The sequence below is a fragment of the Phalacrocorax carbo genome, chromosome 6 (genome assembly GCF_963921805.1).
Source record: "Phalacrocorax carbo chromosome 6, bPhaCar2.1, whole genome shotgun sequence".
Taxonomy (NCBI): Eukaryota; Metazoa; Chordata; class Aves; order Suliformes; family Phalacrocoracidae; genus Phalacrocorax; species Phalacrocorax carbo.
Genome location: NC_087518.1, coordinates 36,842,706 through 37,131,063, shown reverse-complemented (window position 1 = coordinate 37,131,063; position 288,358 = coordinate 36,842,706). Strand labels below are relative to the sequence as shown.

Sequence of the window (288,358 nt, the reverse complement as noted above, 5' to 3'; positions counted from 1 at the left end):
TACAATGTGATATGGACACGAGTCTACAAAAGACAGTTACAGGTTTAAAAAAAGGAAAATAAAGAAGAAAAAAAAAATATTTCAAGGTGAATTGCAAAACCAGAAACTATATTATAGATCGAGGTGAGGGGAAGGTTCTCTTTTCAATCTATTACTTTCTGTGGTGTTTGAAAGAAGCCTGTAGGTATTTGACACTGTAAAAGTTTTCAGATATCTTGGTTAGGAGAAGAGAGGAAGGTTAAGCGGAGGGCAGTTTAGACCTCATTTTTCACTTCAGAAGTATTTAGACTTCAAAGACTTGTTTTAACAGTGCCTGTTTATTTTGGGGGTTTTGGTTCCTTAATTGAAATTATGTAAGCACCAAATACTCAAGAGTGGTGTCCAAAAACATTAATCAGCCAAGTCCAATTATTATTAATAAAACACAAAGAAAAAAAGGTAAAGATTCCAATTACAAAAAAAAGACAAAAACTGGGAAAACAATCTTTACTTTCATTGCTCAAAATTCAGTATTTTTACTCATGTTTTATGTGGACCTATCTCAACATCTGTATGTATCTATCTTAGAACCACTAAGATAGTGGTTCTCTCTAATAGACCACTCCCTTACTGGTATCAATTAAAATTGCTTTAGTGTAGTGGGGGAGCAACTTATGGAGAGTTCTATAATTTTTAGACTACCCAAAAGTCTCACTTGTCCAATTAGCCCCACACTCATAGCTCAAGGGTGTGTAAAGCTTTTACTTACATTATTTTAACTGTTGTTTTACAAAGAACTTGCCTTGAGAAACATATCTCTTCTTTTTCTTAGTCTATAGCACAATGTTAAGAGCACATTCATCTGGCCATGCAAAACTTTTTACCCTTCTTTTTCCTGAGAATGGATGGAATCTTCAGGCCCTAAGCATACAGAGATTTAACATGGAGTGTCTTCCTTTGCCTTGGACATATCACAAATTTAGCTTCTCATGAGTAATTCTATAGCCTACAAAATTTTTTACTATGCTTGAGAATTAATCACTTTCCTTCAGATAATATTTTGTTTAAAAAAATCATATTTTATCAAAAACACAACAAATGTTTGGGTTTTGCCAGTAGGAAACATATTTGTATTACAAGTTGCCTGCCTGAAGCTTTCCTGACTTAGTACCTATCTGTTCCTTTTCCACTGTTCACATTAAGAAAATTAGTGTTTATCAGCAAGGACATGGGAAATAATGATTTGGTGAGGTAAACTTGAAATGTTATGTTTTATACTCAGAAATATAGAATATATATATTCTTTCAAAAGATTAAAATCTGCAGCTATTTAGTAAGCAAGCTGTACAAACTGGACAAAGTACTTGTTCAGCTGAGGATTTAGTCTGTCATCTCCAAAATTCAAATAGCCTGTCAAATCAGGTATTCCACTTTAGAGATGGTAAAGTAACATTTTTATTTTTTCTGTAAAGAAAATATTTCACAGTCCCTTGGAAGTCAAAAAATGTAAATGAAAAAGGAGTAATTCTCAGCATTTTCTTTTGTATTGACTTCATGAGCTTACTTCATTCTTAACCAGCTCAGCTGTTTGTAGACACTCATTTGTATTTTGTACTCCAGCTGTAAAAAGCTAAGAACATGTAAAAACTATTTAATTTACATTCTTCTAAGTATCAAAGATACAAAGAAATATAACAACACATGCATTTTAACTGTTCCAGACTTGAGGCTGTAAGTAAAAAAAAAAAAAAGAAAAGGCACAAAATTATTATCCCAACTTATACCATAGTCAGGAAGAGCAAGTCCTCTTGTAAATATGCAACACTTCTCAACAAAACAAGAACAAGCTTCTACAGGACTGATCATGCATTCAGGTTATTTAAAAAATAAAATTTAATTACTTTGATTTATCAGATCTTCAAGTAAAAAATTCACTAATAATTGGAGATGGAATTTTTAAAATATTCAAATTGCATTTTCTTCTTCAATTCAAACGGCTGTTTCTCTGCCTCACAGCGTAAGTCAGGAAAAAAGAGTCTAACTTTTGTGATGTGAATAAGATCTGATCATACCTAATGAATGAGATACTCTGTTATTCCAGTGTCTATAAGGAAGAAAAGTAGCTCATTTGGTTGAACCTCCTTGCAAAGGTGTAAACAAGGGAGAGTTAATACGGTGGGAACAGTCTGAATAGACAAATGGAAAAGAAAAGAAAGCGTTTAAGGAGAGTGTTCAACCAAGTAAATTGCGGAAAAGAGAAAGCTAAACATAAACATAAAACTCTGACTGTTTAACCTCGGTGTGCTACAAGACACAATACAAAAGCAAATATCAAAGAACAGGTCTGGTGATGGCGTTATATGTTTGACAGCAGTGAAAGAACACCTCTCTACCCCATGGCATTCTGAAAAAAAGTCATGGTGATTGTGGCTCTGAAAAGCCCCATTATTGCAATAAACAAGACTCTCATGAATTCATGCATTAGATAAGCCTTACCTACACTCTTGGTCTTTTTTGTCATTTTAAATCTGTTCTTTGATACTTGATAATATGCTTCCTGACTTCATCAATGAAAGTCATCTTTTATAAGTGGTATAAAAAGAAAAATGTTTTTACTGGGACACAGCTAAGCTTTTGTTTTCTGAAGACAAATTGACCATAGAAAAGTGAAGAACATTCAGCTGAAAATGCTGTAGAAACTATAGGAAACACACTAGCAAAGAGGTATTTAACTGCCTTTGTCTTCAGTCATCAAGGGCTTTTCATTATTGAGAAAGATAGTAAAACATTACTAAGGAGGTATCTGCTATAAACCATTACAACTTATTCTATGATTTACAGAAGGAGATGTAAGGAAAGGAAAGTCAACAGTCTGTCTCAAATGGCTTGGAAGGAACTGGTTATCATTTAGATAGGGATAATTATCTCTGGCTATATCCATACTGTCTTCTGCAGGCATACCAACTTGTTCTATAGCGTGAAACTGACGGCCCATACTCTCAAAGCTTCAGTCTTATTGGGATAACCAAGTTGCTAAAGCAGAGGAATATATTGTGGGGACAGATATGTCTTCTTACTAAAAAGGACATAGCCTTTTTGTTCACATATGCATTGGACTAGTTATTTTAGCTCTAACTGAAACTATTTGCTACAGCAGAATATATCATGTGGCCAAACACAGCAGTGAGTCATTCTCACATGGCACCTGTTGCTTTTTCCAGTGTGGGTTCCTACCTGACAGAGGCACAACCCCCGAAATAATCTTAAAGCCTCTTTGCCTACTCCCTCTACTCCGCTCTGGTGAGACCCCACCTAGTGTATCGCATCCAGCTCTGGAACCCTCAGCACAGGAAAGACAGGGATCAGCCGCAGGGGGGCCACAAAAATGATCAGAGGGATACAGCACCTCTCCTATGAGGACAGGCTGAGGGCGTTGGGGTTTTTCGGCTTGGAGAAGAGAAGGCTTTAGGGAGATCTTATTGAAGCCTTTCAATACTTAAAGGGAACTTTAAAGAAAGATGGGGACAGGCATTTTGTAGGGCCTGTAGTGATAGGACAAGGTGTAATGGTTTTAAACTAAAGGAGAGCAGATTTAGACTAGATAAGGAGGAAATCTATGATGAGGTTGGTGAAACACTGACACAGGTTGCCTGGAGAGGTGGTAGATGCTCCATGCCTGGAAACATTCAAGGTCAGGTTGGATGGGGCTCTGAGCAACCTGATCTAGTTGAAGATGTCCCCACTTGTTGCAGGGTGTTGGACTAGATGATCTTTAAGGTCCCTTCCAACCCAAACCATTCTACGATTCTAAATAGAATCATAGAATCCAAGAATACAAGAGGTTGGAACGCACCTCTGAAGATATCCTGTCCAACCCTCCTGCTCTAGCAAAGTAACCTTTGCTGTACAGTACTAAATATTACCTCCTTGTGTAAGCATGAGCTTCTAGGAGGTATACTCCGTGCAACTTATAAAATTTTTAACTTGATTGAATATTCATAGGAGGCACAAAAAGATTGAACCTAGACAAAACTAACACTCACTGCCTTAGTTATGGAAGAGCTAGGAATGACTACAGAAACCATGGAATGCAAAGAAGCTGATTCTTGAATTTAGCTTGCCCTTGAGAAATTGTGTAGACACATGCTACTTATGAACACTCTATACTGCTCAATCAAAAATACTTCTAAAACTGGAACAGAAGAGAAATGAGATAGTACTTTCTTATAAGTGTTTGAGGACATGTCAGAAACTGGGCTGATGGTATAATAAAAGTTTTAAAAGACACTGTTTTATTCAAGACCATACTCCTGGTCTTTAACAGAGAGTTTGTAAAAAATAAGATAGTTTGCTTTCTAAAATAAACATATTCTGGAAGAGATCGTTCAGCTTTCTAAACAAACAATGTTACAAAATCTTATTGTAAGTGATGATACACTTCTATAATGTATTGCTTAAATAACCAAAATATTTCTCTGAAACTTTGAGTTGCGACAAACATTTTGATGAATGCATTACTCAAAAATTTTCATGCTTCTTAATTTGAATGCTACATGAGTGTTTGTGTAAAATTTTAGGATACCATGTTGATTACAGAATTATTTTATATATTGAAAATCTATTTAATTTCCTTAAGAGAATAGACTTTCATTACAAAAATATGAAAAAATATTTTTGGTAAATCTAGTCTTGATGAGTAGCACAGAAGCCAGCAATCTATAGCGGGATTCTGAGGATGATACAGAGAGCAGATTTTGAATGATACCAAGAAGGATGTTGCAAGGTTATCAGCTGGAAACAGTACAGCCTTGAGATTATTTTTTACAATCACTTTTATTCTCTAATTTTGGAAAGAAAAGTGGCTGCTGACCTGTGCAGTTGCACAATATTTAATAATAGTGCATAGTAGCTTATGTAAGTATGCAGCTTTTATAAAGTATGTTTAGTTTTCAAATTTTTACCTTGTAACCACAAAGCTATTTTTATCTGTTCCTTCAGTCTCAATATTCCAAATTTCCCTTACTAACTCCTACTTTAATGGCATTTTAACTTGCTGTTATTTCATTAAGAAAACACACATAGACAGCCAGACTAGAATTCTATAACTAGAAGTGTTACTAAAGATAATATGTACTGGTGGTTATAACAACAATACGCTGGCATTCCACAGAGCTAAAAGAGCACATTAAAGGAGAGCAGTTAATACTCTAGTTAAAAAAGGAAACTGTTCTATATCCCAGAGAGGTGATCATTCTTGTTCCAAATAACAGCCTCCAAATTTTATTTTAGGGTGGTTTGTATTAACATTAATCTAAGAATGAAGTGTTCTCTTGGAGATTAAGCTTCATCAACCTAGCTACATTCTGTTGGGTTTCCATCATTATCTTGCTATCAAAATATGGTCACTTTGATAATACTGAGAGAATAAAGAATAAGAGAAAAACTCCATGCCCTACTGCCTTTAAGTAGTGAAAGTTAACTGCTGAGCACAGCAGTGAGTGCAGGACTCATGCAGGGAGCAGCTGTCTGCCTTGGAATAACATGTGTTTAAAAATACTTTGTTACAGGTAATTTTGTCTTTATAGTCCAAAAAGCCTTGGCTGCTCTCAAGGACAAAGCTCATGGTACCAAGCTGCCTAAAAAGTGATTTTTCTGATTTCCTTTAGATAGGGGCTTTTTTTTTTTTTTCTTTCTCTAATTTAAAATCTTAGATAATAAAAATACGTATGTGGATTAGAGAATAGAAAACAAGAATGCAGTCCTGTACAAAGCTGAGCTACACTCAATCCTTTCTCAAGTCACTCAAATCTAGGGTGCCTCACAGTGCAAGGAGGTGCTTAAGAACTCACGTACACCTAAAGTTCACATAGTGAAACAACTTTTATCACTATAAAAGGTCAGACCAGCTGACACATTCAGCCTTCTCTGCACAGTTCCTACAACACAAGCTGCATGTCAAGCCATTGCAGACTGCTTGTTATGATACTACTGGCACAAAGAAACGCCCAGTTTGCATAGAAACAGCATATGGTTCCCAACCCTGACTTCAGGTCAGAGACGTAACAGAGCCTAAGAGCACTGCTTTTCCATAAGCATCTCCAGCTGTTTGTTGGGGGCTGTCACAGACAGGTACAGCTTAGAGTAACTGCAAACATTTTCTAATCTGCAGGGCATCTTATTTGTCAGGAACCAGGACTGTGGACATGAAGGGAGATGATATAATATAAGCTGCTTTTTCCCTACTCAAAATTCCTGATATCGAAATTGGGCTGTACTCATTTAAGTGATATCTTGACCTTTAATACAGAACTGAGTATTAAAAGGTATTGCTCATTTTGCCAGACCAAAAAGCTCACCTTGTATAGTTAGAACAAAACAAGATGTTTTCAGCTCAGAACTTTTTAAATTATCTTACATCTTGGCAGCATAAACATGTCATCTCTCCCCACCATGTAAAACGATTCCAGTCTTTCCTTAGTCTTCAGTTTAATTATTGGAGTAATTAACATCTTAATTGTATTAACAGAAATAAGCAGATTTACACTGGATTATCCACCTACAAAATTAAGGATAAAATTATGTATTCAATGAGTTATAAAAATAGATGGGTTTTTTTGCTCCAGTTTCTCTATGTATGAATACAGATAAATGATGTTTTGTACATTTTTCCCCCTTTAAAAATTGAAGGGCTCTATGCAGAGAAGCCTTCTTATATTACCCACTTGTAATTTTGCTAAACGTATTTATTACAAAGAATATCCCTATTCACACTTTTTGTTCAGACCTCCTGTTTCCTTAGTCAGCCAAGTCATTCTGGGGAACTCATTCTTCTAGGCCTAGTTAGCCAAATTTCCATTGATTCTGGTGAATTTTCATCATGCTGATGTGATACTCAGCTGGACCCAATAGGTATGTTCATTCAAGTACTGATTTGAAAGCCAAGTCATCAACAGAAGAACTGATTAACAATGGTTTTTGGGAGGCTGAATCACGTTGAACTATAACAAAAGTATAACTCAGGTAATAATTTAAAAAAGTAGAAAATAGTTCATGGTTTTATTTTAATAGAATAAGATTAAGATTCTTTTTCTTTTTTTCATATAGATAATATTAATGCAGTCACCTGAACAAGTCAAATGGAAAAAAACCACTCATGCATCTAAAATTTTGTGGGAAAGCTGCATTGTTTACATTACTTCTATGTTCTCAGATGCTTTTAAAGTTGTTTCACAGTAGGACAACCAATAGATTTTACACCTCATTCTCAAAAGACAGTATCACCAGTTGACCGAAGGATAGGCTTCTGGCTCTGCAGCAGATCATGTGATAAACTTATTCTTGAGGTTGATGAAATACTAAACAAACATAAAACCAGGACTTTTTAATGATGAATTTGTGTTGGATCTAATCAGGAAAAAAAAATTTTAAATCATGGTTTTCTATTTATTTCTGTTCACAGAAACTAGAAGCCTTTGGACATTTTCGCCTAGGAATTAAGAATATTGTTTTACTGTTACTGAAAAATTCATAGTGCTACCTTTTAAAATAGTATTTCAAGACTGAATGATGTTTTCAGTTGTCAAAATCATGTCAAAGCACAGTATCTTTTCTTCTTTTTTTTAGGATGAAAGCAATTCATGCTTAAGTTACAAATGAAACCAGACACTAATATTTTGATATACTGGCACAAAATGCAAGTCAGATGTAACTGCTATAGATTTTCTCAGTAACTTTCACAGTTTAGTCACCCACTTTTCCCAAATGTTATTTCATGTGCATTTATACACTGTACGACCACATGCTCAGCCATGCAAAACGCAACGTGCATTTTTTAAAAACACCTCAGGATCTTCTTGTTATTTTGAAGACAACATGCAAATACTAATGTGGTATATCCCAGCATTTTTTTTCCAGAAACAAACACACTATAATAAATTATGATGCTCTTCGTGTTAGTGTCATGGATATAAATCTTTTATGGTACAGCACGACTGAAAAATCCCCAAAACAGTGGCATGACACTGACAGAGTTTCAACTCAGGAACTGTTTAAATGATGGGAGTACCTCTTGCTGAAAGTCAAACCTCTATTGGCACTGTATCAGCACACAAGTATGTACATTTCATTTATGGAGGTAGGGTTGCTGATTTTGGGAGTCACATCTATCATTACCTTATTACAAGTGAAAAAAAAAAAGAAAAAAATTCACTTTCTTATTTTGAAGTGCAAGAAAAGCATTAAAGATTCTATCTCTGGCGACCCAACATTTAGTAAGGTTTATGAAGCTCTCAGAGAAAATCAGAATGGAATAATCTCTTTGAGTCATATTAAAAAAAGGGACCATTAAAGGCTTGACAATAGATGGTAAAATGGTTTACCTAAATCTTTTTTTTATTCAAAGATCTCTTTTAAATGATATTCTTTTATAAAGTTTGTAATAAAAGTGCATTTCATCAGATTTTAGTAATTAAATCTTTCCCATTGTAAGGCACAAAATCATAGATTAGAAGCTGTTTCTATAGTGTGAAGAAAATTATCATGCAAGCTCTTTATGAGTGGAAGTTTTTTCAGTCACAGAGAATGCAAATTATATGCCTTATTTGACAATTTAAAAAAACTACACTCAGATTTCTAATATCATGATTACGATGCAAGTTCTGAAAAGGGTATTCAGTGTGCCATATGTCTATGACGAATTTCAGATCAGACATTAAACATGCACTCATGAATGCTTTGAAATCTAGGCTCCATTAAAAATAATATCCTACAAATCAATATTAAGAAAGCTAAAGATAATATTTTTAAAGGCAAAAAAGTAAACAACAGTTAGAAAATAGCTTAGGATAAGAAGTAAACAACTCTAGCGTATGGGCTACTTTGTGTTCCAAACTGAAAAATTACAAACTATAAACAATTATATCCAAGTCACTACACTGAGCAGCAATCACTTCATGGTTAAAAATAAAATTCAGCAGAACTACTCAGATACTTAAAACTTTTGCTGAACAGGAATCTATGCATAAATGAATGTCTAGACTGGTGCCTCAGCTGCCTGGACACAAGTCTGTGTACGCATATGAAGAGAACAAGCAGCTCTGATTCACCAGTACATTGTTCCTGTTTTTCTAATATGGCCTAAAACAATGTAATTCCTGTAATATGTATATGTCGAACACATACATTCTTTGGTGCCTCTATTGTATGCAGGATTTAAAACCATTCAGCTACTTAAATAAATCCTTCTGCTAATGCTGATGATGCTTATTTAAAGTATAGAAATATCTATTGTCTTAGAATCTCCAACATTTAAACCTTTTCTATTCACTTGTATTCAAAATTTCCATAGGGGGCAAACTTGATGCATACTAAGGCATATCTGGCCACAAATTTCTTGTTTGCTCTCTCTGCCTCGTTTTCTCTTTCTTTTCTTTCCCCTCTTTTTTTTTTTTTTAATATCACACAGTATGCTCATACAGATAGCAGCCATACTCATACAATCAAATTATCTGCAGACTTTTTAGCAACTGCCATTTCGAGCATTAACTAACAGACGTTTTATTATGGAGGCTTAGTCCTTCTTGTGGCTGTAAAATGGTACTGATAAGACAAGCGTGAATTTTCAGTCTTTTTTTTTTTTTATCATTCTAAGAGAATTAGATTAAGCCCTGAACAGATAATGGCTCACGCAGAAAGCACAGAACCACTGAAAAAAGTATTTTACCAAAAATACTATATATAATATTGACCTACAAAAAGGAGTGCCAACAAAAAGTAATATCCAGGATTATGTAAAAAAAGCTTTGAGACTGTTGCTGAAATTAGGACCTATTACATATGAAGCCATATTATTATTATGAAACCAACAAGATCCCTTTGCTCCCAAATTGGAGGTTCAGTGTGAAGTACTGCATAGAGATTTTTTTTCTACAGAAACCTGTTTTTGACATTGTTGCTTAATACATTTGAATAAACTTTTTTTTTCCTGTTCACATTAACTAAGTAGGCTTTTGGCAAGGGTACTCCTCCTCTCAGGTCAAAATAGAAAACCCGTCTTTTAATGAAATATCCAGCAAGTCCCTATACTTAAGCAATGCTATCACAATTCTAGTATGGATTGTGCTCTAAGGGTACCCTCTATCTTCTCACAGGAAGGAGTTTAGCTGACTACCTTGGACTGAACTCCAGCTACTCTGAATGCAAATTACTTCATTTATTTATGTTTAGTGGTGTTGCACCCAGGAATAGAAGTGGCAATATATTATTTATTCTCTCAGGCTGGCAGATCATTCAAGATCTTCCCACCTACATGCTCCTCTTCACCTTCTTCTATGGAGAATGCCAACTGTGACAAAGTATGCAAGTTTAATTTAACGCTTTAATGGTTTGTGTCTTATTAGGGAGCAGGTTTTGTTGTTATGTTTTTTTTTTTTTTATAATTAACTTTGCAAAAGATGACTTCTAACCACTTTGAAGTCAAACACATGTTTGTAGTTCATAAAAATGCCAAAACCAACACCCTGCTCTTTTCTGCTTATATTTTCATATATTGTTGTACTACAGCAGATACCTGAAGAACCTAATCAAAAGCTTTTGTACAAAGCAACGACAATTCTAAGATCTGTAGTTATCACAAAAAAAAAAATGTTACAGAACTCTGTGTTTTATGTATTGATGTGTGTAATTCTTGCATAGCATTTAATGAGCTTGTATCATACTATCAAAAAAATCCTTCACTGTGTCAACATCAAGACAAGTCACAACAAAATAAAGATCAGATAGTTTTTACTGAGCCCTGTCCCCTACTGAACCAGGCAGGGATAGAAAATGACATCTTTTCTTTCCCAAGTATTTTCTATTAGGCACTTCCTATTGAATACTTTCTCCACACCCTTAAGTCAGACTGCAGGCCCTCATTCTGACTGCTTTTTCTACACTTCTATACACTTTGGGCATAGACATGACACAAGCGTGAGAAGAGAGATTGCATGAGAACATTGGTAGAGCCCCTCTTAAAAAAAAGACTGAAGATGAACTCATGGCTTCATAGAAGTAAAAAAAAACCTCCACTTGAGTTGAGTCACAATTCCCTCAAGTTTTGCTTTACTGAAAATTTTTTAAAAAACAAACAAAACAGTTTATCAGCTTTCAATTAACTCAAAGAACAGAATCATAACTCTAACTTAAAAGACCACCAGGGATGTAATTAAGCAGGCACTATGGTAGATATACCCCTCTACACTGAAGAAATTCAACTGCATTTGCCTGTCTTGGCAATCTGATTTTTAGACATGATGTTTTCTAATGTTTTACTTAATTTCACAGTGCAATCCTTGTAGCAAAATGCTGCCTTCCTTTGTTGAGTCAGTTAAAATGGTTGTCCTCTTTCCTGGAATTCTTGCTGTTTACAAAATTCACAGTAATTTTAAATTTGGTCTAGAGTTTAATGTTTTTTCATTTTTAACTTCAAATGTGAGTAAATACATCAGTAGTATATGTTAGTTCAACTTGGAATGGGACTAGATTCTAAAATGCACCACTAAGGAGCAAAGACCAGAAGTTTGCAAACACAGAAAAGGACAGAACGCCATGGTGGCACCATTACACATTTAGTTTAGAACTCAGAGGACAATATTTACTGCTCAACAAGCTACACTTGGCCCAGAGAATAACATTAGGCTTTACAGTAACTACTCACAGATTAACAGATTATTTCTTGGTTTTTGGGGTGGCGGGGGGGGGGGAGTGGTTTTTTTGGGTTTTTTTGGTTGTTTGGTTTTGGTGTTTTTTTTGTTGTTTGGTTGTTTTTTTTTTGGGGGGGGGAATATTTTTTCTTTGTTTTGTTTTGTTTGTCATGAAAGCTCTTTTAACCTCTGAAAAGGAGGATTATTTAAATCACTTTTGCATGAACAACACTCATTTAAAAAAATCTGGTCTAATCCTTACATTTTCCTTGCGTGCTGTGATTGTTCAAGTTAGTCCTGCTGTGACTAAATCAAATTTCAGCTTTTAGCTTAAAACAAAATCTAATCAAGTCATAGCTGATTTTTCTCTTCTTGCTTCAGTTTACCTGAAGTATACATGTTTGTTTATTGAAGGTGATACTGCTTAATTCACATATCAAATAGAGAAATCTGCAGAAATACACCAGGAAAACTCACAATCTGCTTTGGAACAATAAGTGAATATTAACTAAGGAAATGTGGGAATAGGCAACATAAAGCAAATAGGCAGTGACTTTTCATCTTCATTTATGTTCTAGCTGATATCTCTGGTCCCAGAGAAGCCTAAAGGAATACCCGTTTACCCTAACAGTACGAAAGTAAAAGTAACATATATATACAGTGAAGCAAGACAGCATCTAAACAGTTAAGATTAGGTAAAAAAATGTTTCATAGCACTTGTCCTCACAAAATAACCAGTTCTTTTTAGTCACGGTTTTGTCTCCTGCTTCTAAATCAGTGCACTTAGCTATAAGAAATAAACACAGGCTTATTTCATTGTCCCTTTCAAACAGCACTTTTTCCTGGGGAAACACACTGTACCCCTATGTGCAAGTATAACTTTGCACTAAGGCTGATTTTTTAGAAATATCAACTGAAAACCAAAAATAACAGGGAAAAAACCCAGAAATTCCTACTTCCTTTTTATTTTATATGGGAGACCAGTATCTCATGAATTTTCAGTTTCAGAAGGTGCAAGCAACAGCTCAGTGTTTCATGTTCTTCTCTACTGTAATCCTTTGTGTTTACAAGAGACTTGTGTCAAAGACAATAGATATAAATGGATCCTAGATTTAGTCTTAAATATCTCCACAGAGACCTTACAGAGGTAAAAGCATTGAATTCAGGATGCCAGAAAGAAGAGATGGCTAGGGGTTAGGCTTAAACGAGTGACATATGGACACTAGATGATCTCCGGAGGTCCTCCCTATCCTCAGCAATTTTATGAAAAGAAAATAAGATAGTAAGATTTCTTCTAATGTTGCAGATACCTCTAACAGTGATAAATGAAAACAGCAGTAGTCTTGTGCATTCATTGATTAGATTGAGCCTTGAATTTGACTGTACAAAACTGGGATTTCTTCAATCTTAATGAGTAACTAACATGAAGTCAAACCTTATCATAAATTACAGTGGGCTTTGTAGCAGTTAAACAGATGAGGCTTAACGGTCTTATTTCTGATGTTGGACATTTAACACCTTTGAGAGACAAGAATATTGTTAGATATGGAGGAGAACCGAGAAAAAAAAATTTAGCAGAGAAACCAGTTGGTTGCTATTTCTAAAAGTTTAAGGTGTTTCAAAAAGGCAATACAAATATAATGTAAAACAAGAGTTGCTACACGTGAAACTAATAATGCTAAAGAAGCCTGAAAGGGTCTGAAATAAAAGTAATAATGAAATAAAACACAGTAATATGATTAATAAAAAGGCCTAAAAGGACCAAAAATAAAATTATGTTAATGTTCTCCTATATTTGTTTAAGTGTTGTGTTCAGGGCAAATGAAAAACTTGCACAATATTCTTCACATAAATAGACTAAGAAGAGTTAACACTCTTTAGTGCTTTACAGAAATGAGTGGAATTATCTCTATGAAAGAGTAAATGTTGTTTTTTTAAATTCTATTTAAATTCTCAAAACCCTTAATGCATATGGGCATCAAAATATTTTGCTTTTTCCTTCATTTTTTAAAGCAGTCTTTACTATTTAAGTCTTCAGATTATAGCAGTAAAATGAACAAACATTTTAATTACTTATAAAGCTGAAAAAAGGCAAAACACAGTTCTACTTTAGTGATACGACTTTTAAGACATACCAGCCATATTCCATTTTTACCTCTTTCAGAAGAAACAGGTAACCATCTCCTTGTTTTCTTATTTCTCATTCCCATGACATCTCATCAGCAGAACAAGTTTGCCAGGAACAAGCTTATTCCTAACCAGGAACAATCATAACCAACTTTTTCACATGTCAGACAAAACATTTTTTCTGTATCTGCAATACTCCTACTGATCACTCTGAATGAGCACAGTAATAAACAGTTAGACATTGTCAGAATAGGTGCTCTTTCAGGGTAGTTTGTACTATATCTATTTCAGAAATAAAATCTAAAATTATGTATCAATTATAGTAAAAAAAAAAAAAAAAAAAAAAAAAAAAAAAGCTTTGTCCAGAACTCAGCCTGGCCACTCCCTCCTGTTTTTAGAGCTCCATGCAGAAGAGTAAATCAGGATGCTACATAATGTACCTCCTCCCTCTGTTTTGATCATGCATGTAAGTTAATATCAAAGAAGTGTACAGGACAGTTTAGTACTGCAAATTCTGATACAAAGAAAACATTTTGTATGATCTGTGCCAACTTCTCAATATAAAACAACCAGCGTGGGTTTTGCTTCTTTCTTACAAGGCTGTTAGGCACAGGTCAAAGGCATGCAGTCTCAGTTATTAGAATACCTACCTCAGTTTTCCCAGAAACCAGTAATTTATAAGTTCTTTGGACTAACAGACCACCATCAGCTCTGAAAATCCACTTTCCTTAATGCAGCTCATGCCTGAGCAGCACAAAGAACTTGCACATTTGACACACATACAAACAGCTATGTCAGTTCAGTCTCTTTTTAGAAAATATTTTATGGCTGCAAGCATGTAGCAAAATATCATTAAAATTCAGTGGAAGTTAGATGACTAATTCCTATCAGAACTTTGGAAAATTCCAATTAATGAGCTTGGGAACTTTGAGGCTAATAAGTGAAAATGTAGTTATTTTTTAATTAAAAGGCACAGTGCTAATAAGGACTGTGAGCATCAGAAAGTGCATACAAAGCAGACATCATCTAAGCAGAACCAGCCTACGTAACTCATTTGAAGACAGAGTGCCCATTTCCTAGAATTCTTTTCATCAGCACTTGACTGCTTGTTTGTTCCAGCAAATCAAATTTTGTTAGAAAATATCAGTTTCACTCTGCAGGAATGACAAAAGATCAATAAAGTCACAAATATGGGCAATGTATAATATGTTCCTTCAGAGCTAGGAATATTGACAGTCTGTATGACAGATTGTTTCTGTACTGTTGGAGAATACTGTGACATGCTAAACAGCATAGCCTTTGCACTTCTCGGCTTTCTTTAAAAGGACAAAAATTAGATCACTTCAGAAAAAACTTTCGTGTTGAGAACATTGAGACATCTAAGTGATTAAGTAAACAGGGAATGTTCAGAAAATTCTCTACCGAACATTGCAAATGTGTCAATCATACTTTTAATTATATTTTAACATAATGTAACACACACATCAAACTTCATTGCTTTTCCTTTTTTGCTATGCCCAACATGAAACTTTACCTGTATACTGCAGTAGAAAGTAATAGTTGAAATTTGTCAGATGAATTGAAAGTAAAGTCAGATTGAGGGGAGCAAATGGAAATACCCTATATAAACTGCTGGGAATGTATTTTTGAAGATATTTAAAGTCATGCCTGAATATTTTGAAGTGAAATGCTATGATGATCACCTGCAATGAATTTGGCAAGTAAACCAGAAGGCTAGCTGTAAAAGATAGGCTAAACGCACAATACACAAGACATAAAATGTAGAATTCTGTCCAGAAACAGTAAAACATACCCACAGAAAACTTTGATGAGACTGTGACCAGCAATGTAACAAGTCAGCCAGTTATTCTTCTTTCCCTTATTAATATCAGAAACATATACTGGGGACTTGATAATTTTAATAAATAGTAGCAAATTACCGTTGTCATCGCCGTATAGATGTGTTACTATTTTCAGTTACTCAAACAATGAAACAGCATCTCCTATTCATCAACATACAGGAAACAGTTTGCTGGATGTATTACAGGCTTTTTATACTACTTTTGAAATATATAGCATGCATAGGCACCAGCAAAGAGGGCACACAGAAAAATGAGGGAGCTCTGAGTAAAGGAAAAAGCAGAGTAATTTAGTACGAGTACGTTAAATAAGCCATCTAAACAGAGCCAGATCTCAAAATCTGTCATTTCTCTCACTAGTCTCTTCAGTCCCACAGACAAACCACAAAATAAAACTGGCAGAGAAATTAAGTGGTACCTTTTGGCCTTTTGTTTGGTTATGTTTGTTTGTAGGTTTTTTTGCTGGCTTTTTGTTTTGGGTTTTTTGTTGTCTTTTTTTTTTAAGACCGACCTGAGATAAAGAGCAGAAAATGCTGTGTGACTAAATGGTGTTGCATGACTCGAATATGGATATCTACGTGATACATGATCTACATGCCTCTGACTTGGTTTAGCCATATCTGCACATTTCCCAGTAGTCCAGCATTTCCCAGAATCATTTATCCAAATTAGAGCTTGCATTGTATTTATCTTTGAACATACCTGCAGTTCCAGCCATCTTCTGTATGCATATATTCCATACATGATGATCAATTCTCAGGTGCTTTTGAGCATGTCAAGTACTGAACCCCTCTTACATTTAGATTCATAAACAGAACAAAGACGACAGAGCTTTACTTCTCTAGCCCATAGAAGATTTACTTAAGGAATATATTCAATGGCTCTGCCTGTAGTTTGAAGAAAAACATTTGTGAAACTGTAAATTAACTTTAATTTTATAAAAATGATATATTTTGGAGTTCATATAAATATAGTTGTAATCCATGAAAATACAACATTTTGGATGTGTCAGGCAAAAAGCTGTGCATTTATTGACATTTATTCTACAAATTTGATAAGGGATCTATTGGAAGTATTCAAGTCTTCCGCAGAGAATACAATGTAAATAGCTATAAAATTATATTTCATAGTAGGAAAAAATATTAGAAGCTATGAGAAAGGCTTGAACAGGTTGGTTGCCTGGGAAACCATAATTTGATAAACAATTGCACATGTATTTTTAAAACAGCCAAGTCAAATTTGAGTTGACTGAACCTCTTCAACATTTCACTTTCCTGACAAGGCTTTCCTGGTCATAAACTAAAAGTAATATTAGTTAAATTTTCTGAAACTGAAGTAGTGTTGTTTAGCAGTTTTTGGTTCAGAGAGTCTAAGGAGGATAAAATTTGCTATCAAAAGTAAACGGAAAAATATAGGAAATGCTTACAGTGAAGTTTGAATAAATGTGTATTTCATTACCACCAGCTCTATTAGTCAGTTTATTGTAAAATTGTGTTTTATCAAAAGATTCTCCATGTCTAACAACCTTTGTATTTAATACTATATTCAGTGAGGTCACTAGCAAAGAAGGTTTTCTGGTGGGGGTGGTGGGTTTTGGTTTTTTTGTTTGTTTTACATCCATTACAATACAATATTACTGTGTGTCACATTCGCTGTCATGAGCATAATATTATTGTCTATAAACTTTCTAATGTTTCATGTCGTTTCATGTGATGCTGGAATGCAATTTTCTTTGTATGCACATAATGATCAAAAGAGATAAAAAGGAGAGCATTACAAAGAACAAAGTAGGGAGCAAATGAAGATTAGAAGAGACACTAAGTCTCCTTCCTTGTTTCCTTATCAACTTCTAAGCCATTAACATAAGAGCTCAGCAAATATAAACACTGCCAAATCACACTGCTACTTTTCTGTACCACTTAGTAGAAGCAAACTTGATCATACAAGACAAAATAATAGACGATCAGACGCAAGGCTGACCAAGTCACCTACAACAACAGCATACCTGTGTCTGTTAATAAGACTATTTAATCCATTGGTAGTCTGCAGATCAGACTCAGGAATGTAGTGAAGCATTAATTGAGGAATGCCCAGGCATGCTACCCTAGATTAAGATTTCCAAGAGTTATAAATTAGGTCTTAGTTTGGTTTTTGATTGATTGTTTTTGCTTTAAAACAAAATTTCTAAACCATCTTAAAACACAAAGGTTTTCAAAGAGTTCACATGATTACAAACTCAAAGTATCAGACTGTCATTGGTTACAGTGGCTTTATATTGACCCAAGCACAAAGCTACCATGAGACAGTGGATATTTGTGTGTATGGATTGATGTCGAGCATAAAAGACCTCAATTATGCACATGTTCGTTGTCAGTGCACAGCTCACACTCCTTCAGACATCACTCAGTTTCAACGGTAGATATTATTGTTCATGTATCATTGTGCTGGAACAGCCTCAGGACACCCCATCTGGCATGCCTAATGGCCTGGGAGAGGCTGAGCACAGAAGTAGCTTAATGCCATCTTTGCTTCTCTACTATTTACAGAAAGCAAGAGCTGAAGACCCAGCATACCACTTCCTATGAGTAATTGCATATGTTAAAGCATCTGGTAATAGTCAAGCCTCAACTCTGTACTCAAAAATGTATCTACCCAATTTACTGAATACAAACACTAGTTATCCTAACTTAATACAAATCAAAACTAATTTCTACCAATAATACATTGACTGTTATAAAAATAAAAACTGCAAAAAACAGAGATAGTGTGTATACAATGAAGCTATACAGGTAATGCAAGACAGAACTTGACCTTAGTTGTTATTAGTAACTTATGCTTTTAGCATCTCAGTTAAAATTTATTACCAATACTTTAACCCAGATCCATTTAAATATTACAATATTTATTGAAGGACTAGTTGCTTTAAAATATTTTGTGTGACACTTGCTGCAATATAGTCTTTATTTTCAATGCTCTAGTGACAGATATGCAATTAACACTAAAGAAGTCATGAAGCATCTAGGGAAATGTGTTTTTCAATGGATTAAAAGTGACATAATTAGCACTATTTAAACTAAAGTATTAGCATGACTCCTAAGATGAAGTCTAAACAGTGAGCATCTTTAAGGGCTATGTATACAGCCCTTTTCCTCTAAGGAAAGTTATAAATCCAGTTTATTCACAAATGATGGGTTCAGGAGGAGTCAGGTTATTTATAATACATACTACAATTATCTGAACAAATAGACATTTTCTTTTACTGGTAACTTCAAACAATTTATTTTCAAATTCTAATGTAATAGAATAACTTGGTATCATTAAATCAATTACTGCACAGAGGCAGAAGACTGCAATCCTATTTTAAAGTAAAAATACCTTTCATGCTATATTCCTAAAATCAGTAGCCTTACTTTCTGAGCTTCCTCTTTTTAAAAATCAGTATCTTCCTTCCAGAAATGTCTTACCCAACAAAAGGCTGTACACCACAAATAACTTATGTGAACAAATCTGTATAGATTACCTATAGGTGATTAAGTAATTGCAATAACAACACAGAATATATTTTGAAACAGGGCACTGGACTGATTATTGAAAAATACTTCAATATTAAGAACAAAAGGGATAATTTGGTTTTGGCCTTTTTTAAAAAGTGTGTAATACACAATAGAGAGTGGTAGCTAATAATAGCAGAGACAACTGTATGTTGCAGTTATGTGTCTTTCATCTATAAACCACTTAAACATTAAATACCACAATAAGTGTTAAATATACCTCAGCAAGCACTGTGGGTAAGGATCATACTGACTGCATAAGAGTTTATGGGGGGAAATCTATTTAATATGGTTGGTAGCAAAACTGTTGAATTCTCTTTGGCAATCATTTCTCAGCAGACTGAATCACTGTGGATGAAGACTTCATGTGACATAAGTTAAAGGGAGAGAGAAGTTAATATTTTTTTCACTAATGCGTACAAGTTTAAATAATCTTCAGCAGTTAAAGTTGATGCTAAAGTTGCTCAGGGTATAACAGCTGAGCTTCTGGTCTTTGTTTCATTTTTGTCTCTAACAGTGATCCAAGAAAATAATTTTGTAATAGACTACGTAGTTATGCAAAGATAATCAGACAACAGTAAAGGGAATATCACCACTTTCCCATGCTATATGTTTATCACTATATTTTACACTCCCATAATTTATATATGTCAAATAACTTTGTTCCTTTTTTAGTTCTTCGGACAAAATTGGTAAAAATACATTAAAATCCTGGGGCTTACACCAGAGGAAAATTTACATAAACTAGAGGAAAACCACAAGTATTATTAATGTGTTTTCTGGGTCTTCTATGATCTTTCGGTATACACAGAAGTTAAGCATTTGCCTAGTCTTCTCTAAAGGACAGTCCCTTCCGTACAAAATTCCTAATGTCTGACAGAACACTATAATCAAAGAGATAATAATTATTAGTCACCTTTCCATCATTTTGATACACTCTGGTATTCTTAGATTAGTACGTTAACAAATAATATTGAGCCATTTTGTAGGGATAAACACATGTATGTAATAATGAGGTGTATTACACAGCATGACTTCACTACTATTACATTGCAAATCGTGAGACTCTAATGACAACGTATGTACACTCTGGAGGTAGGTGGCTCTATCAGTCACAGATGTCTCCTTGAAAGTAAACGCAGTAAGTGGCAATTGCATGCTCCATAGAGAGAGATAAGCACAATAATCTTGCAGCTATATGTACAGTGCAACTATAACAACTGTAGAAAAGGCAATTTCAATGAAAATATAGGAATAATAGATGGCAATAATTAGAGCTTATGATAGTCTTGGGAGACTTGCATGTCCAGGAAGAATGATTTACTAAATTAAGTTCAGAGCACCTAGTAAAAGAGGAGGAAAATTATATTTTTTGTACTGTCTTTTTTTTTCTTTAATCTACAGGAAGTCATATGCTGGTGATTACTCCTAAAGGGAACAGAACATGCTATAGAATGGAAATTATCAGGTGATAGATTTCAACCTTCCAGAGGTAGAGGCAATCTGTAGGTTAGATGTCTACACGCTTTCAAATCTACTGGGGTCTCTAGATGGCACTATAGCATATTAACTATTTGCTTTCTGTAAGAAAAACAAGATAAGAAGCAGAAAGAAGTATTTTCACTTTCCTGGAGCAGGGGCAAGACTAAAGGAATTACATGTGTTACATCACTGTCAACTCTGATGTTCTCTTCCATCAGGCTGCATAAGATTTTATGTGATTGGGAAATGTTATTCCCGAAGGTTCAGGACCATGGGTTTACTAACAAAACAGCTGCATAAAACATCTCGCTTTTTAGGTTAAAAACCTGAGCATCCCAGATGGAAAAGAAGATTTCAGGCAAACCAGTGTTTGTGGAGACTCTGTAGGACTGTGCCGAAACAAATCTACTGACGAAGGGGAGTTCACTGTCACTATCCTGGATAATTCTGAAATTCCTCACACAAAGTTCTGAATGGGAAAAAAGTTTTAGTATTTTAAACCCAAATGCTTATACTCAATCTAAAAAACCAGCAACTGCACTTTGAAACAGCATTTGAGACAACTTGTAATTATGAATGGAAAAGTGCTGATAAAACATGGTGAAAAACACACCACAGACCACAAATACCCTCCCAGCTGGAGGCTTTCACAAACGGTACTTGGTAAGTACAACTCATACATGCTCTCACACTGCTGCCTTTCTTCCCTTTTTGTCTTTTTTCTGCATAGGAGGATGCAGATGGTAGGGAGGAAGGGCTGGCTGTTGTTGCTACAGTTAGCTGCAGTGAAATTGAGGCAGTAATATTATACACTGGAAACAGAATGGATAGAAATCCAGCTGCCACCTTCCCAAAGAACCCAACAATTTCTGAGCACAGAAGGTGTGGCAGGGAAGACTAGGCAAAGTGTGTGCAAGCTCAGTTCTTGTTTGGGACCCAAAACAGACAAGTTGCTCCAAACATAGCTCTTGGAAACTAGCTTAGAGGAATTTTTCTGCAGTAGTGACCCATGTTTTTATAAGGCACAGTTTTAATTACTTAGATGGTCTTAACAGTAACCATAGTCTTGATGTTATTTGAGCAAGCGGTGCTACAGCTGCTACCAGTAAAAGCTACCATAGAAAAGTTAAATGGAAGATGGTATAAGTAACATTCAAGATGCACTGATGAAACTACCCTATCTCCTCCCACTAGCACTGCTTTAGAGACTCTGGGCATAAGTAGATGAACATATTTTTTATGCTGAAACTCTGAAGAGTAAAAGTATTAACCCTGCACTGTTGTACTGTCCTAAATGAAATACATTGTTCCCAAAATTTAGGCAGGCTTTTTTATCACCTTCGTTTCAAAAGGCAGACTCATGTATGTTATTTCTGATAGCTATTCAGTACATAAACTAGAAAATGCATCAGTCCTATTTGAGTCTCACCTGTGTCACTGCTTATGCAATTTATATACTGAATACTCAATATCTTTCCTCAATGTCATATTCCTGAGGTACTTCACTTGCATGGGTATAAAAAGTACACCTATTAGTAAGATATCTCACAAGCTTAATATATAGTTCTGTTCTTGCTGTTATTTTTACACCAGAACTGGACTTGTTCCACTGCATTTCAGCTGCTGTGTGGAATTTTACAGCTCAGTGAACAGCATTTAGTTAAGAAAAAAGGATTAAGGAAAACACTCACTTTTTCCCTCATCTTGCAGAATATACATACATACACACAGAGTTTTAGGTGTGTAAGGTGGGTAGAAGAAAGTATTACTGCTATGTCACCGAGCAAGGAAGAAAATCAGCCAAAATAATTAAACACCTCTTCCAGGCAACCATGGATATCTTCTCCCATATGACAGTTGTTTTCCTACGAAAACCAAAGATATTATTCGTTCCTCACCCAGGATTCCCAAAGATGTTCCACAAAAAAAGAAAAAAACCACAAAAACCCCACACACCCAAAACAAAAACAAGCAAAAAAAAAACCACCAAAAAACCCACACAAAAACAACCCCCCACTCTTTTTACACCTTATTTCTTTTTCATTGCCTATAAACAAGTCTCTCTCTCTCATACAGGAGGCAACCAGCTACTGCTCTATCCCCACAGCAGATCAAAGCACAGTCTGCTCTGATTTCCTTAATCCAGCTATCAAAATAGACACACAGTCTAAGCTCTATTCCTTCTGAATCACTGTGCATACTAAGTCTGGGGAGGAAAAAGATGCATGAGCAGCACTGCACACAACTATAATCCTCAGCCAACATCTAGATAATTTTTAGCATAGCAAGGAGAGGAATGTATATGGGAATGTTTGATAAACAGTAAGTTCAAACCTATAAAAATCAAGCAAAGCAAGCAATTAATGAATAAATGTGCCATAGATTTAAACTCTGCTATCTATTATTTTTCTGTATTACTTTTTACATCATTTGATCCTTAAGACCAGTTTTATTTTCAAACAGTAAGACTGGAATTTTTTGGTACCAAAGTATGACATAATAAGAGTTCTTTACTGCTGATATTCACACCCGTGTTCATGTCTCCATTACAAACTGTCTTACAATGCTCCTGGTCTTGCCTACATGCTGATCTCCTTTGACCTAATGGCACCACTCCCAGCACACATCCGGCGTTAGCATGAGCTGGGTCAGCCAGAATCTGAGCAGGCATTGAGTGAACAGCTAAGAAAGCTCAACATTTCATATGACTGCAAACATAAGAATGATAATATTTACCAGAGTAATAAAATAATGATAAACACAACTAAAGTAAGCAACAATTACCTTCTGGTATTTAAATCCTACTATTTGGATATTTAGTAATTTACATTTTTAAAGTTACAATTTTCTGATTTAAATTTGTTTCATAGCACTATAATAAAATTATCCTATTTGTAAGCATAATTAAATGTCATAGATGTAGCCAATTTAAGAAGTACTGTGAGTGCAAAAGCTTTTCTAATATTTGATATTATATCCTTATTGAAATTTCATGATTCATAGCAGTGATATTTTGTTTATTTAACTGCCTTTTTTAAAAAAATATGTTGATTAATGAAGAGGTAAATTTGGAGCTTCATAAAAAAACAGTGCAGTAACATCAAAAGTAATTGTTAAATTAATCTTTTCACCTTACAAATATGGCAAAATGATGTTCTATTTATGCTTTTCCCCATCCAACCTAGAGTTAACTAAGAAAATAGTTTTAATTTCAACAACAAATTTGAAAAAAAAAAAAAAAACAACCACGGCCATTCCTCCTGCACACCAATCAGTACATTCACTGATGGATTTAGCAGCACCTTAAATGTAATGAAATGGGGTGGTGGTGGTGGTGGTGGGGTGGGTGTTTAAAGTGTTACAGAGCCATTAACTGCCAACTGTTTTCATTTGAAAGCCAATATAATAGATCTGCAATTTTTCTGTAAATAATATTTAGCAAAAGAATACTCTTAAGTATAATGAAACCTGAATAAGAATAACACTAACCATATTGCCATCCCAAATACAAAGAAATATTGTTAAATAATAACATATATATGTTATATATGGGATATATGGGATTACATGACACTGTAATCCCAGAGGTAGTGGCCTGTCTTTAAAGGTGACCCAACAGCAACCCAAGTACAAAAATGCACTTCTGACTGTATCCTTCTGAATAGAAATCTCAAAGCAAAAGAAGTTGTTTCCATATATGTTTTAAACAGAGCATACTGAAAAACAGCATTATAGCATGTAACGCAATGCTGTAGGGTTTTTTCCCTAGACAGACAAAACCTCCCATTGATTTGGGGTGTTAACAGGACAGAGAATGACTAAATACTACAGATTAGTCTAGTAAAAATTCTGATACTGTGGGTGCTGCTCCAGTTATAAGCAAGATAACACAAACATTGCACATATCATACGCAAACTATTTTTCTTGTTATCAGCCAGATATTTTTATAACCTCATGTCTTCATGCATCCAAGTAATCAAACCATCCTGATTTCTTTCAGTGTTAGAGGAATAGTTTTCTTCTCACATGCTGTGGTGCAGTAATAAAGCTATTGGCAACTACCACTGCAGGAACACATTTCCAAACCAAGCAATGATTAGATCTCCCCAACTAAGTTACTGTAGAATTGATCCTGCCTTTCTATATTTTCTATGCAATGACTCATACTTATTGCATCCCTGAAGAAATGGCTGTATCCACTGCTACTTGCTCCTTATTCTCCTACATGCCAGCCTAAAACAAAGACATTGTGGAAGGCCTACTAAGCTGCTCCATACACATGACTTATTAGTATAGGGAATTTTCAGACCAGATCACGTCTTCCACCTTCAGGTAAAACTGCATACTCTTGAGTGAATTGTGCTGCCAAACTACAGGACATTTTATATTTTGTTGTGCAGTTACATCGACTTTACATATACTACATATGTTTAATAAACAACGCAAAGTATCATAACTACCAGAATTAAGGCAACAGATATTCCAGATAATTCTGATCTTAAAATAAAAAAGAAAATTATGAGTATGCCTTAGGAAATTGTGTGCTGCATCTCAAAAATAATAGATGGACTTGATGTTGAAATCCCCTAAGGAACTTCTAACAGTATTCAGACTAAAATGACCATGCAAATCCTGTCTTTTGGCTTTGAGAACTATACATCTATGTATCAGTGAAGACATCAAGGCCACTTGGAATTAGAATACTCTTCCTCAAGAGAAAGTTTTCCATGACCCATAATAGTATATTTCTACTTTTTATTAGAATAAAAATCCCTTTTACAAACATATTACTTCCTAAATTAAAAAAAAATAAATTTCAGGGTATTTAAAAGTATTTCAGCAACATGACCTATGAATGCATCTCCAAAATGTAATAAAGACAAATGAGCTGCAGACCACAATGTAACCAGAGCGATAGAATTAACCAACCATGGATGTTGCTATACTCCTTGTACAGCCCTATCCAACTGGACATTAAGTCTGGGGACATGGAGTATACCAATCAGTGTATTCTTTGATCTGCATTTTAGTCCCTAGGTAATCATTAATGTGAACGAAACAATAGACAACGTGCTTCTGTCAGAAAAGGATGACAAAATGTAGTTTTGTGTAGTGGACTGAGAAAACTGGCCAGGATTGCCAAGACTGAGAGCCAAAAGGGTAAAAGGTAATTCCGGCAGGGAGAGATCGCGACCACCAACTCATGGACCACCGACCCAAGTAATACCACCTACTCAAAAGAGAACAATAGAAGAAGACAACTGAGTTTGCGCAGTAATCTACATGTGGAACGAGCAGGTTTGTACCAATCAGTAGAAAGGACAATAATGAATATGTATGAATAGGTAAATTTTTGATCTATAAATTGTATGAGAAAGGTGTGTAAGGTATGCACGTTAGGAGGAACAATCCCCCGTGCATCCGGCACCGTGAATAAAGAATGCCTGCTCTTTAATACTAAATTGGTGTTAAAGAGTTGTTTCTGATTTTACCGCATTTTTTGGTAACAACAACAAGGGTAATCAGAAAATAAATTATCTTAAGTAAAAAAGCAAGAAGATTATACTTGGTCTAGGGAAGCAAATTGGCACTATAAAAATACATGGAAGAAAATCTGTGGAGCAGAGAGGGAACCATGTAAGATAAAGTACATCAAATCAAGACCAGACTGTGTAAATCAGGAGTAAGTTAAAGCTGAAATGAGCAAAAAGATTCTAATAATAATAATGACAACAACAATAATAAAAAAAGTCTTGAAACATGACAGATGGTGGGGGAAAAAAAAGCCCCAACCATTAGCTATTTTACAGTTTATGAAAAGGACTGTATGACATGAAATAACAGAGCATTCCTCTTGCTGAGGGAGCAGACAGAACCTACAACAGAACTATGCCAGCTTTTACTCCCTGCACTTTGGTCAGATATACTTTCAAACAGGGCAGAGCATTATCCTCTGTATATTTACACAAATATTAATTTGTGATAGAAATAAAAGGCATTTTCTCAGGCAGACACCTCAAAATTCAGCATAAAACAGAAGACTGCATTCTGAAAATAGCTCCGCTGTTTATTCAGAAATATGAATTTTGTGCCATTTTAACTCTTTTGGATTTAGCCATGTGTAGAACAATGTAGGAAATAAGGAAGCATTAGCTAGATATAGGAATCTATTTATGCTGCCTCAGTTTGGGGTTTTCTTGGTTGGTTGGGGTTTTTTTGGTACAGAAGTGTTACTTAACCAATCAATGTTAGAACCATCTCCATCAGTTAGGCCTCAGGTCTCCAGTCCAAAGGTGTAATTAGGAGTAACAGAATGAACAAGTCAGGATTAGGTAACAGAAAAATAGTAAATTGTATAACTGATGTGGTCAGGAGTAACTCTGGGAGAGACCTGGGAGAGACCCTAAGAAAGGTCTTGAGTACTTGAGTAGAAAGAGAGGGGAGCACCACAGACCTGCAGCACCCCATCTCTGTGCAGCATAGCTGGAACCACTGCGCTGACCCACTTGACCTTCCTTCCAAACCACACTATATCTCCCTTGAAGAACAGGGAATTTATTTATCATACTGTGTACAGACCTGGGATTAAAATGTTCTGACATCAACTTCATTTAGTTTCCACACTGTCAGTTTGGTCTTAAGACAAATACAGCTTAGAAGTACCTGTTGATTGGAAAGCACCTAGTTTTTATGGATACTAAACAGTGCTTGCTATGATTTATGTATGGTACATGGAACCCTCCTTCCTATGTTAATTTTCACTTTTACAGCTAGTCTCCTGGGTAACTCAAAGGAGGCGACTGGACAGTTTCCACAAGTTACTTTTCAACTCTAGGGTTTTGAACAGATATAGCATACTGTGTTGTCTAAATAGGTTACAGAGATATCTAAGTACTGTAAGAACAGATATAAATTACTTCATTAATCCTTTGGAAAAAAACCTAAATTCTCTTGGTGCTAGTTATCCTATCATTCACATATGTAAAGCTCTTCAACAAACAAAACCGAGCTGACTGAGGTTCTGGCCTGAGGTGCAACATCGCTCTTATTTAACAAATCATAACTCTTAACTTGAAGAGCCTAAAAATGATAAAGAAACCTCACTGCATATGATTTGAGATAGAACTACAACAACATATGTTTCTGTGATATAAGCATGCTATAATATATAATACATTCTGTCAATTTTCAAAACAGCTATTTATACAATATATGGTACTTACTCATCATTCTTATTCAAGTTCTGTGCTAGCATATTTTAGAGTTCAGGTGATTAACAAAATAAACCTGGAGAAATATAACAACGATGCAGATTATATCTGGCAAATATCATCTGCATTCAAACTAAAAATGTATTCATGCTTGACACAGCAAATTCAAATTTAGGAAGCTAGCAACATAAGTACAGTAACATTTGCAGTACTGTCATTTTTAAAAGACTTTCTGACTGCATTTATTAGCCACATAATAATACAAGATCTTATTTTGCTTACTAATTATGAACTAAATTACATTGTTTGTTTGTTGGTATGTTGATTGGGTTCACCTTCACCTCTAGGGGTTCCAGAAATATTTTCTGTGTATAAACTAAGAACTGCTTATTCAAATGTAATTATAAAAAAAAATTAGACATTGAGTAAGGTATTTTCATGTGTATAAAATCCAGCTGATAAATATTTTTTCCCCCAGAAGTTTTCAAAATAACATTTACCTTTAAAAAGCATACCCCACAAATACAGAGCAGGCCAGATCACGGTTTTCACATTCAGTTTTTAATTCAGACCAATTCTAACACACTTAGTGCAACTTCTTTGAGTTTACATCACAGTAACTGAAATCAGAATCTGGATAATTTTTTTTCAGATGCATTAGTTGTTTGTTCAGCTGGTCACACATTTGGAAGTAATTTTTAGTGCTTTAAAATAATGTCAGGCCTATCCATCTTTCTTTCCTGCCTCTCACAAAGTGAAATGAAAGTCTCTGTAGCACAGAAAATGTCCAATCCTGAACATTTTTCCAACACTCACCCTTAACTGAGACACTTCTAACAGCTATCCTGGTTTGAAGTTAGAAGAGGACAATAGCCATAATCATATTTAGCTTGCTCATTTTTTGCAACAACAAGATTAGTTTCTGGTATTACACCCCAGAGTAAAACATAGCTGAAGAAAGCAGTCAAGGAATTATCATGCATCTATTTAACCTATCTGTAAAAATAATTCAATAAAGATTTTACAGCTACACTGAAGATGTGTTGAAGAAGCACCATATGCAACTTATGGGTGGTTAAAGTGCACAAGGAAGACATCAGCAGAAACCAAGGCTTTCTTAAAAGAAAAAGCTGTTAAGGAGGAAGTTAACTAGAATGTGTGGCATGCATTCAACACTAAAGGCTCACATCTACCCGTTTACCATTGCCCTTGCACTCCTTATGTGAGGGATGTTCTTACATAAGGGATATTAACATCTCATTTGTACAATTCTGCTTTTAAGGTAGCCTCTGAAGTTGGGTTTGGTCTCAACTTCAACGAGGGCCTTATGATTAATTTTTCTGAAAGATGTTTGGCAGTGTTTTCATAATTACCTATGCTACAATGCGCCAAGATAAACGCCTGTATACAACTGTGGGCCCAGCATGCTGCAGTTAAGACTTCTTATGACTTCACTGGAAGCCTTTATGGAAACAGCAGGAGATTCTGCAACTGCTTCAAAAGTTTACATTAATGATTAAAAACAATTAACTGAAACACCATCTAATAGCCAAAAGTCAGAATCTGTGAAAAATTGCAAAGGTAAACTGAGGAACTATGAAACTAACATGTTAAGTTAGTTTAACATAACTAGCACCTTGAAAGTCCCAGTTCAGATAGGAATCTGTAGTTGCCATCATACCACTAAGCTGTTGGCATTCATCACCTCTCAGACCTTCCTCTTTGGATTGAGTGATAATTGTTTTCATGTCCACCAGAGGCCCATGAAGCCTGACCTCCCTTCCTAAATACCAAGTCAGTATTTTATAGCTTGTTTTTATGGTCCTTCAGGACTATTTGAACCACTGTTCATTAACAAGTCTTTCTTGCAAGCTTCCTCAGTTCACATAGTTGATTAAATCTCTTCATCCTAGCATCTTGAATCACAGGGCAGTATCCAGTAACGTGCAAGCAGGTCTCACTCTCTGACAATGCCAGCAGTTATTCATTTGAGCATCCTGCCTACCCTTAACTAGAAATTCTCCCATGGGGTAGATGTTAGCTCTCAGTTGCAAAGGTTTCTATGATGAATGCTCCTCTAACACTGAATGCAGTTGTTATTCATTTTAACCTTTTTGAATGTGATAATTCAATAGCCCTGGCAGAGCAGCCTGGTCCACTTCAAAAATTCTTACTTTCACCAGTCACAAGGCCCTGGAAAGATGACCTTCAGAGCAGAAATCTCCTATTCAGAGACTGGCATCTCACAGTACACGACTGCTCTTGGGTCCCAGATCAACGGGGTTTTCTCTTCACCACCTCCCACTGCAATCTGTAACTTTCTAAACTCATTTTTCAAGACCTTAAAGACAAATAACAGATTTTATATTACTGCCCAAGGAGTGAGAAATTTCATGCAGCCGACAGGCCTGCACACTTAGGATCAGTCTTGACAGTCTGCAATAAAGGACAACATCACAGGTACAGGCAGAGAGATGTAACTGTACCTTGACAGCAGAATGAATAATTAGATCCATGGGCTGTAGTCACATGTGGTCAAGGGTCACATTGTCATGGGTACCTACAACCCCCACACACCTAGAACTAAAACATATGGTGTTTTTGTCTTTTTCTATCTGTGCATATAAGTAGGTAAAATGGAGAAGGAAGGAATTAATATTCATTGCCCTGTTTTTCAATAAGGGCTTTGAATGGCCATTCTAATATGCTACTCAGCAATACTTGCTGCTCGTGCAATGGCTAAATTTGTGAAGTGACAGTTTAAATGAAAAAGGGTTAGACTTTTCATTAAGTCTTATAAGGTATAATAAGTTATTTTACAGAACAATGCAGTAAGAAGGGGTAATTTACGAAGTGTGCCTGACTACCACAGCTTTTTCATCTTTTTGTTTGTTTTCCATTTTGTGTGAAGATAGACACGTGAACTACATACAAATTTCCTTATTTTGTTTCACATGGAAAACTAGACTGGAATTAAAGAGCTTGCTTCCAGGTAACATTCCAGTAAGATACATCATGATACAGAATAGTTCTGTTGCACAATAGTTTACGCGCTGATCTCTTCTCTCTGGTGACCAATGACAGGACCCGAGGGAACGGCAGGAAGATGTGCAGGGGGAGGTTTAGGTTGGCTATTAGGAAAAGTTTCTTCACCCAGAGGGTGGTGGAGCACTGGAACAGGCTCCCCAGGGAGGTAATCACAGCGCCAAAGCTGACTATATTCAAGAAGCGCTTGGACAATGCCCTCAGAGACATGGTGTGTATTTTGTGGTTGTCCTGTGCAGGGACAGGAGTTTGACTTGATGATCCTTGTGGTTCCCTTCCAACTCAGGACATTCTATGATTCTAGTTTGATAACTCAAGGTAAACAAAGCTTAACATGTTCAATATTATTTGTTCAACACTACCATATTACCAACAACATACTTAGAGAGTCTATGTCCTCTCACAGCTGCTTTTTTCCAAAATGAGTATTTCTTGAATATTTCTCCTCTTGCCTATTTCAGCAACTTGTACAGCATAATCCAATAAAGCATCTTACACCTGAGGAAACAACCTTATATTACTTTTTTCATTTCAGACTGTTTTCAACCATCCTTTTCAGTGTTTTCAAGGGATCACTGTAACAGTGAAATAGCAAAAAAAAAGGTCTAACTTTCTACAAAGTCCACCCTTTTTAAGAGGGTTGAAAAATTACACACAAAACTCTTAAGTTTGGCATGAACTGGGACTTTACTACTTTATCCACAGAAGAATTAAAAACTAAACAAACAACTGAAAGATACCTTTCTGCAGAAATCTTTCACATAGTATCTTTGAAACACCCCAAAAGAATTCCAGAAAAAGCAGTGTGTATTGCACACACAAAGATAGAAGTACTGCAGATAATGCATTGGAGGTGGCACTACGTCTCTTCACATACATACCAGGAAGAAAACTACAATTTCTGACCCCTTCAGAAGGTACTGAGCCTTCTCTAACATTTGGATGTTCTCCATGGAAGAACATACCTCCAAGTGTGTTAAAATGAAATGGAGGCAAAATGTCAACTCCAGGCCTGCTTTGTGCATCTGGTATAACAGACATAAATAACATTCTCAAATGGTATCATTTTAATGGTATAAACCAGGTATAAAACCTAACCAATAGGGACAGATAAACTAGAGGAGCACTTCAGAAATGGAACTGAATATTTTACAGCAAGGTTGATTGATTGCTTAAACAATGGTATTCTAGCTTAAATAATATTATAAAATTGAAATTTTATTTTTCATTGTACAATATATCACCTAGAAGAGCTTATGTTGGGTTTTTTTATAATTATGTACAATCAGCATTTACAATTAGTGTTTTCTTTAATACCAAGAAAAGTGTTTTCTGTGTGCGAGGACTTCATTAACAGCCCTAAAATCCATTTTGACAGCCACAATCATCACATCATGTAGAAGCCCCCAGAACATCCTACAGTCTGTGTCTGCCTATACTGTCTCAATACTAGAGACACCAGAGAGATTATATTCTCATCCCACTGCACTAATGACTTTTTTTTTTGTGGAAGAATTTTTATTACTATATTATTCACTTGAGGGTACCACCTGTGATTTGATTTTGTTCTCATTATAGTCAAGGCACAAAGCCATTACACAACTGATAGATAAATTTTACCACAGGTAATTTTTTTTTTCCATGTTTCAGGATCCATTTATAGTCCCCTATGGAAAAAGTCTTGTGGAAGCAATGAGTCATACTAATCTGGGTTTTGCTACTCCTTTTCTGAAAGATACCTTTTGCAATTAACTCTGCCAATTAACTTGGCATAAAATAATGAAGTAACATCACAGACAATCACTCCAACACACACAAGCCAAAAAAAAGCCCTATTGCTATTCACAATTTGTGGTCAGCCAAAAGAACATCTGACAGCTCAAGTTGAAAACAGTATAGAAGCTGAAAAACTCAGAGTGATTCATAAGAAGGGCTTTGAAGTCAATGAACTGCCAAGTCAGGATCTTATTCAGCAAAATACAGGAATACATGCTAAACTTCAAACTTATAAGTAGGCCAGGTCGACTTATTAGCATTATGGCACCTTTATATAAAAATGCAAATGATAGTCAGACACATCTACTTCAAAGAGCCTGCTCCTGAAATTGTAATCTGAAACATAGTTAAGTACATAACTGAATTCCACACTTTTACTGTCCACATGAAACACTAGATAGGTATTGCCTTATTGCCTCAAGTTCCAGGCATGGCTATTTTGCATTCTTATAACAACTGCATTCGCATGTTTCTGGACCTCTCAGAACATCATAGATTTCCATATCACTGATGAATATGCCCAAGTTATAGATTAAATAATATGACATTACATTTCCACAAAGCTCTTATAACATAAAAAAATTAGTTAAGAAAGAGAAAGCACAGAAAATATAGATGAATATACATAATCACATGCTGCAGTTTGGGAAGATGCTTATTTTTATAAAGCAGAATCTTAGCATCGGTCAACAGTTTAGAAAACAATAGCAATACCTAAAATATTATGAAGCAGAGCTCCAACTGGTAAAAAATGAATTTGTGTACCTGTGCAAGTAATGTCAGCTGTGAACACGTCTGCATTAAACTGCAATGAATATGGGATATTACTTCAGTTTACTACAGGTTATGAATACTTGATAGAGACTGCTCTACTATGTCAATGAGATCCTTAAGGGACACAAAAATATGTAGGAAGTTATCTCAGGGTGGTATTTCAGCAATGCAGTCAACTTAAATGTAAGGTAGAATTTGTTTCTCAGTGCATAACACAAAATGAATTGCTTAGTACAAATAGTTCTATAATTCCATGAAATTAGCTTGTAGACTGTTTTAAAAGGTTTTGGTAGTATGATGAGTTTACTAATGCTAGTAACTTTTGGAGAGTATAGCATTATAAGGGTGCTGGTGGCATTACATTTCCCTCCTTTGACACTGGCGAGGTGGCAATGGGATTGTATAATACAATTGACATCAAATTACCTGATCTGGGAGTCCAGTCGGTGCTTCACAGGGTTTAGTAGTTTCTCAGAAGTGTTGCAAGGACAGACTAGATAAAGGGAAGGGTAGAGTAAATTAAGAGTCAAAAATACAAATTCCTGCATTATGTAGACTATACATAAAAAGCAGATAAGTTTGTGGGGGAGGAGCCTGTAAACTGGAAAAGACACAACCGCCTGCATAGATCACCTTACTTACTCTGCATCCTGTTCAGCTATTTTTATAGTATTCTTACAAGTTTTACCATTCCAAAAAACAATTGAAATAGGTCAGGTTATAGAGTTTTATACCTGAGTTTGAAAGAAAATGCAAAATTACAACTGCCTTTCTCTTTCTTTCTGTACATTTTCAGTATACAAGTGAACAGATGCCTTAATTTTTGTCCTGCATCAGTGTAACATTCCCTACATTATGTATTTGTAAAAGACATACTAAACAGTACAGACTTTTTTAACCATCTTATTTGACTGATCATTTCTCATACTGCATACCAGGTTTTCCTCTTAGTCCTCTGTTTATCTATCATCTTATTCATCACAATTTTTGTTTATGCGCTTTGTTGCTGCAACATAAGGGCAATTCTGTCAGTCCTACAGATGTTGAAATTATAGCTTTCAAAAGGCAAGGGCTATTATTTATATTTATATTACCTTTTTGTTTAAAACATAATTCAAATTAAAATATATTTTCACTGAATGAAAATTTTAATGAGGTAAAAAGACAATAATGTATAGAGTACCCTCTCCACTCTGAGTGGGGGGGGGGGGGGGAAAAAGCCCACAACAAAAAACCCAACAACAAAAAAAAAGCCCTGCAAGCGCAAAGAAATATCATTCCTAGAAGCCTTTGGGGAGGTTGGTATTTCAAATGAAGTGACTGCGACTGCCAAAGATGTAATTAAATTCTGTATTTAGCACACTGCTGGCTGAAAAAATACTGCAGGGCATTTGCTATTCCATCAGGGGTTCACAACTGATGTGTTTTCATTTCCTTAGAAGCCCTCCTGAAAATGGTATTGCCTCCCAACCTTCAGACTTTTTTTGGGTTGCATTCTGGAGCAGATACTAACAGGAGTTTTGAGGTCAGGTCTGGAAGAAAAAGGGCAAGTAATCACTGATTTGATAATTAAGATGCTGGTTTTCTACTGTGTCTTTATAAAATATTATGAAATTTTTAGGAATTCATTTGGATGATTAACATAAAATGTTAAAGATGTTGAATTTGCTTCCCTGAAATGTTTATTTCCTCTTTGAACTTTAAAAGCTTGCATTTGTCATTTAATACAAACTATATTTATGAAGAACGAGTTTTGCATTGCTCCTTTTAAAAAAGCTCGCATGGAATATTCTGACTGGGTTCTGCATCTGAACACAAGATAGAGGAAACAATAATGATGTTATATTAATTGAATGATAATGTCCAGCAGGTGTTTTTTTGTAAGCAGTTATAACATTTCAAGGAATGAGGCCTTCAATAGCCAAAGGAGCTATAGATAAAGCCTGATATACAACAGATGTAGTCTCATCATAAAGGAGCCACATGATCTTAGGGCTTCCACGTATCTAATTTCATAACTATAGATGATTGAAAATACCAATTTCTATGTCATGAAACTACATTAGCCCAGATTAATCACTATATAAATTGCAAGGCATGTTCAGGGAGCCCAGATTTCTGGACGTAGAAACAAAAAAATGCCACAGAACAATTTATCTTGATTGCATCAAGCCACTATAAAAATCTGAACACTGCTATTAGTCCTAGATTTCAGGACACTGAGCAGCCCAAGTGGAGCAGAGTCCATCAGAGTACATTCTCTCCTCCCCAACTTTAAGTATTTTTTTTATTTACTAGTATGATATTTATCTTTTAAATCTGTATTATATTGAAACTAACTAAACTTAAAGTGGAAATTAACAAAAAAGAATCGAAACCTATTAGACAGCTTTAATAACATCTACTCCATTTTGACCTAAGGCAGATTCCAATCCCCACTCAAAGTTTTTCAAACTTCGCACAGTTCAAACAAATATATAAAGAGTAACTTGCCCACTACATAGGTACTCTGAAATTCACCGTCTTAAACCCAATTAATAATATAATATTTTTATAGTAAGGCTTTTATAGGGAATTGATCTGCTGCTTTCAAAGTTTGCAAAATAACATTAAAACTGCAAACTCCACCAAGTACACAGAAACACACTGTGCATGACAATCTGTATATTCTTTCTGGAACATAGTTTGGACTGTACAATGGAAGTTCCATTTCAACACATAAACCTTTATGCGACTACTGGAAACAGAAGCAAGCCTCAGGACAGCACAGCTCACAGGCTGGTGCAGAAAGTCTGGTGTTGCTGCAGCCTTGCAAGGCAACCAACACAGGCAGTGCTAAAGAAAGGAGATTTGAAATACCAGTCTTATTCTTTAAGACTCCGGGGGACAGGGGGGAGAAATCAAGTCAAAGCCTGCTTTTTGATTGGCAAAACTAAAAGAAAAAAACTCCCTAAGTCAGAAATAGGAGACACAAAATAGTATAAATTCACTATACAAAATGTTAGGTAAGCTGAAGACATGAAATGTAATTAAACTCTTGCAAAATAAGCCCACAACTAAATCATATTAAAACTAACGGAAAAAAAAAATAGGGTGCAAGGTTGCTTTGTGGGAAAGATTCAAGTCAAACGAAGACTATACAAGCAAGAAAAACACTATTTGTGTGCATAAACGATTCAAGATTCTATCCAGGGTAGAGGGATTCTAAGAAGTCCCTCACCAGTCACTAGCCTGAATTGCACAACAATATTCACCAACATGTGAAAGCTAAACGCAGCAGGATCTAGAAAGAAGTAAAACAGCAGCAGCAACCAGTATTTGCATCCATTTCACAAACCATAGATTTCAGAAAGAAAAGGATCAGAAAGAAATCCTTAATGTTTATAATGTTGAAATTCTTATAACTGAAACTGTTACAAAGTTGGAATATTTTTTCCCCTATTCTGTTATGTATAAGAAAACTAGGTGTTATTTGGCAGGGTGTAGGAGTTTGCTTCTTTTAACTGGAAACCCAGAACAATTTATAAAAACCTTGAAGTTCTATAACAATTTGTTTTTCTTTTAATTGACTATCTCTAGTTCAGACAAATTATTTTTATCACAATTCAAGCATGGGATTAATATCTCAATGGTCCATCTTAGAGCACATCATGATGCTATTTGATTGTACTGCTACCATGTTGGAACATTTGGTTAGAAAATATGCATATCATTTCAATGTTTAGTGCTTTGTAAATAGATTATACTAAAGCAGTACGCCTATATCATTCTACATCTGTGTGCTAAGAAAGTATAACTGCCCAGCCCAACAGTAATCACGTAATTGCTTACCAGTCCCTCTTCCTTCATTTGCACCATTATTCTAAGTGTTATTTTCTTCAGTCATCTAATATACCCTTTTTTGTTCCCAATCTTAAATATTTTTTACCTGTTTTTAGTGTTCACCAGTATTCATCTTTTCTTCTTTCTTTTTTGCAATGATGTTTAGACCCCTATCAAATCCCATTCTTCTGTAACATTGCTTTGTATAGCAACAAAATTTGTGCAGCTTGTGGAACAGAGGACAGGTTCTGGTCTGAAGGCTGACTCACATTCAGAGAGTTAATATCTAATCATATAAGGTATTACTTATCTTAGCTCTTTATTGTTGCTTTAACCCAAGTCTGCAAATTAGAACGTGTTTCTTCATATTCTACAGAGGTATGTGCTTTCAGTGACAGCATGAGTTAGTATGCTAAATGAAATCTGAGAAGCACATACAGACATCATGCTTTCAGCCTGCTCTGTTATCACAGCAGTAATCCTAATGAAGGGGCAGACTAGGCACCTGGATATCGCAACCTCTTAGAATTCAGACTTGGCCATAGTAACAAGTACTCTGGTTTAAGGCACATTTAAGACAAAGTTAGTCCAGAAACACTGGTGTAATTAACAGGAAAAACTGGCCAAAATTCTATTTCCTACTGTCTCGTCTAACTGTAGAGAACATAGACATTTAATGTTCACTGCAACTCATGACCTTAGCATATAAGTGTCATATTCTCCAGTAATATAAACGCTACAGTTCTGGGTTGACATTCATCAATAGAACTATACCAGCTATATACCCATCATTTTATATCACCTCATTATGGTTAAGTTTGTTTTTAAATACCTCATGAATTGTACAAAACATGTCCACAGAGCATGTTTGGATATAGTGAATTTCCTCTGCTGCCAGCAAGAAGGCCCGACTGCAATGCAGTCCGCCTACAACAAAAGAATTGTCAATGAACCAAAGCAAAATCTTCTTAAACAATTTGTACTGCATAAGTACTGTAAACGCAGTCTTGGGACTTCAGCTGGACTGTTGTGAACACACCTGAACTTCATTAAGGCTTGCAAAGAGCTGCTGCAGCGTTGTCTTACTAGTTCAGGGCTGGCAGTAGTACTTCTGTCACTTATTTAATGTAAAGTTGCAGAGAAAAGGGACCATTCAGACTTATGGTGAAATGAAACAGCACCATGCAAACTTATTTCAATTGCCATTAACTGAGAAGGTATTCTCAAATGAGACATTAGTTAACAGAGTGTTCTGCAGACTTATGACCTCAGCTCCTGCTGCATACTTAAATGTTCAACTGGAACTTTGAGCACTGCTAAAATACAAACCCAAAGACTATAACAATCAAAACTAAACAGAAACTAACAATCAAAACTAAACAGAAACTAGAGAGACAGAGAACACAGGATAATGCATAAGATTATCCTGGGAGGATAGTACTACAGTAGCATAAAATCAAATTCTGTCATCCAAGCCTAAAGAGAATTCTCAGGATCATTTTATGAGTGTTTGTCAAAACCTTTGAAGATTCACAATGAAAATATTTATAAAATCTTGATAACTGTCAATATCATATACTTAACCTATATTCAAAACAGAACTATGTTGGGGATGACAGATCTAACTCAGATATCAGATTTGTGCTTCAAAAATCTGGTACTTGATGAAGATGCAAAGGCTACCTGGATACTCAAGCACGGAGAGCAACAGAGTAAAGAAGGTCTTAGAAAAATAGAAGTGAAACACGAATGTCATAGGCTATAGTTAAAATTTTCTTTCTGGAATGAACTAATCATAAATAGATTATTAGTGGCTCTACTGTAGAATGTAGATGTTGAGTGTACAACTGGTAAGTCAAGTCTTTCTCTGCAGGTTTGATTTCAAGAAGTAAGCTAAAGGTAGATCTTGCAAGGTTAACTGTGGAAATTGACACCTCACAAACTTTCCCCCCCAAAGCATAAACTAGAGCTTTAGCTACCTGCGCTACAAAGAAATGTTACAGTTATCACATGTGATTTATTGCTGATTCTTTCTAACTATATTTCAGAACAAAAGAATTTAGTTCAGCAATGTTATGAGGGCTGTTTATGAAATAAGCAGCTTGAAAGCTGTAGTTGTGCTCTGAACTGAGGTCTATGTCCACCCAAATCATTTGACAAGAACATCACAGAAGCAACATGACAGACAAAACACACAAAAAATGTCAAGAGCTGGCTGAGGCCTACTACTTTGATCCCTTCAGTCCCATCAGAGACACCACAGTAAAAAGCACTTTGATTTCCCCTCTCACCTTCTCTTTTTCTCCCCCTACAACATATTAACAATCTCTGGCTTAGCAGTTAGCTCACCTGGGTTAGTTTATTCTGTCCAAAACAGATATTCTTTCAAAAACAGAGCTCTTGTACCTGGCAGGACTAGTCAAGGCATGGAAACAAAACACATTACTGTAAGGCATAATGGCCTATTTCACACACAGCTCTCACACAAACTCCATCGCAGCTGGGCTAAATTACTGCTTCAAAAGTTGCAATTGCTAAAAGATCAAGTGGTTGGACATGTCGGTCCTTCATAAACAACAAAAATAGCAATCCCACCAAAGCTTTTATTGAGCTCAGAAGCTTACCTAAGTTTGCCTCCTAAAACTTACTTAACAGCCTCTGAATACTGTTAATTAATCCCATTCTTTGCCCCAGTCATTGCCAGTGACATTTTGTCCCGCAAACAAGATCACTTATCGTTGTTATAAGTCTACAAAACTGTTTTGGTGAATAAAATACCCACAATGGTAAATAGATTTGCCCTGTTTAAAGACATCTGCCTTCTGTATGCTATAAACATATACACATTAGCTTCTAATTTTCATGGCATTTTCCTTGTTTCGATTTCAAACTAATTATTTTTAGAAAAATGCATCACAAATACAAGAAAAAAAAAATGCAGCCTGCATCTACTTCTGGAATTCTACATCTAATGTATAATGCAGATGGGAACAGGCAAGATGTTTAAAAAGAGATTCTCTTATATGATGATGAAACACCTTTGCTTATCCTGTGTTAAAATCTTTCAGTGTAATTTATTCTGTACAATAACAGCATGCACCAGTAGATAATACATTCTTTTTCTCTCTCCCCATTGTGTCAGTGTGCAAGGCAAGCACCCACAAATACAGATCATCTGTTTTAATTTAATGTTTTCCTCCCTTTAAGCATTCAGGCTACTCATAAGTATCAGGAAAGCAAGATGTAGACAAAACAAGGATTTAAAGTACCGTCATGGGGCCCTGTGCAAATTGCAAAGATGACTTCTGGAATAGTATTCCATAAACTCTCCTGCGCCATTACCCTTCCCAGAGCATTTTGAATATTTTTGTGGAGAGTCAGTGACACAAGTAGATGATTTCAAGCTGACTGTTCTCACAAATTCTAATGAATAATAGCAAGCTTTTAGGAAGAGAGCCTTTGGGATGAATGACAACACAGAGGGTTCTGGGGTCAGTCAACAGAGTTTGCAGTCTTGTCACATACAGCATGTTGTTTTAACTGTATCCAAAATGCAGTTCCTGAATATGCCACGTCTAGGGAGTAAGAGTAAAACACTAATGAGGGGCAGAGCTTCTTTCATGACACAATGGGTGAAAGGACACTTGGTATCACATATCTTGCAGGAAATGTATGCACATCCATGCAATACAGTTTCAACATCTTAAAAAGAGCTGAGCAAGAGCATTGTCAGAATACAGCAGCTATTAGACTGGAGAAGATAAAGTGAACAGTGTTACACTTGTTTCCTGCATCTTCCTGTACACGTAGTTATCTTCTGCATCATCTTTCTTCTGCTTGAACCACCATGTTCCACTATGTTTTGACACTATCACCATGACCAATATCTATTACAGACAGCGATTTCTGCCTCCCTTTTTTGAAGGGAAAAAGGAAGAAAATAAGAGAACACTCAGATTTGAGTCCCATTTCACACTACAAGTAAGTTAAAAGCAACTACTGATGAACTAACAAATAACGATATGGGAGCTGAAGTGGGACAATAACGAGTGGGACTGCCATCAGTATTTTACAATCTATACCTCTACACACAATTCCTGTGTCCAGCTAACATGTACTGTGCATGACGCTGGAAAACGGGAAGCCTGCCTCTTAAATGTTTGGTTTGAACTGTGTGATGGAGGAGAAGCCCTCATCCACAGAAGGCAGAGTTTTGTTCTCCTTATCCCAGAGCAAATCATGCACGATTAGACTGCTCTATTAAGGATATTCATCCTCATTGATCTGTGGCTTTGGTATGACTGCAGCTGCTTAGGCATATGCATCATGTTTCACCTGCCTGCTTTGAATCCAGTCCTTTAATCCTTTGGGGCACAGCAAATACAATACTCCACAAAATTGTGCCATCTACCATGCTCTGCAAACTATCATCTTCTATATTACTGTATGTGCCACCCCGTCACGTCTTCATCAAGTCCTTTTAAGATGTTAACATCTAAAATAGAAACAGACTAGATAGACCCTTCCTGCAAACTCTGAGACAAAGCAGGTATTTTGTGAAAACTAACACCAAACCCCAAGATGACTCAAATATCACCCAAAAAAAAGAGAGAGAGAGAGATAGAGAAGTTAAGCTCCATCTCCTCAATGCCCCAGTTGAGTGACCTCCCAGTGCCCAGCTCTCCCCTGCCCCCCATTCATGCTCCTTATAAACTCTAGGGAAACAGGATAGCAGCATTTCCAATCAATTGCGTGAACCAGCTAAACCAGAATCCTTCTCTCTTACACTCTTTAACCTAGCACTATCTAAATACTACTAAAATTTTTATAGTAAATATATAAGATGAAGCAGAGATTCAGGATACCACGTTTTAAAATTTTGCATATTTTGCTGACTTCAAAAGAAACATAGAACAAAGATATTAAACTTGTTTCGACACTCTATACTTCAACTAGAGCTGAACAAATACAGGATGGAAGATACACTAAATATACAATTTTGAAGGGCTTTTATAAAGGAAGACAGATGAAAACTATCGTGATTCTTCCTGTTGGGCACTGATTTTCATATTTAAATTCAGTCCCTTGAAAGTAAAATGGGCAAAAAGAAGTAATGTAAATACACATGAAAAGGATGAAACTGATAAATTTTATGTCAACCTATTTGCATATATGACATATGGTATGCCAGAAAAATCCTGTTCAACATAGTGACTATGAAACAATAGAGTATTCAGTTCTTGGCAAAGTAAGGAGAGGGGTCAGCAGAGATGCTACCTTGGATTTCTGGAGGGCAGACCTTTCCTGTTCAGGACACTGGTTGAGACAGTCCTTCAGGAGACAGTCCTGAAGGGCAAAAGGGGTCCAGGAAGGCTGAACATTCTTCAAGAAGGAAATTTTAAAGGTGCAGGAGCAGGCCATCCCCATGTGCAGAAAGATGAGCCAGTAGGAAAGATTAGCCTTGCTGAACAGAGCACTTTGGAAGTCAGGAAAAAAGGAGAGGTTGTGACCTTTGGAAGGAGGTGCAGGCAAGTCAAGAGGACTACAAGGATGTCATGAGGTTATGCAGGGGGAAAATTAGAAGGGCCAAAGCCCAACTAGAACTTAATCTGGCTATTGCCATAAAGACAATAAGAAATACTTCTATAAATACATTAGCATCAAAAAGACTGCTAAGGAGAATCTCCAGCCTTTATTAGATGCAGGGGGAAACATAGCTTTTTTCTCATCCTTTGTCACTAAGTTATTTAATGCCTTCTTTGCTTCAGTCTTTAATAGATTTTTCCAGGTACCCAGCCCTCTAAGCTGGAAGACAGGGACGGGGAGCAGAATGGAGTCCCCATAACCCAAGGGGGAATAGTTAGCAATCTGCTACTCCACCTAGACACACACAAGTCTATGGGGCTGGATGAGATCCACTCAAGAGTACTGAAGGAACTGGCAGAAGTGCTCACCAAGCTATTTTCCATTATTTATCAGCAATCCTAGTAACTTGGGAAGTCCCAGTTGACTGGAGGTTAGCAGCTGTGACTCCCACCTACAAGAAGGGCCAGAAGTAGCATCCAGCAAACTACAGGTCTTTCAGCCTGACATCGGTGCTGGGGTAAGTTATAGAGAAGACCATCCTGAGTGCCATTACAAAGCACATATAGGACAACCAGGTGATCAGGCCCAGTCAGCAGAGATTTATGAAAGTTAAGTCCTGCTTGATTGACTTGATCTTCTTCTCTGACAAGGTAACCCACTTAGTAGATATCAGAAAGCCTGTGGGTTTTATCTACCTAGACTTTAGTAAAGCCTTTGACACCATTTCTTATAGCATTCTCCTGGAAAAACTGGGTACTCATGGCTTGGATAGGCATATTCTTTCCTAAGTGAAAAAATAGGCTGGATGGCCAGGACTAAGTGGTTGTGGTGAATGGAGCTAAATTCAGTTGGCAGCCGGTCACAAGTGGTGTTCTCCAGGGCTCAGTACTGGGGCCAGTCTTGTTTAATATCTTTATCAACAATCTAGATGATGGGATCAAGTGCACCTTCAGAAAGTTTGCATACAACAGCAAGTTGGGTGGGAGTGTTGATCTGCTTGAGGGTAAGAAGGCTCTACAAAGGGATCTGGACAGGCTGGATGATGGGCCGAAGCAAATTGTATGAGATTCAACACAGCTAAGTGTCAGGTTCTGCACTTGGGTCACATCAACCCCATGCAATGTTACAGGCTTAGGGAAGAGTGGCTGGAAAGCTACCCAGCAGAAAAGGACCTGAAGGTGTTAACAGCTGGCTGAGCATGAGCTGGCAGTATGCCCTGGTGGCCAAGGCGGCCAGCAGAATCCTGGCTTGTATCAGGAATAGTTTGGACAACAGGACTAGGGGAGTGCTTGTCCCCCTGTACTTGGCACTGGTGAGGCCACACCTTGAACGCTGTGTTCAGTTTTGGGGTCCTCACTACAAGACAGACATTGAGGTACTGGAGCTTGTCCAGAGAAGGGCAATGAAGCTGGTGAAGGGTCTGGAGAACAAGCCTTATGAGAAGCAGCTGAGGCAGCTGGGGTTTTTTAGTCTGGAGAAGAGAAGGCTGAGGGGAGACCTTATCGCTCTCTGCAACTGCCTGGAAGGAGGTTGTAGAGAGGTGGGTGTTAGCCTCTTTTCCCAAGTAACAAGCAATAGGATGAGAGGAAATGGGCTCAAGTTGTGCCAGGGAGGTTTATGTTGGATATTAGGAAATATTTCTTCACTGAAAGGTTTGTCAAGCACTGGAAGAGGCTGCCCAGGGAAATGGTTGAGTCACCATCCCTGGAAGTACTTAAAAAACATGTAGATGTGCCACTTAGGGTCATGGTTTAGTGGTGGATTTGGCAGTGTTAGGTTAACAGCTGGACTTGATGATCTTCAAGGCCTTTTCCAATCATAGAATCATATAGATTATACTGGGTAGCTGAGCAACTATCTATGCTTTTTGTCTGTTACCTTCCATTTAATTTGCTCCCACTCATTATTCATCCCATCTACCAGATGCATTTTGTCTGATCATTCACATTGTTGCTCCTGGCGTGATCCTTATATCACATTTGTCTCTGCCTAGGTTTTCAGTGTTTTACAGTACTCAGGTCTTGCCTCCCTGGCATTTCTTAGCACTGCTTAGCAGATAGCACTTATGCATGGTGGTAGTAAAGACAGATCACTATATATCAGTGAGTTTCATTAATGGAGAAAGCTTGCATTTGTTCTGTAAAGTTATGTGTCACATCTGGGGAAAAATATTCTCCATAACGAAAGAATAAGTATTGACAAGTTGCTTATCAGAACCTTCATTTGAGAAGAATTTGTATTCAGACACAATTTCTTTCAGGACTGTGATCAAAGGCCATCTTTGAATTCTTGTGCTAAATTTCTTTTGTTTAAGAATACATAAGACTCCTCAACATACAGATGGCAAAGAGAGGTTAGTTATGGTTTAGACCATATGCTTTCAACTGTTTCAAAGGTGTTTAACTGGGATGGGACCAGAAGCAACTATCACGAATACTAGTTAAAATTTAGTTGCACCATTTGAACTGCACTGTTGAAAGCTTAGAACTCTTATTGCCCTCCCATCAACTCTCCCTAGTTCCTCACTTTGAAGCAAACTAAAACTATGCACTTTAATGCCTGGAATTTTGGCAAGAAAGCACATAATCATGGTAATATGGTTTATCTTTAGAAATACAAACCACACACATACATATGCTTACAGATGGTGTTGCATGGGTTTTTATGCCTCATTGAAACCTTTTGTTAAGCCTTTTTATCAGAAGGAAAGTGCCCAACCATAATGCCTTTTCTATTTAGTCTATTGTAAAGGTTCAGCAGTCAACCATTAGCAATTGCAGACATATAAAATTATTAATTATATTCAGAATTGTACCTCCAACTTCAAAATTATTTGCAAGATTTATTAATGGCCTTGTAAAAAGTCCTTTGGAATGGTTGAGAAGATTGTAGTTTAATGAGCATTTTTAGTATAAGAATCTTTCCTTAGACTATATCATCATTTCTCTGTGCATTCATATTTATTCAAAGAAAATATATAGGGACAAACTTTACTCACAGCAAGTATGTAAGGATTATGTCTGTCTCATAAGTAGTGAGAAATCAGAACTTAAAGTGTCCAATTTTGCCTGTGAATTTGTCTGCACCCCGGATGACTCTCTAAAATACAAAAACTTAGTAGAAAAATGAAAAAATACCTTCCTACATATAGAGCTGTAAGAGTTTACTTAATGCTTAGAAATGTTTGAAGATCTCCATTTAAGAGTTGTGCTCAGATTATTTTAAGTACTCTTTATTTAATAATTCAAACCTCAGTAAAAAGTAATTTGTATTTGAAGAATGACAAATTTAGTTCTGCAAAGACTGTACAGTAGGAATGTTGCAATAGCAGGATCTGAACAGAAAGGAAATAGGCAAGGATCTATGAGGAAGAGATTGTGCAGTTTTTCTCACATACTATGCAGACAGAGAGGTATACACAGACATACAAAGCCCATTGACCAAACAAGTTATTAACTTACCTTAAAAAAAAATAATTAATTGATATGCATGAACTACAAAAGTCAAGAAAGAAAAATGATTGTAGGGTGCTGTATTTAAAGAAAACCACATAAATGTATGAGAGGCCTCCCCAAATCAAGAACAGCTTGGTAATTGAATCATTACTGCTCAAACAACATGCCAAAAGAGGAGAAACCAAACTTCCCAGAGTACAGTATTTAAAAAACAAACCATATTTACAAACCTTAAATCCTGAAATTTCATAAAAGAACGTTGAACAAGGACTTTGTTCCTACAAGAGTGTTGGAAAAGTATTTACTGCAAGGCTAATTTTTTCATTTCAGACGTACAGAGCTCATATTTACCTTCTCCCATCACCACTTGAGTCTCATTTCCCTTTCAAAGAAGTAACTATCCATTTTCTGGCTCACCCATTCAATATACCATTCAAATCACATTTAGCCAGATTGACTTCACATGTGTCCCAGACACAACTTTCTGTTGTTTCTCTGCTTCCTAGCTTGCAGAAGAGAAATTGCTTAAACAGTGTTTCATTTTGTTCAGCAAGCTCCCATCTGTGACTTGCATAGCTCTTAGCAAAGATTACATCTCAACTTATATGCCACATCCCAGTGATAAATAGAATCAAGTAGAACATTTCTGTCCAGTACTTACATGAATCAAACCTGCTGCAAAACTTGCACCCCTCCCTACAAAACATGTGAAACCTACACAGACCTTTCTCTTTATGACTGCCTGTGCTTTGCTTCACTTCTCTTCCCACTGAAATCAATGGCAAACAACCATAGACCATTTCTAATACTATGAGGGTTTAAGTGTTTGTGGGTTGTGGTTTCCCTCCCCACCTAAAAGTCATGTTAAAAATATACAGATAATGAAGCTGACAGGGTGAAGTCCCTGCTATTTCACTGACTAACCAGGTTTCCATTTGCTAGCATTCGTAAAGATCAACTCACCTTTGCATCTTCATTTTCTGTCACTAAAAGAGAGATGTTTTGTGTGATATAACAACTTAAAAATCCAGGTAGACATTTATTTTCCTTAATCTAATTTAAACATGCTGATATTTAGGAGGAACTATAAATATAATTTCTCTGGAGCCTGTTGTTTGTTTTGATCAAAACATGACAATGTAACGGTAAGTATTATAGACATTTTGAGTTGGCTACATACTGTGCAGAGAAGCATATCTTCTAGATATTCCATTGTTTGAAGCTTTGCATCTGAATTCCACTGAATTTCAAGGATTAATTCTAATAGCTCAACTTCTTACAGGCTTCACACTTTGTTTCAAGTTACCAGCAGAAGTTTGTGTAAACAGAACAAAACCCCCTTCTTACTTACTTACCAGATAGAGGAGGATAACTTGACCTAGTTATGAGGAGAAATGTCAACGCTTTCATCAGCCACTGATGACAAAGAAGGAGTCTTGACATGATTAAAAGGAAAATTCTGTATGGCTACATTTATAGTTGTGTGCATGGACTTATTTTTTTAAAACATAACATGACTGAATTTGAATAACAAACTGAGAGCCAATTCCAGATTCAGGTGGCAAATAATGATCCTCTGGCAACAAATGATACAACAGAAATAATAAGTCTAGTATTTGTTTATCTATAAAATAATAACTAACTAATAATAAATAACGTAGTAGAACACTAAACACAGACTGGAGAAAGAGAGAATAAAAGATAATTTCTTACACTCAAACATATTAAGATACCACTAGCAGCAGCAACTCCAGCGTAACTTGTCTCACTAGTGAATAAGAATCACCCCAACTTCTCATCATTTGATTTCTCTAGCCCAGTTACTCTCAGATCAATTTCAAGAAATGGGGAAGCCAACGTGCCCATACGGTATATCAGTTTGATAAACAAATGGCAATTTTTTTCCTCCAGCACACCAGTAATATCCATTAATAGAAACAAGGCTCAGAGTTGAGCTATCCAGACCTGCAGCTGTGCACAGACTGAACTCTTATTTGTTTTCCATGCTACATGCATTTGTATAATGGCAGGCGAGAGGTACCCCAGTTGTCCTGTTTACACAGAAGGCATAGAAAGAGCTTCTTCCACCACTTTATCTCTTGGCCACCACTTCCTTGCCTTCATTTCTCTTCAGGTTGGGACAACACTTTCTTGACATATATATTTTAAAGTCATCGTCAGCAGGTCAACAAGTGTATTGGCAGAGATGCTTTTGCCCCAGTCAGATGGATTCCATCCCTGCTCAACAGTAATTAGCATAGACCAATAAGAATAGAAAGAATGAACTGACCAGAACAGTTTGACCAAACTAAAACTTAATTTTAGCACAGAACTACTAAGGTATTAAATATCTATTCTAATGGACTATGCAACATCTTTGATTAAGTGAAAAAGAAAATAATACTCTATTACAACACTGGTCTGCTCTGGATTGTAGTCTGACTTCCTATTAAATTTATTCAGTTTATCTCCCTCCAGCAAATTCAACACAATTTTACAAAAGGAATAGAAATAAACTAATTTCCTTCAGACTCCAGGGCCTGTGGGGGGGGGCAGAGAGAAGTAGGGGTTGGGAACAGGGAGGTTCCTGTAACTTACTGTAAATTTATTGATAAACAGCTCCACACATGCAGTTTATTATATTGTAAAATTAATTCTCATCTGTGATTTGTTATATTTTCATAAAAGCAGTCAGATATCTAGATGCATGTGCAGTCTAATTCCATATTTCATTGAACATGTCATTCCAGAGAGACTCAAGAGACAGTTCCACATATAAAATTCCTGATAGTCAAACATTACACTAACAAAGGGATAACTGAAATAAAACCTCACTGGAATATCCTTCAACCTATAATTATAAGGATGCATTTCCAGATTATGAAGTATTCTTTAGTGATCTTTGGTAGGAAAGTGTAGGTAATATTGTGGACTGCTACTATCACACTGCAAGTATGAGTAGCACAAACAAAGGACGGTTGTACTTAATTGGAAGTCATTAAATAGCTAGCAAATAGAATACTAGGTACAAATTTCAACATCTGGATTGCATGAGATAACCTGCATGCAATGTAATTTGTGCAAGAATGTAGCAGAGGTGTTTTGTCCTCATTTTTGGTAGGGTTTTTTTCTGTGTTTGTGGTAAGAGGAATGGCACCTTTGAATTCAAAGTACTCATGCAAATAACATTGTTCTATGGATCATCTACTTTTCCTCAGTATTTTCTGTTATTAAAATATTTATACATTTCTGTATAGGTGTATTGGGTGTATGTGGCAAGGTTTTGGTAGCAGGGTTGGCTTTTTTGGGAAGAGGTATGGGGCTGCCCTGTGACGGACACAGCTGGCTCAAGCCAGCTCTGCAGTAGACTCACTACAGGCCAAATGTGAGCCCATCAGGCAAGTTTGTGGTGCCTCTGACAATATATATGAGAATAAAAAAATAAATAAAAATCACTCTACAGAGAGAGGAGGAGGGCACAAAAAGAGTGAGAAACAGGAGACGGATCACCAAGGTCAGAGAGAGGAGGAGGAGGAGCAGCTCCATAATGCCAGAACTGGTATGTCCCACAGCTCATGGAACAGCCCATGAGAGATGAAAAGTTCACTGCAGCCCATGGACGACCCCACGCTAGAGTAGATGGAAGGAACTGCCGCCTGTGGAGAGGCTTCAATTGGGCAGAACAGCTTTCCTGACAGAACTGCAGCCTATTGAAAACCCTACACTGGATCAGATTTTCATGATGTGGACTGCAGCCTATGAAGAACCCACACCAGAGCAGATTTTTTTTTCCTCCTGCAGGACAGCAGCACATGGAGAAAGCCCATGCTGGAGCAGGGGAAGAACAAGAAAAAGAAGGAGGAGCAGAGAGAAACTGCTACATGCAGACTATGCCCTCCCAACACTTCTCCCTCACCCCTACCATACAGCTCAGGGAGGTAAAGGAATCCAGAGCAAAGGAGCGAAGCTAGGCCTGGGGAACAGGGGATGAAAGGCGTTTTAATGTTTCTCTCTACCTGAATCTATTTTGATTGGCGCTAAATTAATTTTCCCCTCACTTGAGTCTTTTTTGCCCACAATGGTAATCAGTAACAATCTCCCTGTCTTTATTATGACCCACAAGCTTTCTCATCCTATTTTTCCCTCAACCTGCTGAGAAGGGGTATCTTACTTCCCTCCATACAACACAAATACATTTATTTTTAGTTTATGGTAAGTGCTTGCAGGTTTATTTCAGAAACCTTAGACACTTAGAGGCAGAACCTATTTTATAAACAAAGAGTAGTTATATTTATGAAAGAAATCTCAGTTCAGAAAGAAAAACATTTAACATGTATAAATACAACACTACTAAACAAAGGGCTTAGACCATTTCACACAGCTATGTAATTTGGCAGCTCCCTTAAACACTTCCAAGCAAGCACTCTCAACCTTTCAGCAAAACACTTCATTGCCATTTATTTCAGCCATCTTTTGAAGGTGTATTCCTGTGTCCAGGTTTTTATAATCCATTTTCAGCTTTACAAGGCAGAAAAGGGCTGTAAACTTTTTCTGGTTCCCATCCTCTCTCCTACTATCAATCCATGTTAAAATACAACTGGTGAAGTTTTTCCACTCCTCCTCTAAACTGTATCTACCAGAGAGGTGACTTTGGCTGCTTTATTACCTATGGAAAATCTTGCCACGTCAACAGAATAGGACAAATGGAATGGATATTCTTCTCAGATATAGAAATTATTACAGGAAAAGATCTCTACCAAAGGAAAACCACAAGAACAGAAATGCCAGAACCAAAGATAAAAGCTATTTATCCCAGTGACTGTTTCTGTACAGCAAGAAGAAACATCACAAAATAAAAGAAATATAAGTTTAGAAGAAAAACTGGTTGGCAGTTGAAACTGCTCAAAAATAGACCAACTCAAGCTGACTAGTAACTGCAAGATGAAAAATCAGTACCTCAAAACAGCTGTCAATTTGTACAGAAGTTAATTAAAAATTTATCTTTTCAGATCCTCCATGGTTTCCTTAAGAGTTATGTGAAAAATATACCCTACAGAGTCACCTGGAAGCCTTGATATAACACTCACTGAAAGAAGAAAAAGAAATTATCTACTTCATGAAGAAGATTTGTACATTCTTACAACAAGCTGCGTTTATCTAAATTTTCTAGGAGAAAGCACAGAATTAACCAGCAAAATTTCCACAGAGTTAATCTGAGACAGGGCTTTTTCTTTTTTGTTTGGTTGGTGGGGTTTTGAGTCTTTTTTTTTTTTTTTTTTTAAGATAAAGCTACATATTGAAATAAACCCATAAAAGATGCTGCAGCATCCAACACCGTGATGGCTTGCGTTATCAAGTAACAACATGTTTGTGCTAGGTAGCGCTTTCACCACTGTAAACAGATATACAAAGAAGATTTTTCTCTTAACATGCCTTTAAAGGACAACTGATATAGCTAAAAATGAGTCTGAAACGGTGCACAAAGTCCACAGCTATACATTAAGGACACATTAAATCACAGATTATTCTTGAGAGACAAAAACCATATTTCTATCAGCTTCTCATCTTCTGTCATTTCTGATTACCAACACAATATGTGTTAACATTCAATGAACTGTTGAAGTATTCATGCTTGATTGCTTAGGATGTCATAATGAAAGTACAAGCTTTATTAATCCTTTCATCAATAGAAGCCACAGGGTGTCTGTCACATTTCATTTATATGTGCCAAGAGTAAATAAACTGCAGCAAATGAAAACTACGTTTATAAAAAGGGACAGTTTTCAAGTGGTTTACATGGTTACCTGTGCTGGAATTCCCTGCTAAAGGTTTCCAGGCTTTACAAAAAGCTGATAAAGCCATACTTGAAGATATCCATATTTACAGAGACATTTTTATATTAATGCCATGCACAAATGAGACAAAAATACTGTTAAATTAATGTCCAAGTGAGAAAAAAATCTTTTATCAGTCTGTCTCAACATTTATAAGTTATCTAGCCAGCAGCTGGCTGGTAAGGCAAATTATAACATTTGAGGATCTTAATTTTCAACAACAAGCACAATATGTAGACCCACCTAAAACGGGAAAAAACCAAAACCCCACTGCCATAAACAACATCCAAGCACTTTATTGATTTTAAGTATTCAAGTGAGAGATGGAAGATATAGGGAAAAGATAACTACAATTTTATCTACACAATGATGCCTGAATATTACCACTCAAAACGAGACCCAGGAGTTAGAATACATGGTTCTACTGAAAAAAACCCAGATCTCAATAATGGTCAAAAAGCAAACCAAATGCTATTCACCAATGATATGATGGCAATAATGCCATCATATAAAGCCACAGAACATTTTCATTCTCCTGCTGTCGTAGCTCTGATTCTCTCATGAAAAAACAAGTGGTGAAAATGAAGACACTACAAAGAAGAATGACATGTATTTTCAGTGATAGGAAATTACTGCCATGCAATTAAAAATGAAATAAAATAGGACATTTTAGCCTGAGAACGAGTGACTGACAGAACCACGATACAGGTATCTATTTAAAAAAAAGAATCAAGATACAAACGGTCTTGGAAAAGATAGTAAAGATTATTTGTTCCCTTGCTTTCTCCCACCCCACGACCCCACCCTACCCACCCACCCACCCAGTATAAAAACAAAACCAGAAGGCTGTGGATGCTGAGAGCTTAGATAAATTCAAGTTTTTCAAGCAAACGCTGAAGTGTAACTCATCCAGACCTAACACAAAAATAAGAAAATCTGCTATCCACTGTCTCTAGATACCAGGAACATATTTGGAAAGAATCAGTGTACCCTATCCCCATTCTTTTTACTGGGAAATCATTGTTAGCACCTGCCTGAGAAAGATCAATGGGCTAAAGGGAACATTTAGTTTAAACAAGTAAGATTATTCTTATAGTTTTCCACAGATTAAAATTTAGCTTCTTTCTGCAGGTTTCTTCAATATTAATGGATATTATTTTAAAAAAAGAGAAAATTACAACTCTTTCCAGACAAATTCTCCCTAAAAATTGAACTCCAAAAAGTCTCTCAAAATCACTTGGGACAGTAAGTTTAACATAACATGAGCTCAACAGCAATCACCTGAAGAAAACATGTTATGGGCTATATTTGTGTATGCAGAGCTAGAATCAAAATCTAGACTAAACACAGTACAAGGCTGGGAAAACATTTCTTCACCCAAAGAATCAAATCTTTATTCTCTTTCATAAATGTTTTTTTTTCTTTGTTTATGCAGAAATATGCTGCTTCTGTTTTAGGTTAAAAAAGGTAAAAAAAGGGGCACTGGCTTTACAATAAATACAGTTCATTATGGCTGTCTTATCTCTCAGAAAACTCCTGGAGCATATAGCCATGTACCCTTCAGTTCTTACATCCACAAAAGCAATCAGAAAAAACCAGCACATATGCAAATAATGACAAGCTCACTTATAGCAACACAACCTAGAATGTCTCAAAACAGTTATTTCCTCTACTGATATTAAAACAGAACATGTCAGCAACCTTAAAATTGGTATTCCAGTATTTAAAAGCAAAATGAAGAGCTTTAATACATATTAGATGTCCCCACATTACTGACTTATTTTCCTTGCTTCAGGTTGAAAAACAGGGCAGAAAAGGTGGGCAAATAAAAACATAATAGTGTAGAACAGGAAGAGGAGAAGTGGAAAGACAAAGAAAAGAAAAAAAAAATGGAAAAATGGAAGGAAGCTTTGGAGAATGGATCAATATGAACTCATGAAATCTGAGAGTCCTGTCATGTTATGTTAAAGTCTGAGTGCTCAGTCTTCAATTTGCTAGAGAAATCAGGACATAGTGAAAAGAAGCTTGTCAGATCAAGGACGGAAGTAATTCTGTGGCTGTCTGACAGAAACTATGGCACCTTTTACTGTGACAAGGCATAAACTAGATTATAAAGCAGCCCCGTAGTTTCTTTGGACCAGAGCTCTGCCCAGTTAGTGTATGCAAAATGTTCCTTGTGGCAGGATGCAAACAAACATATTTGCCAGAAGCTCAGGCCAAATCTGGTGACACTGAACATGGCTGTATTTTATCCTCTGAAATGATCACATGTGTTCTTAACCAAAAGAATTAGGAGCAATCACTGATAGCTAGCAAAATACCATTGATATACTTCCTGGAACAATAAGGCCATATATGAAGTAATTGAAAAAATTGTTACCTTAAATGAATAAAAAAAAGCCACATAAAAATAATACCTGTATTAATACACATTCTACTAAACTTGGGAATGTAATATCAAATCATGGCTCAAATCCTAGCATTATTTATTGGCAATACAATGCTGTTTTGTTGATTCAATCAGTATACTCTATCGAGATTTTTGTCTTACTGTCCAGCACCTCCAGAGAAGGTCAAGAAAGTGCTGTCAAGTGCAAACCATAGAATTTTTTTTTAACTTTGTACTGAGACCTCAAGTCCTCCTGACAGAGGCTTCTCAGCTGTATTTTCTCTGAATTTTATTTCATCTGCCTCCTGCAGCTTTGTTTCACCTGGTGTAGCTGTAACAGCAATTTTTCTAATTGAGCAGGTATATGCCACTAATTTCTTTTACAATTATTTTGCTATGGTATCACCACATTTTTCAATCCTAACAGCATGAAGTAGCTTAAAGAAATACAGGCCTGGTATGGTAACAGAGGCCTTGTGGCCTGGAGATACAGGCCTTGACTTCAGTAAGACATTCAACACTGTCTCCCATAGCATCCTCACAGGCAAGCTAAGGAAGTGTGGGCTGGATGATTGGACAGTGAGGTGCACAGAGAACTGGCTCAGCTACAGGGCTCAGAGGGTTGTGATTGACAGGGCAGAGTCTAGTTGGAGGCCTGTCACTAGTGTAGCTTTCCAGGGGTCTGTGCTGGGTCCAGTCCCATTCAACATATTCATCAGTGACCTGGACGAAGGGACAGAGTGCACCCTCAGCAAGTTTGCAGATGACACTAAGCTGGGAGGAGTGGCTGGTACAGCAGAAGGCTGTGCTGCCATCCAGTGAGACCTGGACAAGCTGGAGAGCTGGGCCAAGGGGAACCTGATGAAACTCAAGAAGAGCAAGTGCAAGGTCCTGCACCTGGGGAGGAACAACCCCATGCACCAGTACAGGCTGGGGCCTGAACTACTGGAAAGTGGCTCTGTTGAGAAGGACCTGGGAGTGCTGGTGGACAAGTTGCCCAAGAGCCAGCAACGTGCCCTTGTGACCAAGAAGGCCAACGGTGTCGTGGGCTGCATTAAAAGGAGCATGACCAGCAGGTCAAGGGAGGTTATCCTCCCACTCTACTCTGCCCAGTGAGGCCACATTTGGAGTACTACAGCCAGTTCTGGGGTCCCCCAGTTTAAGAAGGATGTGGAACTGCTTGAGCAAGTCCAGCATAGAGCTACGAAGATGATCAGGGGACTGGAGCATCTTTCTAATCAGGAACAGCCGAGAGACCTGGCTTTGTTCATCCTGGAAAAGAGAAGACTGAAGGGGGATCTTATTAATGCTTATAAATATCTGAAGGGTGGGTGTCGAGAGGATGGGGCCAGACTCTTCAGTGATGCCCAATGACAGGACGAGGGACAATGCACACAAGCTGGAACACAGGAAATTCCACCTCAATATGAGAAAAAACTTTTTCCCTGTGTAGATGTATTCTTTCCCTTTCTATAATAGGGACACAGGGTAATAATGTTTACCCTGTGAAAATTTCAGTTACACTAAAAAGAAATTCTTGACTTCATATATCACATGAGCTTCCTTTTGCCCATAAACACAATTTTGAGTGTAACAGCTTATATGAGGGGAATAGTTTATGAAATCACAAACTGAAGGAAGCACAGATGTGATCTTTATACAGCAGTTAACAGTTTTTATTAGCTGCTCAGTGCAACAGTTGTAAACTACTCACATAATATCTCCTATTTCAGAACTATTTATTTCCCAATTAGCCTCAGCAGCAACCAATTAACTCCTGCTGTAGATATCTACTCAAGAGTCAACAACTATTTGTAAGTTTATATCAATTTTATATTATGACATCTGAAATTTAAGAAAAATAAAAATACAATTTTACTGGAATCAACTCAGAATTAGCAATTAATTCAGGAAATCTGACACAACAAATGAGCTTTCTGCATCAATGTTAATATAAGTCAGACCTTTATATTACACCAAGTGACAGCTCCTTCTATAAACATATTGAAGTAAAACTTTTAAAATAGTCTATGAAGCTTTGTTTACTTAAAGAGACCTCTGTTGGCATAATTATTAAATAGTTAGAGATCATAAATAGAAAGATTTTAACTTGTTTAGAACTAACAAAAAAAACATTAAAGCTTTTTATTCTATAGTAATGATACAGGAAAGATTAGTGAAAAACCCATAAACATATTTGCAGTCAAGCTTTCATTTTAACAGTTTCTCTGTTATTCCTTTCCTGTATTCACATTCATCCTGTGACTGGAAAACATTAAAACACATATTTCTCATGTCTTTAAGGAGGAGAGAGAAAAAAACAAAACCGACTCAAGATTACATTCCTTTTAAGAAAAAACCCAAATCAACAACAAACTAGTTTAGGTGACTTTTGATGCTGTTACTGGGCTGCATGTTTTTGTTTTTGGTTTGGTTTTTTTTTTTTTCTCCAAACTTCTAAAAAAATCCTGCCATGGGTCTTGTCAGTCTTTTCTGTAAACACAACTGTGCTGCTGTATTTCCATATTTTACATCAGGCTCAGAAGCTCAGATTGCATAATAGCTAATCCTTTGCATTCAGCAGATAATTGAAAAAAATGGCTCCTTTGTAACACCTCCTTAACAGATTTTTTTTTTTTTTATACAACTCATGTAGATACTCAGCAACTTCTGCAATTGTTATACTTCAAATATGTTATTTCCATGGTTTAAATATGGACATCCAGAAGTAAAAATGCTATTTTGGACAAAAATGGCTATATCACATAAATGACCAACTCAGAAGCCACTTTTTAACCACAGCCATTCTCAAACACCCATGAACATTGCATCTTCCAGGTGGTAGTCTCTCTGCCAAAGTAATGTTTTTAATCCTTTTGATTTACTGATTGCTCTGGTTGCCCTTACATTAACAAAATGCTAGATGAAATTTTAATAACACGACAGAACATTTTATTTCACATATTTTTAAAGGTACATGAAAAGACTCACAACATCAGGAAGCAGAAAAGGCAGAGCTGCTCCACAAGAGGGGACAGATCTGCAGGAAACACACGGGACCTGAGCAGGACAGACATCACAGGGAGCTGCCAACAATTCATCAACAGCCTAGGGCTCAGCAAGGGAGCAGAGTCCAAGCAGCCTAATCAGGAGCAGCAGAAGTTGAGTTTGTAATGTGAGTCTCAAGTCCACCCAGAAGACAGTGAATAGAAAAAAGAACAAAACCAAACCTACCTACGCTGTAGCTCTAAGAAAAACTGAGTACCCAAGCACAAACTTAAACAGAGCTCCTGCAGAGGGTGGGGCCCAGCTGAGGCTCGTCAGGGCAGTAAAGGCTTATTAGTGACCTCAGCACCCTGACTTGTTATTGACTGAAGGGCTAAAAACAGTCTCTCACCTGTAACTAAATTTTTGTATTTCCTTTTTTTGTTTTCTTTTAACAAGAATGGAGAATATGTCTTCTCACAAAATAACTTGTGTTAATAGAAATTATGTACATGAATCAAAATTAAAACTTACCTTAAAATTGTCAAGAAAAGGATCATGCTAAATTTTTAAAGAATAACCATATGAAATCATTACTTACACAAGCATCCCCAATAAAGCATTATGATGAGATCTTTAAAACATTTTAACTGTGATATTTTAATTAAACTTACTTTAAAAATTAGGTAAATATTTTCAAGTTCCATTATAAACACACTAGTGCCATAAAGCACTTATTTTCTTAGCTGTTAACTGTAGATGCTTAAGTAGTTTTTTAGGAAATGATGCACCTTCAGTTTTCTAAATGTCTGGAAGAGTGTTTCAAAATAACCAAAGCTGAGAGAGTCTTAGATATTATTTTTGCAAAGTATTTTCCCCATTTTTGTTAAACAAGGTGCAGAAATGTTTAGCATACTGACCTAGCCAGTGAGGACTTGATGATATGGGACTTCATACTACTTCTTGTCTCTACTGGCTGTACCTTGACATGTTATTTTCTCTCTGTTTCCTAATCTGTAAAATGGTAGAAATGGCACTAACTCTACTGTAAAAGCCATTAAAATGTTGTTGTGGTTTAGCGGGCAACTCAGCCCCACAGAGCTGCTCATTCACTCCCCCACTGGTGGGATGCGGAAGATCAGTGTTTGTCAAATTATGTCCAAATTAAGAAAATAATGTTAGGCAACAAGGAAGAAGACAGTATAACAAGAAAGCCAAGTGATATCTGCTTTAAACTAAAAGAAACACAAATACGCTAATATACATATGAATGCTGAGGACTGGGTTTGGTTACACTCCAATGTTTCTGTTTTTCAAATTCAGCAGTGGAAGTCTCTGTTGCAAATGTCTCTATAAGCAGGAGCACATTACCACTCCAAAACCAACATGTATCTTGGTCATGATGTCATAGTGTGGAAATGGAGAGTTCTGATTAACACTCACTCATCTTCCTGGATCTGTGTAAGCAAACAAAAAGGGAAAATTGAAAAATATTTCACAGTTTCTTCTGCTGTGTATGATCATGCAAATAATGAGCTATGGCTAGCATCTACTTCACTTAAAATAATCACTGTAAACAGGTTAAGGGAAAAAAAAGTTTTATTTTAATATTCATTTACATTCAAAAGCAACTTCTGTATGTCTGTCCTCTGGTTATGGCTTTAGTCCAAGTGTAAGCTAATAGAGTACTCCATCCTGATTTTGCTTCTATGTTCAAAAGTAATATAAATAATATTAGTAATAGTAGACTGAAAATTCCCCACGGTCCTGAAGTATTGCCTTTAACTCATATCATGAAGCTAGAACTAAGGAATATCATCATTTCAGTATGCAATGGTAAACCGCCCCCCCCCCGCCCCCATCCCCAATACATTTGCTCATTAATCTTTCAATTGGACTGTCAAAACCACAGCATCTAATGCTATTTCCTAAATAATGTCCAGTGACGTTGGGTGAGATTTTGCCTCATGTTTTGTTCTGCATTTTGATACAGTGCTATAAAGGGGGTCTACTGTTTGCAGAAGGAGTATGGTAAAAGGGCAGTTGATAAGATTTGTTCATCTTTTGGTGGTAAAAGGAGTTCCGAGCAGACTGCTGCAAATAATGGCTACCTGCAGAAGTGAAAGAAAACACAGGAAACGTGCATAACAAAGGAATACTATTACTACAATACTACTAGGTGAAATTAGCTTCAACAACAGTGCTGTAGAATTCAAAATACTGTATAGCACTCTAATGACATTCTTGGGCATCATATTGAAAGAAGAAAATTCCGCTTGCACTTTCATTGGTTCACTTTTGTCTTAAATAAAATCCCTTTCTCACTGCAGTAGTACTCAGTGAAAGTCTATGGCACTTAATAGGAGCCCTTTCATTAATTTCAAAACCTTTGGGCAGGCTTTATGAAACTATTAAGTGTAGATTAGAACTGTGCTATTTGCAGTCCAAATACAAATAGGATAGGGAGGCTGTTCCAAACTTTTCTTCCTATACAGACAGGTAAGAATGATGCAGCTGTTCCACCAGTTTACTAAACAGCAGATTTGAGCCAACACACTAGATCAGGGAAACACACTGTTAGATACAAGACATCTGAAGGTTTCTTCTGTCTGTACAATAGTGGAACAAAGACAGCGTAGTCCTGTATCACAATGCATGCACAAGACAAGAATTTAACCTCTCAGAGAGGAAGTAAACCTCAGAAGAGTATTTGTGTCAATGGTATATACGATCATCAAAATGAAAGCTACAGTCCCACTGCACTTTCTTAAAGGTGGTTGTGGATTTTAGTGAAATTATGAAATAGACATATTTACATAAGATATATAGAGTTTTATAATTTTTCCCTGAAGGAAAACAAGGGAATTCTACAGAGCTCTCTCAATCAATAATCTCATGGCATTTTACACCTGTTTATTTCACAGAAGTGACTCCTCTGCAATTTTAAGCAGAGATCTAGTCAAGTAAATCCTCATTTTGTTATAGAATATTCTTTCAATAGTAAAAATTATTTTAGCGCAATGGAAATATTTCCATAAACTTCAAAGGAAACAGACAAGGAGCTCCAAAGCAGACAGGGGAAAGGGAGGTCACAGTATAAACAGAGCTGTTGTTTTAAACAGATAGAAAAGGACAAGTATATGAATATACTTTTCTTTTACATTTACTGATTTTAGTTTATTTTTACTTATAAATCAGGTTATGTTGTAATATTATCTTCAGATGAATCAATATTTACTAAAATGAATCTCCACATGTTCTTCTACTACCCCATAAACATTTCCCAATAAACTACATCTTTATGAATTAAAGTAAGCAAGTTACTGAAATACTATTTATAGGCAACTGCTACTAAAATCAAACACATATACCAGGCAGAAGGTTCCTCTTATTTTTTGTGTCTTCTGCATTTACCCAGCTCCGTTTTATTCACTCTGACCTACTAGGGTATTTTGTGTGACATTGAGTAGCAGAAAAGGTGTAACTGTATATAGGATAAACATACATATTGTTTCATGTATTTATTGTTTCAAATATTTTATTTCTGCAGTCCAAGTGAATTTTAAAATAAATTTGTGAAATAATTTAATTTTAAGTTCTGAAACAAGAATTTTGAACTAGGAATTAATTTCATAACAGGAGTTCAAATTTGCTGTTTTACTTAATTTTTTTAAAAAATAATTAATATAATCTGTTCTATTGACACTGTTTTTCTATCTTGGTGTTTTGTTCACCTGATCTGGCTGGCAAAATCAGATGCCTAATACTGGACAATATACAAAAATAGCTGTAATAGTATTTATTAATTCCAGTATGGTAGGGATTAAAAGTTCTAGCTGTATTGCAATGGAAGCTTCATAAACATATTTTCTCCTGACTTCTCAATATATGTAAACGACAGATGAAATAAAACCCCCAAATGCCTAGAAAACATTAACACTGATCTTAAAAAAACCAAAACACACCAAATAGCTTGCAATTCTATATATGTAAAAATAGCAATGTCTATATAATTGTATGTTTCATTAATCAAAAGAGGGATAAAGAAAAAACGTGTATTGCTTTAAAAGAAAAATGCTGAAAAATATATTTGAAAGGTATTAGTTACATGTTAACTTTGAAAGAGATATAGATACCTTTGAAAAATAGTTATTACATAATTTTGCTAGAAAATTAAGAGCTAGCCAGAATCTGAGGTACTGAAAGAAAAAAATACAGAACAAAGTGCTATAGATTGATTTGTTATTTATGCACGCACTATTTAGCAATCACAGAAGTACATGTTTATGTATATACTTGATTCCATTCGTCTGTACAATACTTCAAGCATATATATAAGTTTCTTCAGCATCATAAAACACAAGTGTGTCCCAAAAGAGACCCTAAATGTTTGTTGAACCAAACAAAATATTCAGATCATAAAAATGTCACATGGTCAGCATCAGAATAAAATTAACTGCACGAAGATGTGGGTGTCAAGAGGATGGGACAAGACCCTTTTCAGTGGTGCCCAACAACAGGACAAGGGGCAATGGGCACAAGTTGGAACACAGAAGTTCCACCTGAATATGAGGAAAAACATCTTCACTGTGAGGGTGACAGAGCAGTGGCACAGGCTGCCCAGGGAGGTTGAGCAGTGTCCTTCTCTGAAGACATTCAAAACCCACCTGGGCACATTCCTGTGCCCCCTGCTCTAGGTGTCCCTGCCTGAGCAGGGGGGTTGGATGAGGTGATCTCCAGAGGTCCCTTCCAACCCCTACCATTCTGTGATTCTGTGAAGACATATTTTCAAAAAAATATAGAAATATAAAGGGAATAGTAAAATATGAGAATAATGCACCTGTTCTACAAATTCCTCCTTGTTGATAGGCTTATCTTTCCCATACCAAAGGGTCTCTGTGCAAGAACAAGAGAAAACTTGCAAGAACAGTTCTTTATTTTGGGGCTTTAGAAGATGTTGGGCATCTAGAATAGTGAATAATTACCTACTAGGCTCTTCATAACTACCTAAAAGAGGTACATACTTAACACCTCTTGAATCCCAGCTAATTTATCAGAAATATGCTTCTATTTTGGAAAGCCCACATAATCAGTTGTTCAGCCATTTCTGTTTTAAGAGAGTAGGCATTTTCTTCTGATAGGCATAGTAAGACATAAACACTTACCATCTGATTAAGCCTTAGTCATCTTTATTCTTGGAGATATACTTAGTAAGAGATAAAATTTTTTGTCATTGTGTATGTAATTTGATGGCTTTCTGCTTGAAGACAGTTTTATGAAATGGTTTAGAAAACACTAGCTACTTGAGCAGATATTTTTTTAAGGGGTGACAAAGGGGCTAAAGAAAACTGTGTGTAAATATTTCCTGTTCCCTTCCAGTACAATATAAATGAATGATAAGAATTAATTCTGGATCCTTCGTGCTATAAAAAATGTTTAAGTATATACATGCATTGTCCTGGAGTTAACTGTATTAGAAAATTGCAATTTCAAATCTTTTTCCTAGCTACATTTTTCAGAATAAAAATCCTGTGGTTTTTATTCCCTCCTTTTAGGATATTTTAAGACAGAAATTATTCTACATTCCGGTTCATAACAGAACTCCTGGGAGTTTTCCCTTTCTAAATTCAGCATAACTGGTTGCTAGCAAAAGCCACTCAAAGATCAAAGAACAGACACACTCAGCACTACATCAAGCAGTATATTTACTCCTTGATCCGTTTGCAGTACCAAAGGTTGGCACATGCCATATAAGTCAGTGTTGTTACATGATGCTGCTGATTTCTTTCTCCATCTTGTAAGTAACTTTCATAAGAAAAGAGCGTCTAAATGCAGCTTATAATCTTTACAGTGTTTAGGAAAAGCTGCAGTTTTACTGGGGACTGAATTCATGTGTAATGACAAAAATCACTGCATTTTTTATCAGTAATAACCTGATATATATACACATATCAGGAATCTGACATTTATTTACAGTCAGGAACACCGTATCAGTTAAATAAAGCAAAGCAGAGTGAAATTTAAGAAGCAAACACTCAGGTTTGAGTCTATACTTGATGGAAGATAAATTCCTACCAGATGAGCCTGCATTTTTCAATATTTTCCCTAAGATTCCTATAACTGTCCTTCCAGACATAAGATTATATTTAGCAGAATTTTCTCAGCAAACATTCTTCTAGTAATAAACCAAAACACATTTCCAACACTTTGCAACCATTTTGTCCCATTGAAAGAAAGTTCCAGGAAAGAGTTACATACGTTGAAACAAGACTAAGTATATACATAACAAAATGTGGACTTATACTTAATTTTAGTTCACTGATCCTGGTTCTTCATTGTTCTGAACCTTAGGCAGCCATTAATACTAGGAGTAAAAAATCTAAGCATTTTAACTAAAAATAAATTTTTATAAAAATTTACTTTGTTTTGCTAAATTGCATGTTCAGATTTATTTGTCAGTAACAAATCTTAGCTCTAGCAAAGTTAACAACATTTCTGTGAGCTGACAGAGCTTCTGACAGTTCTAACCCCTCCTGAAGACTTTGGTGTATTTTTGTTAACCTGTAGATGTGATAACTTATTTACTGTTGTAACTATTTTAAAGATTAAAAGAAGCTTTTACAAAACACTTCTCTTTTCATCAATGAGTGACAGTTAACTAAACAGAGAAGTCTAAAGGAAATCAATAAAGACAACCTAAGGTCAGAAGTGAGAAAGTAAATGCTCGTGCACAAAGCAATATATTGGCAGAAGATGAAGTTAAAAATAACATTTTAAGCAAACACTGTGTTTTGCTTATGTAGTTTCTTCTTTCAAAAGTTCATACATGCAGTTTGCCTGATTTACTCAGGAACAGCTGACCTGCACTGAGTAAAATCTACTCAGAAGTTAAAATATGTCCCTAAATCATCAAAGTTTTATGGAAATATTTTTTCTGACCTAATTTCCATTAGTTAAAATTACTGTAAAATACAGATAAATCTGGTCATATGCAATTAAAAATTAATTTTTGATAATGCCATTCTTGTCTACTGCTCATTTTCAGTCATTAATATCAATGGTGTAAACTGATATTCTTAATGAAAACACAGTTTAAATAGAAAATATATTTGTCAGAAATAACCTACTTAGAAATGCTTAGTTAGTTATACCTTCTCTAAGAGAATAGTGAAGGGAAAACTGGTGGAGGAAGAACTGTTAGTGGGAATTTTAATTCATCATACCCATTAATAGAGCCTTTGAATACGCTCAGTTTGCCTAAACTCCAAGGTCAAGTACTAAGAATGCATGGATAGTACAGCACCAGACCCCCATTTAATCTACCCCAGATGTAAACAGAATGCATAATTTTACATTTGGAATTGTAGTGGCACAGCTTTTATACTATTTATTAAAAGGGAGAACAAGCACATACCTGTTTAGAAAGAAGACACACATATATATATTTATAACTGCAGAATATATATAGTCATAGCCACTGTCTGACTCTCTTTCAACACAGACCTGGGCTGCTTTATATTCTTAAGTGCAAATAAATTGACACCCAAAGTCAAATGTGATATTCCAGAATAAACCCAGCACTAAAGCAAAACATCTGAATCCGAAGTAGTTAACATCACAAAATCCCACACAGAACTACTCCTAACCTACTTATAGGAATGGAAAGTTGATCAAAGAAAAAATTGCTGCTTTGCTAATGTGTTTAGCTTGAACAGAGGCAATACACAGTTAATATTTCCAAGTCACTGTATATTTGTTAAAAGCAAAATTATTCAATATCAGTTTATTAAAAATTGATCGGTTGATGAAGCTGAGGAATAACTGCAGAGAGTGAGTAGCAAAACTTCCCTTGTGGTTTACTGCCTATAAAAAAGTAATATAATTAAAATAATCTACTGCTCCATATCACCTGCAAGTGAATGGACTCTTTGGAAAGGTTTTCTGTCTGTTGTTCAAAACAAATTCCCATTTGATATAACCTGGTTTTCACACATTTCATTGTTATGGCCTCTAATTCTTACTGACATGAAAGTACACTTGCATTCCTTATTTGTAAAAATACATGAGACTGGAAAACCTGAACATTTCCTATCACACACAGTGTGAAGCAAATAAAGAAAGATGTCATTCTAATTTACTCATATTACCAATGTATTACAACATTGTAAAAGCCATTATTATTTGAAGGTCCGTGGTTATATGGGCAGGCTTAGAATTAGTGAATTTGTATCGTTCCTTATTTTTGCAAGTAACAAGGTAGAAACTTGCTTCCTTTTGCCAGGTTGATTTCAGGTTTGGCCTAGTTTCATTCTGTTTCAGGTCTTTGTTACATGCTTATAGGGTGACACCCTCAAGCAGATGCATCTTGATGCATTTACAGCATTGAGTGTGTCAGAATTACTAACTCAGATGACCCTATTGATTAAATCTGGGAACATGGATGGTTGTCATCAATTTTAACACATCCAGTATTTTATCCAAAGTCTCTATAAACTGTCAAAATGCTACAGCCACTGACTTGCCAATGATTAACCTCTCTGTTAGAAATATGAGTGTACCATAGATGTCAAAAAAGACAAAACAGGCTGAGTTCAAGAGTTTTCCACAAAATTTGCTTTATATATGCCATGTCTTGTGATTCTCAGACCATCGTCTAGGGTGTCATTCCCTTAGAGACTTATTCTCATTAGTAAATTTCTGAGTGTATATTCTTGAAAAGTCTTTTATAAAACATTTTTTTTCTAGGAAAAAAAGGGTATTGCAAAAGAGTACCAGTTTTTCAATGAGAGACTTGAACTAATGCCAAACAGGTCAGCTAGAAGCGGCACAGTTGTGCTTAGGCCAACCAAAGCATCTTTTACCAACACAGCAAAACTACCTCTATGTGACACTATGTGGGTATGAATAAACAGAACTATAAGCAACTTGCAAAATAAAATATTTGAACAGATAAAACCCCTCCACCTTGATCTTAGCATCCATTTATATCTGATTTACTATCAAATTTAAGTTAACCTTTCTACAGTTGCAAATCATTACTCTTATACTCCAGCAGCTGGTTCCCTTCATCATTTTAGAATGTCAGTCCACTATCAACTAGAGAGATTAAAAAAGGAAAAATATGTTGCTACTATTTCTTGTGCAATTTCAGTCCCATTTTGATTTTCACTCGTTCACGGAATGCTTCCTAGAGTGTACCGAAACACATCTTCTAATAAATGTCCTTGTAATATTTTAACATAGTCATCTGAATTCTGAAAAACTTTAAGTGTTATTCTGCTTTGTCTTGAAGTTAAAAAACTGAATCATATTTATTATAGCTGATTTTGGTAAAGTATTTCTTTCTTAAAATAGTATGTGCTCTTCCACATAATAAAGACTTCTGAAAAATGTAGGATGACACTATATTTTTCGCAGCATTCTAATAGCAGTTCCGTAAACATAACTGTCAGATATTTCAAAGTGCTGACCAATGCTGTTTAAGGTATTCCAGGTTGGCAGCCAAGTTTACTGGGTAGATTATGACTTCGTACTGACGCTATAATTGATCTGTAAGGTTTGTTCAACTCTGCTTTGGTAAAGTACACACCTTCACTGAGCAAATTTAGAGCATTTCATAAGGAAAGCTGCAATCATGGCTGAGTGCAGAAAATGTGCACTACAGCACTACACTAGACAACCAGTGCTCTGTCACTTCGTTACATAAACCATAACAATTTTTAAAAGAAATAAAATGGCAAAGAGTGACAAACGTGACATTAATACATGCCTTTAAGCTGATAGTTTTCCCCTTAACGATAGCATTTAGTGCTTCACATCACATACAGAGATTAAAAATGAAGTGGTCAGTCACATTCATTTTGAGGTCAGGAGGATTTTAATTATTCAGTATTATCCTGCATTAAGATCTAAACTTTATTCTAGCTTGCAAAGCTAGACAAGAAAATATCAGTTAATAGACAGGTTTCTGAGCAGCAGATGCCTGATGCCATTTCTTTTCTAAGAAATTTATTACCAACCATTACCTACTATGCCATGAAATCTCAGCAGTGACCGGAATTATACTGGAAAAAAAATTGTTTTGGAACTATGCTGTGTTAATCTATGCAGCTGATGCAGTAGACAGTTTGGTTACGAAAAGCAGCCTTGTCTTGGCCAAATGGGAAGTCACAGAAAGGCACTCTACCCAATAAGACAGCAAAGCTCTCTAAAAAATCCTGCATTCTGGTGCAGTGCTAATGTCCTTACTGAGTGAAAAAGCATAACTGGTTTAAAAGCTCTGAAATGAAGGCACCTGCATCAGAAATTAATTTGGCTCAATATATAAATAAAAAAGTCAAACCTTCAAGTCCACTTGATTTCTAATGAGATTTAGCATTAATAGGTGTGAAACTGAATTACTCGTATAGTGGTTTGAATATGAGTTTTGAGGACAATAGAAATCTGCTCTACAACTACACAAGACTGCAGGAGTAATTGAATAGGTCATTTATCCATAGCTACAGTAAAAGCATCAGCAGATTTCTAATTTCTTATCTGCAATTGCATTGCATGCTCAAGATTTCAACATAAATATAGAATCTATCAATGAAATTTTATTAAGTAAAATCAATACAAATAGTTAATATTATAAACAGTTAACTTTTTTCAGATGAGGGCTATACTTGTATTATCTCTGCTGCTTTCTATACTATTTTCCTCCATTCACACTGCTATTTTTGAAGAGCGTGTAGATAACATGCTTCTTGTTCTAAAAGCATGCAGCTTCATAAATACTTCCAAATATTTTAGCAACTTTAATCATACAACTCCAAATCTAATAGCCAGTTAGAGATTGTGTTACTTAATTTTCCTATGTGGTTGCTGTATTTCACGCTGTCTTAGCTGAAAAGTAACAGATAGCTCTTTGTTCTAAAGCAAACAGCAAAGTAGTTTTTCATAACACTCTTCCTTAGGCATCTGTATAACCTATGTGGCTGAAGATCAAAAAATGTCTTCTATAAACCAAGAACTGCTATCTTCTGTTTTTCCTGACCTGATCTTGAGAAGGAAATTCTTTGTAAGGTCTTCTGTTTACTGCTGCTTCAAGAATTGTGTTTTCTGTTTCTGGGACACAAATACTATGTTCACCTTTACTGACAAAGAAGCCAGATAGGAAACTTCCCAATCTTCATCAGCATTACAATGTGGCAACTCATTCAGCTAAGGATCAGCTCCTTGCACAAGAATTTAAACTTTATTAAAGCTAATTAGAAAGTGACCGATGAGTTGGTTAAGAGGAGATTGTAGAGGATGTATAAATAGGAAAGGAGTCTTAAAAGTCAAGCCTTTGAGTAAAATCTGAACAGAATGTATGAAAAAATTAAATATTGTTTAATTTTTAATAATAGGTCTAACGAGGGGTGACAGTGGCAAACGCTGATGTCTGAATGCTATAATGAAAAGCATACTTTTGTCAGATCACTCAATCTTACTGCCTGAAGGTAAAGCATTAAAAATTCAGTGGGCATTTTTGGTAAATCACTTGCTTACAAATGACATGAACAAAATGTGACCAAAGCCAAAACACAGGAAAGGTCTATAGTGAAATGAGAAAGCTAATAAATAGCAGCAGCAGAATATCCCTACCACAACATCTTTTCCCTCTTAGTGAAAGCCTGGTGTGTAAATCTGTGTGACTCCAGTAATTTCAAGGAAGCCATGCCCAGACCCACCTCATCTGAACCCAATGTTGATCCTGCACTGAGCAGGAGGTTGGGCTAGGCTCCTCAGGGAACCCGTGATTCTATGGTTTGCACTACACTGTGAGTTAGCTGCTGACAGGGAAGCGCACAAATGTGTTTGCTCACAGACTTTAAACTTTTAGTGGACGCTACACCTAGCTAACACTTATGGCTGACAACAGAGGACAGAAAAGAGAAAAACAGATGATTTGGCATTTTGTCCTCCTTACTGCTGAGGGAAAGCAATAAAGTACTAGAAATATTGACTTGAAGAGCCTACCCATCTTTATACCACATCTGTAAGGAAGATAGTGTGGCAAAACTTTTGCTGACTCCAACTCACCAGGCGTTTAAAATTCCTCTCCATATTCGTGTATTTTATACACATTAGGTGTGATCAAAGAGTAGTTTGGTATGTTTGTTTAATAAGGCATAGATCTGTTTTGAGTTTCCTGGGGCAAGAATGTGGGAAGTACGTTTGTGTCATAGTAATTGAGCGGTCCAATTTGCATGTAAGCATCAATATTCCCGTGGCACTTTATAATTTTTTAAGCAAATGATACTGGAAACATTCTTTCCTCTGAAATATTCCTTTACTATTATGATTTCCTCACAAGTGACTCGAGAATGTGGTAATCATACAGTGCTTTCACTGGGTTACTTACAATTTAGTTAGTATTTACATTATTTGAAAGTGTTATTTCAATTTTCCTCAGCAGTACAGGTTTAAAGGTGGTTCAAGCAAACTATCATGCTTTTCATTAGCATTAGAAAGCAAGATATTAGATGAGGGATAATTTGATCAGCTTTTGCTTTATTCTTGACTTCTAATTACTATTACATCAATGTCTATAAAGCTAGAAATGAGAAAACAAAACAATAAGTGCATATTTTTTCCAGCTCTTGCCTAAAAGCCAACTGTAACTAAGGGTATTCAATATTTAATATTAAGACAAAGCATGTCATAAAGCCTGGTGTCATTAAATCACATATATTAAGCTTTATATCAAATGTTGAATGTTAAAGATGATCACACTGGTATTTCTGATGAAAAAAACCATCACCTCTCAAGATAAATGGGCATAACTTATAGGCCCAAATAACTATGCTGCAAAAAGGAGAGAGTTAATTTAATTTAGCAAGTATTTTGTGGTGGGACTTTTTTGCTTGCAAAATAACCTTGAAGAAGTAAAAATTGTAAATGGCTCTAGGGTAAGTTAATCCTTTATCTGTATCATTGCTACTTGGCCACTGATAGAAAAAGCCTGTTACCTGCTTCATTGCTATAGATCACAAAGACTCAGAGCTCTGAATACTCAACACTCAGTTCTCCAATATAGGTTTGTTAATAAATTAAAAAAATCACAATCACAGTCCCCTTAGCTTTGGGACAATATCACAGGCTAAATTAAAGCTGCCCCCTCACCAGATCCAAGTTTATGGCCTCATTGTTGCAGCACCTCTGAACAAGTCTGGGTAAAAGAAGAACATTTTTGTCCAGTTACATAAAAAGATATGGATCTTTATATCTTTGTCAAATGTGGTAGATCAATTATAAAGCACAGACTGATAGAAACTGTCTTAAATCAGTTCTACAGAAATACTACTGAATCTTAAATGTCAATGACTAGTAACTGGAGTTCTATGCATTAAGAACTAGGTAATTAGAAGTTTTTGGTAGCGAATAAGAATGAACACACAGGCCTTGGAAGTTTTCTTATACCACATTTAGAGTGCTGTAGTATCATTGATTTCTGAAATAGTCCTGATTCACAAGGATGCAGGTGAGAGGAAAGGCAAGTCCAGAAAAACACCATCCAGAAATACAGATTTGAAAAAGTAGCTAAAGGCAGCTTTTCTTTCTCTTCTGTGTTGGATAACATAATTTTGATATATTGCTTTTTTTGAAGAGAGGAATTAATCCAGTGGGATTTGTTCAGGAGAAATGCCTTTTGAAAGTAGTAAACATCAATGTCTCGGTGTAAGAAGAAATCTATGTAGTTGTCATATGCAATATGAAAGGTTAGCCTTTCAATACACTTTGTATTCCTGACATGCAGATACACATTATTGTACCAGCCCTAGTGCTCCAGTAAAAACATCTTTTCCCGTTCTTAATCCAGCCTCCTAGAAATGAGTGGCTGACACTAAAACCCTTCAAAGAGCTTAGACTCTCAAGTGGGATTTGGGTTTTATATGTACTTGTCATTCTAATGGAAAATGCATTGTCCTAATGACAGGTTCTTAAAGTAAGGAGGGCCCTTTACAAGAAATACAATAGTAATTCCAGGATTTACAAAGTAATGGCAATAAAGTTTCTCTTAAGGATGGATTTTAGCTAATCATGTAAAGGGATTCCATGCTTCCTTTAAAAAAACCCATACATTTTTTAATGCAAATAAGGATGAAATGCAATGTATTTATAAAAACTTGGATGATTACAGAAATAAGCATAATTATGCAACAGGACTGTGAGTTTATCTGTGGAATTTCCATTCACAATCCTTATGGATTCCATTCAGATCTATGAAATCTGTGTATATATGCATGACTGAAAACTTCGGCAGAAACATCAGTAGAAATCTGATCACTGCTTTCTTTATTTTATCTTGAGTTCCAATTCCTAAGAGCTTCTGCCATACGGATGATAATCCCTGGTCACTAATTTAAGTGCAGTTCCACTGAACATGTAATTATTCTAAAACATAAGAACTTGGATTGAGGACTGGTTGCCAGGTCACTCTGATAATGAAGTCACCTCAAAAATGTCTATGATAGTTGATGGAGGCTCATGAACAAGGACACTCTTTTTTAGCCTTCTCCAATAGCTTGAACAAATGGACATCTACATATATCAAAAGCTTAATGGGAAGCTCTGTCTCCATGAACTCTGGAAAACTATTATATCATATCAAAAAGGGGGGAGGAGCACTGTGTGAGTTTAAGGAAGTCTCTACTGAGAAATTACATTGGTACGAAACTTCTGTTCTAATCCTTAAAATCGATTATAAGGTTTAAATGCTCCACACAGCATCATCATCATCATCATCTCCATCATCATCATCATCATCATCATCATCATCATTATTATTATTATTATTATTATTATTATTATTATATTATATAACCTGTCCTTCTCTCTCCCTCTCTTAGCATATTTATTTGGTTTTCTGAGTTAGCTTTCTGGTGTTTGAATGATCTCATTTGTCTTACCAAGGGAGGTGAAACAAGAGATAAGGCCCAGACAAAGGGAGGGAGGTGGAAGGAAGGAGTACATGGTCCAGAGTGAAGAAAGATTTAAGGGGGACTGGGACTGTCTTTAGGACTGTCTAAACATATCCTGTTATTCATAGATATAACTCGAGCAGCAGAGGCATTCAAGATCCTTGAGATGAAAAACTAGATATATTAGTTGGGTGAAAACTATATTGAAGTGACTGTATAGCCTCTAATACTCAAAATATCTTGTTTAGAGGTAACTAAGCTGTGTTGACGCAGGATGGGACTGTTGGTTAGGAATATCTTGTTCTGTCTGTTTGCTCATGCTGCTGCTGCAGGCCACCTAGTACGCTAGAATTCTCAGCTTCAGCAAGACTCTGTGAAAGGTTTTATTGAACATTTATCTGACAGTGGAAGTCTGACAGAGTACAAAACAAACAATTGGACTAAATTCTATCTCTCAGGAGGGAGTGCTATACAGACAATCTATATCTTTGAATCAAACCTAGACATTTTCCCTGGGCTCAACAGCAACCTGTGTACTCAGTCTGAAGTCTAGAAGCTTAAAATAATTGCGACACATAAATGATATCTGGAGACATGTCAGACAAGATGCTTGATCGGATCCAATTGTAAAACAAATAAAAGACCACAAGGATCCAACTATCAGAACTAACACTGCCTTGTTTGCTTTTAAAAATACGTATTAATAAAACCTTTAGCAGTTTCACTGGAGCAAGACCAGCAGCCGTAAGTTAATAAATGTTTCATACAGAAATAAATGGCAAATTTCTATTAAAAGGGGAAATTCAAACAGCCTGTTTCATTTCAGCCACTGTAATGAATACATTCCACTAGCAGAGCAGAATTCGCTACTGATCAGTGCAAATCCAAGAGGATTTCCTGTCCTCTTTGCAAAGCTAAAAAAGGAGCAAAGACACCACTTAGCTATACTAATTGACAAATCACAATCACTAAGAAGCATGGGTCTGATAACAACGTGGATTCAGTGGAGCTACTACTGCTTTACACTGGAATATGCTAAAGAAGAATCAGAATCAGACCTTGGGGTTTAAAGCTGAGCGCAAAACAGGGAGGGAAAAATATCCCCTGGTGTATATTAACACAATGTGGTATAGATCCATCCTCTCTAATGCATTGGCTTGCTTTTAACTCTCAGCCTGAAGCCAAATCAATTTCAAGAGTTTGCACTGGCCAGAGACCAATTGCTAACCTTCTTTCTCCTCTTTCCTGCTGGGCTACAAATAATGGTTTAAAATTGCTCTAAGACCTACCCACGTGACGTGCAGAGCAGAAACCAAAGTAACTTAAATGAACAAAAATCATTCGCACTGCAAGGTGAAATGTCTCTGAAATAAACAGAAATGAAAAATAATGTCCAGAAACACCAGTGGTCTATAGGCACTGCAGGAGTCCTGTCTGGATTTGAAATCATGTAAAGCAAATTTACAAGTCAATTTTAAAAGAAGTTCAAAAACAGGAAAGAAAACTTCTCAGTATATATTAATATATTGCAGAACACTTAGCATCATTCTGGCACTGCAAAACAACTATAAATCTGTTTAACTAGCCAATTAAGCAGATTTTTTATTTGCTGTGCATTGCTAGGGAAACAAAACAGCTGGAGAACAATCACAATTCCCCTTGTGTGCAGATTAGGGCTGATGTCTTTAAGGTCTTTAACAGACAAACCTTTCTGATGCGTGAAAGGTACATGGGGTTACGTGAAAAACCACAACAGCCTCACAATACCCAGAAATCTACATAAAACTAATAGTGCAAACCTAATTAACGTATTACAAGAGAAGCATGAAGTTTGTTATTAAGGTCTAATTCTCAGTTTGAAGTATACCTATATGGTGGTACTGCTTTATATCTGCTCTTCTCTTACTACACATAACACAGCAATGCAGCCAAGTTTAGTAAAATACTTAAATATTTGCTCAGCTTCAGGAGAAGGGGTCACTCATGCGCCTCTTATGTCCGCTGCTGAAGTGAAATTTATGCCTAGATATGTACCACACTTATAACCATAATGTTATTCCTACTTCAGTTTTAGTGTAATGAATTATATTGCAACTTTTAATAGTTCACCATCTCACAGAATTTCACTCATCAGGGCTGAAATTATTCCCTCCTGCTCTTTATTATCATATCAGAAAACTGGTTTTGTTTGCGTTTTCACAGACATACCTGGTTTTTTTTTAAATTATGCCTGAGAGTTTGCAGAATATTAGTTTGGCTTCCAATAGTTATTCATACATAAGTGTAGCATGGATCAGCAGATGTTTCTGCTCAAAACTTTTTCCAGCTCCAGAAAGTCTTGGATTTTAATGATGATCCATTATTCCCAAAAGGCCACAGATTAAGTAATTAATTCAAATCTTAATTGAACTACTATAAATTTATGTGCAGAAACAAGATACCTAAAGGCAGCTTTTGGAATTAAAGACTAGACTAAATTTTCCAGACAGAGGCAGCCTAGAAAAAAATTAATTTTTCACTGGACCAGTCTTAGAGAGTTAAACGTGAGCTTCATTGGTGTAGCTGCTGCACTGTTTACCAGTACTTTCAAGTATGGAAAGTGAGATTTGCTCTCATGTATTCATGAACTAAATTATTTATTGCACACACACAAAGATACACGCTGATTGTAAGAGTTATTTGTACATTCAGATACTTAAAGATACAGATGAACAATGGTTTTTTACAAGTTTTTGCATCTTATAAAAGTGGTATCAATAAAATCCAAGTGGCAGTCTCATGATTTTTCTTCTCTCATAGGAGAAAGCTGCTTTAGATAAGATTTTTTTAAATGTCATTGTAAATTTTTAAGCTAGACTTTCTGATGACCATAAGTGTGATACTGTGGGGTTTTTTTTAATAAAAGTGCCATAGACAGTTCTTGGAGTATGTGCTTACTTGCTGAAATGTTGAAACCCATGTAAGAATCTAACAGAACAGGTCTAGAAGAAACAGTTTACTAAATATGTATTAGAAGCCTGAAAAAAATGTCTCAAGATAAGGAATATAACAATTTTAATTATTGCAAACCCTGTATGGATTTGATGACCATTAGTATATTAGGTATGGAGTTTCCAGGGGAAAATCACAAATGCCACTGTCTGCAGTTAGCTATACAGCTGGATTAAAAACTCTTGTTTTCTCCACTCATGTTATGGCTATATCTAAGCCATATGAAATATAGCAAATAATTATTTGAAATATAGTCACAAAATTAAGGATTTGGGCTTTTCATTAAACACTGGTAACTGGCCAATATTGTTAAACTTGTTTCATATTTCCCATAAGGAAAAACATTTCTGTGAATGCTTAGTCAATGCAGTTAAAAATATAATAGTGATGATGATGGTAATAATGGTAACTGTGTTATTGACCAACAAAAGATTAAAGATTTCAAAGGAAAATCTGACATGTTATATCATCTAGGATATTAAAATGTTTCCTGTTTTTACCTATACAAGGCCTGACCTTCTACTGAACTGTTACCTTATAGTTTGCAATGAACACAGTGCTGTGCTACACTAATAAAAGGCTACTGTATTCATAAAATACAGTGGCAGATTAGATAGATAAGAACTTCCCAACCTTGTCCAATATCAGACTGTAATGAAGGCAAATTTCCTAAGGTTACAGTAAATTCATAATGTAAAGAAGAAAGTCAATTCCTGTTTTCAATTCTTGCTTGACTTTAGAAATACAAAGGAGTATTGTTGAGATCTCAAATGAAAATTCACTTTTTATGCGCTATTATATGTCACTGGTTTCATTTCACTGACACGTGAGACACCCTTAGGAGTATCTGCTGGCCAGAATCTGTAAGACAAAAAAATGCACTAAAAAGATTTTTTTGGCTTTGTTAATACATATAGTTAAAGAATTTCGTACAAAAATTTTCTGTGTATCTTGTCTTTTTAGAAAAGTTTGGGTTTTTCCTCTTGATATAGGCTTTGATTATTTGCCTAGCGCTTTTGGTCAGCTGCTTACTGAAATCCATCTCTAACACAATTTTAAGTATTGTGAAACAGGGACAATATTTTTTTATCTGTGTTGTTTCATTAGGCTCAGAAAAAAGAATCAATAGTCCCTTATTACATGAAGACAAAATGCTTTAGACTGAAACGGTGACATATTAGGTCAATCAATACAAAATGAGTTCACACAATGCGAGCTAAGAACAGAGAAGAGTGTGAAACACCAAGAAGTGGCATAGCTTTCTAGTAGAGATCTGGAGAAGTTTTAGGCTTGCTATTTGGTACCTAGAAAAGAATGTGAGTTATGAATGTAGATTTTTATGAAATGGGTGTTTAAAACTAAGTAACTGAGCCAGATTCCTTAGAAGGAAGAAACACTGGGAATGTCTAATACAGAACAGCCTCAGTTTCATTGATTACTTATTATCATATTGATCATATTGTCATCTATATAATTACATATAATTTATTCTTCTAGTATGTGTGCATGCAAACTACTATTCAATTTTCCACTAATTAATAAAAAATGTCTGAAAGAACAGGACAAATTCTATATGCAAAAAATTTAGAACAATACCTTTCATTTCAAGTTGGTAATTGAAGCTATATCAGTAAACTTATCTCAGGAGACTCAGGATGTGACTGGTACATCAAATGCTTTTGGAGCCCCTCTAGCTTATGCAGAATTATGAGGGAATGATCTCAATTTTAAATGTTAAATTTATAAAAGTTATGAAGAGCCATTTTCCAAAGAGAATTAATAACAATTAGTAGCAATTTGCATATTTCCAAAAGTTAAGGAGGATGTCTAAAGGAAATCTTACTCATATACATGCTGCAATCTAGAGCAATTCATACAAATATACTCAGATCAACTTTAGCTAGCTGTAACACTGAAACTACAGCACTATGGTCTATGAGATTTTTCAAAACCAAGGAAGTGGTCAGTCCCACTAGAATCAATACAAATACAAGTGAATATAGACATGCACTCAACAAGACACCTAGGCGATCTAACCGAAGGGCTCTCTAATTTCAAATGGAATTATGACAATCTTATTAATGTTCACATCTATCCATAACATGGGGTTGAAGAAGAGTTAAAAAGACCCTCAAAAGTACACAGTGAAACTTCTGGTAAGGTCTCAAGAAATAGTTTACCTTACAAAAAGACAGTAAAAAAGAACTAATTTACTCTAGCAAAACAAAGGCTGAGAGACAAATGCAAAAGCAAAACATTGACATACCAGGTATTAACAAGCCTAATTTAAAAAATACCCCAAAATAGGTAAAAATGGGCCCAAAGAGGAAAGAAGCAGCCATTAACTGAAGAGACCTAGCAGTATTACAGTGCATATAATAATTACAAGATACTGCATATAAACCCTGTCAACCTACCAATCTTTTCTGACACATGCAGCCCACTTACAAAACAGGGAAATACTCAGTTGCCAAACTGAGGTCGTATTTCTAATGAAGTATCCACGTTGTGGGGAGATAATACCTTCTGCACTTTACAGAGAAGGTGAACGACAGGACTTTTTTTGTGCCTTGTGTCAAATACACTGCTTCACTTCCTCAGTATTATTATTTGCCAGCATAATCTTCTGTTCCTGTTCTGTAATAGAAATACATGGGTGTGTGAAGTGGCTGCCTTATTTATATAGGTGGAGATGTACAAGTACCATCATTTATTCATCAGTTCAACGGTTTCATATGACAAGCAGATATTTTACATTTCAGATACTGGCTGCTTCTGAAAGAGTGTACTTAAGACTTTTCAGTACTGAGGATCATACACAAGGAGGATGGAAATATCTACTATTTTGTCTAGTCGATGTTTTGGTTACGTTGTACATACACAGCCAGAGTAGGAAGTTCAAGGTGTCAAAAAATGTGTGCAAGTGTCTGTGGAGATTGCAGAGCCAAAGGTCACAGTTGCTCCTCCCTTCCTCTTACAGAGCCATAACCTGCTTCTTACCAGAAGCTCCTGATTCTTCGCAGATCTGATCCAAATGCCCCAGAAAGCAAAAACAGTGCTAAACACAGATGATTTTTCTTATATTCTGAGTATTCAAGTTTAAAATAGTATATAAAATATGAGCTGTTATTTATCATTCATCATGCCCTGCCACATAAATATTCTTGCTTTAAGACTCCCATGAGTGTAAGGGGTGGTTTAACCAAAAGCATTGCAACATTGTTCTACTATTGTAAATTATTGCTACTGTGTTGAAGAAACAAAAAGAAACAGATCTATATTTGAAACATGGACAATGCTTTGTGTTTTTCTCTTGCAGACCAATACCATTAGAAGAAATAGTCTTTGCTCATGACCTCTCTCTCAGCAGAGCAGCTATGTCTGCTAGGAAAATGAAGGCCATCCAAGTCTAATATAATCCATGTGTAGTATTACAGAGCAATTACAGATGTATAGTGAATCAGAACATTAGTACTGTCTCCAGTCCAAAATGCAAGTTATTAGTTTACGTCAGTTATGTCATGAGAGAATCTTCTCCCCATTCTTAGAGTTCATTAATTATTTAAACTTTGCATAAAGAAGCACTGGCTGTTCTGTTTGACAGTCAAACCATATATTAACTGTGCTTGGCAATAATTTACATGCTTATTCTAATTGTGAACAGTAGCTGGAATAAGTAGGACTATGTTGATTATTATAAATCTCTCACTGGGCTGTTCTAAAATAACGACCAATATACACAGAAATCAACTATGTTGTGAGAAAATGTGGGACACGGACTACTGCACAAATCCCAAACATATATCTACAATTTATTCTACAGAAAACCCCATATAAATCATGCAACAAAATCCTGGGGAAACACATGATTCAGTATCTGTGAAACTAATGTCTCCATCAAAATTGCATAGGTCTATCAGCCTTGACACTCCTGGCACATCTGCAGAGTTAAACAGAAATAATATTTTGCTTGTAATTTTTCCTCACACTATTAACATTTGAATAGTTACAAACTTGCATCATACACTAGCTATTAGTAATGCTAAAACCCATGGTCCAATTAAAAGACTGTTACGATGTCCAGTATGTTTACTTCCACCTCCCTCTCAACTCCCCTTCTGTAAAAATACCCTGAATTGTAAAATGTTCTTTTAGGCTTCATTTGCTTTCTTGAAGGATAATGATGGTCAGTTTCTGGAGTGAGTCAGCAGGTTGGCAGTGTTTTAAATGTAACTAACTCCTTTACAGGTGTTGTTGGCAGTATTGAAGGCCAAATGTAAATATCATAGTGTTTTAAAACTAACAAAGAAGTTCAAACTATTAATCTACCAACCCTTGCCTTACTGTCCATAAACCTTAGCATTATTAAGAAATAATTCTCACTCACAGGATATGAGTCTATCCTAATGAAAATTTTATTTTGAAACATAGAAACACAGAACAAGTTTGTTCTCTCCATGTATAATTGCATATCTTTATGCATATGTGTGTATATAAATCTAAGAGATAGGTACAACATGGACTTTTCATATTGCTTTAAATCAATTTCCCATGCAGTGATTTGGAGTTTTGATAAGGAAGTGTCCTTGCACCTTACTTGTGCTGTTGGTGTCTATTTTGAGTCAAGTTACAGGTCTATATTTCCAGAAATATTCATACGCTCCAGCCCTTAACCCTTGCCCAATGCACTTTTTGTGATATCATGGTGAATTTGCAGAAGACAGACTTAAACCAGAAGAAAGGTAGTTTTCATAATCTACTGCCCTAGATTTGTGTACTGGCTCATTGTAGGGACAGACGAATATCTGTGCTGGCATAAGGAAAACAACAGAAGAATACAATTAGATGTGCCCTTATTGAATTGAAGCATATGAAAATGTTTTAACAAGCATTGCATAAGCATAGTAAAATTTTGATTCTTATCTGGATTCCTGTTAGAAGGGATTTACAGCAGAGTCTCTCTTTTAATTGTTATTTTTATGCTAAACTTTGGCAAAAAGTTCCTGTTTAACTGGCATTTATTTTTCTACCACCATAATATGATGAAGCAATCTCAAACCTCACAATAAGCAATTGGGTGAAGTCAGAAGTAAAACAAATAACAAGACAATGTAAGCCACATCTGATTTTCTTTCTCAGTTGACTTAATTCTGTTAGGCACTATTAATATATTTTTATGGCAGATGTGATAAAAGATTTGCAGACAAATGTTTAAATTCCATGAAGTATTAAAATATATGGAAGGTATCAATAAATTTAGAACCTATACTAAAAATGAATACTTATACTGCACTCTGGTTACCCTCTTCCAGAATTAGGTTATGTTTGTTTTTAAGTGTTTGAGAATTCAAAGAGTTTCATACTGTATACTCCATACAGGCTCACATAAAAAAAATGAATGCTGCTTCACTTCTGCAATATAGCCACTGCATGGCTACAACTAGGTGAGAGAATTTGGAGTCATATAAGCAAGCACCTTCCACTGTGAACCTGGAGACATTACAGCATATTATGTCAAGCACTGTTAAAATTCAGAAATTTATTCCTTGTTTATCTCCACAACAAAGACTATGGAAAGACTTGAAAAATAGAAATAAATTTAAAGTGGCTAAGACATGAAGATGAATGAAGATATCTTCATCTTAACTTGGTTACTTAGAGAATCATACATTCAACATGACTGTTTTAAATGTAAGAAATAGTTCATCTGATTTTAATAAGTAAAGGAAATCTTGAAACACAAAGCAAGGACAAATGTCTTTGGCAGCCTTTTATTAACAGGTCATATAGTAATTAGTTTTTTAATAAGGGTATTTAACTTATATTTTTAAAGTAAAGCCTAACCAGAAGTTAAGAAAAAATATGTTTTATATAAGACAAGCCTTCTTTGTAATAAGTGTGTGAGAAGGAGTCATTAAAGTGGAGGAAGGGACATAAACCCTAAAAACTACATGACTAAATGAAGAGTCAGGTCTATATTATACATCAGGTCTGAAAGGTATTAAAACCCTGAAGATTAATTTCTCTTTACATGAAAAATAACATCTGAAAAATGAGTTTGTAGAAGAACTGGGGAGGAGAGGACAACACACGAAAACCAAAAAATCCTCTGCCAGAGCAAAGATACAAAATCACGAGTGACATACTAAGGGATACAAATTTTTTTCTGGTATGTTATCTGAAGTTTGAATCTATACTTTACTTCCATTTCAGCATAGCAGAGTCTCAATGTTCATGTACAAGTACTTGAAAATAGGGAATATACACACTAATTTGGAAAACTATATTATATCACACTCTCATAAACAGGGAAGGCTAATCAAATCTGTAACTGATTTTGGTTTGGACTTACAGATTCTTATAGAATCTGACTGATAGATTCTGTTTTATTTTAGTTAGAACAGAAATAGCGAGTTTTATCCATACTAGTTTGACTTAGAATTTCTGCTGGAATTACTCATGGAAACAAATGAAATAACATAAAGGATTGAGGTCTTTGTAGTATTTTTTTCTTTATAGAGCCATATTTATATTTGAGTGTAAGACTGAAACAAAAAAGTTATCTAACATAACATTGTTTAGTAATTCATATTGTAAATTATTGCTATCACATTAAAAAACAACAATAGTAATCTTCAGAATCTATTCTTTCAAACCTTAATTTATATATGTCATCAGGGAGTTCTTCTCTGATAAGTGAAAACCAGCAATTGAACAAAAATTGACTTAGTCCAAAGAATGTAAAATTTCACTTTAATTTGTCAAGTACCTATCAAAGGTGGCTAAAATTTTGTTAAAATCTGATTAACAAAATCACATTTTTAGTAATATAATTATTTTAACTCAGTATTCTACTCCAAAAAGGTTTTGCAGCTTTCATCAGGTAATTTTTATTCAACTATCTAAACTAATGTCAAAGGCAAACCGTAGGTCATGAAGCCTTGTCTCAGCTACTGATAAAACTGAGCATAAGAATACAGAGACCAACACAAACTCTAAGACTTGAGGTAACCACTCGGTTGCTTAGTTTGTCCAAAATTCCATGCCACTTCCCATTTTTAAACAATATGTTCACATTCTATTAAATCCAGGTTGACACACTAAAGTGAAGCTACCCCAAAATGTGAAAAAGCATGTTTGTAAATAATCTGCTTGAAGTATTAAAATGGCCCATTTATTTTCCAGTGACTCCTGAATCAAAGTCTTAATCCCACTGTGGCTATCAGTTTCCAATCACTCAATTTACGGGTCGTTTCCTATGAACAGCACATACACATCTTTTTTTCCTCTCAGATAATTGCAGAGGTTGAGTCTGCTCTTTAATGTAATTTTTCAAATATTTATTTATTTTCTCTTTTGCCTGTTTTCAAGCTGCTGCTACACCATTTATGTACACCTAGCTGTTGAAATTTATCTTACATTTTATTTACTGGATTTGAGCTGATGGATTTTGCTTTCATTAGTAAAGCATTAGAGGACATTCAAGCCCATTTAATGTATTAGTTTGCAACATTTTCCCCCCTGTTTAGTGGGTAAGGTGCAACCTGATATGCCTAAATTGAGATGATTTACATCTTTCAAACTGTTTTCTCTTTCATAATATTATCACCCTCTGTTAAAATTTTCATACAGATGAAAAAATGTACTCCAAAGATTCTACAAGTATGTTGCTTTTTTAAAAAAAAAGCTCCAAGAAGTTCAAGATTTTTCTGCCATGTTTCTCTCATCCTCTCTCCTTCTCTTATACCCATCAACAGCCTTCAAACTTCTAACAGAGTTTTGAAACTCTCCCATTATAGAATAAAAGCTGTTTGGATGGTCAGTTATACTATACAATTTATTCATCAACTTCACTGAAATTAGCGAGCAGCTCAGGCTTTTAAAGACCTTACTCCATCATTACCCTGAGCAAAAAACTTGAAGGGAGAAAACCCCAGACTGTATTACTGACACTGTAATATTTGCATCTCAGCTAAGCATTTTATTAAAAGTGAGAATTCTTCACTCATTAATTTTCCATCATTTGCTGCAAACACTGTAGCTGAAATTTCACATTCTCTCTTTTCTTCTGCTTTCATGTTCTCAAGAAGTAGAGCTCTGGCAGTTTCACTGCAATCAGACTTTGCTAATAAAACATGCTTTTCATTAAATTACTAGAATAATAAAAATAAAAACAAAGCTGGCATGAAATTATGTTACACAGTATGAAATTATTTACAGCAGCCCACCAAGTCCTACATCAGGGATAGTCATAGTGTCTGAGTCTGCAGAATTTATGCAGCTTGACTGTATTACATCTGGAGGTCGACAGCTGGTTATTATGTACACCTAATTTATCCAAGCAGTAAATACCACAAATAGAGAAATCTATTCAGCTAATGTTTATGGTTCAGTTGGTTTAGTATTTTATGTTGAAATAAAATGTAGAAATAAAATTATAAGCAAGTCTTCTCCACACTTCCTCAACAGTGCATGATACTCCATAGTGTAAATATGCTACATGAAGTGTCTTTGATCTAATTATAAATCTGGCAATGAACTTGATTCTTGATTGTTTTCCAACATAATTACAACAATAATTCAAAATTCTAACAGTTCTTAGATAAATGACAAAGGGTCTCAGAACAGTTAAACTACAACTGACAGCAAAGGACTACTTATGACCTACAACAAAAAGGAGGAAAAAAACCCATCAAACTGACTTTGTTAGTGTGGTACTGAAATTACTTTAATGCAGGCTAGCTCTATCACTAAGAAGAATACTCAGAAATCTGTATGGCAGAATACTAAAAATTAAATTCTCTCTCAGATATTCTCCTCCATCATAAAAACACCTGAGATAATCTATATCCTCCACTGTTATGATATTTCTGCAGGAAAAGAAAAACTAAAGTTTATTCCCTCTTCTTGAACCTTCTTAATCTATATATAAATCTGAAGACATGCAGTTGTCATCTTCCTGAATAACCAGAGGTGTCTCATTCTTTTATGTGCCACGTACTCATTTGTAACAGCATAGTGTCTCTAAAGAAAACTCCGTAGCAACAGGCCAAGGTAAAATGAGCTTCTGCATAATCAGTAAAACACACATTGAAGTTGAGCCAAGGTTTGAAAACCACATTAATAGGTTCTTGTTCAAAAAACCCTTAAGAATCATTACCCAGTTCTCATTCAAAATGCGATTCCACATATGATTAAGTTTTTCCTTCTTCAGTGTTTAAAGACTGCTTAATTTTAGTCATGTATACAGGGTTTATTGACTGTACTAGTTAAAAACGCATGTTTAAATGCTGTCTTAAGCAATGATGTTTATTTATCAAAACCTCAAGATTTGTTCCAAAACCTCATGGAATCAATAACAATTGTATAATTTACTTTAATGGTTACTAAATTAGAGCTGTAAATAGAATAATTACAGACTAAGATGGAAAAAATAATATTCTTCAAAGATTACTTCTGTTGCAAAACTTGGTAACTCTGCATGTTTATAAACAGAATGCTAATGTCCCAAAACAAACCTTCAAAAGCCATTGGGAGATGGGGAGGAAAGATTTAACTAGAGAACAAAAAATATTTACGGTTTCCCATTACATTTCTTGGAAAAAAGTATGGCAACTGTTCATCAAACACCATGCAGCTGGAATCTACAACTTACTGTAGAGTAATGATAATAAAAATAATAATAATAATACTTTGCATACCTATGCTAATTTCCATTCATGTACCTCTCAGCATACGCAAACAATGCCTTAAACTCTATCACAGCCTTATGAAGATATGGCTAAGCATAATTAACAGAAAAGAAAGTTGCTTACAGAAATAAACATCTGAAGAATGAGATTCTCCAGCAGTAGTTCTCAACTGCACTGAAAAACGGAGTAAGGCAAATAATCCATAGAAATTCTTTTTAACCTGTTTCATTTTAATGAGAAAAAAAAATATATACAGAAATGCCAATAAGCTTCTGGTCAAAATATTTCCTGTCTTAAAAGTGAATTCCTAGCTCTCTCACAATTCTCTGTGTGCAAATGGTCTATTCTTATTTGAGTTTATCAGGAAATGGTATAAAAATCTAGCGGTATTGTGCCTTTGGAAGAACAAAGTATATTTGCTATCACTGCCTCCTGTAGCCATATGTCTTCACTCTAAACGAGTATGAACCAATAACCTTACAGAACACTTTCTAAAAATTAAAATTGCCATTTTAAAATGAAACACTAATATTTTCAAATTATTCAAGTTTATTTTTAATGTACCAATAATTTTGAAAACTACTTTGTTCATAGGGGAGAATATACAACAGGTGGGCTTTTTAACACTTGGGAAGAAATACAGCAGTAAAAATTGAAAAATATCAAACTCTGGAATTACTGCGAGAATTTGTTCAGTATTCGACTACCATCAAAGGCAGATCATTACTTTGCCAACTTGAACTCCCTGAGATTGCTAAATCAAGCCATCATTTTTTTATTCTATCGAACAGGTGCGCTAAGAGATATGATAGCCAGCCTAAAATTCCACTACCTATTGTTACTCCATTATACCATTACATTTCTTGTGAATATATTTAATCTTCAAGCAGTGTTCACCTTTGCGCTCAGCTTGTTGTTCCATCTCAGAAATCACTCACTCAGATTGCATGTATTTATCTTCTTAATGTTACCTCATAAATCATTCTCTAAGATAAAAATTCTTGGTTTTCTTCATTCTCATCTCTCTTTTGGATCATCTCTTTTCAAACAATTTACTTGTATTTGTTACCATTGAATGCAAAAGTCTCAAAATCTTAATAATACATAGGAAAAAGCTGAGTTTTTGAGTTGAAGAGGAAAAAACATCCAACAATAGTCTTTTTTTGTAAATAACAACAACTGAAGACTACAACATTTTCTGGAGAAGTTCCAACTAATATCTCCCATTACTGTAAATATTATCTCCCTGTTATTGTATATATCTGTTCCTCTGAGTTTTATTTATATCCCATTGACAGTATGTTTATACAACATAGAGCAAATGGAAGTAAAACTCAGAATTCTTTTATTTGAATGTAAGAGTTCTATAGAGTGCAAATTGTCATTGTTTTCTTAAAAATTCATGCTTCTCAATATATATGCATTTACTTATTGTAATTTTCTAAATGGATGATTTACATTGATCTGCATAACTAGTTTCCTAACGCTAGCAGAAACTGTTTTTAAATACACACTTAAAGATAATATATTTATTATATATTTATATCAAAGATTCACAAACATAAACAAGTGGAAGAACTCCAATCAAGCCATTTACTTTTTGTCTTAGTTTGAATCAGCAGTATCTATGTGTCTTCTGAAAGGTTTGGTACTAGAATTGGTATCAGAGACCCTCCAGTCACAAGGAAGAATGGGTATAGTATGAAAAACTTGCAGTACAATAACTAGGGCATAAGTAATTTCTGTTCTGTGGCAAGCTCAGCATTCTCTACCATTCGTATTCAAGAAAATATTTTGTAAACAGGTGCTCACTACACAATCTATGGATAAAATATCATATTTGCTCGATAAAATTCTGATCAAACAGAAGCTACGGTAGCTTTTCGTTGATTTCTGTGAGTGCCAGAAATAGTGAACACACATAACATTACAACCACAACTCATTAGCTGTGTTAACACAGGTTAAGATGAGGAAAGTGTTGCAAGATATTAAGGCAGGCAGAAATTCAGAGTTATTCAACATCTATACTGGGAGTGCTACTACCTCCTGTGTAATGTACTGCATGAACAGTTTTGCAAAGTACTAGAGATACAACGTCTCTAGTCCCCTTCAGGAATTCAGAAACTGCCTCAGGAGATGTCAAAAAGACATCTGTAACTTATTAATTGCAATCGTATTATTTCAGAAATATGTTGTGAGGACTAAATGTTAAAAGACAGCCTTAATACACCTTTCTCAGGACTTGTGAAAAATTATATTTAAAGAACATCCAGAAAATAAGGCTTGAGAAGACAAATACAGAAGTGCCAAGCGGACAGCATTATGTGGGAAGTTCTCTTACATTTTGGGGGAATTAGTCACAACTGGATGTCCATCTGAAGTATCTGTAGACTAATGAACGCAACATTCTCCCTATTCTGGCTGAAGACTGCAAAACAGGTAACTGCCATTCATGGTAAAGCCGTATGTCAAAATAAACCTCATTTTGCTCCTCTATAACAAAAAACAGAGCTTATTTCCTCCTAAACTAGAACTATTGTAAGAATATATGAATTTTAGTACTGGAAAATAAATTATTTTTACTTTTATTAATCTTTCACTAATGAAAGTCCAATAAATAATGAAGAAAATAGGTAATACAGAAGAATGAACTACCTCAAAAAAATAAAAGTAAGAGTTATTATACAGACGCTCCAAAAAGCCAGGATAAATTAGTTTTTAACATTCCATATATCCCTCAATAAAAAAGCAAACAATCAGAATTCAGCTCTGCGTTATTTTCTATAGCCTTTAAATGCAGCTGAAAAATTTTACTCCATGAATTTAAAGGTGTAGCATGCCCATAACATTACACAGTGGAGAAAAGCCAACATTTTCAGTTTTAAAGCATTTAAAGACTCTCCATAAAATACCTTTTCGGAATATCTCTGCGGCTTTCATGTACTGCCAAATGAGGTCTTTTTTAAGGTCTTTTCTTGCTCTCACACATATTCACTTACAAACATGCAAAACAAAGTCTCACAATTAATTAGTTTAAGCCAGATCTCATTAAGTTACAAGTGCTTTTTTTTTTTTCTAAATTTCAGTATGTTCTCAAGACACTGTCAGCCACAACAGATCACAAAAAATGTATTTTAAAATAAGAATGACTTTAGCATAAGAAGGAAGTATTTTACTAAAATATCAGAATAATTTCCTGTTAATGTCAGAATAAGACAGCAGGCACTATGCTTTAAGATATCTGAGAGATCAAATATAATTAATTAATTTCCTTAGTGTATTTGTTTAGATTTCATGTGTTCTGCCTTATAAAATATTATCTTATCTCAGTACCATCATACATATTCTATTAAATTATCTTATACAAACTGACGAGGACTTCTACCTACAATACCAGTGAAACCTTTTTGTTTGTTTTTGAGGATACTGGCAACCATATTGTGCAAATCAGGGTGATACAGAAGAGGAAGTGATAAAAAATTGAAACAATAAAAGTAATTAATTCCTTGGAAAAAGAAAAATAAAAATAACTTCAAAAACTAGGCATAAAGCCTTTCACTGATTTATATGGAGGCACAAGTCAATATCCAAATTGATGCACATGGTATGTCCTTTTGCCTAAAAAGCATTGAAAGGGATCATCTTTAACTTAGGCTATAAAAACCTATAGCAGAAATTACAAAACAAAAAAAATCTAGATTATCCTCTAGAAATGGGGTCTGTCTATTTACTTATAAAGAATTTGGTTCTGTACTCACTGAAGTAAAAAAAAATATTAATATAGACATAAAAAAGATAAAGATGAGATTTGAATTTGAAGAAAGGCCCTTGGTGGGTTAGCATAGTTCTATCAAGACTAAGCACAGTAGTACTATGTTCATTTGCCACAAGCTTCTAATATGTTTTCATTAGCATTATAACATATATTATTATATACAACATATACGTTATTATATATACAAACTTATGTGTTATATAAGCTAGATATCATATATATTCTATATATAGCTATGTAGCATATATGCTATATATAGCTATGTATAGCATATAACAATATTATGCATCTAACAACACATATAACATATAACATCTATTATAACATGATATATAACACTTACATAATATGTTATAATATTATATATAACTCGTGTGTGTGTACAATGCAAATCTCTAGTAGAAGTTCTGACATTTAAAGGACTTGTTACTATACATTTTTATGACTTTAACAAGTTCATCCTCAAAATAACTCTACAATTATTCTGTTAAAGCTTTGTTTTGAACTTGCTGGAATTGAGGCAGTTTTCTGTTCTTATCTTCCAGAAATGTTTTCCACTCTCTAAACTTTTACAGTAAAGGCCTTTATTCTCCTACTTATCCTGCTGGATGACTTTTGCTGGCCTGTCACTCCTCGAGCATTTTTTTTCTAGATTGTGGTATATATTAACTCCAATATAATATCAAATACAATGACTTTAAACAACTTCTTTGCCATCTGGAATCATCAGCCTGGTTAACCAGTTTAACCTTTTGTCTGTTTCTTCTCATTTTCCTTTCAATAGTTTCTTGTCTTAAAGATGCCCCAGGAATGAAATTCCCTGGGTCTTCTTTTATATAAAGATGTTAAATTTAAGTCCATTGTGATCTCTAATACATCTTGGATCAGATCTAAATTGAGAGCTACAGCTCCTCTTGAAGATTTTCTGACTGATTGCTCCAAAAAGTACTGACTCAAAGTTTAGATATGACAGGAAGAAGCATTCTGTCCTGATATGACTTTTATCCAAAATTTATGAAGTTAACCGAAGCCTGCCATTATTACTATATTTAGCAACCTTCTTTTGTGTTTCATGTTTTTTGTTACTTAACATCATTGCATGGTAGAAAGTGCAGACTTGATGTAATTCTCTCTGTATTTGAATACCACCTCCAAATCCATAGAGATTCTATAGTACTGCTGAAACAGTTGCCTTAACTGTCTTATCTGACTCTATGTATCGTGCCAGTCATGAACTGTAAAATCCACCATAAAGTTACAATGAAACATCTACTTTAGAATTATTATATCAAACATTCCTATCAAGATTACTATTTTGTCACTATCCTCGTTTAAATGTACCCAATTTAATTCAGTCATTCAAGGAGAATACTCTCTACATATGTGGCGTTTATGCAGAAGTACACATATGCTGAAGTCTCTTTACATGTATCTTTCATAATTGAAACTTAATGAAAATGTTCTTTGTTATTTCCTACTCCTTCATTTGCTTATTTATTACTTATGTCCTCTGCTTTTTTTTCCTAGGACACAGAGGATTTATAACTTAATCCTGAAATTGTAGACCCTCCTGTACCACATGCCATTTTGTTCCAAGTGCCTTCATCCAGAATTTGCTTTAAAAAGCATCTTACTTTTTAAGTATTTTTTTCTCATTTATTTACATGAAATTTATAGACTCACCTATATGACAGTTTCCTGAATTCCTGATAAATCTGTGTTCCTCTTTATTACGAAATTGTCTCAAATATCCCTGAAATTTTCTGTCTTGTCAGCAGAAGGTTTTGCACGAGAGACAGGAATACAGAGTATTCCAGAGACTGCTACGCTGCCTTTACCTTCCAAATAGCAAGTTAAATTTTGCTTTCAAGACCACTCTGTTATTTGAACATATAGCTGGTACGCAGGCACACTATGACCATTTAAGTATCTCCCTTGCTAAGATCTTATAGATCATTTAGTTTGCTTAACAACCTGGTCACAAATCTAGCTGTTTTTGTATACCAAAACATGTAATCTCTCAGTACTACATTCTTCTTCTATCAGTTGGAATCCCTGATGCCAGACAATTATTTCTTCTTCAAGATATTATAGTGGTGTTATTCAGCACCCTGAGAAGGGTGTGTTGGTGAGGGAGAAAGAGAAACGCTGAGAGCCCAGAGGGTAGACCACTCTAGAACATTCACTGATATTTTTTCTGTGTACCTATCTATCTTCCTCAACTCTTCCAGTGCAACAGGGCGCGTCTCAAAAAGGAATACTCCGTTCCAGAAGGATATGAATTACCTGCACTTTGTTCATGTGTACACCATCTACTGACGTAATCACTTTGTAAAGAATTTAGGACTCCATTCTAAACCTCCTGACAAACTCTGAAAAGAATTCAGAGCATCTTTCTGTACCACTAGAATGCCTGTTCTGACAAAGGTAGGGTCAGCTGGCCTCTGCAGATGTTACGCAACATAGGAGCTTCCTAGGGGAGAGCCAAATAGAAGTCCATTGCATTTGGAAAAATTTCAAATATTATTTCACAGAAATACAATAATGTACATTTGATTTGCTGTTTTCAAAAGCATTAACAGACTATTATGTACAGAGGACTGGAAGATAAAAAGAACACAGGGTCCAGCAGTAATTTAATATAATTGCTGCTGTTAGACAATTGAGACAAGGAAGGGGGGAGGGAGAAGAGGTGGGGAGTGAGGGAGAAAGAACAGAGAATAAGAATAACCCATCCAAACCTATGACCAGCTATTCTTCAGGGCTTATGATACATAGAAACACTGCTTTTTTCCAAACTATAGTTTGTCCTTCACTGCCCTGTTTGGACATAATCTCTGAGTGTATGGTGAGAGCTGAATACCATAAATAATTATGTAAAATAATAATATATAACTACATATTATGCTAAGGCCAAAGTTTTCCACATTGAATACCTAAATCTAAAAACTTGCCTCACTGTTAGGGTTCCAACTCTGAACATTTTGTACCTAAGTACATTAATATATTCTCCCTAGCATCTGATGAAGCTACCACTGTCGTACATATGTTGTAGCCTGAAGCTACAAACACCCAGAGGTTCAAAACATTTCACATGGAAATACATAAACCTCAGGCATATACATCTCCTTTTCACCTCCCTGATGGATTTCATTACCCTCAAATTCTTTGCTGTCAGCACAATTCTCTAATTGCTTTGTTATGACTGCATTGTTCTCTTACAGCTTTCCTTATCTCAACAGTGCCACTTGCTTCAGAAATACCCTGTTTCATTAAGCTGTTCAGCTTAGGTATATGGTAGTTAAAAAAAAGACTTACAATGCAAATACAAAACATGGCTGCTAACTAAAGAAATATCAGAGACATTTAAAACCCCAAACAAAAATACCAAAGAAAGCCCCACCAACAGCTCTGAAAACATTGTCTGGAAAACAAATATATTTTTTTAAAATGTATTTACAAAAATTTTAACTACAGATTAGTTCATTGAAGTGGAAACTTCTGGCTGAAACCGATATAGACCACTAAAAATAAAACACTGAGAAAAGACCTTCTGGAACAGCAAACCAGAAAGAAAGCAATTGTAGAACAGTCATGTAGTTGACAGTCATCTGGGGAAGGGGAAAATCAAAGTCAAATCTCTGCTCTAAATCTGTCAAAGAAAGCAACTCTCTTGCCCTTACCTCTCCCAGGAAATGTGCAGTTGTATCTCAGATGTAACAAAATGCAATTACCTTATGCAATTATCCAAAACCCCCCCCCTTCCTTCAGGCTGCATACAGAGAGCTTGGTAGACAGGGAAACCATCTTAGCATCAACATCTTACCCTTCAGTTTCTAGGGAGTGACAGTAATTGAAAATGTAGTGTGAGTTAGGGTTAAGTAAGTGAGCCTCATCACTGCTTGGTATATTGTATATCTTGACTTCCTGACAAAGGTAAAAAGGTCATAGCAAGAGTAGTTTTTGTTGTGTTGCACTTTTTTTTAAAAATGAAATAGTCATACATAGTTTAAGATATGGTTTTACCCATGATAAGTGTCCATTACAATGAGTTATTAGTGGCTATCATCATGTTTAGTTTGTAACATTATGGAGTATTTTTTTAAAATTTCTACTTTTTAAATATGAATGATTAAATATATAATGAGATTCTGTTCTTTCACTTTGATAAAACTTAATTATTTCTGGTTTTGGTAGTGTAGGGGAATAGACAGGGATCGGCGACCGGAAGATCACGGGATGTGACGGAAAGATAGACTCCTCCCCATAGGAGTGGCAGGAACAGGAAGCGCAAGAGCTATATAAGCGTGTGACGCAGCTAAATAGACGGACATTTTGTATCCATCATATTGATGTCTGTGCATCACTGTCCCCAGGGTGGGTAGAGCCCTGTGTCCCGGAGATATGTGGCCCAAGATAAGTTCTCCCGTAGAAGCGTACAGCTACAGGTAGGCCTTTAGAATAAGAAAGAGTTTTCCAGTGCTGAACAGCCACACTAAATATTTTGAAGTATGTGATCAGAGGTTAGTGTTAGTCTTTTAAAGACAACAGTCAGTCAGGATTATAGCACAGTCAAGATCACAGCACTAAAGGCAATATTTCAACTCACATGTTAACATATAATTCACAATAAATATTGAAAAATCCTACCAGAATTAAATACCATCAGTTCTAAAACATTTTGAAAGAAAAATATTCCCTACATGATACTACTTTGGGCCTCAAGTCTAAAACAAGTAAACTTCAAGAGATTTATTTTGAAATGTGATTTATATGATACTGAATACCTAATGAGTAATTTAGAAATTCAGTTTACATTTAATCTATAACTTGTGGAATTTTGACTAAGTAATTCAATTAGGCATACATTATTTAAGAGACACTCATGACCATTTAAGAGAACTAAACCTGAGTTTACTGTTCTGGTCCCTAAAAGATTTCATCCTCCCTTATCCTCCATGAATTTCTCAATTGCATATCTTTTGTCTCCTCTCACGTTACAGTAGCTTATACACTCAGCTACTGTAACGCAGTAGCTTGTTTCTCTTTGAGAAAGAGAAATTATCTACAGATGTGTATTTTTTATTTAAATATCATTTATAGCAATAGCTAAGAATTGTCTTGAAAAACTGAAGTCAGCAGATGAAATAAAGTCCCTATTTGTACATAGTTCTCTTTCACATGACATAAACAGGAATGAAGCAGTAGTACCAACCATCTGAATACTGTAAATTCTGAAGAAAATTGAGTTAGTTCACAAGTTGCAGACTGACAGTAAGGCTGATAAGTAAAGGGACAGACTATATAACAAACTGAAGCCAGAAATAATGTCAATAGTTTTGCCAATTCAGTGACATTCATGACATTAGGATCAGAAACATAAAGGCCATATTGACTGATTAGAAGCTTTGCTTGGTTTAAGTGTATTTAAGAATAATTACAACATATTTTTCCACATATTTCTACTAATCACATACCTCTGAGATGATTATTTAAACACCTTTATGACTGCCCTACAGGTCCTCAGTGTGCTTACTTGACATAATGTGTTCTTTTGACTTTCACATTATGTTTGTACAGACAGCAACAAAAGGATAAAACCACATAAATTCCAAATAGCATCTGACTCTAGTTTGTTTTCCATTACACAAATTGTTTTATAATGCCTGTAAGATGCATTTCACTGTGGAAATCTATACTGTTTAAGCACTCAGCAGGCTCATTACATGCTGCCACTCCATTCTAGCTATAAAAGCTTGTGGGGTTTTTTAGTAGCTTTGACTGTCTGTATCCTTCAGCAATAGAAAGGTTACAATTATAACTCTTAAAGTATTCGTCAAAATCATTGAAGTCTAAAACATGAAACTGTTGTGAAACATAATTCAAGACAGCATTATGTCTCCTCATTTTTATGTGTAATAGATATATTTATTATTTTATTTTTTTCAAATGTCTTTTTTTTTTTTAATTAGAAAAGCCCCTGAACAGTATCAATTAATGATTAATGTAAGAGGTCTGGAAATATTTCAATGAGGGTTTTAAGTGAACTTATTTCTCAAACAGTTTATTTTTCTCTTTTTTTTAATTAGCCAAGTTAAATTAAGTTTAATATAACCATTTTTTAATGCATAGCTTCTAAAATTCTTCAATTATATGCATACAACCAGCATTAAAATATAATTAATGTCCATTAATAATGAACCAGTATCAGCAAATAATCTTTCTTTTAGATTGGTTAAATCTTACAAAAAATTTTCCTCATGTTTTTCCTGTGAGTTAAATGGTAACAATAAACACTGTTTTGAATTCCTCTTACAACTAAGACCATTTTAGTGAAAATTCTTTATTCATGTATTCATGGAACCAAGAAAGATAGATTCCACTTTTCCTGCCATGTATTTTCTAGCTAGAATTTCTACACTCTGTTTTGAAGTCATATTAAATAATTCATTGGATGAATTTTAATTCAGATCATAAGTTTTCTCACAATAGACATATGCCTTTAAGTGAAATCAGCACTCTGTGTGTTTGCATGCGCATGTGTGTACAGAAGAGCAGGACTTCCCCTATACTTGTGTCTCAAATTAATCCAGGTAAAGATGCATTACTGGTTCTTATGATCTCCCCAGTAATATGATTTTCTGCAGGGAAAAAACGGAACAGATCAGAACATGTGCAGGGGACAGCATATAAGGAGATGCTTCTCCAGAAAAACAATAGTAGTACATTATTTCCCAGTGGCAAGAACTAGCTGGTGCTTTCCACCCCAGTGAGTTCATCTTTGTCAAGTTGAACTCTACTCCTGAGGACCAAAATGAAAGTTATTCATGAGTAATTTCTGTTGTCCACTATTGAAAAGTTACTGGAATTTCAACTGTGCATCTCATCTTCTCAGACCATACCCAGCAAGGTACCATCTCTGATGCTACCTTGGTACTCAGAGAAATATAACCTAGGGAAAGCTACATAAATCTACCAAACCAATCATGAAAGAGGTGGCAGAGATGGCTTCTTATCCCTGGATGCAAAATCTTTGAACATAACAGCAAAGAATGTACAAAAAATGCACAGCTGGTTTCTTCCATGTAACTCACTGGATATTGTTCTGAACACGCTGATAGCTGTCTTCAGTGGGTGATTGCAGACACTTAATATTTCACAAATCAAACAAAACCCGTAAGAAAGATAATTTTGTGACAATGCATAAGAATAAGCTTCCATTAATATGTTTTGTTTTTCAAAATACTTGAGCATAATCCATGTTCTGGAAAAGACTTGTGTATGTTATTCTGTTATTTTGTCCACTGGTATAATCATATTAATGGATTAATGTATCTTAATAACTAAAAATACAAGTATATATTTAAGTCTTGCGGAAAATCACATGTTAAATTCCCAGAAAAAATTTACACCTCAAAAGATAAAAAATTTAATAATTTATAGGAAAATGAACTTTGAAGTGCTGTCTACTGTATAGCTCTGTTCACATTCAGCAATAATCAAGAAGACACACTGCCAAATCTGCAGAAAAGTATTTGCAAAGGGATTAAACTCTGTTTCATGATTTTTTTCCAGCTTTGTTACAAGATCACAAAACCGTGATAGAGATTATAACAATAAACAATCCCAGAGTATTTATATTTTGGGGTGAAGAACGTTATATATAATCTTATTTCTGGAAAATATTAATTAAAAGGGCTTATTTAGTCCTTAAAAAGACAAGCAAAGCTGCTACATTAACCTATAAAACATACCATATGCATTTTGCATAGACTTAGAGAGAGCCAAAAAATACAGAAAACCTGGAGGATACAAAAATGGCTTTCCAAAACTAAATAAAATAATGAAGAAAACTTAATTGCATCTCATACACATCATACAGAGGAATATTCCCCCATGCAACCATGTATTACCTTGGTGTATACTTTACAAACTTGTCTCACCTTTCACACTTTATTAAAAATATACAAATAAACAATTCAGATTAGGTTTTCCCTCTTAGTAAAGATTAATTACTCTTGCCAGATCCAATCAAATATTTAATTTGCGATGACTAAGAAAACAGAAGGAAGCTTCATTCCCTAAACAGAATGTGTAAAAAGCTTCTTGCTGTCATTGAGTAATGCCCTGTTAAAGAAAAATATCACACAACTATCAAGAAAATACCTTTAAATGCAAAATTTTATGTAAACATTTATCTTCAACAGTCAGAAGTCCCTACACTATGTCTAAATAGTACAGACTTATTTACTTTGAGCTCTCCCAAACTCCTTTTGTGACCTTGATAATGCTATCTGTGTAAGCTTTGATGTTACGAAAATTCCTTTTTATATGAAACAAATATCATTTTCCTAAACTAACAGAAAGCTGTTACTAATTAGTAATAATAAATCTTATCTTTAAGATTTATTTATTTAAATCTTGCAACCCATATTGTCATACCGGCACAAAGTGCAGTGTCTTCAGAACCACAGGATACTACAAAAAGTCTGAGAACTGAAGCCAATCGGTACAAAGAAACATAAATTTGTTTCTCAAATTTTGTTCACATCAACATTCACGTGTTTGAACATAACATTGGTACGTATGACACAGAATAAGTCACATTAAAGATTAGTGGTAATTAGGAGGATTGGGTTAGAGATCACTTAGGCAAACTGGATCCCCACAGATCCATGGGCCCCAAAGGGAGGCGCCCACGAGTGCTGAGGGAGCTGGCAGACGCTGTTGATAAGCCACTCACCAACATCTCTGAAAGGTCATGGAGGACAGGAGAGGTGCCCAAGGACTGGAGGGTAGCCAATGTCACTCCAACCTTCAAAAAGGGCAAGAAAGAGGACCCAGGAAACTATAGGCCAGTCAGCCTCACCTCCATCCCCAGAAAGGTGATGGAGCAGTTCATTCTGGAGGTCATCTCCAGGCACGTAGAGGACAAGAAGGTTATCAGAAGTAGTCAGCATGGGTTCACCAAGGGGAGATCATGCTTGACCAACCTGATAGCCTTCCACGATGGTGTGACTGGCTGGGAAGATGAGAGGAGAGCAGTGGATGTGGTTTCCCTCAACTTCAGCAAGGCTTTCGACACTGTCTCCCATAGCATCCTCATAGGTGAGCTTAGGAAGCGTGGGTTTGATGAGTGGTCCGTGACGTGGACAGAGAACTGGCTCAACGGCAGAGTTCAGAAGGTTGTGATCAATGGAGCAGGGTCTTGTTGGAGGCCTGTCACTAGCAGCGGTCCCCAGGGGTCTATACTGGGTCCAGCCCTGTTCCACACATTCATCATTGACCTGGATGAAGGGGCAGACTGTACCCTCAGGAAGTTTGCTGATGATACCAAGCTGGAAGGAGTGGCTGATATGCCAGAAGGCTGTGCTGCCATCTAACGAGACCTGGAGAGTCTGGAGAGCTGGGCCGAGGGGAAGTTCATGGAATCCAACAAGAGCAAGTGTAAGGTCCTGCACCTGGGGAGGAACAACCCCATGCATCAGTACAGGCTGGGGGCTGACCTGATGGAAAGGTCAATTCCTTTGAGTTGACCTCACCTCCACTGGGAGGGACCTGGGAGTGCTGGGGGACAGCTAGTTGCCCATGAGCCAGGAATGTTGGCTCTTGTGACCAAGAAGGCCAACGGTATCCTGGGGTGCATTCAAAGGAGTGTGGTCAGCTGGTCAAGGGAGGTTATCCTCTCCCTCTGTTCTACCCTAGTGAGGCCACCTCTGGAGTACTGCAACCAGTTCTGGGCTCCCCAGTTCAAGAAAGACAGGGAGCTACTGGAGAGAGTCCAGCGGAGAGCTACAAAGATGATCAGGGGACTGGAGCACCTCTCTAATGAGGAAAGGCTGAGAGACCTGCCTTTGTTCATCCTGGAGAAGAGCGAAGGGGGATTTTCTCAATGCTTATAAATATCTGAAGGGTGGGTGTCAAGAGGATGTGACTGGACCTTTTTAGTGGTGTCTAACGACAGGACAAGGGGCAACGGGCACAAATTGGAACACAGGAAGTTTCACCAGAATATGAGAAGAAACTTATTTCCTGTGAGGGTGACAGAGCAGGGGCACAGGCTGCCCAGGGAGGTTGTGGAGTCTCCTTCCCTGGAGACATTCAAAACCCGCCTGGACACAGTCCTGTGCCCCCTGCTCTAGGTGTGCCTGTTGAAGCAGGGCGGGTGGACAAGGTGATCTCTGGAGGTGCTTTCCAACTCCTACCATTCTGTGATTCTGTGAGTTGCACATTAGAGAATATAAGTGATTCATCTGCATTCAGTTCTTCACATGCTCCACAGACTAGTATTATAAAGAACTATCAGCATATGTGTTAACAGAAGGTGCTTTTACTGTAACCTGTAAATAATACTTATCCAAGGAAAACTCTTCAGATTTGCCAAAATGCAGACAGATACAACTGTCTCCTGAATACTGAACATTGAACACTGAATACTGACCTCTGAATACCGAGTATTTTAATTGAATAATGCTAATCAAATAATCTAATTCTACTGACTAATAATAAGTATTATTTATTCAAAGTTTCTTCTTCATACTATAGCTCTTCATAACTGGAAAATTTTACCATTTCTAAAGGGTTTATCATTGCCAAAGTATTTCTGAAGACAGCTTGCATGCATCCCCCAAGTCTGCAGCACAGCAATTAGACTGTATCTTCAAAAGTATATTAGTGCTGTCATTTAACTATACGGTTTTGTCTCTGTTGGCACTTACAGTTTTCCTATGAAATCTATTGAAACACACATTGTTACCTAAGGGATTAGCTCTTTGCTTGCTAAAGCAGAATTTTCAGGAAGAAACAAGTTTTATACAAACATTTTTATAAAAGATTAATCAGTGTGGAAGTTTCTCTATACGTGTATATTGTCACAAGACTGTAACCAATGCATGAAATACATCCAACATTCCTCTAGCTTTTTTCAGAAATCAGATAAGACTTAAAATATATATTCAGATGAATAGAAAATACATTTCAGAAATTTACCAACTCTTTAGATAGTTAATTCTGTAGTACTATATTCTATCCTTTTAATAGCCAGTAAACAAATAAAAATCTGTTTGCATTTAGCACAGTGAAAGGAACTGTTCTTCTTCTCAGTGTTATTCTAGATGACATACAAAGTAAATAAAAAAGGGGTAACAATACCACATCAAATTAATTCATGGGCACATTATTCAGTATTGGTTTATAAAGTCAGGCTTGAGGATGATTAGTACACCAAAACAGGGCTTACTCATAGATGGATCCTGAAAACACATAAACGACATGAACTAGTTTACTAAACTGAATCCACTGTAATTTAAAGGAAAATAATTTTAAAAAGAAAAACAAAAATGTCACTCAAAATGGTCTACCACTTATCTGGCTAGCTGCTGAGAGACAGTACCTTGAAGCATTTACTTCAGTAATTTGATGGTGCTTTGACTGTGAAATATATATAGATATAGAAGAAAGTTATACATCTATGTATCTTTTATTACATTTCTTTATCCCTAAATTTATTTGGACTAACAAATTAAGCATATCAGCTTTGTAATATGTCCATTTAATGACTACATAATTTACCACAAACCTTTTTTCCTGTCCCACTGCATGATAGGATTAGTAAGAAAATTAAATTAATGAGACCACAGACACCACAGGTCCTTCAGATATAGTGAAAGGATAAAGTTACAAAACTCAGAAAAAAAATCCATTATTCTTTTTTTACTACAATAGAGTCTTTAGAGAAATTTTTTTTTGTTGCCCAAAGCTATATTTTTCCTTGCCTCAGGGATTTTCTAAACTATTGATAACTATTTTCATTCCTAGTATTTAGGAATTCCTAATATTCCTAAACTAACATTAGAAATGAAACTGCATTCCTGGCTTTGAAACATTATTCTTATGATCATATACTTAAAGCAAGTCAAGCGTAAATTATTTGGTGATATTCCACATAGTGATCTCAGTTCTGACTCTTGAAAGCTTACTACTGAATCTCTCTCATTCCCTGGAAATGGGAGTGAAAGGCCCCAGAGTATCCAATATCTAGGCCAGATAGGCATATACATAGTTATAATCATCTCCCAGTAAGAAAACCAGAAAAAGGTAGCCTCATTGCTTAGTGACATAAATTGCCATTAATTGAGTTAACAATAGTAATATGACCTGATTTTTATTGTAAAAATTCTAGCTGTGGTTGAATTGCAGGTCAAAAACAAAGATAAAAAAAAAAAAGAGCGTTTAAAGGCACATAACCAACTTTTACAAATATGGTTTCAGAGGCAGAGATTTTATGAAGCAAAAGGTATGTCACAGTAATGGCACGTTTTTCTCATTTTTAGAAGAACATGTAACTCAGTTGTGATGTAAACCCAAAAGTCTATATTAAAATACTTCCTGCACATATTAATTTAATTCTGTCATATCTGGGTGGTTGGTTTTCTTTTCAGTCAGAAGGCTGACTCTGACTACTGGATAGACAAGGGGAAGTTTTCTTCTTTCCCTCTAGTTCAGGCTATTCAGTGACAGTGATTTCCATCAAAATGCAGAATGCTAAGTGCATAGTTATTTGCAGATGCATCAGCATAATAAGACAGGTCCAAAGTGCAGTAAATGCTCTAAAGTTTTTCAGCATCACCTAAATGACCTGGATCTTATGCTTTCACAATGGAATCAGATCATTTTAATGGTCAAAGCATTTTCTGTAGGCATGGGAACATGTAGCAGACTTCCGCTGGAAACCTTTTAAAGCTTAGCTTCTCTTTTATTTTTAATATCTGCATATTGTTGTAAAGCTCAAGTTTAATTCTGGTAATATCTTTAACATGTTGTTTTGCATATTTTAGTAGGAGAACAAATGAAGTGCAGAATTTTAGTATTGGGATGCTATACTTATGAAACTAGATATTTCTGCAGCATTCTGTTTGGTAATAGAGAATACTCACTTGTATATCCAGTCAATTTAATAATGTCAAAAGGTATATATATATATATTCAAAAACTCAAAAGGAGGATAGAGGCACATGAAGGAAATGTGACTTGTTAAAGCCACTTCAGAAGAGCGTATGAAATGATGCAGACTACCAGAAGAAAAATCAGTTTTTTGAAAAGAATGAAATGACATGTTACAAAAAAACCCAAGCTATATGTTGCATAGTACAAGATGATCCAGGCATGTAATATCAGAACTCATAATAGTAATAAAACAAATTCTATCTTCAACCTTATTACTCCAATTCAAAGGAACTTTGAAACATTACAAAACAGTAGACACTGTATGGGTAAAAGAAAAGAAGGATACTTGCACCAAGTGTGGCATATCTGAATTTTTAAAATTTCTTCCAAATTCAGTAAGTGTAGCAATGAAACTTGGATCCCGTTAACTTAAAATGTTGAATACCAGATGTTTCAGACAAATTTGTACAGCCTGTACTAAAACATGATGTCATGTCATCATGCTTGCTGCTCAAACACGGTCCACAGATTTTTGCATGTCGTGTCCGGCCCGGCCCCCCCCAAAAAAGAAAAACAAACGCTGAATCAAAAACCAAAACACAAAAAAAGCCCAAACAAAAAACCTCACTACTGCATTGGACACACATCTAGAGATGGAAGCATACTCACAGTACAGACTAAATAGTAGAGATGCTGTGTTGGCAAAGAACTGACTTTGCAGGTACTCGAAAAGAAACAGTCCTAAATACTTGTTAAACAGTTCAAGTAAACTTCTCAGATGGTGCACTGAATAAGTGTAAAACATACTAAATACAGTAGCAGACTATTTGTTAATTAGTTTTCAAGTACTTGACTATTGGGTTAACTTCCCTAGCAGAACAGTTTAAATGCAAGACATATGGTTGAATTATTCCTTTCTTGCTAGTCCTAGGAATTCCTCCAGAATCCTGAAAAGAGAATACTGTGATAAGAGCAGAGTAGTGAGGAGTCTACAGGATAAAGGCTTTGCTTTGCTTTTGATAAATATAGTCATATTCTTGTATCAATTTAAAAAACAATATCTGCACAGATTTATTCTAAACAGAAGCAGAAGTATCATACCTAGAAGGTTAATGGATTATTTGACTAAAAATATTCCAAATCCATCAAGAAGTGCTGCAAAGGAGATGACATACCAATATGTTGATGGCAAAGAACTAATAATCATAAAAGACTAAAAGATTGAAGAGCCATAGGTTATGGAGTCACTCACCTGATTAAACTAAACGAAGACAGGCAAAAATTACTATCTTTTGAAATCTAGCATTGAGTCATGATTCACAGCAAGTGCAAACTTTTGGAAAATAAAGACTGGATGCATAATTGTACACCTACTTTTTTTCTGGAATAGTACATCCTAAAAGTCAGGACTATTTACAGAATGGGAGACTTGAAGTAGAGATTTTTGTCATCCGTGTTTTTTTTTTTTTTGCTTCAGGGATCTTTTTAATTAAGCTCATTAGTAAATAAGGCAAACAGTACATGAATTCAAAATTTACAAAGTATTTATAATTGGATTACATAACTTTTATGATTGGATCTTTTCTTTCTAATGCAAATTTGTTTTCCATTTGGGAACAAGTCTGGAGCAGCTAATGATTGCCTCAAACTTATTCATTCTTAAATATTTTCCACTAAGTGCTTTTGGAAAAATATTTCCTAAGATACGCTTAAACGTTCTATTTCAGACTCAATATAGTAAAGATGAGGGGAAAAAAAATAACCAATCAACAAAAAAAGAAGTATTACAGGAAATTCAAGAATAAGTTGATTCTGAATAAACCACATATATGAAATAGGGAAAACTGTTTTGGCGCAGAGACTGTGTTTATAAATTTTCTGAGATTTGTGCAGTAAATAGGACAACTAATTCTCTTACCTAATCTTCCTTTTCTTCACCAATTCTTTCACCTTCCATGACAGAACCTTCTTATGTGGTAAACACAAAGGTGAAAATTTGTAGTCTTATTTTCTCATTCAATGTTGATCTCCTGGTGTCTCTTGTTTAAACTAAAGAGAAGCAAAGTTTCATATAACTCTCTGTAGTTCATTTGTTTGTAAAAGTCTGATAAAGCATTATCAGCTATGCTAGATACTACCACCAGTAACACATTTCTGAGAGATGTAGTGTTTCCACTGGAATTAACCGGACTACACAGATTAGGCAGCCATTCCCAAGCTATTTCCCAAGAAGGTTATACGCGGTTCCTAGACTATTATTTAAGAAATAAGAGTAACCCAGAAACACCTGATTTAAGTTTTGCTCCCCACATGCTGATCACTTGCAGTTGTAGAGTACAAGACTGGAACAAGACTTCCATGTTTCACTTGCAGGGCATTACTTCTAAATAGTATTTAGAAATATTATTCTTTAGATCCTATAAATATCTCTGAGACCTTAAGACAGCACTGTTAATCTGGACCGATTCACATAAAATGGACAGATTTTCCTCATGTTCGACTTCAGGGTTTCAGAAGAGCTCTGGAAGGCTCAGGTAGCAACATGTTAACACAATAAACCATTACAACAGTGATATGACTGAAGTAACACTAATATTTCAAGTATTATGATAGGAATCTCTTAGATAACAGATGTCTACACCTAGGTATTATCCCAATATAGATTTTTTGATACATGGTAAAACCAAAATTAGACCATTCTACTAAATCTTAATTGGCACAATTTCACAAAAGTATATCATTCTGTATGAGTGATTTCAGTGCTGTTTTTCAATCATTCTTACTCCTGTTCTGCTTACTGGTACCCAGAGATAGAACCGATGGAGGAAAGTGTAAACATTTTTCTTCTCTGCAGTTTTTCTGTCAATACTCTAATACCAGACCATAAGCAACTACCCAGGAGCGAATATGTTGTCTCCTGCACTGAAACTGACACAGTCTTGTATATGTTCCTATGACTTAATAAAGGTTAAAGTGTAGGACAGCTGGAGAGTAAATTGCAATCTGAGCATAAATCTTATTTAACCAGCTTGAAATTGGAAATAAATTGTTTGTCTTTTTTTCTTTATAGTTAGTTCTTATATCTACTTCAGACCAGTCTTCTACAGCAGTTATCATTATAGGCTATTTCTCACATAAATCAGAGACTGACATGGCAAGCTCGATAAGGATTGTCATAGAAGAGCCATCTCACACATTTTACAAGGTCTAAAGAAGTCTATCTTGATGTTAAATATGACAGAAGGCAAAAAAAAACCCACCCCAAAACCCAACAAAAAACAACAAAACAACAACAACAAAACCCCAAACCAACAGCAAAATACACAATCATCCACATCTGGCAGGAAAGTGCCATCAAATAATTTTCAAAGAACATTCTGATCACAATTGGGTTCATGTCTTTTGTCAGTTATTTTATATCTCCTCCAATCAAGAAAAATTATGCATCTCTTGTTTTTCCTGGACTTTCTTAGCCAAACTGTGACGCTCAAGTATAATGGTTTTGGAAGGGCAACCTCTCTCCTCATCCTTGGGATATTAGAATCCAACCTTGTACATTTGACAGTTTGGGTTTAAGCCAAAAATTAATATTATGTATTTTAGTCAACTTTTCATGTGAAAAATGGGCAATTTTATTGCTACTCAATAGTTTTCCCCCATTTTCAAGTGATGATACTGCAAGAAAGACCCACAAACCACCAGTTTGTCCACTGACAGTACAGTGATAGGAATGCAGAGGCAACCAATCTAAACACCAGAATGGCCTTGTTTCCTACATAAGACGTCAGGTACTATTTACTTGGCCGAGCATTTTTATGTTCCCAAGTGGAAGATAAGTAGCGCATGCGACTCGCCAAAAGCTGCTAAACTTAATTTTCATATTTAGCATGCTTCTTTTAGAATGAAAATTGTGATGGATTTTTACAATAGGCAATACAGCATAAAATACACAAGGAGAATCTGAGAAAGATTTGTTCAGCCTTAAGAAAAGTCTGCTAAGGGTGAGATCCTAAGGTCTTCCACAGTTATTGGAAGATAGAGAAGAGATAGAGCCAGACTTCTTAGCAGCGCAGAGTGAAGGAGAAGAAATAATGGAAATAGGTCACACTGTGGGGCCAGCTTGATTTGAGGAAGAAAAAAAATTGTTAGCATGTGTGTGGTCCACAATGGAACAGGTTGATCAGAAGCTGTTGATTATCCATGCTTGGAGATATTAAAAACTTGAATAGTCAAGGTCCTGAGCAATCTGCTCTAACTAATTCAAATTAACCTTAATAATTTAAATATTGTGAGAGGAGGCTAGTAAACAGAAGAACATTATTTACCTAGACAATAGCCATAGATAGGCTAAAGGAGCAATTCACCATATAAAACATAAATACTACTGACCAAATAATTATTTTTATACAGTGAAAGAAGTGGAAATTTTAAATAGTCAAATGCAGTTTAAGATAAAGAAAATGTTTTCTTCTACAAAGGTTAAACCAGCAGCTGTTGATATCCTCAACAACAATTCCACAAGATTTTAGAAAAGAAAGATAATATTTCCACAGACTTCTAATATTTATCTATAAATATATTATATACTATATAATCACTGAATATGTCAGGACACACCCTACAAGGGATTTTAGTGGTATTATTCTTTGAAGGGTAAAGCTATTCTTTGCAAGAGCAGAATAAGTTTCTCTCATACTGCATGTAACATACACTGCTTGCAACAGCAATGAAGCAGAAGCCTAGGAATTAAACTGAACTGACACATTCACACAGCTGGTCTACTCTCCTTCTGGCCCACTTTAAAATGTGAAAGAAAATGATTGATTTATAACCGTGCTCTCACTATGTCCTGAAGACAGTAATTTGTCCTCTTAGAAAGTGGCAGAAAAAACCCATACATTTTAAAAAATAAAGATGTCAACTAAATATAATGTTTACTTGGGTAATTTTCAAAAATACATTTAATAGCTGACCTTCCTGCAACTTCTGATTTCAATAGCTACATTTGGCACAAAATTTATTCTAAGGATTTTCCTTTTATTGCTGGTTTACCCAAGTTAGGGTTGGAGATGCTATTGTATTTATGAAAATTTTTCAATTTTTCCACACACTACCCCAAACATATGGAAATACCTTCTCCAGAAAATGATACATGAAACTTAAAAAAGTTTAAAAGAGGATCCAATAATTGAATTTGCCAATTTCCATTTAAATCAAAACATTAACTTCATTACCTAGTGTACACAAACAAAACAACACACTTGATGAACGCTGTAACGGACACATGAATAAAGTGAAGATCTGGAACTGAAATTAGCCACCATTTGTTAATTAGATCTAGACACAGCTAGGGCAGGTGGAGTAACAACTGCATCTTCACAAGGTCCAAATCAGTGCAGTCTTCAGGTTCTAGCTTTTGTGGTATTAAGAAACATTTTGACAATTAAACAGCAGCAGCAGGTACTTTTATGCATGCAATTTTATAAAGAAATTATTATAAAGGCAATTTTATAGGTCAACATTTGCCATATATTACAAGGTGATTTAAATCTAAAAATTAGACTTTTTTCTCAAGATGTTATTGAAATTACCAAGGTTTTTTTTTTGTTTTTCAAACGATGAGTAAACTGACCAAAAGAGTAGTGCAAAAGTACCAATGCTAAAAGAATTTTTAAAAAGACTGTTCTTACAGGTGGAAAAAACTGAAATGCAGATGTTCAGTATGCATGCAAATTGATGTATTCCTAATTAGGAGTGCCACACACAAACTCTCAGATAAGTAACAGACAACTCTGCGTTTACTTGTTATCAGATACAGCAGCCTTCTTGTAGAAATAACCATTAGAACTGTAGTTCTTTAGTCCAGATCTGGTCACCAAAGAACCACAAAAATTATGTAAGTATCTGCTAAGTAGTTTTACCATAGTAGTAACATACACATTCAAGAATTTTGCCGCATATTGTTAATTGATGTAACTAATTTTTCACAAAAATTTGTCTCCCATTAGCCCCAGGAATGTTATTTTAAATTGCATACAACTTCCTCTATTTAAAGCTAATTATTTATACTAAGCCAAATCAACCTTTTCCATTTTATTATTTCACTTCTTCAGTGCAAAGCATTAGAAAAATTTTAATCCATCAATTTAGAGTACTCTACCTTCAATTTTTCCCACAGTACATCTATTTTGTGTGCTGAATGAGTCAGGGGCTTGCTAAGGAGTGAAGAATGAAATGCAGCTAAAGCTTGCATTAAGGGGGCACAGTAAATTAACATTAATTTATATCTGGTGTTTCTCAATTTTGACCCTGAATATTATGCGTAATTTGAGGATGGAAGGAGGAAGGATGAAAGTAAAAGCTGTAATAAGCATTTTATCGAGAGCAGCAGATTTTGAAGCATGTAATGTCAAAAACATTTGCTGCTTCTTGACTATCCACAGTAGCAAGAAGAAAGGAACAAAAGGATATTTTAGCAGTCTGGCCTTATGTTAATGAACAGTAAGGATAGCATTCCCTCTCTCCTTTCTGGCACTTGACGTTCAAGGATCTGCTGCCTCTTGCCACTGCATGACATGTGCATATTCAGTTCCTTTCTAGATTTTTTTGGGGGCAACAAGTGTGTAAACAGTGCTGTAAAAAGAAAAAGCAAGTTTTCAAAGCCTGTCCCAAAAAAATCCAAGTACAATTTCTGCAGACCAAAGGGGAGGAATGGAGGGAAAGAAGGCAACAGAAACAGAAGTCAGTGCTGAAGCTACTGTAAACTATGACATCAAGCGGTCTCAAAAATGGTCTTTTATCTAGCACTGAAATAAATTTCAGTACCTCTCAAGCCAAAGTCTATTTAGCATTCCAACTGATAGCTACTGGTAAACAGCAATCTAGATTTCTAAAAGTTAATTCATAAAGAACAAGTACAATGGACATTAAAGAAATGGAAAAATGACACAAAACTCTGTACAGACAGCTCTCTTAAAATAATCACTACAAGAATGTCAGACTAAATTACATGTTAATCCAGCTCACCACACACTGACAACAAGTGGAAAATTTTTATAATGTTATGATCAGGTGTTCTTTATTACAAAATTATAGCAGTAGATCTTTTCTCTATCAGTTAGTCCAAGGTAAATCATGTCAGTTAGACATTTATGACTACACAGAAAATAAAACTGGCTGCCTTGAAAAAAAAAAAAAACCAAACAAAAAAACAAGCCCCCACATACTTGACTCCCTACTTATTCAGATGTCAGGTTATGCTTGTTGCTTATCCATTCAAAATAAGTAGCAAATAGATTCTAATTTTAACAAACACATAATATTCCTGCAGCTCACCAAGATCATTATCATACTAGTTAATTATTTTATTTGTAAATATTAATTCCAGGAAATCCCTTAACCCAAAAATGATCAGTGATTTAGATAACTCATAAGGTTTATTTATTTGGAGACCTCTGAATGTTAAGAGAATAGATCAAAGCATTTAAATAATCAGGTTGCTTGACAAACTACTTCTGACAGCCCCATTTATAGTGTGTTCGTCTTCAGCTACTGGGTTTGTAAGAACATGTAAAATCAGATCAGAAAAGTATTGGCTAAAGGAATAACAACGAAAAATACGGGATGATATTTCCATCCTCCCCTCCATCCCATTTAGTCACAGTTTAACAGAAGCTCCTAGCAGTTAAAATGTATACTCTCAGGACCAGAATTTTTGTCTTTAAATACAGGACTTTGCAAGAACTTTGTGCACAGTTTTCCTTGTTATGAAAACTACAATAAAATATATACATTAAAAAATAATTTTGCCCTAAATACCTTATTGAAATCCTTGAAATATTTCATTTCACTCAAGGTAAAAGCAAAAAGAAAGTGACAGACTTCAAAAAGCAATGCCTTTATAAACACAAAAAGTAATGTCCGAGAGAAGTGTACTTCCTTTTGTTTGAAGGATTACAGAAGGAAATTCCAAGCACTTTGGGTTTTTTGTTTGTTTTCGTGTTCTGAAACCTTTTTTTAGGCCCAAATATTTGGATTTTTACAAATACTGAAACTTTTAAAGTGCTGGTTTTAATATTATAAACCAGAAATATGAACAAATCAGTGTGCAAAAATCTACAGGCTTAAGATTTAAAATTCAAGAATATTTGAGTCCACTGTTCATTCCCATTTATCTGTCTTATGATCTGTCTAAATATATGGCTTAAGCTAATTATAATTAACTAGTAGAAAATATTGTAGATATTTATTTCATATGATACTACAATCTCAGATGGAGTTATTTATGCTTTGTTCTTAGTCATAGCTAGGTAACACAACCTGTTCAAGTACTGTACGTTCAGACTTTAGGAAAGGTTACTTGAAACCCTCAAAGTTTTAAAATAGCTTGTATCAGTCTAATATAATCTATTCTTATTTTGACAAACATTTCTGAAAACACTTGCTTTTTGCATTTTACAGCAGTTTTTGTAATTTTGCAGAACAACAAAGATAGTAGCTGGAACCTTAGAAAACAAAGTCATTTGAAAATACAGAGAATTTTAGCGTAGATTCCCTCTTCATGTTTGTATTATCTGTACTAACAATAATCACTGAATTTCATATAGAAGCATATTATACTTTTTTTTAAACATAAGATTTCCATCCTTTGTCTTACTTCATCCTCCTTTCTAGCTGAAGCCCACTCTTAGGGTTTCGATATATAGCTTTGATTGGAAAGGGAACAAAGATACTGGGAAATATACTTAAGTTCATGTCTTAAGTGTGCCTTTGAAATAATACAAGGCTGTAGAGATGTCTTTACAGTATCGGATTAGAAGGAGAGACCAGACCAATATATTTTAAATTAAATTTATTCTCTTTGCAACTTTTATTCTCTTGCATACAAAATAATAATATAAAAAATCTGCATTTGCTTATACACAATGTCCTGAACACAGAAACAACTGAAAGTGTATATACTAAGAACAGCCAAAAAAAAAGATATTCATAAGAGTTTGAATGACTCTCATTCTGACCCTATGAAGGCTTCTTTCATATTTTTTCCCAATACGAATTCAGAAGTGGAAAAGAATTCACAGAATAAAAATGCTTTGGCATTTAGATGGCTATCTGCATATAAATTAATATGTTAATTACACTCTCATGAGCTGCATATAATGAGATTTGCAGAGAACACTTAATGTTAGGCTTGAGTAGTGAATGTGTCCTATTACATAAAGTTCTTTTTTAAATTGGTCATTTACATAAACTTGCAAATCATTAAAAAGTTCAATTTAATTTTATGCTCATTTTTCTTTTAAAAGAGAGGGTTTCTTGGACATATTACAACCTAAGCAGTAGCAATTGCCAGGTTTGATAATACAGATTAAAAGCAAAACCAGATAACAAGACAGTCACCAATATAGCTTCACTATTAAGAGCACTCCTACTTGATCTGATCTGCTAGGTTGCAGAACTTTGTTATGTTCAGATATACAATATTAGGGTACAAGCTAACTCTACAAATTTGGGTCAAGATTTTCAAAAATGGTAAAATAAAAATTCCTGAAGGAAACAATTTTCAGACGATAAATCTCCTGCACTTCTGAAAAATATTGTCCTTTTAAAATGAGGGAGAAAAAAAATTAAAACTCTGGAGAATCCTAATCTTTATATACAGTACATATGCTATACATTTATTCATGTGACATTCATATTCTACACTATGGCATTCTACAGGAACTAGCAATATAAATTCAGGCCAGTAGAATTAAACACCTAACAGATGTGGCCTTTAAAAACAAGCCCAAAAGCACCTTACAGAAATACTAATAAACCTTGGTGTAACATTGTAAGTCAGGTAATGACAGACTAATAGATAAAGTCAATTTACTAAAGGCAAAAAACCTTCTTTCACCAATCCATATGCTATCAATCTAAAAGAGTCTATAAATTTGAGCGTTCAGTTTCAAGCTTCCGCAAAGAATGGATAAGAACTGCAGTAATATACAGAAATTTTACCTTCTAATTCACTGCCTAAAGTATATACAACAACTGGCTAAGGAAATCCTTTCATGAATCTTGGTAACATCTTTTAGTACATCAGCAACTCAACTATCTAGAACTTGTGGTGGGATTGAAATTTCTGTGTTAAGAACAAGATTCTATGCTGACATAAAATGCTGAAGTCCATAAAACCTCTATAGTTAAAGCAAATTTTAACTAATGAAGAACTGTTTACAATGATAACTTTAAGAAGCCTCTCTTTAATCCATTTGAAAAGAAAAAAGGTTAATCTGATCTTTGTTTTGCAGGCTGTGTTAAGAAGAGCTTGCCAAATAGATGTTAGAGTTTGAGACATAAAATCTACAAAACATTTGTTCTGTCAAAGCTGATGGAGCTATAACAATTTAGAGTAGCTGTGAGTATTCTTGAACTATAATACGTTTTTTCTGAAAAAGTCACAAAACACAGCAGTATGTTAATTACTCATTTCTATCTATGCAGTAGTGTGTAATACTTGCTACTATTAACATTGCAATTTTATCCTGATAAATACAGTATTAAAGTTATTGCAATATTGATCAGTTAAGTACTCAACAATTATAATTAATTTTTTTTCATAGTAATAAAGAAGGCTGAACTTTTGACCTCCTTGTTGCAGGGGGAAAGACAGCTTATTGGATTAGTCAAGGACATTTCAGATATATGTTTGAGTTGCTGGTATTTCAACTACAGCTTTGAACCAGATTGTAAAGCAAGCATTAAAGAGAAACTTTTCTTCTCCAAAAAATTAAAAAAAAAAACAAAAAAAAGTGAAAGTCCCAAATTTTTCTTGGACTCAGTGCTCCTCCCAGATCTGAAAATACAGCACATCATTTTCATGACTAACAGTTTAATATAACATAAAGGTGATTGAATGAATAATGGAATGTGTACACAATGCCGATCTAATAAGCACTGTATCTTCAAAGGTTCAGGTACAACATATATTTACAAGAAATTCTTCTGATGAGCTGGAATACACAAAACCCTCCACAAATGCTTATTTCAAAGCAAAACAACCATAGCAGTTCTAAATATTTACAATCATCAATCACTACTAGCAGCTGAAATCACTTAAAAGTAAATGTGAAAATGTTTCTCTTACAAAAATTAAGTAGAGGTTAGTGTCTCCTTGGATAATAAGTTTATTGTGCATAGGGGAAAGGTTATGAGAGTTTATAAAATAGGCAGAAAAATATACTAACAGCAAGATAATATTTTTATAATTTCATTGGATTTTCTTCAGTGAAAACGTTTTTATACATTTTTGGCCCACTTGCTTGGAAAAGGACAATGCACCAGCAGTGAGATTTCATCCATGAGACAAGTCCAATCTACCCTGCAGTAGAAGGCTTCTTAGTTACACCAGTGAGCTTTGGTTTATGAAAACAAACACCAAGGATAAAATAAATTAATAAGAATTCTCCAAGCTTTTCAGCAGAGCCAAAATTGCACCCACTTGGTATCCTGTAATGCTGACTAACACTGTCTGTATTTCCTCTTCCCCATCTAGTGCCTTGACCCACTCATCAATAGGCTTCCATTCTTTCCCCCCCCAAAAATACTGTCCTGAACAAATTATTCAGCAAAATAATTCTAAAACCAGGCAAGATAAATTGTTCTTGTTCTCATTTTGTTCTCTCTCTACCCTGTAGGATGGTGCACTTACTATGTACAAATAAATGAAAACATAAGCTCTCTGGTCTTGATAAACTGTTTTAGGGATGACATGTTTAAATTTCAGCATGATATTCCATATCTCATTCTATTACCTACAGACACACGCACAAAATATGCCAGAAGCATGCCTGCATGCTTCCATTTTCCCCTCAATGGCTTAGTGAACGTGCTAGTCTATTGCTTCCTTCAGCACATATGTTGCATCGGGATTTCATAAGTTCTCTGACTATTTTTATCAAGGACACACTTACTTTTCTACTCACACAGCTGCTCTGATCACAAAGATGGAATATAGTACATTTATCTTGATAATTCTTTTAGTATTCACTATAACCTGCAGATGATTAAGAATTCATGTGGTATTAATGTGAATGTCACAGGTACTTCCACATGAGTTCCACTGCAATCCAGCATGTTTAAAACCCAGTTGGCACCATGACCTGAAGTAAATAGGTAATAATATTTGAGAAAGCAAAGAACTCCTTTTGTTGAAACCTCTATTTCAAGACAGTACAGTAAATTGTCACATGACACGAAAAATGGGATACCATACAAATAATCACACCACATAAATATTCTGGTCAAGAAGCATTAGAATGAAAGACCGGTGTACTTTGAATTTTTCTCCCATGCCTGTGCTCAGAATTCATTCACATGATGAAGGAGGGGTGGGGGGAGACCCATTTGAAACTATTTTTATCACTTAAAATGTCTGAATGGAAGACTGATTTGTAGTCCTTCTTCCATTTGTTAAGGAATGAGAAGGTTATGAAAATACAGCAGTCCATCTGAGTTTCATTAAAATATTTTAAAGACCATTAATAATAAGCCTTAATCCCTTTCAGACTTCAACACTACAACTTCTCTGAAGTCAGGACAACTGTGTTTAAATCACTGCAAAGATCAAAGATATTCAGTCCACATACATACCTGCAGTAATAGAACTGTTGTATTAATTATTCTAAATGTAGTATAAGCTCTAACAGAAATTACCCTTAATGAGAGACTGCTCTGTTTGTAGAGACCACTTACAGTGGCAGCTACAGTATGAACAATTTATTACTATTTGGTTTTGAAACTAAAGCTATTTCTCTGTTCAGTGAATAATAACACAAGTTAGACATCTGGGGCTAGTTCCATCTCAAAATCACTGTGGCTCTGGGGACATAAAAACTTCAAATGTTTTGTGATGTGTATATATGTCCCCAAAGAGTTCTCTTTTCTGTGATGAAGTACTTGAACTTCTGCCATATAATATTGTTCTAGACAGTATAACACTAACTCTAAATGGTAAATTTATTCTATACATCTTTTTTCACCTGAGGTGGGAAAAAACCAAAATCACCTTACAAATTCTGGGGATTTCTCTTGTACAGTCATCACTGTTGCTTTTAATTTTAACTATCCAATTTAAGAAAATAAAAACAATAGGCAAGCCATGAAAGTATTATTTTATGCAAGAGTAACTTCATAAATCAACAAAATCCTGTCCAGAGTAAATTCTTCTATTAGTATATTGTTACTTAGGAGTTTGTTTCCTTTCAAATAATGTTTGTATTGTCTCATGCATCAGTCATGCAACTGATATGTACAACTACTAGGATACTTGAGCCATACATTGGCAAAGGGATTATTTAGTTCGACCATAGGATTTATTTTCATTCCAGCAGAAGAAATATGCACAATGCAAGGGTGATTGGGTGAAATTAAATACATTACGACACTTGGTGGTGAGATTAGATATTTTAAGATACTTGTTTGCTCTTATATTCTATTAATGTATCCCCAGATGGTAATCAGTGCTCTTACAAAATCACATTTAATATATTTTTTCTGTTATACTTTTACAGTGAGTTTAAATAGAGCTTATTTAGCTGCTTGGGCACTCTACTGTTTCAAGGCAGCTAATTTATATTCAGGTATATTTTTTCTTACCCTAAAGTGAGAATATTAGGTTTATAACGCTCCAGTGCACAGAAAGATTCTGATGCCACGTGGATTTTATACTAAACTGCAATATTAATAGGGGTTCGTTCATTTCTACAATTACAAATACTAACGAAGAGTACTAAAAGACATATATGTTTTATAACTTAACATACCAATACATTCTGAAAAATATTGCAAGTGCAGGAGCAAAATTAAATATATTTCTTCTACCACCAACACAGAAAAACTCTAGCTGTCTTCCAATCCAGCAATTCCTCAAATAATCTTCAGAAGTTGGAAAGAATTTTGCTAATTACAGACTAAACTAGAACCACTTTAGCATTGAGGAAAATGCCAGGCCAGTAGCTGTATTTTAGCAGTGAAAAGTATTTTTTTTTGTTATATTTTTAAAACTGATAGGACTAATTGATTATGGTATTAAAATAAAAAAAAAGTACTAACTTTTGAGATATATTACCTAACAAAGTATTAATGTAAATCTATAATGAACATTTTAATCAAATTACATATGCTGTAGGAATGTCACTTTAGAAATGTTACTTTTCTCTTACCTGATACCAGCAATCATGGAGTAGCACTGCAGTAATATCCTGACAGCTACTGTCTATAGGATATGCTGCAGTTAAGCAGCTGACATAAATTCCATGTACTCCCAATACAAAATTCATTGAGGAAGAAAAAATACTTCTGGTGCCTCTATCATGAGCCTATCAAGCTGATCTGATATTCCTAAAGCATGATTTCTAACTTTTTATTTCTATAGACTTTCACCTGACTTAGTGGATGCCTAATGCTTCTAAGGATTCTGAGAGTCATTGCTTGAATTACCCTGTATTCTTCTAGTGATAACCTCTAATGCTCATACCTAAAGACATACAGAAGTAAAGGGTACACCTACTTTCCACCTGGAGCTAGCAGGCACTACAGTTGATGACATTTTAGTTATATTCACTGTGTTACTGTCTGAAAAGGAACTTGCAAAATGGCTCCCTAGCAGTATCTGTGATATCAGACACAGTGCACCTTACACTTTTGCAAACCCCGTGTTTACAGGAGCCCTCCATTTCTACTTAGGTGTTCTGGTCCCATCACAAATCCAGGAGATCACTAATTCTATTGACAATGCCCCACCTAGACATAGATAAATTACTTTTGCTTTATATACAATTTTAGTTTTGTTTCTCTAGAAAGGGCTGGGATGTGGATTCACAGCACCCTGACAGCTGCATGGAAGTTCTCAAGGAAAATTCTTAGTGCCCAGTACCTGCAGTTGGAGCATTCTTCTTAGTGTCCTCCAGGATGTGCTCCAGCATGGCAGCAGCTGTGGCAGCACCTCCCTCAGGAGCATCCCCACTCTGGCACAGTAGTGGTTTTGGTGGCACTTCCCTCAGGAGCGTTCCTGCTCTGGTGACTCTTCCCTCAGAAGTGAACCATTCCTTCTGTGTGGAGAGCACCACACTTAATGGCTGCAGTCTCCTTCAACACAGGGCACCATATACTTATCTGGTAAGTAATTTTGGCACAATTTCTGTTCTTTTTTCTCCCGGTTCTCTCTGCCACAAGGCCAGCTGGAAGCTGTTGCAATGGATATGTAGCAGTTCATGGCTACCCCATCACCAGCCACCTGTGGCAGCCCTGCCAAACACACCCTGAGACCAGGGTGTGTCCTGGTCTTGAGGGGAACAGTCTAACCAGGACCTTTCCACTGAGTCTAAATCATTGATTCCTAACTCTGAGGAGAGTACAACACAAAAAAAAATCTCATGACAACACAAAAAATCACAACTGTTGAAAGTAGAGAGGCTTAGAATAAAATTTCAAGAGAGTTTCTGTCTCTACAGACTCATTTTTAAAGTGCCTGGAAAAATCATCCATGCTATGGGAACAGGCTGATAACTCAGGAAAATTAAAAGGTCACACTGATTCTGAAAATTTACCCTTTAGGCCAAACTATTTTACATCTGTAGAAGACTTACCATATATTCTGAGTAGTCCGCATTTGTAGCAAATTGTGTTTTATTTTGAATAATTGCTTGTTCTCGGCTAAGATAATTGTGGTTCAGCACTAGCAGCATAAAAAGTCATAATCCTTTATCACTTCGGTGCCATCATACTCTTTTGTAATTCATCTTGAAGTGTAATAGGCCCACATTCCTGCATATGATTTGTTTCTTCAATTGTTTATACCTCAGTAGAGCACAATGAACAGCTCTGTTTGAGAACTGGAATATTTTCAAGGACCTGACTCAGAAAAGCACTGAACCAAAAGAGACTAGACCCTCAACTATATAAAATGAGCCTGGATTAAGCAATTTCTATACTAAGAGTCTGGTCCATATTTTGCAGCATCTGAGAAAAATTTTAAATAGAATTACTTATACTTTATTATTTATTTATACTTTCTAGCTTAAATTAGCATTTTTATAACCCTTGTACTTCTTCCTCTAGAGTAGACTTTGTAACAGCTACAATGATGAAAATGATGACTTTCAGAATAGGCAAGTAAAATAATTAAGATGTCTGAGGAAAGAGAAAGTTTTTTAGAACTATGGTTTTTTCTCTCCCACAAGGTGTACCTCAATTTTTAACAAACAGGGAAAATGTCACTATGCTGCAAAGCTCAAATCATCTATAGTTTAATTACTGTAATCATTTATTTGGTGAAAGAAAGCTTCTAGATACATTATGTACCAGCATAAATAACCCCACTCAATTTATATGGCATAAATCAGATTGGAATGGAAGTGGTTTGCTGATTTATTAATGAAACGTCATTAACTGGTAAACAGTGAACCAGTCACTGAGGATTGCAATTTCAGCAAACAGATAAAACAGTAACACCAAAAAAATGTTAATAAAGATCTACAAATTTCTAAACATCCTTTTATAATGAATGATGAAAAGTTCTAGTTACACACATACACTTACAGCTGCAAGACACCCCCACTTCTGGCCTTGCAGGTTTCTGTACTTACACATACTGCCTGTAGGTGCCCCAGAAGTCACAGGCTGGGGTGACTTCTGCCAATGTCAAAATGGATTTAAACTGCTGCTCTGTTACCCTCTTCTCATGGCAAGCTCCCACATGATTGTCACATACTTTCCATGCATATTTCATATTTCTTTTCAAGGTACATCTTCATTGTTTCAAAAGTATTTTTGTAATTCCCTGGTTGCTCTTCAATCTGGATGATGGTCATTATCATTGCAAGGATGACACGCAAATTTGTGAAGCATTCCATATTTTTAAGCTGCTTCAGGGGAGGTTTAGATTGGATATTAGGAGAAATTTCTTTACTGAAAGAGTGGTCAGGCATTGGAACAGGCTGCCCAGAGAGGTGGTGGCGTCACCATCCCTGGACGTATTTAAAAGGCATGTAGATGTGGCACTTCAGGGCATGGTTTAGGAGACATGGTGGTGTTGGGATGATGGTTGGACTTGACGACCTAGAGATTTTTTCCAACCTTAATGATTCTTGATCTTCAGCAGAATCATTGTTTGGGTAAATTGTCTCAGGCAGTTTTGGTTGTTCTAGTCACACAGTTACTCTCACATCACTTTTTGTCAGCTGTTGCTATCCAGGCCACTGTGCAGCCCTCCTCCCCTGCCCCCAACAGTGCATATCAGTATTTAAATCAAAGATGGAAGGAGCACAGTATGAGAGGAAAAAATATTTAGGAAAGAAAGTGAAATAGGGAAAGCAAATGAGAAGATCAAAACTATAAAAATAGATATGAATGTAAGGCTCACCTGCATTGAATCTCCAGTCTTAAAATTCGTAGTATCTTCTCATAATTAAACATATTAAATATACATTATTTATAATTAAATCCTTAGTGATTTAGATTATAAAAACACATCACTAAAAGTAAAAACACTTTTATAAAAACCAAACATGCCTTTATCAAGAATAAGAAGAATGAAAAGGGTGTATCAACTATTCCACTCCAGAGGGCTTCTTAATGAAAGTCAAGCTCATCAGTCCTGGTGCTATGTGATCTCTGTTACTAGAGGAATGCTTTTTCAGTAATAAAAAATTTTCTCACTAAATATAAGTGGGTAGGATTTAAGTGTATACTATATTAAGTATAAAACATATAAGAACATACAAAGTAGTAACTTGTGTGACAGATATTGACTCTGATTACTTGGCCTTTGAGGACAGAGTTGGACTGAAAGTCTTTTTCTTCCTTCAGTCTGTGTATTTTGATTGGATTTTTTTTTAAAAAAAAAAGCTAGCTGAGCCCAGGAGGAACTTCTATTAGTCATCCACTTGTGTATATCACAAATTAATCACTAGAAGACAAAGCAGAGGGAAAGTAAATTGAAAGCATTTATTTGAATGATTACTAAAGTTATTTTTGAGCCAGTTTTTGCAACTGTGTAATTAAGGTTTACAAAATATAGAATACTGTACTCTGACTCACCTATTCTTATTACAAAAGGCAGAGGAAGAATAAGATTTATTGTACCTAGGTTCTCTCCAAATGTACTAATCAGAACCCATGCTTCCCATTTAGAAGGCAATGTGACGGGAACAATCTTAGTGACTTTTAACTCCTTCTTGACTTCAGACCAAATCTTCTACCTAAACATTGTAAAATATGGAGCTAGTTGGAATGTAGCAAAGTTTATTGTTGATATTGTTTATGAAGAAAAGGTCTGACACAAAGCAAAATAAATAAGTCAATTTTTAAACAGTGTAAAAACCACACAATTAAGCACCTTATTTTACTGGTTCCATAACAATTATGATACTATTACCACAGTAATTAATACCTATGGGTCTAACAAAACACATTAAGTCAGCTGAAAGAATTCCTTAGACTTCTGTGGCCTTTCAGAATAGCTTGTTATGAACTTATCCAAATTTCTCTTGTATAACAACACAGAAAAGGTTTTCTTTAGCATCATCAGTTAGTTTTACTTTGCTTTCTAAAATCAATATTTTATGACAAGAGAAACATAATTAGTGTACTTTCTCAAATATGCAGTATTTTTAGAATTAGTTTTTAATCATTTATGGTTTATCAAGGGAAGATAAAATAATTAATAAGCCAGCATTTTCATAATTGTCACTGAATATTGGGCATTTGTTATTCCATACGCTGACAATGTTGTCAGGGAAGACTTGCTGGGAATGTCTATGATGTGCTTTTGTTTCAGTATTCAATCATAATCAACAATTCTTGAAGTAGTAATAGTTCAAAATGGCCCCAAGGCCCCATAAAACAAGAATTGCTGAGCTCTGTGACCTTGATCTTTAGAAAAGGTAAAAAGTTTTAAGACTGGATCTGAATAGTAATGTTGACAAGATGCCATTTAACAGTTTTAGAATTTTCATATATAATGGGTAATAATTTTGATAAGGGTGTTTAATAGATTCTTACCTTTATTGCAGAACTTGGTGTTCCTAATTAGATATAATTGGATCTAGTTTTTGGTACACAGCCTCTAAAGAAACAAGATAAATGCTGCAGGAAATGAGGTATGACCTTTTCATTATTGCTTTGTCAGGACATCTGTCAAGAGACTTTTCCTCTATTCCAAAGCAGTCAGAAGCTTTGGAAAAGCAGTTCATTGCAATGAACTGTAGTAAGGTATAGCTTGTTATCGGTAGGAAGCCAGACTATGTTACCAAGTAAGATTCATATAGTACTATAGTCAACAAGATATCAAGATACAAGGTACATAATAAAAGCAAATTTGTCTTCTGAAGTAGTAAAGGTCAACAATTTACTGCACTTTAGAAAGGAAGATATGAAAGGACAGAAAAAATATAGCTTTTCCTCATCCCTGCTAATATTATCTGTGATTATACTTTACAATTTTTATTACAGAAACTCATTTCTGAAACATTTTTAATAAGCAATTTTGTAACATCTGCAATGAAAGGCAAATGAGAAATGGAAGCTCAAGATCTGCAGAAGAAAAAATAGACACGGGCAGACATAGTTTTCTCACAAAAGGAAAAAATTGGTTAGATATATCAAAATCTGGAGAGTGTAATAGTTATGACAGTTTTTAGGAAGCTGCTAAAACCATTCTGTCTTCTCAGGTTAAAATGAATTGTTTCAGACACAAAAGAAGCATGCCAGACCCCCCAAAAATTAATAACCTCTGTCAAATGCTTGGTATATGGTAGAGAAAAAAAAGTGACAAACAGAGCATGTTACAGCATACATACATATGTTTTCTAGTCTCTTCATATTACTTCTAAAAGAACTGCAAAGAGTAAGAAAAATACAAGATACACATTAGCGATATTGACAGTCCTCTCTACTGGGAATATTTTAGAGGCTTGATAATCAAAAATGTCATGGGTATAATACAAGCAAAACTTAACATTAATTACCTGCTGCAACAACAGACTCAGACAAATATTTGCTACTCATGAGTAGTCATGCCTTTATTCTAAGAAATATACAATTGCAACCTTTAGAATGTACTTAAAATTTTGCTGGAAATTAAATGAGTTTGCATGAGCCTTCCTCTTTCTCCTGGTATTTCACTTAACCTGTTACATCTCTCCTTTAATCAAGCTTCCAATCTTGTAACTGATTATATGCAGAAAGTTTGCTGTACCTGAAGTACATCCCTTGGAGTCTTTCTACCTCTCATTCTACAAATGAGGCAGGAGGCTACAGTCCTTGGAAAATAAATGATCTGGTACAAGTTTCTGGATTTCTTTCTTTAAGTGAAATAAATATTTTATAACTTCCTATTTTAGTGAATACCTTCAATTTTCAGAACACATAGGTGGCAGGGGATATTTAGCAGAGGCAGACAGTTATTGAAATGCTATGGGTTCAGCCCCACATTGTCAATGCTACAGCACTGTAGAGTCCAAAAATCTATATAAATAAGCATTATTACAAAGAACAATTCCAGGTCTTGCCAGTCGTGTTTATTAGTACACCAGGGAAGAAAGCATGAAGACTTCTTCCCAGAGTGATATTAAGTACCATAAGACAGACACTGATTTAGCAAATATTTTCTCTCTTGTTTAGTTCCATATAACATTTCTAATGCTTTCTGATTCTTCAGTCATCCTGTTCCCAACCTTCCCCCATCCCCTTACAAAGAAACACCCTGGGAGCCCTGCTTAGCTACAGCCTAGTGGCCTGGTTTATTGTCATTTTCTGGACCAGAGTCATGCTTTGACATGTCCAGTTACTATTAATTCCTTAGATTTTTTACACAGTGAATAAGCTGAACCTTATGAGGTGAACACCCACAGGGCTACTGCAGATGTCTCTGTTGTAAAAGGTTTAGTAGTTACACATGATTTTGAGAGCTTGACATCCTACAGATAGTTTACAAATGAAATTACTCCCAGTCAGGAGAGTACAGATTCTTATCTCAGCAATTAAAGCGGGCTTAGTTGCAAACTTAAACCTTGTGATTTCTCACCTCGGCTTGACTAAATAAAAAGGAGTTAGAAGCATGAAAATTTGCAACAATCATGAGGGATCTTAGAGTAAGAAAAAGATAACAGAGCAGCCATCTAAACCTCTTTTGGCACTGGTAGAAGTCACCCCACTGACACCATGACCTCTGATTAGGCCAGGCAGAGCATCCTCTTCCTTGAATGGTATAAGCAGCCTACTTCCAGCTACAGGAATGACAGTGCAGCACCAGGGACCCAAACCTGGGTGTGCATATGTGACCATGGTGCCTTTCTCACCAGCACGTGAATTGGCCGGTTTTAGGGAGCAGCAGGATGCACATAAAGCTGGGGCACCCACAGCTCCAACAGGAGATATATGTAAATAGGAAAACCTGCACCCCCAGAAGCGGAGGGGGGTGCTTGCAACTCACATGGCCTGCAAGAGGGGGAACAGACACATATATATGACTAGAACATCTGAGGAGCAGTTACAAAGCATTTAGAAAATTGTGGGTCTTCATTAACATTTTGTGTGCCCTACTGTAGCTATCCTGACTGACTGGCTCACTGATAGACAGTTAATAACATGCCATTAATAAAACATTAAGCTTCTCCAACTCTTATTTGTTCTAAACCACAAGTTGAGCAGTTTTTCCTGCAACAGCCCACCTCTCATTTTTATTATATACAAAGCTTTGTTCGGTGCACATGCCCAGAATAGCCATATGACACAGTGGAGTGGAAAGGAAAGATATACTATACTATATATAAAAATATATACATTAAAAAATATATATATATATATAAAGGAAAGACATACCTATACTACTTCTCCTTACTATTGGTATTTATCCTGGCTTGAAAACTGTGCTAGTGCTAGTAAACCTTAGAGCTCTGTACTTGTCTTAAACATGTCAGCATACTCACAGCTGTCTGCTGCTGAAGATAAAAAAAAGGAACGAGCACATACAGGAGCCCCTCAAGTTTTTTCAAGTGCTCCTTAGAGCAATCAAGCTTTGAGCAAAGCAGGTTCTAACAGGACTTATAGCCAGATTATTACCTCCAGAGGACAAAATAGAGACTTGAGATCACCTACAAAGAGAAAATGAGAGGGATTTAGTTCAGTAAATGTATTTAATCTACCAAAAAAATACTTCTACACTGGTTAAAACTGCTAGTATGTAAAGGTAACTGAATTCACAAAATAGGTGCAAAAGACAGAACTTAAAAAAATAATCTAACTATAACCTGACAAAATCAGGGTAGAATAACCACTGGCATTACAGCTGTGGTATATTGTTCACCATTTCTACTGTTTCAGTGAAGACTTTGTGTTTAACTAAAAGTAATTCTCTAACCAAACAAGAAGTGATGGAGTTAAGGTGAAATCTTCTTGACATAAAAAATATAGATCAATCATAATGACTCTTTAGATCTCGGAATTTAGCCACCTGCCTAATATTTTACATTCTTCCTACCACTGCTAATGTTCCTCTCTTTGCTATGCAGAAGAGCTTTTTACTCAAACTTAATTACATTTTAGCTAAAAGGTTATAAATATGCAGTGTTTATAATCACATTTTCATGAAATGTTGGAAATAGGATGAAATCAGTTCAAGAGGAACTAAATAATGAGAAAACGTAATTCAAATAAATAAATCAATCCTGTTTAATATTTATTGTTATTTAATGTAGGAGTCACTAACTTTGAATTTGCAAAATATATTACAACTTGTGTTATATCAGTTAATACTACCATGTATTAAGTCTGCATGTGATTTGTTAGCTTTTTTCCCAAAGTTATTAGTGTTCCACTAAGTCTGGACAGCTTTTGATTACTTTCTAGGGAGGAATAAGTAATTTATGTCAGCCAGTGGCTACAAATTTCATCTGCAAGAACCATGTACAGAAAAAAACCCACACTAGATGTAAGCATTTACATTTAAGGGGGATCCAGTTATGAAATAGTGAGTAGCTGCACTGCCTTTGACAGCTGTCTTTTGTGTTACGCTGGAAGAACTTTCTCAATGAAAAGTGAAGAAATTCAACTTCCAAAAGTCCTTGCTTGATGTTATTTAAAGTTAACATTTAAACATTTGGGTATTCTCCTTTTTTTATAGCGCAAGAGGGGGGGATGGATTAATGCTAGTACTGTAGTTCATACATTGACTGTTTGCTAAAACTCCTCTGATGTTTCAGTAATAATACACATTTGCAGATGTGCATTGACAGATTGTCAATGGAGATTTAAATTACTCTCCCACAGCAAGCGCAAGCAGAACAGTGCATTTTTTAATACTACATGTATTTCTATAAATGAAACTGAACTTAATCATATTCAGTAAAACACTTGTTACATACAGATGAGTACTTCATTTATATATTCACATATAAATACACATATTACATATTACTGCCTACTTTCAAGGATGAATAGGTTTTATTTTGACTTAGTGAAATAAATCTAATTAATCTACATAGAAAAAGTTATAGTGTAAAATATGTTTGGAAAATGACTGTAAAATTGCATTTAAGAACCTCAGAAGATTTAAGGTTTGTTCCTTATTATTATTATTATTAAAATATCACTTGGATCCTTTCTTCAACACCATATAAGAATAAAACCAACTTCAACCCTTGTAATTTGAGAGATGTAGAAAACTAGAGAAAGGAATTGTAGAAATTAAAAGATCTATGAAGATTAGGTATAGGACACTATTCTCCAAAACATTCTCCAGAACAATGATTTAATAGTTTTTGTTGACAGGGATTCAACTCTCTTCATGACTCCATAGTCTGATTGTTGACCTGGATTTCCTAAGAGTGTAAGCTACTATAGAAAAGATGAGGCAAAGTGTAGAAGGCTCAGAGACATAGTGACAATTCTACGAAAAATAAAAACAAACCAGAAGAAATAAAATTAAAAGGAAATTAGAATTACTGCAGCCATGTAGCATGAAAGAAATTAACAAACGCTGTATGTTCTTTATGTAGTGAAACTTGAAAACAGACATATGTTGGAGGACTTAATAAAACAAAAGGATTTGCTTTAATATAATTTCAGATTATCTTTAAGTATGAGTGTCTCTGAAAAAAACCCTACCTCTATCATAAAAACCTGAGTTATCCATTCATAATTGTGATTCTGCAGCACACATGGAAAACCAACAGTCATGGAAGTATGGTCTAAAACAATAGAAAAATCACCACTAAAAATATGTCTACAAATTATTGATCAGTTTGAGTCCATCACAGTTTTCATCAGTGAAACTGTTGTGAAGAAAGTAGTCTCATCAGTGAGATGAGAACCTGACATTCAAAAATCTGTTGTGTTATTTAGGAAAAAAAAAAACAAGAAAACCCAACCCTAAAACCCCCCAAAAACCCCAAATGAAACCCAAAAAAACCCAAGCACAACAGAATTTTACCATAAATACTGTTGAACTGTTTAAATTGCTTTTTTTCAGCTGATAAGTAATTCTGATCTAAATGTGATACTGTTTATTGTTGTTTAAACATATTCTCTACAATAGAGAGGTACACCAAAAAACAAAATATAGAAAATCATTCATGATTTGATTTAACAGGAATTTAGCCTACATAAGAACAAAGCATCCGGAAAAAAAAACATTATTGCAGCTTACCTGAGAACTAAATATTACAGCACTTCCTTCTGACAAAGCATCTACTCAGCCAGATTCCCTTATTACAAAATGTCAAAGCAGAGCTGTCAGGAAGAAAGTTCACTTTATGGTCACTTAAAAATAGTTGTTTATGCTCAGATAATGATTATTAAATAAGTTTAACTATCCTGAAAACAAGAAGCAATCAAAGACAAAGAAGAAAAAAGGGTGGACCAATATCCCACCTCCAGTTAATTGAAATCTTACCTTTTCTTCTCACTAAGACTTATGGAGATAAAAGCTGGTATTTTTAAATGCTTTGTTAAATTAACACAGACCAAACTTCTCTCTACTTTCTGTTGTTAGCCTCAGGGTGTAGGTACCAAGAAATGTCCAAGAACACTGAGAAACCTCCTATTATTGATGGCTGTGCAAATTTTTGACCATGATAGCACCTTGCCTCCTTTCCCTTTCAGTTATGACAGATAAGTCTAAAAAACTTCAGAGTTTGAAACTGAAGATAAGCAGTGAGCAGCAAAATGTTTGATGCTCATTCAAAGCTTATCTGAATTCCCCATACTTCCTGAGACCAGTCAGTCTCATATGATCTACAGTTCATCCAAATTCCAGACGGTTCAGAAATATCAGGAAAATTGTTTTTATCTTTGTATGTTGGCACTTCTGTCCCCGCAGACTCCAGCTAAGATCTGCAAATGCAAAGCTGTGCACAAGTAAAAAGAAAAAAAAAGGTGACTTAACATAAACCTGTACCTAAAACAGTTATTTGATTTTAGAAAACTATTTCAATTTTATTTTGGGGGCCCTCAGCTGCCATCCTAGCCTCAATCACAGGTCTGCCATATGACTTGCAAGAAGTTAAATGTTATTAGTCAAATCACCTGCTTCTGCATCTGCTCACAGCTTATTTTTCTATAGTTTAAATTATTTCTTTACTGTAGCAGGAAATTATGCACTCAAAAAAATTTAAGCGTTGGCATGGGAAAAAGGCACACAAAAAAAGAAGTAGCTCTAAAAATTATACTTGGGAAGAAAAAAAATCATTGCAGGTTTCCTCAGAATAATTAATTCCAGTTTTATCATTTCTGCTACAGGAAAAATTGAAAGCAATTTCAAAACAGGACATTGATCTTGTTATAATAGATATATATTGAAATGTCTGATTAAAATCCATAACATTACAATATCAGTTTCTAAAAGAACCTAGTCACTACTGTAATTTAAGTTGAAATTAATACACTGTTTCCCCTCAACACTCCATTGTGAAGATAGGTTACTCTCTGAAAGACTGGATATTGAATGTGCATTATCATCAACACCATTATATTCCATTTTGAGAAGACAAACTTACAGTTACATGACTGTGGCTGTATTTAGCAAAATATTTAAATGCAAGCAACTGAAATACAGCTCTACCTTCTTAACCCAATTTCTTAGAAGAATGTGAAACAACTGTAAGGTCACGAGTTGCAACACAACTCTTATGGGAATGATTAAACCACCTTTTCACTCCTGAAAAACCTAGCAGCACAACTGAAAGATGGTCAAAGTAAAAATTACTATTAATTATATTAATTTGATTGCATTACATTCATTATGAGCAGCTAAATCATGTTTGACTAAACAAAACAAGGATTGAATATTTCTTCCTCTAGTCTACATTATGAAGATATAGGTTTATTCATGGTAGCAATCTCTCCTGAGATTCCTACATCCAACTCTGCAGGGGTTTGGTCTCTGACATTCTTTAGTTTCTCCTCTTCTGTGTATGTATTCTGTGGGAAAACATATCTGCTTTTAGTACTGCTTTTCCTATTGCTATTAGTATGAAAACATTTTATCATTAAAATATTATGACAATGCAGTCACTCTAAGTTATTAGGCAGTACCTTCTGTTTTAAAAACCAGGAAGATTTTTGTTTGTTTACCAACTTATGTTCAACATTCTGGAAGATGAAAACACCACTTGCATGACCCCTGCATGGGGTGTGTTGTGTGTGTCAATATGACTATACAATCCACCTGTTAAATAAAAACAAAGCACAGCCATACATACATATATACATATATATTCATACATATATACATATATGTGTATATCATATTTGTCTAGAAATACAGTTTATCAGTCTGACCATACCGCATTTTCTGCTCTGCTCTTGAGTAGAAGCAGAATGAAATCCCTAACATAAATCTTCAGCGATTGCAGGTAACCACCCTCATTCCAGCTTAGCATCTCCTGGGAGAAAATTACTGTTCCTTAATAAAACCAGAGAAATCCATGCTTACTAACTTGCATGACACATCCTGAAATCTGAATTGAGAAAGCAGAGGAAATTGTTTTACCTATGGTATTTGTACTGCACTTAGAACGTTTTTCATCATCTAGTGCACATGCTGGATGTCCACAAGTCATATTTAGACATTTTTCAAGGTACATGATTATTTCTTTCTCTTTACATAAAACTTGCCCTCACTTGGAAATTGTACATTAACAGAATGTGGTTGGACATTTCATGAGGATTTAAAAGGATTCTAAGGTATAGTCTGTATTACCCTGTCTGAAAAGTTAAGCACTTTGTGTCTTCTAACAACAGACTAAAATCTTGTGAATCTTCAGGAAAATGTTCGAGGCCCAGACTTCTGCTGTATGAACACCATTTTTGCATTGATCATTGGACTAGTATCTAAAAATGTCCTGGAATTCAGAAGCACAGAAGCCAGTGCATAGAACTCACAGACAGTGTTGTGTTGACAAAGAAGTCTTTTCCCTTCTTCATTTTTACTGATTCTCACACCCTCAATTTTACCAAGATCAAGAAACTCTAAAATTTTCAGTTATATACTTTCATGGTCTATTTACCAACATGGTCAGCAACGAATAATCAAATCCGACTGCCCCTCCATCTGTGCCTTTATTTTTCACATTTGAAGTACTTTATAATTACTTAGAATTGGATGAGCAAATGAATTAAAACAAAATATATTCATTTGACAATGTCTACGTTCTTTGAAGATTTAAGCTTTTTTTCCTTCCAGACTATAATGGACTCCAAATTCTGAGGCTGTCAGCAGAAGGCCCCCATGTCTGAGAGTATTCCAGTTTCTGCCAAACCATATGGCACATCTTTATTTAAATGTTAATGATTTTCATGTTCAGCATGAACTCTTTGAAGTAATGCTGCATTTGTCTTTGATATAAAGTGGTTTAATATAAAATAGCTTAATTAAAAGTTAATTTAATAAGTTTTCAGAACTATAATTCTTCAGCACCCAACTTTCCAATCAGGATACATTTTTAATTGGTAGAAGTGTTACAGTGGTTTTAGGAAATCTTTTTCAATTAATTTGGAACTGTTGTTCCAGTTAGTAGAATCAATGCCTCTTGCTATTTATCTTCAAGGGAATGTTTTGTTTCTAAGCAAATTAAATCCCAAAGGACAAAAAGTTATATTTTAGCAGGCTCTCCAAATGGTTTCTGCTTGAAATAATTGCAAATGTGCTGGTTGCTTTTACAGCACATAATATGACTTCAAGTTCTTTGCAAAGATGCATGAAAGACATTTTGGATATACAGTTTCCAGGGGGAAACAAATCCATTGTTTGGACAGAAATTACATAAAGGTTTCCATGCAAAAGCTAATATATTGCATTTTTAATGTTAGTCTGACCGTACCTTACTGTTCCTGCCATGTATTTTGTTTATCCTCATCAAAGCTGGACTTGACTGAAAGTAGATGACACTTCTAGTGTTCTACCAACAGCTGGTCACGTCAAGAAGGCTTTTTGACAAACCTCCTTGAGGTACAAGTAACAGAAGTTAGCACTTCGTCCCAGTAAGAATATCATACTTATAATCAATTAGCACTTTTGGCAATGTAGCATAAGGGTTGGTGCTTCTGGCAGCAACATTATCCACAAAACAACATGCAATCTGCTTCTAGGACTCAGTGTAGAACATCATCTTTGCCAGTGACCTAAATGCAGGACTGTTTTGAGCTACCATTGCTTGTTTTTGTTCAAGAAGCACACCTGTCCTGCAAACTAAAAAAAACCCAGAAATTTTAAATCTTATCCCACTGGATCAAAATGTCACTTGGTTTCTTGACCTACATGAAAATGCTGCACATCTTTCTGATATTAGGCTAAATGTTTATCGATTGACTTTCCACTGAAGCGTATCTACTCTGTTCGAGCAGGGCAACATATTTGTTCAGTGTCATCTGGCAACTTACTTATCCCTGGTCAAAAAATATTTTATTAATAACACAATTTAAAAAAAAGCATTCTTCTAATACAAAGTCATTTCTTCTCTATAGCACAGTACTTTTTTCCTCTGGGAGTCAAGCCATTCCTTCATTACCCCAAACTACATTTCATGCCTGTTGGTGTAAAGTAATTAAGTACGCCTTCTTTCTCCCAAACGAGAAACATCAAGATAAGAGCTGGTTCATGTAACAAAAACAAGTATAGCTTTTACAAACTTACATTCAGTCTGTAGAGTTTCCAGTGACACCCAGCAATGAAAATTCATCAGTCACCTGTCCAACCCTTTATCAAACTTTGCCTATCCAATTACCCGTCCCCAGCCTTTTCCTAATTTCACAAGTTTCCTTCTCATAATCTTTTAGGCCATCATTTATCTAACAGATCATGATGCTCTGATCATCTCAAACCACAGAGTACTCACAAAGTTTTCCTCCCTGGAGCGTGAACTGTCAGTTCCTGGTTGAATTGTGTATGGAATGACACTGTTACGGATCCACACCAGACCTTTATATTTAAGCAAACTTTAACATTAGAGATGTAAACATTGAATTAAAACTAGAAAAGACTCATGCTTCACTTTACTTTCCTTAGGTAACTTCAAAGGAATAACACAAGCTAAAGTAATTAATTTCACCTGCAGATTTGAACTCTTCCTGCTCTCCAACTTAAAATTAATTATCTACACACTAGCAATCAGCTAAGCTTTCATAGGCCTACTTCATCCAGTAAGCACTGTCTAGCATGGACTCCAATACAAGAGATTTGTTCTACCTCTTCATTACAGAAACTCGCAATCACCATTTGTAACCTAGGTTTCCCATCAATTTTATTAAACCACTAATAGGATCTGGGGGCACTTGGGAGTGGAAAATGTATGCTCAAATACAAATTATAGAAGTAATTGCATCATCACACAAGCATCTGCAACGTGCTGAAAGCTAAAAGCAGAAACTCAAGTAAAGAACTCCTCCAAATGGTAACAGCCAGTTAATCTGCATATCATGTGTCTGTGCATTACATGTAAGAAAGTCTGTAGTGTCTTCCTCAAACCCATGTTTGGACAAGACTATTTGGAACACAATGTAAATATGCTGAAGAACAGAGCAGTATAAGGGCTATCTAGTAAAATTTCAAGACTTAAGCAGTACCTAGCTGTGAAGCTAGATCAAAAAGAAAGCTAAATATAATCTTAGGGATTGAAAGCCACATTAATAGTCAGATTTTGTCATCCATGTCCTTGACAAATGCCCTTTGTCTCAGTTAAAAAAAAAAAAAAAGAGGGGAAAAGGTGAATTTGACTACTTGCATTGTGATAGAAAGTTCACTTTCCCATCTAACCATTCCTAGATGAGGCTTTGCCCTTCAAAATGCAGAAAATAGTAATAAAAGGCAGAAGAAAAAGAAGCTTTCAGAATTCAAAAGTAAGCTGCCTCAAAAGAACAGTCATTTTATTCCTCTGTGTGGCAATAACTTCAGCAAAAAAGGCCATTTCAATATTACTGTGATAAATGTAGGTCAGACCTCTTGCTGTGAGTTCAGGACTGATGGAGAAAAACATGTTGTTCTCAATTTTAACCTAGTCAAGGAGACAATTTGCTGTTGGGGCTAGAGTGCTAACTTAAAAACCTTTCTGTTCTTGGAATCACTAGATATGGTCACCTAAAGCTTTCTGTTCAGCTGGAATAAGTCACTTTGTTGGAAATAAAATTTCTTAGTACATCTTTATACCTGAGATCTAGATTCAAAGTCCTGTGCTAAATCAACTAGAGCACAACCTTCAATTGGCAACATCCCTATTGTCTAGACAGAATTCTTAATTATCCTGTGTGCCTTATGCCCAAGACAACTGTCCTTTTTGTTCTAATAAAAATAAATATCAGAACATTAAAGTTTTTCCTTGAAAGGAAGTCTTATTTTCTGGTCACTATTACTCCTAAATTAGTGATTTTTCACTGAATAAATTTCTGCAATCATGTTTTGAGTAAGGACATGAATGAAACTGAATAGATCAGCACTTTATCAACTGTCATCCAAGCTGATCAGACAAAAGCAAGTTCTAATCCACAAATACTAGTCACACTAGCACACTGTGTTATAGCACAGCGTCATGTCTTCCAAAATGAGCTCAAGTCTGTATCACATCCTTGAGATGCTCTAAAAGATATTCAAGAATTTCTGAAAAAAACCCATAACCACCCAGTCGCGAAAGATTTATTCTAGAAGCAAATGGACTAGAAGAAATTAAGCTCAGCTTTTGGAGCACAGGAAGGCACAGAATTCACTATGTATTCTATAAGCAAGAAATACTGAAGTCACACATGTAGCCAATTATTTTTGACCAACCCACCTTCTAACTCAATACGAAGTACTTGCTGCATTTCCTTATTCAGTTCCAGAGATTAAGGGAATTACTCTCTTATTTAATTTCTTTTCTTGGAAGAAAAGTTAATAGATTAATGATCCTATTTGACTAGACATGCAAAACCCTAGTTGTACTTTGTGGGTATTGTTGTGGTCTAAGTACATTACCTGCACCTTCGACCCCATGTACATATAGTGAGCTAGCTGGTCGAAATAACCTCAGGTGAAAAGGTATATAAACCCAAGGTACTGTCTTACATTTTCCTCAACAACAGACATGTGTTCTTGATTGTAATCTGCACGATACCTAGGAATACTATTTTATACCAGTATACTAATTAATGCAAGAACTTTGGAAATAAAAATTGTTAACTAAAGTGTAGGAACAAAGTACAATATTTAGAAAAGAAATCTTTACTCACTGTTTAGCATTTAGACAAAATTTTTATTTTCTTTGCAAGGTGTTTTTGTTATATTAGTTTGTATCTATCACCATCTATATTCATTTCTAAACATAGCAGAAAGAAAATTTATGTGTTCCCTTCACACTGATACGGGAAACCCATTTGTATTGGTATACAGTTCTTAGTAATGATCAGAGTCAGCTGCTTCTAGACTGAAGAAAGAACACAATTCAGGTGTTTACAGCCTATTTAGAATGCAGGATATAATCCAAAACATAATGGACAGGTAGTTAACCTGAACACACTTTGCATACAGCCACTTAGAGCAAACCAAGACCGGAGGAATTTTGTGGGTTGGTTTTTTTTCTCCTTAGTTAAATGAGGGAGTGTAAAATTCTGTTTCTCGCATACCAAGCAGAGATACTTTTTAAAGGCAGGATCTGCTTATATTCTTTCCCTATGTTACCATGACACTATGCTATTCTGTATTCAAAAATTATGTCTCCATTACAAAAATTTCGTGCTGTTTTCAGCCAGTGAACCCACTAAGGAAATTACATACCCGATACACACAAATATAAATATATAACTGCAACACTTTTTTCCCTCCTCTTAAGTGGGAAGGTCAAAATGTCCCTTTAGATCTTCAGGCATAATAGTAGAAATCCAAGAAAATACATCCCTTCAGGTGTACTTTATAAGACACATGTCTTCTTTCTCTCACACTTCATGGTGAGATGACAGTGATACTGCAAAGTATTCTAGCTGATGCCATCAAGTGTAAAGCATTTACTGTGTAATGATTATTTACAATGACCTGCCATGATATGTCAGCATCTCCTTTAAGAAAAGGTGAAATGAGCTGGTGGAATACAAAACACTACACAATGATCAATGAAGAAAACTCACAAGATCAGTCACTTGTCAGATTTTATTCGTTCCTTAGAAACAAAGAAAGGATGACCATAATAATTAATGAATAATTTATCTAAAGATAAAACATTTCGAACAATAATCAACTAAAAATGAGTAGCTATTCAGAGCTAATTAATGTCCCCATTTAAGCACTGATTGACAGTCTTGCACTACAGAACATTCTGTAACAGATAATCCACAGAGTGCAGTTAAGCAAGCATTACATTACTTCCTATTTAAAAGCTGTGCTGCTTTTCTCATTTGAAGATTTTTTACATGCCTACAGCAGACAGATTGTCTAATGGTAGCTTATGGATAGCTGTAGTTTTTCTACTCACAGCAAAGCCAGTGACATATATAAACTTATTGTAAAAGCTTTTTCAGTATAAGTAGGATACAGGTTCAAGATTTCTAATGCAAGGCATACAGTTAAAATAATATTTGTCGTTCAAGGAATCCCTCTATTTAGTGTTTTAAACTGAGCATATTTCAGTAAAATCTATATCCAGGAGAGATTTGATCTTCTTAAAGTTGTATCACAGTTGTTAATTCCTAATGTTTCTTCCCCATAAAAATTAAGGTATTGTACTATTTGGAAGAAATAATACCCATACTTACACCGCTAAATCCCAAATAGAAAGCAACATCCTGCAATCAAGTTCAAAATACCTAAGTGCAATACATGAAAGTTACTCCTGCAGGGAATTTCACACAGTGATCCAGAACATACTGGATTAGACTATAATGAGCTATGTGGCAAAATATAAGAATTGTATTTTTTTAGTAGCATGTTAGCAATAATTACTAGTTAATGCTATTATTTCGGTGGTTATTTTACCAGTAAATCATTGCATCGTTCATGTACATCACTCAGTTCAGATGTGTGCCTCTTCCCACTCTGTTTTCTTTCCTCTAGTTCACATCAGAGTAGTCTCAGTACAGCAGTGTCCAGGAGGGCACATGCAACTTGGGTATGTGCCACTCGTTTCAACTTATAACTCATATTTCACTGCTTTGATAATTGTAAATAGCAAGGACTTGAGGAAAACATTAAGATCTTATTCTGAATTTTGGATGGTAATTGAGCATATATAAACAGCCAATTCGTTACTCGTTTTCTTAGGTATTAAATAATTCACCATTTGAAATTGCTTCACTGGTTATTTCATGAAATGCAATATTTAATCACTATCCATTCAGTTAGGACAGCCAGTTCCATTAAAAAGGAAGGAAACACATCCTACTTCAGGTTATGCAATAAGACTTAATTCCTACATCAGGCGTTAGGACTTATGGTAAATTTGGGAATGCTGTATGTCAGTTGTGTTAGGTCAGGTGACTAATCCCTGCTGTCTGTATATAGTTCAGCATGACTCAGAAGACAGCTGGATAGTTCTTCTAATTATCTGTATGAGTGGTACAGAGACACACGAAATACCTACGTGTGGTCAAGGGCGGAGGCTCAGAACTGTTTACATACAACTTTTTTTCCTTTACCTACCAAGGACTTCTGAGAGTAATATGTCTATTTGTTAATGTCACATACTACACACATATGGCCTTAGGCTCCAATATGATAAGTAAAGAAGGTATCAATTCTGACGAGATGGAACGTCATGTCCTCAACGTGCCATTGTAAGAGTAAGACCTTGTTATGTGTAGTTGTTGAATAGGAAAGAGCCATTTATTGTCATGGGTTTAGTTTTTCTCAAAACATCATTGATTTTGTGAAATAATTCCCATGGAGTAAGATTGCTAAATTTTTTTCCATGAATACAGGTTTTAGAACCATAAGCTAATACATCAGTAGTAAAAGAAAGACTGGTGAAACTGTGGGCCCACTGCTGAATGGGGTAGGGGCCCTGGTGACCCAGGAAGCAGAGAAGGCAGGGTCACTGAATGCCCTCTTTGCTTCAGTCGTCACTGCTAAGGGTGACCCTCAGGCATCTCAGCCTCCAGAGAAGAGAGAGAAAATCTGGGGAAAGGAAGACTTCCCTTTGGCTGAAGAGGATTGGGTTAAAGATCACTTAGGCAAACTGGATCCCCACAGATCCATGGGCCCCAAAGGGAGGCACCCACGAGTGCTGAGGGAGCTGGCAGACGCTGTTGCTAAGCCACTCACCAACATCTCTGAAAGGTCATGGAGGACAGGAGAGGTGCCCGAGGACTGGAGGGTAGCCAATGTCACTCCAGTCTTCAAAAAGGGCAAGAAAGAGGACCCAGGAAACTATAGGCCAGTCAGCCTCACCTCCATCCCCAGAAAGGTGATGGAGCAGTTCATTCTGGAGGTCATCTCCAGGCATGTAGAGGACAAGAAGGTTATCAGAAGTAGTCAGCATGGGTTCACCAAGGGGAGATCATGCTTGACCAACCTGATAGCCTTCTATGATGGTGTGACTGGCTGGGAAGATGAGAGGAGAGCAGTGGATGTTACCTATCTTGACTTCAGGAAGGCATTCGACACTGTCTCCCATAGCATCCTCACAGGCAAGCTAAGGAAGTGTGGGCTGGATGAGAGAACAGTGACGTGGACAGAGAACTGGCTCAACGGCAGAGCTCAGAAGGTTGTGATCAATGGAGCAGGGTCTTGTTGGAGGCCTGTCACTAGCAGCGTTCCTCAGTGGTCTATACTGGGAATGTTGGCTCTTGTGACCAAGAAGGCCAACGGTATCCTGGGGTGCATTCAAAGGAGTGTGGTCAGCTGGTCAAGGGAGGTTATCCTCTCCCTCTGTTCTACCCTAGTGAGGCCACCTCTGGAGTACTGCATCCAGTTCTGGGCTCCCCAGTTCAAGAAAGACAGGGAGCTACTGGAGAGAGTCCAGCGGAGAGCTACAAAGATGATCAGGGGACTGGAGCATCTCTCTAATGAGGAAAGGCTGAGAGACCTGCCTTTGTTCATCCTGGAGAAGAGAAGACTGAGGGGAGGGAATCTTCTCAATGCTTATAAATATCTGAAGGGTGGGTGTCAAGAGGATGGGGCCAGACTTTTCAATAGTGTCTAACAACAGGACAGGGGGCAATGGGCACAAGTTGGAACACAGGAAGTTTCACCAGGATATGAGAAGAAACTCCTTTCCTGTGAGGGTGACAGAGCAGTGGAACAGGCTGCCCAGGGAGGTTGTGGAGTCTCCTTCCCTGGAGACATTCAAAACCCGCCTGGATGCGTTCCTGTGCCCCCTGCTCTAGGTGTACCTGCTGAAGCAGGGCGGGTGGACGAGGTGATCTCTGGAGGTGCTTTCCAACTCCTACCATTCTGTGATTCTGTGATTTGGGAATTACAAATGGAAAAGGCTTGGATAATGACATTTATACACAGAAATAAGGACATACAATCTTACAAATTTCATACTCTGAATTATACATTCAATTTACTAACAATACTCTTCCTGGTCAGATGCTGATTTTCTCAAACATCATCTAAGATACAATTGTATTTGTTTCATGGCAAAAATACCAAAAATGAAGTCTCATGAAGTAGTATGCAAGAATAGCTTACTCACTGGTAGTGTGGTGCATAGACCTGTTTAACAATTTCCTGTTTGTAATCTGTACTAACCTATAAATGTAAATAGATGGAAAGTCAATGTATCTTAATGGACATGTTGACTCATTTGTGGCCTAGTTGGATTTGCTAGCTGTCTGTGGTTTTTGTTTCCTTCTGTTTATGTTTGGAAGGATAACTCAATCAGCAGAGTGAGGGAAGTATCGATCTCTTGGGGAGATTACCTTTCAGTGGCTGAATCACTTCAGAAGAAAAAAACCCTAGTAGTAAGTCTTAATCTGTTTTTTAGAGTGTCTCAAACCTGATCATCCAGTAATGCAACTACACAATAAATTTCTATTTAAACTGCAATGCTAGGTGTAATTTAATAATATTTTTAAAATTCCAATTTACTGATTTTTTTGTTTGTGGGTTTTGGATTTTTTTATTAATCAACAATCATTTTCCTAGACATTTGAAGATGTCATTAGACATTGAAATATCTTCCTTGAAGACATTAGGTAGGTGGTAAAAAAAATAAATATAGTGGTGATGGTGATACTGCATACTGTTTGAAACTCTGTATTTTGTTATTTTTTCTGAGTAGGCCTATGGTTAAGAGAAATGTGGACACAGTTGATCATTAGGGATTGATACGATGAAAGACTACAGTGTCAGATAGAACTGCATTATTTAAAAGAAAATATATTAATTTTCAATTTTTTTTTGTGGCAAATACCGTACTTACAGATTTAGAAATTCAAATTGGGCTCAAATTCCAAATTCAAACAAACTCAAATTAAGAAGCTAGTTCCTACATTGTGGTTTACTGTCAAGGTTGCAATCCAAAAGATATATAGCAACAATGTAAAGAATCAGACGAACACAAAACTGAAACGTTTCAATGCAAATACAGACACAAATAACGCAATATAAGAATCCTGTAGTGTTTTTTCTGTAACATGGTATCTACCACAGTGGCTCTGGATGCTAGATGCTGCTTAATCAAATGGTAACAATAAGAAAGTGAATTAGCTGTATTAAGAGTGTAGATGGATTTCACATTACTGATCTTTGCTTTTCAGAGAGGCCCATTTTGCACAATCCCAGCATTTGTTATCATGTAGTTATCTAACATACATTTTAAAAGAAAAGCAAACTAAAAATACATGTGATTATTCCTGGAAATAATCATAGAGTTCAATTTAACTTTTCAAAGACAAAGCCTTATAGATTTCTAGCACACCATTGCTCAGAGTCTTAGATCTCAGGCTGATGTCAACAAGGCCTCTTATAAATTAAATGTCTTCCTTATATTCTTGTAATTTAATGGTGAAGAACACTTTCCTGGAAAACTACAGGGTGGCAGCCAACATTTTTCTGTGACTCTAGGGAATCATTCAGCTTAACAGAAAAATCCCTCAACTCTACATTAGCTTCCTATAGAGATTCCAATAATAGGCTGCCAACATTTTCAGTTTTAGCAATTACCCAAGAGATGACTTCTTAATGAATTAACCAGGCTGCTAATTTACTGGAATTGTCTCATTGTCCATATGTTTAGCAATTCCTGCAAATGAAGAAATTGTTCTTTTAATTTTTTTTTCTTTTCCCTATCTGACAAGTGTTAATCATATTGCATTCAGGTTTAATTTTATTTAACTTTATTTGTGCTTGAGGAGATCTTGTTTTACTGAACGAATTTTCTACATGAAATCGCCTTTTTTTGGGACATTATTATGTTCGTGTGAAAACTTGAAGATATATTCCAGAAAAACAAAGCACAAAATGTTCCCTTTATTACCATTTATATGACTCTTATAATTCAGCAAAATTTAGTCTATGTTCAGGTCAGTTATATTTGCATAAGTATGTCACCACAGTTTAAGGCAATACAAGAGCTTTAAGCAACCTTTAAATAGACGTCATCGGCTAAAATTAAGACATGAGCATCTTGCTTCAAGAGTATCAGGTTCCTGCAAGAAAAGTAGCAAGTTCATCCCCTTCCTGGAATAGCTTTCCCTTTTAAGACAACATATCTGCTACTTCAGCCAAAACCTAGATATCACATGCTGGTATCACCTGTGATGACCTACATTATTCAGAAGATCAGAATAGAAGAGAATAACATATTCTAACTTACATTTTTATTGGGGAGCACTTTTTAGAGTATATTTTAAAGGACAGACAGACTCCTAAAACTATGTAAATATTTAATAAAAAAGGTATGCTCAGATATTCAAGAATAATTGTCACTCCAACCTTCAAAAAGGGCAAGAAAGAGGACCCAGGAAACTATAGGCCAGTCAGCCTCACCTCCATCCCCAGAAAGGTGATGGAGCAGTTCATTCTGGAGGTCATCTCCAGGCACGTAGAGGACAAGAAGGTTATCAGAAGTAGTCAGCATGGGTTCACCAAGGGGAGATCATGCTTGACCAACCTGATAGCCTTCCACGATGGTGTGACTGGCTGGGAAGATGAGAGGAGAGCAGTGGATGTGGTTTCCCTCAACTTCAGCAAGGCTTTTGACAGTGTCTCCCATAACATCCTCATAGGTGAGCTTAGGAAGCGTGGGTTTGATGAGTGGTCCGTGACGTGGACAGAGAACTGGCTCAACGGCAGAGTTCAGAAGGTTGTGATCAATGGAGCAGGGTCTTGTTGGAGGCCTGTCACTAGCAGCGGTCCCCAGGTCCAGCCCTGTTCCACACATTCATCATTGACCTGGATGAAGGGACAGACTGTACCCTCAGGAAGTTTGCTGATGATACCAAGCTGGAAGGAGTGGCTGATATGCCAGAAGGTTGTGCTGCCATCTAACGAGACCTGGAGAGTCTGGAGAGCTGGGCCGAGGGGAAGTTCATGGAATCCAACAAGAGCAAGTGTAAGGTCCTGCACCTGGGGAGGAACAACCCCATGCATCAGTACAGGCTGGGGGCTGAACTACTGGAAAGTGGCTCTGTTGAGAAGGACCTGGGTGTGCTGGTGGACAAAAAGTTGCCAGGAATGTTGGCTCTTGTGACCAAGAAGGCCAACGGTATCCTGGGGTGCATTCAAAGGAGTGTGGTCAGCTGGTCAAGGGAGGTTATCCTCTCCCTCTGTTCTACCCTAGTGAGGCCACCTCTGGAGTACTGCATCCAGTTCTGGGCTCCCCAGTTCAAGAAAGACAGGGAGCTACTGGAGAGAGTCCAGCGGAGAGCTACAAAGATGATCAGGGGACTGGAGCATCTCTCTAATGAGGAAAGGCTGAGAGACCTGCCTTTGTTCATCCTGGAGAAGAGAAGACTGAGGGGAGGGAATCTTCTCAATGCTTATAAATATCTGAAGGGTGGGTGTCAAGAGGATGGGGCCAGACTTTTCAATAGTGTCTAACAACAGGACAGGGGGCAATGGGCACAAGTTGGAACACAGGAAGTTTCACCAGGATATGAGAAGAAACTCCTTTCCTGTGAGGGTGACAGAGCAGTGGAACAGGCTGCCCAGGGAGGTTGTGGAGTCTCCTTCCCTGGAGACATTCAAAACCCGCCTGGATGCTTTCCTGTGCTCCCTGCTCTAGGTGTACCTGTTGAAGCAGGGGGGTTGGACAAGATGATTCCAGAGGTTCCTTCCAACTCCTACCATTCTGTGATTCTGTGATTTGGGAATTATTTTGTTCTGTGAACTGAAAACATCAGAATTTCCAAAATTATTTCCTAACTGATAAAACAGAGATGTCATTATAAACATACCCATCAAGTTTTATCCTAACGTATGCTGAAAAAAGAACAATCTTAAAGTGACTGAGAAAGTAAAAATATCAGGATCCCAGATATTGTTCTTTTTTAAAGCTGTGACTGATCACCTCCAGAACAGGCCCATATTTAGGGTACAATACTGAACCCAGCTTCAGTTCTCTTTGTCTTGCTTGGGTTCTTTTAATCACTGGACTAAGGAGGCTCACTGAGTTGTGTCAAAATGCTCATCTGGATTTAAGAAAACTTGTGTTTGAGGATTTGGCAAAAGAAGTTCAGGTCACATTTAATCACCAAATGTTGCATATTAGACAGTGAATGACACACAGCTACAGAATTTCCAAGCTCACTTCATTTGTACTTAATAGCTGTGTGACATTCATTAAATGACTTTCAGTTTGTTTACTCATAATTTTTTCCTATTCAGCCCGCAAGGATAGTGGCTGTATTTTGTTTATTCCTAGCCCACAAAACTCCACATCTTGTTTGCTGTTCATGTTTATTATTCTACAATTGTTAGGAATTTGGGGTTTGTATCTAGCACAATGAAATGCAAAATCAATTAAAATAGTAACTTCAATTCCAATAATAGTAAATGGCATCCAAATTAATGTCTGTTTTAAATATTGAAATACATATACATACACACTCAAGAAGCAAGTCTGACAAACCAATATATGTCATTCACCACATCTTGTTAAACAGGGGAATTTGAAAGTGGTAAAAGAGTGCTTCTAATGTAGCAGGATTAAAATTAATGTGTATCTACAAAGAGCTTCTGTGTCTTTTGTCAAATAATGGCAGATACTACAAAAAAAGGTAAGTGTCCTGGGTTTTGAGAAGATTGTCTACTACAGCCATTATAGTAAGTAATAGGTGACAGTGCTATCTGAGTTTCCCTACAATCTTAAAGTGGGTTTTACCCAGACACTACTGCTATAGTGCTGTCAGACTGCCAGCATTGACAGGGATCTCAAAATTTCATAAGATCAGATGATAACTTAAACATGTGATTCTTCATTTAAGTAACTGCTTCTATTGCTGGATCAGTCCAAACCCTTTTACATATATTAGAGAGATCAGTACATAGTGCAGTTATTTTTCCTAGAGAAGTAAAACTTTTCTAGTAGAAAAGTTTAAAAAAAAAAAATCCAGAGGAAATTATTCCTTTTCACTACCTGGGACGTAATATTTTTTTGTTTCTTGCCTTACCCAAAGTTGTTTACTAGATGTAATCGTTATCTTGATTTTAATTAAAAGTGTAATCTATACCAGAACTGTGTTTTAATGTGGCTACACAAAGTAACGGACTTGTATAAAATTGTTACGGAAAGACTTTTTTAAAAAAAATTGAGGTAAATAATTAAAAAGGGAATGGGAATCATGTCTTACTACTGTATATTTCTATCATAAACACCAGTAGAAATTGTCATAGCAATAATACTCCTAGTAAAATAATGAAAATATTGTTTGTAGAATTATAATAATGACAAATGAGATAAAAAATGAAAGGGTGGCAAAGATAACTGAATCATCCAATGGAACAGAAAGATCTAAAAGTTCTCACCTGGGAAACAAGCTGTTCAGATCGGTGTGTCCTCTATTTGAGTTTGTTTTAATATATGTATGTATATATACATGTACACACATGCACACACGTATATGTATAGTTTGTACCTATACATGTAGAAAAACACTGTGTAAGTTCAAGGTTCCTGAAAAGAGCTTGCAGTGTTTTTTGTAAGATTCAATAATCTGCTAAGTGTCTCCATTTGAAAATTACATCATGCAGAGCTACTTAAAGTACGTTTCATATATTTTTCTTACAATGACATTTAAGTGTCTCTTTGGCAAAAAGAAAATCACCTTGTCAAAACGACGGTTTGATGATGCATAAACACATTTACTCTTTCATGACAGTGTCATATTGGCTGACACTGCCATTAAAATAATTGTTATTCTCAACAATCTATAGTCAGCTTCAGCTATGAAAATCTCAGATTTTCTACTTCACTATTTATTTGTAATAATAATAATAATGCTGATCAAAAAAAGGCAAAACAATAGTAAGATTTCTTAGGCAGTCAGATATAAGGAAATAGTAGGTTGGCTGGCTAAAAGGATTGTGAACTTATAGTTAATAAAAATATTATTTTTCCTGCTCACACAACTTCTTAAAGTACATGGAAAAACATTTTTATTATATAGTGACCAAATAAACATGGTATACCTGTGTCTTAACTTTGTATGATCTAATGACAGAGCATCTTCCACTTCCTGAAGGTTTGGCTACCTGGGATCTTGTACTACATACTTTGTTGATCCTGACCCACAGACTACTTTCAGGCCTAAACTCAGAGTTGCCTCATCACCAGAGACTTGCCTGGTGATCCCTGAAGTCTTGGCTGTAGCTGGCTACCCTCACCAGGTGTGCTTTTTGACTTGGTCAGGTACTGTGACACTTTGTCCCTGTCCGTGAGGACACCGCTCTGCCTGGCTCTCTGTGATCTCAGTTCCTGAATTGCTTCCCCTCTCATAGTTACCCCAGCATGTGTTGCTCCCCACAAAGGATCCCTACAGAAAATCTGGTATGGAAAAGGGAGGTGAAACTGGCTGATCATCATACTAGAAGAAGCAACATAACAAGGCTGAGAATCTTTCTAATTGTCTTGCTTCAACTAATCTTTCTCTGAGAGACCTGTCCTTTACAGTGGGGTGCTCTTTGATCCACTTTGACATTCTTATATTCTTCCTCTCCTGCAAATGATAGTATCAGCATAGTATAAGAGTTTGAGCTATGACATATTGCATTTTACATTGCTAGACCCTGACATGTGAATACACTAGAATCTCCACTTACGTAACATCTGCTTTTTTAAACAGAAGTCAACATCTCTGCTTTAAGTGGTTTCTGTCCCTCAAAAGCCTCAAAATCTAGAAAGCACAGAAAAAGCCCTCAAGATCTCACACTGATTAAAGTAAAATCTTTAACTATTTTTAAATATACCTTTAACTCCTAGTTATTGCACTTTATTGTAGTGAACTTCCAAAGTCAATTAAAACACTGCAATAATTAAGAGCAATAAACCTAAGAAATCAAATAACTGTGGAAATACTCCATATTGTAGTTCAAAATGTAGTCTGAAATGGGACAAGCCTTCCCCAAGACACCTCTGAATATTACAGGGGGCCTACACCAGAAGCAAATTTATACTTTAGAACTGTAAGGCCCCCGTTTCATACTTGGGTTTACTTGCATTGTTTGAACGTATTATAACCGTCTGATGGTAATACCTCCAAAAACTGTGAGGACAAGCACGCTGTGGTTAAGTGTAGGCTAGAGTTCAGAATATTAGTGTTCAAATGTGTCAAGCCAGCTAATTTTTCTATGCATGAATTTAATTTTTGAAATATTCTCTCACATATTTAGACTGTTATGCTCTTTGAGACATGGCTTGTGTTTTATGCATTTGCATCCTGAACAATACAAAGGCATAACAGTAATAACAAATTATAAGTGTTAGTTGTGCTTAAAATGAATGTAAAGGCTGATTTCTGCATAGTCCAACTACAGACATAAGGTAAGTGCTAAGGCAGTGAGACAGGTATATCTTTCTACTTGCTTTGCTTTTTTATTTTTTTTTTTTATAATGGAATAATTTAGAGACATCATATATTTAGAAACAGTACTTCTTTAGTATACTTTTAGTTCCCAAAACTCTCTCTGGATTTCAGAAACATAAGCTGTGCTCACTTTCATTTGCTGGGATATGTATGGAACTCACAGCTTACAACAACAGTTCTGATCCTCTGCACTGCATGTCATGAAGCTGTAAAAAGTAACTAGAGGTGCATGTCTTGAGCTTCATTTTGTTATGCTGATTTCCATAGATAAATACCAGAAGTTAAATTTATATACAGAATGTATTCCTCTGATGTTATGCCTTACTAAGACATATCTAAGAAACCTTAGATATCACTCAAATGCCCAAGGATCAATGTCTGCCTGGGTTTGAAACTACAGAGATTTTCTCTTTTACCTCTAGTTGGACTAGAAACAATATTAAACAATTATCTACTCCTGAGATGACAAGGGCAACCCTTTGACCATTATAATATCTGCAGTTATAAAGCCATTAAGGGTTACCAATAAATCAAGGAACTAAGTATCCTGATAAACTTTCGGAAGTGCTTGTCCTGGTTTCAGCTGGGATAGGGTTAAATTTCTTCATAGTAGCTAGTATGGGGCTGTGTTTCAATTTTTGCTGGAAACAGTGGTGATAATGTGGAGATCTTTTGGTTTTTGCTAAGTAGCGCTTACACTGGTCAAGGACTTTTTCAGCTCCCCATGCTCTGTTGGGTGCACAAGAAGCTGGGAGGGGTCACAGCCGGGACAGCTGACCCCAACTGACCAATGGGATATTCCATACCATATGACGTCATGCTCGGTATATAAAGCTGGGGAAGAAGAAGGAAGGGAGGACAGTTGGAGTGATGGCATTTGTCTTCCCAAGTAACCGTTATGTGTGATGGAGCCCTGCTTTCCTGGAGATGTCTGAACACCTGCCTGCCCATGGGCAGTAGTGAATGAATTCCTTGTTTTCCTTTGCTTCTGTGCGCAGCTTTTGCTTTACCTATTAAACTGTCTTTATCTCAAACCATGAGTTGCCTCACTTTTACTCTTCCGATTCCCTCCCCTGTCCCACCAGAGGGGAGTGAGCAAGCGGCTGCGTGGTGCTTGGTTGCTGATGGGCTAAACCATGACAGTGCTTAATTAAGAAAGTATCTACTGCTGTCCACATATCACCAGATATTCTTGAGAGCACAATACAAAAATAATTCGGTATAACCTTGTGTCAGTAACTTTACAAAAGTGTTATGCTACAAGAGGGTTAGTCCAGTCCAATATGACTTGTCTAATCCTTTCTAGAATATTTACAGACAAAAAAGGAAAAAAAACCACAAAACCCACAACATTTTCTTTACTTGTATCTAAAGTTTAAATAAATTTGAAGAAAGCATATTTCAATTATTTTTTAGAGTATAACAGCCAACATTGGACCACTCTGTAGCTGTACTGCACAAAGACAAGCTCTGTCCAAAGCAGGCCATATTAAAAAAAAAAAACAAAAAAACCCAAACCAAAAAACCAACAAAACACCGAATCACAGGTCACAAATTGTACGATTTCCTTTTTTCATCTGAGGGTCTGAGATCCAAACACAATAAAACCCATAGAAATACTAACTCAACTGAATAGAAACCTCTCTGTCTATCACAAACACTATCACTGTTTGTTCTTGCTTGGTTTTGTCTTAGACCCAACTATGAGACTTTTATTTATTTACTTTTAAAGGAAACCAAACAGACACAGGCTATAAAAAACATTGCTACTGCTCCAAAAAAATTGAATTCAGTTTTGTTAACAGTATTAACATAGAGAGAAACTGTCCAGTACACTGTACCTTATTGTAATCCATTATTGCCAGTATAAATCTGTTTTCTGTATCTTCACTGCAATAAAAACTTCACTGCAATTAAGAACAGCATTTCCATATTACATACAAAATCATCAATTCTAATAATTTTCTACCTGCCTGGGAAATACAGACTGTTAATACTTATAACTGAAAGATAAGCTTTTTACATAGCCTAAACAATTTGTTGTAATGAATGTTTCAATAGGCGTGTGATATTGGTTTTCAGTGGTATTAAATTATTCAAATTCATTGCAGTCAATATGACCTGAATTTATTATATTGCATTATTATAATATAATTGCTTTCCACATATTTGGTGTACACCCTGATTGCTGATTTAGTTCTGTGGTTTCCTATGGTGCATGTCATTCAGCTGAGGCAGTGAATGCACGTGTTAATGCAGTGTCCTAGACAGCGCAGATGTCAATGAGTGATGGCTGAAGAATAAAGACCAAGTAAAAGTTTATTTCCAGGCCTTAGAACAGCATAGAGGAGATGTTTTTCTGCCTTCTACTTTGTCCCCTTTCCACAGTACGAAAAAAGACCTGGGTTTAGGCCCAGGCACAACATTTCTTCACTTGACATTATGACAACATACTGTAAAATATCTCATGGACATGTAAAACAGAAGGACAACAGCGGACCTTCAAGTGTCAGGTACTTGAAAGAAGTATCCCATTCTATCATTTGTTAAAAATCTGATAAAATGACTTAGTCTGAACTGAATTTAAATGAAATTATTTAGGCCTTGGATAATCAGACTCATTCCCGGTGGTGTGTTTGAACTTCATCTTACAGCAGTGCCATGTCACATAATTATGACAAAACTGTACCTCCCACTGATATTTCCTCTGATGGTAAAAGAGCTAAATTGAATAGATTATACCAGCTTGCCCCAGGTGATTTATTAGACCACAAATCATATTATCCTGCAAACAAATGCTATTCTGGTCTTGTTAAGTTTGCTGTAGTAAACAGAATAATTTATAGTTACGTAAGCAAAGCATTAGAGATTTTGTACATTACGTGCAGCCACTTAACGGAATAGCACCTTCTGTATAATTTATCTTTACAATGTACTTAAGGTGCAGATTAATACTCCAAAATTAATTTACATTTAGCTGCACTAACATAAAGTAGATTAGGACCAAAGCTTTGACAACCCATAAAAAAGACCATATGTTCTGCTCAAAATAGTGAGATAACCTATGGAGTGATGTCAAATTATGGTTGCTGGGAAAGCTGCAGTATTCTAGCCTCAGTACAGTGGCACAAGTCAGAAGCAATTTAACTACTGCAGTAAGAAAACCAAAAACCCCCTAGCTTATACCAGTGAAGTATATTCTCAAGATTTGAGTGCCCTTCATTACTGTACATTTTATACTGTTATAAATGTTTCACGTGTTTGTATTAAATTAAACTTTAATCAAAGGACCAAATTCTTCTGAGGTGCATTTTGACTCCCTCCATCATCAGTAATGAGTTTTGTAACATGAATAAGAGCACCAGAATCTGTAACACACAAAAGTACTATTTTCTTGTGAAATCTTGGCCATCTTTGAAACCTCTCCTTTTAAGGAAACACATGAAAGTACATTAAACTAAGAATCATTTTGGTCACTTCTGTTTGCCATGTAACCAGCTTTTGCTTATTTCTTTGTTGCTTATCTGATGTGTGTTCTTTGTGTAGCTGTCTTAGATAAGCAGACTAATCCAGTAGAATCAAGTAACTGAGCTGCTTTATGAAAAGAGTCCTCTGAAGAAAGTAAATTTACAGAATGACTGAATTTTTCATTTTCCTGAATTAGCTAGAGGACCCAAAATTATATGCTGGAATGAGCAATAAACCATGGATGTTCAACGCAATCCCAAAATGGCCAAGAAACAAAGTATTAAACAAAAAAACCCCATATCTAGTCAGTGGAAGACTGTAGAATTTTTTTATATATATCTGAATAGTGGAAACAGTCACCTGAAATTTGGTACATTTTCTATTTCCTTTATTTTATCCAGAGCATAAGGACAATTTCCAAAATTCATATCATGTAATGTGCTCATAATCACAGTATCACGGTACTAATGATAACATTCCATTATGCCAGAGCAAATATGTTATCAGAGGAACAAAGAAGAACAATTTAATATCCTCCTCCTTTGCATACAGTATGTTGCTATTGAACTGTTAATGTTACTCTATACTTTTGGCCACGTGTTATCTACTAGAAAAAAATTAATCCATAATGTGATAACTAAAATCATCTGATCAATCTGCACTGTTTATCCAAAGTGGAAAAATACAATAATTAATATTTTCATATAATTTTTAAAAACAATTGCATCAGTTCACTTAAGGATAACAATAGAGAAGATTGTATTTCTTGACCATGTCACCTATATTCTTCCATTATACTAGCTGAACAAAATAAATTAGCACACTGATCATGCTTATTTCAGTCAAAAAACTTAAAAGGCTAGTGAGAATGGTTACCAATCAATTTTGGGTCACAGGTATGTTTGCATTTAAATGGCTTTTTACAGTAAAGATATTAGTCTTCCCTATATTATTAATGAATAGCTATTAAAGACTATATTTTCTTGTAATAATAGAATGACCAAGAGGCAATCAGGAATTTAGAATATTTGAATTGCTAATTAGAGACCAGGTTTGGTAGACAGATAGAGCATCATTGTTAGAATAATTTAAAACCTTTGGAGGAAGCTAAAAATAATTTGAAAAAAAAAAATCCAGAATTATTTTCCAGTTTATTACTTTTAAAAACCTCTTCTGCAAGAGCACACAGTCACAAACGTTTCTACCCTAGAAATCGGGAGGGCATTATACAGTATATTTGCTTTACCACTGGAAAATAAAATACAGCCATACTCACAGCCATATTCTGATCTACCAGGGAAAAAAATCAGCCAACAGTAACTGAATTTGTCTTCCTTTTCTGTTATTTCAGCCCCCAATTGCTCTTCAGCTACAACCTCTTCTATCCCAGTCCCTCTCATGATGAATACACAAACACCACTGGTAAGTTTTTTCTGCATGGTAATTGACCTTTTTACTCACAAACTAACCCTACTTTTTCCTCCATATTGAAGTCAAAGAGTATCCAGTAGTTTAGATTTTTCCATTTGTTATTCCTATTTATATTTCACAATATAAAGAGTAGCATAGGGCCTTCTGAATCTCTTTGAGATCCAATTATCCTAGTTTTAAGTAAGGCTGTGAGCAGGCTATAGTTTTAGACACACTTCTAAAATTTGTGCCCAAGTCATTGCAAGAATGATTAGTTAACACCTGTTCAATAAAGTCTTCATAAATTCTGTATCAGCCCAGAAACTTTTGTAACTTGATGTTGATTGAGACCATGAATGTTTATAGCATTCCAGATAGAATTAATACTGATGTTACTAGGTTTAATCAAGCTTTGACTAGCTATTATACCAGTTACTATACCATAAGTTTTGGTTAAAATAAGTTTTGTCAAATCTGAATTAGGAAATCACGAGCCAGGCTGCTAAACCCTGAGGATTAAAAAAACCCCAAACCATTACTTATTTTTCTTTACCTTACTTCTGAACCGTTAGGAAGCTATCATATTTTCAAGCTTTTATTCCCTTGCTGTCGGTGGAAAATTAATTCTTTTTTCCTAATGACAAATTAAAATTTTTTATTATTATACAGAACTAGCACTACAGTTATAAGAACGTTCACTACAAAGGCTAGGAATAAGAATAAGAATAATAAAACAAAACGTCACTAGAGTTAGTGCTCCAATTTCAAGGGACTTTTCTATTAATTTAAAAGCTGAAAACATCTCTCCTCTAGCTGAGATTATGGATGCTTTCATTTATGTCTATCTATAGCTTTCCTTTGTTTCTTTTACGTTTCCAGTACAGGGCACAGTAAGAATGGAATGTAGTTGGGAAAGACATGACAGACTAAAGCAGGAGTGATGGCATTTCCAAATCTGATACTTTTTTTTTTGTTGTTGGACAAAATTTATTTTCACTTTTTAGGAATTGATTTTATTAGGTTTTACAGTTTACACATAATGATAATTCCCTTAGAACTTGGTAGTCTTTAACTGCCTAGAGAATAAAAACAATAGTGAGGAGAAAGTATGGATGTAGAAAACAGAATAAAAACACAAGTAATAACAGAATAATACCCTGTTGTAAAAGGAAGCAAAGGAAGTTAAGTTGCCAGGACTTCACAATCTGTTTGTTCTATTTAGAACAGGTGAGAAATGATTGAGTCATGGTCTAATGCTTCAGCTGTGTCATTTATGATTAGACAACACAATTATAAATAACACAAGGAGAACTGTGTCAAAAGCTGGACTTTAGATACTAGGTCATGACATGTATAGAAAAGAGATCTAAATCTGTGAATAAATATGTTAGGTAACATGGGATCTTTGATTTGCTGAAGAGAGCAGTCAGTGTTTATCTAGATGGTACATCGCAGAAAGTACAGGAAGTTAAGACAACTGAGAATCTTTTATGGTGTTCCATTACAATAGACTAACTTATTCCAGCTGAATATGAACAAAAATATGCTAGTTACATTGTGAATGTTGAAAATACATGAATGGTACTGCAGATATGAGACACAACTTGAAGCTTGAAAAACTGATGCAAAGCAAAAGGGATCAATAAAAAATATTTATATTATTAGCTTAAGTATTTCCTCTTAACAACCACTGACTATCACTTTTCTTATCAGGACTTTACAAGAATTGTGGAAAACAAGACTGTAAAAGTAAAAAAAAAAAAAAAGTCCTACACATGATGTTAGGTAAATTAAAATAGGTATAGAAGAGTCATTCATTAAGGAAATTCCTATGTATTCAGTTTAGATAGTCCAAGCTTTCATGGAATTAGCTGAAATATCTCTTCCATATCACAACTTCTTGAGTTTCCAATATCACTCTTCAAGTTACCTGTAGTAAAACTGTAATTTCTATTATAGAGTGTTGTCATACTAGGGAATTCACTACTGAACAGAAAATGTTTTAAATCATTTAACTATTTGCCTCAGGGATAGGCATTTTATTTTCACTGAAAGACAATCTGAGGCTACTACAGCTGCATCTGCATGACAATCCAGTTCTGCTTCTAGCACACCTCTGCAGGTAATGGCCCTAGGACTCAGATGCTTACACCCTTTACTATTTCATCCCGTTTTTGGTGCAGTCCAGTCAACTGCAGTGTTTCTTTCTTTAAGGGTGGCACTTTCTTTAAGGGTCTCCATGAAGGAGATATGTGAGTCTTTGACAATGTCTGGAGACATAATATAGTGCATTGTTCCCCTTAACCAAATGTTAGGTTATACACAGGAAACATCTTGAAATAAACTAGAAGTTCAATAGAGGAAGACATAATTTGGAAATTGGATGCTAGGTTCAAGGAACACAGACATAGTCAGAGCAACCTGATCAAGGCCACTTTGAGGACCTGAATTCCCAGCATATCTCTACTGATAGCATATCAGTCCCAGCATATTGATATTGACATGACTTTTCTGTAATAGCAATTCATCCTAAAAATCTTCACAGAAAATTTACTCATGTTAAGATTACTGCTGTGAGGCTCTCATGCTGGATACCCCCACTTTACAATAAAAACAAACAGCATAGTCAAGACAGTCTCTACAAAGGCCATCCTGATCTTTCAGTCCTGAGAATTTTTGGGTTCTATGCTTTTTCAGGTCTTGATGTCTGCCAAAAAGGTAACATGAGCACTAGTCTGACATACTTGTTTCTATAGGCAACAATGAAAAGTTTAAGTACCTGAGCAACCTATGACAAATGTTGAAAAATACTTAAGTACCTAAATCTAGATTTTAAAGGGTTTGAATTTTAAATATTTTGAAAATTTAAATTAACTGTCAAGCCATCATATGAATATGCAGTCCACTAAATTTTAGTGGGAATTGTCTCTGAAATGCTTAATTGCATCTGCAACTCTAGCAGGCAAAATGCATTTGAAAGTACAGGTACAAAGCAAGTTCTACAGAAAACTAATTTGGACATCGGAAGCGTTAAAGCCATTTAGCAGAGAGTTTCAGGAAATCTAACAGAACAAAACTCAGCATTAGCTAATTTAGTTTCAGCTGTATTGTACTACTGATTTTGAACACACAGGCTTAAGTTTTCTGATACTTCAGTAAAAATCACACACAATCATGTGGTCATATTTTAGGAGTTACAAAAATTAAGTCAGTTAAACTCATATATTTTCACTGAGGACAAAAGAGCTGTTCTGTTTCATCTATGGTAAGAACTCGATCATTAAGATTATTTTGCCATGGCCATATAAACATATTTTGCTACATATCTTGCCTTCTGTCTCTTCAATTTTACTTAATAAGTAGCACATCTTTGTTTGCCACTAGCTGTTACTTGCACTGTAAAGCCTGGTAATCACACAAAAGGGAATATATTCTGAAAAATAACCCACCCACCCCCCAGAAAACACCACAGGCACACAAAAAATCCCAGGCAGTGAATACATTGGTATTTTCTCAACATTTTTTTATTGCCGTATTGAATAACTTAAAACTGAGGTCATTATTTCCTAGGACTCAAGCTAAGTAATTGTATTTATCTCTGCTTACCCTATATAAGGAAATTATCAAATGCATAAGGCTTGCAAGTTACAGACCTTGATAATATCTAACTACAGATTTTATGGAAAAAGCTCATTAACTGTTATTTGTTACAGAAAGGCTCCTGTCTTAATGTTTGATTGTGACTTTAAAAACTATAATCCAAAACTACATGTGGCATGTCTGAAGTTAGAACAAATGTGAACATTTCAAAAACTGACTGCAGACTTTGTTTCCCTGAAGATGGACTTATGTTATCATTTATGTCTTCTAAGTGTCACTACCTTTATTTGAAAGACTGCTGTTTTTTCCAAAGTACCTCCATTTCTTGTCCATATTTTTCTGAATGTCTTTTATTAGTTCTTAAATTCCATTTCCACTGTGGGTCTGCTTTTGGGACTTTGCTCATTCTCTAATTTGCCTCAGATTCTGACCCCTGGGTTATTGGCAGGAAAACGATTGCCCTTTATCTCTTTTACTTTTAATTGCATAGTTAGAACTGAAGGAATAAAAAGACATCATGAAATGAAATTACACAAAGGTCAACTGTAATGATGGCTTTTATCTTCCCATGGTATTTGTTCCAAGTTAACTTTGATTAAACCAGATGCTAAGAAGGTGATCTGAAGACACTAGTAGACTTTGCCAGTCTTTGTGGGCACAGATAATCTCATGTCATCCATATTCTTGATACTATGGACTTTAGCAAAGTTGAGAATAACAGGGGATATCCAAAATGCTATTGAATTTTTTTGTTGTCATTATTTTCAATCATTCATTTAAGGAGAGGACTTCTAACAAAAGTGTCACAGTTTAGCCCGTCAGCAACCAAGCACCACGCAGCTGCTCGCTCACTCCCCCCTGGTGGGACAGGGGAGGGAATCGGAAGAGTAGAAGTGAGGTAACTCATGGTTTGAGACAAAGACAGTTTAATAGGTAAAGCAAAAGCTGCGCACAGAAGCAAAGCAAAACAAGGAATTCATTCACTACTGCCCATGGGCAGGCAGGTGTTCAGACATCTCCAGGAAAGCAGGGCTCCATCACACATAACGGTTACCTGGGAAGACAAACGCCATCACTCCAAATGTCCTCCTTTCCTTCTTCCCCAGCTTTATATACCGAGCATGACGTCATATGGTATGGAATATCCCATTGGTCAGTTGGGGTCAGCTGTCCCGGCTGTGACCCCTCCCAGCTTCTTGTGCACCCAACAGAGCACGGGGAGCTGAAAAAGTCCTTGACCAGTAGTGTAAGCACTACTTAGCAACAACAAAACATCTCCACATTATCACCACTGTTTCCAGCAAAAATCAAAAACACAGCCCCATACTAGCTACTATGAAGAAATTTAACCCTATCCCAGCTGAAACCAGGACAAAAAGTTACCACAGATTAACAGTTTTTCTATTAATAGAAAAAAAAAACCCTGAGTAAACCACTCCAGAAGCAAAATCAATATCCCACAATACCAGCAATGAACACGACTAGTTTGTTATAGCAAGCAGTTTACAAATAAAGAGAAAAATATATTTATTAGAAGCTAATCTTAAAAGAAATGTGAGTACTTCAGAGGAAACCATAAAGGCTTACATAAGTAAGAATTGTAAATAGAAAATGGGAATAATACTTCATGACTATTGCTTTCTATAAAGTATCCAAGAAGTTCTAAATTAATGGCATTTAAAGTTGTCATATATATGTTATTTGGTCAGTTTGGCAACTGAAGAAGTACCTAAAACTGCTTTCCACCCCTTTCTTCTTAGAATGTGAGTGCTCTTTACAAAAGAAGCACTTGTGATTATAAGCACAGCATATATGATAAAGATGACTTGCTGGAATCAACTGAGATCTGTTCTGTAGTGCATGCCCATAACATACTTATAGACAGAGAAATGCTGCATGAAGAAAGCTTAAATATGTTCATACTACAGATAATAGACTTGTTCTTGTTATACTGTGTTTATAAAGCTGTCAGTCAATGTACCAAAAACCCAAATTAAAAATAAAAAAATTGTGGAATAACAAAAGAAAGTTGAAGTGCTTTGCTAGACACAACTGCATGCTTCTAAAATGCTTTAAGGATAACTTAATTACTATGGTCATATTTTATTTTTAATTATAAACTTCAACAGACTCCAAAAAGCTAGGCAGGAAATTATTTTCTCGTCCTATGCAATTAAATTTCCCAGTGACCTCTGTATGAACACTGTATACATCGTAAGACAATGTTTAGTCTTGAGTTATGTTTCTGTCAGCATGGTATCTGTCATGCAGGAATTTAGGTCTGAGGTAGCTGCAGGGACAGAACTGCACCACTTACTGAGAAAAATCTATGACTATTTACTAAGCAAGATCAGTATAGGGGGTGGTAGCAATGAAGGCCTGCAGTCACATTGTAACCAGTACTGTGAACTCAGTAGAGCAGAAAACCACTCCAGATGGTTGAGGCACGGGAGTCCTGGCTGGCAGCCTGTTTTTCACATGTAGCACCTTGGGTGCAACTTTCCACACTGTGTTGGATGTCATTTCTCGAAGTGCTGTTGCTTTCACTTTTTATTGTGTTTAATGTTTTTTGTTGGCATAAGCCATCAATGACCTTATTGGTCATACCACCCCAGGCAAATCTCTTTCATGTTCTTTGTATCTAGAGTCTCTCCAGTAGCTCCATTTCTCTTACACTGTTGAGCCCAGAACTAGACACAGTACTCCAGGTGTGGTCCCACCAGTGCTGAGTAGAGAAGAAGGAACGCCTCCCTCAACCTGCTGGCAGTACTCCTCCTAATGCAGCCCAGGAGAGTTAGCCTTTTTTCTGCACAGCACATTGCTGGCTCATTTTCAGCTTGTCCACCAGGACCTCTGCATCCTCCTCTGCAAAGGTGCTTTCTAGGTGGTCAGCCTCCAGCACGTACTGGTGGCAAGAGGTTATTCCCTCCCCAGGTGGCAAACTTTGCAATTCCCCTTGTTGACCTGTGTAAGGTCTGTCCAACATATGCGTAGATGCCCTCACAGCATACCCCACAGCACTTAACACAATCTTGGAATCGTGCCCTAAAGACACCTTGAGCTGCAGCATAGTCCTCATTATTTCAGGGACTTTGAACTGCAAACACACAATAAAAGAATCTGTCTCGGGATGGCCTATATCCCAAGGACACTAAAAAGCCAAGTGCTACACAGTGTGCACACAGCCTAGAAGAAACCGACACTGAACGGTGAAGACATGAGCCAGTCTGTGCTACAAGGCTTGACAGCTAGGAATTGATGCCTGGACTTTCATGCTTTTAGTATTTAGAGGCAGCCCACATGCTCTCATATCTCAGTTTTTTTAGAAAAGCCAAGAAAGTTACTATATTAGTGTTCACTGTGAAGACTACACTTCAAATAAATTCTAGGACTAGCTTAATCCACAGGTTCATTTACTGCATACACCCTAGTCCCTGTAGCATATCCCTCCATGCAGACCAGCCACCTGCCTTCATTCAAATTCTGAGCAGATATCCCAATAGAAGTCATTAAGTTCCCTCATCCAGAATTAAGTGTTGCTGTCTTTCACTAGCTAACTTAAACTCAGATTGGATACTCTCACTGCAGTTGGCGGGAATGTATGTCTTTAAATGTCACCGACCTGAAAATGCAGATTTTATTATAGACAATTAATTCCTATGAACCTGAATCATAGAAGCCCAGATCCTCAAACATAATTCAACACCTCACTGTCAACATTTGAGCCCTTGGTAAGGGGACAGAATTCTATAGCGTACAGGTACAACCGATATTCTAAGATTAACCAATTCTACATCACCTTTGCTTTTTTTTTTATTGGTGAAGGATTTTTCTTTTAATATATTTCGTGTTTCTGAATATGTGTAGGTTTGTGTCTTGTCATCTTATTCATTTCTTACAAATACAGAATATCCTTGGATTAATTTTTTTTTTTGAACCCTACTGATCATTTTAAAACTCCAGTTAAGTGGACAAATTCCAAGGCTTTCCCCACCCACCACTGCTTCCAAGAAAAAGCTCAGCTTCTATGCTGCTCATAATTTAAGTCTTAGAGCCAAACAGCATACTGGTTAGATAGTTTTTCACTCTACCATGAGCAATTACAGCTTTTCTCACACGGCTATTAGCCCATGCAAGGCTCTTGTTGAGATCTGATGAATACCTTGTAATTCCTTTACTTTTGTTTTCATGCATCTAGGATTCATGCCAATATCCTGTTCCTTCTGTGAAGTGACGACACCTTAACGGCTTTTGCTGCTTGGTGTACTCGAGGGTTTATGTAGTCATTGTATTCTAGCACTTCCTCCTCTTTCTGGTTTTTCTAAGAACTTTTGCATTTATCTCCATTAAATTCTAATTTTTATACAATAACCTACAACATCAGCTTCTGTCTTCAATTCCTGCAGAAAAATACACATTGTAACTTGAAACAAAGGAGAAGGCAGTAACTTGCACTCATAAACCACCCCTACCCCAAACTGGGGCCACCTGTGAATCACAGAAAGAAAAAGCTTAACTAAAGTAAGGAAGCTGTCCCCAGGGGCCAGTATGATTACACTTACCTATGTTGCTCAAGCTAGGAAAAGACAAGCTCAATATAGAACATCATAACAATATCACATGGCAAGAACTGGATGACCTTAGCAGCTGGAATAAGGATAAAAAAATGAAATTCAATAGTGCAAAATGAGGTCACATACTAACAACAAAATTAATAACAACAACTGGTAAAAACAAAAAAAAAACTTGTGGCAAAAGCTTCAGCAATAATCCAGGAACTTTGTAATTGGAAAGAACAAAGGAGAAAGCGACCAGGTCATCATGTGAAGATTATGAACCATTAATGAGATGCACCTTCAAAAAAGGCAAATATAATCAAGACAGTAAAGTGTTAAGGTCTCTGGACCAGATAAGAATGCTCTTTTTCCTGATAAAGTTTAAATTTTTTTCTTCAGCTAGTTGTTGAAGAAAGTAGAATGAGCTAAAAATATAATCTTTAGACTAGAGAAGCTTACAAAGGAGGAAGTTGACTTGTTTTGCCTCCCAGAGTAAAAGTAGTATTGATCAGTAGTGTTTATTTTGAACATAGACTGTAAAGTTAACATTTGTCTATATGCACTTTAAAATGATCCTGTGTGGTTGTCAGGAAAGAGGTTAGGTCACAAAATGCAAGCTTCAGAAACAGTGGAATTAAAAAACGTCAGAATCTGGTAAGTTTTCACAACAACTGTCATTTAAGTACAGTCAAGAATTTACCCTTCTATTCCTTTTACAGTATTGAGGCTGGTGATTCTGCAGAGGCTTTATTTTCTGACAGAAATGTCATTAGAAATCCCATTTCTACATTCTGCTGCTACCTTACATGTAAAATTTGGCATAGATTCACTTTAAAAAATCCAGTCAATAGTGACAAAGCTTGCTAGTAACTTGCTTTTTCTAAAATGGGTTTGCTTCCTACCTGAGCTAAGCACCAGTGCTAATGGATCTGGGCACACATGTGACTATGTCAGTTTTTAGGAGATGTTCATTTCAGTGGAGGATTTTAAAGAAATCAATAGTCTGTTCCACCCCTGGTATATCTTCTCACAACTTTTTATAACATGAAAAGCATTTTTCCTACATGTCTGAAGTTAATCACATATAGAAGTCCTTGGCCTTCCTCACAAAATCAAAATAATGCTGAATGTACTATTACAGAAGAATATGAAAGGCAGATATGCTTAGGATAAGACAGAAGTAACAAATGATGGGGAAAATGGGATTTGACAAGAATATAAAGGATTAAGTTGGGAAGGGATAAAATACATTTTTCTGAATATCTGACAAGTAGCATGGTTTCTTTGCTTATTTGTTTTGATCTTCCCTCTTTCTGATTTCCTAAGTTTCATGGTGCTACTCTGGAAGAAGTAATTTACACCATATAGGATTGCTCATAAGATTTTCTGATAGCCTAATTTTCAGAGTTACCTAATAATAACCTAAGAAATAACAGTAACCTAATAAATAACCACCTATATCCAGCTGGCAGTATCATTCTGGATTCTAGTCTGTTAAAACTAATTGCTTCAGGCAAGTCACACCCTTAAATGTAAGCATCAGAACCAGGAAGCATCATGAAACTTTTTAATTTCTCCTTTGTTTTTCTGTATCTAGGTCAGGTTTTCCTTTTGCTCTCTATTGCACATTAAATCAACTTCAAATCTGACCTGCACACATAAAGGTTCATAAGATGCAAGGCTGCCTCTATAAAGCATTTCTGATTGTCCCTCATGGACCCCTAAAATTCTGAATTCAAATCAAATAGCTGTACAGACACACTCTAAGTGTCCTATAGATCCTACAGTATCATCCCAGAATGTGGTGTGCATAAGATTTTGTCAAGTAGACCCCAAAATACTCATTACTTCTCTCTGTATACATGAAAGTAAAACAGAGAGAACCAGGAAGACATGCACCTCCAAGCCTGAAGATACCACCAGATAAAGCAGCAAACAAAAGCATTTGATTCATATCTACATGGACACCATCCGGGAAGCACCACCAGCCAGGATCAGGGACCATCAGCCCACCCCACAAAAGCAAGGCAAGGCAAGCCCCCCATGAGAAGCCAGCACTGCTCTTTCAATTATTTCATGTTAAAACAGGAAGATTTGCTTCCTAAACTTCAGAGGCAGTCAGCTTATCTTTACAGAGGAATGATTTATCTTTAGTAACATTTTTGATTCTGTAAGCTATCCTAAAAGAAATCAATTTATTAAAAAAAAATCCAGGTTCAGTAACTTCTCTAAACAGCAAAATCCAAATCTTGACAGCAGGCTAGAAACAAGTCCATACTTCTGCCAATGCTTTGCAGATATTCTACATAAAATAACAGAGCAAGTAAAGATACAGGAGGCTGGTCAATATTCATCATGTACAAATGGCATTAAGATGCAAATGTTTATATCAACTTATATGACCTAGGTATTCATTTTCCAATTTAGTTGGAAATTCCAGTCTGAAATAGAACTGGAAGCCTCAAATCAATGAATTCTAATAATAATCCGTTAATAATTGCTCAATAAACTGTCTTCCAATTTAAAGTTTATTTCTTTGTATAGAATAGACTTTTCTAACACTATGAAGGAGTTCAAAACAAGAGAATGAAGCAGAGCAAGACCTCACTTGATAGGGGATTGATTAATATTTTAAAATTATTCCACTTACACTTCATTGTGGATAATCCTAATAGTGTGCTTTTTATGTTCTGCAGAGGAGCTAACAGCAAGGTATCTGTAGGCAGCCACTGGCATTTTCAAGATCCTCCAACTCCAGTCAGGCTAGCAAAATAATTTTATTTCGGTTAAACAAAGAAGCTTTATGTTTCAATCCATGTTAAACGGTTGACGTAATGGTCATCATTCTCTTCTTCACCCTCCAATCTATGCTGTCTTCTTTCCAAAACTCAACAGTTTAGAAAACAAAACAAAACCATAGCAAAACAAACAATCAAAAAAAACCAGAAAAAAAAACCAGAAAAATAAAGAAAAGAACTCTTAACACTAAAAATGGTCTCTGCCTACTACTGTTACCAGCCACACTGAATGTTTGATGCCAGTGTAAATAACAGATGCTAGGTAGTTTTGCTCTTGAAACACAGATCAAATAACGTTGTAAATGCATGCAGCGTTCTTCCTTTTCAAGCATGCCAGTGAACTCAGCAGAGACCTCTAAAGGCACATTCTTTGTTACTGTGACTTCAGCAGTCTCTCTAGATGTTTCAGACTTATTTTATCATTTTCTTGCAGCAAGAGATGCAGGTGTCAAGGAAGTAGCAGTACATGACACCATAACTTTGTGAGCAGGCAATCAAGTGGCAGCAGGCTTCTAACTGAACTAGTAATTATACTCTTTTGGACATAAAAGGAAGGCAAACTATTTACATCTTACATTAAGCTTGCTGAGTTTTGTTCTGAATAGCTTTTCACTGCTTTTTCTCTGTCTCCTCCCCAGTTGTTTTTTTTTCTGTGTGTCTTGTAGAATCATCTTGAACATGTAGGGCATTGCATTCCCACATAATGGAGCTAGACCTGAAAATATTTTTTGGATAAAATGTGTATAAAGAAAGACTGCCCAAGCCAGCCACATCCTAGTTTTTGGGACCATGCAGAAATGTTATGAATTGGATTTTTCTGACTTAAAGTTAGGATAGCAGTATTTGCAAATGCACCATATCTTATCTACTCATACTTTTACATGTATGGCTTTCTCTATATAAGCATGGTTCTATCATGACAGCTGGTCCATGTTAACCATCTGTGGCAAAAAAGACAACTGCAGATCCTCTAAGCTGCAACAGGGATGTACTATAGTGCAAGTGTTTTTAAGCTGTGCAGGTTTTTTCCTCAAGGTCTATAAGCAACTCCAAGGGTTGGTTTGTTTTTTTTGTTTTTAAAACCAGACAAAAAAAAAATCCTACTGAAAACCAGTTTTGCTTTTGTTTACACTACAGTAAAATGCTACTGAAATACCAAAATTACTGTATTTACCTTTCAGCAGTTCAACATAGAACAGCAGATATCCACTGAAGGTTATTTTCTGACCCGATATAAATAATTGTCTTCAATTAATCAACATACAACTGAATTCAACAGGGCACTGTACGATGTCAATGAATGTACATTCAAAGCAAGAGCAGGGCTATTTTAAAAACAAAAACCCCAACAAAACAAACACAAAACTACAAAAAAAGTGTTATTGTTTATTTGTTTCTCCACATTAAAAGTAGCATTTGAAAGCTGATTCAAAGCCTTTACAATTCAATGAAACTTCTTTTTGAGATCAGTGGACCTCAGATGAGACCCTGGGGAAAGAAATGGAAGATATGTAATGTTTACAAAGAATAGTCTTCATTAAAGATGAAATCTTCAAGAGGAAATTAAGGCAGAATTGAAAGCCTTTATATCCATTTTGGCACTGGTTCACATGACCTACAGTAAACTGTACTGTCAGAAATGAAATTAATAATGGTAAAAGATTTCAAAATATAATGGTTTAAAAGAACCTGGTTAAGAAATATCATTAAGGCACCTCCTGTGCTGAACACCTGCTAGAGACTGCACAGTGCACTTCTGTACACTTGAGTTTGGAAGCATTGTTTTTGTGCTAATTAGCAGATTTTGGTCTGGGATAGCAGGTGTGAAATTGCTACCATTTGAGATTTTAATCTGTGTTTTCTTAAACAAATAAAGTACAACTTTACAGAGAATGAAAGTGAATTCACTTTATGAAGCACCAGTCTCTCCAGCAATGTTGAGAGAGAGATATAGGAAGGCTGCATAAACATGATTAGATTTATTTAGCCATTTTCTTTTTGTTGCAAGGAGTAAGCATATTTGTAAAAAAAAGTGAGACTAAGTAGACGTGTAGCAATACCAAAACAATTAGCTATGAAGTACTGCCCTAATCTTTGATTCTCCTCTTGAGCACGTGATCTTCTGTAAGACTGAGCAAAACCTGCATATTTAGATTCCAAGACTTTAAATTTCTTGAGAGTATAATTACTAGCCAAGCTCAACAGATAGCAAATTTAAAGGAAGCATGCTGCAGGAAGCAAGTATTGTTGCAGAAAGAGAAGACAGAAAATATGAATGTATGTCAGTTAGAGCCTGTGTCCTTTCGCAGCCAAAGACACAAGCCTATCTTAACTGTAGAGACTTACAATATACTTCTAATAGTTGCTTTTTTTCAGATTTCACAGGGGCTTGAGCAGAAAAGACTAGTTGAGCTTATTTTACATTAAAGGCACTGAAATATGTGACCAAATATAATGGAAATGTTTTTCCTTCTTGTGTTACAACACCTGTTTTCACTGTAGACATGAATACGGATAACATGAACTAGACGGATATTGCATGAGTTCCCAGTACCATCTATGAAAATCAACACTAACAACTTTTAATTGCCTGTTTCCTCATAAGAATCCACTACCCAAATTAAGCAGATGGAGAACAAGGGGATTAGGGTTGAATTTCTGCTCTGAGCCACAGGGCTCTCTCGTGATGCTGAGTTGGTCACTTAACCTTGTGTATTCAAAATTACCTAACAGATTACAAATTAAATTAAATGCTGCAATTGTCTCTCTGTAGAAAGTTTCTTCCACTTTTCTAGATCACAATGATGGCTATGTAATTCTCTAGCATTACTGTGCTTTCTGCATACTACAGCAAAATTTTGGAGACTCTTTAAAGACATACCTCTCAAGGACCATCAGAAGCAGGGAAGCTCCATGAAGGAGGACAAGCAGGAGCCAAGAGTGACTGCAGCACAGGCTGTGCCCTCAGTAACTGGCACCATCCCACAGAGCCTGAGCACAGCAGGCAGTCCCAGTCACAGTGAGGGGATGGACCAGGGCTGTCCAGGGAGCCCAGCCAGAAGCAGTAGGAGCCTGGGATAGAGGCAAGGCTACAACACAGGTCTACAATCCATGCAGGGAACAGAGGTGCACATACCTATGACACAGACCAGGGAAGGACCAGGCCTGCAGACCTGAACTCAGATGGATTCCCTAGATGAAGTGCAGGGTGTATGGAAGTGCATTTAAGACCTACTGCTGCCCTCAGGGCTATGACAGTGGCCCTTAAAAGTCCAGGTTAAAGTGTTTCAGAAATGAAATGGGTTAAATAGTTCTAATCTAGTCCAATTTGCACTATATCAACATAAAAGAAAGCTGGCCCAATTGTCAGGCTGCCCAGGAGAGAGTCAGTAATGAGATGACAAGAGCTTGGCTAGACTAAAGCAAGCTCTTTTGGCAGAGCTGTATGGAAAAGCTTGTAGAGCACCTGCTCCCATCATGCTTGGCTCTAGCTGCCAGACCCAGCTTCACAAAATTTTTACACACAAGACTTTTTCTCCTGAAAGGAATAAAACAATCACATAAAATATGCCCAAAGTAGTGTGTTTGTTTTAAATATTTAAATCAGCAGAAGGAACCCGTAGGAAAAATCAAGAAAATGAAACACAGTTAACAAGATACTATTATGACTTTGTAAGAGAATAACAGAAAAGTAACAGAATAACAGAATGATATGATATGATATATGATATGATATGATATGATATGATATGATATATAATATGATATAATATAATATAATATAAACCTAAATTTGCCTAGCACAGTCTACCATGTAGCAGCTTAGCAAATTTCAGAGAAGCCATGGAAAAGACTTAAAAAAGATTCTTTGAATTAATGACATTTCATACCCTGTCTGAATCCATGGGCAGTATATCTGGCTCCCCCAAAACATGGTTGAAAAATATTAACGGATTTAAAAGTGAAAACAAGGCTCTGGACTTGTATGGGTGACTTCAACTGAACTTTCATTATCTGCTTAAAATCTTGACCCTTTGTCTATAAGCCTCTGATTTACCTCACTACCTGTATCCTTTACTCTAATTGGAACAGCTGCACAGATCCTGTACTCTTTCCCTTTTTCTTCAGCCACTTCATTTACATTCTGTTTTTCTCCATTATCTTCATATGTTCAACTTTCAATATTTTTCAACATTCCTCTGCCCTCTCAGGATCCTAGTACAAACCATCAACATCTAAATATTCCAATTAATCTCTCTCTTTCCATGTAATGAAATTGCAAATGGGAGGGATTAAAGGATGCCTTAGCAAATAGCAAAAGTAAGCATGTATTTAAGTGTCAATCTGACTATACTGAAGTGGCAACTTTTCAGTGTGGATATGTTCAAAAGGTTTGATTGCTTTTAAGAAATAACTTCCATCTGACTGCATACAAGGCTGTGCTCTCAGAGGGTTTATTTCCTTGGAAATACTTAGGTGTGGTAGGCTTGGTACATGTAAATAAGGATGAAAACATGTCAATGCATACATGGCACCTTTATTGCTACATGCCAATCCAACAGGGTGTTGGGTAAGCCATGCTTATATCTGTATTACCTGCTACTTTCTTAAGCCTCTGTGAACACACTGTGGAGAAAAAAATATATAGAAAACACATTATGTCTCTCCAATTCTATCTCTGTCTATCAGTATTCAATATAGATCTTGGGCAGGCAAAGCACTATGGTTTATGAAAAAAATTCAATTAATTTTCAAGGTGGAAGGAAGAAGCAAATGGAATTGTAAAGTTCTTTTTGCTGCAGTAGCAGCTCTAATTATTTGTCCCCATTAAAATTTATCACTGACAAACTTAAGCGCAGTTTTTATATGCTATTCATATTATATTATCTGTCCTCTCCAATACTTGCAATGTATTGTCACTAGCTCAGCTTTTGGGTACATGACAGAGAAGATACGCTTAGCAGAGTAATATTACCATTAATTACTGTAATTAACGCAAATTATGCAAAACCAGTAAAACTCAATTACCAGAGAAATAATAACCTTTGAACTGAAAATGCAACAGCAAATGCAGAAGTTCAGCTTGTAATAGCTTAATTGCGGCAGAAGGAATGCTGAGCAGAGTGTTTAGATTTTGGTTATACATGATAAGGCTGTTTATAAAAGGCTGCATAAGTTTATAGACTTCTACTAAATGGAAGATAATGTAAGAAATAGTATATATGAAACCATTCATATATAGAAAATTTCTCTTAAACCATTTGCTTTATAGGATTTGATACTGTCCTTTAAACCAGCTGTTCTAAAAAGCAGTGCACCATGCATTTCTCACAGAGGATAATATACTAGGTGGATCCCCATTTTGATAGGCAAACTATATTCTCCCCTGTTTTATATCAATAAAATAAACAAACAATTCTTACAAAATTACTAGAGTTTCATAAAGCCATAGCTCCATACACAACATGCCCAACATGTTAGTATCTTGAGGTTCTTTGATGTGGAAACACGCTTGCAATCCTAACCTAAATTCATTACAACCTTTAGTCTCAGCTAAGGGTTCAGGAGTTTGGGTTCTTTAGTACTTATATTACTTACAATACAATATAATAAATATGGAAGATTTAAATGGTCTGTAAAATTATGAACCCAATCACAGAGTTCTTGAAAATATCCTGGTCCTACTGAAATAAAAGAAATCTAGAATTTATATAAAAGAATCAGATTTTCACCAACTGTTGTATTCAGATCCAAGATGAGGGGTTTTTTTTGGCTTTACACCTTTCAGTTTCAAATCTCCCCATACATCTTAGTCCGTAGTTATGTAAACTTATTATCTGGCTGAATAATAGGAAGGATTGTACTAGATTATGTTAGTAAGACAACCACTGTAGGACATTTGAAAAGTCTGTTCTTTAAGACAAAACGTATTTTTACATCTGAACTATCAGCTATGAAATAAGCATCTTAGGAGAAAGGTATTCTTAATTTCAAGCAGTGCATGATCTTGAGTGTGCAGGTTTATGGAAGTGTTATATGTCTAATGTAACTGTGGAAGTTCTCATGCATTTCTTTTATGAATCCTCCGGAGCGCTCCAATTCAATTATGTTGTTCAGCAATCTGTCTCAAATATTAATTATGTGTGGTATTAAAAAAAGAAGTAAGTCACATGTTTCATTTTACTTTGCTCTGAGATAGCTTTCATTGGAATAAAGAATAGTAGGAGCGTTTCACACTAAACTTTGTAGATTTACATACTAAAATTAAGACATGCCCTGGTGTCAGATATCTTATATGATTATATTTTGCCAAATGTGTGAAATCAAAGATACTTCTTTATAGGGGGCACCATTTAAATTCACCTGGAAATGTAGTTGTATGCCATCTAACACAGGTGCTTTTCCCTGCCGTTCAGGAGATAATGGCTCCTGTCAATTAAAAATACAGCTGCTTTTTATCTGAAAAGCAAAAATCAAAGCTTTAACTGTTGCTTTAAAGTATGTGTTAAATGGTGATCAGACACTGTAAAATACCAGATAGCCTAAAAAGCTGACAGCTGTGAATATTACAAAATTCTCTGGAGAATCAGCAAAGGCCAGATAGTATAATGCTGCTGGTAAAATACACCTACTCTCTAGAGAAGAGTATGAATATTTAGATAATGCATATTTTAAAATAAAATATGGTGCACATAGGTATATGTATAAATAGGAGTTACAGGTAAGAAATATTAATTATTAGATATGTGCTTATTAAGAAACAAGTCTCTTACCAGATCTAGGTGAAATAGGGACGATGCTGTTGACGGTAGGCCAGATCTGTAGAGAAGGTCTGTTAGTAGCTGCCTGTAAGAAAATCTATCAACTTTATAATTTGTTTTCATCTATTAACAAAAAAAAAATGGTAAAAGTTAAAGGCTTGATTCTGTGACTCCTCTGAAAGTTGGATTGCACCTTTTTCAAAAGACCTTATATCACGCTCTGAAGGCACAGTTTCATGACCCTGAAATCAATTATATCATCCACTTCCCGAAATCCAAGCATGCCTATAAGTATTTGAAAGATCGTTGCTCAAGCCTTCTGATAAATAAATTCAGTATTTTTTTTATTCTAACTGCCTCTCTAAGTATAAACACAATGCAAAATTGCTTAGGTTTGAACAGAATCTCAGGAAAGCTTATTTTATAATATGCGGATTTTTGTTAATATTTTTGTACCACTGTGTATTCATCACATCAGCCTGTTAAGAAATTTTTTAAGGGTTTTTGTTTATTTTTCTGGTTGGTTGGCTTCTTTTTTTCTTCCATTAAGAGAAGTTTAAAAGCCATGAAAAGAAAACTTACAATTGTCTCATTTGAGAAAGCGAAGTGAAAAGGCAGCTTTGGAGCACTAAGCCCCGACATTGCCAGCGTAGTAAGTGAAAGTGAAACCAGAGTAAATGCCAAATGAACAGGTGGAAAAAAGCTAAAATAAGATGTTGTTGGTCTGTAATGACAGGTATTGCTCCTTAAAACTAACTTGCAAAATTGCTTCTGTGTATCTTTACTCTTTGTAAGATTCAATTTTCTTCTTTTACTTTATTGTACGTTTGAGTTTTGCTGTTCTAGGACTATAAACAAGTTTCTGTAGCTTAAGCTGTAATCATAGAACAAATATAGGGCAAGCACTCACACTCATGCTAGCATTCGTTTAGCTAGCATAGGTAATAAAAAAATCAACTAGATACATCCCATACAACCTAGGCAAAACCAAGCATCCCAAGCCACCGGCCTCAAGCTTGATCAGGAACACCTTTACTACTGCTATTAACCATGCTACCTTGCTCCACTTTAGCATGTTTATGCCAATGTGTACTGCAATTGCATTCTTTAGCTGAGCTTCATGGCTGATGAAAATGTGCTTAGCTAGGTTCACTCACTCTTGTATGTTCCCACACGACAAAAATAATGAATTAAACTCTCAAAATCATTATAATCTTAGAAATCACTAAACACATACATTATAAAATAATGTGTTCCTAAGAATATAAAAGTTTAAAGGATGGCTTTAAAAATACATTATTAAAAGTATTTGTATACTAATATTACTACTCTTTTACTCAATTTATGCCAATGCATAGTGTTAGCAGTTCTTGGAACGATATGTGATCATTATGGCAGGAACAGGCTTTTGGAACAGAAAAATCAGGCAGGAAAATTGTCTCAATAAAGGACAGCTATGGCCCTGTTACCCACTTTGATTATGTCTTCTCCCAGTGACAATGCACACCAGCTGTTCAATAAGGTGATGTCCAAGCAGCTGATCTCATTTGCACAGCCTCATGCATAGGTGGCCTTGCTGCCGTAGCTGCCACCACGGAAGGACTCAGGATGTGAGGAACAGTGACAGCTAAAAGGGCTGTTATAATTCTGACAATATAACCCTCTTATAATATCTGTTATTATAATTCTTACTATAACTTTGCTTACCCTGCTGAGAGCTCTAAAACTCCACTTTACATATTCAGGTATCTTTAGGGCCATGTTACAAATCCAGACCAGGTAAATAATGAATAAATAACTGAAAGTAAAGGCCACCCAGTTGCAGCTTCCCCCTGATGAAAATCTCCACTCCTGAGATGACTTATGCCCATATTACACAAAAATATTTTTTTCCTTGAAATGAATTGCTGGTGATTTTAGCAGGAATAGCATGGCTGCATAAGCCCAAAAGACTACACTGCAACCCCCCCACCCCCGAAGATGGTGCTTGAACACTTAGAACTGTGGTCCAGTGAAACAACATTCACATAGTTTAGATTAATTTGACAAGCACCTCAGTGTTTCTAAAATTACTGACTTACTCTGCAGTAAAGATTGAACAAAAGCCAAATGGGCAGAAATGAGTCACATTTATATCTGGGGGAAAATATTGTCAGTGTCAGCAATCCCTATTTCATCATTTCAGACCATTAAAGAAAGTCCTTTCCATGAATTTCAGCATAACCACAGAAATTGTCTTATCTGTTTCATTCTTTAAAAGCCAAAATAAGACTACCAATTTTTTGCAGCTGTTTTTTTAATCTGTGAATAAAGAGGTTCTATCTTGCTTCTCTTCTCTGACCCTGCTGAAAGTATGACCTTAACAAAATGCCAATTAAAAAAAAACAAACACTAAAGCAAACAACAACAACAGCAGAAACAAACCAAATCCAAAACCACAAACAAACCAAGAACACCCCACATTTTATTTAGTGTTTTGAGGCATGGACATTTACTGCTCCCCACGGCTCTTGGAAAACATTTATCCTCTCTTTCTCCTTCCTTGGAAAAAAAAAAAAGGCTGTTCGAGTATAACTGAATTTTCCATTCTGCCTTTTGAAAAAACATAGGAAGGAAATAAGATTTCTGCTGGTTCTTTTAAGATACAAAACAGTGATATTGGATTTTTTTCTTTCTGATTTTGTGAAGGCTGTAGAAAAGTCAAATGTGAAATTGTACTTTAGCTGAAACCACTGGAAGCTCTGCCATTCACTTCAGTAAGCCAAGATTCACCTTTCCCTACTATGTTGGATAGCCTACAAACCCTTTCCCCGTGCAGTGCTTATGCAATTTAAATATTTGGCATTATTTCTGATGTCAGCAGAGCCAGAAAACAAAGTCCTGAGAGACAGCTTACTCCAGAGCAACTGAATCATTAAAGAAATAAGCAAAAATATTACTCTCCAAAAGATGTATGTCCAGTTCTACAAATCCAAATTGATCCTTGAACAATTTTATGCATGCATGTGCATTTCCATTACTAGTTACTGGACTATTTCTTGTATTTCTTCTTTCTTTATCTTGTCTTTTTCCTAGTCTTATAATCACGACTTGTTTAGGTTGTGGTAAGCTCAACTGTATGGGTTGCTTACTATGATGGAAGTCACATTAAAATTTCTTTTTATATGCCTAATCTTGTTTAACATGATGAATCTAAATTCATTTTAGCAAGAAATGTTTGCCCTGTTCCTGAGAAAAAGAACTCAAATTGTTCTGAAATCTTTGGAACATTGAGAGAAATTAGAGGAATGGTATGTTTTGGGATTTTTTTCCCCTCCTAATTTTGACTTAGATAAGTTTCTGAGAGAAAATAGCAACACGTGTATTATATTTGAAAATTCTACGGAAAATCTTTTACTACTCTTATTTTGTATTTTATCTCAAAGAAACTTCATTTTGACAACTAAATTTGTTTCACAAGTAATAGTGCTGTGTCATACCCTGTCAATTACATGGTTCACCATATGGTGAATTATACCTATACCTGGCAACACCCAATGCTCACTGCCCTGATTTACACCTGGCAGGCCCAAATCCTGCATACATTTATGTACGCATGGCTCACTGTGAATATTATGAAGCTTATAGTTTTTGCAGGATCAACAACTGAGTAACTTTGCTTTCATCATTTAATATTAACAGCTTGGTTGACATTTTTACTGTAGAATTCCACACGTTCTTCCCCTGATGCCATTCTGAATTATCAACAATCATGATGTCGGTTTACATTGTTGTGATATGTTTCAAAAGATGACATTGTTTAATGTAAATAATTTTCCTTAACATCTGAGTTTCTGTTTCTAGAAAAGATAGCTACCAGCATTTCTTTAATAAAAGATCAGCATTTTGGAAATGAAGAAAATTTCCTACTTAAGCAATCTCCCATTACAATTAATTCCTGAAAGAGAAATCCAGAGAGAGAATCAAAGGTGACAGAGAAGTGGAACAGGCTGCCCAAGGAGGTTGTCTCCTTCCCTGGAGACATTCAAAACCTGCCTGGACATGGCCCTGTGCCCACTGCTCTCGGTGTCCCTGCTCAAGCAGTAAGGTTGGACGAGGTGATCTCCAGAGGTCCCTTCCAACCTCTACCATCCTGTGATTCTGTAATTACTTCCTGAAAACTGAGAATTTTGTAATGACCTATACATTGCTTTGACACCTTTGTTTTACCAACAATGAGTAAAAACAACACACAAATATGCTTAGGCTGTACTGTGAAGGAACAAAGCTGCTCTATTGTCCTTTGGGAAGAGCATCTTTAAAACACTGGAAAGATGCCATCAGCCAGCAATGAACACCCTGTCTGGATGAATAGTACTGCTCTGGTTTTCTTCAGCTCTTAAGAGCTCCTTCATGTGATTGTGAAGTCAAAGAGAGAGGGTAGGACTGGGCTGGAGAACAAAAATTGAAGTTTTCTGTAGAAATTTGGGCTTGTGATTCTATGAATTTCTGATTAATCTGAAGGACTGCTAGATTTTACAGATCCATGGTCTGAACTATTTAATTAATTTTTCTTGATATTACACAGATTGTATGGGGATTTCATCTCTGTCAGACACCTTTCTTCTTATTTCCAATAAACTAGGAAAACATTTCTGTTTGGCCCTTCTTTGGTCATATCATCATTATATAAGTGGATGAGCTTGTTTTTATTTTAATTTTAATTAATTTTCCCATCAATTGTCATTCTTTGGCAGCACAGATGAAGTGCTGAATTAGCTAGCCATTAGCAACATGGAGAGGCTGTTTGGGACTAGGCCAGAGCTCTAAATATTTGACTTCTGCCACTGTCTACATCTATTGTCTTAACAAAATGTTATTTCCTTGTCTCTGGTCCCATGACTCAGTGTGAATTAAAGAGTGAATTTTGTACCCTCTGCAACCCATTACCATAGATAAAACTACCTCTTTTCAATGGATTGAGAGACTGAAAACAGTACTTACACCCTTACTAATATCAACATTTATTTGCACACTTCACCAATTTAACTGCAGGCATATTTTGATTAATGTGGAACAACAAAAATTACGCTGAGTAGCTGCATTCAAGGAAATGAATATGGGTCATAAAACTGCATGTAATACCAATAATTTTTTTTTTCTAAAATGGATTGTTTACAACCTTTTTTGATTCGAGTAGTCTGTACATCAGATTATAACCCTACGTCCTTCATGTGATATTCCCAAGAATAAACTTTGGTACATTTTAATTACCTAGGATATGTATGAGTATTATAGCTACCTGTTTAGAGCTAAACCTTTAATTTACCTTCTGAAATAGAAATCAGAAACAGAAACAGATCTGCTGAACTGGTAACAGAAATCTCCAGTATTTTTCTGAGCATTATTTTTTTGTTTTGTTTTACTGAAATGAGGTCGTTTGTAATGACCCAGTGTGAATATAGATTGATCCATGCCAATCTAGCAAAAATGAAGCTCAATTTGGGAGAGGGAAGCAAAACGAAAAAGCAGAATAGCAATATTATTCTGTTCCTGGTAAAGGATCTAGGCTTTTCAGGTTCATATAATTTGAGAAAATTTAGTACTTTGCAGGACTTCTGTCCTGGGAACACTCAGCTGAACATGCAATGAAGTTTTCTCTTTTTTCACCTACTGTGGATCTGGTTATCTCTTTATGTGTCATGTACACATTTTTAAGTTGGAGTATATTGTTAGTATTACTACTACTAGTCTCAAAAATGCATCAATAGTTGGAATGGAACAGAAAAACTTTTCAGTCTGTGCAATTCTGTGCTGAGAGAGTGTGTGCGTGGTGGGGAAAATGTAACGGGGATAATTTACTATTGGAGCCCAATCCAAAATGAGTGGAAGTGACAGTAAATTCCAATGGAACTATCTATCAAGTTCATTCCTTATTTCATTCTGCAGCATTTAATGTAAAGAACAAATGCTTAGCTGACATAGTGCTGTGCCATCATTCATCTGTCCTGAGTCTTCAAACTATGATTCTGATTAAAAAAAACTATCATATGAGAGGCCTGGCAGCTGTATGGCTTCCCAGTATCTCCGTCTTCCATTGCCTCTTCATACAGACTGCAGATTCCCTATTGCACTATTGCACATATTAACCTCTTTGGCTGACGCAGAGTGTTAATAAAAGGAAGATTAAAAACAAAAACAAAACCCAAAAATGTTTCAGAGTAAAGCCAACTAAAACAAATAAAAACTCTACTGTTGCCAAATTTGTCTGCAGGTAATTGTCTCCCTGAAGAATCAGCACCTGTTCCTTACAAAATGAAATTTGATTAAAGTAGCTATATTTTTTAGAGAAGTAGACATTTTATGTACATTTTGCTAATGTAAAGAAAGGCACAACTATTACTGTCTGGGCAACTGATTTTCTGTTAGTTAAAAACAGTTGAAAACACTATTTTTTCTACGCATAAATTATCATGAGCTGAGCCTTACTAATTTTGCATTTTCTCTACCTGTTTGATACTGAAACAGGCAAGATGTTACAAAGCAACATATTTAAAACCAAAGACTAAAACAACGCTCTGAGAGCTCATCTGGTAAAAATTAGTGTCATCCTCCCTGCTTAAAACAAAATATTTAATAAAGTCACTGGCAGTTTCAGAGGATCTCTAGCCTACTACTATACCACAGTCAGGTTGTCATAGAAACAGGAAGAGGCTCAGGATCATTTGGCATTTTATGAAGACATTTTAAAGCTATTTTATATACAGAAAAAATGTGAACTTTAAGGTACTTTTCCAATTTTCCAATTAAAAGAGTCAATATCAGAAAGCCAAACATCTATTTCTCCTTTGTCTCTGAAAGTAAAGTAATAACTAAGGATGAGCAGACATCATTATCACCTGATGCTATTCTTGACTACTATTTAAATTCAGCTGTATAATATATATAACAAAATAAAAAGAATTGCTAGTTACATGCAAAATTGGTTAGGGGATTTCTGTCAATCTGCAATACAATTCGGTATTAAGAAGCATCAAAAAAACCAAAACAGCTAGTAGAGGGCAAATAAAATATTTTTAGCTGTAAGAATAAAATGTGATATACACATTCATATGAAAGTGATTCATACATTACCTTGAGTTTATTATGAAGGTCTTTGTTAACTCTAAAACAGTATATGTATGAAATTATTCTACAGATGGATTTTTTTGTTGTTGTTAAATTAGAAGATTGCATGAAAAATATTCCATTAACTCAGGGGGGAAAAAAGGAAATGAAAGTGAAAAAATGTTCAAGTCTACTTGAATATCTGCTGTTAAAAATAGAACTGTTGATGATGTAGTGTTATAATATTAATAGTTTAACATGGACTAGTGGACTACTATTTGCTGACTGATTACAGATCACAAGGAAAACTTCAAAACCACAATATGTTATCTAATTCCTTGTGAGAAAATAAGAGATATATGTAATGTGTGTGCACATGCACACAGACATTCAAGCACTTATGTGGTGAAGAACAGAAGTAAAATTTAATGCAAAAATGTTTATATCACCTCATATATCTATGTGCACCACAGCAAAGTATTAAAAAAGATACGTGTATTGTAAATGAGATCATACCCATACATGTAACTCTCTGCATAAGAGACAAAAGCGAGTATGAGCCGCAGACTTAAAAGTATACTCTTAACAGCCAGAGAGACTCAACCTTTATAAACTGACAATGGAATAACACTGTTTGTATCTGTTGAATGTCTCTGATCTGGTACAAATAAACTTGCTTATGTTGGCAAGGAGAATTATTTACATAGCTAAAGAGACTGATAGGGATTTTCAACCTCAGAAAAAGGTTAGATCTGATAGATATTTTAAACTTAATCTTTGACCAGAAAAAGTTAGATGTATGAAACAGAATCTTTCTCTTCTTGTTATGAATAAAATTACCTTCATTATAAAAATCTTACTACTGTAGCAAGACATTTTTCATAACCCTTCTCCATGGATGGTCATGAGAGCAGAAGGAATAATCCTAAAGAGGTAACCCCAGACCCAGATGAAGGATTTTTTTTTTCTTTTTAAAGAAGAAAACCTCTTTTCTACCATTGCACAAGTAGCTGCAGAATCAGTGAGCAACCTAAAATAATAGTAAAATAATAGAAGTGTAAATCTGGGAAAAAAAGACTAAAGGATGAGAAAATATGTGTATATTGCTTTAAATATTAAAAGTTTCAAAAACAGGAAGACTAATAGTGCCTAAAAAGGCAGTTTTTCTTGTTCCTTTTCATAGCATCTACATTCTCACAATGGATCCGAATAACACCATGCAAGACTTACAGCATTACTTTATAATATACTTTTTCTTAAATGACAGAACATCTAATGTGTTGTTTACAAAGTAAAAAATAACCCTATTACATTCTACCAAATGTTTTTTGTGTGTTCAGTAGAAGGATAGAAGTTTGCCTAAGAGCATTTCCAGATTCTCAGCAAAATGTTTAATCTCTTTTTATTCTATTAAAGATTATATCTGCAGCATCATCTTGTATTAATTTTTAAATTACCTTGTTTAGTAAGTTCATATTTACTACAGGAAAACAATGTCTTCTGAGTGTAAGAATGTGTTTGTTCTCAATTTTTCTTACAGTTTCTATCTACTTGAATTTGAAAAGGCAAGATAACATCAGGACTGCAACTAGTACATGTCAATTTTTATTATAAACCTCCTGAAACTTCTACTCTTTTGTCCCTTTAATATCTCTCTCTTCACTGCTGTACATATATGCTTACATCCTTGTGATTTTATTAGTTAGAAATGCACCGTATTATTTAGTTTATTGAATAAACTGAATCCCTGAAAGCCAAAGGATACTCAGAAGCTCAAACAGTTGATATAATAGCAGAGAAAGAAATCAAGTGAGGAACTGTCTAGTCTGTACATCCAAGTACCCAAAATAGGCTTCTGTCAGCTTCTTTTGTAAATTTTCATACATCTGACTACAATTCTCTTTTTTTAGTTTTTCCTTTCTTCATTTTGTTATGTTCGTATTTGTCAGATGTAAGCTTTACTGGAGCTTTCCAATCACTTCTAGGTCCTACTCACACTATTCTTCCCTTGCAGATGGAATCTACATAGGATCTTTCTTTCTACCTTCATTTATGCATCTTTAATGTGATCTCATTCATTAATGTATTGCAATATAATAATAACCTTACTATGCAGATACAAAATAAGATAATACATACAACAAAAAAGTCAGCTGAAAATAAGTTTTGATACTTTTTTTTTTTTTGCCTTTTTTCAGAATAATTATTTTCTCCTGTAAAACTTGCTTCAACATCCTAAGGACTCACTAGTGTACTCTGAATTCCCTGGATGTGTGCTTCACATCAAAACCAGAATGAATCCTTAGGATTTTTTTGAACTGGGTTTATTATAACAGATGTTGGAAATTATAATATTGGATCTTCCCTGTAACTCTGTGCTCTGACAGCTAAGTTGAATTGAGGTCAGACTGCAGAGATTGGTTGTTGGGGGTTTTCCTGTAAAATTATGTGTCCAGGCCAATCTTACCCGGCAATCCCAGGTAAGCAATCTGACATTTTCAGCTCTGTTCCACTTCCTTTTTTTAATTTTTTTTTTTTTTAATTATTATTATTTGGCTCTCTGGGGCACTGGCCCTTGTGGCTATTTTTACTGATGGGCTTTATAGAAGCAAACTGTCTGCCAGCAAGGCTGTGTCTTTACCCATGCTATCAGACAAAGCACCTTTTTACAAACAATGAAAAGTCTGCACCCAAAATTACGTTGGGACTACTGTATTTGTGTTCCTTGTCAATCCTCTTTCCCAAAACTTGTTTCAAAGGACAACTCCAAATAACCTGTTTGTAATGACTCTGCCACCTTTTAATTTTTCATTAGACTGATTTTGATTCTTACAGAAATATAAGAATATAGAATCATTTCACTATTTTGAATTCACATGTCAAATGACAAAACGCACTCAAGAGTCACTTCTGTTGATGTTAATTTGGCCACGTATTAAAAGTCCTGAAGAGTACCAAAGGAACACCAATTTAGTTAAACAAACCTTTTCTATTACAGTCTTTATTTTCTTGGTTTTGACTGACACAACTACAGCTAGAGCTTGCCTGGTAGATTGTGGAGATATTTACTCTGCAAGTATGAAATAATAAATGCTGATAGGGGAGTGGAAATCCAGTGCTTTTACCTTAAGTTTGCAGGAAACGTGAAGCATTTCCACGTCTAAGAGAACTTCAAAATCTACACAAACCTCTATAGATGACAATCTAAGCAAAGGACTTTATGACTAGCACAACAGCATACTACATAATATTCTGTTTAATGGGGGTAGGATAATTTCCAATCTTTCACATGGACTGTGCCTGATTGGAAAGGTACAGGAAGATAATATAAGAAGAAAAAAAAAAATACAGGAATAAAAGAATAGGGCAGAAAGGCAGATTCTTCATAAAGTTCAGATTTTGCATAATATACAGACCTAAAGCTCTGAAATTCCAGCTGTCCTACAGGACAGGTTATTAAAGTATCAGCAGTTGTTTTCCTTTTTATTCTACCTCATTATATCTCACAAAAGAGTTATAGCTGCAACAAGCATGAAGTAGAAACTTTGTACTCCCTATTACTACATTGCTTGCCAGGTCTTCAAAGCACCAAGGAAAATCAGGAGTTTCATTGTTATCCTAATAAATATGCCCACCTCCTTCTGATTTCAAGTTACTCATAGATATGAATCATGCACCTAATAGAATAATTTTTCTTTCAAGAACAGCTAATGATACCAAGATGTTTTCCCCTGAAATGCCTGTTCTGATATTTTAAACAGTTATATATATATAAAAATACACATTATTTTACATCTCAAGGTGCCTAAATATAAACAAAGCTCATAATTTTTTAATTCTTTGTGTTTGTAATATACACTTCTATTAAATTTTATTTTGCCTCTATTATGCTTGAGGTTCTTTTGTTATAGATGATTTTCATTGAAATTTTGGGGGTGATATATGAGGGCAATATAACATAACTTTTTGTAGGAGAACATGAATGAGTATAACAAAAGTGTCCAGGGTATCACTATGATTTAAACCTTTTACAGATTCCTAAATTTGGTAACTGTGAATAAGCTCATAGTTAAAATCAGAGTACTGCTTGGTATTTTTGCCCCCCAACAATGACCTCTTGTGTCACAATGACACCAGTGCTTGTTTTCTTTCTTTAACACAGATATGCAATATCCACAAAGGCAGTGTTTTAGTAAATGTTTAAGAGTTTCCTGTTTAGCACCAGTTTTTAACCTAATGAATTTTGCAATTTTGTAATGTCGAGAAACATGGTACTGCTTGTTTACTGTTGGAGCTGTTAATACTGTTGGAGCTGTTGAAGCTGTTAATCACTGAATGGCCTGGATTTCCTCTCAGAATACAATCCCTTTATGTAGTTCGTTCATTCACACTTAGCCTGCCATTATATTTTGTTTATATTTAGTACATTTTGTGCAACAAATATTTTATGAGCATTTATTCAAGAATGTCAGCTTCCATTATACACATGACAGTATTTTTAAAAGTGGTTTTGCTTTTTGTGGTAATCAAATCAAGAACATGAAGGTTGGTGATTAAAATGGATAACAAAAAGGAAATATTGAAAGAGCAAAATGCTAATGAACTTTGAGATTACATATTCTACTGGAATTCAGCTTCCTTTTACAAAGAAAATAGAGATATAATTGTGTAAGGTTTAAGAAAAGCCGGTAGTATACCATTATACTGTCCTTATTTTAGTTCAGTATTTTATTCAACGTGCCTTAAATAAAAACTGAAGAACTCAGAGAGAGAAGCCAGAGACTAATTTAGAATCACACCACTAGTAAAGACAGAACCCAGGCAAAACAAAGTAAGAATACATCATCCTGAAAAGAATGAAGGAGAAGCAAGTCATGAAGCACTATTATTACTAGAAGTCCTTCACACAGTAATGAATTAGAGCATGAGCCACAGTGCATACAGAAACACTTGGCTAGATGCACTAAAGATCTGGCTGGAAAGGCTAAGAAATTCCTGCCAACACCAGAAAGCCTGGTTTTAAAAACAAGACACCTAAAAAACTGTGTACAGCTTATTGATTCAGATTATATATGGAGCAATGATACCTTTCAAAGTGGCTGTTACACACTGGCACCAAACACAGAAAATTTAAAATGTATTTAACTCAGAGAGGAGTAGAGTACTGCAGAGAAAGCCTACGACAAGATATTGACAATAAAACATGCTATAATTGAAACATATTTTAACAACCATTAAGAGCACTGAAAATTTAACAAACTCACTGTAAATGGAATTCATTTTCTACAGAGCTCTTCACTCCTGCTTGCAAGATCTGATTACTATTTTAATCATCCCATGGCCTGCTCCATGCCACACATGCACAGGATCATATCTTACCTTACATTTTGCAACTAGGAGTCATGTGCATTTTCATGGTACATCGATGTCTGATTTTACTAGGTGTCTCTTAATCTACTTATACCACTGGCCATTTTTCTCAGCCTTCTCTTGTCCTTGCCTCCAGTCTCTGGGCTGTTCTAAAGAGTCTGTGGAGTGATGGAAGTCATGCAACATCTAAACTGCCCCATTCTTTCTTCTTGCCAACTCCCTCACAGATTTTCTGCCTCCAGAGGAGCTCAGTAAGCTAAGTCTCAGCTGTTGGTTTTCAAAGAATGCTGTTTTTCCTGTGATGGATTTCTAAATGGTCTCAGACTATCTGCTTTCCAAGTGAGCAGGAACTTATTTGGATCTTGGTCCTTAAACTGTGTGATTTTATTCAAATCTATGATGGGAAGGAGAGAGATGCCCTTATGTTAATAGGCATAAATTCTGCATAAATGCAGAACTGGTATTACAACATCCAGATATGCTCAAAACTCAGAACTAGACCTGCTAATTTTCCATTTAGTCTGACTGAGCTATTGTGTTCAGCTGCTGTTCCACCTTTACAGCCAGCACTGGAATGTATCTTTGCTGCTCTGTTGTGAGAGTGACATTTGTTATTAGCTGCTGTGTCCTACACACCTCATTTTAAGAAAAGGAAGCAGTTTATAGATGTAAACAGAGCTACTGATGAATTGTTTATACATATACTGCAAATTCAGATGATAATGGAGCTCTTTTACTGCAGTGATTTCTAATATGCATGCCAATGCCTTAATCCTAATTATTAACTATAATCTTCCATGCGAGAATAGCGACTATATCTCCCATCAATATGTCTAGACATTAAGATATTTGGGTGTCTAAGTCTAATTGTGATGGATAAGAGGGCTAAGTAAATTAATGACTTTGAAATCTCAGTCTAGGCATACAGCAAATCAGTCTGCAGTGAGCTTCAAGTTAGCTTTGCAACACCTTTTGGAAGGACAGTGAAAAGTAGGAAAAACTGCTTGGAATAAAGTTTGATTTCTTGGACTCATAAATGTTTTCATTTTCATGAGTTTTAAGAGGAAAACAACACAGGAAGAAGTGAAGAATGTTATACCTGACATTGCAATGTAGGGGGAATTTGGCTTGAATGACTGTTTTTAGAACTTGTTATTTAGGCAGCATATAGGGGTGAGTGATCCTATTTACAAAAGGTATCATTGGATCACAGTTGATACAGACCTTTTGAATTGATATAGACTAGTTGATCCAAAAGACAGCATAAACAGAGTCTCAGAGCTCCCTGAAACTGCACTGAGACAGTAGTTTAATACCTCAAGGGATAATCATTTGCAATTCCTCACATTTATCATTCAAATATTGACACATCTTAATGATGGTTAGTTTGGGCGTATTTCCTATCTTGATGGCATGATGAAGTGTCATTCAAGATACTTTAGCTAGCTCCACAGTATCGAAGTGGTATACATGCACATAGATGAATGCAGGTGTATGTGTCAGAGATAGCAGATGCAACTAGACACAGGTGTTCTGCCTATGCTAAATAGCCCTTCTAAGAAGCCAAATATACTTTATTAGGTATGACTTGCTTCTCTGCAAGGATAAAAGCAATAAGCATGCAAACCTTTGATTTTTCTTGATCTTTCCCCTGTAACATTCAACAGTTATAACATCCTGCTTGTGCACACATACACTGACCAAAATACCATTCTTTATTTTGCAGTGCTTTTCACCATGCAATGCAAAAATCATTATAGGATAGTAAGCCAATTTTTAAGTAAGCCAGTCTCTGTAGCCAAGGCACACCATCATACTCGACCTCTTTTAATTCTCCTGAAAGGATGATCAGATACCATCTGTGTTGTCCAGCCTTCCTATAAAAACTAGTGAAGAGGAAGATTCATATATTTGAATCCACAGTTAACAAATTCCTGACTAAACTGTTAAACCTAAAAGCTGAAGTTCTAAGGAAAAGAGCTTGCCTAAGCAGATGGGAAGGAGAATATTTGCCATTGAAAACACTTCATTACATCTTATTTGTCGTATGTATGCAGGAGAAAAATTCAGGCATGTAAATACGAATCCCATGCCCCACCATGAATGACTACATAGAGGATATATAGATAAAAGTTGTGTCTCCACATCAGTCATGTATTAGGTGTTTGTAACATAAAACAGGACAACTTTTACATTTTGAGAGTAGTATTTGATGTTGGATTCTTACAAAATGATTAATTCCAAAATATTGATTTGCTAATCAGCAAAGCATAGGGACAAGAGGGCTGGGGTTTTCTACTTTTTTCCTTATTTCTTCATTTCAGAAACTACTAAGAAAATTCCTTAAGAAATAATTCAGCAGCACAGATTAGTGTAGTATTAGGATTTATCTTAAAAATGCTGCGAGCTAATTGGACTTCTTTGGAATTAGTTTTCAGTTAATTTAATCATTAAGGAAAAGCTAAGACTGTTGTATAAAAGCAACAAAACTGAATATTTATTTGTAAACTTCTTGTCAGTATCAATCAGCTTTTGATTCACAACATAACTTTCTATTCATTCTCTGTTTTGGCAAGCTGTACATGTTTTCTGATGTTAGTCATAAACTCACAAAACAGTAAACTCCACGTTCCACAATATTGGTAATTAGTTTGTAAAATGCATGAGTATAGATGAGAAAAGCCACTGACTTCTTCAAAGCAACGCACACACAGAGAAACAGATCTTCAGGAAGGAAAAGAAAGAAAAGTGAAAAAAAAAAGGAATTTTAAAAAAATGTTTAGTAATAAGGGAAGAAAAATACAAACTGATCTTAAAATGGTATGGTATCCAGCACTTAGTACTTTCTCTCCTGCAAACCTTTCCCTGTTTTTAGCATGGCCTACAAAGACCATCATGACCCTTTTCAGAGAATTTTTTTTTTCTATAATCAGTGATAGAAGTGTTTATAAAATTTCCCTTTAACACTTTACTTATTTCTTTTATAAAAGCCCACAACAGGTTTCATTTAACGTATCCAATTAAACAAAGCTGTTGGAGGGATTTTTCAAGAAAATGATGTTTATTTCCCATTATAATAGAAGGAATAATTAATGACTTTTAGTGTCACATTGTTGATTTCTATAGAAGTCAGTCAAAATGCTGCCATATGAATTTTCACCCCATCAGCTACACTGGTTATCAGTCACTGATTAAGTTTCTCGTACAAATATTTATGTTGCCACACTTCCAGCTGTACTTTTGTTTCTGCCACAAACTTTTAAAATTATTTCTTTTTTTTCTTTACAAACAAGAAAACCTTTATGCAACTTACACACAGGCAAACTACAAATGATCCCATATGGGAGCCTGGCCCCATCTCAGGACAATGGTCCAGACTCATATGGGACCCCCAGTCTCAGGACAATGAAAGTGAAAACAAGCCTTTGGAGTAATTTTTGGCAAGTTATATATGAGATTCTGATTTGCATTCTGAAATGATATTTCCCAGAAACTCCTCCTCAACTTTTGGGTCCTATGTATCCCTTCAGGTAAAACCATCTACAGAGCTGTAGGGTTTCAGATCAGAGTTCATTGCTTTGAGAATTTTAGCATGCCTTCAGGACATGCAGCAGTTTCCTGGTACAGAAGCAGTCTAATGACATCTATAGCTAGGACTGTGCATGATTTCATTAGTAAAACTCCTTGAATTTCAATCTGTTGCCTTTTCACCATGTTTCTGAGCTTTAAATAGGTAAGACAAAGGAACAACCACATTTCTTTAATACAGGAAATAACTTTTTTCTCTCCAAAAGATATGGAGTGTGCTCACCCTTGTTCTTAAGGAAAGGAAGAAAAAGGGATGCTTTTCACAAATTTATGCACAATGGTTAGCAAATTCTCACCTTTCATACAAGCTATTAATTTTATTTTAGTTTTTATGGCATGTTTTACCTTTATGGATTATGCAAGATTTTTTCCCCTTCTAAAATTGCTGAAGAGCCTTTGCAATTAATGACAGCTACATGAATAATTTATTTATTCTTTTGCCTACCTTGCATTACATAGAACCCTGTCTGCTGAACTCTAAGTGATGAGAAAAATAAGTATTTTCAGCTATTCTTCTTAGTGGTTTGCAGAAAAAATGGCAAATCCTTCTTTTCTCAAAGAGCTTAGATGGCCTTTTGAAATATTGAGCCTGTATATAATAATATATGACTACTTTTCACATTTAGCCATTTTTAGCCCCAGGTACTTGATAGCTGGTTTAAGGAGAATAAAAGCTGTTTCAAATTCCCAAGCCACAGAGCAGCTGTTTGAAAATTATTTTTTCCCAGCTAAACCTACACTGCAGTAGAAATAATTCTATCCATATTCCATGCACTACCTAACACATTTGCACATTTAATTTCTAAAGAAGGTTAATTAAGTGCTCTGCTAGCACAACCCGCTTCCATGCTGCAGCCAGAAAGCATTCATGATTTTAAAGAATGCATCAAGGGAGTGGAATTTTTTCCTCTAGGGTTGCTTCTAAATCTTCTGTGCTCAGTCAAGCAGTAAGAGATGTATACATATCTGCTGTGATTATATGCAGGATCCCAAGAAGTTTGAACCTGAAGGAATGTCAAACAAAGCTCAATAATAAATGAATTTTTGATGCCAGAATCAAAACAAAATGAGCAACATAATTTCTATATATACCTTAAGATAAACACATTTCCGGAAAACTGCAACTATGTGTCCCGTGTCTTTTACCCTTGACAGTTAATAAGTTCATGCATTATTCAGGACATTTATTTCCTAATAATTACAATTTGAAAAAGTAGGATAGGTGATTTTTTATAAAGAATATTAATGGAGAGAAGGTAATATAAGGATATGTACTGTTTCTAAGATGCAGCATGTTCATAAAGGGTATCTGGCTTGACTACATTGTTACTGCTAGCGAAATATGATATTTGCCATGTACTGTAATCATGTGATAAATACATGAGACAGAGAATAATAATTCTAGCTGGCATTAGTGGGAGTACTGAGTAATTAGGGAATGATTGTTTCAGAACTCTTAATCAGAGGGCAAGATGCAACTATAGATTGTGTTCTTCCCTAGTATGAGGACAGATTGCCCCCAGCCTTCATATAAGATGCCCGCATGAATTCCAGAAATAATACAGACCTGTCACATAGAGCAAGCTGAAAGCACTGGGGGATGAATCGTGCATAGTCACACTGATGGTTACCTTCCTAGCACACCTACATCACACCTCTGATTCCTCACAGTCAAAGATTCTTCCTGAATTGAATGATTGTTTACAAAACAGCAATTTTAATATATTAAGAGCTTCAGCACTGACCTTATCCTAATTTAATGTGAGAAGAAAGATTAAAAATGTTACAAACCTTTTTGGTCATATCTACAGTGATACAGAAAGAGGATACAAACCCCTTTATTATTCTCATACCCCATGCATAATGGTGAGTGGTTCAGACTGTTACACCAAGGGCATAAACATTTCAGATCCATAGGCTTGGCTCACCTCTATGTGGATCAGCAAAATGAACCCATATTTGGTGGGAAAACACGTTAAATAGCTTAATCAGATTTCAGGGACACAAGCTGCCTGGCTGATTGGGGTCTCTTCAAGATCAAGACTTCAATGAAATTCCAGAATTACAAGGATTAATTCTATAGATTAAGGTTAATCCACTTGGCATTTAGAGTGCTTTTGAAATAGTCGCCTAAACCACTTATACAGGGTAATCAAGCAAGGAAGCTTCCTCAAGAAATTCCCATTTACAAAACACATAATAATATTTTTAAAAAATTAATAAATGAAAAAGCTCTCATCAATTCAGATCTTTCTGACTGAAGTAATTATATACTGATATGTAGCTATTTATTAATAAATGATCCAACACTATGGCTGATTATCGCTAACAGCACACCGTGCTTTAGACACATAGCAACAGAGGAGCAAACTGCAATGCCTGACCAAATTGGATGAGCTTTATACTGCATTCTCTCATGCAGTTATTTATTTGAAATTCAGATATTATGTCTGATTTATGTCTGATACAGAAGGGCAGGATGTCTGATACAAAAAACCACACAGTTCAAGAAAATGTTTAAAGTAACTGCCAACAGGTATAAGTATTGGATAACACATAAAAGAAAACTGAAAAGCTGTGGTTTATGCATACTTTTTATCTGTGCATATGATTAAAACTACTCAAAGCAGCCTATAAGAACATATGAGTTAATCTTTTAAAAAGACGCTCACAAAAAAAGAAAAAGGACATGATTCTTTCATATATATATATACACACACATATATATATAATTTGTTTGCTGTTTCCCTTGTACTGTATTGACTGGTTGACTGCCTTATTTTTCTTTTAAAGCATATTTTATTTTTCACTGTGCAGCCCCTCCTCCTCCTTTCCCCGCAGTAAATATCTATGTGAAATGTTCCAAGTCAAGACATTCTTTTTATCATGTTAGAAGTCCCTTTTTAAAACCGTTTTAAAACATCCCTTGACAGAGTGTGTGACACACTTTGCTAACTTCCTTCTGAGAGGCGAATGAACAAAGCACAAGTAGTAGAAAAGTAGATGTAAACACTCAACGCTCCTTTCCCCTATTAAAAAAAAGTATTTTTCTTATAGACTTTCCCCAACATTAATTCCTCACCATTTATTAAAATGTCCTTTGTTTCTAATGCACAAGGATACTCAGCTGTCAAGAAAACTGTAATATTTCTTTTTGTTCCACAGGCCTTGCCTGCACTGCCAGAAGGGCTATAATGAAGGCGAACAACAACAATAATAATTACTGTGTTTAAGTATAGACCTACACGCATTAAAATGTTCCATTATTTGGATCTCGAAATTCAAGTTAAAACACAAAGAGGTCATAATGCCTAATTTACTGCAGATTCATTATTTAAAAAAAAAAGGTAACAAAAATCAGTGAATGAGTATTTTCTTATACCTCTACCTACCTATACTCCTGCAATATTATTCTCTGGTAAGCATGACATATTATCTAATTATAATACCAAAAAAAGTGCATCATTGATGATTGTCACATATATGAGCAATAAATTTTATCCAGATCAGTACTGAGGAGTGTGAGTAGATGATGCAGGTGTACCCTTCTAATCTTGAAATCTATTAACTGTAACTACTCCTGAAAGTTAGGTTTGTGACTTAAAAAGTCAAGTCTTTACTCTTATGGTACTGTGTTGAAACATTTTATGTTAAGTAAATTACCTGCACTGTACATATTAAGACTTGTCTATTTTATATTTGTATGACATATCTTAATTATCTGTAAAACATAGCACTTACAGAAACAAATAATTTTTCAGCGTGCCTATAAAAGTAAACAAAATTTTCAGTCAAAGCAATATTGGTTTTTATGCATGCAAGAAGGATTCTAAGGTAATTCTCAAAATTGAATTTTACTGTAGGCTCTAAATTATTTTAAACCCTGATGTCTAGGGAAATTAAGATTACATTGACACATGGATTTCTGTACTGCGCCTAGAAGTTTGAATATTTATACTTCTGTTAGCTTGGAAGTATGCTGGGCCCCCTTCTTAATTAAATGGTCATTCTGGGTGTTTTACTTCTTTTCAGGGAGGGTTCACATCATCTGCATACTGCTTCACCAATTTAAGACTATTAGAGATTTGATTTTGAAAAAAGATTTAAGAGGTATATTTAATTTCTGATATCTCGACCTACACAAAGTTTTGATGTAAGCATAATTAGACCACTTCAGAAGTAAGAAAGAATTGTATTAAAATGTTTGAACATACTGGCTGAAAAACACATTGGCAATGAACTGTTACCAAAATACACTGAATCATCTAAGCAATAGTCCTCTCCCTGTCACTTACACCCTTGCATACTTTTAATACTTGAAAAATTAAGATATGCCTTATAGTGACTCCCTGAGTTCAGTTCTCTGGTAGAGAGTAAAGGGTCAAATGAGAAAAACATGCAAGATTCTAGAAGTCCTACTGTAATGACTGTTTCCTTAGAAGGAGTTAGGAATTTTTTAAGGGAAGAAAAAAAGTCAAAAGTATAAAGATAACCATTTAACATCTTTGTCTTGTTGACAAAGAAACTTGTTTAGAACTGCTAAAAGGTCGTTCTTTCAATCTCCATATGTCCTTATCTTTATCTCTGAAAGAACTAAGCTAAATTATAGCTTTACTATGCATTGAGGGTTCAGTGAAACTACACTGTCTAGATTTTGAGAAATCATTCCTTTATGCAACACTATCATGAGCTACAGGCAATAATCTTCAAAAAGGAGGTTTAACTAGCCTGAACATTTATTACTTTGTTTCTGTGTGGTGCCATGAGGCTCAGACCTCTTGAGGGCACGATAGGCAAGCTTCTTCAGTTGAGTTCCCCAGACTGCACAGGACTGCAGCTTCTCTCAGGTTCACCTGCAGCAGATGATGAGCCGTGAGGCAGCCCAGGAGCACACCACTCTTCTCAGCTGCCGGTCACCATTGTGGTACTGCAACAAATTAGTAAGCAACCTTGGCAGCAGTCTGATTGTGCCATTATGTTGAAGCATGGTTAGCGTATGGCCTGCCCCAGCTGCTGAGTGATTTCTGTTGCAGGCATGCATGGAAGACACACACAGAGACAACTGCTGTTTTCTCACAGCAGTTGCTTCACCAGCTCACAAAGACAGGGTCAAATGAAAGAACATCACCAGAATCTGGAGCCAGATGAGACAGACACTTCACTTTTTCCCTCTCAGGTCATCAGAGGCATCTGTCACAATCAGTAGCAACCCCAGTGTGTACGTCAAAAGATTATCATCTCCTCATATTGTCAATTCCAGAATGACAGAGTATTTGCAATCTGTGTTTAACCAGTTGTTTGTTTAATCATTTGCATTAGAGTTAAGCAGATGTGAAGTACTATTTATACGCAGTTGCACCACAGATTATCATTTAAGATGCACGACAATGGTGCATCAAGTCCAAAGAATGCCACTAGATACAGAAAGAGGGTATCATGGTCTGAAATCAATGTCTCATGTCTGTTCTTTTCAGCAAACCAAAAAACCACAATGAAGTATTTACTGCTTTGTAAGCCTTTCTATGTTTTACTTTTCCCTCCCTACAATTCATAGAATCATAGAATGTCATGAATTGGAAGGGACCGACAAGGATCATCAAGTCCAACTCCTGTCCCTGCAGAGGACAACCCCAAATTCACACCATATCTCTGAGGGCATTGTCCAAAAGCTTCTTGAATAGCGTCAGGCTTGTGCCGTGACCACCTCTCTGGGGAGCCTCTTCCAGTGCTCCACCACGTTCAAGGTGAAGAACCTTATCCTCATATCCAACCTAAACCTCCCCTGGCGCATCTTCCTGCCATTCCCTCAGGTCCTGTCATCAGTCACCAGAGAGCAGAAATAAGGACCTGTTCCTCCTCCTCCCCTTGTGAGGAAGCTGCAGACCATGATGAGGTCTGCCCTCAGTCTCTTCTCTAGGCTAAACAAACCAAGTGACTTTGGCTGCTCCTCATATGGTTTCTCCTCTAAACCCTTCAAGAACTTCAGGGCCCTCCTCTGGACACTCTCCAATAGCTTTAAATCCTTGATATACTGTGGTGTCCAAAACTGCACACAGTACTCAAGGTGAGGCCGCACCAGCGCAGAGCAGAGCGGGACAATCCCCTCCCTCAGCCGGCTGCAATGCAGGGCTTGATGCGCCCCAGGTCACAGTTAGCCCTCTTGGCTGCCAGGGCACATTGTTGGCTCATGTTCAAGTTGCCGTTGACCAGAACCCCCAGGTCCCTCTCCGCAGAGCTGCTCTGCAGCCTCTCATTCCCCAGTCTGTATGTACATCCAGGGTTGCTGTGCCCTAGGTGCAAAATCCAGCACGTAGGCACTTGTATACGTTTTGAATAGATATTGCTGTTGAAAGTATGCAAAAAATTGAAATGCTCTTTGAACAGACAGTTTTACCTTTTCCATTTATGGAAACCAGATAACGCATATAGAGAATTCAATTAATGTTATATTGTTTCCCCAATTAAATTTTTCTAATTGCATTTGAAAGTTTGAAATATGCATTGCTGTAGATGTTAGTACTAGGAAATATTGGAATTCTCACTAACCAAAACATACATGAGTGATTACAAACCAGAATTCTCTCACTAATTTCAAAAGAAACTTAAATTTACTCTTTGGCAAATATCTTGCATGATAAAGCATATAAATAACTTATCTTGGTAAGCATAACTGGAGATGCAGTTGACTGCATTTGCAGCAGTTAAAATTACATCTTCAGAGTGCTATGCATGGTTTGTTTAGTTAATTGATTTTACACATTCCTACTGATTGATGTTTATTTATCAAATTCGCAGAATGCAAATGCTGACCAGCACTTCCACATAGTATTTGGAATTAGCACAGGTTTTCTGATTTGAAGAAAAAATTGAGGACATTTGATTACACTTCAGAGAATTAAAACATATTTCCAGTCACAAACGGTAATCCTTGACCATACAATGCTCAAAAAGTAATCTGAAATTATATGTCAGCGGCCTGGAAATTCATAATTTGGTTGCTTAAAATTAGTTATGCACTCAACCTCTCTGAAATTTTACCACATAAAACTGGGCATAAAAAGAAACAAAACAAGCTCTCTTAAAATAAAATATCTGCTTTTCTTTTAGTAATCTTTAATTTTTCCTGTTAGAAAAGCAACAAGAGGCATTTCCTATTTTCTTACTTATTTCTTCATACATGGAGATGGAAAGCCTTAAATAATATTTGTTGGTGAATTAGCCTGCCTCACTTTTCGTTGAAGTAGATGGGGAGGTCACACATAATTTTTTTTCTGCTATTTCAGCTCTAGGATCAGAAATTTTGAGCAGAGGAACAATATCAAACAGCTGGAGACCATTAGTATCTTGATCTCATACAGGCATTTCTAAAAGCATCTTTGTCATTTCCTAACACATTGTGAGTCCACACCTCCTATGCTCCCCTCTCAGCAAACATATTTGCAAATGCAGTGGTTTATACTGTAGAGACTGGTGGTACTAGAAGATCCAGTAGGGGAAAAAATTAATTCCACCCTACACATACATACACCTACTCATAAGGATGTAGAATGAATAGAAATTTAATTTTTTAGTGAAGAAACAGGAATAACCAATATACAGAAACAGACATCCTGCCATAAAGCAAAGAAGTAGAAAACACACTAGTAACACTGTGCAACAGAATACATACAGATTCAGCTAAGAGGTTTCTTCAAATATTTTTTTAAAAGAATAATTCTTTGTCTTTATTAAACAGGAAGACGGCTTCCATCTTCTTATTATGACAAATCTTTTATTTTATTAAGAAATAGTTTATTTCTGGTATGAGGGTCAATGAAAGTGTCTCCTTTTAGGAAAAGCTTATTCACCATCTGTTTAGTGGAAAATCCGTGACACAGAGTGCATATCAGGGATCTGATTCTTACTTGAATTGCTAGATGAGAGATGCTTTTCTTGGAAGAGCATTTTATTTCTATTTTACTCCCTATTTTATTTCTAAAAAGCTCCTAGCAAAAGGTGGATTTCTTCAGCTTCAGATCTGTGTAGCATATGACAGTGGCGTAAGTTTGCCAAGGGTGATTTCTGCACACTTCATCTAAAGTGCAAGAAAGGTAGGACAATAAAAGGAAGGTTATAATTTATTAATTATGAGAACAACTGGCAAAACTGATTTCTGTTCCCAGAGTCATAGATGCCAACATGTCCTCAGGCTGGACCTGTAAAAGGTAATCATCCTTACTGCACAGGTAAAACATTTTTCAGAACAGAGTATTATTTTCACCTGCAACCACAAAATTGTGGTCTAAATGGTGACCTCAGCAGTAAGTTAAGTTAGATACCCCTTACATCTTTGTAGGTTTTTTTTCTAATGTGAATAGCCCATTCATAATTTTTCAGGTGAATTACTCTTGGCCACTTCAGGTACCCGAGGGATTAAGTGAAACAGATATATCTCCTTCTTGTTCTGAAAGCAAGAAAAAAGGCTTTTAGGTTTTGAGAGGAAGGAACATGAGGAAGCTAAGAACTGTGTGCATTTGATATCTTTGTCATTTCATTTCTTGAAGTGGAAGACTGAAAAATAAAAGGATGTTATTCTCTACATGACTGAACTCAAACACAAGCCAAGTTGCACATGATTTATATAGTGGAAATATGTTTAGGGCGAGATCCCTCAGCATGTTCCCACATTGGTAGGATTTCCCCATTCACGTAGATAGTGTGGAGTAAGCAGACAGAAGCCTATGGCTCTCTTGTGCAACAGAGGCACCATACTGCCATATCAAATGTAGCAGAATTTTTACACAGTCTGAAGGTATGTTATGCAAAAGCAACTTGGCATTATGCATTTTCCACAGAATTAGTACACATTTACATGCTGGTATTTTGATGTGGGAAATGGGATGGTATAGAGTGACAAAAAAAAAAATACTGATGACAATAAGGCTTATTTCTACAGTCTGATTCTTATCATCTTGAGCTGGCACTGTCAACAGGAGACAAGCAAGAAGATTTTTAATTTGTGTATTTTGGCAGCACTGATGGATTTAATAATACCACTAGACTTCTGTTTTGAAAAAATGTAATAACCCAAGGCCCTTCTAAGGTCTGTGGATATAAAATATTTTTATAGTAGGAATTTGAAATGGAAAACACAGATAAACATCCTATTACTCTAAACTATTGAGTAAATACTACCCATCAATAGGATGAATTCAAACCTCCCCATTTCTGAATTTTATTAACCTGTTTAATGACAAGCAGTTACTCTACATAAAACAACAAAAACAAAAAAATCTCTGGACTCCCAAACTGACTGTGAAAGAATTCTTTCTACTATATTTTGACCCTTGCAAAATGATACTCCCTTCTAGGAAACAGTCCTCCTCTGAGCAGAGCTCATTTAAAGAAAGGGTTTTATGTTTGGTGCAAAGGAAAAGCAGACACAGCTGAGAAGTTGTCAAGTGATTACTGGTAGAAATATGAGCTAATCCAGGGGATAAAGGGTAACTAAGTCCACATGGGCACCTCTAAATAAAAGAAGGCCAGTAAAAAAGTCCAGGTTCTGGGCCTTTTATTAGTGGTATTGTTAAACTGCTAGCACAGCCCTTACCTCTGTTTTAGTATATTCTAATCAGAGCAAAGAGAAATCTTCAGGAAAAGAAGCTGGCTGTAGGCCAGCTATATGTAGGTAGGTCCATGCTACTTGGTCTTAAAATTAGTGACTGGTTCCTAGCCAGTAACAGGCAGTACAGGTACAACTTAATTAACAGAGGAGCTGCTAAAATGAAAAACAACAATAAGTATAGTAGAAGGAGAATTTTGTGAATGCCAGTAAGTTTTGTTGCACCCAGGAAATTATGTTCTGAAGAAAAGACCTAAAGGCTCCTGAGGTAGAAGAGATAGTTCAAGCTGTTCTAAAGTCCTTTTTGTATAGAGGGGACCAGAACTGTAAACAGTACTCCAGGTGTGGCCTGACAAGCGCTGAGTAGAGTGGGAAACTTCATTATGAACATTCCTTCTGCTGTGGAGGATCTTTCCCCTTAAAAAGTATTCTCAGATAAATCTTTGAAAGAAAGATTTTTGCAAATTTAAAATTTTCCTAGATTTGCCCCTCCTTTTTACACTTTACAGAGAACTAGTTACAGTTGAGGATTTGGGGAGAGGTCTTGGGATGTTCGGGTTGATTTTGCATTTTGGGGGTTTCTTTTTTCTTTTTAGCTGGCTACCTTTAAATTAATTTTTGGGTTTTTTTTTTGTTGTTATTTCGGTTTGGTTTTGGTTTTGTTTTTAAGTATCCAGGCATTCACATTATATGTGTATATGAGATTTGAGAGCCTTAACATAACTTGCTCTTCAGAAAAGCTGTAAATATTTTGATGAGAACCTGTCAAAAGTTTCCACTTATTTTTCAGGGCATCAATAGCATGTGCCCTCAAACCTGCAGAAATATAGCGCACACCACCTAGTATGCTCCACAGTGAGACAGTGTAACAAAATGGGCTATAATTATGTCTATTCTCTATGTTGCAAAATTAGCTTGCAAAACGTAAAGTTCTGAAACCTCTCTGGGAGTAATGCTACTCTTCTTACTGTATCTTGATACATACAAATTGCTCTGCACTTTCACCTTTGGGTTTATTTTGTCATCTCATTTTACTGGGGGACCAGGCTGTTGCAATCTTACCCTTGATTTAACTGGGGCTGTACAGGGGAGCTCTCCTTTGTGCCAGCCCTGAAGAGGAAGCATCATGCTGAATGAGGGATATAGTTTCTTCTTCTATGCACTCCTCCTAGGGGCTGCTATAGGCAAAGTCTGATTGGACCTAAGCTTTTCTGTTATTAGATCCCTGTTTTGCAATGTCATAGTTTTTGAAAAGTCATCTTTCTGTGCTTCTACGAGAAATAAATTATTCACTTAGAAAAGATTATTTTATGTCATTATGACAACAAATAGTTTCTATTATAAATTACTAATATTTATTTGAACCATCACATTCCTAATTTCAAGAGAGTACTCAGTGACAAACTAATGAGGACTGCTACAGGTCACTGTAATTAGAAACATTTTTCAAAGTGCTGCGTAAGGCAATAGCAGCTATAATATCATTCATAATTCATTAAAACTTAAGACATTCAAGTGAATACAAAAATGCTATATGTGCAACTTTGCCTGAAAGGCTGTATGCAAGAAGAGATATGAATGTGTTCTAGTTGTATGATAATTTCCCTTTTATTCAAATGACCTAATTTTTTGTCTTTCTTATGATGTGATTACTTTCATAGCACAAATTTCAAAGCTGTGATCAATTTGAATGAAAAATGATTATGACTGGATGTTCCAATTCAATGTTTCAACAGATAATAAAATGAAGGTAGGTGGGGTTTAGCACATTATATGGGCATTAAGACCCTGAATAGCGGAAAAATTTGGGGTTTCTGAGAAATAACGTACTGCCTCATTTTCATTCCTACAATGCAGTTAAGTAAATATCATTACTAAATTTAAATAATTTAATTTCTAAAATAAATTATTTAATTTAATACATAATTATAAAATTCTAAAAGCTCTAAGTACACTCTTAAAGACAGCTGATCTAGTAGCATTCCAAATAAGTAGTTATTTCACATCAAAATGGCTTTTTGATTACCTGGTCTTGGTAATTTGTTTTGTTTGTTTTGCTTAATTTGCAAAGTTCTTTGTATTCTTTACTTAAATCATTTTAAATCACTTATTTTAAAAAGGGGGAAAAGGAATGAAAGTGTATGATCCAAGAACCAAGCTGCAACTGCTGATATAGCATGAACTGCAATACTGTTTTGACTCCCAGTGAAAGGGTATGTAAGCAAGTATAAAAAAGAAATACATGCATGGATCTTTTGCCATGATCTGTCTTACAAATACAATGCAATTTGAAAATCATTTGCCTATGAGTGTTTGCGCTCAATCCTGCTAATATTTTCCACTTATTGACAGATTTTCTATATTACAGAAATCAGCATTGGGGACACTTTTTTATGAGAACACAATAAAAGTTGTGCTGGAATTTATCATTAGGATTTTTTAAATTACATTTATCTTGTCCTTCTTCAAAACAGGTGAAGGCAGGCAATAATTCTCTTGGGGTCACACTACCATATCAATGTAGTAACTGGATAGTGAGTTACTTATAATTCCCCAGATTAATAGAGGAATTATTTTCTTTCAGTTTTTAATAAGTTGGCCTACATGTACCATCTAGTCTTATAACAAGGACAATTCACTTTGAAAATCATCCTTACTATTGCCTGATTCATGCTACATTATGATTAAAAAAAAACTTGGAGTCTACTACAAACAAGGCTTACAGGAAAACAGTTACAAGTAAGAGACATCATCTACTTTATAATTAGGACATGTCTAATGTACGTGGCTGCTTGGTTAATATATCAATTAGGATTAAGCATAAGCCACCAGACAGTGAGACCCTTTTGTGAAAAACTCACTTCCTAGTAAAAAACCTCTTGAATAAATTCCCATGACATTAAGATTTTTTTTCCCTTATTAGATGTGCCTCTCTAAGCTGTAAAAAAGTGTTCCATTGTTACATTGGTGACCCTCGTGGAACATTTACAGCAATGAAAGTCACAAGTGTGCGGTTAGAGGTTTCTAAGATGTCACAGTCAAAAGTCACAGGTCAGCTTCCCCAAAGCTTTCCAAACCTGCAAATATTTTCATCATGAGACTAGTTTTAAAATAACACAGGTAAGATTTCTTCCTCATTCTTTCTTTCTTTAGGCCTAAGAGTATATTACCAAGCTTTTCTTCGCAATCATGAAAAGTTAAACTATATAATTATGTGTTTCTGTGAAAAGCTTTAAGTGAGTAAATAAAAACTGCCAAGGCTACATCTCAAATTCTCTCACTGCCTGGCTGGAGCTGGCTTGCATGTTAAAGATGACACAATTACTCGGTATGAATTTAAAAGGAACTTTCCCCAGGTCAGATGAGCTTAGCTGCAGAATCAGTTTGTTTTTCTATGTACCATGATTTGCCTACCTACATTTCCTGCCCCAAATTTGCTGTCATTGTGGAGGGTCTGTACATTAATGAAAGCTTAGTTTCTCTTTTCTTTGCCTTAAACAGGTATTGTTATTTTTCAGGGCCAAATATTTTATACAACTGAAGATTTGGTGGTGTTATTGAGATCTGGGGTGACCTCAATGATAAGCAAAATGGAGAGAGTTACACCACACAGCACACTTAAGAGTACCTCTAATCACAGTAAAAACAGTACTCTCTTTTCTGTGCTGTAAATTGTCTATTGCTTAGGTAAGCTGTCTTGACAAAGCTTGTTTACAAAGACACATAACTCATACTGATAGAGTTTTCATTTACTGGGCACCAAAGTTGAAATGTCAGTACACAAAAGCATTAAGCTACAAGAAAAGGAATCATTATTTAATTTGTACACTGAATTATATTTCAGCTGTTTCCATTCCTGAGTACCAATAGCCAATAAAGAAGGAGTTTGAGCTTGAAAAAGCAATCTTCTCCCCATGCTGGCTCATAGAAACAAATATCTTCACAAGGAATGTACTCACTAAACTTTCTTTTTGTCTTAAGTCTTGCCTGAACCAGATGACTGTCCCCAAAATTCTGCCTTTTTATTTAAGTATCTTTTAAGCAGAGAAAATTTTTTGTCTTTGATTTACCTATCTCACTCCAGCCAAAAGCAGTGTACTTCTTGAGATGTTTCTCCCAGACAGGAAATTTCCTCTTATTTTGTCAGATAACCAGTGGGCCGTATAAATCATTGCTGGCCAGCAAACATTTAGCTGGTAACTGTTCCAAGGGCAGTGGCAGATGTTCACTTGTGAGCACATTATACTGTTTTGATAAGCACTGTCCCTCAGCCAGGAAGCAGGAATAATCACATGTTTTTAGCCTGCTGCACTGAATCTCCATGAAGTTTCCATGTGCTTTACTGCAACTTTTTCTATATTGGATTATTTAAGCAGTATTTTGCTATACCACATTACATGGCTCACAGGCTAAATGAGAAAGGTACCAAATGGAAGAGTAGAAGTTAGACAAATGGGTTTAAATTACTTTTGTCCAGATTTCAAGGTTTTTCTATTATTTTTCATGTTGTATAATTACTATGATTATCATCAGAAATAGACTTCAGCTCTGAGTAGTAGTAGATATCCATATTCTTAAGGAACTTGAACCAGGTTTGGAGGCAAGAATCCAGCTTTTTCCTGACTTTCAGACTATATGCTTTCAAGGTACCTATTTCTTACCAAATATACACAGGAAAAACCTGTAGCATGGGCATAAAAGAAGTTTTGAATTTAACTTCAGCATAACACTATGCTTTAGCTTGTTATTAAATGTAGAAATGCTTTTAGGCATTTTCCTGTATTAGACTGTACAGCTATTGGCACTATGTATCAATCTGATAGCAAAGCAAGGAATAAAATACAGAAGTCATAACTTGTAGACTTCATAATTAAGTCTTCAGAGCATGTAGGAATGAATAGTTCTACTTCATATTTTATTATTCATATTTGTCTAAAGTATCTTATAATGCTTGTTTAATATATAGGCAATTTAATCCATTCCCACTGTTCCAAAGTGCTGAATACCTTTACAATAATCTTGAGAATAATGCATCTTTGCTCTTGTATATGATCACAAAAATAATCACAATGCATATTCAAATATACATGTGATTACTTGAATTATTGAACCAATAACAGAGGTACTTGTTACATGTGGGCCACGGAACAGCGCATCTTTTTCCACCTGAAGACCTCAATTTGCCACTGAGGGAGGAAAATGGATGAATCTAAACCAATTCTGTTTCTCTTTTGTGGAGGTGCATTATTTTCTCCAAGTAAAAGACCAGCCTCCAGGTTCAGAACCTACTCAGATGAGAGATGTTACCTTTCAGTTCCCACTGCAAATTCGGTTCCCAATCCAAAAAATATGTATTATTAAAAAGACTGAAAATCAGTTTAAAAAAAAATATCTGACTTCTACCTGCACATTGATCAGGATTTATTATCTTATAGAAATGTTTATTTGTTTCAGGAATTCCATGGCACATGATACTGCAGGAGACTTTGAATTTTCTTGGATTTATATGCATGCTTGTTGCATTATTTTCTGCTGTCAGAATTTCAATCCACCACCATTTGTAATTTTATACTTTTAAATCTATAGAAATTATTACTTCAGTTCTAATGCTATCTTTCTTTGGCTTAAAAGTAGAGTAACTGTGTATTTATGTTAATGAACATAACCAAAAGCATCATTACTTATTATCACTAACTAAAGGATTTGAAAAACTGGGCATGATTTTGAAAAAAAGCTTCAGCAATGCAGAATCATTTCTTTGTAGACAAGCAGAAATTTTATCCAATTGATTTCACTGAATTTCATTAAATGAACAAATATCATTCAGTAAAACTTGATAGCTTTAACTATCTGCAAATATTAGCAGTATGTTCATAAATATGTGGTGTTTGTATGATGAATATGGGGTTTTTTTCGGAGTTTTACTGCAATCCTTAATTGCTTACCTGTGACTAACTACAAGCATTTCCCAGTGGAGAACTGTATGTCTTCTAAAGTACACTAATTCCTTACTATAAGATCATGGCACGAACAAGAAACACATTAGTGAATTCTTTTGACTATGTGATTAGCCCCGTTGACACTTGATATACAGCGTATCCTATTGTCAAGAATATTCTTCTCAGTAAAAACTTCCTCATCATTTTCCACAATGCGTTGCAGGTGGTCCTGTCCTTGCATACAATGAATGTACACAAGATTAAACCTCAATCTTGAAAATGTTAATCATGCATATATTATGTTTAGAGAAAATTAGAATTATACAGACAGCAGTGATATCTTTGGGGATTTCTAACATTAAATAATCAAATGGGTTGTTTTGAGATACATTTTCCTAAGAAATATTTTTGAGAGATTATATTCATATAGTGAAGGGAGTGGCTTGAGGCACAGATGTGTAAAACCTGCAAAATTCAACAATTTACTTCAGATTTCTTGTGTTTCAGTATGTTAAAAACAGACATACTTCGAATGGTTAGAAAAATTTTTAGCGTAATGCATAACACTTCTGCCCAATGGTTCCTAGAATATATAAATCAAGCTGGTCATGATGTGCACATATTAATTTTTTAACACCACAAAAGGGTGTAATAATTTTCTGCTGCTGGGTTTTGGGGGCTTTTATTTTTTTAGTTTTTGGTGATGTTTTGGGGGGAGTAGTTTTTTGCATTAGTGATTCTCTTTTAAAAACATGAGAATGACTTTAGTGATTCCTTAAGATCCTTCTGGACCATTATTCTGTCTAGCAATGATCAACTGCATATGACCAGGGGCCAGCATCTAGTGCTCTCCCAGCCACCACCACTCTTCAGAACATTCCGCATCCCTAATATCTTGTGGAAAACAGTTCCACATCTTATTACACTCTGTAATCCCTCAGTCAGTTCTTCTCCATGCTGAAGATTCCTACTTCAATTTTTCCGTTTTTGTATGGAGCCGGAGGAGATCATCCTCATTTCAGTTCTTTCTACATTTCAGAGAACAACTATACATCAGTAACAGAGAATTCTTCTCACATTTCAAAGTTGTTGGCTTCCAGTTACTGATGTACAAGAATAATTTATTTCTTCTAGGGACATATGTGTACATAATGCATACACATTTAGTTTACACAAATAGTTATTGCCTAAGAGAAGACTAATAAAGACACTAGGTTTTTTGTTTCTGTTTTAAATATTTTTAAATATAAAAATGTAATAACAGGTAGAGAAGATAAGCTGTAAGATCAATCTGACCAATATCCCGCATAAAGAACAGGTAAAAGTAGATGCCTTGGAAAGACTGCCAAATTATAGTGAAGTATGTATGGTGCTTCTCCCTATATCTAGACCCCCAAATTTAGATCTCTCCATGATAAAGCTCAGCTGAATTTTAATATATTTACAGTAGTCAATTCTGTACCCATTTATTCAATGGTAAATTGAAATTTAATAATACAAGACTGTGTCTCAGCATCTGATTCTTTTAAAAAGATGTAAATAGCAAAAGGAAAATTGGAAACATTAAATATAAAATTCTTGAGAGACTGCTAGTTTTCTTGAACCATTTTACAAAGGCTCCCCAGAAAAACAAACAAAATTAAACCAGGACCTGCAAAATATTTAGGAAAGCGAAGATCATCACTGGTGATAATAATGCTAATAGATAAAAGTAGTCTACAAACTCTCAGCAATTCAGAACTCTACAAGCAAAAAGAGCCAAATGATGAAATAAACACCCTATAATATATTTGTATTTGTCAAATACAGACCAACCTCATTTTGTGCTCCTGTCTTTTTCTTGCTAATGAAAAGGGAAAAATATTAGCCACTTAATAAGTGTGAACTCCAAACTGCCTCTACTGTCTGTAAGCACAGCATAACCTAGGTGACACATCTGAACAGAAACACCCACCACTTTACAGGGAAAAGAAAATCATTCCTCTTAAAACACCACATTTTTAACCAAATATGCAGTGGCAGTATCTGCTTGGACAAGGTTCTCAGAAATACATGACATCTGAACTGAAGATAGGCTGAGAATATTCATAGACCTGATCAAAACCTCATGGAATTAGTATATCCAGATGACAGCTACTATGATTAATGTGAAAAGATTATAGAGACAATCATCCATATGACAAAAAAATGTCCAGCTGCAAACAGCTGCAAAGAATTCTAAGCTCATCTTAAAATACAAAATTTTACAAAATATAGATTTCCTACTTTTTCTACATTCTGCATAATAACATTTAAATATTTTATAGAATGCTATCTATTCAGAGGAATTTTGAAGCATAGCCTATATTCCTGTCGAAAGAAGTGGTGAATGCAAATAGACATGGCATTGTACAGAGTAAAAGCCTTTTCATAGCTTATCATGAGTATGTGATACACAACATATTTTAACTCTGAGAAGAAATACTCTTCTGTCATCATTATAGGATGCATTTTACTTAAGTCCATAATATCACAAAGCAGTTTTATTTGCAAATTTTGTGTTGCCTGAAAAAAGGCAAGTTCACCAAGAACTATAGTGAATTAATTGAGAAGAAAGCTTAATCAAAAGTACTTAATTTCTACATTTGTTTCTCTTAACACTGTTCATAATTTCCTTTTCTTCCAATGCCTAAGCTGTGTCTTTTCACAATTTATTAAAAAAGACTCTTTTTCACTTTCGATAAGCCATACTCATATCCAAACCCTCTGGAGTCATGTTTGAGATCCAGATGTGTGAGTTCTCAACTACTTCAGTCTATAGTTTTGCTTCAGATTTACCCTTTAATAGTAAAATTATCTAAAATAAATTGATTCCACATTCAACAAGTCTTTAATGTGACTTGTTTCCACTATCAAATGTAAATATAACTTCTTTTTGTATTTTACTTTTCTGTAGTTCTTCTCCAGCTGCTTGTAACTGACTTTTTGTTCCTTCGGTCTCACTTGATATCCTAGACCTACACTTCATTATAATCTTTCTGCTCTTCTCTTAGTCATCATCAGCACTGAATCTCACACAGTGGCAGAAAAAAAAAATAAAAGGATACTGTCAACTTTTATTTTTAGGGATTACCAGTTAATGTATATTCCTGAGAAAGCAACTAGAGATGTTATACATTTTAATAAGTACTTAGTGAAACATTTCATTTTCTCTAACACTGATATGAAACCTATTTACACTGAAATGAAAAAGGTTCTTCTGAATCAGGGCCCTAGATTAACACCCTAAACCTTATTTAAATATTTTGAAGAGGAGATTCTGTTTAAAGTCAAGTTCCATAGATCAAACAGATCAAAAACATTACATACAATTTTATTTGAATGACGGTGCTTTTTGCAGCATTGGCAGAAAGTCCCAGGGTGGGCAGAAAGAACTATTCCCAGTTATTGTCTAATCTCCTTTCCATCTAGATTCGGAAGGCAATTGATTATAAATTGCACAGCCTACAGTTTAGAACTCTGAAGTTCTTTCATTCACCTATTTTCCCCTTCTTCTAATGAGCTGTAGAACAATGTTCAGCCACTATTTATTCATACTCACTGCAGTGTTGGTTTCATAAAAAAATGATTAGTTTTATTCCTCCTTCAGCAGTCTTTCCTTATAAATGCTGACCTCAAAACTAGCCTCATGGGGATGCAAACGCTCTCACCAATAAAGATTATTAAAGTCCCCAGTGGGGGCCTGACCCAAGATAGCAGAAGGTCAATACACTATGACAGAATACACTAGCAAGTAAGGAATATATTTGTATGGTCCATCTATCTTAATGGCATTTAGAGATATACTTATGTAAAACCTTTACATTGAAAAGGTTTCCTGAGGAATTTTAAAGTACCTGAGCTGCTTACATTGTTTGGGTTTTGTTTGTTTGTTTTGTGTGTCTTTGGTTTTTTAGAGAATTTAACATGGGAATCAGAAACCATGGGCATTAGTAGTCAGCAACTTCAAGGGGTTTTTTAAGCTTCTTTGTATGCTGTTTGATAACAGAAGGACACTGTCAAACCTGAATATCATTTACGTGAAACTCAACACTGTACCTCCATCTGTGCATTCCTCCCTTCAGACAGACTCCAGAGCTCTGACAGCTGAATTGTCATGGTAAAAATAAACGTAAAAAACACTTGATGAAATAAAAGTCTAATCTGAAACCATCTACTTCAATTTTCATAAATCTTAATGGCCATACATTAGCACATACTACCTTCCTTTAATCAGTATTTTCTATTTCATTAAATTTGCAGTAAGTAAATGCATTTGGGTTCTTCCAAGTTGAAGATGGGACATTCTGTAATGTAAGTGAAATTGCTTAATAGCTGTCTCCAGTCTAACATTTTAGATCATTTTCTCCAAATTACCCAATTACCAAATTACTTCACTTAATATCAGTTCCTATCCTGATAATTTTTTTTAATTTACAGTGTAACAATTTCTATTCCAGAGTTTTCATCTCAGAAAAATGATGCCAGAAAATACTTTGTTCCTCCCTTTAACAATGTCATTGTTTAGTTCATTTGTTATTCCCAATATCCTGCTTTCAGAGGTAAATTGTCAGTGAATTCAGTCACTTGTGACATGTAATATCAGTTTAGTCTAACACAGGAAACTGCAAAACAGATGAAGAAAAAGAAATCTTATGGTGAATAATTATTATTACAAAATCTCACTGTGCAATAAGGAATTACAATAAGTGTATAGCCAGTGAGAAACAGTTGGGGTTTTTTTTCTGGAATTTTCTGTAAGCAGATAAAAATGTAAAAGTTATTGCTACAGCACTTGATGTAATATGACAATCTACAAAGAAACAGCTGTTTGACCCTTCTCTTAGAAATTCTATACAATCTATACAGTCTATCGAATCAAGTGCACGTCATCATCTTATCTCCCAATTTCTGTCGCTGCACCACAGATCCCATGTGTTCTCTGTGGGACGGTGATAATTACTTAGAAATAGCTAGCAGAGGCTGACAGTTTGCAGAATTCAGAATAGCAGCATTTCTTTCTAAAAGGCCTTTTCCTCTGTTGAATATGGTCTAGAAAACAGGTAGTATTATCTACACCAGTGGCATACACTGGCCAGGCTGTCCATCCAGGATGGCCACTAGTGTCCTGCTCAAAACAAAAACGATGCTGAGGCACATTTTATTGTTTATGTGTCTTATTATTTTTTATTACTACTAAAAGCAATCCTTTGCTTTTGTTTGACAAACATTTTTCTCATCAAAGTTTCAGTCCCTTATTTTTGTTGCAAACCATATTTCCCTGTCATACTGGAAAGTGTCAGACTCTTGCGTGCAAAAGTCATTCAGAGGCAGAATGAGCAGAGCTACCATGGGTGTGTGGTAACAGCACTGTGCATCGATGCACTACTACATTCACTCAGTGACCTAAACAGGCACTGCAGACCCCAGAAAGGCACCACTGTTATAAAAAATATTGCTTTTGTTACTACCTAATCTTGCTAGTTCATTAAATATCTGTTTAAGGATCCTATTTCATTCCAATATGGTGTTTACTATTATTAGATCAGCGATTTAGCCCATTTTTCCTGCAATGAAGTGAACAAGAAATGTTAACTATTGCCTAAATTGCCTGGAAAAGTGCATGTAAAACACACGATTCACTCAAAAATATAATTGATTGCATGTTTAATCATATGTAGGTGAGGGAACAGTAGACCTACAGAAAAAATAAGTTCTATAGCGTACAGTAATGCTATTAACTTATGGATACATAAGTTTTAAGCTGATATAAAATTATTTTGATAGTTTTTGAAATATTTTCCTTTGAAGACTATAAATCTAGATGTACATTTTCCACTATTTCTATGATTCTATAGTCTGTACTTCATTGTGAAGTACAGAGGTAACTCCACATGAAATATTAAACCCTGAAAAGTTCCATTTCCACATTATTTGGATTCCATTGTGATGACAGCAAAGTTTTTCAAAACAGTATCAAAGCAGCAGTGAAAGTTTTTGTTTTATCAAAGCTTTCCTATTTGCTTTTTTATTATTGTCTGAGGACTCCAAACCCCTTCCCCCCACCCCCATCTCCCCCTTTTCTTTGTCTCTCACAAGAGGCTCTGGCAGTCACCACTTGGGAACAACCACCACACAACTCTCAATTTTGTCTTACAATGCAGAGAAGTCATAGAATCATAGAATCATTAAGGCCGGAAAAGACCTCTAGGATCATCAAGTCCCATGACTTGAATAAGCAGCTGTACCCAGGAACAAAAATATTTTTCCTTGTGCACCGTAGGCTATTAAAGAAACAGCAGATAAAGTACCACCCCTCTATTATTATTATTTATGCCTGTTTTATTTACTTGCAGAAACAGTCACAGATATTTACATCTTTCCTGGATTCTTAGGCAAGAGTACGATTAGAAAAATATTGCTACAAAATATGGGGCTGCAGCTTTTATCAAATGCTTACAAAGCCTAACAACTTTGCATACAACAACTTGATGATGCTGTAATCGGATGAGCAAGTAAATTGTACCTATTGGGTAGAACATCAACCACTATTAAAAAATTCTCCAAAACTGAACCCTACACCACAGTGTACAACAGTAAAGATTTTAACTGACTGTTGTAAAAACAGTACTACTGATCTTCCTAGTGTCATTAAAACTTATAGACATATAAAATGATGGGTTTTTTCAGGGTGCCCAGACTACAAATGTTACCCGTGATGCAATCTCGGACAGAACAGTGTCCTGGATGATACCTGCTATACCCTTGGGGACTGTGTGAAGGAGATAAGTGCACCCAGTATGTGCACAGGATGGTTGGTTAACTGCAAAGGCCTACGGTTCCTCTTAATGATAGCACTGAATCATAGAATCATAGAATGGTTTGAGTTGGAAGGGACCTTAAAGATCATCTCGTCCACTCCCAGCCCTACCTGCCCAGCCCTGCCATGGGCAGCGACATCTTTCACCAGACCAGGTCACTCAAAGCCCCATCCCAACCTGTCCTTGAACACTACCAGGGATGGGGCATCGACAACTTCTCTGGGCAACCTGTTCCAGTGCCTCACCACCCTCACAGTGAAGAATTTCTTCCTAATATCTAATCTAAATCAGTTTAGAACAGTTTAAAACTGTTACCTTTCATCCTGTCACTACACTCCCTGATGAGGAACACGTTCCACTTCATCACCCAGACAACTAAACATCAATTTCAATTACCTTTCATCTTTTCTTATTTTGCATGAATTATTTATTTAGAGGTGGTTTTTTTTCTTTCTGTCTACTGGTATCGATGGTAGTCTAGATATAGTCGCATTTGAACAAGATCAGATTTTATAATTGAAGCTCCATATTACCTAATAAATCATGTAATAATAAACAATATATCTGATAATATTATTATTCCTATTAATGCTGAAAAAAAACCATCAGTAGTAAGGGACCATGGTACCGATAACATAATGTCTTATATAGGGTAGTGACATCTTACACTGGGAAAAAATTTCAAATTTCTCAATCCCTATCCTTTTACTTTCAGATTACTTTTATTTAAAAGATGCTGAACTGCAGTACAACTTTATATGCTGCCTAAAGCTCCTTAATCCAGACACTGTGATGTGCTTTTTACAGTGTCTGAAATTTCTTTGCCATACTGTGGCTCTGCAGCAGAAATAATATGGGAGGCAAACTCATTACAGGATCCCTAAGGACATCTTGAAAAGGTATGGATCTCACAAACAGTTTTCTCAGGCATAAGAGAAGTGAAGATGCTCATATACATGCCTAGAAGCATTATTTTATGTATGTTTGAGAAAGATATAATCAGCAAAGGTAATTTATGAATTAATAGCAAGGTAGGATATTAATAAGTATTAGCAGCCTAAATGCTTTTTAAAAGTCACCTGTGCACTACACGAGCAAATCTTTACTGCACATGGGCCCATGACTAGCCATCATTTTTGCTACATAGTTACTTTGAAATTTACTGAAGATTGTCTTGTAAGACAGTGATAAAACTGGGTTTTCTTTCTATTGTAAAATTACTATATGTCAGGTACAAAGCAAATGTGTGGATTCATTTAAGACTGGAAAAATTGAGTAAATATAATTTTAAAAATTTCTGAGCAAATAGCAGAAAACCATTATCAGGCAGAGTGCTTTCATTTTCAAAATGAACATGACAATGCACACCATCCGGCAAAATTTGTTTCGCATGACTTCTGGTTTTCTCAAGCTCACTTAAGCTTTAAATTAATTTTAAGTGTAATGCAAATAAGAGAAGTTTAACTTTTCAATTTTGGGGGGTATTAAAAAAAGCAAAATTTGTCAAAAGACACAGCCAAGTATTTACATAATATTAATTTGGAGAAAATACACAAAGCGTACAGTCTACTAAATTCATTACTACAACAGTTAATTTCTGTGAAATTCAATTACAAAGGACTGATTTGAGCAATTTAATATTTGACAAGCTACAAATAATTTCAGTTAACGAGGCAGTTTTATGAATTAGCCTTATGCCACATTTTGCTTTTGTGAGATCACATTTAGTTTAGCATTTTTACTAAGCTCATTATTACTATGGTATCCCAGCACCTATTTTAGAAAGCGCTTCTTACAAGCAATGTAATTTTACTCAATTGCTTAGAATGATAAGAATATGCACTTTTAAAATAGGAGCGGTTATAATTTGCTTCCAAACTAGTAGAGCATAGCAGCTCAGGACCTTATCTAAACCCATACTCTCTACATTCACTTCCAGGAACTACAAGTTTGTACCAATTACAAAGTTGTGGATTACTGAACTTTAACAAGAGCTAGCTGGATCCAGCCTAAGGAATCACTGCATTTGGTAGGCTTCACAATGTATTTTGTGCTTGTTTTGGAAGATACTAAAGTGCATTACAGAGGCTAGTCACTCTAGATTCTCAGATTTTCAGAGCTGACCTAATTATTCCCATTAAAATCAATACAAGATTCACTATTGACTTCTAAGAAGATAGAGCTAAGCTAGTGGTAAGTCATTCTGAATTTCCTGTTTCAGAAATAAAATGGATTTACTGCTTTCTTCCTTCAGGAGAGGGGCAGATAGTGCCAGGCCAAATTTTAACATCCTTATGTAGACTCAGTTTCCCCTCATTTAAGTAGAAATGTACCTGAATATAATCAATGAATTGATTAAGGACCTGGGGATTTGACTCCCTGATTGAAGATAAAAAGAAAAGGTACTACTTTGCTGTTTAGAAGCCTTCAGTTTCAGGAATATAATTTCCAGTATGCCTAGGACCACAGAGGGAAACCTAGCATGTTGCAAAAATTGTACAAAGAAACATCAGATAATTTAAAAAGTAATTTATATTTCCATTTCAGATTTGAACATTGGCCTATGGAAGATAGAATTCTTTTTATAACTGAAAAATAAAATCTAAAATATAGAGATGGGAATTTATCAGTACAGAGAGTGCCTTTCACAGGTTAAAATACTGGAATCCACAAAATTCAGTCTAAAAAAAGATACCCTTTCAGTGCTATTACTAGAGTAATTCCTTTTTCTTAGAGCTGACAAAAATACATATGGGACAGTGAAAATGTCTAGGAAGTTGTAATTAAACAGGACATTTAAAGTTAAAGCCGTTAGGCCCTGGCAACTCTTGTTTCTTTCTTGACAGAAATTACTGAGCATGTAAGAAGTCTGAATCAGGCAACTGTGAGGTTAAAACGTAGATGAAGAAAATAGGGCTGCTGGTTAGAAATACTGAAACAGAGTCAATACCAGAAGTAATGCATATCGTAGCTATTAAGGCCCTATAGAAGTTACAAGAAAATACACTTTAGATTATAATTAGCTGATTTTGTTGTTTAATGTATTTATAGTTTCAATTGGTTGGAGATGAGCATAGTATAAGCTCTTCTGTATGTGGAAGGAACCAGAATGAACATACTGGTTTCAATAGCTAAGCTATTAAACATAATTTTGTGATTTTACTAACTCATTGATTTTAATTTTACAGCTGTGAAATATTTAGTGTTTGCATTTCAACCCTTTTTTAAATTTTATTTTAAAGAGCTGCTGTATGTGAAGGTACCATAAACGAGCAATATGAAATACTTCTATTCCACACACCTTGAATCTAAGAGTGCATTAAAAAGCAGTTAAGTGCCCTCTTTGTTATCATGGGCAGTATAAAGCATCACACAGTGCTGACAAGAGTAAAGGAAAACAGTTCTCAAATTTTTGATGAACTACACATTGCAAAATGTTTTTCTGATTTGTTTTGGGGGCTAGGGGGATGTTTAGTTGTTTGGGGTTTTTTTTCCATTACCTCCGTTATTCAGACAGAGTGATGCTGGTTTGAGCAGAATTATTTTTCCAGAGCTGCAGACAAATCTGCATTATAATAGTTGGCCTCTTATGTGCAGTGGCTTCAGGAACTGCCTATTGATTCCATAGCTGTACATATAGATCTCAGACTTTTATGTGAATCTGAGTTATTAGAAGCTGTTCCGATGGGGTTTTCTTTTTAAGGACAGCAATCCATGCGTGATGTCTGTAGACAGGTGGTCGTCAGAAACTTCTCTGCTCACTTACCGTCAAACTACTTTTTATAGATCAGTGGTAAAGTATAAAGAAAGATCAAACATAAAATTACTGACGGTACAGTTCAGGGGATAAAAGGACCACAAAGGATCACCTACCATCTCTGCAGAGATCTACACTTTATTACAGGCGATATCCTGCTATTCTTTAGCAGTACTTAGCAGAGGAAAAGTAGCAATATCTATCCTCAAATGAAGGAACAATACCAAGCTGCCGTTCAGTCGAACTGAAAGGTCAGTACTAACTGGGATAACTATTCATTTCAGTCACTGAAAGGACACACATCCTGCCTGTCAAGGGTGCTTATTTGGTTCAACCTATAGCAAATTAATCTTGCTATACAAGGAAGTGGGCTAGCAGCCATTAGTCTGTGAACCATGACATTTCTGCACTCTGCATGTAAAATAACTCACTCAACAGAAGCCTGTAAAGCAGAATGTGTAACAGTCACACAGCCTGCACCGAGCAGACTACCAAGTTTTCTACTTTGTAGTATAGTTAGGAGTACATGATTCCCTCAAGCAACCTCTGAAAGAAAGCAGCCCCGCACTCAAGGTACCAAGACACGTAATCTTAAGGGGATACAATAGCAGCATGCCCGCATACCTGAAAACCTCAAGTGATCATTATTTTTTAAGGGGAGGCTTGTTCTAGGCATTTAGGTGGTATCAAGGGTCCCAAAATCACACTAAAATTTATAAATTGAGGCAATCTTCAACTATACTATCTTTTTAAGCATCAGACCGTGAAAGGAGTCAAAGTTACTTCTTTAATTAGGTGTGACTGACCTACAGCTATAAGAACTTGCTTGCTGTACTTTCACTTTTCCACTAGTTCACTATTTTACCAGTTATGTGCCATTCTACTTTTAGTTCTATGGCATAACATCTTCAAAATATAACTGGTATGAGAGTGACAGTCTTTCTATCACCTTAAGTGAAATAGGAAAAGGGTTCATTAACTCAAGAATCTCAAAATGCAGGGGGAGTAATACCAGAGGGTAGAGGAGATGACCAGGGAAAATTGCACAAACCCCTTAACCGTAGCACTCTTTACATTCTGGAAGCTCCGCCTTGTAACAATTCTTTAACGTAATATTTTATATAAAGCACTACATAATATGTTATTCTGTTAATATTAAATGTACCTTGCAATTCATAAAAATATTTAATTAAAGGTAATACATCCTCCCCTTAACTGGTTGTGTTTGACAGCATGCAGTTTAAATCTTGGCTGTCCCATGGAGCATTCTAAGCAGAAAGTATGAAATATGTAAACGAGATAATTAGTCTGGAGATGAGACAATTGATGCAGATGTACATCTATGCATGAAGATTCTGGGGATAAGAAAAAGGCCACGAAGTACTTTTCCTTAAGCTTCTGAGAGCTGTGCTACAGATTTATTAAGAAGGAGTATTTCAAAACAACTACTTCATTGCAAACCAATTAAAATTTGAATTACACTGTCTTAAGTTTTGAAAAGCTGTCAAACCTACAGATAATATCTCAGGCCTTAATGCTACAATGCCTTCACAGTCTATTTTATGTTTGCATGAAATAACATATACCACAGCGTGCTACGGGATCAAAACACAGCACCTGCATATTGAAATACATTTAATACAGCCATCTTTAAAATCTAACTTTATCTAGTGTGCTTAGATGTGGTCTGTTCTTTATGTGTGTTTATAAGTCAATTGTAAACTGGATCATTTTATCCCTTAACAGTAATAGACTGAAAGCGTAAACCCAATGTGAAATTAGCGCTCCTAAGTGGTGGAGCTGGACTATTATTATTATAACTGTATACATGGAGTCTGGACTTCTTGTTAAGTTCATATCAAACTAATTATGTTGCCACTGAAGTGACTGATTTTAGTTAGGGTTCAGTCTTTGGCAGGCATGCTAGCCTTGTGCTAGAGATCTTGTAGGGCACATACAACCATATCGGCTGCAGATCTGCAGAGATAGCATGTATGATTGGGGGTTCTGTGGAGTACAGGTATTGCTACAAAATTTAAATTAGTTTTTATGCCACAGACTGTTCTTTGCCTTTAACCCAGGTTTTAGGACAGTGTTTGCTGTGTGGCTTATTGTAAAATAAGGAAGCTTTCCTTTTTCCAACTATTTTACCAGTATTCAGAACACTTGATGAGAGTGTGTATCCCACTGTGCCCTGAGATCAGTGAGAGATTAGCGTTTTCTGAATTTAAGGGCTTTTGGGTTTCACTGTTGTTGGTCCTCAGGAAGAAAAATTTAGAAGTTTCTTTGACTGATACTCGCTGTGCTATATACACACACGTTCACCAACCAGCTACAATCTGCTCCATTATCTTGATACATGTGTTTTGTACATTTAAAATACTAGCCCAAAACTTCAACTGGCATAAATCAATATAAATCACATAATAATTGACAGAGGGACCTCTGTGCTTGTGCAAGGAATGTTTTTTTTGGATTATTGTAAATACAGGAATTACAGAGCAAGCAGAGTACAGAAGAGAAGTGTGAACAGTGTAAATGGTTCCACTGGTCTTTCAGAGTTTAAAAAGGGAAATAATGGGAGACAAAAGTGTGAAGCTAGGGCTTCACCACTACATTTGTTAGAGAGGTAACTAGTAAACTCACACACTAACCCACAGTAAATGCTACAGGGCTACACATAAGAAAGGGTGTAGGAAACAGGTCAGTAAACAGGAGATCAGTATTTCACTGGGAGATCACAAGATTGTCAGCAAATGTGCCCCCCTATTACTCGGGGTTGGTTCATTTTCTGCTGCATTCATGACAGAAATCTACAGCAGTGTAATGTAATCTCACAAATGCATCATTAACTTCTGCAGGTACATCTGGAAAACATGGTATAATTGCTTTACAAGAAATATAGACAATTAATTTCAATGATGGTAGACCATGTGGCATCACTTAAATTTCCTCTATAAAGCATTTTAAAACTATACTGCTCTTATAAGCAATCATTACGGGTATGCCACCTTTTTGTCATAATTTTGAAATCTGAAATATATTCAAAAAAATAATTAAGGTTAAGAAAAAATATAAACCACAAAAATAAAATCAGAGTTAGAAAACTCCAAAGTTTTCAAACTTGCATCCTTCTTTGATTATCTGACCACAGTGAGCTGAAGATTGTATAGATCATCACCATCCATACTTATGAATAATGACAGTGATTTGAATAGTCAAATCTTCCACAGATTCAGAAACAAGAAACTTTCCACAGAAACAAGAAAGTTTCATTGAGGAACTTTCTCCAGTTAACTAAACAAAAGGTTATTTTTCAAATTCTTGGAAACCATCAGTGCCTACTGTTCTCATTCTTGGGGAAAATGATTTAGTCAGCAATATTCAGCAGCACCAACTGTGCCCCCAAATGCTCCTTATCTTAGTAGAGTCTTTTTAATCACAGGAGATGTATTTCTGTAATATTCTTTGATCCAGAAAGCATCACTGAGCCAAGATTAGAGGAATTATTTCTTCTCATTTTCCTTTTATTTTTCCCTAGCTCTCACCAAGTGCTTCCCCCCATCTTTGGCAATTTCCATTTGCTTATATTATCCTATTCCCTTTCTCTGCATTCTTTCTCAAGGGATACTGGTCCTTCTATTCAACTGGAGGCTGTTTGCTTTAAAAATAAAATCTGAGATGGATGAAGAACACAAACCAGAATGATTATTGTGAGTTTTGGTTTTCCTCAAAATAAATATGTATGGAGAACACTAACATTGTTGATAGTAGGTTTGGGCAGCTGTGGAGACAATGGCAGGTTAAGCCACAGACAGAGTTTTAGTACTAAGTTCAAAGCCTAGTTTCTTACTTTTCATACATATTGGTAATGATGCTTGTATTTAAAGCATTGGTAAAATTGTATGTAGTTACCAACACCTAAATACTTGTCTAGTCATAACTTCTGTGTTCCTTATAATAAATGGAAACAGATGAGGAACATTAATTTGCTGAACACTGGGGTGTCTGTGATTTTAAGCTATTTACTACTGATGTTTCAACCTGGTATAGGAACCTGACTGCTGATGAAACCTCCAGGCCCAGTCTTCATCTTGATACCATGTAGTTTTCATGTGTGAAAAATGGATTAGTTGTGCAACACTATCATTCTTTCTTGTTGCTGCTTTGCAAATAGATCATGCTGCCTTTGCACACAGGTTAACAACTATACTGAATAAAATGGGGCCAAAGGAGAACAGAAGCAAATAACTTGATGAGAAATTTAATGATCTGAATTTATGCCAAAGTGCACCTGTGAATGTTTACAGCAAAATATAAACTAGAAAACTGTCTGTCCTGAAGCCTGCTTTCAACTGCAATTCCCATGCTCTGAGGGTAGTATTTTTGATCTAGGTTGTTCTCAGGCAACAAGGTATTGGTAACTTTAACATTCCTACTAGCACAATGCAACAATTACTAACAAATATTAATCTTATTTTTTAAAAAATTATATATTCTCTACATGCAGCAGTGACAGAGTGCTAAGAAACTGCCTTGTGCAGTACTCAAACACAGACGACAACAAATGTTTTCTTAACTATCAGACAGCCACCTTTCCTCAAAACTCCTGTCATCCAAACCCCAAACACACTCTTCAAGTTTCCACAGTCCATTTTACAAAAGAGATTGTTCCTCTGTGATGAGAAACTTAAAGTGACTTGGTCACTTGACTAACCAAACTTCTCAATCCTTAGCAACATTAATTTTGGAGGCCTAAAACTTACATTTTATCCCACACATTTAGGAGATAGCCACCATATTTAAATTCATGTACATGACTCTTTATATGCATAGTTTATAAATATATGTAAGCAAAGAAAATTATTAGCTTCAAAATTTGTAAAACCAATCTACAGTAATATTCCCATTCTGATTGCCAATTTTGAGGTTCTGTATATCGCAGGTATGGATCAAGTCTCTCCACTCCATATTAATCTAAACACTGAGCTATAACTGTTCAACTTGTAACGTATTACAGTTATATTGCAAGTCCTCTTAAGGTTTTGGTTTTTTGTTGTGTTTTTTTTTTTTTACTGGAGATTTACAATTACAATGAGGTCTCACGTCTGATTAAGGAGTCCATTTCACTCAATACTAAGAGCCTTGGGGTGAACAGCATAGAAAATTTATTGTGAATGCAAAGAAATTACCATATTACTTTTCCATTTAGCTACAGGCATGATTTACCTCAACACTGCTGAAAAGTTTTAATGATACTACAATACATGTCAGAAAATTTTTAAAAATATAATGATAAATATAGTAAGAACTCAGTATTTGCCTGGTAAAATAACACCCAAATATGTTTAAATAATTTATGAGGCTGAATACACTGACTGTCTGGGAAGCCCTTTCATCATTTCACACTACTAAAAAAGGAAGACTACCTTTACACAGTGAAGAGAAAATATTAAAGTTGTTACCTCATTGCAGAAGATAGAGAGGATTCTGGAAATCCTAATGACAATGAAGCCCTATGAAAGCTTCAGGGACATGAAAACCAATACAGCAAAGTGACTAACAGACACATACCTGAGCAGAAAATAGCATCTGTTTTTTGGAGAGATAGAAGAGATCTTTCCAGTTACAAGTTGTGTAAGCAGCACAGGCAATAGATCACAAGCTTTGGCTGAATCACTCCTACTGATAACTTACACATACAGTGTCATTAGGAAGCATCTAGAGGAAATGATCACCGTCACATTAGCCCATATAGCCCGTACTATATCCAAAAGAAGCCGTGAATGTGCAAAAAATACCCAATGTAATGGTCACTGGAGGGACGTCACATTTTTTAAGAGTCAAGTGTGGTTAAAACATGTTAAAAGTTACATTCTGGGCAATGATGATGATGAAGATGCTGAGCAACCACAGTTTGGATCAGAGTTCTGTAAATATTCACAGAAATAAAATAATGAATTATTTAACTGTAAAAATATAATTTATCATTGAAAAGCACAGGTCTGAACCAACAGAGCAGTTATAACCCCAGTCTTGAAGAGATAGGCACCTGAGTGATGCTGAAAGAAACTCCTTATGTTTGCTCCTTTTTAATTATGCTTCGTCACAGTGTGCAGTTTACGATTAGTAAAACGGGTAAACTGCTTTATCATCAATTTGTCCTCATACAAACTCACAATAGGCAATTTTAAGACCATCTTATGAATGAGTGTACCTGGTGAGTTACAGCGAATGATAAAAATTTTGTAATGTTCTTTTATATAAAAAGATATGAAATAGTTTTTAGAGTTGGCCTCTGCACTCACAATATAAATATAGTCATTTCCCATTTCTCACTTAAGATCAAACAAAAAAAAGTATTATATAATCCTGTGGGTAGTTGACTCCCACAGAGTTAAGAAATAATTAAAAAAAAAAAAAAAAAAAAAAAAGAGTTTTTTCCAGTTTTTTAAATACTCCTGGACAGTCAATCACCAAATGGCTGAGAAGGAAAACTCAGGATTTCTCTTTTATGGATCAAGACCAACACAATTTGAGTTGTGCTGTATAACTTAAATATATTTATATGTGTGTGCTAAGCGCATTCACAGCAGTTAGAAAAAAAAAGTAATTTTTTTTAAAATATTTCTTTTGGTGTGAATGAACAATTGCTCATTCCTCCCCCATAGTCACATATTGCAATGACAAAATGGCAACTTATTTCAGCAAAGACACTGTGTTTTCTCTTATTATGTACCTGCTCCCCTGAAGAGAAACAGCTGCACCGCACCTCAACAGCAGAAAGCACAGCACAAAAGCACATTTTAATGCTTAGTTCCTTTTTCATCAGTTGAGATGCAAAAGCTCCCATCCCATCTTATTGTCAAAATGCATCTTTCAAGGTTATTCACAAAGCATTTGTGCTAAGAAGCATGACAGAGACTAGGCAGTACATGCTGAGAAAGGCAAAGTTTAATAGACAGCCTCATAAAAGAAAAATTACCTTTCTAACACTGCATAAACTCCATTGTGCTTTAAATTAAGCTTAACTTTAGGAATGATAATGAATTGCTTTCTCACAGATGTGGAAGATGCAACAAGACATCACAAAAACTCTATCATGGTGTTCATGTGGAAGACCCTGCCATCTCACTTCCTCTTTTACTTTTCCTGCTTTTCAGCCGTCTCCATTTTCATTCATGGAATTCAGCATAGTGTGAGCTACACATTGAGACATTCCACTGTCTAAATCACCTATTTTCTCATTTTGCCCCTAAAATGTTTCTTTTTTCCAGTTTTCCCTTTAAACACAGCCAACACACTGGATCACTGAAAAATTTTATTTTTCCTTTGCTTATCCAACTACTGTTTGCTCATTTCGACAATGTTTCTATGTATTTTTCAAATAAACTCAAATATATTTATTTTCTTGTATGCATCAAAGTTTATGTTAAAAGAAAAAATATGCTATTTTATGAAAAATATGGGGAATTAAAGTTATGTTAATTGATTTTTGTCTTAAACATAGTATATCAAAATATTGCTGTAATTATTAGGTGTTGTTTTTTAAAATGGCATTAATAACTTTTTAATTAAAAAATTTTCTCTCCCCTTTTTTCCACTCTTTACAGCAAAATACTGCTTCCTTCTAAGCCTTACAGCTAAAGCACTACTGCCTGTTACAGGATGTGAGTTTCTTTTTGTGCCTTTTTTTTCAGTGGCCAACCCTGAGCACTGGGGCAGCTTCCCAGCATGAGAACTTGGACTTTAGAGCCTGACCTTTAAGTATTCTGCAGTCAGTGTGAAAGTTTCCATTGATTTCAATGGCATTTGGAGCAGGGTCTTGGCCCTTAATGTGCCCTTATTTTCTGCCTGAAATGTAAATTGTTGACAACATTGGCAAAGGATGCTAAGGTAATCAATTCTATTCCAGCTGTAAATTTGATTTTATTGGCTAGTGTAGCCTTAGAGATATGTGTGAAGAATATTCTCAGCCAGCACAATCTTGTAAACCTGACCTTACAAATTTAAAACAAATGCAGCAAAATCTTTAAAAAAACACACACATCCACTGTAGTCCCAACAATTTATTAAAATTAATTTGTAGGCTTTAGAGTATCTATATATTTGAAGTTCAGGACACTCCTCCAAACAATGCTGTCAACTAGGTCTATAGACAGCAGAAAATAGCAAAGAATTTTTACTTCAAATGAAAGGGAGTTTTCATTAGCTGAGGAGCTGGCTGTTGCATTGTTTAATATGTAAGAAGAAATTTATTGACATATAATTTTAGAATATATCTTGAGAAAGTCTTTTCTTAGTTCACTGAAGTTAATTCATGCCTCACCTGCATTAAAACCATGAGGCTAGCACACCATCTAATCAGAGAGCAAAGTCCAGTACCAGTTCATACCACTGACCGTCCAGACAGTTTCATTCAAATAGTACAGACTTAGGAGATGCATTACTATTCAGTGAGAAGAGCTTTCACTCTATGATGTGAAAGACTGACCTTTCTGCCCTATGCAGCTGGTGGTTCAGAGCCAGAGATAGCATTTATTCAACTTGAGCTGTCAGATAGAAAGGGCAAATGTACTGGCAGGTAAGTGAATTAAGCACTGTTCAGTAGTTAGTAATATCTAATTATTCATGACACATTTGTCATATGCTGTTAGAAGACATTAAAAATGCTAATGTCTGGCCATCCTATTCAGTAGCACATCTGCTGAGAAACACAGAATATCCATGTTTCAGGTACTGGTGATTACCTTCCTGCATTCTTCCCGCCTTCTTTTCTTCTAGAAAACATATTTCATAATTTTATTTACTCTCAAGTGGACTGCAACTTCCTTTATGAAAATGTAAGAGCTAAAACTTAGCTTATGAAAAAGCAAAATAAATAGAGCTTGAAAAATCCATAGTTGCTTCAATAGCAGTCTAATAATGCACTGTAATACCTGCTATTCATAATCCAGTCAAAATGTTACATCGTTGCTCTGTATCTTTCCAATGCAGCACATAGGAGACATTTGCTTATTTTATTATTTCCAACTATTTAACTTTCTTTCTGGATGCTATGCTAGGGGTTTGCTAGTTTCCTTTAAAACAAGCAGTTATGAACTCTGTTTCTGTAAATGAGAAAAATGTTTGACCCAAACCTCTGTCAAAGTAAACAGTGAGAAGATGAAGACATACAGACTAAGATTTGCAGTACAGAAATTTTAGCTTTAGAACTTACCCTACTAAGAGCTTCATATAGGTCCAGTATCTAGAAATGAAAAAGTTTTAATAACTTCTGATGCTCCTCACACATCAGTGGGAACAAAAGCATCTTCAATATGAGGCTATCTTGCTCTGAAATAAAAATGTAAACATTTCTACTGAGGCTGCTCTGGCATCCTTAATGGAAGGACTAAAATTTCTGAAGATATCTGAACTAGTGTCAATCTGTACAGCTACTGTTTTACAATTACAGATGGAGCTTGTATTCATCGCTATCCTCACTTTTTTGCTGTTATTAGCATTAATGTAAATATATTTTATAAACATCATCTGTGTAAGGATGGTTTTGGTAGTTATAATAGTACTGACATTTGCTTGTCAAGTATAATATGCTCTCATCAGGCACATAAGAAAGTCATCTCTTCCTCCTGGTAGTTTAAGTGCCAAACCCAATCAATTCAATCACTTGGCACTTTGCTAAATTGCATGTACTTCTTGACTTAAAAGCCTAACCACATGCTAATTGACCTGATCTTTAATGGGACTAAAGATGTCTAATTCCTCCCATTTCAGTACAACCACATCCTGAGAGGATTCAGCTAAGTAGCCAGTATTTCACACTGCTCAGATAACCTGTAGCACCTAGGAAATATACTGATGTAAATTCTAACCACCTTCCAACAGACCTGCCTCAGAGCAGTCAAGAATCTTTCAAGGCGGGGCTCCAAAAGTGCCCCATCTGAGGACCGCTACATCTGGGGAGTCTGTCTGTGGCAGTCAGAGCATATATTAATCATACTGAAATTACTGTTATCTGGACATTTCTGTGTATACTGTTGCATTCTCCATCCTTGGAAGTTTTCCAAATCTGTCTGGATAAAGCCCCAGGAAACCTAGTCTAAGCCCATAGCTGACCCTGCTTTGAGCAAGGGCTTGGACAAGAGACTGCTCAGTGTCCTTTCCAACCTAAATTATCCTCTGACTTTTCAGTACTGGAGAATAATAAGCAATCCTTAAAATTATTATTCCTGAAAAAATAGAAAAGACATAGGTAAACTGATTCTTCCACAGCATACACTATTTAGTGTAAGTTTACAGAACATTGCGAGGAAGGAAGCTAACGGATCCTACATATATAATGACTTATTTATTGAAGCACTTCTTATAACTTTCCTTTTCTAAATTAGGGCCAAGTGTTATCCAACATTATTTTCTAAAGTCAAGCCTTATATAATTCTGAACAATCCTAATATTAAATCCTTTGTGAGGAGAAAAATGATTTTGAATACAGCAGTTAAGCACTTAGGGATAGAGGCATCCTCGGTTGATGCACACACAACTCTTTAACATTAACAAAATTACATGCCCAGATTAAGAGAGAAGGTAGCTTTAGTCTCAGCATTGTATTAAATTAGGTTCTCTACAAATAAATCTCCTGAGTATGACCATCCATATTTTTTTCCAGCTGATTACTTCAGTTAAGTGAAGTTCAAGATGTATTATAAAATTATCATTGTTTCTTTACAAATTCTTAAATGCTATTCTACAGCAGGGCTCTATTCTTCTAAGTATATTTATCTGAACTACTTCAAAAATGGAGTATAGGATTTCTTTTGAAATTTTGTGATTCAAATTTAGAACTGTTTGGCCTGAGTATGTGTATCCTGAAATGGCCTCTGTAAACTGGATTTTTTTCTATATGCAAAATACAGAGAAGAGTACATGTTAAAATCATGTACCATGAAAACAGACAATTCAATAGAACTAAATGCACAAAATCTGAAATTGCCACAAATAATGATGTAACATGTATAAACCTCCCCCACCGCAAACCAAAACCAAAACAAATAGCATCAAAGCAAACACAGAATCTGCGTATTTGGTGAATAGGAGCCTGTGGGCAAAAGAATATACATTCATCAGTATGAACATCTGTTAAGAACAACTATTTAAAGGGAAGTTATTCGGGCCTGCAAGTAAGTTGGAGACTGCTCAGCTGTGCTTATGAAATATAATGTAATACATTGTATTGGGAGTAATTTCTATTCATCATCAGTCATTCTCTAGCTACAATAGGGCAAAGGCTTCATCTGTACTTGTCCTGTCCGTCATGCTGAAGGGTTTGGCCAGAACCCCAGCAAGCTGGCAAGAATCAGTTGGCAAGTTCATGACACTGTCATTTAAGACCATCTCCTTGGTGACCTTACTGCCAGCACTGAATTTGACAGTGATAGTTCTCCCCAAAGAACTCAGAGGCTGTTCTTTGACCAAGTTGTCTGTACTCAGAATATAGATACACTGAGAAGATTTTCAAAACCACCATTCAGCAAAAAGCTATTAATAATATCCTATGCTTTTTGGTTTCCATATATCAGACAGATGCAGCCACAGTATAAATGAGAGGTATGAAGGCAGAGGAGAAAGGAGATTGTGATGAGCTGTCCAGCTATATTTTGTGATGGGGAACAGATGTGCCATGCCTGTGAGACAGGGAGAGGGAGCTGGCCTGTATGAAACCCTCCCCTCAGCAAATACATCCCTTAATACATGGGAAAATGTTACTTTCGAAACACAGGGGGGTAGATCTCAAATTATCTCAGATATGTTCAATTCAATGTAGTTATGAAAAACTAGACCAGATGATAATATTCCACCTGTAATGTTCTAAAATTGGTCAACAGACTTTTTTCTTTCACTGCTGGGTCATGCAAGTCATTAACAGTTCCAAACTAAAAGGGAAAATTCAATCACAAGTAAACTAAAACCCAAAAAAAGAAAACAACAAAAGAATGAAACTAAAAAGCACTGGAAGTCCTGAAAATAAAATTAAACTTCACATTTTAAGTAGTAGTTCTGAAAGATTTATTAGCCCTTGATTATAGTTCACATTTTGAGGCCTACTTTCTCATTTTCAGAAGTCTGACTAGTTTCTCAGCTCTGCTAGACTCACTCAAGATTTTTTCCCAAGCAATTTTACAGTTTAAAAAGTCCTAAGTGGGTTGATTAAAATTTCATCACACCTTGCATGCATGTTTGGACAGCTTAGAGTATTAATCTTTATTTTGTTACTTACTGTATTATTGTGATGCCATGGTACTCTGCACCATGTGGCCACACAGTAAGAACCAATCTTTGCTGCAAATCAGTCTAACTAAATAATACCAAGAATAAGAGAAAAGATCTAAATATTTATTGTATGGCTAATAGAAATAGCCACATAATAAATCAGTGGTAGAGAAGTAAATCAAGTATCGATACCTTGATTGTCATTTGTCAATTCACCCCTATAGGGCATCAAAACCCTCTTTTTCTCAATATGAAATAATAATCATCATTCCTCATTCATTTTAGTCTTTGTGATAGCCTTTAGCAGCAATGCCATGCAATTCCCCAGATCTGAATGAAAAAGTTGGAAAACAAACTCTTCAGAGCCTTGTAAGAAATTACTTGTCTGACACACTTGCTCATTATACTTATTGCTCTCAGCTCACCTTCCTCTTTGCTTTACTGAGAAATTCAGGTTCTTGAGCATTTTCTGACCTGCATGAGTGGACAAAGGGAAGAAAACCATCCTTTCTCTTCCCTTCCACACAAGTGAGAATTTTGTCATTGACTCCACAAAGGGCTGAGCTTTAATAAGGAGAGCAGTATTTCGTGACTCTAGTCATAAAAGCTTCTAACCCTACATAGCCTGGTATTCAGGAAATACAGTATTACTACTGCTTGTAATAGGCCATAAGCATTGTGTTGAGGTAACAGCACAAGCCTTAGGACTCCTCAGTGTATTTAAAAACTACTAAGGAAATGTTTCCTTTGTTATGACATAACAGAGGATTTCTTTGTACCAAAAAAAGGGCCAGGGCGTGGGTGGGTGGGAAGAACCAAACAGACTCCAGTTTTCTGATAACATATTGTTAGCACAATTGTCTGGTTAATGGTTTGAAAAAAAAATGTTCCACTGCTCCATTTGATGCTTCATGAAATGAAGCAACTTTGTCTTACTTCACTGCATTTAGACCTAACAACATGTCAAATTCTTCTGAAATAAACTGTGGGCCATTGACTTGAGGCAGTTTCCTCTGGCAAACCATATGCAGTGAAAAATTCCCTTATGATTTATTTAATTATTTCTTAGTAGGATAGTCTATATTGTTATTACTCCAGATGCTGTGAAGTTACTGAACTTTGAAAATGAAAGGCAAGGTACAAATAGCAGTCTTAAATACCACTGAGAATAACTTTTTAACATTTTCCTTTATCATATGGAGTACCTACAGAACTTTGATTACCCATCTCCTACTTTGTGGCTGAATTCCTGAGCCGCTAAGTGTGCGTCCTTTACTTGAAGTGGTGGTAAAGCTTCATAAGAAGTCACAATATTTCATTTCATCCTTCTTTACAGCCAATAGCACTGCATGTTGAACTGCTAGGTATATGTATTAGCATTTTACTTCATTTCTTATAGCCCTTCTTAGCATGACATCAAAAATAATACAATTTAATATATGTTTTGTGGGAGTTAGTACTGGTAGAACGGATTCAATGTCCTCCAGCAGTGATTTGTAATTCTGAATAAATTTTAAAGAAATTTAAATTCAGGATATATACAGTTTAGCTTTCTTTAAAGACTGGCAGTTCTCAAGGCTTCTAAGTCACCATCTTTTCATCTCTTTTCTAGTCTTGTGCCTCGACAACAAATTTACTTCAAGGTAAATTATCGTGCAGGTAGAGTACTATGCAAATATAAGGTGACTATAAGTACCGTTTTCAAGAAACTTAATTTTCCTAAGATCCTAATTTTATCTTCAGGTAAATGGGATTTGGGCTTCTAATTTCTTAAGCTAGAGACTTGAGACATCAGTTTCTAAATAATAATTTCCAGATTCACAAAGAGAGCTATATGTGCTCATCACTCAGTATGCGAATCAAAGCTTACATCCTCTGCAGCCCTGTACATTTCATCTTCTCCCTTTGCATGTTATAGGAATGTACCTGTCTTAAGCCACATGCACAAACATATCCCAAAATGGGAAGTATTAAATTTACTCCTGTTGATTCTGTTCCACTTTGTATAAATATTCATTGGCACGAGGATGGAAATCCTGTTTCCTCTACCTCAGGGAAGTGATTTAGCCACTATAGTTCAAAGTCAATCTTAGCTTTGCCTTGGAAAAAAGATTTGTTACAATCCATATTATTTAATATAGCTTTATAATTAAAGCTGTTTAACTACATACAATTCAGCCAGATCAGTCCCAACCACCTTACAGCAGATAATTAACCAATACATGGGGTTTTTTATGTTGCCCTTGTAATCTCTGTAAGATCTTACTGTAAAATTATTCATGTGCCTAAGACTCACTGAACTTCATTTAAGTAATCTGAAAAGTATTTGGGAGGAAGTAAGAATGTGTAAATAAACTTTTCCAGCAGTAACAGTTTGAAAGTAGTTATATTTTGCTTATTATTAGGCTGCAAGACCTACATGAATTAAAAAATAGATAAGAGGAAATTTTTTAAACGGGTTGATTTTATACATTAAAAATATTCTGTAAGAAACAATCAGATGATATTTCAAAGGAACAGTAAGGCTCACATCGGATAAATCAAAGATTTGAGATTTACCTTTCTCCAGTATTCCTGTAAGCTTCTTTTTGTTTCATGTCCTTTTTGTGAAGCTTTTGGTGTTTGCTCATTGTGTGGATACCAAAAAGCAAATATCAGATATTTTTCATTATTTAGGAATGTCATTAAGGAATATTAAGCTTCTCACAAGTCCCAGCAACAGGATAACTAGATAACACTTCCATTCTTGCAAAAACTTTTTCCTCCTATTGTGAAATATCTGGTGCACCAATGTTTCAAGAAAACACTTGCTTATTCAAGTATTGGAAAGAAAAAAGTGAAGGTTTTGCATTCAGCCTGTCAGGGCCTAGAAGAGCCAAAGGGACCAGAACAAAACACTTGCTCAGCCTCCCCACAAGGAGATGCTGAATATGTTCCTGCTTAGTAACATATCAAGTAAAAATTCCACCATTTAGTATTGTGCCCGGTGTATTGTAAAGAAACCGGTAAATTTCTAAGAGCAAAACTTATAGAGAGGACAAGATTAATTAACTGTGCAGAGTAATGGTGTTACTTTATCACTTTACAACTACTGGATTAAGGTTTTTTATAGCTGCCCCTGTCAGAGCCCATGCAGTTGGCTTGTTTGGAGGGATCTCTTTGGGAAATCCTATGTAACAGCCTGAGGATCGGTATACGTTTACCCTCCCTTCTACTGGCCTATTTACCTTGTGAATCTATATGGCATAATGATCCAGTTCTACCTCACATTACTCATCTATTGCATGAGCAACTTCTTGCAATCCAGGACCAGGAATCAGTTTGATTTTACTTTATCAAGTAGCTGTTATGGTAGTTTTGATACCTAATATGACAGATAGCTGCACATAAGTTCCTTGTAGTTGTAGTGCTCTTTGTAAGTGTACAGTATACAGAAGTTCTAGACTTCATTCTGCAAATCATAAGATTTTACTTGTTCAGGGACACTGCAATGACCTTTATTGTATTATTAATCTTCAGATTTACTAATCTCTCTGCTCTAGTCATTATATCTTCATGTTCAAGCCTGCAGTATGCTTGAACATATCTTCCTTTTAGATTCCTTTTAGGAACAAATCAAACATACTTCTTTAGGCACAATAAGTACAATTAACTTCTCTGTTTTTCATCTTCAACATGGAGGAACTGCTCCCTTTATCTCTTAGCAGAATCAGCTGGGGAAGTTGATCTCTATATATACAGCAGTACTTGCTTTTGCTCTGCTCAACAGTTCAGTGTTTTCATGAATACAGAGTAGGTCTTTAACACACACTTAGCAGGTTGTAACTGCATAAACATCTGTTTGCACCCTGCCTTTCAAATCTCACTGGTAGAATCATTCCTGCCATACAGTAACCAAGAACTGGAATTGCCATTATCAATTCTAAATATATTTCCTTCCCACAGTAACATAGTTTAGTTGGATATAACGGAACAAAATTCTGAACTGCACAAGTTGTGCAGTCACAGATTCCTTTTTCCTCAACGTGCCAAGGGAACTTTGCCTGACTGATTATTACAGTCAGCTTCTTAAAAAAATCTAGTCCCATTCAGAGTACACTCTGGCTTTCCTGCTGTGTAAACTACAGCTTCCCCATTTAAGGTAATAGAAATCCAAGAGACAGAAACAGGACTATTGCACTGCTAGTAGCATTTATAGGCATGCTGTACATTGACATTGTTTTTCAAAATCTGATTTTATGTTTAATAATAAACAGTCAATATTCTTCATGTTGGTATACTGCTGTCTGACTTCATCTCGGAATCATAAATGGATGTTATCTTTTGCTTGATTCTATGAATTATTAATAAGTCGAATAAAATCTGCATTTACACAGTCCATTCTATCAAAGGATGTTTGCTGAATTTTTGTAAGGCTCATTAACATGTTCCTGAAGTAGTGAGGCTATTGTTTCAGTCACTATCATTACCTACAAAACCTATTTGAAAGAGCCCCTTTTCAATGGGACTGTTTGTTAGGATAGGAATTGAATAACTGAAATTGTTTAGCTGCAGTCCAACATTTCACCAAGCTTCCACCAACCAGTGTTTTGGGCACTGAATAAACTGAATTCAATCTATCAAGTATTTATACCATATTTCCCAAAGTAAAATTTCATTCCTTTAGGAGAACTTAAACTTTCCAACTATTTCCACATCAAAAGTTTCATCTGTTAAATGAGACGAAATGAAGCAGACTCCAAAAGCTGCTCCCTGGAAACACTGCATTGCCTGCTGGCATATCTGCCCAAAGTATTTTATACAGGTGGTGAAAGACTCAGTTTAACCGTTCAACTCACTATGTTCCTACTTTTCTCTCAGGGCACTTTGTGCCAGTTTTACGCTTTTTTATTAAAATCTCAGCTATATGATTAGAGTTTTATAGGTTTTGGTGTAGTTATATTAAGATGTTTACCCTCGCTGCCTATTACGTATGACAAAATCATTCTTATATATCAAGATGTTTATTCTTAATCTGATAATATTTCAAAAGTCTGAAGAGACTCTTGCTTATCTCAGTCAACACATGACACAGAATGGGACAGGCTATAATACCTGTACAACAAAAGAGCAATTTATATCATAATCTTTTAAGAGATTTAGGGTTAATAAAATATTTTTAGAAACCTGCTTGAAAAACCTCAGAGTTGATGTGTTTACTTTCAAGTCTACCACTTTGTATTTCTTCTGACAGTCTCCAATGCCCATAATGCTGCTAAGGAATTTATATCCTATTGCAAGGCTTTTCTTGCCATTACAAATTTCTACCCAGCTTTGCTCCATTCCTCCAGCAGTCTGCTTTTTAAATTTGGTAGCATACAACTTAGGGCAATCCTTCACTTTTTTCAAAACCAGCCTTGTCTATACAAATGATTTGCAGACAAAAGAAAATCTTTATCAGAAGACAACAATAATTATTATAAATTACTGGTTTTATCCAGCGTAAAAACATTGATCAAACCCAGTGAAACACAAAACGGACATAAGAAATCTTGTCTACAGCTGAAAACATACACATTTCTGAAGCTATTGTTTCAACTATTTACACTCTTGCAATATATGAACTTCAAGACTACATATTCCTATTTTCTGCCTCTCTGAAATCAACACTGGTCAGAAAAATGTCAAGAGATCAGACCACTGAACACTGCAAATAAAGGCAGCCTGACTCAAGATTAAAACATGAACAAGTAACAGACAAATACCCTCCCCTGTTCTCCCCACTGGATATTTATTTTTGGTTTTGCACGGCTTTCTATAACTCTCTATAGCAGTGGTGTGAGCAGAAGGAAGCAGACAAATGGTTGAAATAGCAGTCCTGTGGATTCCTTCTCAGAATCTGGAAACTGAGCCAAGGATAACAGTGATAGCATTCAGACTTCTCCAGTAACAGAAGGATAATCTGATCTTATTCTAACCTTAAAAATTACTGCAAATAATTCAGTTTCCAACACAATTTACACACTACTAGGTGTAATTTCCAAAGCAAGATCCTTCACATTCATAGCTGAATTTACTACTGCTCCTTGTGCCAATAGAAGACGCTGATTTCTCGGTTAGCTGAATAAGGACACGAGTGGCCCAAATGTTGCAAAAGAACCCACCTTTTCTCAAGTTCCTCAGTTTTTTGAGACATCTGATTTTAAAGGAAACAACGCATTGAGCTCCGTGGCCATTTGGCTTTAGGGAACCTGCTAATGCAATATTAATCTTTTTCGCTACAAGAATTTACCTTTCACAACTAGGATCTCAACCTTATTGCTGTTCTCACTCAGTGAGAAACATAAAATTCTGTACTAATTTCAAATGGTTAATTGTATACCATGATATTTAATATTTTTACATACAAGAAAATCTAGACCTGCATATCCTAGCAAGATATGACTTTTTAAACTAACACAATGGTGTCAACTTAAAAAGAAAAAAAAACCCTCTATATTAAGTGGTATGTTGTTCCTTCAACAATTATAAAATAAAACAAAATACATTGCTGTATAAGAATAGTATCATACAATAATGCCCTGGTGCAAATAAAGCACTGTACTGTGTTTCTTTGACAGAGAAAATGCCTTTCTAATTCCTTTCTCTTTATGAGGCTCACAAACAGGGAATGTATAAAGTCAATAACAAAATCATAAAATTTAGAAGCAAGAACTGTTTCTATGCTTTTCGTTATCCTGGGAAAGACATAAACAAATTCTGGAGATGGATAAAGGCCAGTAATTTAATTCAGATTCATACTTTTTTTGGATGGAATTTAGAACTATTACTAAAAAAATAAAATAGTATTGTGTAGATTAGCTTAATAAATATTTTAATTAATTTTAAATTCAATAACCTAATGACTACAGGAAGTCCAGGTAAGTAACTATTTCTTTTGAAAGACAAATTTTCCCTTTAAAACCAATGCAGAATTTTTATTTTCTGTGATAAAAATTGCTTTTAAAAACTTGAGAAATAGTTGAAGAACAAGAATATGAAAATGGAATATGGGAAATGAATCATTTATATGAGTAAGCCCAATTTGACTGTTAAGCACCTCAGAAAGTGATCACCTCAGAGAGTGATCATGCGTGAGACTTAAGGTCAATGTACAACATCACTGGGAATCATCATTTTAGTATGCATCAGGTTTTACAGCCACAGGAGGATTATTGTGGCTGTAAACGAGAAGCATCAGCACTCAAATGTAGCTCCATAGCTCTGCAACTGCTTCATTACTCCGCCTCTGGCAAATACCTTGCTATGGTCCTTCCATGTGTTCATTTGCTTAGTTGTAATTACATTGTATTTTAAGATTCTAGGTGACAGGTACCATCGGATATACACATCTGTAGTATTTTATTGTACAAGTTGTCTCCATCTACATGAAAAATAACAGGATATACTTTCTACAAAACTCTCTATGATTCAAAATGCCTCACAGAGATGATTGCTGGGCAAATCTTACAGATTGGAGGCGGAACATGAATAAGCCAAGAGGTGAGAACCGCTCCTCTCCAGGCACTGCAGGTGCAGATCTTCTTCATGGGGAAAGGAGGAGACGTGGCAAAAACCTGCAATGGAGTTTCAATTCCCTTTTTGTGTAGGGGCAAGAGCTTGCAGACACAGCTGTTTTGGAAACCAGTATTCGACAAGACTATTTAAGCACTGAAAAAAGCAGGTTACCCAATATCACCTGCGGACAGAAAAAACTATGCTATTGACCAATAAAAACACAGCCCAGTGTTGACAGCACTATTCTGGTCCAACATCTAAACAAAAAAAACCCAGATAAGTAAATACCTGCCAATTTAACCTGGATGAAAATTTTAGAATTTGGTTTTTCAGTATTAAAGATGCTCTGATATCAACAGAGTTTGAGCAAACCTACATATAAGGCATTTGTTATTTCTCTGAGCACAAGGCATAATTCGTCCCTGGAGTAGTTCCAGGGAAGTCAATGGAGTTGCCTGAGGGATAAACTTAGGGATGTTCAGATGACCACAAATGATCAAATTACTGCGCTTTATGATATTATGTTCTCACCAGAGATGTTCTAACAGATTGTATGTTTCTAATTCAATTGAAAGGAACCAACTAACTTAATTGAAAGAAAGAAGTTTAAATCTCCAGCTTGCATTCACACTCCCATTTCTCCTGTCTACCAGCAGGAACACTTACCAATTAATTCCCATTCCCTAGTCAATGGCCTAAGTGACACACATGCTGACCTCATTTCTGCTGGGCAACAGTGAGCCTTAGTAGTTGTAGTCATTTGCAGGCAGTGCCTTCTTAATCAAGAAGATTGTCCACTTACAATTATATCGATGCACATCAGCCAGAATAGTCTTAATTCAGAATAACTGTTTTATACTTCACAACCTGGCACAATCCTGAAAAATATTTGTAGCATTTTATTTTTTTTTTTATTCCAGTAACGTGGTTATAAGTTGCACCTAAGAAAATTTCACATTTTCTTGCACATATATTCATTCCAGATTAGGTTTTTTGATCATACACATGGATACGCTGAAAAAAATTGTCTGTTTTCTACCTTAATGTTACGGTACAGTTGGTTTTAGAAGGTATTTCACAGGAGGATTCTCTGGGCATTAGGAAGATGAAACCTAAATTCCCTGCATTTCAATGTCTGGTTTGTTTCTATGGAATGACTTTGAACGTAACAAGTTGAGGAATGGGGTTTTTTGTAGATGTATTTTCTGTTCTTAGTCCAGGAGCATTTGGAATTTTTATTGGATTTTTAACTACAGATAACCAGCAGTTTCACTGAGTTTCCTTTGTGTTTTAGGAATTAAGGATGTATGTCAGCACAGGTGTCTTAAAAAAGACACAATGAGAGAGTCTGCTACATTTTTTAACAGAATTATTCTCATTAACTCCCTGGGATCAGAGATTTCTGTCAGTAGGCTTTCTTAGCTTTTGCTTTTTTATTTATGTGACAAACAGTACAATACTTATGAGGGATAGTATTTTAAGGAGCACAGAGTCGGGGAAAGAATGTATATCTATCTTCTTACTTGCAAGGGAGCAACTTACAGCAGAAAAACAATTGGTATATTTTGGACTATGAGCAGATCTATTACTGGATGGGGACAACCTGCATTACTTTACATAATTATGTAGATTAAGGAATATAATTTATGAGACCATACATTATAATTTCAGAGAATTATGTCCTTAGCTTCCATATACAAAACTTCTCTGATTTTTTACTATTCAAATTTACTCTGTTCTCTGAAGACAGCTATATCTATTAAAGACTATTCAGCTAATTTATTATTCTTTTTATCCACTCCTCACTAATGTATTTTCTCCTGTGGATTAATAAAATAAGGGTCAGGCTTCAGAGGGTGACAAAGCATGAGTCAGTTAGGATGATTTATAGTTCAGATGAGAGTGCTAGCACACTGTTAGATAAATATTCCAGTCAGTTTAAAGTTGTCTCCTAATGATGACAGTGAATGTTAGTGATAACTTCTCAAGCAAGAGCTACCAGCATGCAAGAGTTAATAACGGCAGAAAAACAGTTAAAGGCTTAACTGCTGAGGAGTCCATGGAGGTGTTTTAAATTTGCATCTAAAAGAACGTGACTAGAAAATGGAAAGCAAAGAATATAAAATCTTGTATCATCTCATTTTTCAATTTAGAGAAGTATTCATCAGAATTAAATGTTCTTTAATATTCTTGGTTGTTCTGTATTTTAGCATGGAACTCTTTTCAAACAGAAATACAATGAAAAAATGTATTTCTGTAAAGTGTATGAATGGTGTTAGAGTGAAAAGGGTCTTTAGAAGCAGTTAACTGCTTGAGGGAATTCACCTTAAACAGAAAGCTACAGTCAAGATCTAAAATACTGAGCAAAGTGACTCATAACAGGGTATGTTAAAAATGGGCTTCTGCAGAAAATATGACTTCATGCAGCATTATCAAATACTAATTAAGGAGCCATTTTAAGCAGAAAAGATATATTGTCTTTTGGGTGTGGCAGACTCCATGCAGCAGAGGTTTATTTGCAGAGAGGTATGCAGCTCCAGAAGAAAGTCAGTTGCACCACCTGGACAAGGAAAAATTGAGCAATTCTGCTGATGAGACCGGTGCAGCTGTGCTTGGAGGAAAGCTGCCTTCACTGGTGCTCCCGCCCCATTTACTGCTGTCATGTCCAATGCCTCCCAGGAGAAAGTAATGTCCCAGGATAAAACCATTTACAATACTAAATTGTAGTGTTTGAAACTATTACTTTAGAAGATTAGAACATTTTTATATTCATCTTAGACTCTCTTTCACACCCCTGAGGCAATGACAGGCCCAGGGAGTGCCTCTAGCTCTACTTATACTGGGGATTAAAGAGATTGTATGGACAGGATTACCTTTCAAATTTAATAGCTACCCTTTTACTCAGAGACAGAATATTTGGTAACATGATTGGCAAGTTCTGGGGCAAAAACTTAAGGGATAAAGCAGATATTTTAAGAAACATATCAACAGTGAAATATTTGACTCATCTAATATGCTAACAACTAAGACAACGCTTTAAAGATAAATAAATAAATAACACCAAACCCCCACCAAACCTTGTGAAAGAAAGCAAAATCTCAAAAGTAAAAACTACCATATATGGAAGAGTTGTGTATCAATACTGTCACTGTATTTACTTACTTGGACATAATGATGAATCTAAATGTAGATTCAAATTTTTCATAGTATCTCCAACATACAGAAGATACTTCTATGAAGTTTTATTGCACAGTATGTTTTGAGTTCTAAAATAAGTTCCCACCTTACTTTGAGAATACAGATTTATATGCAAATCATATCAGCTTCAAAGATATTCAAATGAGACCTGTAACAGTTATTGTACCACAATTGATTTCACAAATAATATTAATTTTTAAGCACTTTATAAAGTTTTCAGTTCATGTAGCCTCGAAGCTCATCTGATTACCGGATTAAAAACTAGCGCTGTAGTAAGGATTTGTGAGCTTAAACAGTTTCTCTAGCAAGCTATGAAACTTGGCATTTAAACTTCTAAGAGAAAGATAAATCCAGTTTTATATATTTGTTTCAATAGGACGTCTTAAACCTGTTTGTTCTGGAAGCTTGCTGGTAATGTTTGAAATTTCTATTTCAAAACCTATTTTCATGTAAATTGATTAGAAAGTAAAAAAAGTCCATGTGCACCAAAATTAGCATTTTGCAAGACAGACACGGTAATGAAGTCTGGGCAAGAAGTGCCCAATGACAGGACAAGGGGCAATGGGCACAAGCTGGAACACAGGAAGTTCCACCTCAATATGAGAAAAAACTTCTTTCCTGTGTGGGTGACAGAGCAGTGGCACAGGCTGCCCAGGGAGGCTGTGGAGTCTCCTTCCCTGGAGCCATTCAAAACCCGTCTGGATTCGGTCCTGTGTCCCCTGCTCTAGGTGCCCCTGCTCAAGCAGGGGGATTGGACAATATGATCTCCAGAGGTCCCTTCCAACCCCTACCATTCTGTGATTCTGTGAATAATGGGCAGCTGTGATTGAACATCGTCACCATGCATGTAGACTGAAAGACCAGTCACTGGTTTGGTCGCTCATGCTTCTACCTTAGGGACAGGAATGCATTTGAGTACAAGACTGAGGTCTTTTGTGGTCCTGCCAGAAAGGTAGAATTTGAGTTGGGGCACCACTTCTTCAAAGATCCAGAGCACAAAACAACTCCCCTTGCCGTCTCAGACTTCAGGTGATGGACCGCAAGGCTTCAAAATTTTCATGCTGCCTAGAAGCCATAAAAGTTTCACTTAAGGATTTAAAGGAAAGCACTGAGAGAATTCCTAACATTCACTAGCCCTGCTGTACAGGTGTGAATTCTTTAACTCCCATGGTCTCAGCTAGACCAAGGATTCACAGGATTTGTTCTTGGCTTTACAGCATCACATATGAGAATTTTGTGAAACTATTAATCTTCCTGTCCAGCCATGACTAAAATCTTGCTGATTTCATCAGTCTGCTAGATCTGAGAGCTGGTCATTATGGATGAGCCAGGAACCTTGCAATTAGGACTTCAAAATTCAATTACTGTTATGAATTTCAAAACACTTTTTAAATACGTTCCCTTCAAAAATGAAATTTTGAGGAAAAATCCTCTGTTCTGAAAGAAATCGCATTATTCAAAATGTCAGTCTTCCACAGAATAGATCTAGCAACCATTTTGTCTTGAGCTGCAGAAAGCCTAAAATTAGGGAAGGAATGTATTTTTTGTTATAATGACCTTTCACTACTAGATCCGAGAAGGCATATCAGAGATATTTCAAGTTTAAGTTTTTTATTTTTAAACACTACCTTACTAATGGCAGAGGAAAAAAGTGATTTATCAAGCAGAGATTTGCCCACAAGGAGAAATGAACAGATGTTAAGGAAGCTTTAGTTATTAGCTCATAAGTGCTGGTGAGGGCATGTGTTCCCGAGTCATGTGCTCCTCCTTGGCCATATTCTGAATATCTACAGTATCTGACACCTCGTGATGATACCTAAGTTTTGCTTCTGAAGCAGAAGAGGGCTGTCTTGTCTTGCTTCACTTGACCCCAGCAATACAATACAACACTCCAATGTTTAATGTGTGATTCTGATTATACCCTCTAACTATGCATGTAGAGTAATTATATAAAACATTTGCTCAATCTAGCTATATAGAGTTCCCTAATGTTTTCCTGCTAACAAATGGAATTATAGCAGCTAGTAATAAAATCAGCTTTAATTAAATTTCCTCTCTTATTTGAATACATCCACTTACTTTAAAGCCCGAGTCATTTAAGTTTTTCTGAATATGCCTCTTTTGTAAACCAGATTCCTGTGTTTCTGACAAAGATCTGCACTGAACTATAGAGGAAGCAACAGAAATCACTATACTCACTGAAGATTACAGAATGATTTTTATTCTCTCTTCCTTCAACATTTGAATGATAGGCATGATATTTTCTGTGATCAGTCTGAGCCTGAAGGTGAATACTAGGTTGACAAAAATTAAAAGCATCCTAGAGCTGGGAAAAATGCATATCTTATTGAAATAATTCTACTTGTGGGATTTTTTTTATGTTTGGTTGTTTGGTTTGGTGGTTTTGGTGTTGTTTGTTTTGGGTTTGTTTTTGATGGGGCTTTTTTGTGGTTGGTTTTTTTTGGAGGGGAGTGTGTGTTTTTGTTTTGTTTTGTTTTTTAACCAGCGAACAGTTTAAACTTCAAGTTTACCATAGCAATAGTTGTCAAATGGAAATAGTTTCTTGGGTTTTTTTTCTGATTGATATGAGTTTTAATTTGACTGTGTTACAGATGTAAGTCTTTGCCACTCAGGTGCTATCTCCAAAACTCATTCATTGTTAAAGCCCACCCTGCTACCTTCTGTTGATCTTCCATTAAGCATCTGCAATGATTTATTGTGCTTGTGCTTGGATCTGAGGTAAATAGCAAGAAACACACAAAAATCAGTCAGGCTGTATGGATCATAAAGACATGAACAAATGAAAATTTTAAGATGAAAAGGGGCTGCGGCATGTCCTTTGCATCTTTCTGTTTATTTGCTAGCTGATCAAGCTGAATACTCACAGAGAAATCATTTCTTGGCAGGGATGCCACAGGGATTTCTTTGGAACACAACAATTATTTTTCCAGAACAAAACAACATGCTGTGACTTTGCCTCCAACGGTAACACTTCAGTACAAAAACAAAACAAAACAAAACACCAAAAAAACTCCTGTGCCAGCAAACAGTTGACTTTATCTTTAAATCTAAGGGTGAATAACCCAGATTAAAACAAACAAAATAATTGAATAATTTGTGAATGACACAGTTCAGCCTTGCAGGCTCAACTTAACCAACTTCTGTTTAGGACTCATTAAGTGTATGACAATCCCAAAACCAACTATTCTTAGACTTTTTTATAAAACAAAATAATTACCTTCTCTACAGCATTCATTTTTTTGCGCGTGTGTGTATATATATATATGTGTATTTTATCATCTGCATTTTTTTCTCGAAAGTAAGCACTTTCAATCTTTTAAATCTCCTTCCTATGGAACACTTTCCTCATCTCTAATCATTTAATCATCTGAATATGAATCTCCTCTATTCATGCTTAGGAAGGGTTTTACTGTGAATCCTTGGACTTTGTAGTGCTATAAGCTATGCTGTCTGCCTCCTTTTAAGGAGGCTGTAAATCCTTCCTCCTCTGAAGAGCATGGTATTTCAGACTGCATTTTCTAACATTTCATATTTTAGTGTTTTAATAGGGAAGGGGAATGTTCAGGGGACTATAATTTCTAGAGGGCATGTTCCAAAGCCAAAGAAGTCAATTAGAAGGAAAGAGCCAGATAGTATTCTTTTTAGAAGAGGGGATGCTCAGAGTTTTTTAAGACTTATTGCAGGGATAAACAAAACATTTTAACAGGATGTACATAAATTAATCAAGGGCAATTATCAAAATTGTTCTTAAGAGATAAAGCTGAGTTGGCTATTGCAGATTCTTCATAGTGAAAGCTGTCTTTACAGAGTAGAAGCAACAGTATTTGTCCAGGTTAAGAGCAAGCTCTGCCTGGTACACTGAAAAGAGTACATGCACATGTAATTTGAGGTTAAAAAGCCAGCATTAACTGTGCCATTGCAGATACTATCACAGCAACTTGCAAAAATTAAATTTAATGCAAATGTTCTTACCTGATTTAAAAGAGGAAGTTCCTCTGGAAACAGTAGAATAAATTAGTATGACCAGTTAGTTACACAGGTTTAGATTCTGTTTGCATTGTAACAGGTTTATGAAAGAATTACTTGTGTGTCTTCTAAAATGTTCCTGTTTAATATTTTTAAATGTATATAGACTTGGTTTATTATTCCAGTCTGAGGTCTATTCAGTGTTCAGACAATTCCAATGAGCTTGACTGTACTGACTGTACTGAAATTCCCGGAACAGCTCATTGATAAACTCATTGATGATAAACATTCTTTAGCCAGTCTAGTGGTACATGGTCCTAGAAAATTGCTTTTGCTTTTTTGCCCTTGCAGCATCTGGTTTTGCAGATTTGAATCCCAGCTGCCAGTTTAGTTTGAAAACAAATTTCACACATTTGAATTGGTACATGAATTACAGTCGTGGCTAGTGGGATCAGAATGCTCTTGCAACCAAGTCTCAGAAGCAGGGAAGGTCAGTTTCTACAATGAGGTTATTAATGACAAGGTGAATAATTGGCACTTAATGAGCACTGAAGAACCTCTCATAAGTACTCTACTAATCTTCTGAACTGCTTCACAAAATAGCTAGTTGCATCAATGTTATAAATAGCTAAATAAAAACAATGCTACTTTTAAAACCTAGATAAAACAGACTCAGGAGGGACTAAGCTTTCAGCAAGATATCACAGAATCACAGAATCTCAGGTTGGAAGGGACCCCAGGGATCATCTAGTCCAACCTTTCTAGGAAGGGCACAGTCTAGACAAGATGGCCCAGCACCCTGTCCAGATGACTCTTAAAGGTGTCCAACGTGGCCGAGTCAGCCACTTCCCTGGGGAGATCATTCCAACGGTTGACTGTCCTCAATGTGAAAAATTTTCCTCTGGTGTCCAATTGGAATCTCCCCAAGAGCAATTTGTATCCATTCCCCCTTGTCCTCTCCATGTGACTCCTTGTAAAAAGGGAGTCTCCATCTTCTTTGTAACTACCCCTTAAGTACGGGTACATGGTGATGAAATCCCCTCTGAGCCTCCTTTTCTCAAGGCTGAACAAACTCAGTTCTCCCAGCGTATCCTCATATGGCAGGCTGCCCAGTCCTTCGATCATCTTGGTGGCCCTTCTCTGGACCCCTTCCAGCCTGTTCACATTCTTTTTGTATAGAGTGGACCAGAACTGTACACAGTACTCCAGGTGTGGCCTGACAAGCGCTGAGTACAGTGGGATGATGATGTCTTTATCTCTGCTGGCGATGCCCTTTTTGATGCAACCCAGCATCCTGTTGGCCTTCTTGGCCACAGCAGCACACTGTTCGCTCATGTGGAGCTTTCTGTCCACCAGGACGCCCAGGTCCCTTTCCACAGAGCTGCTTTCCAGCCAGGTGGATCCCAGTCTGTGCTGTACTCCTGGACTGTGTTTTCCCAGGTGCCTGACCTTACACTTGTCCTTGTTGAACTTCATAAGGTTCTTGTTGGCCCACTCTTCCAGCCTATCCAGATCTCCCTGCAGAGCAGCTCTCCCTTCTGGAGTGTCTACTTCCCCGCTGAACTTTGTGTCATCAGCAAACTTCATCAGGCTACACTTGATGCCGATATCCAGATTGCTCATGAAGATATTGAATAACATTGGGCCCAATATCGATCCCTGGGGTACTCCACTTATGACAGGTTGCAAGTTTGAGAAAGAGCTATTTACCACCACCCTTTGGGTGCGGCCTGTCAGCCAGTTCCCCACCCACTGCACAGACCACTTGTCTAGGCCATAACGCATTAATTTCTCCAGGAGGAGGCTGTGGGGGACTGTATCAAAGGCCTTGGAGAAGTCTAGGTAGACAATGTCCACTGCCCGGCCCATGTCTACCAGGCAAGTCACTTTGTCATAGAAGGCCACCAGGTTAGTCAAGCACAATCTGCCTTTAGTGAAGCCATGTTGGCTTTTCCCAGTCACGTGCTTCAGTTGACTTGTGATGGTCCCCAGGAGGATTCATTCCATAACTTTCCCAGGATTGAAGTAAGGCTGATGGGCCTATAGTTACCCGGATCCTCCCTCGAGCCCTTCTTGTAGATAGGGGTAACATTTGCCTTCCTCCAGTCCTCTGGGACATCCCCTGTTCTCCATGACTTCTCAAAGATTATGTAGAGTGGCCTTGCAATGATGTCAGCCAGCTCTCTCAACACCCTCAGGTGGATGTTGTCAGGGCCCATTGATTTGTGGGGGTCAAGCTCCTGTAGTAATTCATATATATTCATATATATGAATATATATTAATATATTCTGCCTTCACTGATGGTGGGTTGGTGTTCAGCTCAATCGGCAATTTTGTTCCCAAAGCCTGGGACCCTACAGTGCTGGTAAAGACAGAGGTGAAGAAGGTGTTGAGAACCTCTCCCTTTTCTGCATCATTGGTGATTGATTCTCCTTTTCCATTTAACAGTGGGCCTATGTTTTTCTTCTTTTTCTTCTTATCGTTGACATGTCTGAAGAACCCTTTCTTGTTATTTTTTATGCCTGCAGCCAGTTTCAGTTCAAATTGGGCTTTTCCTTTTCTAACTGCATCTCTGCACTCTCTGGCTATGCCCTTGTAGTTCTCGGCGGATAATCCTCCACTTCTCCATTTCTGGTGTGCTTCCCTTTTGGATTTGAGTAGACCCAGGAGGTCATGGTTGAGCCAAGGTGGCCTCTTGCTCTGCTTACTTCCCTTTCCTTTGTAGGAGATAAATTGGCTTTGTGCTTCCAATAGAGAGTTCTTGAAGAACTCCCAGCACTCACTAGCTCCTTTGTCTTCCATGGAAGCTTCCCATCGAATCCCTCCCAACTGAGCCCTGAGTGCACTGAAGTTTGCTCTTCTAAAATCAAGAATCCTCGTCTTAGAGCTGACCTTCAGCACACTCAGCATGATCCCATACTCCACAATATTGTGGTCACTGCAGCCAAGGCTATCACTAACCGAGATATTACAAAGCAGGTTTTCTCAGTTTGTGAATAGCAAGTCCAGCAGCGCCTCCTTCCTGGTTGGCACATCTAACATTTGCATCAGGAAACAGTCCCCTATATATTCCAGAAACTTCGTGGATGACATGTGAGCTGCCGTATTGTTCTTCCAGCAGATGTCTGGGTAGTTGAAGTCACCCATCAGGACCAGGTTCTGTTGGCCAGAAGCTTGCTTTAGAACCCCAAATATCGCTTTGTCAGCTTCAACAGAGAGTCACCCACCATGAGCACTTGTCGTTTCTTTTCACAATGTCCACTGTATGTTGCTGGTACAGTTTTCCCTTGTGGGGGACTTTGCAGACCTTGCTCATGGGTATCCTCAGTCATTAAGGCTTCATATCTGTTTCTGATTGTGATGGCGGAGGGCGCAGGCTGATGTGGAATCCTGCTCCTGTGAGTCACTGGGGTCCACGGTGTTTCATACTCGGCGGTGTCTGCCACAGGATCATGATTCTGGAGCCACCTGTCTATCTCTCCCTCAGCTCCTCTAATACTGTGCAGCCTCTTAACCGTTTCCTGCAGTTCAGCCACCTGATGTAACAGGTCATCAACTTGTGCACACCTCGTTCAGGTACTTACCTTTTCGTCAGGAGAGGGGTTTGGGCAGTCGCCACAACCCACTGCCTGTGCTGATGTGTCCTTTCTTACCAGACCCGTCTGGGTGGATGAGGCTGACATCTCAGGTGGATGAGGCTGACTTTTGCTGAACGAACAGTGGTTTTAGCTCTGAGGCGAGTGCCCACCATTTCACCCAAGGCCGAAGCACTTGCCTGAACTGTAGACCTACAAGTGGGCTGCGGCATCCCTCCTGCTTGCCCTGCCTGCGCGAACAGCCGCGCCACGCCCTTCTGACGCACCGCGCCCTGTTTGCCCGTCCTGGTCGCTCACGCTCCCTAGGGACCGTTTAAATCTCCCGCCATTGCTTCCGGCAACACCCCATGCCCCGACAGCTGCACGTCAGCCTCGCTCACGAGAGCTGCCCACTCCTGATGGGTCCCTCTGCTCACCCTCGGGCTTCTCGGGTACGAGGAACTGCTTTGCCTGCCCCAATCTAGCGCTGAGCCAAGGGACTTGCCCTTGCTGCCCCTGTGCTCCTCGCCAACTGATATTTATTTTAGTGACCAAGTACAGAAAGTTTTAGATAAATCTAAAGTTCTGACTCAGAAAATCTGGACTTTAAGGTTGCTCTGGAGCAGGTGGCAGAACAAGATGATCTACCACTGCAGTCCTGACTTAAGCTCTGGTGTAGCACTGAGGTCTCCTGCCTATCTGCACAGTAAAGATAATCAATGGTTGGTTTTGGTAGTAGAAACCTATTTGTTACAGCCCAGCTCTGTGTGAGGATAATTTACCATCCTGCCACAGCTAGATTATTTCTCATTAGAAACTCATTTAACACTAGCTCAGTGTTTTCTCTGGTACATTACAGTGCAGACATATCCTCACATACAATATCATATAGGTTCATTTGGCAAGATGATCTGCCCCAGCAGATTATTGTATCTACACAGCTTAGATGACAAAAACAGGGCCTATTTTGTGTCTTCATAAACTGTTTGCTATCCATTCTGTTCAAATAAACAGCAGGAATATGAGGTGAACTTAACATTGGTGACTGTAGCTTTATCCTGCAGTGTGATAAAAACATCCCTAATTGAAAGTTAGTGCAAACCCTTGAAGCGATTTCCTTCCACTGCTGTTTACATGTTTCTCATTGATATAAGAGCACCCATCAAGAGGACCTTCTGTTGTGAATTTACTTTGCTTTTGGCATGTTACTCTAAAATCTGCTTGATCATTTGTTAAGTATTTTCTTCAATACTGAAAATCAATACAAAAATGTGTATTTATGAAATGTAATGTCTTACTATTCTTCTCCTTTGTTAAATTGGGCTGGAAGCAAGAGGCAAAATTGCTCTGGCTGCTCTGCAACGCATAGGATTCATGTCACTGCAGAGTCTGGGCGTTTGTTTCTGTTGAATTCTGTTCTGTCATGATATCTTAATGAACACAAAATGCCATGAAGTTAGTTTTACAGCAAAGTTGAAGTTTGTTCCATATAAATAAATGGCTATCAAAACTTCTGAATCCTCTAATCATTGCAATGAGTCCCTTAAATAATATCTTGTATTACTACACTTGCATAATTTGACTGAAGTGTGAGCAACACAAAAGCAGGATTTCTTAAAAGGCATCTAAAATTGCAAGAAAATACTTTATGTTAATCGTGTTTTAAATAAAACTTTTAAAACAAATCAGACAAGCTGCACAATACACAGTTGCAAGCATAAACAGTCATATACTTGTGAATATTAAAAGTTGTAGTCACAAACATTTGCTTAGGCAAAGCTGGGCCTACAGCTTAAACACAATTTAACATCCTTCTGCAAACTGGCATACAAATTACTCAATGGAAGCAAAGATGAAGATAAAAAAAGACATCTACATGATGGACTGAATCTTGAAAAGATTTTGTTTTAACTACTCAGAGATCATGCCTTGTATTTGGGAATGATATCACAGTCCCATGAGACTGTTGAACAGAATGTCTCTTAAATAATGCTTATGCAATCACTAGTATGTGGTTTCTGCTGTTACAGTATGACTAATTATTTTTTATAAATCCGAAAGTTCAGGTTGCTTTCATCCTAAAAATAAAATAAACATCAAACCTTAAGTTGATGCTAATACTTGGGCCCTTCAGTCATAATTTGCTGAATATCTGTGCCTCTTTATAACAAATGTTTGTTGTAATGCTCAGTTTACGTTCCTGACATCAAATTTTCTTTCACTCTTAATGAATTATAGATCACAGTTTTAGCAACACAGTTATTGAAGCACATCGTGTTTGATTCAATACATTAAAAACCTATTATATTCCTACATCATGAAGTGATAATAATTGCTTTGTTATTAAAATATGCCTTTCATTCTGACAGTGTTTAATGCCTTTTCTGAAATCAGTGCAGCACAATAATATTGACAGAAAAGCTAAAGGTTATATGGACAGCAAAATGTCATGTGTTAGCATTATGCAATATAGAAAAAGTTTCCATTTATAGGTTTCATTATCAACTGCATTTTACATTCAAAATATTTAATCTGACTTTTTATCTCACAAGCCAGTGCTGACCTTCATCTTTAGGAGGATTTAATCTGTATACAACACTGCTGTTCAGTCATCATTACTTTAGCTTTCCTGAAAATAGTCTTAAAAAACAAAATCAAAATGTCAAATTTATTATTAATATTCTTCCCTTTCTATCACAGCTTTTTTTTTTAAAGAGCAGGAGCCTGGATGGTTATGATATCCAGTACTTACATTCCTTTGTACACAGACAAAACTGTAAGACAAAACTGTAAACCTGTAGTTATCTAGAAAGTAGAGACTTTAGTGTTTCTGTATATTTTAAACATATTCGTTATAAACTTTCCATGTACATTTAGTAGTGAAGAACAATGAAAGTGTGACCAAAATGACTGATTCTCCTACCAAAATGAGATTTAATTTAAAAAAGCATTTTTAAGGTCACTTTTACAATGCAATCACAGTATATTATTACACCTGTGGTGTTCTAAAGAAAGTTCTTTTCCAACTAGGTGACCGCAGGCACTCTTCTGTTACCTTATTGCCTGGTGAGCAGTACAAAATAAAAGGACTTGCCAAGATTTGTACTTATATGCTTCCATAAACTAGTGTTTCTAGAAGGCAGTTCTTCAGAGATTGAATTAGGGTTTTTATTGGAAACAAAGATGACAAAAGCAGCTAGTCTATTTATAGTGGGGTTTTGGAGAAATGTTATTATGTAAGCATAAAAAACATGAATATCTTCAGCAAACAAAATTTGTAAATGGAAGGGTAAGAGGATTAAGGGGACAATCAAGAAGATCAGTTCACTCCCCTTGCCCAGATAGCCCCAACAGCGTAAGCTGGCAAAGTGCCACTGATTCTCATGGAGGTATGCCAGTTAGACAGCTAAGGACTTGACCTACTACATTTACAGTTTAACTTAGTTTAAACTGACCCTATCATATACCTGAAATAAATTTTTCAAAAAAATTAAAAATCACTAGTATGTTATTAGAAAGTTCAGATAACTCAGACACAAAATACAGGACAGTTCAGAGATACCAAGGCAAGCTATTTTCAAAATAACATGTAAAAAAGGGGTCAATAAATAATATTACCAAGTGTCTCAGCAAATCATAAGACTAAGCCACTTTAAAAATTGTGTAGCTACTTAACCTAAATTCTACTGGTTGCCACTATACCTTAATGCCTTCATTACATTAGAAAATAGGTTTTGGTACTTAAGAGGTATATACAAACCAGAATAAAGTTACTAGAATGCTGACTTCTGAAGGGCGTATATGTCCACACTGACTGTTGCAATCCATGGTCCCTTGTTACATACCTATGCTCAGGACAATGGGGAGGAAATTAGATGCCTGCAAACTGGAGTCACAAAAAATACTGTGCATGGAGCATAGTGTCCAGCCATTATGATACGCTAGAAAGGCTTATGGCACAGTTCCTACCTCTCAGTTCTCATAATTCTCTCAAACAGAAGGTAACAGCCCACTCTGAAATCACGAAAAGATTCATAAGGCATTACATAATGCTGGAAGAGACTGTACCTCAACGCCTGTCACTGAAACACCCGCTTCCTTGCAATTTCAAAAACTTTCAGGATATCTGACATTTGAATAGTTGGTAAGTGAAACATATTTCAGTGGAAGACCTAAATGACCTTGTGAATCTTGGATACATAGTACCTTAAGCCTTTCTAAGGTGATTCAACTACTTGGAGAGCACATGGAGATATGAATGCTGATCAATGTATGTGCTAGAATGACTTATGAAGCTTACTCCCAAAGGTTCTCTTTCTCAGTGGTTAGTTAGGACCAGACAGAAAACACATTGGAGGATTAATTAGTTGCCTCAGAAGCTAAAGTCTTACAACCATGATCTTTACTTGAAGACACCTTTCCCCATTCCAGTTTCTTACCAATGCATATCTATGCTGTGACAGGGAAGGCACTCATGAAAAATGATTGTAGGTCAGGTGAATCCAGACTAAATTTGGCATATGGGTGGAGGTTAAGTTCAACACAGGGACAGAAGGTATTTGCTCCTTCAGTTAATTACTTCAAATTACAATTAATGATACAGCCACATATTATTTACAGAAACTGAGATGGTCAGATCAGGCCACTGAATTGATTTAAACAGACATTTAAACAGTAATGTTCTGTTCTGAATACAGCATTAATCAGAACAGGACAAGTATTTTGATGGTTTTGATACTGTCAGCTGTAGGACAGTTTGTCTTCCTTTTCTGCTGATTAAAACAGTCTGTTTAGAAATACAGTGACCAGCTGGCATTCACATTCTAAAAGGAAAAATTAATTCATTTAATGGAAGCATTTGCTATCACAGCTTTATCCATTTTACACAGATCAGAAAAATAGAATGTATGTCCAAAGCCATGGCAAACACAACATAAAGCATTATATACGCAAACAACTTCCTAAACAAAGTTTAGCAGTCAAAACACATTTTCCAATAATAAGAAGGAAAGTATTTTAGCCTGCAAAAATATTTTCCATCACAGCAATGGAAACCATGTTACAACAAAGCCCTCTCAGAATGGCTGTTGTTTAGTTCTCAGGCTTTTTTCTTTGATGGGAAAATTAATAAACAACTTTTGATGCATAGTGGGCATGTCTCTGTTTTGACTTCTTGCTGTATGGTCTAGGGCTATTTAGAAAACCAAAAAAGAGACCTTACAATGAGGCACACATCCGCTGAAGGAAACGCATCTGTGCAGTCTGTTTATGTACATTAATTTCTTCATACTTTATCATATAGGTAGCTTAAAACAAAATGTTCCAATTATAATATGTATTTATATACTGGGTCACTTCTTGGGGAAAATGCAATCTAGAATTATTACAAATGTCCTGCAGTATTGCTTCGAAGCTAATGTAAATTTTTGGCCTTAATGGATACTTTTGGTTCTAATAAAACCTCCCAGTATGTAAAATTAATTTCAGGATTGACATTCAATGTTAATTAAAATTTATTATTTAAGATTACTACTAATATTCGTCAGTTTATGTGAAATTGATTTCAAGATCTCTAAACACGCCCCCTTGGACAGAAGTCCAAGCATTATAATTTCGACTACCCAAACATCCCTATGTTTTCAGAAAGGAACAAGCACAGATTGACTTTGAGGAGAGGTGTGACAACTGAGCAATCTTGGCTCTAACGTGACCCTGAACAAGCGTTTTAAACCCTGCTTCAGTCTCCTCCTGTCCGCATAATATAAAGACAAGCAGTGAAAGTATGTGAACACAAAGATGTTAATTAAACAAAAAATGTTTTGTGCTTCTGTTATAGTTGTTGAGTGGGTAACAGCAAATACAGCAGCAGTTCAAGGCAACAACAACAAAAGCCGAAGTGCATTCACTTCGCTGAGCACCCTATACATTTAAACGCAAAGGTTTCTAAGAGTCTGAGAACAGAATTAGGTGCTTGGTATACTGTTAGCAGCTCTCTTTTTTTCTCTCTATTCTGCCAACCTCTGATCTCCCAAGAGTCTTTGAGATTCATGTTGAACTTGCAACGCAAGACTCTACTCACTAGAGGTCAGTGTTTGGCTGGCAGAGGCACTGCCATTGTACACGAATAATGAGCATTAATTAATCCTCCAGCCACACGGAGATGGAGGCAGGAGGTTGATACTAATTTTACAAAAGATCAGGAAACACTAGTGGCACAGCAGTTTTCAGAACAACAAAAAACAGAAGCTGGAAAGGAAAAAGCCAACAATCCTCACAGGGATCAAGGAGCTTTGCAAAAAGTCATGTTATTTCAGCAGCTGCATGGTGCAACTCCACGGCAGAACTGGGCCCAGGTGCATCAGTAGAGGAAGAAGGTGCAAGCTGCAAGTCAGCTTGCAAGGGCGGCTATTAGAGACGATGGGGACTATGTGGCGGAGAAGTCCTCAACCCGAGAAAACTAAACAGGGAAAGAATCTTCTATACAGGAAGAATTTTACTTTCTGACAGCACCACATTTTGGACACCCATTTGAGATTAGTCATCTGTTCAAAAGCCTGTTTCTTGATTTTTGCAGTTACTTGAAAAATGAAATTATAGAGGTGAGAGAAACAAAAAGGAAAAAAATATGCTCTTCCTTGGTTATTTCTACCATACATCCACCTTATGACCTGAAATAAGCTGTAACAGTGCGATTGAAGCTGGCTGACTTATACTGATCTGAATTTAGTGGCATGACTTTTTTCTTCCCCTGCAGTCATTTGTTTTTGCTCGTTTGAGAATGTGGCCCGAGGTACTGCCTGATGGTCTTGGATTTTGCAGAACTCTCTGTGTCATCTTGTCTTGTAAATGTGATATGCATACTATTTTTTCTGCACCAAGCCTATGTAAATTTTTATCTTCTTACTCTTTAGAAGAACAATGAAACATATGTCCATCACTCATACTTCTTAGAAACTTTAAATAAATTCCATTTGTTTCCTTCAGCTCCTTTTACAATATCTTTTACTGATGTCACCCACTGGCATCAATGGAATGGAAAATGTTATTTTGGTATTTCTTTTCACATAATTGCTGATCTTCAAGATATATATATTGTTACTAAAGAAAATGCTAAGGCCTTAGAATGTAGATAATTTCCATGCTTTATTTAATGCTAAAAAGACTTAATTCAGTACTGCTATTTTACTGAGCTTTTAAAACCCTGCTAATTCATTTTCAGAAGGCTTCCACTCAGTTAGCCAAACCTGGTGCCCTTCAAGAACCCCCCCTATCAGATGGGTAGGTTACCCTGAAAAAAAAAGAGTATAAAAAGCTTTGCATTAATCAGAAGCTACTCAGGAAAGAGATCTTCTCCTGGCAAGTCTACAGGAACAGTTCCTACAACTTTTCCCAAATAGATCATCAAGGTAAGTTGACTTTTCTTTGATGTGATGTGGATATGCATCTCTCCAATAAGTTTTCAATACCCTTAAGAGCCAGAATATATTTGATGATGTACGTACAATTGAATAGGGGCTAGTTCCTGATTCCAAATCAAGGAATACTTACGCATTTCTTCCACTTCCTGAAACTGCTTGAGGGCATCCGAATATCTTGGAAGACCTAACAGAATATAAACATTGTTATTTTTACAGACTATTAAAATATGTATTTTTCAGATACAATTTTATATATTAAAGTTACCAAAATATACTTTTGGTTTTAGCTAATACTGTAGAAACTTAAGCCTCAGAATATAATCTCTTTTACTTGAAATTGTTTGTATACCAAATAGAGGTTTTCTCTCTGCTTTAATCTCCTAGCCACTCTTTCTTTCAAGCAATCCTTGGTTGTCTTATTTCCACGTTTTTATCCAGTGTTATTTTTCCACTTGTCTTAGAACCTACTTAAAAGACTTTACCGCCTTTGTTTTCAGGTTCATAAAATGCTCCCTTTCATTCATCATTTTACTTAGTTTTATGAGGAAGCATATATAAAGGGAAAATAGAAAAAAAGTCTGTCTTTCTCTCATCTTGTCTCTACAGATTAATGCAAACTGGATGCCATTCTACTTTCAGATTAATGGTACCAAATAAATTTCCCTGAACTAAATGAGCTTAATGAGTTAATGACACTGAGTATTTCAAAGAAATGTCATCCTATTCAGTTCCATGGCAAAAAAGGCCTTGAAAATTAGTGACAAAATTTTCTGCAGTTGTTGAAGACACATTAAAAAAAGAAATGGTCTAAGACACCTACCTTGAATCTGAAATAAGACAGCCAGATAAAGCAAGTTTAATGAACATATAAAGGTTACTCTTAAATAACAAATTGAAGAAATTAGTAAGTTAAATATTCTCTTAAGTATTCTTTTTTTTTTTTCATAGAAAGAATTAGTTCCTTTATTTAGCTATACTTTTGGCAGGCAGCAGGGAGAAAAAATATTACAGATGGACATTATGATTGTCAGCAGTCTCTAGCAAGAATAAGGACATATCTTTACTTAGTTTAGTTACATATTAATTAAGTTCTGCTTCAAAAAATTTAAATCAGAAATTAATAAAATGAACTGTGTGTGGAGGTTCTGGTAATCCTATATTTTTTCATTAAAGTAATTCTGTTAAAATAATAGTCCAATTTGTTTAGAATTACGTGAAAAAGACTGCAATGTCCATATGAAAAGCCGAAAGAGAAAGCATATAAGAATCAAGGATATTACCTTACATTAAAAACCTGACTAAAATAAGTTAAAATATTCAACTTAAAGTGTATTTGGTAAATTTTTCACTTTAGAGAAAAAACCCCACAATGACATAAGCAGGCATTTTAATATTTAATCTTAAATTTTAGTTCAAAATCATCCATATCTCTACCACAAAACATGATAAAATAAACAGAAAATGTTATTTAAACATCTTCCAAAGCACTTAGAGAGTTTGAGACCAGTTTTGGTTAGCAGCTTGTCCTGCCTTGTCCATGTTACATATGATAAGGCTCTGGATATTATTTGTTCTTATAGTTAGCATGAGGTTTTGATTTCTACTATATCTATAATTTCTGTGAAGAAATTTACTAAAAGCTTCTTCAGTTCCTGAGTTTGTGATCTCTTAATTCTTGCAATAATATATACAGCTATATAAAAATCCTTATAATGCATTTCTCAGAGAGACATTACCTTAGTCGATCACTTATAAAGCAGACATCTTTTCATAACCTTTTTTACCAATAAATAGATCACTTTAGGAATAGCTAACCTCCCAGAAATGTGGATGTCAGGATAACTATATTTAAAAATACATTAAGCCTAAATATTTGTATTAACCTACAGTAAAGACCATAAAAATACTGGAAGTTGCAAATATCCTAATATCCCTCACTCCAACTCAATGGAATATAAAGCATCAGCTCCATACTTAGTGTACTAATATAAAAGTAACTCTGTAGGTTAGTTTTGTCACACACTATACAAAAGATTAAAGGGCAGGTACAGGTTTCCCAAACCAAGAGATCAGTAATAAAATGTTCAAACCATTTTTACTGTTGGATATTAGCCAACAAATTAAAGTAGACTGAGAAAAATATTACCTTTCTTCTCCTGACAGTTGGTGATAGAAATTTTTCAAGCTTTTATTATGGCCTGACTTTTCACTACAGATGCCAAAGTTATAAACTGGGTGAAAGACAAAATTAATTTTTGAAGATGTCTTTTCCTCTTTCAAATGGATATTGATACAACTTAATGGATAATTTTCAATATTTAGCCTAGCTGTACACTGATATATTGATTTCTTGATCTTGCATCATTGATGAATGCAACTCTATTGAAAAGTTATGAAAAGTACCTACAGCTAGACAGGCTTTTCTCAGAAAAGAAATCATACTACGAAAATATACTTTCTGGAATATATCAAAGCAGTCCACTTCCATAAATATGGTGATACTTAACTGATTTTGCTGCACCTGAAGAGAACAACAAGGCTCATGGAAATTTATCACTAAGAACGCTTAAGCCCACATAAATTGCACTTCAGTTTTGCCCGGAATTCAGTTGCTGCTGCACTGAGAAACTGCTTAGAATGAGGATACCCAATGGGGAAAGAATTAAAATGGATAAACGTTCCTTAAGTCTCAGGTACCATAGAATTCTCTTGTTAACTGGTGGTAGGAAAAAATATATACTATATGGCATCTCAAAATTAAGGGCTTGATGGCTTCCCAGTTTATTCCTTCAAGTTCTTAAAAATATTCTTAATTACAATAGATTTTCACATGCAGTATCTGCACTAGATTTAGCTTAAGGCCACAGCAGTGAGAGCTCTCTGCCTTGCAAAGATGAATGATAATGTAAAGAAAATCAGAAAACTAAGTCTTAATATAGCTCAGAATATTTCACTGGATTCTAGATGGCGAAGTGTGAACTGGAAAAAAAGCAATCTTTGAAGGGTGTAACTACATAAGTTTTTGGAGAAGACACACCAAGCACTGGAAAGGAGATTTTCAGTCTATTTGAAGAAAGGCAAATAACTAAAACACACAGGAAAAACATCCCAAAGAGGAAAACATGCAAATCTGCATTGTCATGTTTCAATTGTTCCATACTGGTATGTTGAATGACAGCGGCAAAGTTGCGGTACAGTTAACACACACCTCCCCAGACTCTTATTAAATGGCTTCCAGAATGTTATCTTTTAACCTTGCCCTAACACTAATCCTTCATTTAGGATTCATGAGATAACTAATACTATCTCTGGCATCCATGTCTTTTCTGATTAATATGATTATCACAGTTTTTCAAACACTAACCAATCTGTTGATAAGTAACCTATTTCCATCAACAAGTAATCTATTGCTATTAGACCTATTATTGTGCAACAGTGGATGCCTTCCCTGCTCTAAGGAAGAAGGGAACAGATCTGCCAGTCCAATGTATCCATATAAGCCATGAAACTTTACTGTTTTCAGTAGCATTTGACAATAAATTATCATGCATTTCACTTTTCAGGAATACAGAAAAGTTCATATCTATTTTTTAAATGTGAGGCAGATTATGAACATTTATGAACTTCAAACAGAAGAAAGAATTAAAGGAATTTTAATATAAGCAACTATAATATGTTTTTTTGTTTAACAACAATTGAATTAGTCTTTGATTTTATTATTCCTATTTAAACCAACAGTATTGGAATATCAATATCTATATTTACGTTTTAAATTCTGGATTATGTACACAAACAGGTACTTCTAAGGCTTCAAGAAACTTGAGCTTGAACTTCAGATTTATTTAAACTTTCCAATTCTGTGTTGTCTTCACTGCATTTTATAATACAATAAGAGAGTGAATTTAACAAGAAAATGCTGCCTGGAGCATAACCTTAATCACCTTGCAACAGCCAACTTTTTTTTTTTTTTAATTCCATATAACTACCACCTATGTCTCCTCTTCCTTTCTTCATGTTGTCTTCATGTTTAAAAATTGTATGCAAGCATCTATAGGATTGCACTGATCAACTAATGCTCAGAACAGAAGTTTCCATTTATTAAAGCACATTCAAGAGTACTATCTGTGCCTCATCATCAAACCTTTTCCATCCTCAAATTCAGGGTCAATACGCAAACAAGCTTCAAGAAGCTAACAGGTTATTGATATGGGTTGGGTGATAAAAGCCTGAAATGTAGTACAATATGAATTTTTTAAAAATAGAACAAAATTATACTTAATCACCTATTGGAGAAAACAATAGGTCACTAAATAATACAGTGGCCTGAATCTAGGTTCAATTCTAAATTGTGCTACTATCTTCCCACATATTCCTGAATGTGTATATTAAACCACTTATTCTAAAGAGAAATACATATAGATGGACTTCTATTATACATCAGTCCTTTCAAAAGAGCCATATTAAGACCCATTTTTATGTAAAGATTAATGTACACTTCTAAAAGTGACTGCTGTCATAAAATCAGGATTGCATTTTGTTCCCATTAAATACCTCAAACATAGTTTTTGAATCATTAGGTTCACAGAGACACTCTATTAATAACAAAAGAAATTAAACAGATAATATTCCATAAGCAAGGTATCCCTGATTGTTCTTTTCTGCTGACAGAAATAGATTTTTAAGTCAATTCATTCATCTGAGAGAATAATATTTTGTTGAATATTTCACATATTCATGATAAATCTATCTACAGCAATTGACTGTATTTTGTTTGAAAACATGCTGCAGAAGCATTAAGAAATACACCAATGAGCTGCAGTTGCTTGTTGACAGCAGTGCACAGTATTTTATGAGGAGATTTGATACATCTCTGATTAGCAAAGTCCTTTTTCACACCTTTGATTACTAAAAAAGGTTATATACTTGCCCAAACGACTGTTCTTTTAGTCTACTACCTAAGAACTTCAGTGACTGGCAAAGAAAATATCTGACTATTCAGCTCAATTCAGGACCAACTTCAGTTGCTTCAGAGCCAAATACTCCTTTCACTGTCTTGGTTAATTTTCAAGTTCACACAAAATAAGGACAGCTCTGAAGGATTTATAAGGCCCATCACAAAAGTTGATTGAGAGGATTTTAAAGTGCCGACATCATTACATGGTAGTTATTCGACACCTTGCCATTGATCCAGGAGTACAGGGTCACCCATTTCACACTTTTGCCTAATGCTAATAGCAAACTAGGACTGACTTCAAAATACTGTTGGTATCAGTTATTTCTCTGAAGACAAGCGCTTTCCTAACAATATATACACGAAAATCCTATCTGCAATGTCAAATCTTTTCTTTCAAAATGGACAGCTCTATTCTGTAGGTTCCTTTATGGGAAGAAAAGAAAAATCTTACCAATAACAAAAAAGAATGCCACACACCTCGGAAATCACCCAAACACCTAACATGCACTTTTCTGGAGGAAATTATTGCCTAAGAGATTCTCCAACCTTTTCATTCATTCTTGTCATTAACATACAAATATGCACTCACTCTCCAAAAGAAAATAGCTTTTTCTTGGTCACAAAAAAATAGCATCTAATGGGTTAGAGTTTCAAAGCTATTGATGTACCTAAGACAATTGATAGGAAACTGCTTGGATTTTCAGTAGTACATACACAGGTTATGTTCTTGGCTCCCACTGGAAACAGTAATGAGTTATGCAATAAAAATACAGTTTGGCATAAGTTATGCCAATCTGCCACATGCTGTTTTCAAATTACAGCTGTAAAATACACTATATTTGTCCAACAGTTATTGCTTTGAATCACTGAAAATCTCTTGATCTGGGGCCAAAAGTCTTAGTTTTACCAAGGTCGGTGCTTAACATTTAATATGTCTTTAATCAATTTTCTCTTTCTACAGACAGCCCACCATTATTATTGTCATATGATTTTTACTGAAAGTTTTTACAAACCAGTAGTATGATTTCCAGAGCTGGTAGGTCATGAAAACCCTGAAGCCATCATTAAAATTCGCAAACATTCGCTCATGAACTATTTCACCCTATATATATATATTGCTGCAGGGTGGCTCAAAATATGACAGGTGCAAAACCAAAAATATACCTGAACTGCATTTTAATTTTATCTTTCTCATATTCATATTTGAAAAGAGTTTTCTTTCTACAAAGTCATTTCTAATAACAACATTACAAACATAGGAATCTCAGAACTGCCTCAAGCACTTTCAGATTTATGAATAATTGCTAATCCTTTTCCAGGTGATAATGGACTTACCTTCTTTTGAGATATACCTGTCTGTGAAGGGGTTTTCCATTCTGAAAATGTATTTTCTTCTTAATGCCTTGTGCTTCATGCTTTTTGGAGAATGGGGGCTTAGGGTTTTATTCAAAGTGTATTCCTGAAATCCTTGCCTACACATAACATGCACACTTTATATTGGAAAGAAAGCTGGCTCTAAAGCTCACTGGAGTTGGAAAGCACCTGCCTGTCGATTATGATGGTCCTGGTTTCTCAATAAATGCCTATCTCCCTTTTAATACTACACAGAGTCCTACCTTTGATTATCCTTGGCTTTGTTTTTTAATTTTCCTTTACCCCAAAGGTAAAAGCCTAGAGACTAGATTTTATGTTTTGTTCCAGTATTACAGATAAAATTCTCAAAAAAAAAAACCAACAACCTAGAAGCAAATTATAGAAAATTCAGATTGATTTTAATGAGGCCAAAACTTTATCCTACATTTTTTGTTTGTTTGTTTTTTCCATTCAAAGCAATTAGACCTTTAATTTAAACAATTACATTAATATACACAAGCTTCTGAATTTAAATATTTTACAGCCAAAAATCTGTTCTTATAGCTTTGAGATCCATGACCTAGAGCAGTATAGCTAAATTCAAACTTTTGAAAACAGAGACAAGTGTTTGGGGTGATAACCTACCTGAATAAACAATAGGAAAAACTTCGTTATAACTATCAGCGATAACTACACTATGCTGAAGCTCATGAACTTAAGCAGCACCTTATAAATTAAAAATTACTCCCTGACATTCCTCAGAAGCAGCTGTTTTAACTGCAAGACAGCTGAGGCTGTACGGCTCTTCATTGCTTTAAATACCACACTCCCACACCAAGGTTGTACCATTATCAGGTGCTTCTGCTGGCACAAATTTAGATTCTTGGTAAAGCAAATGCCATCTATGGAAAACAGCAGTTATTAGTGACTCATTAGTCTAAGACTATGGAGACTGGTACACATCTATCCAGCCATCCCAGTATGCAGTAATCAGAATCACAAAGATCCATATGTGATCCAGTTCAGAACACTCTACTCAGGCTCATAAGGTGTTATGTGTCATGCTGTCTCCAACCGCATTTTGCAGGCAGCTTGTAGGAGCAGGTAGACTGGGCATTTCTACATAAAACTAGTTTTTTTCAGATTTCTAATTTTAGGGATCCGATCCTAATTTTAAAATACTCTTGGGCATTTTATGGTTGATAAACTCTGAACCTGCCAGTTCCTTTGGGAAAATCAGAAACAGTAATTAGTTATGCTGTAATTTCATCAATACACCCATGGTTTCCCAAACATGACATATGAGAGTCTTACTTAAATGTTAAGCCACAGTTGTTAGGTTTTGCAATTTTAGTGCTATTGTAGTGACTTCTGAAGTTTTATTTTATACTTTTAGACACAGCTTTTATTATTTCCCTTTCATTAAAAAGAATATCTCCTTTGTGCAATATGTTATACAGAGTTTAGCAGCAGAAAAATAAATACTATTTTCCCTTTAAAAAACATTATGTTTGACACTGAGAAACAATTTATACATTTCAAATGCTTGGGACTGGCAATACTATAGCACGGACATTGGTCATTTAGTGTTTTCCACAGACACTATTTATCAAACTGCCATAAGTTTTTCTTGCAGAGATCATGTATTGACCAAGCTTTACCACCTGTATAACATGTGGAGTGTGTAGCGTACCCCAACTGAAGACAGAATCACTCATTTTTCTATTTTAACATAATTCCAATTAAGAACTGGTATCCCAAATTATTCTTTCATAAATTCTTACATGGAAATATGGTAGAGGTCAATTGATCCAGAAATCATATAACTGAAGAGGAATTGCTTTCAATTCCTCTTCTGTAGCCAGCACCATACACTCAAACCTATTATGAATTTCATTATCAAACGTATGTTAATATTGCCAAAAACTGGTAGGTCCTCAGTATGCAAACAAGCCTTCACTGGCAGTTTATTCACAGCAAAATGCACAATGCAGTATACATCTAGAAATAGCATATATACATTAAACTTCTATTTCTTATATATATGATACAGGATTGCTCCACGTATACACTGCAGATTTTTCTAGGAATCTTGCATTTGTTCCCCACAGCTCTTTGATATCCAGAAACCCAACAGATCACTGTTCAAATGTTAAAAAAAGGCAGGGAAGTTCAGTAAACTACTTAAGAGGGGTGTGGTGTGGGGTGGAGAGATAGAAGTCTACATTTTAACAACAAAGACAAGAGAATTTTTCCAAACATCCCAAAGAGTCAGGTGATAGGGACAGTTCATTCACAGTAGATTGATGCCACTAAGCAGGAAGGGAGAGGAATTTTTCCACTTAGGAAGGAAATTGTCCTAACTTCCATGGGAGAAAATGTCAGCAATCAAGAGCCTGATTCAAAAGAAAGTAATGAACACTTTCTAGAAGCCAAATGCCCTCACTTCACAGCAAAATCCGAATACAAGCAGTTCATTTTATACCTGGCAAAAATCTGTCATGCCACAAACTATAAGACAGTACAATATATTTATTTGAGACGAATCGGGTTTTTTCAACCTTAACTTGGAAAACCAGCTTATTTCTGAAGAAGAGATTCAAAGTATTTATAAATTTGAGATTGAACATAAATCCGTTTCATATTGTTAAAAAGTGTCATGGAAACTTAGAGCAACTAAGAACACAGTACACATTTCATTCTTTCCTTCCAAATATACCTGTATTTTGCAAAAATGATAAGCAAAGTAACACAAAGGCAGACTTAGAGGGGACAGGAAACACAGAAGGTTCTAATTTCAAACCATAGGTACCACCACCTGTCATTCAACCCTGCATGGACTGACAAGAATCAGAATGAACTCAGAAATGCTAAGCCCCAGATTTGCTGCTTTAGCAGCATTCCTCTTTGGTTGCTCAGCTTTGTGACCGATCTTGTTTTTATTACCTGCTTTCGCAGTGAGGAATTATGCTTAGTTATGATTATGCTTGCCCAATTTTAAATACGGCAGATAGACAGAATAATCAATAAAAGGACTAGATAACTTAAGGATATTTTAAATTTAGAAATTATTAAAAATTACTCAGGAAGAAAGACAATGGATTGCCATTCAGCAATGTCTGTGATTACAGATATTTAAATTAAGTGATTTTCAGAGCTGCCAACATGAATTGAATGCCCAGATTTGGTGAATCTCAATGCGACTGACTTGTGTAGATAACAGCCTAAAAAGAAAACAGATTCTAAATAAAGACTTTTACCTGTACTTAGCCATAATCTTCCTCCAAACTAGTTTGCAAACTGCACTTCATGACATCTCTACTACTGAAATGAAGTTATATTACATAGCACCTAGGACAATAACAAGGCCATATTGTGCTAAACTCTGAATAAATGAAGGAAAATTATTCTTGATCAGATGACTTAACATAAGAAGTACTTGTACCTTGCATGTCTAACACCAAGTGCAGATTGCAGTGACATCTTTTGACTGTTCCCCATCTTGAAATTTCACATTAGCCAAACCACGCTGAGAGGGAGAGCCCATACTTTAGTGGCATTACATCAGAACAGCTTCACTAAGGCAAATATCTGCAACACAGTTTTTGCCCTTGCTGAACATCTAGCTCTAAACAGGTGTCTGTCTGCACAAAAGGTAAGGATATATGAAAAAATACCTTTTTTTTTTTATTATTTTAAATGCTCATATTATAATAAATACTCATTGGAAAGAAGTAAAACTCTATACAACTGCGAATGGAAGAAACTGCAGTGCAGAAGCAGTGGCAGCTTGCCACTAAAACGGTAGTCGGCAGTTCTATAAAATGGACACTCTGCATAAAACTTCATTGCCAGTTTTCTAGCTCTAAAGTGTTGGTACTTGACTTTGTCAATGCTTATGGACATTGTACTGCCCATAAAGTTATTGGATTAGAAAATATATCTGGAAAAAATAAGGCTCCTAGTGCAAATGTACGCTGTGGTTTGAAATCATTCATATTCATTTTGATGTGCCTCCATAAAAACGTATGATACTTCAGATGCACATGTTGGCAAGCCTGAGAATTTTAAAAAGGTTTTACTGAGAGAAGGGGCATATTCAGACAGTGGAAAACATTCCAGATTTTGCTAAGGGCCCAACTGCTAAATAACAAGAAAAAAATGCCTAAAATTAGAACCATATTCTCATGCTGGGTTTCCCAGTGGGTGGTAAATGAGAAAAGAGGCTTTAAACTCTCTTCCTGGCTTAAACTACAGGAAGGTGATAAAGTGTAACTGAATGGCAAACTAGTTGACAATGAAATCTAAAGAGAAGCTAGTTTCACTATAAAATTACATTTCAACAGTGAAACATAGTAGAGTTTTACCCATGAAACTTTGTAGCATTTTAAAACCTATTCATCTCCAGCTGAAGAAAAGAGACTTTCCCAGACTGGAATGGAAGTAAGCATCAAACGCTGCGCTACTGGAGTATTTATTTAATGACTTACGTACTGAAGGAAGCTAAATCAGTATCTGTTTCCAGGATGTTTTTGGGAAATAATCAAAATCGCTTCACCAAACGTCTTTATTATCCTTAGCATGATAACATATACTGGACAATACATAGAAAAAGCCTAATTCAATGACTTAAGAAAAAAGCATGGAAAAAAGTACCATATAACCTTTTAACTTTAGTCTTGAAAATGCTGCTGTTGTGTTTTTTGTTTAATATTTTGTGAGATATGCTCGCTGACATCACTTTGAAAGGCCAGTTGATTTGGGTCAGGGAAGACACAAAGATATGACCAAGGTGAAAGTTTTCATTTACCAATTTTTAAGTGGATTAGCAGAATGGGCAATTTAAAAGCTTATTTTGTCCTTAATGTTCATAGCAAAACTATTATAGTATTTATTTTCTCAAAAAAAATCTGTTGTCAGTATCATGAGTTTTGTGAAGTCACTATCGAACAATACCAATACTATTTAAATGACTTACTTTTAGTGTGCAAGCACCCAGGATGTTACTGTCAATAAGTGATAGGGTTTTGATAGTAAATAGTTCTAGAGAGAGACCCCTACATTTATAGCTATACCTCCTCCAATCCCACGTCAATTTGATGGATCTCTGTAAATTAAATCAGAAACACATGATGACATATTCAAATCAAAAGTTAAAAGGACATTTCAAGGATAGCCAGCCTCAACAGACTAATAGAGGAGTAAACAGAGATCAAGGTAGCAATAGGGACTACTAAAACTGACAGATAATTGACCCCACTATCATTAACATCAAAACCAGTATTTGTATCATACATCAGGGATGGCTTTCTTCAGAGGAGTTTACGGAAGCAGAAGCCAACAGAAAGGAAGATTTGCAAACTAGTGAAGCCAAGCCAAGAATACTTGCTTGGTCTTTGTGAACTCTGGTCCTGTTTTCTCAGCTACACTTTTCAAACATGAACTTCTTGTTGGCTTGATTATAGCATTTAACAAACCTGATACAAGGTATACCATAAAACAGACTATGCTATTTTTCAGGTATACTCTATGATCGGGTAATGCCTGAAGCTTTCACTGAGTTTGGATGTGCATTTCAGAAATAGCTTTCAATAAGTAGACAACACAGGTAGCGCACTAGAAAATAAATTTTGTTTCATTTTGTTTCAACAATTTCACTCTAGCATACAGTTCTCCAGGGCCCAACAGTACTGAAGCAACTGTCTTCAGAAGCAGGTCTTCTCTATAAAGCTCAGCTCTTCTTTGGCTTAAGTTGTGTTGTGTAACCTTGACACAGATTGACTTCCTCAGAGCAAATTGCAACTCCTTTTTTGTCTCAGAGAATGAAATATAAATTGGCTTTAACTTAATTGCATAATCAATATATAATATTTCAAGTACAGAAGATAGTTGGTGCTTTGGAAACTCAGCCATCAATGTACAATACTCCGGACACCTACATGCATATAATACAAACTCTGATCTTTTTCTGAAATGCATTGTTCAAATAAATGTTTTATGTTTAGAACTTTGTACTTTACAGGTTGTGACTGCAAAGCCAACCCTACAGATTAATAACACAAATCCAAGCAAAATAAACTTTCTATGGAAACCCTATAACTTGAATGACATTTTCCAAAGACATTTTTATTAAATAAGGTAAGAAAGATGTATGTAGTAAGTAAAATTACAAGGAAGTTCTTTAAAAATTGGTGTTGCTGAAAAAGCTACATTAACCTGAACACTGTATAGGCTATAAAACTATTTTATAAGCACTAACAGAGATCTTATATTGTCTATTAAAAATTTATCAGCAGCCCTAAAAATGTACTACTTCTACAGCATAAAGCATAATTGAAAGGAATAAACAAAGATGTGTTAGGTTAATAGTGCACAGCTATAGAACAAACTTTATTCTAAAGAACCATGCAAATGAAGGTAATGAATATGTTTTAAATCATGCTGCACAATAAGAATTTACTCAAAAAGTAACACTGAAAAAATGTTGGAAGAGAAATGATAATACTCAATAAAACAAATTATCATTTTCCAGGTGTTTCTATAGAAAAAGTCTGCTTTTTACTGCATGTGCTGTATGTTTTTGGATTGGTTGTAAAGTATTAGTGAGTTTGACTCACTTATCTATTTCTTGCTTGGGGGGGAATCCATTGAGCTGGATTTTAATTTTTTTTTTTTAGTTTTTAAACACATCAAGGAACTCCTAAGCTTGAGTATTTTGTGAAGACATATGTGAATTATGTGATGTAAAGCTACACAATGAATTTTATTTCAAAGACTGAATGTATTTGAAGCAGAGTATGAGGGCAGAAACTGCATTCACCTCAACATACTAGTTGACAATTCAGCCAACATATACAATGTTGAAATTATGAGCAAGGGGAAATGATATTTGCAGATATAATGTCATCTAAGAAATAAATTTTCTGGTTGTCTAAGATTGTAATTGTGCAAGATATTTCACAGAAGATGCTACTGTTGACTAAAGCGCATTTTTAGCTTAAAGGTAAGAGCGACTTTGATTTCTAAAATAGGGAATTTGTAAATTTCTTTGCTGCAAAGTAATAATAGAATACTATTCTATCATAAGGTTTCAGGTATAAAGGAAAATCTGAATAAATTTAAACATTACTCTAAAACAACATCCAAACAGCACAAGAATTAATATTTTGCTGCTGTAAGATTAAACCATGTTCTTAAAATAGAAATATGGACATGAATCATTTCAGCTAAACCATTTCATACCCAAAGCAACCATACTTCTAAGAGACAGACATATACTTAATGGTGCAGAGACACATAACATCTGTATTATACATCATCTATAAATAGTAGGAATTCATGGGATCAAAGTTCTCAGCACTGGGAGAAGGTTATCATTGCTGAATGTTTTGTGGAGAAGCATGCCAAAAGATCCTAATCAAATGTCCTTTCTTATAAATTTCTTCTATACTTCCAATACATAGGCGAAAAAGATCCCCACTCACCAAGTAATGAAGAGACCGATAATGACCTGTCTCATGCAGACACCCTGCTGAGAGCTTGCAGAGGGCTCTGTTACACAAATGCCATACACAGAAGGCAAGTGTCTTGTGAATGTATACCCTGTACAGGGTTATGATAGGAGCACTGCTCGCTACACCCATTTGTCCAGCACCTGAATGGACAACACCACAGATACTCATGTTTCAAGGTGTACTAGAGCTACTGGAAATGGTCAGAGTTTGTTTTTAACATACACATGACCACAGCTCTCCTTCCTGGTCATTTTTATCTGTAATGGTTCCTGTCTTTCTGGTCTATGCAACTCAACTGATAGCTTGAAAAGTGCCTAACTCTGGAGGTTAAAGGTCTATGAAAAAATCACTCCAGTAAAAATAGTTTACAATGGTGTCATGGTTCAGCTTGAGTCGGCAACTAAACACCACATGGCCACTCGCTCTCTCCCCCCACCTCTATGGGATGGGGGAGAGAATCAGAAGAGCAAAAGCACAAAAAAAAAACCTTGTGGGTTGAGTAAGAACAGTTTAATAATTACAAAACAATAATAATTATAATAATGATGATTATGATAATAATAACAATAATGATAACATAATAAAAAGGAAAAGGGAAAAAGGTTAAAAACCAGAAACACAAATGATGCAACCGCTCACAACCTGCCGACCGACACTGCCTGTCCCCAAGCTGTGATTGCCGCTTCCCGTCAGCCCCCCCAGTTAACATACTGGGCATGACATCACATGATATGGAATAGCCCTTTGGCCAGTTTGAATCCGCTCTCTTAGCTGTGCCCCCTCCCCTCCCGGCTTCTTGGGCACCCGGCAGAGCTTGGGAAGCCAGAAAAGTCCTTGACTAGTACAAGCGCTACCCAGCAACAACCAAAACATCGGTGTGTTATCATTGTTTTCATACTAACTCCAAAGCACAGCACTATGCCAGCTGCAGTGAAGAAAATTAACTCTATTCCAGCTAAAACCATGACAAATGGTGGAAAATATTTTTTAAATAGTTTGCTACAAACTACATTTCATTTACAGAACATCATGTTGCAGTGGGCAGAATAGAAGTTTTACAGGACTTTATTTAATATAATTAACTAGTCATTCAAATTCATACCAATATACTTTTTGTGCCATACCTCTGTGCAACATGTTCATATACAACACTATATAAAAGCCAAAGTCTTTTTCTTTTTAAACCAAATTGTGGCTGTGAAGAAGAGGGGAAATCACTCATGTGAAAGGAATTACACAACTTTGAGTAAATTCACTTTATTCACATTAAAATAAGTACTCTAAAGCAGAGACCAGACCTACTTCTCAAGACACCAAAAGTTTTCTAGTTATATGGAATGTACTGAAATCTAATGACTTGTCCAAAAATTACCTGTGAGGAAAATGGGGCAGATCCCATTGACTTCAAAGGACTTTGGACCAAACCCTAAGGAAGATGGACAAGCCTTAACAAGGACAGAAGAATTGCATGAAAATCATTCACTAAACCAGTATTTTTAAGGGGTAATGGCAGGAATCTTAAAAAACAACAAAAACCAAAAAAACACCCTGCCAACAGTTGAGCAGCACAAAGGACTTTTTAGCAGTTTAGAAAACATCCCTGTAGAAAGATAGTTACACAGATAGAATAAGATGCAGAGAAGCACAAAGCTCTTTCTAGTAGGAGGAAACAGAATCTGATAATTTATAGTAGTCCTGAATAGAATTTTAGCATTACTTTTATCCTGAACTAGAAGGAGAATGAATGTGAAGTATGAATTATCCATGTGATCTTAATCAAACTTTCATGTTGAATTCCCTAGTGTTTACTGGCTTGTCCTACTTATTTCAGAGTAATTTAAATGTCTTCTGTTAAATTCATTTAATTTTAAAAATCTACGCTCTTTTTTAGATTTTCTATTTGCAATATCACACAAACTATGTCTCACTTAACTGTCTCATCTCTCATGGTAAAGAGCAACACTTTATTTTGTACAAAAAGAGCAAAACAAAGCATGCAGAAGGCTAAATACCTGTTACCTGAAACAGCCTGTGTTTCAAACAGATCCCATTTCAGGGTAAATAAAGGCCCATTTAGCAAGTCTGGCATTTGGTTAGCTATACAATTTACCTTGCTGCAGGTCATAGCTTTCAAGTTATCACAGAACAATAGCTTACATGGGCTGTTTACTTCTTAATACAGTATATTACACTGAACAAAGACAAAGCTACTTCATCCTCAAAATGTCTAGCAACTGCAAAAGATAACATTAACACATGACAACACTACTTTCAAGACAGAACAGCCCCATGGATGCATACCATAGCTCTGCTGATGTATAGGCTGACAAAACATCTGGTTGCCAAATAATCATTATGTATCAGCTTTATAACTGAACTAGATGAAATACAGCGCAGTAGGGAAAGTCTGTATGGGATAACTATTGACTAAGGCAGTGATCAGAAATGGTACAGTCTTGAATTTATTTCTTGTTTTTGCTACTGGTAGGTTTTGAAATTTCATGGAAATCACTTTTATATCCTCCAGGCTGGGAGGATTGTCTCCTCCAATGCTTGTGCAGTACCTGACAGGAAGACTGAGAATGATAGTGAATAATTTACCCTTTGAGTAGCGTAAGTTTTATCACAGCAGAGCAAACGGATGGAATGCACATAGCTCCAAAGAGATGGATTCCTTCCTCAGCCACTGTATACCAGTACTTATGATGTCATAACAGATTAGTTGTATGTAGCAGCTCAGCCATCAAGGAAGTCATTAGCAGCAGTATCTGGTGGGGCACAGCTGGCTCTGCTAAATGCCACTAAGAGACAATGGAAGTGTGAGCTCTTGGTGACTAGGGCAAAACACAAGTGTGCTTGTCACTAATTCTGCCCATTCTTCAGTCTTGATGAGCTTTGTTCTGCTCCCAGTGAACATGCTAACACACAGCTGACTGCTGGTCTAACAGCATAATATTGTATGAAGGTTTGTGCCTATCTTGGGGAGTTGGAGAAATACTGTAGTTCTGAATGTCTCCAATATGTAGGAGATAAAGATCCCCTGACTGTTTCCACATAATACATGTTCAGCTTTCACAGCACTTTTGGTACATGCAATTGGATTCCTTTCAAAGGAAACTAAACTAGCAGCTTTTCTTTGAAAACACCCCTGCATATGGCTGACTAGCACAAAGTCATCCACTGTGCACCTAATACCTTTTGCTTTCAGAAATCTCCAAACCATATGTTCATGTGGTGACAGTGGATCAAGGGATCAAGTAATCAGAATGAACACTTGAATCACATATAATAAAGATATACATAGTCTCAGCAATAACTGCCTCATTATACTTATCATATTGCAATTAAATACCTAAAGTAAACAAAGACACAACTCATTTTAAAATTTGTTACATGGCAAATTCCATGTCTCTCTGTCCATTTCAAAATTTGCCATCATTAGAGTAATAAGAATGAAAAATTTAAAAGTAATCTCTCACAGCACACATTTTTTTCAAGTGGCTTTTATTGCTTAGAAAGAATACCAGGAAACAAAAACAAAAAAATGCATTAATCAGAGATGAGCATAAAATCCCATTTGAATCAAGTGCTGGGATCATGCTTTTGTGGAATATGCTTTATTTAATATGGTGACCTTTTCTACTTAGTAGAACCAGTTTCAGACTAAAGTAACACTATTAACTCTGGGTTTAAATCAAGCTATGAGTGACAACCATCCCTCATGTGTTTTTCTCTTCTGAATTTTTTTTTAATGGTTAATCCTTATTCCACAAAGATAGTTTTCTTCTTTTATGCTCTTTAATGCTCTGCACTGTTCTTTGCAAAACTCTTCTTTTTTGCCCAGAGACATTGTTTGCTCTATAACTTCCAAACTGCCACAATTTGCCTTGTTGGGACATTCCAATTTTCTACCACTTCTTCAGACATACAGGGCCTGACTCCCATTTAATGTCCACCAAATTATACTACTGTTAAGCATCTCCAATGAACTCTCTCGTAGTTTACACAGTGATACAAAAGGAATTCTGCACAACTGAGCTGTCTCTGTTTCAGCTGCCGTTAACTCTGTAATTGCCTCCAAGTTGCTGGCTGGTTTCTTGGGACTGTAGTCAGATGGGAATCCTTCTAATGACAATACAAAGATGTGTTACCTGATAGCTGCTGAATAACTGAACACCCAGGGAATATCACTGACAGAAAGAAAGACTTACAAATAGAATGACTATAAAAAAGGGAAGAATAATAGAAGCCTATTGATGCAGATTAGAGGGAGACTTCTATGACTAAATTTTATGAAAGATGATAAATATTCCAGAAGTGAGCATTTGAAACTAATGGGACATATGTCCTCCCTCAGAAAATTAGTCCCTTTTCCATCACACCCCGTTCTGATAACTTAGCTTCAGACGTGTTATTTCAGGCAGCCACATATATAAGGAAAGTAATTTTTATTTCATAAATTAGGACCTTTAAAAAGTAGTCTTACCCATGGATCTGTGTTATAAGGAATATGCGAGCTTGCATATTGTTCTTTCTTTACAGGTATCCACTAAATCACTGAGAAGTACATTTCCAGAGGAATTTATCTATAACCTAAGTCATTCCTTGGCCAAGCAGTGAACAATGTGGAGGAAGGGTGAGGGGGAACCCCAACCCCCAAAAATACAATCCAAAAAAACCTTCTCTACATAAAACATTAATTGTATAGCAAACACAGCCTCCAAAACAGCAGCATGTTCACAGGTTATTCACAGTCAAGACAAAGGCCTGATTCATAATCAGGACAAAGGCAACTGGGCACCACAACAAAGGGCCTATGTGGAGACTGAGTTTTAACTATTTTACCAATAAATAAAATACTGACACAAGAGTCCTGAGTGAACATCCCACGTCCTTCCTTCTGCAGGTGCCTGCACTTGCAGTATAATGAAAGAAAACACAAAATGAAAATGTTTCCTTGGAAGGACTGAACTGGCATATTGTAAGAAAATGTGAATTACCTTCTTGTGCTGTTAAGACCATATCAGCACTATTTCCTGGGGTTTTTTTTGCAATATCACTCATAGCAATTCCACTGCTTGAAGGCGCACAAGCAGGGTAGACGTCCAATAAGATTTTTTTAAATTAAGTTTATGAATATTTATGACAATGCTATTTATATATTTTGCATATCATAGTCCATAATACAACAGAAGTGAAACTGTTAAAGAATTTAAGGTTGATAGAACATATCACTTCCTTTGTAAAATTTCTAGTGTCTACAATAACGCAAATGAACAAATGGCTGCTTTTCAATCGGACAAGGCTGTAGAAATGTTTCCTTCAAGAATAAAAATCTTGCCATAGAATCACTATGCTTAGTAGTAAGAATGAGATAGAATGACTGGCTATGTAATTCCTTTTATGTATTTCTGAAAAAACTGGATTTTAAAGGATATTAGCAAATGATCACACAGTTTCATTCAAAGAAGGGCAAGACCCCTACACTACAGAGAAGTTAGTCCCATTGCTCAGGGCAGTTCTGGAGAATACAGATCCCACACTGATGAGGCTGGAGTAATAACTGGATGCTTTCACATCTATTCTAAAACATATCAACGGATCCATGGAGAATCCCATCCACTATGTTATTCAGGAACACAGAGCATGACAGAATGGCAGTTCCATTAGCTTTCCAATGAGGAAAAGAGTACTCCCTGATTCCCAACTACATGTACCAACTAAATTGTGTAAAAGGAATATCCTAGCAATTCCCAATGTCGATGTATTAGCATTAAAATGCTAATCTGGACATTAATTAATGTTAAATTAGTTACAGTGGAATAAAATTACATCAACATAAAAATCAAAAGAGCTAAGCGTAATTTGCCACTTAAGATAAATATTTCTGCTTTATGTGGGAATTATAACAAATGATTTTTGTGTCAAGTTAATTGATGCCAAATAACAGTGACTTCCCTTAGAAGTGAATATTTCATTCTCATTATTTCCAATTAAAAAAAAAATGCATTGTATGCTGTTACCGTAAGAATAAGTTTTTCACTGTCAGTACACTGAAACTCAAACTACTCAGGATGAAGCAATATACCACCACCCACCCCATCAAGGAAAAGAGTGAAATACAAATTTGAAAAGCTCTGCCTATATTAAATTGCATTTGTGAAAGTACCCATCATCCCAAATGGAGGTTTTCATCTCAGTGAACAACAGATATTGGTTAAAGCACCTAGAAATATTTTTGGCAGTCAATACTCGCTTTGATTTAATAAATCTACTCAAATAGGTAGCAGGTCAGACCAACCTCTCACTGCTATAGCATTCTGCATTCAGGTGATTCTAGTTAATATCATTTCTTCCTTGTAGTACAAACAAATTGAGGGGATTTTTTTTTTCCTTTTAATAACTTCTCTGAGTTCTAGATAAGTTTTAGACAGCTCTTGAAGATAAGAAAAATTGCAATAAAGTTAGATAAGCATTTTGAAATAGTCTATATCCTTATTGGAAGAAATATAACTTGCCTTAAAAGCAGTATCTATATCTTATACATAGTTGTATTACTGTTATATAAAGAATCCACAACCAGAAATTCTTCAGCTATGCATATACTTGCATTAAAAATACAGCCGCTTCAATACAAGCCGTGTGTCTCTGACAGAACTTACATTATTAGTATACATGCACCAATTTTTCATGAAACGTGGAATTAATTTGATGTAACTCTGGGCTAAGATAGGTATCTAAACTACATGGGATGAATCATCACCATTTTCAATTGACTGTAGAGACAGCCTAGTTGAAATTGGACAAGTCAGATCCCACTTTCACCTTAAGAGTTTTCCAAGTACTAGTGAGGCCTCCAAGATTTTTCCAAGCCTAAGTTTGTTAGAATACATAACTCCATAAGTCCTCTTTCAAAATTCAGACTTACAGTCCTATTGACTTCAGTAAGCATGCGTGGTTAATGAGTCTTAATGTTCAGGTAGAAAAATAGAATTACCTAGCAATGGGTCAAAACATCAATCATCAAAATGAATTTTGATTGCTTGGAAGAGTTTAAGGTTGGTTGAGGGGAACTGCACACACTTAAAAACATAACACACTGCCTGTAAAAACATTCTCATCCACTTCCAATTCCAGATGTCACATTTATTTTGCTATTATACCTACAAGAATAAAGAACTAATCTTCCAGAATCCCTCAAGAATAAGTTATGGTTTAAAAATTAAGTTTTCTGCTATTTTTATTAGAAATAAAAACACCAAATCCATGACATAAAAAGCACCAGAATATTAAACAATATTCCTCTCACAGTATTCTGAATAAGAAACTGACCTTCACTGCTGACTTGTTTTTCCCCTTTATTTTTATGCCACTTAGTAAATTACTCCTCTTTAGAATCTCCTCTTACTTGGCAACATGAAAAATAAAGGCTAAAAATAGATTTAATTAGAGGGATTTCAGAAGTTGCATTCTATCAAAAATTCTGTCATAATGAACTGAGAAAGCATTCTTTATTCAGATAAAGAAGCTCTTTATCACCCTAGCATGTAACTATAATAGATTGACATGTTATAATTTTTTAGAAAAAAAACTACTCGGGTATGCTTTTAAGTCAGTGTAGACACTCCCCCCATTATAAATTAATTTTTGAAAAATGAACCCAATATTTTAGTCACGCAAATATAAACTACTTTTTTTTTAATCAACAGACTTCCTTTCCTCAGTCCATCCTTGTTATCGATATTCAATCATTTAAACTAGAAAAGATTACAAGAACTATGCTATGGGCTACAGTTTTCAAGGGTTTATGACACCAAAATGGATCTCTGCGTCTGTATATAAAAGGAGAGCAGATTGTGCACCTGCTAAATATTTTCAAAGGAAAATGTAAGCAGGGTCTTCTGTATAATTTTTACTATGCAAGCATGTGAATTGCCACATAATTGCAGATTATTTTAAAATTTCTATGTAACTGTGCTTCAAAAATCTAAACTCCCTTTTACAAACAAAACTGACAGCCAGATTCTTCCCTTTACTCCCACTACTTCACATCATTCTAGACCTGCAGAACAGCTACAAACTGGTATTAACAGATTGGTTAGATGAGTTTATAGTTGCTTTATATCCTTGCAATAGTATATATCAAGCAAAACATAGTCAAATTTGAGCCTGAGGCTCTAAACATTATTCCAGATACAGAGCTAACCTTTTAAATGTGGCACGTTTAGGATGTCTGCCTAAGGCTGCAGACAGCTTGAAACAGTTGTGTGGCAAGGTAGATATTATTCCCTTCATCTCAATGCAGTATTAACTCATAAATCTAATCTGGCTGGATATTAATACAATTAACTGCTTAAGTGCTGATACATTTATTATTTTCTCATTTTTTTATCTACAAAAAAAAGTTATGAGGAATATCTTTGCAGTTTCTAACTAATTTCAACAGTTACTGAGAAGATTAGGTGTATACAGTCCTATGCTTCAAGGTGAAGTCACAGTAAAACAAGACTATCTCACAGATATTTCAGAGCCAGAATAATTTGTTAAACCTCAGTTGCAATAATCCCTGGAACACTGGAAGTACCACACAGGAACTACACCTTTTGCACACATGCTGAGAAGTATGCCCTAGTATCTAGTTTGTATAGACAACAGAAAAAAACTCTAATTTATATAAATTGAGTTTGAATTAAATCCTTACTGATTAAGCACACATTAGCAGTCAAGAATAGTTCAGGATGAGAGATAAGCATATTTAGTGAATGAAGTGCTAACAATCCTTCCTAGCAGAAGACCAGGTCTATGCACACAGCATTTCTAATTAACAAGTTGTATAAAATAGGACGTTTCTGATTTATCTTGACATGCTTGCTCTAAGTAACCAAAATCCAGAGGAAAAGACTGGGAGGAAATTCAGGAAAGAGCTTGGTGTATGTGTTCAGTTTTATGATTCATAGATGACTAAATCACCTGTTTAGCTCTTCACACAGTGTAGATACTATCAAACACTAGGACAGATCTAATGGATACACACAGAGATGAGACTTGCTGGATCCTACCTTTGAAAAAACAAATATATAAATGGTGATGGAAAGCATCATACTTGGCTGGTATATTTGCTAACCAGCAAGAGCTGGCATATTAAAAAGACTGAAAACTAAAATTGGAAAGGACTAGAAGCACATTCTCTCTCTTTACATGCTCAAACAACATTCACCTATCTAGCTTCTTCAGCTGACTTCCCTGACTTGGAGTTAAATTGAATTGTAAATAACACTATTAAGATTTTTAATAAACATGTGTTTTCATTAAATTTCTTGTTGATTGCCCACTGACTACTCTTGGGGACCAAACTAAGAGGTGTTATTGTCATTATATTAAAAAATACTGTTTACAGTTTAGAAAGTTTAATATTTCCATTAATCTCTTGGTTAGAACAAACAATTTAAAGCATAATAAAAGTTTAATCTAATATATACATCATGCACATACCAATTGAATCTTTTAAGAAGTAAAGAGAAATCCACTGCTTATTAGCTTGTCCAAGGAATTTTTAACAAATATAAAGGTGTATGTAACCAATTGTAGTAACAGATTTTTGTTGTTGTTGTTTATGTACATTTCTGACACAGAGAAGATATTAATTAAATATATCAAAGGCATGTAAAGCAAACCACCACTCCTCCTGTTTAGGTTTAGGTTTACTGAGTAAAAACGTACTTTCAGCCATTCTATGAGAAAAAGAGGAACAGAGGTGACGAAGTAATCAAGTAAAAATGTGATAATAAACAACATTTAATATAAATATTTGCTGTAACCTCTGCATCTAGCCTTCAGACAATAGAGAAGAATAGATGTCATGTATTTTTCTCTCTGGAATACTGCACCTGATAGTGTTTGTTGGAAAAAAAGTCATTAAAAGGTTGTATGGAAGATCAGTGGCTTTTAAAAGACTTAATTTATATCTATTAATGCAAGGTTTGTTTGGGGTTTTTTAGCTTAAATTTAAAATTAAAAGGGATCTTCAAATTTAGTGCCATACTTATTCTCTATTTCTTTTATTTAAAGCAATAGTTGGTGAACTGGAAAATCGTTGTTGAATGTCTCTGCCATATTTACTACAGTGCACTATTGATAATACATTTTATGTGAATAAGAAAAACCAGTCTCCTTTCTGCATTCTTTTGAATCATATTTTGCCGTTAGTGAGACACAGCGGGGGTGGGGAGCAGGGAACAGCATTGTGAGGTCACTCTCTATCCGACTTGAGAGGTCATGGCAAATGGGAGATTCCTGATCACTGGAAAAAGGCAATTATCATACTCATGGTCAAAAGGTGGATCCAAGGATTTACAGGCGGAGTCACCCTAACGTCACTCGCTGGAGGATTATGAAGCAAGTCTAGGATAAAATCACTTTCAGGCATATGAAGGAAAAAATCATGACTGGATACAACCAGCATGACTTAACAAGGGCAAAGTGTAATAATGAACATAACTGCCTTCTTTGATGAGCTAACTGTCTCTGCGGACAGGAACAGAGCAGCAGATGTAGTTTAGGTTTTGAAAAGCTTTCAGCACATTATCCTGTACTATCCTTGTACACAAGCTGGAAGCATACGTATACTTGTGAGATATGGAGGTGGGTGGAAAACTGGTTGACTCACTAGGTCCAAAGAGTTATGATCAATGATACAAAGTCCACCTGGGAACTGATAACTAGAAGTGGGAGATTACCTGTTCAAAGAATCTCTGATAGTAATCAGTGATCGCTGCATATGAAATAGTTAGTATTTCTTGTATTTTTATTTCCTTTTTCTAGTTTAGCGTTAAACATTCATTAGTAAATACAGATGCTAGTACCACCCTAAGATCAGACTGAGCTCAGAACTACCGAGATTAAGTAAAAATGCTAAGTGATGACTCACAGTAATGCATTTTCCTAACAAGTGGAACTAAATGTAACTCATTAGAAAGCTATCTTCAATATGAGCAAAGATAGATTATTTTTTGAATCAAAATTTGATGAAAAGATACTTAAAATAAGCTAAAGAATTTTGCCACCAGAAAGTTTCAGATATTACTTCTAGTATTTTATTTTATCATCGAGAAATCAATAAACTTATTTGCCACTACAAGAGCGTACAAAGATGTAATAATAAATTTTATTTGCTCTTAATGCTCTTCAAAGGCAGAGAATTAATAACCGTCTGTGAATATACCATGCAATATACATGCAAAAGAACATTTTGAAAATACACATTTTCAGGCAAAAATCTTTGGAGGAGAGATCAGATTAGTTTTCAAGATGTCCACCTATTACAAAAGAAACCTTTACTTCTTCATCTTTTGTTCCATTTCTGTTGCTCAAACTAGGAAGTCATGAAACACTTGAGTCAATGCATCCTGGCAAATTAGCAAACACACTACTGTTTCATGCTTGAAAACACACATGCTACTCTATATTCACAACGTGATGTTACAATTCCAAGCACTTGGTTTTCACAGGTGGCCTAAATATGTGGATGACATTAACTGTTCCTATTGTCAAGTCAAAACCTCTAATCTGCAAAAATACATGCTTGGCGACTTCTAAGTACCATAAAAGAATGTCTCTTGTTTTTCTTCTGAACACACCAGAAAAGCTCAAGAGGATCATTTCTGCCATTACAGCTGACCCAAAGACTATGATATGCACTGCTATATTGTTTTATCTGTCTTGTTCAAAAGCAAAAATTAATAATTTACAGAACCAGAACCTACAAAATAAGACTGCTGAGTACAGATGGACTTTTTTTTTTCAATTTACCTTATTTTAGGACCATCTTTCCCAGTTATTTACATTTCAAAGTTGAAGCACTTCAAAAATGGCTTTGGAAAATCTGTGGACTACCCCTTTAAAAATCACCTTCAACATAAGTGAGACATATGAGACAAGACTTGTCTAGAAATTTTTTTGATGAGTGCATTCTGATCACTTTCTTTCAATTCAAAGACTTTTCCAACAAAACACTTCAAATTTTTAAGCTGTTTTTTTCCCATTGTTTTCCCCATCTATCAAATGCATCTGAAGAGTAACAAAGTAAATAAAATAGTTAAATGCTAAAAGAAGGTCTTAGAAACTGAAAGTTGATGGCTGTGCATTTACCATAATGCACTGATAGATCTTAAAAGGTGTAACAGAAGGTTGTAATGAAGGTGGACATAAAGGTTGTGCTCTTCTAAAACCAAACACAACTAACCTCTGAAGAAATCTAGATCTACTCTTTTTAGAGTGAGCCAGGTCAACACTGTTAAGTGCTCCATACTTGCAGTGCTTTTATCAGATTAAATGAGAACATTCTAAGGTTAATCTGTACTTTGCAGGATAAGGTTCTAAATGGTATTTGATTAAACACTCATCCCCTACTGAGCGAGGGTTTTGGGCACTGCAGAAAGCCAGCCATGATTAAATCTGGGTTATGCACCACTGATTAAATTTGAACAAGTCTTTTATGCACATTTATACAATGCAAAGCTTTTGATATAGTTCCAAAATAAAAATTGCTAAAACTTTGCAGCTGTAGAATTCATTTATTAAACTATAGCTCCAAGAATTGTTGCCAAATTTCCAACTATGTTTTCATTGTAGAATTTGGATATTTAAAGAATAAAAATGGTCATGCGACATCTGTGAGAAAGCATTAGTGCCTCTGAAAGTAATTATGGTTGTGCTTTAGCAAAGTACTTAGGATGAGACCCAAAAAGTGGATCCTTAGATATCCTAAAGGGTATTTTAAGAAGATTTTAAATGTCCTAAATCTAAAAGTAAGCCACAAAACCTAAGGACTAACTACTTCAAAAACCTAAATCTTGGCAGAAAGCTTAGTCAGGAATCCAGAGTTGTTCTTCCCTTACGGTCTGAGACACCGTGCTTTTAGCCGAGCACCCAGTACTTACCAGTAACATACAATTCACAAATGTGGTCTCATGCACAGGCTTCTAGGAGAGTCAGTCTTATAGGACAACCTCTGTCTTCAGTATTCATTGACAACTGATTTGGCTGTCACCTAAACCTCATCAGGAAACTTGTTCCTCTGAATCCTTGTTTAACAGGTGCTTACAATGCCCTGTTTTATAACTACACACAATAAAATATCCGAAGTATTGAGGGCTGGGCCATGCCAGACTTTCTAGGGTTTCTCTGCAACTCTACTTCAATAAAATGAGATATTTAAAACAGAGTATGCACTTAGGAAACACACATGATCATTTTCCTCAACAAATGACTGGAATATCCTAATATATTATGTATTGAATTCAAGCTCTTATGCTCCATTGATTCACATAAGAATCCACTACAAAAATATACTCTTCAGTGATTAAAATGAACTTGTAGGTACACCTTAAAAAAAACAGAAAGAGAACATCTGCCACCTTGTCCCCAGTAAACTACTGGGTACCCTAGTGATACCTACGACATGTACATACTGAAATTTTAAAGTCTTTAAACTTTTAATATCCTGCCGGGCTTGAAAACTTGATTTTGGAAATGCACAGAGAAACTCAGTTCTGGCAGGTTTCATTCAGCATTTCAATGCCCAGCTTATGCCTGAAGCTGATAAATGTTCACATACTACTCCTTTTCAGAGTGTAACTAAATCACACCTACAGGATCAGATAAATGCAGCTTTCTTTAAAAAGTGAAAAAAACAAACCCTAAACTTTTTGTGCAATAGTCTAGTGTTTGCAGTAAATTTTGGTAAGGGACACCAAAGTGCCTATCTACTTTTTGACCAAGGTTGTTCAAATTCCTGTCTCACAAGTGAGGATTCTGATCAAATCTCTTGGGGTTAATTTAACATGGGAAGCAAAGAAAGGCTTTCTCTAGCCCTCATGCTGAAATTGTGTTAGAAAGAATTTCAGTAAAAAAAGTAAGCATGAGAGAGAAAGAAATGATAGATGATCGTTTAAGGTTTACAGAATTTTATATCCTATTTTTAAATCTGTGCTACACCGAGACATGATCCTAAAAACTCTTTAAGGCCAAATTTAACAAGAGCTCAGCATTAAACTGATGAGCTGATTTTGAAATTTGAGGCATAAAACATGTCACAGTAAATACTTCAGGATGCTTCTGGACCTCACTACAAATGCAAGATCATATCTCTCTGTGTAACCAGTATTTAATGTGTGCCAGCAAAATGCTGAACACTCAGACAGTACTCTGAAATAGTAATATTTAGCAGAAAAAAATATCTTACCACAAAAATTAACACTAGACACAATGATAAATAATGCACAAATCACAAAAACACTAAGGCCACTTATATGAAACCATCACCAACTGCAATTCCCAAAGAAATCCCTCCCAGTGCCATAATTAGGTGCACTATTAGGACAGCCTGAATCTTTCTCTGAAGCACCCAATATTGCTTATTGACTAGAGATAGGATACCCGTTATGACTGACTTTTATTCTGCAGCATAATTCTTAGGAACTGGATATGGAATCCTCCAGAGATGATGTGGGAGGTACCCAGTAATATGTAGGCATCAAATAACCTATAATACAATTTAGTAAATATCATTTGCAATACATTTTACATGATGTAAACAAAACTAAATTAAAATACAATATAACAAGCAGAGAAAGCTCATTTGGTAAACAAGATCCTTCAAAAGACAGCATTTGCAGTGCTCAGAAAGAGCATACCAATTTGAAGCAGATAAGTAAGGACTATTATCAAAGGGATAATAACCATCTCATACTTATGCATGCAGCATAATGAACAGAAAAGCACAATAAGGCAGATATGTTAGATTAGCATAATTTTATTCCACTATTCAAATGTGTAAGTTGGAAATGGATTTTGTTTCAATTACTGCTTTTCTCCATGGGTTTTACAGATTTTATTCAAAATCCAGACTCTCTTTTATTTTGGTTTTAGCCCATTATCTGCAATTATCATTTGCCTTCCCTTTGTTTTGCCGATGGATACAGCTTATCAATCTATCCCAACAGTCTTAAGGCCACATTAGGTCACTACTTACATTGTCTAGTAATATCTTCATGATGATTCAGATAGATTTTTGTTAAATGTTTCTCCCATTCTTTATTTGGTTATATATGTAACTTCTTCCTTTGACTAAACATCCCCTCTGTCAGAAATACAGTATTTGGAGCCTTTAAAAACTTTTTCAGAATATTTTACTCCTGTTAGATGGGTCTCCTTTAACAAATTTCTTCCACTGTATTTAGTAATTACATTTTAATTTAATAGTACTGATCAAAAAGTAATTACTGCATGTGACAGTCTAACCTACTGTATATGAAAAACTACTATATTTAATTCATTTACTTATATTCAACCTATAAACTTGTTCCTAAAGGAAAGTGTAGGTTAAATTTTAACCGAAAGAGAAGCTAGCTGTTCCTTTAGGGAACTGTTCCAATGGTTAATCACTGTTACTACTGAAAACAAATACACAGAAGCCTTGTATGGCTTTCTGTTTTACTTCAAGTACTGACCACTGTGCCACTTCTTTTTAGACAGACTTACATGGTATTTTTCCTACCTCTTACTCTGCTACTGAAAATAAGAAAAGACAGATTCTGTCCATAAGGTAAGTCTCACCTAAGGCACTCTAACTAGCTATTTATTGAACATATATAATTATATACATTCTCTTTTTCCAGGTTAAGTATACGTGGCCTGTCCACCTTGGTAAAGACCAGTGATAATTACCTTTTTGGCAGGAATGCTGACACATTATGATACCAAGCCCCAATTAATTGCTACTTACTCTCGCCCTCATTATCACATGGTTTTCTTGCCCTCAGCAGCTCCAGGGGTTGTCTGGATCTCACCTTAGAGAGATACGAGAAGAAAGGTCAGTTTATTTATAAATCATCATATAACATATTTACGATCAAACATTAAGATTTTACAACGGTTCTTACTTTACTAGCAAACATATGCGTAATGTTCACTGAAGAGAATAGCACTTGATTTAATAATTGACAAGATAACTTCTCCTGCAAGGAACTAGAGAGCCCACGTTCTTTCAATAATTCATAGCTTCCCTGATATGATTTTCCATGTGCACCTCGCAGAAATCCCGTAAATTTAATTGTATTAACACTGGTCAGTTCCTGCACTTGATTCCAGAGGGTACTCTTTTAGACTGTTCCATTTTTTCTATACCTCTCCTCAAGCACACTAGAACTAGACATACTGCTCCATTAAAAGCCTAACTGGTGTCATCTAGAGAAAGAAAATTACCTCTACAGGCTCTTGCACTCATAATCTGTTTTCACATTTAAGGCTGAGACTACCCCTTTTGCCATGATACTCCTCCGAGACTTTACCTTTAGAACATCAACATTTAGTTCTGCTGGAGCCTCTTGCACTTCTAACTTTAGAAGCACATGAAGCAGATTTTAATTTTTAGCTTCTTATGAACCCAAACATAAGCACAATCTTTATACTTTTCCTAGCTAGTCGTTTAACAAAAGCAGCATTATCATTGCTAGTAGGAGGCCACAGGCTTTATGCTAACTCATCTTGCTCTACCTGCACGAGACCCCAGTCCTGGCCTGATAGGCTTGTTACCACTTTGTCATAAAACTTGTTGTGTGAGCTGGAGTTAGGTACCAGGTGTCTCTTATTATGATGTACAGTTTAAGTGTTAGGTAGTAAAAGTAGTAAAAGATGTGCACTTGTTGAAAACTACCAGAATTAAACACAATTCACTGTTATTCAACTACTGATCGTTAAAGTAGTGCAATTACAAAACCTTGAAAAAACCTGCTTTTTCTTTAAAGAGAAAATGAAATCTCAGCTCTCTAGAAGCAATTCTACAGATTAAAGATCTCCTATATCAGAACAAAAATTTGTACTGACTGTATTGAATAGAGAGTTGATCCACTGTGATGTGTATTTATTCAGATAAGCTACATTTTATTAGAGTACAAACAAAACCTGTTTATTACAGGGTTGCAATAAGGAGGCCAGGGAATCAGGAGTGCAGGATTATTGTAAGTATTTGTGTCTGATAAGATAGGATTCTCTAGGAAACTAACAGGACTACAAGAGACAATAGCCCTCATTGTATCCTTCTGACAGGAATCAGTGCAACTACTGTGGTGTGTGTATCCTTCCAGAACAGATGGAAAGTTACCATAGTATATGGAAAATAAACAAAGCTACAAAACAAAAACAAAAAAACCACACGAAACCCAAACTTACTGTGATACATTAAATAATTCCCCATTACCTTCCAGCTGAAAAGCTATCTGAATAAGGTGTTCAATCCTGCTAATATAATTATTTATTGAAATAACTTTCAATAACACAAAATAAATAGTCAGACAGGGAATAATGAAACTATTAAACTAATAAACTGAAAAGCAAATAAAACTACAATTATTCTGATCATACACTAGCATATTTCCCCAGATTACAATGTTATACTTGCATTTAAAGTAATGCCCTCAAAAGAGTTTCCTCAATAGGGAGGAAGAGATAATCATGTCTGCACTATTTCTCAAGGCAGTTGAGAAGATAATGGTAATAAGAACAGAAATAGTAATTTATTTACCATGCTAAATAAGATTTCCTGAGCTTGAGTTTTTGGTTTCACAACATGCAGTTGCCTGGTTTCTTGTCAGGTTACTATTAGCGACTAGGGAAGTTTGGTTTGGCATGGCTTGCATTCATTGCAACTTCTTTTTATGAAAACAAAGTCATTCTTCATTGTATATATTTGCTTCTGCTCCATTTCACAACTTGATATGCTGTCAGATAGCATTTGTTCCATACTGTAAATCAATTTATTTTCTATAGCGCAAAACCAGCCCTTGCCTAAAAGGTCTGATACAGGAACATAAGAATACTGAAATATGGAAAGCATAGATCATTGCTCAATTCGGTATTGATCTGTTAATATATTGTGACTTGTTTAAGGAAGATATTTCTTTTGCTCAAAACCAATATATGGAAACCCAAAATATCAAGCCTCCTTTGTGTGTGTGTTTAGATACATATAAAGGTATCTGTTCAATACGTTGATTTCTAGAAGTTAAATACAATTAAATAATCCATGAAAAAAATATGGAAAACAGTCTGGTACTACCTAATCAAAAGACTTAAAGATTTATCAAAGTTAAACAGAATCCAAGGACCCAACTTTGAGTTTTTATATCATCTGCTATTATGTTAGAGCAAGGCTGGATTCTGCACAACACTGAAACCCTGTTACACTAAGAAGGGAGCAGTATACTGAGTCTAATATCAACAAAGAATCCAGCTGGTGGAAAAAGACTTCCCCATCGATCTCCCAGATATGCCTGCAGAATAAGATGGAGCAAAGCACAGTACCTTTCTACACTTACACTGCCATTAAAGGAACATTTATGTGCAGCTGAGCACTTGGCTTAAGAGGTCTTAGCTAGGGCCCTGTACACAGCACATACATGCTGTATCTATAAATACATGTTGGTCACCCATATATTCACTTCCCCAAGTGGCCAAGTACAGGATAAGAGAACAATGGGTTTCATGAAACGTGGGGAAAAACTTCAAAATATTATATGAAATACATATAAACACATTAAATATATACAGGCACACACACAGGGCAGTGCATAATTTAATAACAAAATTTAATTTTTAATTAGAGGCACAATGAAGCATCTACTTACAGCTCTCTGAATAGAAAGTCATGCAACAACTATGAAAACACCATTGTGAGCATCTTTAAAAATGCCACTCCTGCTACAACTCTGCCATTGTTATTTAAATGGTACAACAGTGGTTTTAGTGACACTACCAACAATGTGTATTCTGGATTTATTTCTGTTTGAAGGTGGCCTGCAATAAAATTCTGCAGCAAAAAAACAAAGGCACAAGAGACTGCTTTTTTTCCGCCACTCCTTTTAATCAGTGCAGTTATATATAGTTAATTCCTGGCCTCTGTCATAATCACTAGTAATTGCAATTAATTTCACAGTGTAGGATTTCATTAATTCCCTGCCCCAACCCTCCCTCCCACTAACAAATACTTTTTCTTTCTTGACAAACCTTAAAGCCATAGGAATCACACTCTTCAAGAACCTAAACATACAACCTTCTAGAAATAAGTATTACTAATCTTAATATTCATACTGAAGCTGATGTCAGTTGAATTCCATATGAATTTTAAAACACTGGTTTTCATGTGGAATAGATGTTGATAAAACCTGTTTTGGTTAAGTAAAATAGAAGTCTACATGAATAGGATTTTTTGCCTGGGAGTGATCACTTCAACTGTTAACAGAGTTGGGTTCTATAATTTACCTTTCTAGAAACTGAAGTTTGAAAACCTTTATCTATACTGACAAGTCATCCTATGGGAATGCACAGCAGCACTTTCCCTCAGTGAGTATGAGAACTTCCAAGTCTGGATCTAAGACCCAATGTTACTGAAGACTTACAAAAAGACTCTGACCTGTCCTTCAACGCTGAAACAACTCAAGTCAGTGCTCCAACAGTGCCATAATCATTTAGCAAACTTTATAAACCTATCAAGTACTGAAATCAGAATACAGCCAGATACGGTATGATTATGGGTATTGTAATTAAATACAATAGAGAAACAACCCCCAATCTAATACCATGTACTGATTCTATTATCTAGCATACATGTAGACTTGTAAGAATATTTTTAAATCACCTTTGAGAGAAAATAGTATACATTTCCAAAGGTATGTTTACTTATATGCCTCTATGCTAGGAATCAACAAGGAAAAAGTAGCACATGGTTAAAATGCTTTTGAAGTTATTAAATATACACTAACTTATTGGATGCTGGTGTTCAGGATGATTAAAAAAGTGTGTACCTTTTACATGATGCATGAAAATAGATCATTTGCAGCTTGCATTAAAAAATATCTGTCATTTCATGACAGCATGGATAGCTAGCTGTTGAACTGCAAATGAATCCCAGACATTTTATTGATAAATATTTGTGAAGCTCTGTTAGACTCAGTGGCTCCAAATTAATCAACTGGGATGGAGATTATGACCTAGAGTATTCTGTGATATTTGTGATCAGAGAAGTAAAACATAACCACAGAATCTTGCCTGAAAGACAATTACACTTTTTTAGTGCTTTGAAGAAATAATTTAACTGATCTCTCTCATCTCAGGTCTAAATCTTTCCTGTCCTGCCACATAGCACATATAGTGTCACATGATACTCTGACATTAAATCCCTTAAATCCAGTGATGCATTACATGCCCTAAACTTTCTCTCTCAAAAATGTACAAAAGACACTTGATTGGTCCCATTCACATGATCTTTGGATGGCCAGTAGCACATCTGTCATGGCACAGGTTCTGGCTTAATTATAATCTTTTCACAGCATAACTTAAAGGGGAAGTTGTAGTCTCTTAAAAATATTTTTCACTGTAAGTTCCTTGGTTGGAAATCTTAAACATGTTTGTAAAATGTTTGCAGACATCTACGCTTCTGCTGCTTTAATTATGTTAATTTACACGTTCACATGAAAATAACAGTTTCATGTTAAAAGGATAACATTTTTGCTGACTAGGTCATGCTGGAACCAACACAGGTAGCTTCCAACTTTTCAATTCATCACAGTAATCCCTGTAAGATATTCCTATTGACAGGTTTCTTGGTAGGGTATCTAAATTAACTAGCTTAATTTGTTAGCTTACTTTCACAAATACCCTAATGTTTGCAGTCACCAAAACTTTCCTGAAAGTTTGGGATTTTTCCCCCTCTACAACTATTTAACAATGTTGGTTTTCTTTGCAAAGCTGAACAATTATTTGATCTTTAGGTTAGCTGACAGCCTGGTTGCAGTATAGAAGACTCATATCAAAGTCTAGATCTGCTGATAAATTGCTGAGATACATGGTGCCTCTATTTTCACTTCCAATATATTCTGCTTATATTAAACTAGAAACAACGCTCAGTAGGAGCATTCATCCCTGTTTCAGCTTAATCTGTGGCAGTTCATTCGAGGCTGTGTTTAATTATGTCTGCTGTCCTTTATTGTAAAGTCTTGATAATAAAAATTACTTGTGTTGGTATACTGCAAGACATACTCACAAGTGAATAGCAAGAGAGCCTTACCAATGGTTTCGTAACATTTGGGAAATGTATAGCTTCTATTGATTTCGGAAGACTGCATCTTTTATACGAAAAATGACTTGTTTCAGCAGTCATCCAGGAAATTGAACAGTTCAGAAATTTTAAGTCCACAGTCCCCTTCCCGAACTAACAAGCTATAAACTGCTTTGAGAGTTTCCAAGAGTCCTTCTATGAAGACCACACAGTTTAATGATGAAAAGAGAACAGGGCAGAGGCTACGACTGCAGCTAAACAGACAGGGCATTTAAGGACATATGAACTTCAGTTCTTGTCTTTGCTCTTAAGGTTATTTCTGGTTTTATCAAATTAAGCATTAGGATAAAACATAGAACATGGCTCTGTAGTCTCTGAAAACAGATACAAAATCACACTGATAGTTCCAGAGACAAAAGAAATTTTAGGGCAAAAGAATTACATGGTTAAATCCCTACTTTATGAAAATATTCTGGATAGTAGAAAATGAAGGATGGCATCTACTGCTCATTGATGTTGTCTGTTCAAAAAGTGACTTAAACATCTGTTTCCTGTTAATCACCCACTTAAGTATCATAACCAACTGATGCCTGAACTGTCACATTAACTCTCAAGTTTCTCATACAAATCTGTGCTTAGCAACCTGAAATATGGGAATGTCTTTCTTGCAGAAGCCAAGGCTGCGGTTTCTTCTTGACAACTTATAAGGATATGGAATGGAAACACGGCATGGAATATCCATCTAAGACATATGACATGAATAACATTATTACTCAAAACCCAGGCCAAACAAGTACTACATTCACTCAAAAAAAAAAAAACCACAAAAAACCCCAAAAAAACAACAAACACTTGTTTTAGGACCTTAGAAAATAATTTAGTTTAGCCACCATTAAAAAAATTAGTAATTTGTTGATTTCAAATCTAATTATTTCGACTGAGTCCTAAAACATCCACATAATAAGAAAAGATTCAAGGAACACTATGCAGATAACTCTTGAAACAAAGGTGAATGTTAGGTGACCTGTACCACTAACTAAAAATATCTTTTTCCTTTGAACAACTAAAATTGTCAAGGCACTGTACTCCTAATTTAGTACTTTGCTTAGGTATCTTAAGATTGATGATGATGATAATGGGTAAAACACACTTCAGTTTACCTGCATACACTCGTTTTCTCTGTGGCTGGACTAGTCACACGGTAATAACTTCTGCTGTGCATATCACTACCATGGAAGTACCTGAACATTACCAGAGGCAGTTGCAGTGAAGTATAAAAATGGATCTTACCACAGAAATTATTATTAGAGATTTTAAGGAGCTGAAGGAAATATAAATGCCTGCACAAAGTCAGTGAAAACTCAATATTTCTTTCTGTAATACAAAGATTTTATAAATGTTTCCTAAATAAGAAATACCCCATTTCTGTAAAATAGTGCCTCCCTTCTGAGACACAAACTCTTTCAGCCTTAAAATGTTCTCTTCCTTATCTACTTCTGACTAATTAATATTGAAAGCCTGGGCTTTTTAGTATATTTGCCCTGCATGTCATTAAATTGGTCAAGTAATAAGATATGACAATGGAAGACAGGTAGCTACAAGAACCATTTTGCCCCTCCAAAAAAAGGGATGAGAATGAGTTAAAGCCAAGTGTCCTTCATGCTAATGGATGTAATTGCTTAACAGTACCTATTCTCTGCAGAACTTCACATTCTTTTAACAAAGGCCATGTTGCATGGAAGACCTATTGATATGCATACTATCTGCCAAGGTGTACATATGCACAGAGTCTCTGTATGCTTGTACAACCACACATTTTTCACTGCCTATAAACTTGCACCTATATTACACTAATCTTTAGGAGTGATCTGAATATAGAACAGTAAATAAATGGTTTTAATTAAAGTACAGAAACTAAAAGCTAAATAATAAGGTAACATTCTGAAAAACTAAGCATCTCAGAACTTTGTTGAACAGTAACCTTCAATTTTTTTTTTCATTTCCCAATTCATGTTAAAAGCTCAAAAGCTAAAGACTACTGAAATACATATCTGCAGAACATGTGAGCTAATGATTTCTGCTTTAAAGAACTTAATGAAAAGTGGAAAAAGCATGACTGACAACATCATGAAACCTGAGTGTATTTAAACCTAAGAGCCAATGATCAAAATATAAAGGTTGCAGATTTAAATGAGAAAGTTCTCACTGATGGAGAAAGCAAATAACATTTTTAATTATTTGCTTACAGATGGACCTCAGAAAAAAACAGGGTTTAAAAATACATGAAAATAGTAATTTATTCACTCTTTGTTCAGAGTATTCCCTGCAGCCTCTGGAATGGTCCTTTGTAGAAGTTTATTGCACAAATTTGGTGGAAAGTTAAAGCTAGAAGAAAAGAATTTTAAGGATAGGCACAAAAATCTCTGCAAACAGTTGAGAGGTCTGTGACACCTCCCACAAAAATCTTAATACCTTCCTCTAGCCTGGGGACAACTCCTCAGCCCTCTAAGTTTTACCCAGGGACCTGCCCTAATAGTTCAGTTTTCTATTTTGAAATGGATGAACAGGCTGACTCTATTATTTGGCGAGCACTAGTTTGATCAGAAGTATGTGCTTAAACTATATTCTAATTTACCTGCTAGATTAAATAATTTGTCCTCATACTCTTCTACTGCAATTTCCTTCCCTCTAAGATTTAATTCAACCGTTCTCCTTCTTAGTTCTTCTGGAATACATTAATTCACAGAAACTAACATTAATGTACCTCTGATTTTCTGGGCAATGACTTCTCTTAGAATCAGCACCTGCAAAACCAAAACCAAATTCTGCTCAATTTTCAAGTGGGGATTAGAAGAAGGAACTTATGACCAAACATTTATCATAAATACTATACTCAACACTTGAACAGAAACAATGAAAGCATTCTATTCCCTGCTTCATGATCAGCCTAATAACCTGTTTCTTTCACCTTGCTCAAGTTCTTCTTAAAATTAACCATCCATTCGGATCACCTCTCTGTACTCCTGCCTTGACTATGCCAATTTTTTGTGTCCCCAGAAAAGGAAGATTCCAAAGGGACAAATATCTACAACAGAAAAACTTTACTTGGTTTGCCTATCCAGAGATCATGCTAAGCTTCTGCTCTGAATTATAGTATGTCTGTAGCTGTTTAACAGCCTTCTGGAGTTCTTTGCTGTCTCTTGGTCCACCTGTCATATACAAAATGGTGTATACAGAATGGAGTTCTGGTTTCAACATTTCCATTTTCTCCAGACTTGAAACAGTTTCATGCTTTCTAGTAGTTTGGTTTTTTCTTCAAATATTTCATGTTGGTTGGAAGGAGAGAGAGAGAAGGTAAGGAGGACAATGCAAGTGTACAGAATAGGTTGTTTTAAAATAATATATAATGAGATTTGATTATCAAACTTGCAGATCATCTTTCATATCTACTTCTAACATTAAATCTACCCTTTATTTTTAATAACATTTAATATAGTAACAGCTGAATGTTTATTTTCATTAATGCAGGTTTGTAGGAACCTGGATCACCACTATGTTCAAACACTAATCTAGTTCAAACACTAGATACATTTGTTTACTTTTCCTTGGGGATAACACTGTGCTAAAATACACTATATTACTTAACTAATGAAAATAAGGCAGTTATGCAGAGCGTATAAAGTTTACTATTGTAAAACATCACTTACCATTTATCTACATTTATTCAATGCGCCTATCTTTCTAAAAGGATAATTCAGTGTAACTAAAGTAGCAACGTCATATCACATTATGGCTCCTGCAGTTTAACCTGTCAATCACATAAAAAGCAATACAAGCCTTCAGAAATAGTCTTCCATCCCCTCGTCTCCTCTTCCTAAACAGGTTTCATTTTGGAGCAACAGAATTGTCTCAGGCAGTCCAGTACAGAAATGCAACAGAGTTACTACTAGCTCTGCAGTCTTTAGCATTTCATTATGCTGCATTTTACCTTGAGGTTGGTATTTAATATGTATAATCCCAATGCAGTGATTCCTCTACTGCTGTATTCTAGGAATTCCATCTTTATGAATAGTAAATCTACTGCAGATATGCAAATCATCCTACGCTGACTCTCACAGTCAGTCTTCAGAATGTTAACCCATTTTCTTTATTTCATTTACCTGAACTAGAAAGGGGCTTTATCTTGGTTTTTTTTATTTATTTATTTGTTTGTTGTTGTTTTTTTTAATATGTAATATGTAAGAAAACAAGGATTCTACATTTTGAACTCTGCAACCACTATTATTTAATACTCTTACTTTAATTATGTGATCATGCTATTAGTTTCTCTATAAACATGTCTGTATTGTGCCCAGTAAACCTACCTCAGTGATTTACATTAAACCAGTATTTACATGCTGGAATCAGGTACCGCAAAACCATTTCCCTTGCCAGTGGTGAAAAGCTGTACGGTTGCTGTTGCATATCTAAAAAACCCAAATTCTCGGCAAGGTAGTTCCTTGCATTTTGGCATAAGTTTAGTATCTCATATGCATAATCACATTGTAGAAATAGATTGAGAAAGCAGCATACGTATTTCTTGCCAGCTACAGTTCTGCCTAGACAAATGTACAATGAAAATAATTTAGCAGGTATGAAGCTGCAATAAGACAATGAAGCCAGAGTAGCACTAAGATGCAGACACAGATATGGCTGGACTTAGAATTGGACAAAGCAGGCAGTTGCCTAGGACAGAGGATGAGCACAGGAACAGGAGAGGACCTACCCCACTACCTTCCATATCCCTCTCAGAACCCACTGTACCATCACAAAATCCTTTTTTCCCCCTCTCAGTCCAGGTAACTGAGCCATCTCTGCTTTCCTTGCTTCTGAAGCCTATTTTAGATTATTATATACAACCCATCTGAAAGAGTCAAGTCTCATATTTCTAGCAGGTTTGAGTTCCTCATGTACCTTCCCCACTTTGGGGTTTATAGGAGGTTAAAGTCTTTCAGTGGCATACAATTAACTGCAAATAATTGTGTCTTTTTGCATTGCATAAGATCAGCTATACAAAGAAACTACAAGTTCAATAAGTCAGCAAGAGTCTCAATTTGCTTTTGATTTATTTTCAGTGTTTACGCTGTGCTTAATAGATTGTTGTTAGAGACAGACAGTAAAAATTCCTTCTGGCAAACAACTTAGCTTAAGAATTGAAATTAGAGATAAATAATGATCCAATTTTATTGAGACTGAACACAACTGAGAAGAATGCAAATTGAAGCATCTTGATGGCAAATTAAGTTGTT

The 288,358-nt window shown here is 35.7% G+C and overlaps 1 long non-coding RNA gene across 2 annotated transcripts; it reads right to left on the bottom strand.

Annotated features, from left to right (window-relative positions):
* Nucleotides 1-59,145: 59,145 nt before the first annotated feature.
* On the bottom strand, nt 59,146-219,478 carry LOC135314083 (uncharacterized). Of its 2 annotated transcripts, XR_010373557.1 has the most exons (5): nt 219,373-219,478; nt 167,985-168,095; nt 103,828-103,958; nt 62,225-62,329; nt 59,146-59,668 (listed from the first exon to the last, which is right to left on the bottom strand). It is a non-coding gene; the product is annotated as an uncharacterized LOC135314083 (long non-coding RNA). The 2 variants fall into 2 exon arrangements; XR_010373558.1 differs by lacking the exon at nt 62,225-62,329.
* Between the last annotated feature and the right edge of the window lie 68,880 nt (nt 219,479-288,358).